At 41.1% G+C, this 288358-nt stretch overlaps 14 protein-coding genes across 35 annotated transcripts; 6 read left to right on the forward strand and 8 right to left on the reverse strand.

Moving 5' to 3' along the window:
• Nucleotides 1-833: 833 nt before the first annotated feature.
• bag3 (BCL2 associated athanogene 3) lies at nt 834-6940 on the forward strand. 2 transcript variants are annotated; one of them, XM_034609188.1, is made up of 4 exons: nt 834-1488; nt 3928-4263; nt 4372-4722; nt 4832-6940. In XM_034609188.1, exons 1-4 carry the CDS (start codon nt 1318-1320, stop codon nt 5756-5758), a joined length of 1785 nt encoding a protein of 594 aa, XP_034465079.1. In that variant the 5' UTR covers nt 834-1317; the 3' UTR covers nt 5759-6940. The 2 variants fall into 2 exon arrangements, with proteins under 2 accessions (XP_034465079.1, XP_034465080.1); XM_034609189.1 differs by lacking the exon at nt 834-1488 and adding an exon at nt 1845-2054.
• A 1118-nt stretch (nt 6941-8058) lies between these two features.
• Nucleotides 8059-21044, forward strand: inpp5f (inositol polyphosphate-5-phosphatase F). Of its 4 annotated transcripts, none has more exons than XM_034609178.1 (20): nt 8059-8566; nt 10235-10315; nt 10783-10919; nt 11594-11722; nt 11867-12048; nt 12143-12203; nt 12571-12769; nt 12950-13129; nt 13505-13572; nt 13891-14015; nt 14133-14210; nt 14382-14502; nt 15318-15446; nt 15677-15794; nt 15883-16081; nt 16352-16423; nt 16508-16581; nt 16767-16895; nt 16974-17061; nt 17213-21044. In XM_034609178.1, exons 1-20 carry the CDS (start codon nt 8470-8472, stop codon nt 18345-18347), a joined length of 3402 nt encoding a protein of 1133 aa, XP_034465069.1. In that variant the 5' UTR covers nt 8059-8469; the 3' UTR covers nt 18348-21044. The 4 variants fall into 4 exon arrangements, with proteins under 4 accessions (XP_034465069.1, XP_034465072.1, XP_034465071.1 ...); XM_034609181.1 differs by having other exon boundaries at nt 11885-12052; nt 12147-12203; nt 17213-21033; XM_034609180.1 differs by having other exon boundaries at nt 11885-12048; nt 17213-21033.
• A 695-nt stretch (nt 21045-21739) lies between these two features.
• mcmbp (minichromosome maintenance complex binding protein) lies at nt 21740-49562 on the reverse strand. Of its 2 annotated transcripts, XM_034609187.1 has the most exons (18): nt 49556-49562; nt 47252-47255; nt 29025-29118; nt 27956-28047; nt 27672-27812; nt 27542-27583; nt 27353-27442; nt 27086-27227; nt 26065-26210; nt 25776-25873; nt 25525-25697; nt 24191-24314; nt 23981-24098; nt 23727-23892; nt 23455-23588; nt 22558-22725; nt 22303-22391; nt 21740-21958 (listed from the first exon to the last, which is right to left on the reverse strand). In XM_034609187.1, the coding sequence occupies exons 3-18, from the start codon at nt 29080-29082 to the stop codon at nt 21832-21834; spliced, it is 1908 nt and encodes a 635-aa protein (XP_034465078.1). In that variant the 5' UTR covers nt 29083-29118; nt 47252-47255; nt 49556-49562; the 3' UTR covers nt 21740-21831. The 2 variants fall into 2 exon arrangements, with proteins under 2 accessions (XP_034465078.1, XP_034465077.1); XM_034609186.1 differs by lacking the exons at nt 47252-47255; nt 49556-49562 and having other exon boundaries at nt 29025-29201.
• Nucleotides 29023-40947, forward strand: sec23ip (SEC23 interacting protein). Its single transcript, XM_034609184.1, has 18 exons — nt 29023-29813; nt 31306-31817; nt 31954-32161; nt 32464-32657; nt 32840-32929; nt 33027-33147; nt 34390-34479; nt 34580-34721; nt 35173-35381; nt 35470-35567; nt 35754-35924; nt 36175-36270; nt 36505-36681; nt 36772-36927; nt 37526-37628; nt 38164-38346; nt 38432-38594; nt 39546-40947. Exons 1-18 carry the CDS (start codon nt 29681-29683, stop codon nt 39625-39627), a joined length of 2928 nt encoding a protein of 975 aa, XP_034465075.1. The 5' UTR covers nt 29023-29680; the 3' UTR covers nt 39628-40947.
• Nucleotides 39947-47873, reverse strand: csgalnact2 (chondroitin sulfate N-acetylgalactosaminyltransferase 2). 2 transcript variants are annotated; one of them, XM_034609191.1, is made up of 8 exons: nt 47733-47873; nt 44194-45035; nt 43883-44099; nt 42742-42843; nt 42480-42658; nt 42293-42387; nt 42105-42186; nt 39947-42018 (listed from the first exon to the last, which is right to left on the reverse strand). In XM_034609191.1, the coding sequence occupies exons 2-8, from the start codon at nt 44840-44842 to the stop codon at nt 41726-41728; spliced, it is 1617 nt and encodes a 538-aa protein (XP_034465082.1). In that variant the 5' UTR covers nt 44843-45035; nt 47733-47873; the 3' UTR covers nt 39947-41725. The 2 variants fall into 2 exon arrangements, with proteins under 2 accessions (XP_034465082.1, XP_034465083.1); XM_034609192.1 differs by lacking the exon at nt 47733-47873 and adding an exon at nt 45265-45314 and having other exon boundaries at nt 41726-42018.
• Nucleotides 48734-70654, reverse strand: ret (ret proto-oncogene receptor tyrosine kinase). 2 transcript variants are annotated; one of them, XM_034609182.1, is made up of 20 exons: nt 70372-70654; nt 59735-59977; nt 59164-59457; nt 58553-58791; nt 57969-58164; nt 57674-57873; nt 55909-56191; nt 55550-55681; nt 55021-55131; nt 54809-54922; nt 54439-54683; nt 54204-54351; nt 53978-54085; nt 53676-53890; nt 53252-53374; nt 53092-53162; nt 52329-52466; nt 52070-52169; nt 51310-51457; nt 48734-50451 (listed from the first exon to the last, which is right to left on the reverse strand). In XM_034609182.1, the coding sequence occupies exons 1-20, from the start codon at nt 70433-70435 to the stop codon at nt 50294-50296; spliced, it is 3330 nt and encodes a 1109-aa protein (XP_034465073.1). In that variant the 5' UTR covers nt 70436-70654; the 3' UTR covers nt 48734-50293. The 2 variants fall into 2 exon arrangements, with proteins under 2 accessions (XP_034465073.1, XP_034465074.1); XM_034609183.1 differs by having other exon boundaries at nt 50310-51457.
• A 1313-nt stretch (nt 70655-71967) lies between these two features.
• si:dkey-192p21.6 (uncharacterized protein LOC565246 homolog) lies at nt 71968-97659 on the reverse strand. The gene is made up of 18 exons (XM_034608376.1): nt 96559-97659; nt 96124-96218; nt 94837-94958; nt 93852-93961; nt 91994-92063; nt 91836-91902; nt 90243-90325; nt 87270-87346; nt 85821-85851; nt 85540-85700; nt 83006-83118; nt 81835-81956; nt 81100-81223; nt 80896-80982; nt 79489-79566; nt 76173-76243; nt 74979-75091; nt 71968-73952 (listed from the first exon to the last, which is right to left on the reverse strand). Exons 1-18 carry the CDS (start codon nt 96659-96661, stop codon nt 73771-73773), a joined length of 1809 nt encoding a protein of 602 aa, XP_034464267.1. The 5' UTR covers nt 96662-97659; the 3' UTR covers nt 71968-73770.
• A 142-nt stretch (nt 97660-97801) lies between these two features.
• Nucleotides 97802-101142, forward strand: pcbd1 (pterin-4 alpha-carbinolamine dehydratase/dimerization cofactor of hepatocyte nuclear factor 1 alpha). Its single transcript, XM_034608380.1, has 4 exons — nt 97802-97949; nt 98658-98792; nt 98873-98953; nt 100202-101142. The coding sequence occupies exons 1-4, from the start codon at nt 97947-97949 to the stop codon at nt 100292-100294; spliced, it is 312 nt and encodes a 103-aa protein (XP_034464271.1). The 5' UTR covers nt 97802-97946; the 3' UTR covers nt 100295-101142.
• Nucleotides 101143-102759: 1617 nt separating this feature from the next.
• sgpl1 (sphingosine-1-phosphate lyase 1) lies at nt 102760-116214 on the reverse strand. 2 transcript variants are annotated; one of them, XM_034608377.1, is made up of 14 exons: nt 115861-116214; nt 112032-112197; nt 111444-111511; nt 110447-110594; nt 109485-109564; nt 109131-109259; nt 108467-108555; nt 108252-108360; nt 108075-108173; nt 107838-107984; nt 107380-107618; nt 107129-107275; nt 106909-107029; nt 102760-104148 (listed from the first exon to the last, which is right to left on the reverse strand). In XM_034608377.1, exons 1-14 carry the CDS (start codon nt 115870-115872, stop codon nt 104005-104007), a joined length of 1698 nt encoding a protein of 565 aa, XP_034464268.1. In that variant the 5' UTR covers nt 115873-116214; the 3' UTR covers nt 102760-104004. The 2 variants fall into 2 exon arrangements, with proteins under 2 accessions (XP_034464268.1, XP_034464269.1); XM_034608378.1 differs by lacking the exon at nt 115861-116214 and adding an exon at nt 112638-112772.
• Nucleotides 116215-122836: 6622 nt separating this feature from the next.
• pdlim1 (PDZ and LIM domain 1 (elfin)) lies at nt 122837-130737 on the reverse strand. The gene is made up of 7 exons (XM_034607780.1): nt 130444-130737; nt 128275-128426; nt 127671-127755; nt 126298-126491; nt 125297-125445; nt 125030-125147; nt 122837-123900 (listed from the first exon to the last, which is right to left on the reverse strand). The coding sequence occupies exons 1-7, from the start codon at nt 130534-130536 to the stop codon at nt 123714-123716; spliced, it is 978 nt and encodes a 325-aa protein (XP_034463671.1). The 5' UTR covers nt 130537-130737; the 3' UTR covers nt 122837-123713.
• A 1525-nt stretch (nt 130738-132262) lies between these two features.
• On the reverse strand, nt 132263-173015 carry LOC117775031 (sorbin and SH3 domain-containing protein 1). 11 transcript variants are annotated; one of them, XM_034607771.1, is made up of 28 exons: nt 172881-173015; nt 162090-162132; nt 161605-161691; nt 161058-161174; nt 160172-160278; nt 159871-160012; nt 159578-159607; nt 158807-158949; nt 158280-158340; nt 158069-158143; nt 156181-156213; nt 155909-156011; nt 154772-154886; nt 152185-152268; nt 148132-148181; nt 146020-146198; nt 142703-144157; nt 141435-141499; nt 141064-141234; nt 140346-140392; nt 139682-139796; nt 139405-139530; nt 139100-139294; nt 138366-138890; nt 137599-137694; nt 136019-136206; nt 135818-135924; nt 132263-135476 (listed from the first exon to the last, which is right to left on the reverse strand). In XM_034607771.1, exons 3-28 carry the CDS (start codon nt 161636-161638, stop codon nt 135409-135411), a joined length of 4431 nt encoding a protein of 1476 aa, XP_034463662.1. In that variant the 5' UTR covers nt 161639-161691; nt 162090-162132; nt 172881-173015; the 3' UTR covers nt 132263-135408. The 11 variants fall into 11 exon arrangements, with proteins under 11 accessions (XP_034463662.1, XP_034463667.1, XP_034463659.1 ...); XM_034607776.1 differs by having other exon boundaries at nt 136019-136071; nt 156181-156216; XM_034607768.1 differs by having other exon boundaries at nt 156181-156216.
• A 1759-nt stretch (nt 173016-174774) lies between these two features.
• pik3ap1 (phosphoinositide-3-kinase adaptor protein 1) lies at nt 174775-207844 on the reverse strand. Of its 2 annotated transcripts, XM_034609009.1 has the most exons (20): nt 207688-207844; nt 203621-203715; nt 203406-203505; nt 185042-185279; nt 183770-184195; nt 183040-183281; nt 182694-182838; nt 182446-182588; nt 182218-182350; nt 181800-181996; nt 181092-181266; nt 180932-180994; nt 180577-180834; nt 180420-180476; nt 179701-179894; nt 179534-179606; nt 179232-179399; nt 177724-177794; nt 176934-177037; nt 174775-175193 (listed from the first exon to the last, which is right to left on the reverse strand). In XM_034609009.1, the coding sequence occupies exons 4-20, from the start codon at nt 185070-185072 to the stop codon at nt 175079-175081; spliced, it is 2595 nt and encodes an 864-aa protein (XP_034464900.1). In that variant the 5' UTR covers nt 185073-185279; nt 203406-203505; nt 203621-203715; nt 207688-207844; the 3' UTR covers nt 174775-175078. The 2 variants fall into 2 exon arrangements, with proteins under 2 accessions (XP_034464900.1, XP_034464901.1); XM_034609010.1 differs by lacking the exon at nt 203621-203715.
• A 137-nt stretch (nt 207845-207981) lies between these two features.
• On the forward strand, nt 207982-224943 carry fam204a (family with sequence similarity 204 member A). Of its 2 annotated transcripts, none has more exons than XM_034608963.1 (7): nt 207982-208310; nt 208578-208662; nt 208786-208819; nt 209622-209727; nt 211309-211398; nt 222651-222760; nt 222928-224943. In XM_034608963.1, exons 1-7 carry the CDS (start codon nt 208119-208121, stop codon nt 222977-222979), a joined length of 669 nt encoding a protein of 222 aa, XP_034464854.1. In that variant the 5' UTR covers nt 207982-208118; the 3' UTR covers nt 222980-224943. The 2 variants fall into 2 exon arrangements, with proteins under 2 accessions (XP_034464854.1, XP_034464855.1); XM_034608964.1 differs by having other exon boundaries at nt 209625-209727.
• A 42769-nt stretch (nt 224944-267712) lies between these two features.
• On the forward strand, nt 267713-285766 carry LOC117775479 (rab11 family-interacting protein 2). Of its 2 annotated transcripts, none has more exons than XM_034608673.1 (6): nt 267713-267907; nt 269206-269791; nt 273736-274142; nt 276588-276933; nt 278946-279021; nt 281942-285766. In XM_034608673.1, exons 2-6 carry the CDS (start codon nt 269439-269441, stop codon nt 282164-282166), a joined length of 1407 nt encoding a protein of 468 aa, XP_034464564.1. In that variant the 5' UTR covers nt 267713-267907; nt 269206-269438; the 3' UTR covers nt 282167-285766. The 2 variants fall into 2 exon arrangements, with proteins under 2 accessions (XP_034464564.1, XP_034464565.1); XM_034608674.1 differs by having other exon boundaries at nt 267745-267907; nt 278946-279025; nt 281942-282115.
• The last annotated feature ends 2592 nt before the right edge of the window (nt 285767-288358 follow it).

Raw genomic sequence — 288358 nt, forward strand, 5'->3', positions numbered from 1 at the left:
ATGGTTCTCAACATGGGGGTACAGTCTTGATGGGGATGAGGAGTCCCGGAGAAGTTGGGCTGTATATTTCTAAAGTTGCTTTCAGACATGCACTGAACTCTGGATAGTCTCCCGACATTCTCCGGAGGAGCTGTATGTTGTAGCCCTTTTGAACTTCAAAGGATCTCTGCAGAATAAGGTCTGGACTTTGTCTTAAGTTTGCCTTTCAAACATGAACAATGCAGCAGTGGATTCTCCGCGCATAAGTGTTCTCAAGTAAACAGAAATCTCCAGATGGCACAGGTAAGGGGTGGTGGAGAAGGCAAAGGCATGATGTAACATATTAAGTGATATTATTATTATATTTAAAGGTTCAGTGTGTAGAATTTAGTGATATCTAATGGTGAAGATGCATGTTGCAGCTGAACACCCCTCACCTCACCCTCCCCTTCCAAACATGAAAGAGAACCTGTGGTAGCCTTCAGTCGTATGAATGTATATAGTCTTAGTTTTGTATTGCATTTGGCTTCTTTTATAGTAAGCTCTTTTTACCTTGATTTAATTTTAATTTTAATTAAACTATTGCACTGCTGAGCTGAGCAGTTTCTTCTTGTCCAACAACTTTCATTGTACTGTTGACCCCGTGTTAACTGCATATGACAAATAAAACTTGAAACCTTACACACTGAACCTTTAATGTATGTGTTTGTTTAGAGCACATCCACACTGTCATTGGCCCTTATTACCATGTATGACACCGCCTTTTGTATTTGTTATGTTTTTCATTCTTGCTGCAGTTTTCTCATATGTGCTTATTCGGACATTATCAAGAGTATCGACCTGGGGTCTGGCCTCGTGGTGAAAGTCCGGAGCCTCTCGTTCAGTCATGTGCGTTCTTTCATACTGAGAGATTCCCTGCAGAGATCATCCGGAGTTCAGTGCATGTCTGGGTGCATCTTGAGAGGATGCAGACGTCTAAGAGAGAGAGGGTCCGGGAAGTCTCCAGAGAATTCCATCCAGCCCGATAGTAAAAAGCAGCAGGTGAATATGAGACTGTCACTTCCGCCACAGCTGCGGTATAAAACCTTCCTTCTCCAGATGAATAATGAATGCAGAGCAAAGGTTCACTTTGTGTCTGCGTACGGAGAGAGAGGGTGGTCTGCTGCGCCATAACAAGTTGGAGGAGCCGTGCCACCGCGTATCCAGCGCCGTCCGCCCCCGACATTAACCCGGCTATTTCGAGAAACTTCCAGCCCACTTTACCACGTCACTTGGAGGAATCTTTTAAAGCGTCCGTCGCCCGTATAAAAATGTCTCAGTAGTCGACAGCCAGCCAACATGAACGGCATGAAGACACAGTCGCCCACACTGGCGATGGCAAATAATGACAGCGAGCCCCTGCCGCTCGGCTGGGAGGTGAAGATCGACCCGCAGACCGGGTGGCCCTTCTTCGTGGACCACAACAACCGGACGACAACCTGGAATGACCCGAGACACGACACGAAAAAGGTAAAAAAAAAAAGAAAAGAAGAATAAGAGCCGCTGGATAAAGTTGCTTCGTCCTTTTAGAGGATATCCTCGCGTGTCGCTACGTGGGTTCCAGTGCGTGTTTTTGTGGAATTCAGCGTGTCGCCACATCACTGTTATATTTAACCCTGTTGACTATGGGCCTGCTTTGGCTCGGCACCGTCTCCTCCCCCTCACAGGCGGCTCATGAGACCATTATACCGGCTGATCAACCCCGCTATGTTCCCGTGACATGATCCAACTCTGTTATTATTACTCGATGACTCACTCCGCTGCAGCGTGTACCTACGATGAGCTTCCACTATTTTAATAGCGGGTCTGTCCAGTGGTGGGGAAACACACCGCGACGTCCAGCTCGCGTTAAACTTTTTGCCTTACATGGATTGAGGCTGGTCCGGCTCACTTTGGCCTGTGGAGCCAGTCGGTCTCCGTGCGTGTGAATAATTCATGATCTGAGAGCAGTAAGAGGGTCTGTGCGGATGAAGTGAAGCCCCACACGCTGCCAGCTGCTGATCGTTCGTCTCAGAGACAGGGCACCGTTGTCCAAAGTTAGTGTCCCGACGAATCTGCGGCAAAGTAACAGCTGTCAGGGGATAAAATTGGTGCAATGGTGCTGGGGCTGAAATGGCAGAGGGCAAAGGGTCGTTCACAGCTATTTCGTAACTTTTGTCTTTGAGGGGAAACCATAGACTTTAGAGTGGGAAACACGCCACTGGCTTACTTATAAATGTAGTGTAGACTTCTGTATGTTCGCTTTAATGGCCTGAAACTAAACTACCAGTTGACCTGTTGCTTGTGTCTCTCTGTACTCACTTGATACACTGTAAAAATAATTATAATGATAATAAATATTCTTTGGCTAATGTAAATTTACAGTGTTATTCCTGACGTGTCTGACACCCAGGAATGGGAAACCCCAACCACTATCTTACTTTAAAATTAGCCACTGCCTTACTCTATGATATACTGAACTGTTTGTATTCAGTATATCAGTAATTACAAAATTACTGTTTGTATTCGCCCTAATATTGTAATTGATTTAGTTTTGTATGTATCCCACATGTATTCCACATTGATTCCTGTTCTTTTTCATGGAGACGATGGGTCTGGTCTAAGAAAACTGACATCAGGAACAAAATTCAACTCACTGCACAGGACTGGGCGATATGGTCAAAAATGTAACATTCATTCTATATCGACAATTATCACGATAAATGTCAACTTATTATTTATTTTAGGTTTAAAGACAGATTTTTGCTGCTGAGAGAAGGTGATAAACAGCTAAACATTTAAAAAAACATTAGAACATTAAAGCTAATATGTGTAAGTACATAAGCAATATATCAATATATATTGAGCTATTCCTATACTGGTTTTGATGAAAATAATATTGCAATGGTTATTGTCATTGATTTATTACACAGCCCTATAGACACAAGTTTAGACAAAAATAATTCAAACATTGACTCTTTCTTCTTCATAAAATGTTTCTAACTGGAGAGTCGAGCATTAGTTGTTTCTCTTTTCTCTCATTGTGTATGGCAAAATAATCAGCTAATAACATGCTGGCCTGATGAGAAGCTAACAACATGTTAGTTCAGAGGGTGTGCCAAACTATTGTTGAGGGGATAAGTCAGAAAACACAGCCAGGTGAGGGATGTCAGTCTGATTGGAGCAAAAATATCAAAAACAAGTGCAGTGGTTGTTCAAATGCACCAGAGTCTCTTGTTAATCAGAAGCTATTTATCAAATGCTCAGAGAGGTGATACTTTTGGCATCCCTCTGTGGAAATGCTACATTTTGAACTCTAACCTTTTATCTCTGGGCTGAGAGCACTTTCCTATTAAAATACCTCCAGGTTCCTAAAACCATCCGGTTGTATGTTAGTAATAACATGCAGATAGATTGTTTAGCTGCACTTATTCAGACAAGATTATTGAATTCATGATAGTTTCTTTCTGTTTTGAATGTATGTTATTTCATTTAAAAATCTCTTAACAGAGGAATTAGTTCCTAAATAGTTTACTAAATAATTTCTTTACTCAACTATAAGAAAGAATATCTTGAAAAAAATTACTCAAGAATTGTGTTTGTTTTTGAAAATGTTATAACTTCTTTTTTAGAATATTCATTGATTATAAATAATTGTCCAACATTACGTGATAATAATGTTTACCAAGTTTGTAGGGTTAACTGTAAATGACATTACTATATTGACAAATAATGTTGCTTTATTATTTGTGTGGTAAGGTAACTTCAATATATGTAACGGAGACATGTTGCTACTTACGAAGTCCTCCAACTGCTTAGAATAGTTTCATTTATTTGCTTTCCTTTGTCTGAGCTTGTGTTGTAAATAAACAACAAGATTGTTGATGTTCACTGATTACCATCATATCAATATACTTTGTTGTGTTACAGGTGAGAGAAGTATCAGCAAATGGACCCAACATACCACCAGAACCGAGCCCTCAGGAGACCCAGAAGAGCTTTGTGAGGGAGATGAAGCACCCGATTCTTCGCCCAGGTTACGTTCCCATCCCAGTCTTCCATGAGGGCGCAGAACTCAGGCAGCAGCAGCATCCGTGTTTTTCCTACATCCAGCCAACCACTGCACAGAATATCCGGAGTGACGGGCGAACACCTTCCCCCACACCAGGGCTCCACTGCAGGCCGAGATCCCCGTTACACAGCCCTTCAGACAGCTGCTCCCCTGATCCTGGAAAGGTCGGCTCCCCTGTTCCACAAACAGCAGAGGTAGGTCATGGCATGAAGAAAAAATGAATGCAGAAATAAATGTAAATATAAATTACGAAAAAGTGAATGTTTACTGTTTCAGTTAGATTTTTGTATCTATTTCATTAGGTTTATACTGCCCCGCATCACCAACCCCCACGGCCCAGCAGCACCGGTCTTCAAGCAGGTTACATCCCTATCCGAGTGATCCATGAGGGCGGAGGAGGCCAAGCACAAACCCAGGCTCAGTTAAATCCCTCTGTCTACTCTCAGCGCATCCCCTACCAAGAGCACCCGCAGCCCTTTCACCGCCTTCAGACAGACGAATGGCCGGGCTACTCTGCAGCAATGCAGCCTCCCAGGGAAAGGGCATCTCCGATATTGTTTCCTCAACATCGGGATTCTTCGTCTATTCATCTCCCGGCTCATATCAGAAGTCAGTCACCCATTATAACGCAGGTGCTTGGAGAAAGACCACAGGTGATTTAACTTTTGTGTGCTTTCACATTGATTTTGATTTTATTTTGAAAAATATTTGTTTACATCAGTATGTGTTGACCTAGATTGTTACTTCTTTTTAACTCCTAAGGCTCATGTCCTCACGAAAGAACCGACTCAGAAAATAGAACAGGAACAACAAAGCACGCAGCAGAAACCTGAGAACACGCAGCTCCCCCAGCCACTGCACACAGAAGCTGACATCCAAAAGCCTCCACAACCTCAACTCTTCCAACAGCCTCTGCCTCAGCAGCCTCAGCAGCCTCAGCAGTTCTCTCAACCTCAGCATTTCCCGCAACCTCAGCAGTTCCATCAACCTCAGCAGTATCACCAACCTCAGCAGTACCATCAACCTCAGCAGTTCCAGCAACCTCAGCATTTCCCTCAATCTCAGCAGTCCCATCAGGCTCATCAGTTCCAGCAACCTCAACACTTCCAGCAGGCACCGTCTCAGACATCTCCACAGCCTCAGCAGCCTGAACAGTTACTGCAGCAGCCGCAACAGTACCAGCCGCCCCAGAAACCAGAGCAACCACAGCAGCACACTGCAGATATCACGGTTCAAATACCTCCAAAACCAGAAGCCCAGGACACGACAGCTGTTCCCCCAGAGGTTCCACCTGCAAAGGTAGAGGCTGAACATGCCGCTCAGTGCCCAATCCACCCAGGCCTGGCTAAGGTACAGCAGATAGTTGAACGGGTTGCTAAACTGGAGCAAGAGGTGAAATGTTTCGATGGAAAGAAGAATGGTAAGAGGTACTTGTTGCTCGAGGAACTGCTGACCAAAGAGCTCTTAGCGCTGGACTCAGTTGACCCAGAGGGTCGTTTAGATGTACGGCATGGGCGACGGGATGGAGTCCGTCGTGTTCAGAACATACTGGAAGAACTGGAGCAACTCGAGGATCAGCCAGCCAAACCTGCTGGCGACACATCAATGGAGGGAGACAACCTGACACAGAAAGGAGAGCCCAGCATGATCACCAAGGAGAATATTGAGATGGCAAAGGAGATATCATAATGACTGCACACTTCATAATCCGGAGGAGAGAAAGATAACATGCTGTATATTTGATTGTGAACACGTCAGCTCTGGCTAACTTCTCTTCCTCTATCTGCAGCATTTGTAGAAGTTGCATGCATTAACAGTGTTGGTATTTCCTGCCATTCAGCACATACTTGGTAGATCAGTGCAGTCATCTTCTTCAAGCCAATGTTGTTGCCTTCTATGTGGTGCCAATGTCTTCATAATAAGACAGCTGTCATGATCAAGGTGTTGACAAAAATTTCTGGTCAAATTAAAGTTTGAATAAGAGGCCTTTATCGCTAAATGGAATAAATCTAGAGGTATTTTCTTAAGAAATGTTATGTGTAGTTGCCTTTTGTCTCAATCAAATATTGTATGGGGCTTTTCTTAATCCACTCAGCTCATTAGTTAGAACACGAGTGCAAACATTCGGGGCTTTAAGAGAAGCATTTTCCCCTTTATGGCCACATGGCCATGTTTGAGCTGCTTTATCACACAACACACTGAATATGTTTGTTAGACGCTGCTTTGTGGTGCATTACTGATTTTGCCATCTTTGCACTTTGCCATCATTGAAATTGCTGAACGTTCAGCAGCACTACGATTGAAATATATCAGTTACACAATTTTTGATTGATGTGTTTGTGTGTTTGTATGTGCATTGGTTTATTTCAAAACATTATATCAGTATTTATATATCATTATATAGTATTTTGGTACATTTACGAATGTATAATGACAAATGGAGGTGAGGTGGTGTATCTTACTTGAGATGTGAGACAATCAGCACTTAGTGCTAGGTAGGAATCACAGCTGAAGATTGTCATAATTGTCCTAGTATAACTACCAAAGCCACAATCTGCAATAACACTGACACTGAAATGGCCTAAAAGCCTTAAAAATAACAACTGTGAGAAAATGCCCAAATTACAGTCAGTTATAATCTTCAATCATTCAAAATCACTTTTCTGATTACCCTGATTGTTTGTGTAGTAATGTATCACTGTAATACAATCAAAGGACAACTGTAATGTAGAGTCACTGCCTAACACACTGTTACAAATGATAGATTGTGGCTTGGTATTGATCACATTTTATGAGTAGCAGGCCGTTGCATTGTTGAACGAAGTTCAATCTGGTTGGTATGGTTGAAAATAAAAATGTATTTGACATGAATTTTGCCTAATATTTGGGTCCTCATAAATGATGCAATGTCAGAGACTGATTTATTTACTTATTTATTATCATTATTATTATTTTTAGGACACTTGCAGTATGGTATTATTTGTCTAGTCTGAGAGATTCTGAGAAACTTTTTTATTTTTAGGACTGCAATGAACGATTCCTTTAATATTTTTCACTAATCCACCATTATTGATTCTTTAATATGTCAGAATAGTGAAAAACAATCATTGTAATTTACCAATGCAGAAGGTCATCAAATTTCTTGTTTGACCTGATGAACAATTGCACACCCACTGGTATTTACTGTAAATTAAGATCATATGAGACAAAGAAAATCATAGAATTTAGAAGCTGGATCTGGAGTATGTTTGATATTTCAAATTGACTTACCAAAACAGTTATCAATAAATGTCACGCCAATCACCAAACTGATGATTACCTTATTCCTTCAGCACTTCATTTCCTCACTGCATTTGTAGCCTTTTTATGAAATGATTATGGGCTTGCCACTTATCAATGACTGGCCAATTAACAGAACTGAAGCAGCCTCTTGAATGGGACGTGAAACATTTTCATGAAACACAAGTCCCGTTGATTATCTACACTGTCTACAACTCCTGAAGAATGTGTACTCACTACTATAGAAATACACGTTTTTCCATGTACATTTGTTTGCTCTTCCAGTTTAGCTACGATCTGAGAGTTGTCAGTGACACAGTGAGTCGCTGCCTGCGTTCAGCTGCTCTCTGCTTTCTCCCCCAGGGCCCCGACTGAGTCATAACTGACAACATATTTGTGCCATTAACCCTACATGGGTGGAGACATGACTGGTGTGTTTTCTCTACAAATACCCATTATTACTCTACAAATAACCTACATCAGAACAGTAATTTACTATTATTTGTTTTATGATTTATAATCCTGTAATAAATAATCATCCCTCACATAAAACTTGAACAGAACATGAAGGATAGTACAGCCATGCACATATATGTTCTTCTACATACATTGACATTTTATAGTAGATCATTGTGATGTGTTTTATGGACAGTACCTGAGGAGATAACGGCTCAGTCACAGGTCACGTGTCATTGTTTGGAGCAGGAAACGGTGTGTTACGCCGGACACACACACACACACACACACACTAACCAGCTGCTGTCTGGGACTCACTCTCTCTCTCGTTCATTGATGTGTTAGCCTACTCTGTGCCCGGCATGCCTGTGGGAAGGGACGCTTCTCCACCCGGAAGGAAATTAAATGACCAACATGCGTAGATTTGGAATAAACACATCCGACACGCATCCAGCTGCTGCCGCCGCCGCCGCCGCTGCCGCTAGCTCGCTAGGTAGCTAGCCGCCGTAGCTCCTCGGTGGGAAGCAGAGCTAACCGTGGCTAGTAGCGGTTCACCACCAAGACGTGGAAGTTGATCATTACCGGGACCCGGCTTGACTGCTCAGCCAGCTAGTAGCTTGTTGTTTGTTTGTTGGTGTGTGTGTGTTTAACGTGAAGGGGAAAACATGGAGCTGTTCCAAGCCAAGGACGAATACATTCTCCAGAGCGGGGACCGTGCTCTGTGGTGCAGCCGAAAAGATGGGACCATGGCGCTGAGACCTGGTACGTACTGTCCGCTGCTACATGACAGCTCGGTCCTCCACGGCAGCCGGCGATTTACAGGAAGCTACCCTTTGTCAACGTTACCTGTTGGGGTGAAATTACACCTCTGTGCTTCCTGGCCTGTCTGGGATTAACACACATTCTGTTAGAGGTGCCGCTGTCACTGTGCATCTATTTCACCTCAGAGGTTTAGTATAATCTCTCTCTGGTATCTGCCACTCGTCCATGTGTGTAATGAACGTTATTAATATCATTTACAGCTTTAGATTACCCCGCTATGTTGATCCAAACTATATTTTTTACATGTACGAGTGTATGCGCCATTCCCATGTCTTGAAATCTTCGTCCTAGCCTTCATTCCGGGAGTGCCAACACCCCAGACCGACTCCAAACTTCTTACTTTGCCTCTTATGCTGCACACTGGAGAGTACATGTTACCTTTTTTATTTAGGTCAGGCTGTAACACAGAGGAAATAACATCAGCTCACACACCATGTGCTCCACTGATGACAGCTTCTAACACAGAGTTCTTTTGAAACTACAGCTCCATTCATTTTAAATCGGCACCATGTAAAACAGCATTAATGCTCAACACAAACAGGTTAAAACCGGCATGTAATGTGCAGCATGTTTCAGATGTAAGTGCCACTGCTGCTCATAGCTGTGACAAAGAATCGGTCATGCTTCCCCTGATAAATGAAAATGCACATCTCCTTATAAAGTGAAAGAAAAGTTTGGACCCAGCCAAAGGGCTGTGCGTGTTGTCCTCCTTGTCACTTGAAGTCGTATGGGCCGTGCAGCCATCCTGAACAGGTTTTTAGTTGCACCACTCTTTCATTATTTAATTGGAAAAAGGGTTTCCACTCCTCGCTGGGTTTCCACTCCTCTCACAAGCACACTGTGAAGTACGTCCATGATATTACTCATCGTGAGTGAAGTTGTGGAACTGCTTTAGTTTGCCTCTTCTGTGTATTTTTTTTCTTTCTACCTTCCTGGTAGGGGCCCTCAGCCAGTTTCCCCACATGAATTACTCTGGCGAGTGGAACAGGAAGAATCATTGTCTACTGCTGCCCTACAGTTGATGTTCTCCACCCTGGTCACACCCATCACATTTTTATAGTTTTACTCCTCCGTGATGTTTAATCCATAACTGAAGTGTTCCAGTTTGTGCCTGCTGTTTGAAGAATGTTAGAAAATGGAGACAGGGTAGTTTTTCCTTTAGTCAAATGTCACTTTCCTCTGTACAATGTACATTTTATATAAATATGGACAAATAATCACAGACCTACAACACTAATTTAGTGCTGTCCTTCTGTATGAGTTCTAACTGACAAGTTCTTGACCAAGTCTCCGTGTCTTTGAGGTGAAGAGTGTTGTGTTTGACAGTAGTAACAGGAACTCATGCGACTGTCGTGAGGTACTTTCTGTTTTGTTAAGTCATACCTGAAGTGTTAAGTGTGAACATTTAGCTGTGACTGAAAGAAAATGTGATATTATGTTTGTCTCTAATATTTCAACAGATAACTAAAGACCTCAATTTGTGAAGTGGCCCTGTGCTTACAAATATCTAACATTGTATCCTGGCTGCTTATCTGACGTAAAGCATATTAAGGCTGAGCTGTGCTGCCACACCACATCTGAAGTTTCATGTCTGTGTTTTTCTTTCAGCCACAGACCTGCTGTTGGCTTGGAATCCAGTGTGTCTGGGTTTGGTGGAAGGTGTCATTGGAAAGATACAGCTTCACACAGGTAAGTGGAGGATGTGAAACATGAACAGAAACATCCTTGCCAGTATTTTCCATCTGTGGAGATTTGAGTTGTCGAATCCTCCAGCGCTTTATGACGCTCCTTATTCAGATGGAAAGGTGTGAAAAAAATGTGCTAATTATTTTTGAAACGTGTGTAGTTATGAAGAGGGGTGAGCTGATGGTGATGTTTCAAATGATGATTAATCTGGTTTTGTTAATTGTGTGACTTTGTGGTCTTTGGGTTGGAGGTTTGAGATGATATTCATCACAAGAAAATGTATGAAGAAAATGTAATATTCTGGTAAATCAGATGGATTAACACGATTTAAATATTTATTAACCAGATGTCTTGTGGTGTTGCCAAATAAAAAAATCGTTGGTGTGCAGCTGCTTTCTTCACACCTTTCAGAATGTGAGGAATTCTGCACCCATGACTCAACTCTCCCTTCTCCTCTCTCATCTCTGCAGATCTTCCTCTCGGCCTCGTTCTAATCCGCCAGAAAGCTCTGGTGGGCCATTTACCCGGCAACCACAAAGTTTACAAGATCACCAAGATAGCTGTCATTCCTCTGTCTGACGAAGAGCCCCAGGAGCTGGAGCTGGAGGTGTGCATGATAATACTGTGAATGAGATACGTGAAGCTGCGCTAATGCAGTTGTCTTTTAATTATTGTATTCAGCCTCCTTGACAAGCATTCTAACAGTGCCTGGGAGAATCCTAAAATGTTTTCATTTGCCCAAGAATACCCTTTATGCGTCAGCGCGTGATTCATCCTGAAGATAACAGTGGTGCAAAATGAGATGTAGTTGTTATTTTATTTTTCTCTTATTAAAAGATCTGTTTTATTTTCCACCCACACATTTAGAGTGGAAAATTAAATGCAGCCATAAAATTGCTGTAATGGATCTCATAGGAAGTTGACTGTTGCTTTCAGGGGGGCTTCATGGATGGTGAGACAGAATATTTCCAAGTGAGTAAACAAAGAGGAGGGTGATAGTTCTTTGATTGGCTTCTAGACCCCCTCTAGACCCTATAGATCAGTGTAGCTGTGACATTGTTTACTGCATCAGTGAGTCAAGAGGAGAACTGTGTATTCCTTTTAGTTTTTAGCTGTACTGTGAGTAGTCATCAATAGAAGTCGGTGTTCTTGTTCTGCACTTTGAGTCTCACAGACACTCTGGTTTTGAGAACTTCCAGGTGGTATCAAACAGAGTTATTTATTATCTAAATATCACTGTCATGTTGTGTAATGGAACTTTTTTGAAACTAACTTTTTCAGCTGTGCAAGAAGCATCACTTTGGAATCGACAAACCAGAGAAACTGGCCCCGTCTCCCGACGAGTCAAAGTTTCTGATGAAAACCTTGAGTCAGATCAAATCTAATGTGGCTGTGCCCATCAAGAAAAAGGTATTATTGTGTTTAACCCATAAAATGCACTCTTCTCCTCAAAACCACTATACTTTTCCTATCCTTTCCCCTTTGTTTTGCAGTTCTCATAGGCTTTTGGTTTCTTTGGGTGACAACTCTTTTCTATCCATCCATCCAATCCAGTATTCCCCTGCCTTCCAGGTGAAGGAGAACAAAGAGAAGGAGCGACTGGAGAGGCGGCTGCTGGATGAGCTGTACAAGGTGTTCATGGACTCTGACTCCTTCTACTACAGCTTGACCTACGACCTGACAAACAGCGTGCAGCGTCAAGGAGACTCGGAAAAGACCGGCTTACCCCTATGGAAGCAGGTTTGGAGAGAAACAGAAGCATAAAGTTGGACTTAACATATGTATTTGGATTGTAAAATGTCTCACTAATTGTAGTTTTTGACCTTTATGAAAGGTGGATGACCGTTTCTTCTGGAATAAACACATGATCCAGGACCTTATTGACCTTCAGGTAACCACATAGAAATACAGACTGCTACCGTTTATTATTGTCTATCTATTTTAGAATTGAATAAAGGCCCAGATTTGATTCAATGACAATTGTGGAAACGGTTATGGTATTTTTCTTTACAATTGTCAGCTCAAAACACATAGCTGGTCTTCTCAGTGAACGTGGCAGTTGCATGTTCTGATAATTCAAGCATTGTCAGCAGAGTATGGAAATACTGAGGGAATAGAGGAGATAATGGCTCTGAGCTATGGAGGATTATCTATTTTGGAAACTTGGTGGACTTGGTGGCGCTTCCTTATCAGCCTGGCAAACAGGATTTTAATCTTCTTGTCCTACTCTTTTTCATTTTTCCCTTTGGCGGCACCAGGTCCCAGAGATCGACTTCTGGGTGACACCAATCATCCAGGGGTTTGTACAAGTGGAGGAACTGGTGGTGAACTACAATGAGACATCGGACGAGGAGAGGAGCAGCCCTGAGACACCGCCACAGGAGGTCACCTGTGTTGACGACATCCATCCTCGCTTCACTGTGGCACTGATCTCCAGACGTAGCCGCCACCGTGCAGGTAGAGGCCTAAAGGTCATGCTTGAGCTCTGATTCAGCCCAAATGTGTTGGTTCTGCTTTGTGATTAGGACTGATAGGACTTCTCTCTCAAAAAGCTTGGATTAACTTGGTAGACAATTGTGTCTTCATCTGTGATATAAATAATCTGGTTGTTTGTTGATTCATTCTCTTTGCCCAAAGGGATGCGGTACAAACGCAGGGGAGTGGATACAGATGGCCATGTGGCTAATTATGTGGAGACAGAGCAGTTGATCCACGTGCACAGTCACACTCTGTCCTTTGTGCAGACTCGTGGCTCTGTGCCTGTCTTCTGGAGCCAGGCGGGGTACCGCTACAATCCCCGGCCACGCTTAGAGAAAGGTCAGCACAGCTGCAGTATACTGCATATGATCTTACAGAGAGCATTTTTCAAAGGCTGTCGTTGAGTATAATGGACCTTCCACTTCCACACTTTGTTATAGTTGTACTTTAAAAAAGATAATTCAATACCAGTGTTCTCTTTTCACACACCAGTCTTGTGTATTTGAGCTGTGTCTTGCTCATCAGCCAGATATAGTTATCATGTCAGTCATTGGTCCCTGCTCTACTTGTCTTGTTCTTCTTAGCTGGCACAGAAGACAGCACTTCTTTCTTTATAGTTACAATGATGTTAAATCTTGCATACAATTTTTTTTTTAATGTTTTATCCCAGAGTCGGTCATATGAAAATCATTTTCATATTTGCTTATGTTTTAGGAGAGAAGGAGACTATGTCTTACTTTGCCGATCACTTTGAAGAACAGCTTAAACTCTACCAGAAACAGGTGAGTCATTTCCCCATGTGTATGCTGTGGTATGTGCTTAGTGTATTTTTTTGACTTGGTTTGAATTGCTATTTTAAATTTATCATGACTGTGGTTGTTCAGCCATTTGTGACTGTGAAAAATGTGTGCACTACCACATGCTTCATGTGTGAGGAGAATTGGTGGATTCTTAATGTAAACTTTGTGCATGTGACAAGACGCCATGAAAAGGGTTAATTCGTTTTTCTGTCCTCTGATATTTAACATCACAGTGTGTTTCTATGGCTTAAAGGGGCACACGCTACGTTAAATGACGGCGCTGTTTATTGTCTTCTTCAGGTTATTATTAACTTAGTGGATCAAACTGGACGAGAGAAGGTGATTGGAGACGGGTATCTAAAGCAAGTCCTGCTCTACAACAACCCAAACCTCACATATGTTTCATTTGACTTCCATGAGCACTGGTAAGAGAGACGCTTTCCTCAGAAGTGAAACGTATTCATGAATGTACATGTAAAACTTTTGTTTTATACCACAATGCATTAACTTCCCCTTTATGTTTCTTACATCCTATTTCTTAGCCGGGGCATGAGGTTTGAGAATGTGCAAATACTGACCGACGCAATTTATGATATCATCACTGACATGAAATGGGCCTGGTAAGCATCATGCCAATATTTTACCTTTTAGAGAAATACCAATAAAATGGCTGCTGTGTATTAGACGGGAAGCAACAATAAACCCCGAGTAGACCATAGCATGTGTTCCTAGTGTCTGAAATATCTTAACCCTATGGATGTCACTATTGTGAACGTATCTTCCTCTGTCAGGGTCGACCAAGCAGGAGTCATCTGCAAGCAGGAGGGAATCTTCAGAGTCAACTGCATGGACTGTCTGGACAGGACCAATGTGGTTCAGGCGGCCGTTGGTCGGGTAGTGATGGAACAACAGGTGAGAGGTTTTCTTTGTCTGGGCGCGGGCAAGGAAATGAACATGAATATCTCATCACACTTACACGTCTGCGGTTCCTTGTAGATGCTGCTCAGCAAAGATAACTTACTTTTTCCTCTACCAGTGTTTTTTTTTTGTACTTTAGACTTTTCATGTAAAGATAAACAAAGTTAACTGCTCAGACTCTCAGCTCTATCTTCAAATAGCCCATGGAGTACATCAGGAGTTGATATAATCACGTATTGTGCAGAGTTAATACACATTATCAGTGTTGCTGTTAATTGAGGTGTGTTTTAAAAGAAGTAATGTTTTAGAAATGATTCCAATATTTAAAATCTAGAATAATCAACCTTATCATAAATTTTCTTAATATCATTTATTTGACTACTTATAAAGTTGGAATTACAAAGTGATTTACAAAGTCAGATTCATTAGATTCACTTGGCAAATGATGGCCTTCTATTATTTGGTAGGCAGTTAGATTTGTGTTTATGCAACTGTGAATGCAGATCACACAGACAGTTAACATTAGACAATGGATGTTCATGCACCACTGAACTACAAAGAGCAAAGATTAGTTCTATAGTGCCCACCAACCCCACCGTCTATTATTCAGCTCAGTGTTCTTTCGACTGTCTCCAGAGACTCCACCATATTCATCATGTGTAACATTTAATCATCGAATACCATTGTAAATAGAGCGGTTCGTAAAAGTGGGCATAAAACTGACCTTTCTCTAAATTAAAAGGGAGACATCTCAATGTACACACAGTTCCTGCCCAAGGACAAAAAAAACCTTTCTCCTCTTCCTGCAGCTGAAGAAACTGGGTGTGATGCCTCCAGAGCAGCCTCTACCTGTCAAGTGCTACAGGATTTATCAGATCATGTGGGCCAACAACGGAGACACCATCAGCAGACAGTACGCAGGAACAGCAGCGCTCAAGGTAACACGATTGACTTTGCACACGTTTACATCTGAGTCAGTGTTTGCTTAAAAGACAGTGGTGGAGTTGTTTAAGCCACGGAGACACAAGCTTTCTCTTTGACTAGGACTCATAAATCAGTTTACAGTATTTCAGTGAATTAAACACATCAGAATGACAAGTATGGACTGATCTTTTTGAAAAAGGCCTGAGATTACAGACGGTCAGTTTAACTGTTTGATGTGTTTTAGGGAGATTTCACCAGGACAGGGGAGAGAAAACTGGCCGGCGTGATGAAGGATGGCGTGAACTCAGCCAACCGCTACTATCTGAACCGTTTCAGGGATGCTTACAGACAAGCTGTCATTGGTATGGAAAAACAGGCTGATTTAATAGCTATATACGTATGTGTATCTGTATCCAGGTTGTCCTAAAAAATGAGTGCCTCTCCCTGCAGACCTAATGATGGGCCTGCCAGTGACCGAGGACTTGTACTCCATCTTCAGTAAAGAGAAGGAGCATGAGGAGAAAGAGCAAGAGAGCCAAAGAGGAGCTCAGGAGCAGGTCAGCCTCCTGCTGCAGACCTACATGCAGCTTCTTCTGCCAGATGATGAGAAGTTTCATGGTGGTTGGGCTCTCATCAACTGTGACATGAGGTTCGTGGCTAGCTGTTCTATCTAAGTTCCCCATGTTTAACAAAGCCTGACTTTAACTATTGTCATAAGGTGATGGACCCCCAGACCTTTTCCAACCTACACTTTGAATGTTGGAATGATGTGTTCAGTATAAACACCGACAATGTAATGGTTATTTAAGTTAAATTTATGACCAAAAACAATAGATTTCAACAAATCAATCATCTGACTATGAAAAGTGAAGGTTGTGAAAAGCTTTTGTCATGATACCGTTCTCTTACTTCCCACCAGCCTCATCGACGCGAACAACAAAGATGTGGATGTGCTGCTGCTTCTGTCTGACAAAGCCTACTACATTGCTTAGTAAGTCTGACTTTAAATTTCCCCAAAATTTTCTTTAAAAATGCTTCTTACAGATTCACTTACGTTTAATTTACTACCCTGCAGCTATGATGAAGAAGCAGATAAAGTCAACCAATACCAGCGCCTGAATTTAGAGGGTTTGGAAAAGATTGAAATTGGTAAGAAGTCAGACTCAAAGGAAAAGTGAAGTTCCTCGTTCACTCACTGACTCACCCAACACTTCCCAAAAGTGTGCTTAACAGTTTCTCAGTAACCTTTTAGCAACATCGCAGTTAATTTGGATTCATGCAAGGAAAGCACATTGCCAAAAATGGAAGTTCTAAGTTTTTGTTTCCTTTCGCAGGTCCGGAGCCTACTCTGTTTGGGAAGCCAAAGTTCTGCTGTATGCGTTTGCATTTCAGGAATGAAGAGACGAGTGGATACTTCCACACGCTGAGGGCAGCGACACGAAATCCTGAGGATGATGGAAAAGGTAGGATATAATATACTTCTTTAGATTCTTTAAAGGCAGGAAAAGAATGTTGACACTGTACATTGTGACATATTTCAGATACATTGCAATGCATAGCTGAGATGCTGCGCATAACAAAACAGGCCACAGGGTTGGACATGCTAGTGGTTGAAAAGAAGCTTGAGAGGTGAGTAGTTGGTCTTTATTTAGATAAGGAGAATTATCTGTTTATTTTACACATGATTTAATGCATCTGACACATCTGTGGCCATCTTAGCACTGTTTTAACTAATAACCAATTCTAAGAGCTGTTTCTTGCTCACTTGTGTTTGTTTCAGGCGACAGAGTCGACCTCATGAGGATATAATGGGGATCCAGAACAAACCAGCTGATCAGGTCCAGGGTAGCTCAGGTTTGGCACAAGGCAAAAGTTTCCTCCTGAACAAATTCTCCTCTCTCAATCAGAAAGTCAAACAGACCAAGACAAATGTAAACATTGGCACCTTCAAGCCCCTCGGAAAGCTGGGCACTTTCTCGAAGCCTGACGTAAAAGTCAATTTCCTAAAACCAAATATGCATGTCAACCCGTGGAAGTCGGACAGCAGTTTGGAAACATCAGATAACAACCCTGGCAAAGACATCGCAGACGAGCACTCTGAAATCTCAGATGACTCAGACTCCTATAACTCTGACCCAGAGCATCCGTGTTCTGGTTCCTTAGAAAACGTGGACTATGTTCTGCCCAGCTGTGGCATTGTAGCATCAAACCCACGACTGGGCAGCCGCTCCCAGTCTATTGGTAGCGTGGAGCTAAATATCCCCTCTGTTATCCGGGTCACTGGCTGTGAGGGAACGCAGGAAGGCTCCTCTCAATTAAGCGATGACAAGTCTCCAGGTTCCGCCTCAGTGGCTGAAGAAGCCATCTTGATTGACTTCGGTACTCCCATTGATGCCTACTGCCACCAGTTTGTCCAGGATGCACAGACCAAACCTGTCGAGGTGTTTGGAGAGAATCCACCAGCTTCTGTACAAAACTGTACTAAAAAGACCCCAGCAAACTCAGACAAACAGCCAGGCTCTGAGCCGCCCGTTCAGGAGGAAGAGCCCCAGCTCCCCAGGCCATCTCAGCTAGACGTCCAGTCCTCTACCTCCAATTCCAACCTCCTCACTGTCCAGAAGCCCAGCTCAGCGGCCTCAGGCGGCTCTCAGAGGAGTCTGTGCTCACAGTTGGAAGGCAGCCTCGGCCCTTCGCCTGCAGACAGCAACGGGAGCCGAGTGGTGTCCCCCTTTGCCAAGATCAAGAGCTCCATGGTCCAGGTGGCCAGCCTCACCCAGGCGGGACTCACCCAAGGCATCAACTTTGCTGTGGCAAAGGTGCAGAAGAGCCCCGAGCCAGATGCTGTCAACGAGGCCCAGGAGAACGAGCTGAAGGCAATGTTTACACAGTGCCAGACCAGGATCATTCAGATCTAGTGCTTTCCTTGTAGCAGTACGACATATTGATACTTCCTCTATGGTAGCAGTAGCAAAAGCTTGCACACAGCATCACTACTCAGCCAAGAGATGCACTCTTAAACTTACCCTTTAGTTTAAAATGCCCATAATAATGATGACTCTTGTACAGCATTAACAATTTACAGAGATATACATACGCTCCACATGACAGTGATTATGTTTACAGGTACATAAATATGGATTCTCGTTAAGCTCTTGTCTCTTTTGCAGTGGAATCTTACACATGATGTAAATGTGTCAGTGTAAGTATCTAGAAGCTAAGCTGGGTGTAACATTGCATAAAGTAAATGTTACAATATTTGGGAAGTGTGTCATAATTCCCATGTGTCAGTAAAAACAAGTTATGCAAGTAACATGTAATTAAAATGAGTGCATATGCAAAATCCTAACTCATTGGAGAAATACTGCTACTGCTAAATTAAGTTGGTTAATTAGTACAGTTTTCTTATTAAGTTATAAAGATATTGTTGTTATTTTTACTCTAAGAGACAAATAACCGAGAAATAAGAAGAAACACTTAAGGTTTTTAAGATGTTTTAAACTGATGTACTTGCAGAGTCATACCTATTCTGTTTTTGTGCATGTAAACATGTCACTGTCTGAAACTTTACGTAATCACGCACAATGCTCGTGCACGTGAGGTGAATGGTAACAGCTGATTTTGACGGGGCAGGTAAACATCAGCTGCATGTTGAGCGACCAACTCTGACATGCACTGTACATTCATCCAGTACGTGCAGGTCGCTTGTTGGCGTTTGTTATATAGAGCTCGTCACACACGCGATTTGCAGCAGTCGCTGTAGAATCTGACCAAATATCTTTGTGTGGTTCCCAAAGGAAAACTCTGTGTAAACTGTAACCCTTTGTATAGCTGTCAGAAACTAGCCAGACGACATACTGTACGTAGTTATCCTATGTAATACCAATGTTGTCAAGTGTAACTTACAAGATATACCATTATAGAAATAATGACTACACAAGCCTTTAGTAAGTAAGAGTGTTCTGGTTAATGATATGTACAGTGAATATTGTATGTTTAACTGTTCCCTCGGTAGAGCCCCTTCCCTTAAGCTTTTTGTACATGTTAGGGGGGCAGCTTCACATATTCAGAGAGTTACAAGCATTATATTTTGAAAAGAACGCCCAGTACTGTCATCGCTAACCACAAGTAACCAGAAACCTGCTGGTTGGAGTTGTTTTTGATAGATTGATATATTGAAAGAACTATTCTGAAAATGGTTGTACTGATTTAATGAGGGTGTGTTTGAGGCGAGTCCTCAGCGAGCGTTGTAAACTGACGTTGCATATTTTGGAAAAGAGACAGGAGAGTAGCATATAGTAATATAGGTAATAGATGCACCCAATTATTAGAAACACTGACGCTTATGCACTCCTCCGAACTGAGAGCATATTTGCCTTAACAGGGAATAGAAGCGGGATTATGTATATCAGGTATTTATGGCAAAATCTACCTTTTTAAATCCATTCTTACATGTTACATTTTGGTGTACTGTATAAATCCTCATCTTCAGGGTTACTGTAAGTCATCCAATCTTAATCTTGAGATATTTCATCCGCTGGCACATGCGTTCTCCACGAGCGGGTTTAAGAGATGATGTTTGTATGAGTGCGTATATCCTGTACAGTGTGTGTGTGTGTGTGTGCGAGTGTGTGTGTGTTTGAGCCTCCCTGCTGCTGCTGGTGTTTAGGATTGCTTGCCTTAGAGCTCTAGTTATATTTATGTGCTACGAAGCTGTAAACATTGTTATACATTGTTGTATTTTCACTAACTTCTAAAAGTGAAGTTACGCCTCATTAGGAACCTGTTAAACTTTAAAGTTGTCAGAATCTCACGCTCCTCTTCATCCCACTGTTGCATACATTTTGTCATTTTCTCGTAAATGATCGTTTAGGAGCTGAAAAATCCCAACATAAATGTTAATGTTTCATATTTTGTGTTATATTTGCCTCTTCTCTGCATTTGTCATGCTCACCAGCAGATAAGATGTGGAACAAGTGTATATTTTATTGGACTTTACTTGTGTTTAAGTGAGACTGTAGCCTCGCCGGCTTAGTGGGTGCTAGATTATATAGTTATTGAACCTGCTGATAGTGCGTTGTGCTGCCAAAGCTTAAAGGTGATGGCTGTAATTCAAAGTTTTAACGCAGAGGGTAAAAGGTGTACTTTTTTTCCAACTTCCTTCAGGATTGCAAACACTGGAGTAGTTTTCAAGTTATTCTGAGCGGAACAGAAATCCTCAACATTCCTTAGAGACCACAATGCCTCCGCGCTGGTGTCTGGTGTTTATATGCAAAAGCTGACGTAGTTAAGATTTAATCCTGTATTTGCTGGGTGAGATTTTTGGTTCATCATACCATTTGTTTGTTTTTATACCAAGTGCTTTTCCAACCACCACCTCATTTGTCATCTGTGGTTGTCCTTCCCTCCCGTTAGACCATGACGTACTACCATATGACTAGAGGTCTTAAAAGCATTTGATTTGCACTGTTTGAACACATTTTCTAAGTGTTGGCACCATTTCATCAGAATGTCTTTGGTCATTGTCTTTCATCTTTACCAACTGACTGTTGTCATTGATTTCCACAGTGTACTGAGATTGAATTGTATATTAAAGTATCCTATTTATTCTTTTTCTTGTTGGGTGTGTTCCTTTGGGAAGAAGTTCCACTATAAATAAAAGGCATATGAGATAAAGTGCACATTCATTGTCAGATAAGTCACTAGGGAGTCTGTGTGCCAGCCTATCAAACAGTTTGCTCTGTAGAGATACTGGCAACAACCTAAATGTCCACTGATGGAAGAAATTGCCCTACAGGAAACTAAAGCCCAACAGTACCATGAAACCATATTTAAATTCACCAGATCTAGGTTTTTATTTGGATCTGCACTAATTTGCTCACTAAATATCTGACTTTCTGCACCAAGCTCCATGAATTATTCTAAGAAATCAACGGAAATGTTGCAAATGACATGATTAAAGGAAGTGAAAAAAATAAAAAATCCTGGATCCACACCAAAATTGAATGGGATCCTTCCAAGTTTTGTAGTAATCCGTCAAGTGATTTTTGTGAAATCCTGCAAACTAATAAAGGAACAAATGCAGATAGAAACTTATCCTCCCTGGCAGAGGTACGAATCCTGGGGACCTCATTACTTTGACATATTAGAAATCAACTATCGTTAAACTGAAATTCTGGTCTGCAGCAACAACAATACACTGACAATATGTCAGGTACAACCTACAATCCATTGATACTTTCAATCCACTAACTGAAAATATATCTAAATCATAACTCTAACCTAGCATAAAAAAAGCTGAACACATCTGTGACATATGAAAACATTTTTATTACAAACTTGTTTTTTTTTTTTGAAGGTATCAAAAAGGAAAAACAGGAGCCATCTCATTTGTCTGCATGATCATGGCTCGTTGCCATTGACGCACTTGTGCTGCTCCATCCGGCTCCTCCGCAGCGCCTCGATGTGTTTGGCTCGCAGCCAGCTGTCTCTGGACAGCGAGGTCTGTCCCAGGCTCAGAGACAACAACCTGCAGACAGTCACAGTCAGACACGTCCCACTCTCACACATCTCAGCCCCAATTCATTCCAGACCCTCTGAATACTGTGGTTACATCTCAGTTTCCTGGCCGACGCCTTCCACGAGGCATTTGGCAAGTCAATACGTTTAATTTGGTTGCACTTAGCCATGAAGTCACTGTCATCCTGCTTATGACAGAGGTGACCTTTCCAATGTTGTCATAATGACTTCTTGTTTTGATTATTTCACACTTTGTCAATAAAACCATGGTTACAGGCTGTTTGTATTATTCTCAATTGATAAAAAGGAAAGAAAGTAAGAAAGGAGCTTATATGAACGTAAATCACAGCCCACCTCGCCACAACCAGCATCCTGTGCAGGTCCTCTGCAGATATGCTCTGGGGGTCGTCCTTCCTCATATCGACAAAGTCATCCTCAACTGACTGAGGACACCAGAAAAGGACAAGCACTTGAAGGACACTAATGCACACAGACTGCTCATCAGACAGACACACACACGGGCCTACTGAGTACAAAGGCACACAAAAAAGGGAACAGATGCACACAGTCAGTTTCTGTAACATGACTGAAGTCGACAGTGTGTCTCACCTTTGTCATTTCATCAGAGATGCTGTAGTCCAGCAGCCGAGCGACGCTCAGGTACATCCTGAGCTTGTTGAGCAGTGATGAGGTCTGCGGGTGCATGTGGATGCTGCTGAGATACTCCTCCATGTGTTGCGGGTCGACCTGAGACTGTACTTTTATCTGACAATCTGACTGTGGAGTTCAAAAGAAAGAGACATATTGATACTGTGTTATTACATAGAAAATCTGCATTTGTATCTAGTTTTCTACAGGTGTTGCTATGCAAAAATACGTCCTGCCTGCTGTGTGCATGCCTAGTTTGGCATATTCTCAAAACTCCATAGCATGCCAGACTGGATCAAATCCTAAGCGACTTGACCCATAAAGAATCTGATCAGCTTGACCTCCCAGCTGCTCATCAGCCAATAGCTGTTCAATGTAAACACAGCCGTGCACTTGTGACTTCTAATCAGCCCCGGCAGTTGTTTACTGCGCACTGCCCTTCACTGCTGGGCTAATAGATGGCCGGGCCTGACGCCTCTCCCAGGATTGCTGCTGTGGCACACAGCTGCCGCCATGGCAACCCATTAGCCCAACACACAAGAATAGCACACAGCGAATTCCTCGGGCTGTTCACAACAGAGTGAGACCCGGGATAAAGGCGCCGGCTGGAGGGGTAGCGGTGGCTGGCCAATGGCAGCTGAGACGACAGCGTGACACTGGCTGGAAACAACCTCCAGCGTTTGACACGGCTGAGTCCCATGAGAGGCTGAAGGAAACCTAACCCCTCCCTTCCCCACACTCCGGTCATACCGGAGAGGACGGGGTAGCGGCGTTTTGCGTTTGTCTTTTTGTTTTATTTTTGAGAGCAGAACTGTGTGTAGTGGAGTTTTTCATCTTGTGGTTTATCTGTGTCCTCACCGGCAGCAGCGAGCGGGCCTCTGACACGATGAGCACGTTAATATTGCAAGGGAATTCCATCTGGTGGTAGTTAAAGTCATAATCAACCTTCTGCCACGAGATCAGGTTCCCCAGGGCTGTGACGTTTCGCACACCTACAACACACACACAAACACAAGATGTAGTTACTATCAACTGAATCGAGCCAGACTTGCTGACAGTCAGCAGAGAGGCCATTAACTGCAGAGTGTGTCCTCTCAGTGTTGTCCCCTTGTGGTGTCTAGGAGTCTCACCTGTTGTGTCCAGCTGTCCCTGCTCCAGCTTGGTTTCATCCAGGAAGAGCGACGTGTTTCTGGCCAGCTGCACGGCTCCACTCACGAGCCGGTTGGCCACATAGTCCTTTTTAGGCACCAGCTGCATCTGGTTCATGTTTTGGAGGCTCATGCCCAGATAGTATGACTGCACGAGGGGAGGAAAACATTGCAACACTTTTAACACAATGACAATAAACTGTTGCATTATTGTCAAAGTGACAAAATTCACTCACAGAGGGAACGAGCTTCTGGATGAACTGGTAGAGGCGCTCGGTGTACGAGGCGACCGTAGGACAGCCGCTCAGGTTCAGTGTAAATTTGCCTAGTGGGAGAATATCTCGTCTGGTGTACCTAAAAGAAAATCAAACACTATAGAATGAAAACTCTCTAAAGACAGGACGGCTGGTTGGTTTAAACAGACTGGAACTGTATTTGACACGTACACGCTGGAAATGAGATGCAGAATGAGGTACTCGGCAGCCAGGGCATCTCTCAGAAGGACGTGAGTGAAGTATGTGAGTAGCTCTGCTCTAACAGTCGCCATCTCGCTCAGGGTCGAAGATAAAACTGAGGAGGAAAGACAAAGAGTTAAAAGAATTCCCTCTACAGGCAATGCTCTATAAAAGCTGTACAGAGGGAAAACATCAGCTGCATAATTCCTTTCCTTAGAAAGCTTTAAAAGGAAATAATGTAATTCAGCATAAAGGCTCCTTTTTTCTGCTCCTGCACACAGCCGGAGGGCGACACAAGAATGTGACTATAGCTAAGGTTTGTGTAGCCTCTGAGTTTAAGACACAGATAGCGTTAGAACCCACTGTGGATGGCAGGACAAAAACATAAAACTTATTACTTTCACAAAGGAGGGTATATTTTCTACCAGTGTTTGTTCAGGATTATGCAAAAAAAAAAAAACGTACCTGCTTTTAAACCTATGAATTCTTTCTATGGATCAGAACCAGGGGGCGGATCCAGGAAACTTTTTTCTTTAACATTGTGAGATTTTGTTGACATTTTCCTTGATTTCTCAGGAGGAAGGACGACTGAGGGGGACTGATATTTATGAGTGTGTGCAACTTGGTGCAGATCCCAATAAAAATCTGGATCTAGTGAATTTGAATGTGGTTTAAAATAAATTGACTGTTGCGCTCTACTGACTCATTGTAGTTCACACTATAATGTATATGTGTATAGAATTCATTTATTTTTACTCGGCTGACTTTTACCAACCTTTGTAGCAGTTGATTCAGATTAGACATTGTGCACATGGAGGGATTTTTAAAGGATTCGTGGCTCTTTTTGTGTTGGTCCAGGAACACACACTAGCAGTTCCTCTAATTTCTTGTCTTCAAACTGTATTATATAATATAATATAAAATAAATATATATATAATATAATATAAAATATATATATATACACACACACACACACACATACAGATATGTACGATTCTAGCGGTAAAATACCTCTGTGCTCTCTTGTTGTCCAGACAACTTGTGTTTAAATGGCCAAACATCAGCTCTGATTTAACCACACTTGATGCAAATCAGATGAACAGAAGCTGGACTAATTTACATCTGTACACTCAGCAAATATCTGACTAAAAACTGCAGTGATGCAACATTTGTGCTCCTGGTGGTTTTCTGTATCAGGCTTAGATCTTTTTTCAGTGTTGTGCAATAGGCTATTGTACAAATATCTGAAAATATTGGCATTTAAAGTCACAAACACATGCACATTTGTTTGTGACAGTATTCATCCTCTGCTACGTGTCCTTACAGGCACTGTTGTCCTCCAAGGTGAGCGAGGGCAGCAGGGGGTTGTTATGCTGCAGCGGTTTGGCGTAGACCATGTGGAGGCGAGGGACCAGCGAGGCCGGCGGGCTGTGCACTCTCTGCTCCTCCGCCGTCTCCATGCAGTCCGCAGGGTCCAGGAGGGATGAGGAGGTGTCTCTGTGTGGACAGGCCAAGAATGAGTAGGCAGATCAACACCGGGGGGGAAATGGAATTAAATTGAATCACGTGTCTTACTTCTGGTCTGCCAGCGCACTGAGAGCAGGGCTGACGGAGAGGATCCCGTACACCTCCAGTATGTCGTTCAGTTTGAAGCTGTCCCAGTCCTCGTACACCTGCCAGCAAAACACAGCTTTTACCTTCTGTCCAACACTTGTTATGTCTGTTGATAATAATTCTATTGTCTCTGAAATCACCTCTTTGAACTAATGTTTGACTTGAGATAAACCACTCCCCAGTAACTGTATCAACAGTCCAGGTTACATAATTGAAAATGAGGTAATAGGGTAAAATGCACTCGACCCACCTTAACTAAACAGGAGGGGCCTTTCTCTCCAGGCAGGGGGAAGTTGAGGTCCAGATGTGAGGACGATGCCGTCTGGCTGGATGGAGCTTCTTTCTCCAGTCGTTTACAGTCACCGTTGCCCTGCATGTCTGTGGGACAGTGAGGACCTGCAGCGAGAGGAGAGTCTGCATTAATGGATCAATTCACCCTTTGGAAATCTTGTATTGTTTGATTATTATAATCTAAGATGTCCATTTGAGGAGTGTTGCTCTTTCTCTCTCTGATGTACTACTTACATGCTGCCTGTGCCACAACAGAATAGACAGGAAACTAATTGCAATTTGTCTACATAGCCATCGCTGTAGAAATATCAAGTTTAAAGTTCTTTCTTCATCTTAAACTAGAGACTGATTTACCAGTTGTCAGATAATCAGCTGATATGAGCTTCAAACAGACTTATCGGTACTGGTGTTTTAATTTCTCTGTCACAAGGGTTTGATAACAACTTAGGAATCTTTACCATATATGTAGATCTCAGAGGATATCTTTTACTAATACCAGTATCTGGACAATAATCAATATTGGGCAGACTCTACCTTACACTTTTTGGGTTTGTTCATATCACAAAGATCGAGAAAAGCTCAACAACAGCTTCTCTGAACTGAAAGAGTCTTAAGGCTTCAGCTGACCACCAGTGACAAGTGGACAAACTGCATTTGATGATGAAGATTATGAGATATGATTGAAAGATTCTACTTAAGAAAGCTACTAAAATTTGAAAATAAGGACATTTTAGGGGGAACTGCTGTTTTAATCTAACCAAAAGTAGGACTTTTACAGCTGATGTTTTGAGAAGCTTCTGCAATCACACTCAGTGACCCAGGCTCATGATCACTTTCACCTCTGAGGATGAATTTACCACCATCTTCATGGAAACAAGACAAATTGTAAGTCTTGTGACTATGAAGACACTGAGAAGTAGTTGAACACTGACTGAACAATGTTTCTGTTTCCCCGTCTTTACTTTACAAGCATCACACACCAGTAGGGGGCTCCCTCTGTTTCTGCGGCTGTGTGTCCATGTCGTCGACGTCTTCGTCGTCTTCCTCGTAGCTGCGTTTCTGTCTGCTCGGAACATACGAGGTGGAGGGAACCACTCTTGCTTGGCTGGAGCCGGCATAGCTGTGTGACAGAATTAAGGAAAACTAGGGAAGGACAGAACTATTCCTGCTTCATGATAAAATGTGAATTTCTCCGTCTCCTGTTTGAGGAGAACTTCCATCATGTAGGGATGACGTGATGAGGATATGTCTTTAACCCAGGGATTTTCTCCAGGGATGGGCACACAGTAGAAAGTCTGTCTCTCTGCAGTCACTGTGTTTCTGGAGTTAAAATCCACCTGCAGATAAATGCAGGAGACGGTGTTGTTAATGGCAAAGCTGAAGCTGAACAGAGGCATTTATAGGTTCTTTGAATGGTTGAGAAGAAGTGCACATACCCCACATTCTGTCACATCTTTGTATCTCCCACATCGCAGCACCTGGAGATGGTCAGATGACGATGTTATAATAAAAACTCAAACATCAAATGCAAAAACATGCACTGAGAGGGTTGTATTAATGGCTTACTTTAGCCTTTGAGGATGGATCAACAGTCTCATACGCTCCCATGTAGAACTCCGGGTCGAACATGTCTTGGATTAGACAGCGAAACTTCACCAGGGTGTTGGGCTTCAGGTAGTGCAGAGGGATGTCGTTCAGAGAAGGAACCTGCACCCAAATGAAGATGAAGATGAAGGTAGTTATTTAAAGGTGAGTTTGCTGAAACAGGTTGTGACTTTGACCTTTACACACATCTTTTGCATCTCTCATGTAATTTATATGCTGAAAGGATCTGACAGGAGCTGCATTACCCAAGTTTGAGCTTCCTTCTCTTTCAGCCGCTCTTTGAAGAACTCAACCGCTTTCGCCTCCCAGCCAGAGTTTGGACTGTTCTGGGAAGCAGCTGAAATTAAGTGACAGGATGGTTATAATAATACAAAACAATTTCAATCAGCCAGGTGACACAGTAAGTTTGGAATATAAAAGCTATTCAGTGTGTTAAGAATTTCAAAATAAGAGGGCACATTTAACAGAGTCCAATCAGTTGGTATCAATAGTATCGGTTAGGCAAAGATTGTTATTTACTGTATTTATTTATTGAATTGGGCAATTTTTTAGATTTTTTCTCTCTCTATGACTATGTCAAATCAGCAGTGGAGTTGACCTATGGCTGGACAGTAAAACAATATCATAATATAATTGTCAATAATATCAATACAACAAAAGTCATATATATATATATATATGAGATGTAATTTTTGCACATATCACTCAGCCCTCCAGTTAACCCATCATGTGAAAAACATGATGTGAGAGAGTTGTGACTCACATCAGGACAAAATACACATCAGTATTAGTATTAGTCCACTTTACTTTGAGGGACAAAACGTTCTATCAATAATATTGATGGCTTCTCAAATATTTCAAAATCAATGATTGCTTGTAAGGGTGAATAAGATGAACTACAGTAAACACAACAAGTTGACAAAAAAGTTCTACACACACACTGAAGCTTTGTTGAGAACTTAAACGGAACATATATGTTTGTATTCATATAGAAGTGAATTTGAAACAACTTTAAATCAATTGAATGCTTCATGATGTGTATTTTCAGTTTGGATGTGTGCACACAAGTATTCCAATCAAACTACACCCACACACACATTAGGGTCTTTGTGTATTAAACTAAACCGGAAGTGTGTGCGTGTGCAGCAACAAAGCAGCGTTAGTGATTGCAACCCGCAGAAACATCTTTAACTTCTTCACTCTTAGCACAGCTACACACTTAAGAGCATGGTGGTTAGCATGGTGCGTTAGCCATGTAGCTAACAGGCTAGCCTCACGCTGTCACGGTGCAGTTCCGGTGTGTGTCTCTCTCACCGAACATCCCTTCAACCACATCCAGAGGGTGGTCGATCCAGTCCTGAGTGGAGGGCATCGTGGGCCAGTGGCGTCTGACGAATATGAAAGCTGTGAATCGAAGACAAATCTTAGAGCAGACACTTGTTGACTTTCTCCACACTCTCAGGACCGCAGGAGCTAGGGCGGGAAATTTGCGTCACCAGTCGGGTAGACCAGTGCGTTTGTTTTGTGCACCGAGACCACCCGGAGCCCGGAGACATCCCACCGGCTGAATGACTCACTGTAGTGGCTGGGTGCTTTGATTTTTGTTTGATGTTGGTGTTGCGATGAAGAGAAAAAAACATGTACTCTCTATAAAATAATACCAATGAATTTAAAAAGAATGTGATTTGAGCTCATTTGAAACGATAAAACACCAGAGTGGACATATCTTATGGGACCTCTAGGCGGCAGTAGCGACGTGTAGTGTTTATTTTTCCGCACAACCAACGAACTGCAGTCAACTAACCTGCGTGCTTTTAGTAGATCTACAAACCATGTGTGACGCCGCCTTCCCGTTAGTGGCTGCGGCTGACGCTTTGGAGATCAGTGAAACCTGAGTGCGCTCTGTTGGCAGAGCTGATCCTCCGCTGCTCGCCTGCTCCGGTAGTGGCTACGTGTAATTCTAGGGGAAAATGGCAGATAGAAAAAACAATAATGCTTCCAACGCCGGGGCGAACTTACTGTTCAACGCCGCTCCGGAGTTTAACTTCAACCTGCCCTTCATGCCCGTGAGCCAGGCCTCCGGTTCGGCGGTGCTGTCAGGAGGTGAGAGGACATGTCCAATCATTAGCTGCGTCCTCAGCAGGCTAAGCTAGCTAGCTAACCGGTTTACCTGTGCTGCTGTCAGCTGTTATTTGGTGTTTATAAGTAGAAATAAAGTGTGTGCGTTTGTCAGGCAGGTTGTCTGAACTGTCAGCGGTGTGTTGTGCTCACACTGTCTCGTGTGTTCCTGCCTGAAGAGGATGTACAGAAACATGGGGGATTCACACAATCAAAACATGTCCTCCAAAGTCTTCACTTGGCCATTTCAATTCATCTACATTCTGAGGTTTAATTACTAAACGGATGTAATTAATAGTTATAGAAACGTGTATATAACTGTTTCCCCTGCTGTGTCTAAATGTTTAGTGTGTTCATTGCTGTCCTTTCAATGCACATGGGGAAACAGGTTTAAATGTATCATATACAGAGGGAGGATGGGATAGGGTTCTTAGGAATGGGACAAAATGTCAAGAAGACTGATTGTATTGACAATGGTAAATACTGGACACCGGGTCTGGTTGAAAGCTCAGAGTGCTGGAGGTTAATGGTCTTTATTTATTTAGAGCTTTTCTAATCTTGATGTCCACTCACAATGCTCTACAGCACAGTTTTGCATCTCAGCATTTTCTATATCACACATCACTTGCACACTATCGGCACAGCCTCGTCCTTAAATGGCTTCATGTCCACCTCTTGCTGTCCAATTGGACACGGACTGCTCGTGGGAATAGGGAGGAAGCTCCTGGTCAAAGACTAGAAATGTCTTCTGCACCAGCATCATCGCTGTGGCACATCTACTTTGGACACTTGGGTTGGTCTAGAACAACTATCATACAGGCAATAAAGATAAGGCGGTGGAGTATAACTTAAAATGGGTCAGTGACACTCTTATATATCCAGTGCTTTATTTTATTATTGCTTTGCTGATTAATGTCTTGTGAAAGAGGAGCAGATTGTATACGATTATTCTTCTTTCTGCTCCTTTTCATTCAAGATTTGAGATTTGGTGTTTGGTCAATGAAGGAAATAAACTTAAATAATTTATCAGTGCTTAATAGTGTTTCCAGACCCAAAATAGCCTGAAATTAACATACTTCATCAGAGACGCATGTAATTAAGAGATACACTGTTATCAATCTGGTTCAAAAGCTCTACCGTAAACTTGTAAACATGGTATGTATCACGTTTAGGTTGGTGTCCATTTTACCACACTTGTGGGCATATAGATGTATTTAATCTTTCCCTTTTGTCTTCTTTTTCTCCATTTTTCTTTGTCCCTCATCGTTGCTTTCTTCATTTTCTTTTTTCTATGGTTGTGTTTGTTTTTTGTTTCAGCCCTCCATGTCAATTTGATGCACTCATCTGTGACTAAATATTTGTAAAGATTTTGTTCATGCAAACTGTTAATCATTAAAATGTCTAGCATGTTCGTTACAGAGTCACAGATACATGTGCTGCACTCTTTGAGCTTTGACTCTGTTTTCATCTCCATCAGATGATTCCACTGAGGTCGGAGAAGAAGACAGCTTCCTGGGTCAGACATCAGGGAATGGACCAGCCCCTTCTACATTCAACTATTTCTCCAGCCCCGTAACCAGCAGTGACCCGTTTGCATCCATCGGTCAGTCGCCGTACCCACCGCCGGCCCTGTCAGTAGCTCCGACAGCAATGGGCCCTGTTTCTGCTCCCAGCAGTATCGGCATGGCTTCACCACATCAACCCTCTATGGGCTCCCACATGAACCCCGCTACTCCAGCGTTCGGCAGCGCAGTTTACCAGAGCCCTATGGGTCGTCACACTCCTCCCCCCACCACAATGACCCCACCGCCTCCCCCGATGCAGCCACAGAGTCATAACCCGTACCGACACACCGCCACTAGCAGCAGAGCCAGTCCTTATATGCCAGCTCCGGAGGTCCTGCCGCTGATGCACACACCACAGCAGAATCCTTACCCACTCAGCTCGACACCACAGACATTCCCAATGTCAGGACCCACATTCACTAAGGTAGATACAAGCTGATATGTGACTCTTGTGTTTGTCAGATACTTGATTAACTCATTAAGTTAGTGAAAAGACAAATACAGCCATTCTTAGTGAAAAGGACGTTTGTTTATTAGTATGTTTTCCCCTTCTCTTTCAGCCTCCTCCCACACATATTCAAGGGCCTCCGCCACCACCCACCACTGCTGGAGCGATAGTCCCCGCAGGTCCCATGATGCCATACCACTACAATGTCTATGAACCTGTCCAGCCTCATTGGTTCTACTGTAAACTGGTGGAGTCAAAATGCGTCTGGCTTCCCTTCAGCATCATCGACTCCCTTCAGCTCGAGGAGACGTACAACTCAGGTATGACGATGTAGTTCTTTACCAGCGGAGACAGGACCTCTGGAGGCCTGGACATTCTGTCATGCTGACTGTTGATGCGAATTTACATATGTACATTTCTCTCTTCACTTATTGTTTATCATTATTCTTTTTTACATGTTACTTCTTCCTTCCAAACTTTGTGTCAAGCAATCATAACACAGCAAATTTCCCTCTGGGATGATGAGTTTTTTTTTAATCCAAGCTTGACAGTGCTGCTGCTCTTACAACTCAGTGATACTGTGATCTGCTCTAATGTAGTTGTGGCCTCTTTGTCTTTTCAGTTCAGCCAGATCCAGAAAATGTGATTGTGCGAACAGAAGGAGGACGTTATGACGTGCAGCTCTACGACCGCATGCGGACTTCAGTGTACTGGGAGGAGGAGCCTACAGAGGTCCGCCGCTGTAGCTGGTTCTACAAAGGGGATTCTGACAGTCGATTCATCCCTTACTCTGAAGAGTTTAGTGAGAAGCTGGAGGTTTGTGTCACTTCTGCTTTTGACCAAAAACAGATGTGTTATCAAAATGTGGAACATCCTTTTTTCTGACATTGTTACTTTCAAATTAAATATTTGCATTTCTCACCCAGTTCTTGCACTGTCTCTAATGCACAGTTTTGTGTTGTAACATATTGATTGTGTACTTTTGTCTATTTACACAGGCAGAGTATAAGAAAGCTGTATCTACAAACCAGTGGCACCGTCGACTGGAGTTCCCATCAGGGGAAACCATTGTCATGCATAATCCAAAGGTTACTCTATTTTCTGTGCTAATTGGAAGTCTTGTGATCATTAATCCATTTACTTTTATTGAATAAGTTGCGACGCTAGTTCTTTCTACCTCTGTAGGTGATTGTGCAGTTTCAGCCTTCCTCCATACCGGATGAGTGGGGCACAACTCAGGATGGACAGACCCGACCCAGAGTAGTGAAGAGAGGGGTCGATGACGACAATGATGAAGTGCCTGATGGTAGAGAAGCTCCTCTCGTTAATTTAATCTAAGTTGAGGCAAAAACTAGGGATGCACCGATATGGAAATTCTTGGCCGATACCGATACCGATATTTAAAACAACAATCTAGCCGATAGCCGATACCGATACCGATATTTGTTTATTACTTGCATGTGGCCTTCTTGGTGTGTAACGCCAGGTTTACACCGGGCGCTGAAGCGCCGCCCCGCGCCGCGCAGCGTTATTCTCAAGCGCGCAGCCGCCTGGCTGTTCACACCGGACCCGCATTTCGCCGCGTCGGTCAGCCCGTGATTCTCCGCTTGTTGTTGTATGTAACCCGTTCAATGTCGGGTGTCGGGGGTAAATGACGTATTCTCCAAGCAAGCCTTTAACCCCCCCTCTCTCTCTTTTTATCTATATGACTGCTTGTGTGGCTGTAGTGGATGGGCAGAGGGGGACATTTAATTATGTGATTGGGAAAATTGGGAAAATTAAAACTCCAGGACAACAGAAGGGGAATACAAAGTATGGGATGCATATTTGATCATTTATATCATATCAAATATGTAATTTATATCGTTTAAAATTATTTTTCAGTCTGTTTCCTGGCGCGATACGCTCGCTCGCACGCCGAAACCATCGGTGAAGGGCGCTAGCGCAGCGCGGCGCATCGCAGCCCATGTGAACCGCACAAAGGTTTAACAGGGGAGGCGCCTGGCTTTCCTTGGCGCTGCGCTGCGCGGCGCGGCGCTTCAGCGCCCGGTGTAAACCCGGCGTCAGTGTACCATAATCTGGATGCCAGATTGGCAGGCTGCAGAAAACATACCAATGAATATCGGCCAATGTTATCGGTGAAAATCAAGTTTATTACCGATACGCCGATAGCAGTAAACGAGGCGAATATCGGCCGCTACCGATATACGGCCGATACATCGGTGCACCACTAGCAAAAACGTATCATGGAAATAAACTGCAAGCTCACAGATTTGTCAGGAAAGCTCAGATAGTTCAGAGAAAAATAGATTGTCAGGAAATTATAAAGTGAGGTCTGTAATGTCAAAGGACTTTGGAGAAAGTGCCGACCACTACAATGTTTTTATAAGGGGAAATTGATTCATATTTAACTGTTACATGTATTTTAACATCTGGTCGTAAATGTAAGAATGATCTACTTGTTGGTGCGTGTTAAGAGGTCAGCAATATGTCGGCCATGTGAGGAAAAAATCTAATTCAACATTTCCATCATGTGCCTCTCTCCCAGGCGAGCTCCCCAAGGTGGATCATCTGGTGTTCATGGTTCATGGAATCGGTCCCGTGTGTGACCTGAGGTTTAGGAGCATGGTTGAGTGTGGTGAGTTCCGTATGCAGTCATGCCCTTTGACAGTGTTGGTGTACCTTCCACTGGGGACATTATTTTGTGAAATAAACTATTTATATTCTTGCGCTTTCAGTGGACGACTTCCGCAGCGTGTCACTGAAGCTGCTGCACAGCCACTTTAAGAAGTCGGTGGATGAGCACGCCATCAGCAGGGTGGAGTTCCTACCTGTCCAGTGGCACACGGCTCTGCACGGAGACGCCACCGGGGTGGACAGGTGAGGAGAGTTAGGTTTACATGGACTGTGTTTTTTTTTAATCTTAACAGAACAAGGAAATCTTATAAATCTGAAATATCAGGACAATAAACAGTCCATCAGAATCCATTAAGTCCAGAAATTCAAAGTCAGTTATCCATTATTGTTGAGCAGAACATCAGTTTTATGGAAGGACTGACGACCAAATCCATTGAAAACCATCAATGCTTTTGGTTCTTTGAATACTTTAACTCAAATTGATTAAAATAAACTAAAGTGTGTTTATGGTCCTGACGGATTATGTCAGCTAGAACAACAATGTAACTCACTGATTTGTTTTTAATAGCTGTTAGAGAACAGAGGTGTTTTGGTGGCACTAACACAGATAACACTTGTTAGAGGATTTCTTTTAACAATAAGAACACACAGACTATAACCAGACTGACCCTTAAACCGACTTTTCTCTTTTTAGGAGGATAAAGAAGATCACCCTGCCCAGCACTGGACGGTTACGTCACTTTACGAATGAGACTTTATTAGACGTGCTGTTCTACAACAGTCCCACGTACTGCCAGACCATCATGGACACAGTTGCCCTTGAGATTAATAGACTTTATGCTCTGTTCCTGATGAGGAACCCAGACTACAGAGGAGGAATATCAGTGTCTGGACACAGTTTAGGTACCAAACCAGTTCAGTAGCCTCATCACTCTGCTCTTTCTGTTTCTCCTCTGTTTCTACAAGGTGGTTCTGATTTTTGTTCTTGCAGGTTCACTGATTCTCTTCGACCTGCTTTCTAATCAGAAGGATGGCTCTCTGGCAGCAGCCATGCCAGTCATGCACACTTCTAATGGAGACGCCAAACAGGTCATACAACAGTTAATTGAATTTAACAACTAAACACAGGAACACATCTTCTATTATAGAAGTCTAGTTATTTACCCACTGAATGTGATGCTTGTCATAATTGATCATAAACATTTTCAGATCTTTGGCTTCCGAATGTACATAATGGAGCAATAATATCATTGTAAGTTCTGCTTCTCTTATCAGGTGGCAGCCCCTGTTACACAGGAAAGTAATGCAGTCGCTCCTCCGGCTGTAGAAGAGGAGGCCAAAGAAGACGAAGAGGAGTGTGAAGATCTTTCTACTATGCTGGAAAATCTGGGCCTGTCCGATTACATGGGCACCTTTGACGAGGAGAAGATTGACAGTGAATCTTTTGTAAGATTTAAAACCCCTTTTTTTCCCTTGTTATAAAGACTTCTTTTTTCAAAAACAAGTCCAAGTGATGTATTTTGAAAATGTATTTTAAAAGTAAGATAACATTAGAAACACTGGTTTGTCATGGAGGGACATTTTGAAAGCTGATAATTAAAAGTCTGGTAAGAACTAATGCTGTTTTTCTCATGTTACACTTCACATAATTATCATAAGATAAAATGATAGAGTTTATATTGTCCCTTTCTCTCAGCTCATGTGCACTGTTGAGGACCTGAAGGAGATGGGAATCCCACTGGGCCCCAGGAAAAAGATCGCCAAGTTTGTCAAAGAAAGACTGAACAAGCAGGCAAGTTGTTCTCCTGTGTGTGTGTGTGTGTGTGTGTGTGTGTGTGTGTGTGTGTGTGTGTGTGTGTGTGTGTGTGTGTGTGTGTGTGTGTGTGTGTGTGTGTGTGTGTGTGTGTGTGTGTGTGTGTGTGTGTGTGTGTGTGTGTGTGTGTGTGTGTGTGTGGCTTGTTAACCAGTGGTCATAGCACTGCTGACGTGCTCTTTATTCATCTCTATCATGCTTTTACGTACGCAGGCTGCACGTCAGGCAGCCAAGGAGAAGAAAGCAGAAGTCAAAGAGCTCATTCAGGTTGTGGCACCGCCTCCAGCAGCTGAAGCTCTCCCTGATGCAGCTGTGCAGAAGCTTCCTGTTGGCAACACGGTCTCCTCCATCCATGTCAACTACAATTACTTTGAAGTTGGTACTGGACAGGTAAAAGTGACTTCAAAACACAATGAGAGGTGATGTTTGTAAAGATCTTTTTAATTTAGCAATTACTTCACAGATTTTTTTGTTCTGCAGGTGTCAGTGGTCTACCGTGGTCTTGACTTTGAGCCAATGAATTTCTTCGCTTTGGGTTCTCCGATTGGCATGTTCCTGACAGTCCGAGGACTGGAGACCATCGAGGAGTCGTACCAGCTGCCCACGTGCAAGGGATTCTTCAATATTTACCATCCGGTACGCTGCTCCTCTAACCTGTTCATCCTGAAAGAAGGAATCACTGCTAATGAAACCGGAGATATTCAAAAGTTATTCCCCCACTTGACTTGAAGCATGCTTTTGTCGTTCTTGATTGTGCAAAGGCATTTATTCAGTCAATTCAATCAACTCTATAATTCTTTAGTCGGTTTCATATGAGTTTTTTACCAAGTATTATTGACACATAAATATAAGCAATTTCCTCTAAACCCTACTTGCCCAAATGATAATTGGTGTGCATGAAAATACAGATCAAACTAGAATGGCACTCAATAGATCCTATACCACTGCCAAGGCCTAACAGTCCCTTAAATTCAATCAAACAGCACCAAATTATGCACACTCATAGACTGATTTCTTTCATCAAGATCTATGCATTATTCCCTTGGTTGATTGGTGAAAAATGCCCGATCTTACACTGTTAAAATGAAGTTTTATGGAAACCTATTAAGTAGTTTTTGTGTAATTCTGCTCACAAACAAACAATAAACCAGACACAGCGAATACATAACCTCTTTGGCGGAGGCACGTCATCAATGTCACTTAATGTTTTACCCTCTAATCATTCCTCTTTTAGTTGGACCCTGTGGCCTACAGGATCGAGCCCTTGATCATACCAGACCTGGACTTGAAGCCTGTTTTGATCCCTCATCACAAAGGAAGGAAGAGGCTTCATCTCGGTACGGCACTCGCTCATTTATCGTCCCAGATTACTTGACTACTGTTGTCTTAATGCTGATAACATATTTAATATGCTTCAAGTGAATTAAAGTCTTATGTAATAAGTGAACACTTAAAGCTTGGCGACTTACACAAGTTCTTAAGAACCTAAATTGAGTTAACAAGAGTTAGTAAATGTTCTTCATGTAGTGGCGTCCTCAGTTCAGTCCTCTCTGCCTCTTGTGGGTGGGGTGTCCTAAGTTGAGAGGTGATGAAATACAAAGAATCTATTCTTACATTAGCTGTTGCACAATACAATGGCAAAAAAGACAGGGTTTTACTTAAGCTGAAGGACTAAATGAAGTTTCACTTGTCTAAAATTTAAACATGAAGAAAAGGAAGAGAAGCCGCTGTTGTATCAGTTTGTAGACAAGTCAAATAACTCAAATAAAATTAAAGTAATAACCTTTGTCACTTTTGCATATTTTATAAAGGCTCGTGACTGAGCAAATGTCTCCATGCAGATTGGTCAAGTTGTGGATCTCTGTGTTTCAGAGCTGAAGGAGAGTCTCACCAGGATGGGCTCAGACCTGAAGCATGGTTTCATCACCTCCCTGAGGAGCGCCTGGCAGACGCTCAATGACTTCGCTCGCGCTCACACCTCGTCTGCCCAGCTTCAGGCCGAGCTGGCCATGGTGGCAAATCAGATTGAAGAACAGGAGAAGCAAGCGGAGGAGGGTGAGTTTCTCTGATTCGTGACTCTTCAGTGTAAGTGATTTCTGTATTATTTCGAGATTTATGAGTCGATTCTGATTTCCCACAGAGAACAAGATCACAGAGATCCCTGAGCCTCAGAGAGAAGAGGAGCCTCAGGTGAAGATCGGGATGTTGAACGGAGGGAATCGCATCGACTACGTGCTGCAGGAGAAGCCCATCGAGAGTTTCAACGAGTACCTGTTTGCCCTCCAGAGTCATCTCTGCTACTGGTACAGAGCTCCCTATTTCATTCTGGCTTTTTAACACTGCACATGTTTAAAAAAGATTTAAAACGAGAAGTTCCTTCAATTGAAACCAAAATGATTTGTTGATTTGAAATTTTGTTGATTGACAAAGAAATTAATCAGCCACTCTATGATGAAGTATAAATCATACAAATACTTTTTTAAGCAAAAAGTTTATTGATTTTGTGAAATTTGAGAATTTGCTGCTTTTCCTGTCTTACGTTTAAGTAATATAAATATGTTTGGGTTTGTAACAGTCTGAGAAAACAAGTCATTTGAAGACATCACATTGGGCTTTGGGAAACAGTGACCGTTATTTAATGTTTTATAGATCAAATGATTAATTTTATTTACTAGAATGACAGCCTTAAATTGAATAAAGCTGCCCCACATTCCACACATCTTTTACCTAATTTTGCCTGATTGTTTTCATCAAGATCCATGAATCATTTTCTTGAAAAACAGTGAAAATGTTGAAAAACTCTCTCTTGCTATGTTAAAGAAAGTGATACAAAATTCCTGGATCTGCACCAAAATTTAATGGCTACTAATACTACTATACCACATCCTTCCCCCAAGTTTTGTGAAAATGTGTTTAGTTGTTTTTGCGTAATCTTGCCACAAACAAACAAACGGACAGGAGTAAAAACAAAACCTCCTTGGTGGAGGTAACAATAATTATTTCTTGCAGCAATCTTCCAAATTGCAATTGGTCAGACTTTAACAGATAATGTAGGATGTGTTTTAAATAATCACATTTCTGTATAGTTCTACTGATTTTATTTCTCAACACTGAATGTGTTTTTTTTTTTTCAAATTAAAGGCCTTACATAAATTCCACAATGGCAGATTCCCACTTGCATCTGTAGCTCAACCACTTCACCTTTTAGCAGATGAGGGTGAAGCTTCTACAGTAACCCCCTTCTTATTTTCCAGGCAATCTGAAGACACTGCTCTGCTCATCCTCAAAGAGATCTACAACACCATGGGGATCCATCCAGAACAACTCATACATTAACATGAAGTACCTGAGATGAAAAGAAGCCTGTCTCAAACTCTCATTAGGTTGATTTCATGTCAGTTCTCCGGGATTTTGATTCTTTCTCAAATCTTTCCTCTTTTATTTTCTATTCATGTAGTTAATTGTATGCAGATGAATAATACAATTGTATTATACCATTTGTCTTAAATTAAGAAATATATACGAATGAGCTGGTAGTTTCAGACACTTGACAAGTTTGATATTACATTTTTATAGTATAAATTATAGAATGGGTCAAGTTTACTGAAAATGTGAATTAAATCAAATGCCAACAGCAGAAATGACACAGCAGCAGTTACTGCAGCCTTCTGTATGTTTTATTTCATGGCCAAAATGTCAATAAATCATTCCCTTGCACAACGTTCTTGCTGTTTGGATCGTTGTGTACTGCTGAGAGGAAGACATGTAATGTTTCTCCTGCAGGACGAGGAGACTTTTAAGACTATCTACAAAAAGCTGTAATATCTGCAAAGACATTGATTTAAAAATAATTACAGTACAGGATGAGATGTGAGAATGACCTGCTTTCTTTATGAGGAAAATAAAGCCCTTGTCTGACAGCTGTGCTCTGTGATTGAACCTTTCAGCTGTAAACATCCTCCCTCATCATTAAATGGAATAAAAAAGAAAGAGCCTACAGCCGTCGGCACAGACTCAAACAGTCATTTCCTGTCTCTTAAAGCGTGTAGGTAAATACAAATGTATTCAAGTCACATGTATGAAACAAAAGTGTTAGAAAAGTATGTACAAGAGTGGCTGTAACATTCGATCGCAGTCCAGTATTAAAATCATAGAGCTGCAAGTGACGCTCACTGGGCTGAAATGAATGGACAATAACACTGGTCGACGGTCCTGAAAAATCAAAGTGCTGCATGCTGTGAGCAGATCTGTGCCCCTGGTTCTCAAACTAGTTAATCAGCATGCATCTTTGTTCTACTGATCCCATGATGACACACGAAAGGAAGATAGTGACTGACACGTCACATTCAAAAAACACAAAGAAAAAAGGTCCCTTTTTTATCTCATTGTCAGTCTGAGACAACCTGTATATATATTAATACATATTAACTACGAACAGAACAATATGGCTCCATTTACAACTGCTCATACAACACTGTGTTAAGTGGAAGATTGGTTTTATCTAAAACTTGAGATTCAAAGGAAATTTTATTTAATTAAGATATCACAAATTTTTCCTTTCCACTCGAACCCGTGACAGCTGGCATGTTTTCTTGGAAAACACAAATCATCTAAAACAGCGGACATCTTTTTTTCTGACGTCATTTTCAGCCGCAGAGAAAATCAACATGGTGAAGAAACCTGCTGAACATCAGGTGCTGCGTTTGAACCACGTAGGATGAATTAATGAGAAGTTTGTGTACCATGTTTAAGGAGACATATTGTGTTTTTTCAGTTCTCTCTCCTCTTGTCTGTTACTCTATGTAGTTTTTTTTTGTGCAGGTCAAAGGTCGTCTCCCCTCAAAAAGATACTTCCTCATCATGATGTCATGTGACAATGCCTAGGGGTTAGCCCCGCCCCCTAACAATGCCAGGAAAGAGAAAGCAGAGGCTGACATTTCCTTCATGCTCTGGAAGGGTCTGACCAATCAAAAGCGTTTCAGACAGAACTGAAAAGAGGAGCTGAAGCAATGGACAGTATGAGAACAGTGATGAGTCAATATAAGAGCAAGTAAACCTTTTATAACCCAAATTAAAACGACAAACCTGAATGAGAGTATAATATGTCTCCTTTAACAACTGCATGCTAATTGAAATGAAATGTAAAAAGCAACAAAAGCTTAAATCCAAGAGATCTATTACTCATTGAACGTGTGTAGCTTTTCCTCCAGCAGGTTTAATATCGTTGGTTTAATCATGTACTCTTGAAGCTGCTGTAACTCTTCAAAAAGACTTGTACCATGTTATAAATTTGATCATCTCTGTACATTCATTTGTCTACAACTGTGCGGTGAAACGCAGAAGGATCAATGTAAACATGTCTTTGCCGTGACGCGTCTGTGTCGTCACCTCCGTCTTTAACACTGGAATGACGTTGGGTTCGTTAGAGGTTCGCTCAGTCCTGCGTTTTGCTCTGCGTCTTGAAGGCCTGCTTGCGAAGATGAGCCTCGATCTCCTCACGGAAAACCAGCATGCCGAGGTGGGGGTGGGAGGCCTCGTTCATGGCTTTGGACTGGATGCACATGCGGTACTGCTCGGGCGTCAGCTCGTCCGCACACTGCTTCTCGTGCCACATGTGGAAGAGGCCGGACACCGGCGTTCGGATCACTATCAGGTCGCTCCGGAGATACTTCCTGTACAAATGGACGTCTTCCACACCCCAGCCTTTCACCTCCAGATCAAACCCTCCTGCAGGAAGATTTGCAAAAACGTTAAATTACTCAAAAGCTGATCATGATTCTACTGTTGAGTGTTGAGAAATGATCAGTGCTCACCAATATTTAGGAAATCTGAGCGATACTGACACGTCATTCCAAACCCAAAGTCTCTCCAGAATCCAGCATCCTTTTTGTGAATCTGTTTGAAAAGAAACGATCACTTAAACAAACATTTGAAAATGACAGAATTTAACTTTCTCATCATTCTACACACATCAGAGATAATGTGAACGTTCAGTCCTCACCAGTTGGAGTTCATGAGGTGGAGCCAGCTCCAAATTTCCATAGACTATGGCAGGGTTGTACAGACTGAACACCACTGGATAAAAGACTTTCTTGTCTACAACACAGAAACACATTCAGCTTCACTCAACCTGAACACAAAAGACAATAAATGTAATGAATGTGAGGACCAATATTATAAAAACCTACTCGGAGCAGTGTGGAGACGACAGGTGTACAGGAACTCCAGTGTGAAATGGATGTCCACGTCACAAAAAAACATCAAGACGTCGCCTTTCTTCCAGGCGTGGGCTCCGATGTCCAGACCCCGACCTCGTGAAAACTCCTCGTCCACGGGGATCAGAGTGTAATTGGAGAAGTTCTCCTCCCTGGCGATATTTAAATGTCCATTTAATTGTTATGCATAAAAAGAAGCACATCATGAAAAGCTTGTTCTCGTGAGGCGACAAACCTTGACATTTTTTCCAAAGACGACGTTGCCTCCTGAAGACCACCCTGCCCAAAATACACCACAGTGAGATGTACTCGTCTGTCCTGCTGTATGCACACCTCCCTGAAAACACGTTTTATACATTAGTCTAATTATTTACTGTAAGAGCACTGTAATATGGAGAAATGGTCAAAATGGTCACATGATCTCCAAATGAAAAATAAGATTTGCCAATGCAATCAATGAATTGTGTGTAACTTTGGGTACTCACAAATGTGTGTTCAAATCCACACACAAATATCAAGTAATTTGTGCTCATGTAAAACAGTTTTGTGCTCACATCACAAACGGAATACATATCAACATTTTAAGTACAGATTTTAACTTCAACTTCACAGACTTCTATTTGCTTTCAAACAGCTTCCTGTGCATACAAATGTCTGTTATCCTTTTTTTTGGCATTCTTTGTTTATTTACAGATTGTTAAATGTGTGTTCACGGATCGCCTGATACGCACGGATCAGCTCACACGTGCGTGTTTTTCTGCTCTCTGCTCCACACAGATGAATCCAAAATGGGAAAGACAGCTCGTCAACCCTCGATTAGAACACATACAATATATATATATGGTATATTGTGTAAATTAATTACATTCAATAAATTCATTATACTCCATAAATGAATATATATGGTTTAAATAAGCCAGTCCTGGTAAAAAGCAGATACCAGTGTATGCCTGCAACAGAACGGCATTGGTGGGACATAGCGGTGGCTCATCCTCTGAAGTGAGGATATACTAAATGTGCCCTTTGCAAAATGATGATTGTGAACCTTATAAGCTCAATATTTAATATAACAAGTCAGATAAGGTTATGTGATGGCTTGTTTATAAATTCAGATAACATAACTTAATAATGGTTCAGTGGTCCTAAAACGGTTTTAGCGATTACCACTTGATAAAGTAACATGTGTGTTAATGTAAATCCTCTGAGAGGATGGTAAGATGAACGGTGCGCCAATCTTACAGAGGTACATAATGTTTGTGATATTGTTGCATCTCATTTCACAGGAAAAGTCGAAAATCAGGTCATCATGCATGAATGCAAATTCAACCTGAACGTGCTGGATCACGCCAGGCTGATGGGGAGGGATTCATTCTCACCTGAAGTTGTGCAAGAACTGAGAGAAGGTTTCTAATCTGCCCGACAGTGGCACAATGATGTTAATTATCATTCCTGATGTTTCTACAGATGTGCTCCTGACTTTCATTAAAGGACCAAAAGGCCTGAAGAGCGTGACGTGACGGAAACTGCTGGAATCCTCTTTGGAGAAGAAGAGCTCGTAAAGCGTCCCTTTGTCTCGCTCTGTCCTGTACAGTCCTGTCAAAGAAAATAAAATAAAGAACAATACTTCCCAGAGAGAACACCTCAGCTTCAGTCATCTGTCTTGAGTCAGGTAGTGCGTGTGTCTTACCCTCAGTAAAGTGAACCTCTGTGTACATTTGTCTCTGCATCGGCATGTCGTCCTCCACGCCGTCCTCCTCGTCAGGGTTGTTGATGATGTCCAGTGCGGCCTCAATGACCTCCACCAGCTCGTCCCGGCGGTCTTTGCGTACAGGTTTCTCCTCCGGGTGTCGCGTCAGCCCCATCTCCAGCTGATACACCTTGGACGAGGTGAAACTCTCAAAGGGCACCAGGGCGTACTCGCTGGGCAGGCGTGCCCCCGTGTTGACCTCGGCCTTGTCGATCTGAGAGTGCAGGTACTCCAGCAGATCTCCTGGCTCTTGGTCCTTAGTCTCTGCCAGGCCCTGCACCCCAGGGAGCTCCTTCTTGTCCTGCAGGAGCTTCAGCTTCTCGCTCATTTCCTGCAGCTCCTGCTTGAGTTGGGCGATCTGGCGCTTGAGGCTGGCGGCGCGGTTTAAGTGGCGCTCCTCCTGCTCCTGCAGTAGGGCCTGGTAATACTCCTTGCTGTAGGTCTCTCCTAGGCCAGGCAGTGCCAGGCTGACGTCTGCTGGAGGGGTGCACTCCAGCAGGTATGCAAACAGCAGCAGCACCAGCAGCAGGAAGAGCCCCAGGAAGAGCCAGCGGACGCGGCCCTGGAGCGGCAACCCCCGCCTGGCCATCACGCTCACATACAAGCTATAGTTGATAAGTCTGCATTCCCTTTTTCCGCAGATCACATTACTTACGACATGCTTGAGCACAGCCTCTTAGAGATCTGGAGATCCATTGATGTTGTTTTATTGTGAAGGTCCTGGCTCTGGGCTCCAGTGAATCCTCATACATTAGTCCTGTGTTAATCCATGAGATGATCACCTGACAAAACCAATCACAGTAAGACAGTGGAGATCAGCAGAAAATCAGACAATAACACTTAGTGATTTAACACTGTGTTCCCATTCACTCCACCTTTGCAATTAAGCAACCTGCCACTGACAATTCCATTCAATCAATAAATAAATATGTGTCTGTAACAACATGTTCAAATCTTTACACGTTTTAAAGATTCAATCCCAGAAACACACACATGCAGAATTAGCTTCACCCGGACTGTCCTCGTTAGCACACAGCGACTAGCTCTCAGCGAAACAACAGTACAGAGGAGGTGGGCGAGATTAACAACCGGCAAGATAATAACAATGACTTCCGGTTAAACTGTTTCCTCTTCAAAATAAAGGCACCACACGCCCCAAAACAGCTGCACAATTAATAATAATAATAATAATAAGAAGAAGAAGAATTATTATTATTTTATTTGTATAGCACCTTTCATACAAGAAATGCAGCTCAAAGTGCTTCACATACAATATAGATGAAGATAATTTTTTTTTTAAATTTAATTAAAATTGAAAAGAGAAGAGATTTTAAGAAGACATAAGAACATTTTAAAAGAAAAGGAAAGAAATAAAATAAGAAATAAAATAAAATTTAAAAAATGCATGAAAATAGAAAAGAAAGAATGTGATAAAAAAAAAAGTAAGATCTCAGGAGTGCAGGCAAGTGCAAGATCTAGTTAACTGACTGCAAAAAGCCAAGGGGACACAGGTAGAATAGAAGAATGTAACATGAGGAGAAAAACTGCCACAGTATTCAGGATAGCTTTCCTGATGATAATGTTTTTATTACCTCCATCAAGGAGGCTAAGTTTTTATCTGTATTTGTTTGTTTGGATGTTTGTTAGTTTGTAGGATTACGCAAAAACTACTCAACTGATTTCCATGAACTCTTGTGGAGGGGTGGGACATGACCCAAGGAAAAACCCATTAAAATTAGTTGTACAGACTTTCTTATTCACTTTCATTAACTTTGTAAGATAGAGTTTTTCATCACTTCTGTTGATTTCTGAAAGAATAATTCATGGATCTTGATGAAAGAAATCAGACATGTTTAGGGGTCTGATATTCAAGAGTGTGTGCAATTTGGTACAGATCCAAATAAGAATCTGGAGGTCTGGGGCTTTTACACTTCATACCACCACATACTGGGCACTGTTGTTCCATGAAGGTCACACAAACCTACAGCTCCAGGCCTCAGCACATTGAGTAATGGTGTTCTCTTCTGTCCTGGCACCAGCAGACTTCACCTGAGCTCACAGGTGTAAATCAGCCTCAGACATCAGTAATGAAAACCAGCAGGGCTCTGAGTCTAAGGTGCCAGAGTTGGAAAGCATTACTCGAATATTTCAAACACCTAAGGTAGTTAACAAACCATTTCTTTGTAGATTGACAGCAACAGAGAAAGCAATTTTTCATTGAAATCCAGATCCATTTTTCGAGTTAAATAGTGACCGCGCTGGTTTAATTGACGCTACATTTTGTTTCCCACTGGAAAAGAAGAGTTTAAAGCCAAAACACATACAGAACTCCAGGTGTTGTTCCAATATTAACTGGCCAGAAAAAGCAAATATAAAATACTTTTAAAAGCTTGGGATTAGATATTTGTGAGATCCCAACTACTGCATATAAATATGTACCAAAGAGCAATTCTGCTTGATCAAAAGGTTTTAAGCAGTTTAAAAGGGAAGAGCCAGTAACAAAACCTGCACTTTAAGAAAAGCTTGTTAGGCTGTTTTAATGCAGAATACCTTCACAACTCTATAAAAGAAGTTATACTGTATTTTGCAACAAGTCAATTTTCTCCCCAAGTAGTCATGTAAACAGAGACAGACGTGAACTTAAAGGTTAAAGTTCTGCAGAATTCAATCCATGAGAGAAACAGAGCACAGCCATGCACCATGTCTGTAACACACTGGAGTTGATGTTTGGACTGAACTGCGCTGGAGAACTTCTGCTTACTGACTTTAAAACAGTCATCTCTGTGGCTTGGTCACTTTTAAAGCCACACAGCTTACTGTGTGTGTAACATACGCAGAGAAGATTTCACATGAAAACTCCTGCTTGTCATAACTCAGACATTTACAGGCAATGATTTACAGGTTACAGCTTTGCCTTATTTGTTTGCAGTCAAGAACAAGGACAAAGATGAATGCATCGCTGGTTAAAACCCACAGTAAACTCTCACAGTGATACCACCACACTGGTATGAACGTATCCTGTGTGTGTGTGACGGCTGTAAACTCTACTAAACTTTACACATCATCAGATGAACATCACTGTTCCTGGATTATTAAACAACCCACATGTTTGTGGTTATTGTAGGAAATGAAGCCTGATTGAACATCTCGGTCGTCATTTATCATGTGAAGGACAACTACACACAGTGAGGTTTATACTCAACACACACGGTTTGTCACATCCACAATTGCGGTCATTGTAAGTACTTCACAGGCTGATGCGTGAAATGTCAACTGTGTAATCTTTATCACACCGTCCCTCTGGAAATCCTCATCTCCTACATGTCGTGAACTCTTATTTTGAAGGACCCGAGCCGGATATGGCCACGGTTCAGCAGCTAGCTTAGCGATGTTAGGAGCTACACTTCGCTTTCATGTTATTTGTCGGTTGTTTTGCGGCCCGTTGGTGAATTAGAGCGGCCATAAAAACAATAACTCACATGTTCCTGTGTGTGTCCGTCCCTGTGTGGGCTCACAGCAGCAGCTCAGCGCGGAAACCAGCGGCGGCAGCAGCTTGTGGTGCAGATGCCACGGAGCAGAGACCAGAGTGGGTCGTAGTCTACTTCCGGTCAAAAAGTACCCAATGGGATGTTGGGAAGGAATGTCGTCATCAAACATGGTAAATAACCTTGTTCATAATCATGACTTGATTATTGACATAATTATTATTATTTTGTTTTAATATGTATTTTATTTGGATTAGTATCTACTTATTTAACTTAATTGTATTTATTATCGATTTATTCTATTTACTTATTATTTTCTTCATTGTCATTTACTTTCTATTTATTTTATTTTGCTATTTTAACATATATTAATTGTATTTATTTACCATTTATTTAATTTTATTCATTATCTATTTTCTTTACTTGATTATCATTTATTTTATTTTACTCATTATCTTTTTACCTATAAATTACATAATAATTTACTTACTATTTATTTATTTCCGTATTTTTTATTTGTACCTATTCACATTGCATTTACTTAATTAATGTTGTATACCAATATGTACAAACAATTTGTATTTAGCTTTAAATATGATTTGAATATTATATTTTTGAGAACAACTTAATAATTACGTAACTACTTTTTCTTTGCTCTGTTCTGTTTTCCTCTTTATTTCCCCAACAGGTAAAACAAACTTCTTGCCTGTGGTGAAACATTATCTATTGCGTTACTGCTGACGTGGACTGTAGCAGGAGACAGATCACTTGTTTTATGTGCAAACATGGGATCTATTATTACTGTGGTGCATAAAGAAAACCAGGAAATGCCCTCTTCAGCCTCTATTTTAGGTATCCTTTTGTTAATTTGCTTTATTCATTTTCCATTAAATCTGGAAGGTGTCTGGGGCCTCCATCCCAGCATGTATTGTATGGAAAACACAAGATACCATGGACACGTCACCAGTCTGTCACAGAACTATTTTACTCAATGATTTAAACAAGTTTCTTTATTCTTTACGGACAGATACTGTTTAAGTGCTTCAGTCACAAAAGAGTCAAACGTCAGATTCAGTGCTGTAAAAATAAGAGAGTTTAAATGTTACCTGTTGCTGGAACATGAGTATTACATCCTGATCATGTAAGAGACGAATGAGGAAGGGATGACGGGTATAATACTCATGAATAGTTCATACTATGTGAATCCTACAATCCTGAAATCCAGTTTTTACATCAGAGATAACATACTTCAGACTTCTTTATTCAAAACGTAACCAGATATAACAAAAATATTTTAATATTAAGCTTAAATGACTGTAATTATTCTTAAATGCAAATCTCTAACTCTCACTCCTTTTCAGCTTTTCAATATCAGATCTTTACTTTCAGCCAAAACCAGAGTGGATCAGAGTTTAGACTCAGTGGAAATGTCAAATAATTTAATTTGTATTATTCTGTATTTGTATTATTTGGCTTCTGCAGACAAATTTCCAGATCACAACTGCAAATAAATACAAATAAATAGCAACACTTTAGCAAACAGTACAATGAACAAATCATGTCTGGAAGTAAACAGATGCTATATTGTAATGTTATTAAAATAATAATCATAAGTTGCATTTTGTTGATTGAATAAACGTTATTAGCGTTATAACCACAGACAGAAGCTGACTATTCTCAGAGATATGAGCTGAACAGACATACTGCACATTTTTTATGTTTATTATTAATGTAACATAATCAAATAATAACAACATAACAATGATAACACTCCTTAGTTTACATAATCATGGTTTTTCCACAAAGACTGTGATTACAGTGAATCAAAAATTTAACTGTAGTCTGACAGAGGACATGGTTACAATCGACATGAAGTCTCACGACCTGACACTGGAGAAGCTCTCACTAGTTGATATTTTTCATGTAAAAAACAATATCATAAAAAACTAAAGCAAGAAAACCGTTCACTGAACATCTCTGTGTTACTTTTCTTTGGCAACAACAGCTTTGAAACATCTTGTGGGGGAAACACAAAATGGGTCTTTGACATTTTTTGAGGAGCACGATCCTCCTACAGTAGAAACTTTACATTTTCAGAACAAGGTCAGCATTTTGCTTTTGTTCCCTTGTCCCCTCAGTCAATCACCAGCTGTCTACAACAGGTTGATGGTAAAGACGTCCCCTTTAATTCCTGGGCTGGAGTAAGATCTTCACAGTCGCACATTAACAATTGCAGGCTATTGTAGAAGCGGCACAGGCACTTAAAAAGACATTGACACTGACATACAATCTGGTACACTAGTCATGCAGTGATACAACTTGGCCAACATGACCCATGAGGTAATAATTAACATACTGAAGAGCAGAATGGAGCATGGTCTATGTTGATCCAGCCAGTTTTGCAGCAAAAAGACCTCAGTTTTTAAATCTCGAATACCCATGCAACAGAAATAAAAGGGAACCAACTTTAGCATCAGATCGCATATATATATACAGTCTTATAGAAATATATACATCTACCAATTAGTCATCTTTTCTACAGAGTCGGTTTGTCTTTAGCTATCAAGCTTGTCCACAGCTTTTGCGGGTGAAGGCAAAGCCATCCAGTTTGCATAAACACTATCATTGGCATATCTTGTAAAGACTGGATTAGTGGCATCATGTCTGTTGAGCGGTACCGGGCTCTTCTCAGGCCAGTTCGGGTATGACATGCCTAAAAACGAGAACATATCATTTTTCTGCACTCAGTGAAAGATGAACAGCGTGCAGACAGTAAGGCTCTCGAATCAAACTCTGCAGTGGTCCGGTCGGGATCGAGTCCTCATTTGACCCTCAGAGGGGAAAGGTTATGGCTTTATGTGCACTACGTTAAGTTAAAGATCATGTGATTTATAGTTTACTGGTGTTTTTGTCACATATCAAGGCTGTAATGTTGCTTATGTTCCTGTGTTTGACCTATAATTGTCTTTCTGTTGAGAAATGCAGATGCACTTAAGAGTTGCGTTCAAAAGCCTTACTGTTTTGTGTGTTCAACATTGTGTCAGTCACTTTAGATTAATGGCTATTATACATTAGGAAGTCAGGAAATTTAAGACAATCTGGAATTCAAACCACAGTGAGTGATTGATTCAGAGAGGACCTGTTTCAAATGTCACACACTGTTTCTTCCAATGTCAACAAATAACATGATGGAATGTGATGGAATGAAAAAAATTTAACTATGTACAAATGAAATGCGGATGAAGCATGATTATGAATATGAGCCGTATAAATAAGAATGAAGGGTATATATTCAATATTTACAAATGTACTATTTTTGGTCAGCATTCATGTACATTAGAAGCAGGTCCAAATAAAACAAAAAAAGTCAAGACACAAAGATCTTTTTTCTTTACTGAGCCTCACATTTACGATGAAATGGGAGATATGTCAGCATTAATCAGCAGAAGGCATGCCTAGAACACAGTCACACACACTTGACTATGGAAAAAGCCAATCACAACTTGCCAAAAAGAGAGATTGTGTCATGTGTCCTGTTTCTAAAATCTAGTAAATGCGTGGGAGATTCTACCATAGAGCTTGTTTTCAATCCATGTGGAGGGGAGGGTTCGAGGGAGAGGGGCGTTATTACAGTCCACTAGTGGTGTGTCCTCTTCAGAGAGGGCGTCGTCGTACAGCAGGGCGTCGGCTGGCGTGGACGCCGCCAGGTCCAGGTAATCCTGACAAGAGCAGATGAGGGCGTGATTAGGCTGATTAAGGGAGGAGATGGGACACGGCACGCTATAAAGGCTGTGTGTGTGCTCATGTTTGAGGTCGGACACATGCACTGGCTGCAAGGCCCTGCGGACGTTACTGCAGAAACTTACACCCAGTGACGTGTCCGCTGCCTCTCTCTGATAACAGTGAAGAACTTCCCTGCTGCATTGTGGCACATCTGCGCTCGCTTGTCCTTAAATGCTCTATATTTAGCCTGACTCTGTGATTATGCTGTGCAAGGCCACATTTGAGGATTGCTCCTCGAACACTAATTATGGTATCTAAAGCACTTGGGAAGAGTGACAGATCATCCAGTGAAGCAGGCGCAGCATGTATCTGTGTGTTTGTGACTCTACACAGCGAGCCGGTACCACATGTTGTCCAGCAGAAATGATATACTGCTCATTCAGAAGGAGTGGGAAGGTAAAAACTCTAACGTCTGACTGTAAGATGCATCACTGAATGTGCCTGTAATGCACGGAAACCAGCTGATTAATATCCTCCCCTTGCTTCTTCCTCTCTGTGGAAGATTATGAATAACTTATTATAATGTATTGTGTGCAGCATCATCATACCCGACTTTTCACCATCATCTTTTCAAGCTCCTTGCTGATGTCTGAGAATGTTTGCCTCTTCTCTGACTCTTGTTTCCAGCAGCGGAGCATGAGGTTGTACCTGCAGAGGGGAAAAAATGTCACAGTTGGTGAAAAGGGTGAAATTCAATCCTCCCAACTGAATCATTTTCCACATCAACATGTGCTAAAGGCTGGGCGGTGTTAGTGCGCTTGGCAAAAAATAAGGAGATGATGTAGAGTAACACAGAGTGGAGCTCACATTTCTTCTGAGCAGTTCTCTGGTCTCTCCATTCTGTAGCCGGTCTTGAGGAGGTTAAAGAGGCGTTCGGGGGCGATGCCTGGGTACGGATTTCCTCCAAGTGTCACTATCTCCCACAGCAGCACACCGAAGGACCAGCTGGGAAGAAAACACAAGAGTATAAGACTATTTAAAGCTGGAAGATTGATACTCAATTGTCAAGAGTTATCTATTATATATGAAGCTACAGTCAGGAGTCAGTTAGCATAGCTTGGCAAGAAGATCCTATTACCTTAGAACAGAGCTAGGTTTAGTGTTTCCTCCTCCTATTTCCAGTCTTTTTTTATGATTAACACTGTATTTCATATTTAAATAATAACCGTAACTTAAGCAATACATTATGGGGAAGATAATATATATTTATATCCATGCACGTATGCACCAAAGAAAAAAGAAAAAAAAGTTGAAAAAGAAATATATACTGTATATAAAGAATACACTTTTCTCTGGCTCCTGTTTGTGAGACGTTTCAAGGGCTTTGAATTGTGACTTAGGAACTTGTGCCTTTTAAAACTATATCTATCAACTTGATTATTAATCCTAAAAGACAGTTTCTCATAAGCTGCTGCAACTCCAAGCTGACAGAACCATACATGTGCCTGAAGTACATCTTCCTATTTCCAGTTTTTATGCAAAGTTCAAAGGTTAATCATCTTCATATTTATCAATAAAACAATATTTTCCAATATGTCAAACTTATGTTTTAAATGATGTTTATACTCACACATCACTTTGCGTTGTGTAAATGTGATCAAACAAGGATTCTATTGCCATCCATTTAACAGGAATACGACCCTGGAAAAACACAAAAAACAACGTTGTTATTTGTCATTGAAAAGATTGTTGTATATAAACCCAAATGTACTTTACTGTCTCTTCTTCACCTTGCTCCTCTTAACATATGAGTCCTCTTCGTACACGTCTCTGGAAAGGCCAAAGTCTGAGATCTTCATCTTCCTTCCCTCAGCTACCAGGACGTTTCGTGCTGCGAGGTCCCTGTGAACAAGCTGTCGCACAGAAACGCTCATTTCGACTTAATTCATCTCTCTCGTTTTCAGAGCTCAAACTTCAACTGAATCGTCAAAGCCTCTCAGTAATTTCATTTAAATTGATATTTCAGCTTCAGTCACTTGAATGGAAACACAAACTTCTTCCATTCCAGCTGCTATTTCAACTTCTCTGGTATTTGTATTTGACTGCTACCATAATAATACCAAAATGTATCATTTCATATGTTTTCAGTGGTAAATTTCCAGCAGTGAGCACACATACTGTGCATTTTGCAACTTATTATCGTTTATCATGTACCTTCATTTCAGCCAGGTACTGCATGCCTCTGGAGATCTGCCATGCAAATGAGATCAGGTCCCCCATGGTCAGAGCCCTGTCGTCCGGGTTCTCCAGGTAGCTGGAGTTTCGGTTGGCGTCCCTGCCCATGTAGCTCGGGCCAACTTTCCGACTCTCGCGCAGGAAGTTGCGGAGCGACCCGTACTTGGCATACTCCACGATCAGATACAATGGACCTATTCAGAGAAACGCAGCACTCAAGACTCCATGTGCAACACACATGCACCGAGAGAGCACGGCAGGATGGAGGACTGAGGCCTTACCTTCCTGGCTGCACGCTCCATACATCTTTATGACGTGCGGGTGGTTGACTTGCTTCAGTAAAGTGAATTCTGACAGCAGGTCACGCAGCTCACTGTGTGAGGCGTTCTCTGTTACGGAGGAAAAGCAGGGACTGTAATGATGAAACCATTCATCCCTCCAGACATTCATTCCTCATATATCAATGCTACTTCCAGGCTTGTCTGGTCATTGCCTGGCTCGTCTTACCTTTAAGCATTTTCACAGCCACAGTGGTGTAACCTGCTTTTCCTTTCAGCCTGAACGCTGTTGCCTTGACCACTTTCCCAAACTCTCCTTCTCCTAAAGTCTTGCCCAGTACAAGGTTTTTACGAGGAAACTCCCACTTTGGATCCTCCTGTTGAAACAACACAGCATTTCTCAAATGTTCCAACACACAATGTAAAAAGAAGAAAGAGTCCATGTGTTGAAAGAAGCAGCTCACGGGTATTTTAAAGTTGTCAGGCTCAATGGAATCCTGAGAGCCCCGGCGTAAGTTGTTCGCAGGGAAGCTGATGGGATAGGCCTGAGCTGGCCGACGGAATGTCATTTCCGCGGAGGCGATTGGCGGCTTGGGCGAGTTCTTGTGATACCGGTGAATGAAGTATGAGGAGAGGAGGATGGAGACGACGAAGGAGAGCAGCAGAGAGGTGGCGATGATGGTTTTACACATGTCGTCGCATATCGCGTCTGGAGGAGAGGATGTTGTGTCATTTTTCAAGAAAAGCAGCCATCAATTTCTGTTTCAGATGACATGACACAGCACCTCGGGGAGACAATCTTTCACTTGTCTCGTGTGATTAATGACGACTCACCCACAATATCTTCCTTCTCACAGAAACATCTTTCTGAGTAGCAGTAGCATGTTCCATATCCGGCCTTGATCCCGTTTCCCAAGCCTCGTTCATGACCTCCGATCACAGTTTCCTCTTCACAGACAAACAAGATGGTTTCATTTAAACATTTATATTTAATAGAAATGTGTTTTTTATCTTTCACAATATGCAGGAAAAGACATGTTTCATACTTGTACAGTCTTGGGGGCATATTGATGAATCTTTGCTTTCCACTGCATCACAGAAGCTATCAGGGCATGTCCGCAGGTCAGGGGAGCAGGTCGAGTAATTTTCAGATATCCCTGAAATATGAAAAGGGTCAGTGGGCAAACAGATGATACCAGATGACAAACAACATGCACATGACAGACAACTAATTCTGAAGTTCTGTTATATGATGTTGTTGTTTAAACAATACATGACTGTGGGGCCTTGCTCCTGCCATCATGTGGTTTCTGTTTCTCAAAATTAACACCACATTTTCCGTGCATCCTGTTGCAAGAGACAGTGGTGTAACTGAGAGGGACACACATGCTGGATCCGGGCTTTAATTTGTTCCGTTGCCACCGCTGAGGGAAACATGTTCACATTTGGTTCTCATTAAAAGACTCCAAGGTCTCGTACTGAATACAGAAATGATTCAGCGATGTTAAAATCCTTTAGGATTACAAGTAAACAACTTTTATTTGTGATGATCCATGTTAATTAAATAAAATGTACCTTTCTCTGTGCCTTGCCTCCACTGACACCTCCCCGTTGTCGCTCCCGGGCCACGGACAGACTCGCAGTCTCTTCGTAGTCTGTTCTCCGCACAGGACAGGAGCCGCTGGCTCTCCTTACTGGCCTTTTTTACTATGTACAACAGAGCCAGAATGACACATAGCCACATGTTTAAAAGGCATTTGGGAGAAAGGAACATTTCTCCCAAATGAAAAGATTATTTCAGTGTGCCAAAGGTGGTGGTGAATTAGGAAGCGAGTGTTTCAGTGCCCAAAGGAAACAGCAACTAAAACTTGAGATGAGTTCCTGTAAATATGAGCATGTTGTTTTCAAATGTAGATTCACTACATACTACATACCTTCACTATCTAGTATGATGTGGATCTGTGTGCTGGCCTCCTGCTGCGTGTGCTCCTCCTGGGCCACAACAGAGTACTGCAGGTCCTGGCACTCAGGCCTGCGCAAAGCCTCAGAGTCGTTCACGTAGAGCAGCCCCCACATCTCGTCTGGAGCCTGGGCGATGCTTATGGCGTCATAGCAGGACTGCAGGTCAGCGGACACGTTCTTATCTGGCACCTCGAGCCGGTACGTGACGATGAAGCCATCAAATTGCTGACAGTTTTCCACACACACTCTGCCAACCTGAGAGGGAAGGAGACAAGGGAATGAAAGTTGAACATTATTATACATGGTAAGTAAGTAACCAGCAGGTGGCAGTCTCACTGTTTGAGAGTGAGTCAGCACATGGTCATATTGAGCTGGGGCTTATAAATTGTATGCTATATTATATTATAATATTATATTAACACTGTCACATTTTAGTACGGAATCTTATCCTATTTATTATTATTATAATTATTATTATATTTACATTTCTACCCACTGTAATCAGAGGATTCAAATAAAAAATAAAAATAATAATAATGTCAAGTCATTTGTAGTCACTTTCATGTCTCTAACTAATCATCAAGCTAATGTTGAACCCCAGACACATGTTGCTACATGTGTAATAATGTTGTCCAATGTGACAATTCATACCCAGTATAACAATTCTATTAAAACTAGTTTTATGATTAGGGCACAAGTAACGTCTTGTAAAAGGGTTTATCTCCTGCTACACCAAAATTATGGTATGCTTTTCAATCTACCAGGAGCCTAAAACAACACATTAGTGGCACATGAATGGAATGAGATGCTTGGATGGAAATGGAAATATGGAAATATTGTGTAAAAATGAAACTTTACATTTTAAAGAAATCTATAATGTCTCTGTTTTACATAATTTGGGTATTGTATAACTTAAGTAACAGTGCAAATAAATAAAAGTTGACAAAATGTACTCAACAAAAAGTTAAAGAACCTCATTAACTTTTAATATTTAAAGTATTAAAAGTAAAAATACTTCCCTAATGTAATCTTACATCATTAACAGTGCCTACTATATATTTAGTTTAATACATGATTTATACAGACCGTCATATTAATGAAGAATGCTGCAGATGATGCTACTGAAAACAGTTGCATCGTCATATTAAGTCATCACTTAGTGTCGACCTCTCCTGAGAACATTTCAGGTGTTTCTTTACTAGTGCTGCTGCTGCAGGAGGCGGGTCTAATGTTGCCTGTCTGCTCTGACTGGATCAGTGGACCAGTTCCCCTCCCGTATGTATTCATTACATTTAAAATACAGTATGATAAACCATGTGAACATATCATACAATGCATTGTAAAAATGTAGTAGAGATAGATACAGACATTTGCTGATATATGTAGTGGAGTAAAAGTGAAAAGTACCTGAAAGTAAATCTACTTATTGGTACAGATATGTGAAAAATACACATAAGTACAGTAATGAAGAACTTTGTTACATCACACCCACTGCATACTCCATGTACTCTGCATATCTCATCCTATGATGATCCGACGGGAATTTGTGCAGATGTTTTAGATATTTCAACACCATTAAAATGGAATTCTGACGGGACCTTTAGTCAATATGATGAGAAGGAATTACTGCAGCCAACAATAACTCGGGTAATGCACACATCAGCATGTGACTAATGTTAATGATCGATATGCTTTAAGACAGCAGCAGTGGGTTATGGATGTGTGTGGGGAGCTTACCTGTGCGTAAACAGAAGCTCTGCGTGTCAGTGTGAACATGTGTGTGATGTTTGCGAAGCGGATGTGCACTGGTAGGATGGTGATGTTGAAGTGCAGCAACACTGTTCCCTCCAGACCGGGGTAGGTTGTGTCATTGACCAGGTAGTCCAACTGCACACTGCGATTCTCATTCACATACAGGTTCCTCTTCAGGACCAGCTCTAAAACCAAGAGCAGAAAATATATATATACGTGTAAAATGCATCTAAATACTACAGTGTTCATAAATTGAATTGTAGTACTTGGGTTTACTTACGGTAGTCATGGACGGTCTCTCGAATGCCTCCGTGAGCTGCTTTCCTTTCACTGAAGGTGCCTTTTATTTCGAATGTTTTATTTATCCATGGGTCGCTGTTGAGCAAGGTCCCAGCATACTTACTGAGGCTGTTGTCTATGTGATAGATGGGGGTTAAATCCCTGTCAAAGACATACAAGGTTCCAAAAGAGCCACCCTAGAAAAAAAACAAGAAGGTGAGAGCTGATCAGATCAGTCTTGTATTCGTCCTCTCACTCAGTGGCGGAGCAAGGATTTTCCTTAATCAGGGGCCACAAAGGGGCCACAGTTTACACAGAAGGGACAATTATATGTCCAACATCCATGTACAATTCCTGATTCAGTCATTTAGTCATTCCTTGTCTACTGTTAGCTCTATAATATCTAATATATCTTGAAAACTGTTCCTTGTTCAAGTGTTCCTAATAAAAGCGTGGTCATGTTTATTGCTAGTAGGATGTTTATTCAAATAAATAAAAGACTACTGACAGGACAGGGGCTCTTCAGGGGCCAATACGATTTCAGCTGCCTCCTGGCCCCTCCCCTAAATGCACCCCTGCTCTCACCTTTGTCCGATTGAAGCTGATAACGATGTCCGTCGTGTCCGTCCCGTTCACATACGGTGCATTATCATCCTCGTCCATGACAAACACGTCCAGGGAAGTTTCCACCTTGGTGATGACCGTGTCTGTTCGGACTGTGCAGACCATCAGGAGTCTGTAGCACTCACTCTCCTCGCGGTCCAGAGGGGCCGTCACCACCAGCTCTGTGGTGTTCTCATCCACAGCGAACGGTGCTGGGGTTTCTGCAGAGAAGAGGGAGAACAAAAAAAACATACATGTGTCTGGATGTGATTCAATAGCAAACTGTGACTTTGGCTGAACAGCAGACAACGTGGCTTCAATGTCACTAATGGAAAAACAGAATTTAGCTTAAATGCTAAACGAGAATAACAGTACCCTAAGAAGAAAAAGGTCATTCAGTCAATGAAGTGACTGAGTAATGTGTTATACAGCTAGTGCTAACAGTACCCACTATACCAGAACAAGTAAGACTGTAAAACCACTCTGTTAAATTGAGCTGTGATGCATTTTATGATTTATAAATTCCACTTTCCATCTGCAATAGGAAGAATCTGTTCAAACATCACAAAGTCTCTCTTTTCAATGTCTCTAACCTGACTCCACGTTGTAAGAGATGGTGTAGTTGGGGCAGACGTTGAGTCTGGTGAGTCGCCGCAGTTGCCGTATGGCCCCGGGGAACCTGTTCTCCATTATGTGGGGGTTGGAGGTGTCTCTGTGGGGGAAGCAGAGCTCCTTCATATCCGTGTGGGTGCACTGGGGCAACGTGGCGTTGACAAAGTCCAGCGTGATCCGAGGGGAGTTTTTGTTGATGCAGTGGGGCCTTCTGGAGAAGTTTGGTAAAACCGTGGCGTGGAGGCCCAACTTCTTCACGGACCACGAATGTTGATCTGGTGAGATGCAGAGCCGAAACAAAAGCGAGAGGCATTTTAATCTCAGACAGTGCTTTTTTAGTCGTCTGCACTTTTTGTTCTTGCCATTATGCAATTACATTACAACCTGAACACAGAGCCAAAGCATTATTAGTATGCAAAGAGCATAAACGCCAAGAAACAAATGTACTCTCATGTTAAAACACACCCGGCACTGAAACAAGATTATACAGAGTGGTCTCAGACTTTCGGACCACACTCTGCATTACCATGACAATGCTTGTGTCCAACTCACTTGGGATGGCGAAGTCGCTCTCCTCCAGAGTTTTGTTCAAGGACAGTATTCCGGTATTGACGTCCAGGTGGAACCAGGAGCTGTAGGCGGGCCGTCTGAGCGAGCTCCAGCACAGGTAGAAATGCGGCCGCTCAGAGTCGTTGTCCAGCATGGCGTGGACCTGCAGGATGGGCGTACCTGCCGGCTGGCCCACGTACACCGTCTCGATGTACTCATTCTGAGGGAAGTACAGGGCTGTCACTCCTGCAGAGAGAAGATATGGAGAAAACAGATGTTGGAAAGCAGGTGAGTCAACCCTGTGCTGACTGAAAAACAGGGCCTAACATCACTGTCTCATTACAGAGCAGGATACCGGCAGTTATCAGACATCTCTCCCTGGATATTTAATTGTGACAACAATGCGCACTGACAATGCTGCCTGGGCTGAATGGAAAAAAGAACATACATGAAATGTGACAGGCTCCTTTTTTTTCATCTCCCCCCCTTTGCGGAAATTGAAGGGTGGTTTCAAATGACACTTATGCAGCTCTTTTAATGAATTTCTCACACGGTCAATAACATGTGGTTTCCGTTTCTCCTTGTATTCACCTTGAGAAGTTTAATTACAAGGGATAACAGGATATGCAGGATAAATGAATCATTACCTGCCATAGTGGTGTGTGTATGCATGCATGTACGTGAGTGCATATGTGTGCGAGGGGGTAATCCATAAAGAGCTATAGCAGGCTGTGTTTTACAGGAAAAAGGAGATGTGAGTGTTCCTCCTGTAATTATATCCCTGTTATGTTCCTCTTTGACGACAGTAGGCGACCATTTAGGGAACGCACTAATGTCATTAGCAGACAGCACAACTAGATTTTCTATTTCTGTTGGTGCAGTTGAGGCTTTGGCTCTGGTTTCAGACATTGATTTAATTTCATGGGGCTTGGATGACAGGAGGCCGAGCTGATGGATAAAATGTGGCCGTCCTTCCTGAAGGATAGAGATGGAGATACACTCTGGGAGGCTGCCGCGGCCCCTTTTTATTAAAAGTGTTCTCCGGGACAAAAACAAACAGCGGGCCACTCGTTTGTTAATCCTGCTGCGATGGCGGGAGTCACTTTCACGACTACAAACATTTTAGGGATGAGTTGCCATTTTGTAATCGGAGCCATTTGTGCTCGGACTCATACTGAGGCCTTGTACGTGTTAAGTGTTCTATAGGCCCTCAGCTCATGTTTTGAGCACAGTGGGTGTATAGATCTGCAAGATACATTTTTCCCTTACACACAAGTTCTTATGGATGGATGTTTTTGCAGGTGTTGGAATAATTACTACTGGAAATAAAATACTTTTTAACAACACGCTGGAAAACATGATGATTGATTGGCAGGGCTTTAGAAAATAAACAAGTGGCTGTGGCTCAGGAGATAGGGAGGGTCGTCCACTAAACAGAAGGTGGTTCGATTTCAGTACCCCCATTCCCTTTGCCTTAGGCAAGACACTGAACCTCAAATTACCCCGTACGGCTGTGATGGCAGTGTGTGAGTGATGTATGATAGAAGTGTTGCACGTAGAAGCACTTTATGTGTGTGAATGAGGGAAAGGCAAAACTGTAAAGTGTTTTGAGTGGTCATCAAGTCTAGAAAAGTGATATAAATATAGTTTATTTAATTTGGAATAGCTCACTCATTGATTTTAAGTTTCTTTTATGATAATTTGTGAGGAATTTTAGACTTATATTATTATTTTATTTATTAATATTTAGGCCTAAGAGCACAAAAAAGAAATGATACAAAGTTTCCTCTTGAGTTAAACAAAATGTTGATGTGTTTTCAATGCTAAATCTAATGACTAGATTTATTACTTTGCTTGTTGCTGAATCTGGCTTTTTATATACGGTCTATGGTCTGACTCGGAGCACAGATAGAAGAGAGCGAGCGAGCATTTAATGAAAGAATGTTTATGTATAATATAATATATAACAAGTGCCAGTTTGGGGGCTCAGTTATACAGCTGAGGCTTCGAGACGTCGTCAGTCACGTATATGGTGATGTAGTTGTTATGGAAGTTTTCTGGAAGCTGGTGAAAGGAGATCTCAGGCAACAGCTGATGTCTTTTGCAGAAAATTTTAATGTAGACCATCAAGCATAACTTCCATAACAGTAGTGACGTGGCTCTAAGGCGGCTCTAGCCCATGAAAAAGCAAACTGGTTCTTAAAAGGTTTGCAGTTGGAAGCAGCTCTGAACCAGCACTAGCACTGGTGGAAAGGGGGTATGTGTGTAATAATCTTGTAGAATCACCTATAGTGGAGGCACTAAGACGACTATTTGTCCTGTGATGCAGTTTCAGGTTGTTTGATACTGCTTGTCTTGTTTAGACGTTACAGCATAATACAGAGCTGTGACTCCATGGGAGGCAGAGAAAAAGGTTGAACATGGATGGATGGCTCTGCTATAGTAGAATAACACGATGCAGTGCCTGTTAAATGTTATATAGACATTTCAAATGCAGCACATGGACTCTGAATGTGCTGAAGGTCAACAATAATGATATATGACTTAAAAAATAACACAGAATGGGTGTGAGAAAATATGAGAAGTGAAACACAATACATGTCCTGTATGCAATCAGTCAAGGCCTTAATCCAAGCAGCTAAAATGGCCAATAGAGGGCGCCATTATCATACGGACACAGACTCAAACCTGACAGTGGAAAACCATTGCTTAATATTCATTATAATACTGTACATAATTAGTCAGTTTTAATTTGATAAGATGCTAAGGATCCTGGGTTAATTTGCAGTTTGAACAAGATTTATAATACAAATGTCTACAGCCCCTTACTAGATAAATAAAGAAAAATAATACACATGATACAGTCATGAATCAAACACAGCAGCTCTACGAATAAAGCTCCAGCGTGTTAACTAGCGTGAGCCGCATGCATTTATGAACGCTGGCCCTGGCTCGAAGCCACGCTGGTTGGACCTCATGCAACACAATTCGTTTATATCATTCAAAATTCAATTTCTTTCCAGGACTGAAGCCAACAGAAAGCAAGCAGTTTATATCAAAACTAATTAATTGCATGGATCAAGCAGGCCTCTCTTAGCAAATGGCATCTTTTGTCAGTGAAGCCATGATGACGAATTTCCAAAGCATGACTCATTACCTTTCCCCCAAACGATGCACAAGAATGATGGAAATACACACAGCGTAATGACAAGTCACCTCTTAACACCATGCACGGATAATGATTAAAAAAAAAACTAAAAGCTGCCGCACATGGTTCATGTCAGTGCTATATCATGGGAAGAGTGAAAAAATATGCCCCTCATTTTTTGACATATAGAGCGACATCATTGCTGTTTTTGGAGCAGCCTCGACGTGCCATAAATCAAACTGTGTAAACATTACCATCATAAGCCGACCTTTTACAGCCTTCACACACCTATAAAACCCACGTCATATAGTGTCATTTCTTCAAAAGACAGAGTAAGTAATTTTGCAAACAAAGCCAGTGTTTGAACAGGAGGACTCTTGTAGCAATCCATGTTTACAATAGATAGCATGTACTGCCGAGTGGATGTCGAAATTGGACTCATACGAGGCTGAAAAACAACTATCGGTCATCTCCATGCGTGCTCGCCCTGCTTGTCTTTGATAATTGCAGTTACCTTGAGTTTATTGTGGTCTGTGTCCTCTTTGTCTCATTTTTTTTTAACAGTGGAAGGACAAAAAGGACAAAATCTCATCCGACCGTCTGAAACCACGACGTTCGGTCAACCACAGTGTGTCTGCGACCGGTCAGAGCCGATAGGGTGGAACGCCCTCACCGTCGTCCCAGACAAAGACAGGAACTCAATTAGCTCAATGCGTGCTTCGGCTGACAGATTTACCAGCTATGAGCTCATGTGCTGAAGAACCCACACACTTACTAATCTACCTCTGTGGAGGCCTCAGTGAAGCACATCACGGATCTCCCCCCCCCCCCATGCACCCAGACGTCCTCTCCGAGCATACTCATCAACAACATGGCAGATCAGGAAAAGTGACCCAGGCCCATCTGCTGTATGATTCATTCCCTCACTAAACTCGTTGGTGGACTGGAGCTCCTGCGGTGAGAGCTCAGCCCGATGCATGCCCTCTGATTCCCAAGGTCAACGTGCGCTACATCAGCCCCTGGTAACGACCCATTGGAAAGGCTGTGTATCTGGCAGCAGACCAATCAATAACCGTACTAATCAACGGTGATGCTGATTGTTTTCCACTGATGAGACAGACAAGGAGAATGGCTGATGGCTGTGGCAATCATCTCTGCTGCATGTAATATGGGGCCAGTGGTTTTAGCTGCACGGCCGCAGAAATATTACATCAACGGTGTGGGTTTCATTTCACGGCCAGCGACACAATTTGCTCCATCAGTATCCACATTTTCAAAGAATCTATCATCTGTTACAAAGTGGCTGCAGCGAGCAGCAGGATGGGGCATATCAGCCTGTTATATGATGGTGATATAAATACAATAAATATTATAATGACTCAGAAACCTATCATGATTTCTCTGCTTCCAGAGATGTAACAGTTATGGGAATGGTTCTCTTCAAGGATTCAATTAACTAAAAAGCTGCACATTGGGCTATAATTCCACTTATGAAAGCTATTATTGATCATAATGTTTTGAAATCTCTCCCTCTCCATTTCCTGTGCCAGTATATGCTTTAGCCATATCATGCTGCATCCACAACCTGGATTTAATGTAGTCCTAACTGTGACACTCTCCGTCTCAAAAACAATGAGGTGTAATGAGGAGAGAAAGTCATTTCCTGTCATGATGACACAGCCATCAAACTTTTCATCAGAGTAATACGATATCTCATCTCAGTTTGGAGGAGGGGGCAGTCGGGCTCCAGGTTATTACTCAGTTTACCGATATGCATACCGTAACATAATAATCAATTACCCCTATAATGTAATCCAATTAGCCCTCCGAGAATACAAGAGCTGAGATCCAATGAACCATGTTCATCAGTCATAAAGAAATCTAATATAACATCTCCTCTGGGATTAGTTACAAGTATAAATTCAGTTTAAGAATTCCTCTGGGGGGGGATAGTGGCATAAAAAATGGAACATGTGGTTGATCATGGAGCTCCAGACTGAGTTGGATGCAACAGTCATTAGGCTACTTTGATAAAACCAGATCAGGATGGACAGGCACAAAGAAACAAGGAAACAACTGCCAGTAAAAATAATGTCAAATCATTGATGTTTTCATAAAGAATTCACTGTGACCGGTTTCATAAAGGTGTCATACCACTGAATTTCAAAAATCAAGGGTTTACTGAAAATGCTCACGTTTCAAAAATATGTATGATAATTACTAGATGCTTCACAGTGTAAAAAGATTGAAAAATGATCCAGCGAGAACTCCTTGTGTCCAAGGAAAAATCGACTAAAACGCGAGCGGCTCTGAGGTACAGTGCTAAAGTTAATCTCAGCATGTTAACATGCTCACATGCTTGCAGGTCACAAACCAAGTACTGGACAAATTAACATATTGACCTCATGTTGGTCGTTGATAAAAGTCAGTGAAAGTCTATCGAGTCATGAGGATTATTCATAGGGAATGTGAATGTCTGCAAATTTTCATAAATTTGAGAAAAAATAACATGATTCAATTGTTGACCTAGTCGTAGCAGAGGCTCAAAATTATTGTATTTTGGAGAAAATAACAACATATCCAAGAAATGATTGACTGGAAGGACATCATGCGAGAAGAAGAAAACTGACGTATGATCCATATTCACGTACAACAAGCGTAAATACAGATGTAGTTTCCATTTTTGACTATATTGATAATCATAATTCCTAATTCCGTCATAAAATGATGGATTTTTTGTACATTATGGGGATTTTATCATTATTAATCATACATTGTACAAAGGGCAAAATTACCGTACAAATGCGATAATTATCGTACGTCTGGCAACACTGTGACTGAGTGACATTACCGTGGCTAAAAAAGATGTCATACAAATGTTTACCTTATAGATATTGTATATTAAATAAAAAAAGGTATTTTGTGTTAGTTTAATAAATTCTGATGAATTGAATATAAAAGGTGTTAAGTGTCAGACTCTCCATGCAGCGGGCAGGACCATCATCATTAAATCTTTCCAATCCTGAAAATATCAGTACCCAAACTAAAAACGACACTGTTGAGACGGGTGGTGACTATTTGAACAACTAGTGTCTGACTGCTTGTTCCATTGTGTGTCACCACATCAGGCTTTACAGTGGATGATGGATTACATTATGGAAACAGAGGGAGGGGCGTTTGCTTATATGGCAGACAATGGAGGCCGCTGATCTTCCAGCACGAGGGGAAATAAAGCTTTCAGAGTTTCTGGCACTGGCAGGTGGAGGAACGTGGTGGAAAAATAATTTCCAACATATTTAAGGATCAAACAGATGGACACAGAGGGATGGCAGGGTGTGGCGGGCGGAGGAGGGGTGAGCGGAAACATCCTCTTTGGGATCAGAAGTATCAGCCTTCATGGGAAAAGAGGATTTAACTTAAAGAAAAATGTTAACATTTTCTCCATAATGGTTTGGTAACAGCAATAATATTGCAAACGTTTTTATTATTAAAAATCGTAAAGCCGACTAGCACCTGTAAAATCATCACCCTGACTCACGTTCAGCTCTGCAGCATCACACAGATGATGTGGATTCAAATGAGCTTCTCCTGGGTTTTGCTGATTGTTGTAAATAATGGGTCAAACACGGCGCGCACTGCTAGGCAACTGGAAAATAACTTGTCAAGACCCATGTGAAACAAGAGGACTAAAAGCCCCGAGGGCGAAATTTCAATCAATGTCTCCTTGTCCTTTCACCACAGCAAATTAGATTCTGCCCATGCATGAGAGCCAAGTGTGACCCTGAACTGACGAGAGGATCAGGCAGGGAGCTTTGACAGGTAGGAGCAGCGTCCATGAAAAGCCAGCAGCAGCAGGAGGAACAGTCCGGAGCTGGAGGCTGGGACTCTCAGCAGAGCAGCAGTAAGTGAATTGGGCGGTGTCCCTTCGTCAGACGCGATATTTCATAGAGCCACGAGTTCAGTTTGGTCAAAAAACAAATGGAGTGATGCATTTCAGCGAATGTTTTGCTGATTCAGGAGTTGGCAACGGGAGGAACAATGATCGAAAAGTCAAAACGTGAAACATTGTGAGCTTCAAACTGCTGCATCACTGCTCTGATCCTAAACTTGGCAGCATTATGCTGATGATCAGTTGCATTTGTAGCACACAACATGTTCACTGTTATTTCCCTGTACAAAAAAGAAAAAAAACTAAAAAGTACATTTTTCTTGGCAGATTTCTTGGCAAAATCTTGGGGGGGGTGGGTTAAGATTTAATGATTGGAGCACAGCTGAGGCCAGGTGGTTGTGGTTTTAAATCACATGCTGGGACGTGTGTTTTTGCCAAATTCTTAAGTGAATAACCATGAAAAAAACACAAAATAAATCCTTTCCCTCTGAGACATAAACAGAGAATCAAGTTTCTTTTTCCTAAAAACAGCTTTGACAAGTGTTTTTCTTTCTAAGATCTAAAGAAACAAATAAAAGAAATAAAAGTAAATCCCTGCCGTTCACACAATTTGATCTAAAGGATAAACTCTCAAACAACTTGTATCAAGATGGTGTCCAATTACACTAAAAGAGACGTAGTGACAACACGAGTAGAAAGTTGACAAGATTTATGGTGCAGCCATATAGGCAACACAAGACAGAGGCTTTGCTGAATCATATAATGTAATAAGGAGCTAAATCAAATAGCAGCATGTTTCAAATGAGATTTATTGGTCTGGTCCTTCTCAAAAGCAAAGGATACTGATGAAAATCACTGTGGTAATGCACCGAGAAGGAGAAGCAGCTGAAAGATTCTGCGGGGCGCTGCTTCCTGTGGGATGGAGGAGGGTCATCACTGAGGGAGGATCACCACTTGGTTAAGGTTTCAAAGGTCAGAGGGCGAGGCAGGGTCAAAGATACAGTAGCAAGGTCACGGTGGAAGATAAACCGATCAATACTCTTATGTGAAAACATCTGCGGCTCTTTATGTGGAAGTGATGGATTACACAGAAGTGTCTGTCAAGACGTGGTTCATTTCCATAAAGGCTTTTACCAGGTTTAGAGACAGAAGCTGCTGTTCAGTGCTTGTTCTGTGGGCCGACATCAAACTACTTAAATCATTAACAAGGTTGCATTTAAATAAATCAAATGAAGCAAAGGTCCTTTCAGCAAATCCCCTTCTCCAAAGGCACAGTAGTCCATCTTCCCAAAGACATAAGTAGGACTTATAATAATAACAAGACATAATAAGACTTCAGGGCCTTGGGTCTTCTCCTTTTCCTTTTCCTTTGCACAACTTATAACATACAGAACCAGTTAAGTTGTGTTCACACTTTGATGGTGTATACTGTTATGGTGTTGGTCATTGGTGTTTCAAACATATATTCTCCTACTTTTCTTTCACATGTTATTGTACTACCCAGTGGGGGCCATGTCCCTTCCTGTGTGTCTTCTTCTATGTAAGAAGACAGACAGCAGTGTAAAACCGTACTGGAAGTCCTTGTATGTGTACTTGGCCATTAAACGCATGTGCATGACAACAAGAAAACATTTTTGCATCCAAACTGCAACCAAATACACAACAATAAGATCCAGCTTCAGTTCAGTCTAATTAAAGTCTTGAACTGCTTTACCTCTTCTACTTCGTTCCACTCTTAAGTGCAGGGCGACGTCTCGGCCACTTTTAAAAATGCTGATTAGTCTTATGGCGAGAGCTGATTGCCAGTTTCCTTAGTTTGATTACCTCAGCAAGAAAAACTCAAGTCATCAGTAACCTGTGAGCTGTAACAGTGGGTTAGGGGTTAGGGGGTTGAGGGGGTTAGGGTGAATCAGACCATACACTCACAACTTTTGTTTTCTACGGACGACTAATGTAACTGTTCCTTAAGTTAAATTACTTGTATAATGAGGACTCACAGAGACACAAAAACTACATCAAATGGTTATTAAAATCCACTAGAATATGATCCCTGGAGCATCTTTAAAGTAATTTGGTGGCTTAAAATCTTCTAGAGCAGAATACAATTGTACTGCAACTGATGTCAACAAGCAGAACATCCTGCAAAAGTGAGGCAGAAATCGATGTCCGCAAACAAATACAACACAAATCAATCCGATGTGTCGTTTTGAGGCCAGTTACCGTCCGACCTGCAATCTGAACAGTGTGTGCACTTGTATAACAGGCGATATTTTCCTAAAGAAAACAAACAGCGCGGTGTTTGCCCAGAGATAGGAGCAGCTGCCTCACACCTGCCCGTGGCTCGCTTCTTCTTCACCTCTCTGAACAAGTCCAGGTCCTTTTGTTCCAGCAAACCGGCAGGTGATGGGCTCGGCGCTCAATGCAGGGTGTAGATTTCAGCACCCATTTAATTACCACGTCGTCCTTGACACATGAAATGGAACTGGACCAACTGCCTTCCTCTATAAATATCAGGAGAAAAGGCTGTGTTGGTTGAGTGAGAGGAGCATCACACTGAACCTACATCTCTCAGTCTCTTTGTGCTCGGGACGCCACTGTCTGTCACCCTGAAAAATACTCAGAGAACATTACGCGCCTCACTGTGGCACCCTCTGAATTTTCATTAATCATTTTAACAACTCTGCAGGAAACTGCTCCCCTGGGCGATTACGTTTAAGCCTGTAGTTTACTGGTATGAACCCACTTCTGCACTGACCCACTCACATGAATACTGAGCCTTTTTCTTTCCACATCTCAATTCCACTAAAAGACTGTGATGATTACTTTTAAAGTCCACATCCCTGATATTAACCTCAGCTGAGACTGAGTTCAAGTCCAAAAACAAATTCAGGAATTCCACACAATGGCCTATATTTGTCCAAGCAACACATTTGACGGACTGGCTGCACGCTCCTGAGCTATGAGAGACACTTTAAATATAGACTGCATGGGAGCTCAGTGTTGGTACAGTTGGGCTGTGGGATTGTGAATGGGATTATAATATTATGATATATGGCTGTTTTCATTTGACTGTAGGTCTCAGTGTGGCATGCCACACATAACAGCCAGCAGCACAATGCAAGTATCACTTTCTGCAGCGGGAAACACAGTGCTGGCATTGTGCTCATGCCACCCAAGACACTTCTCTGGAAAAAAGCTTTCAGACTCCAGCCTTTTACACACGAGCAGGTGTATTATCAGCTGTTTCAGACATCTCTCCTCTCTGTTTTTCTATGTATGTTCCAGTCAGTTTAGCAGAGCATCATGAAGCTAAAGTGCATCCCAAACCAAACAGGTTTAGCGATAGCTTTTCTGACTGAGAGGAAGGCAAGAGATGAAGAACATGCTCAAAAGAAAGAAAAAAGAGAGATGAAGCTGATGGATGAATAATTTTCCTTTTTGGAAAAATAATTATTTTTTACTTTGCTTTATTTGCACGAATATCTGTTTCAAGAAATCTACTATGCATTTGCACAACATGCAGCGTGTTGAAAATTGCCCCAACTTCATCTTCGTTTCCTCCAGCCGGAGTCTCCTAATAAAACTGAAGATGAGGAGTCTTACCTTCCAGCAGCAGCAGCAGCAGCACAGCGATGTTTCCACGAGAGAAACCACAACTTAGCCCCATTTTTACGAACCATAAGTAAAAGTTTCTGAGTGAAAAACAAGTTCCTTCGATAGAAAAAAAAAATAGAAAATAAAAATTCACACCGCAAAAACAAATAAAGGCGCGGTACAAGCCACAGTGTGTGTCCCACAGTGCGCGCGGCTCCGGTGCAGACGGATGAAGTCAGTGTGCCATGGACGCGCTGCTGTGCGCGCCGCGGCTCCAGTGGCTGCTGCTGCTGACCAGAGGAGGAGGAGGAGGAGAAGGAGGAGGAGGAGGCAGCAGACATTTACAGGAAATTTAAGAGCATAACTTAACAGCAGGTCAGTCATCTCATTAACACTCTGCAGGGTGGAAATTATTAACTCTTATCACTAAATGGCGCGTTTTAAAGGCACAGGCAATGTTTTTTAAAAAGGACTTCAGCCCTTATCAATTTACCTGCTTCATTATAACTGGCGTGATAATTTATGTAAGAGTTTTAGTTTAAAAATAATCAAGAGTTTACATCTAGTAGCAGTACGTAGCACCAGGGGTTTTAATTTATTTATTATGGTGAATGTCAAATTTCAAAACAAAAAATGACGTGAGGATTTCAAGAAATGTACTGTCATGGGATTTACCCACTGAGATGTATCATCTCCACAACACAGATGGGAAACAAGGGACAATAATAGGGGACACAACAGTTACAGAACAAACAACAACACAACAAGGACAAAGCAAAGACAGAAAGAACAAACAACAAAAAGTTATAATATTAATACTAGATACAATCAAAAGAAAGAAAGAAAAGCTCAATCAATGGATAAATAAGGAATGAAAGAAATACAAGTAATCCTGGACAGGTTAAATCAGTAATGAAAACAAATGAAACAAAATTTTGGGGGGATAAGTTACATGATGACAGATATTCTTTACTTCTCAGTGAGTAAAGTATAATGGACAGAATATTGTTCTACACAGTTAATTGTTAGTTAATAAGTTAATACAATTGATGACAATCCATGCATTTTATTTTCAAATAATCATGGATTTACATCTGAGTATATTCAGATGTACCAGTGATTTTAATATATTTATGTGGTGGAATCAGATTTCAAAACAAAGCGTCGTGTGAGGACAGGATTTCAAAGATCCAGCAACAAGCGGATTGAGTTTTTCTCTTCATTAATTTCCCTGCTTAACTTATAGAGCATTATATGGTTTAATCAGACTTATGAGTTTTGTCTACCTGCTGACCACTGTGAGACCAGCTCTGTGACTCTGTGGGACCTTTCCTCTTTCAGGTCTGACAGTGTCACAGAGGACGACGGCTGTTAAAGTGTGGGATCTGTTTGTGACTAGATAGCGTGTGGAGTGATGCATTGCTGCATCCCCGGGGCAGGACACCAGTCACTCACACAGAAATCGCTCCCCAATCAATGTCTCTGCATGGAGCACAAAAACACTGGAGTAGAGGATGACAGGGCTTCTCAGCAGGAAAAGAACATATCACCTACTCTGTATTGATATCTGCAGCCCCCATCTTTGGTTTAATTTGTCTTCTCTTTTCATCATAGGACTTAAAAATCCTTAGCTTTTACATTCATGATGAATATGTAATACTGTGCTGTAAATAGATTTATCTATAACTGTGTTCAGTAAAACGCTGTATATCCATTTCAAATAAAGCTGTTGCTTTATCCTCCAATAAAAGGTCCAATAGTTGTTGCTTGCTTGAAGATATCAAGTTGTATTTATGTGTTATGTTAATACATTTGTAATAAATGATCTGATGAGCAGATACTGTACTCAGATGTTCACTTACTCTATAGCAGGGCAAATATAATGCTGATTGCTGCATCAGGGGAGAAAGCTGGGATCATTATGAGAATATAAGAAGGCGAGTGGTCAGCATGAGCACATTGTATCTGGGATAAAGTTTCCATATGACAGACCATAGGTATCGTGAGACATATGCTCAGTAGGAATCAATAAAGGCAAGGAAGTGTGGTATGTGGGACCACAGTGGTGTCTTATGGGCTTTTTTTCTGACAAAGCTATAGAGCGACAAGACATTCAGAGGCCAGCAGGATGACATTAGCAGAAATTCAATCTGAAACATAAGAAGAATATTCATTACCTCCACAGTCTAGACATTCAGATTTGGACCTTTTTGATCTTTAATAGCAGCTGCTTTTGATGTTCTGTGCTCATAGTGCTTTTGCAGTTACTGTACGTCACTGTGAATGAGTCAGCTAAATGCTAATATTTAGATTAAAGCTTCATCATCGCACGCAAATACACAGAAGATATCTTTAGCCCTCGGTGGTGAGTCTGTATCGATTTCATTTTAATCCCATGAAGAAGCATTAATGTGTTTCCATCGCGGGCGCAGGAGTTTAGGAGAGCAGTAATGGATTCGGAGTCTGGTTCAAGACGGAAGGAGGCACCTAGCGGCATTCCAACAACAACGTCTGCTCGTAAGACAGTTACCGAAACCACTACACCGTGTTACGCAAGGTTCTTAGAGCCTCGGAGGCGTGAGTAATTCGATTTTACTGTGGAAGAGAAGCACGACACTGTGTCATTTAATTAACTAGATGGTCATTTCATGATGTACACACAACCTGACCTGATGTTGAGAGCACACCGATCTGATCATACACACATTCTACACATATATATAAATAAATCAACAAGCCTGTCAACCATGTGAGAATAATATAGTTTGAGTCTGAGGATTAACTCTGTTTCAGTAGTTTAGTATTGAATGGGTAAAATGTCAAAAGGGCTCAGGCTCTTTGAGGGGGCTCGCCTCCAGATGAATTGGATTCAAGTCATTTCCCTGATTTTCTAATACAATGAGTGTGAGAGGTTTCAGTCCCATTAATGACTGTGAGTTGTGCATCTTGACCCCCATTAAAGTATTGTCACCTGGACGGCAGATGGTACATCCCCCCGACACACTCGCACACACAAACACACATAAGGGGGAGAAGTGCCCATGGCAACAGTCTCATAATGGTCGGGCTGGTGTGTAGTGGAATCACTCGGCCTAATTTGTTAAGTACCACCTCAGTATATTTTATGTAATCAGTGTATTCAGTGGCATCAAATAAAACCTCAGCTGCCCACCCTGACACTGGATCACTGGATCCTCTTCTTTAGAACCAGGGTGTTGTTTTAATGGGTTTCATGGATGTTTACCCTCTTTCCACTGTGCTACAGCTTGTGTTTGATAAATAAAAACCTTTTCTTTGCTGCTTAATTCATCAGCTGACTTGGACATTAGCATCAGTAGGCTTGATTTACATGTATATGTATCACTGAAGAGGAAACAGTTAACTGTAAAGATAACGGTGTCATTCTGTTTATATTTTCAGGAAGAAATTCTTCCTGTAGAGCAGGTAGGCAATGAGCACCCACAGCGCGGTCCCCCACAGGCTTTGGAAGAGCCACTCCCAGTGGCTCTGCTGGAAGTGCATCTCCCAGCTGAACGGGAAGTAGAAACCCAGGAGAGAGTGGCCGACGTACACAAAGATGGAGTTCATCCCTGAGGAGGGGAGGATAAGAAATAAATACAAGTTGTTGTTGTTTAACAGGACCTGCATTAAGCCTTAGAAGTCTACAATTATGTTAGTCTCATTAGACAGAAATGACCACATACTAATGACATGCTTACTGCTCTTAGATCAGTTTGTGCTCAGTAAAAGCATAAAAAGCAAACAATGTTTTTAATGTATCGGTGAAACATAGAAAATGTCAGGCAGGTCAAAAGTGAGCAATGAGGCCTCAGACTCCAGAAGGTTAACATTTGGATATTTTTGCCATTTAATGGCAGTGGAAACACGACACACTGACATTTTGTTAGTTGATATGATTATTTACACATCCAATGGATTCACAAATTAGCAAAGTTAGCTTGAATTTGAAATCATGTTTCAATATTTGTTCCTCTGTTCCACCAAGGAGAACATTTGGATTTTAAGATGCTAAATGTTTCATTATGTTCACCACCTATCGTCACTAACTTTGGCTGTGGGGTGGTACTGCTTTAGTGAAAACAGTTGGAAACCTGTATATGGAAACAGCATTGATGAGAGGTTTAAGACTTAATAGAACATTAAAGTTAAAATGCTCAATAGAGCTGCAGAGTTGGGAAATGTAATAATAATAATAATAATTATAATAATAGAAACCCTTTATCTGTATCGCACCTTTCAAAACAGCCATTACAAGGTGCTACACAAATAAAAGCAATAAAAGGCAAAATAATACAATAATACGATAGCATTTAAAATCACCAATAAAAAAAGAATCAACAAACAATATGATACAAATGTAATATCAAGAACAACAAATAAAACAAAACGTTAATGGCAAAAGTAAAGGATTCAGGTGGATTCATCACTACAAGGAGTCTTGTGATTCATTGTAAGTATAAAAGTATAGATTATAGCTACTTTAAGAAGTTAGATGCACTTTGTTGACTTGAGCTGAAGGTGTGTGATCGTGTGCCCATCATGATTTATTCACCAGGAAGAGACATTGAGCTCTGTGATGTGTGAACAAATGTTACCTGGGTATATGAACGGCTGTCCGCCCCACCAGCCCTTGATGTCACTGACAAAGTACATGGCCGCCAGCAGCAGGAAGGAGAAACAGCCCAAGCATGTCACATAGGACAACGACCTGGAGAAACAGACCATCAGAGATACTTTAGAGCAACATCCAGTATTTTACATTTGGGCGTAACTAAAATGTTTGTAGCACGATGTGAACAAGCGTGTAAAGACACTGAGTCTATCAATCCTGTGCTGCAGATAAATAACACCCGGGGCTCTCCAGCCAAACCAGCATACTGCAGGACAGTTTCTTGGATTGGTCCAAAGCATCAGCAGTGGATCCTTGGCACGTGCCCCGTGGAGCCGTGCCAGCCAGCCATGTCCCTGTCTGTTCTTAAGTGCAAGAATGTTTGATGTAATATCATCTAATGTAAAATGGCGGCCTCCCACAGCCTCCTTTCACTGGACTTTTTTTAAAAATCTCAGCTGAAGTGGGGCCAAAAAGGACTCTTGGCTGCGAGTTAATTACTTCTAGACATCCAGGCAGGGACTCATACTCAAGAGCTCAATAACCTGTGCATGATGAACTGCCTATAAAAGCCAGTCAGGTAATGGCAAGGGATGAGCGCAGTGTTAGCAGCGGGCCCTGTGGAAAATCATGAAGAATTTGCTTACACATCACAGATGAAGTGGTATTCTTCTGCCTCAAACATTAAAATGATTCACATCATATGTGTGGAAGGTGGAACCACAGCAGAGGTCATAAACTAATCTACGTCTGAAGTAGTAATTGCTCTGTATTTCATGCCAAAGCTTTACAAACATTTATCAAGATGGCGTGCCTTGTTTTTTCATTTAGAAAAAAAAAAAAAGGCGTATGATGGTTTGGGAGCAGTTAGACAGCTCTGTGATTATATGGACGCTTTTCCCAGATCCCATCAGCCGGGGCTGCTGAAATGTGTAGTGAGTGCTTCTGGGGAAGAGAGGATAAAGCCTCCTTAAGCCTGCTGGCTGTAAGGAAGAGCGATCATGTCGGGAGGATGTATGATCGCTTCAACTCACACTCCCAACAGATTATTTACAGTAGTAGCTGTTGTAAGAGGTAAGTAAACGTGTGTTTTAGCAGCCTTGATTTGTGCACTTTTGGAAGCCCATCCTTTCTTTTGTGAGGAAAAGTGGCTGGATTTAAAGGGTCAGGAAGCACTTACCAAAGGTTTTTATTGACAGGTATAAATCCTCCGTCTCGCGTGCACTTAGAAAGGATGGCAGCGGAGATTCCCTGAGGGTGGAAATGAAACAGATTTCAAATCGATGGAGGGCGATAAAGCAAGCCGTATTGGGCAGCTAAAACACGAGGCAACAGAATCAAGCGAGTGCGGCAGATTAACCGATTATCTGAGAGTCAGGTGACCACGGCCCATCAAGATACACACACACACAACACCGAGCTCCAAACTATTTCATCACCTACACTGGGACGTTATGCTCCTCAGAGATTCATCAGCATAGAATTAGACCCATTTGGAGCCCAGTTGACCCTGGAGTCATAATAACCACAATATACATGCAAGTGATCTGATGAACTCTACATCAATAAAAAGTGTTTATTGTCTCATCTATTTACCTTTACGTATGATTTAGATACTTGAAACATTTTTGCGCTCGCGAGAGAAACCCGGGGCACTGGATCAGAAACCAACGCTCGTTAGGTGGATATCCATCATGTGTATAGATGACAGAATCGATGGTGTGGAAATAGCCTAGCCGAGCTGGATTAAGTCTCCAGGCTATCCAGGCAGCAGGATGTGGGATGGGGCTGGTATGTGGGGCAATCGCTCAATTCCAATCTCTCACTTCTGGAGCCTGATCGTTGGACTTTAATTAACAAGGGCTGTTGTTTATTAGGGAAGAAGATGCATGGCCGCTCCCATAATATCAACTCAGTGAGCTCTGGTGTAAGACCTTCACTGTGTCAACACTTTCTGGTACTTTTGTGCAGATTCTCCTGTGGATAACACCAATGCTGTGGTTGGGTGCGTACAGAAAATGAGCTCCCTCCTCCTCCTCCGCCGAGGAGACCCGCTAATGTCAAGAGCACATGTCTGAAACAAGGGGTGGTTCGGCTCGGCTTCCTGCCTCCCCTCCGAGCCCAGATCGAATTTAGAGGAGTCAATATCAGGAACAGGCCAATCACGAAAACTAATTTTGCTTTCTGTTTTGGTGAAAACACTTTGTGGGACTAAGAATAGATTCAGCCGCTGAGATTAAGGAGGAAGCAAAAACGAGCAGAACACATGGGACGATTATATGCTGTGTTTACGTTTTACACAGGTCTGGATCTGTTCCCAGAATCAATACAAACAGGCTGCTCTCTCTGTCAACCATTTATTTTTTCTATTTTCTTTATTTCAGTCAACCAGGATTTCAAGTCCCTGTATTGATCCATTACTAAACACAGCATGATCCTGGATATATATCGTCTCCAACACCATAATCTCGAGTACAGCATCTGAATCCTCTCTGTAGCACTGACTGGTGAACTGTGAGATATTGTGGAAAAAAACATTAAAGCCTAATGTTTATTTATTTAGTCATGTGTTACTTTATCACTCGTTGCCTCTGGGAGAGGCCAAATGGATCTAATTTATTTCACCTCCCTCCAGCCTCTCGCTCCACAATAATAGTCAGCAAGATTCAAGACCAGGAGAAATAATGGAGGAGATTTGTCATTTAAGAACGGAGGTTAATGATATTAAACTCAACAGTAGAATTTCAATTGATTTTTATTAAATGAGCAGGATTCTTTCCTTTTCATTTATTGCCATCATCATACCCTTTTTAAAATAAAATAAAATAAAATAAAATAAAATAAAATAAAATAAAATAAAATAAAATAAAATAAAATAAAATAAAATAAAATAAAACACCAGTATATTAGCACTACGAGCCTGCTGACCTTAATGTTTAGCTCAACATGGCTGCAGACTGTTGACTTGCTTTCCTCCATGTTAAAGCTACCGAGGACCCATTGTTATTGTGAGCCTGTAAATCTCATTCCCATGGTGAATGTGGGGTAAACAAATAAAATTTGACTTGACCTGACAAACTCAACTCTTTGATGATGTAATGATGAGACAGCATTTATAAAAAACTTTATTGGTTCCTTCAGCATGTTTCAAACTCTAATATACTGATGTTTAGTGCTTATAGTCCAATAAATAAATAAATCCATTTTAGTTGAAGTACACGTACCAGACTGATGAACTCTGAAATCTGAATCTAAAAATTAAAACTTACAGAAAAGCCACAGTCGTATACATCAACCAGAACTTAAAGCTAATGAGATATATCTGTTTCTGCATGTTTTCCTCTGGCTGCGACCACTGGCCTCTTCTTTTCATCCTGCACCGTTTTGATTTCCAAGGCCGTGTGATGCAGCCAGCTCCTGCAGCTCCATCATCGCTCCAGGTCACAGGGCTGCCCGTTCAGGATGTCTGCCTCCACAGCACGGAGGCTCCTACTAACCCCGTTTTGCAAACAAGCTACATCTCTGCAGCGTGTCACTGTGTGTGTGTGTGTGTGTGTGTGTGTGTGTGTGTGTGTGTGTGTGTGTGTGTGTGTGTGTGTGTGTGTGTGTGTGTGTGTGTGTGTGTGTGTGTGTGTGTGTGTGTGTGTGTGTAAAAGCAGTGGCCAGGCACAGTTCGGCAAAGTCTGGCTTTTCCTCATGGATGACTGTCAGTCTCGTTAGAGCGAACTAACAGCCTCCTGTCGCAGGTTTAGAAATGCAAAATGGGCCATCTCGTCTAACACTCTGCGGCTCCCTGTGGGACGCGATGCCCCTCTATACAAATAAAGGAGCCAGCTTGCTTCTCTTTGTGTTTTTGGGACCACCCAGAATGAGCACCAATCCAAAACAAATATGACTTGAAATGCTATCCAAGCTGATTTTTTACAAGATTTATCCTTTCATTTTAGTTTTGAAGAACTTGAATCTGTTTCTGATATACTGCATTAACAAAACAGTCATGTATAAGAACTGTAAATGTTTGAGCGCAGGAACAGTATATTAATTGATCATGTTTTTTATTAGATGTGTGTACTGACTGCTGAAGTCTGTAAGTAATATGCACAACTCCTCGGATCTAAAACCACATGTGAGGTACAGACAACAACGGGAAACAGTGCGTATCCCCCCGAGGCGCTGGATACCCTTGTCTGCCCGGAAACACAGCCACACATGGATGTTGTTTAATTGTACGGAGATCGCACACATGTCCTCTCCTAAGTCCTGCTAATGAATGGCTTTGGCGGCTATGACTAATACCCGAGTGGCTGGAAAACACATTGGCGAGTTTACCTGCGAGGCAAAGTCTAACAGCAAGCCCCATGTAAGTGCTCCGCTGTGTGTGTGTGAGTCATAGAAGCAGGACGATGTTTTAAGAGATTTGTTGTCTCGGTTGCAAATTATCAATTGACCTTTACACTCATTTACTGTGTCTTAAACCTCTGTTTGCTGTTACCTACCAGGATGACGGCCCACACGAGAAATCGACAGAGGATTTGGACGTTTCTCCCCTTGTAGAAAATGATGATGTTCCCAGCCTGTGGAGAAGGAAGCAGAGATAAACAGATAGAACTCAGTCAATCATACAGTTAGTGAGAAATACCATGTAAACACCATCAACACGGTGCGTCAGTGTATTTGGCTTTCGGTAACCAAATAGGCCTGAGATGTAGGTGTCAATATTGTGTCCCTGGCCCAGCGGTCATATTTCTCCTATCCAGCCGAGCCAGATGTTTGGTCTGAGTCATCCACGCCCTCTGATTAATTTGGTGATGATAAATATGTTTCAGCCGAGGACATTAGCATGAGCAAACACAGAGGAGGGCGGCGGACACCTGGCGTGTCGTCTAAGACCCGCTGACTGAAGGGCTCAGAGCCAACCGCCCACGGGGAATTGAACTATGTGGCTGCTCTTGCTTGGCAACGTCCCACAACACAAATGGTTATAAGTGACAGTGTCGCCATCGCAGACTCAGGTCTAAAGACCAAAAGCTCTCTCCTCGCTTCCTGACATCATTTTGTCAATAAACGACGGCAGCTGTGCACTTATAATTAGGCGGCAAAGAGTCTTTCACGTAACCTTCATTTAAGTACAGAGAAATTTACAACTCTTGGGGGGTGTTTATTAACCTACTAAGACAAGGTTATCAGAAAAGAACATCCCTAATTATCTTGGTAAATAAGCTGTTCTAGAAATGTATCCTTTTAATTTACAAATATGTATCAAATGGTGGCGTCATTAAAAGAAATTAACTTTAACATCACGGCTGAACGTGCTGCTGGAGTGTTATCACCTAAACAGCTGATTGAATCTTTGTGAAAACCTTCACTGGGCAAGTGTGGATTAATTTGAATAAAGGGGGCTCTCAGCCAATCAGTTGCCAGCATTCTAAAGGGGCAGTTCACCAAAATCATTTCCCAGAAACCATATTACTTCCTGGCAGCACTTGTTATTGGAATTTATTTTGTTTTAACACTTAGTTCCTGTAAAGACATCTGTGGTTTATCGGGTTTGTGCATCACAATGTCGTTCACAGATTTATATTGAGGTAGTGCCAGAGGTTTCAGAGACATGTATCACAAAATGTCATCAAAACTATCTGCAAGCCAATAGGGAAGAATGGAAAAATGTTGTATTTTGTGGTTTGGTAGAATTGACATCAAAGTCAGCCTTCACATTTAAAGAGTAAGCTCAACTATATTTGCAAAATAACGTGTGAGGAAAAACATGTCTTCTATTCTGAGCAAACGGAAATTTGGAACTAAACCATGACAACAGAATAATATGTGCTCCCCTAAAAACCGACAGGATGCAAGAATCAACACTAATTGACTCATAGAAGAGAAATACATGATCGGCCCAATACCTGCATCCCCAGGAATCCCATGACGATGGAGTTGATTGTACCCAGAACCCCCTCTGGGTCAAAGGGCTGTGTGGTCTGATACAATTCCTGGAAGTAGAAAAGTAAAAAAGAAGAGGCAAAGATTGATTTGATGGTTTCACTTCCACCTGCAAGGTTTACTGATGGATAGATAAGGTAATGAATGGTGTGTGGTAAAGATCTTACTTTGCACGTGGGGTATCTGTACATGTTATCACCAAACATCAGCCTATCAATGTGTCCTGCAGCGCCTCCAGTGCAGTTTGGGTAAAGACCATTATCACCGATTCCACCAGCTCCCAAGTACCCTCTGATAACAAACAGGAGTGTGGTCATGATTAGTGTAGAACAAGAAATTGCATATTTCTCATACAGTCTTTAAATAAACAACAAAGGACTGAAAATTTCAAAAAGAGCCTACACTGAATTTTAAGATCAAAGAAATGCAGGTAGGATGGTCCTGAGGCAGTTTTTATGTCTAATTCTGGCAATTATCACCTCTTGTTTTTAATCTTTGTATGAGGTTTGTGTTCACCATGAAACTCTCACGTGCCACTAAAACAATAACAAAAACAATCAGATGTGAAAAAGCTGTGGGGAAAGTGTTACTATTTATAGGATGCCATGCTGGGTCACAGAAATGGGAAAAAAACACAAAAAGCTGCACTGAGCAGAAGACACAGAGCGAGGAAGATGGATCCTCTGCCTCCACTCCTCTTATTGCACATGACAGACTGAGATTGCCTAATTATGCCCTCTGAAGCATCCACCACGGGCCCATAAATCATGGCAGCAACACAAGGTGTGCACACAAACACCTCTGCTGCCGCCCCAACTGTAGATTATCTCAGCAGGGACAGGTGGAGGGAATTCACACATTTAGCATTAGTGCATTAATGAGCAGACTGGACTTGGACCTACGTGGGGCAGTTGGGCACAGGCATGAGGAAGGTGATGCACAGCCACAGAGTCTCCAGCAGGATTATTATCAGCCACTGGGGCCAATACAAGACCACATCCTGGATGGGGTTCCACCAGTGATGCTGTCACACACAAATCTTGTTAAGATACACTGTAAAAATAAAAAGGTTATTCACAGAAATCTACTGCATTGTTTTACTGTTTGTTTTAATAAAAAGTAAGATTAAATGTCAATAACAAACAGTAAATAGGGTTAGGAATCCTTTATCAATGTCAATGTTAAAATTGTTATTTGTTAATTGATATAATGGGAAATTATTGTATAGAAATTATTCAATTGCCTAATAGTCTTCTTAAATTACATTGAATTCTATGTAACAATACAAAAAAATACAAACCCTTTTCACCTATGGCTGAATGTTTGTATTTGTATTTCTATCTGTATTTTTTACAGACTATGTCACAAAACATAAAAAACAACACTGCAAATGAGCTTTTTAAAGGCATGCTAGCAGCATGCCTTTATACTGTCAGTCTTTCTGCAAGTCATTCATGACCTCCACCGAGTAGGTTATGTTTTGTCTGTCTCTAAGTAGGATTACATAAAAACTACATACAGATTTCCATACAACTTGTTGGAAGGATGGGACGTGGGCCATGGAAGAACCCATTCAATATTAGGGAATAATTCATCGATCTTGATGAAAAAATTCAGATGACACATATCTATCTAAGGAATTTGGTGCCACTTGATTTAATTCAAGGAGACTGTTGGGCCTCTCCTGAGAGACAATGAATTGGTTATACCCTGACTGTTCATCTAATGAAACCATCAGGTCATAATCTTCACTTATCCTGTGAAATATCTCAACATGCAGATGTAGCCCACTGACCATGCTGATTTTTTAACAGCAGTGTTATCAGATGAACGCTTCCTTTTGTCCAATAATTTGGTTAATGACCAAACCAATAATGGCTGAACCAATAATATAATACCTGCAACTCCATCAACATGTTAACCTGCTAGTTTGTTGATGCGTGTTCGCGTGCCGATGTTAGACTCTACATTAGTCTACGAGCCACAGTTCAACGTTGTTTCAAAGTTAGTTTTCCTCTGTGTCTTTCTTCTTTTGTGTCTAATGGTGAAATTGGACTTGACAGATCTGCTCACCGATGTCAGTGGGATTTCTCTCTGTCTCCAGAAAGTCTGCAGCAGAGACAGAACAAAGTAGGTGAAGCCCAGACGCTGCAGCACTCCAGGGATCCGCAGCCACGACCACGACACTAGAGCACAGCCAACAACACACAGCACGAACACTCACAACCGCACTGTGCAGCTTAACAGCGAAACAATGCACAAATGTGTCACACAAGGCATAAATACAACTCAACAGTGTGGAGTTATTACTGCTGATTTAATCAAATTGTAAATCAGGAATTTTAATGATGTTGAACACGAGAACATCCTCTCAATCATCCTACTATCACTGCTTCCTGAGCGAGGATGATGGACAGCAGGACACACATGTAAATGGTGTCAGGCTTCAGGATGTGAACATGTCAAGAAGGTGGGAGGCTGGTCAAAGATTCCCACTTATCTCTCAGTCTCGACAAATTAGGTCTGATTGGCTCGGCTACTGGTCCAGAGATTGATGGTTATCTACACATTAGTTAATTGAAAACCTCTTTGCCACGCAACGTGCCGTAATAACAATGCAGTCCCAATCATTGATCGGCTCAAATCAAATCAAATAAAAGGCGGAAATCTCTATTTTCACAGGAAAAGCGGAAGCTCTCACGGACGACACGTTTGTTAAATATGCAGGACACGACCCCCTCTGAGACAATTCACTGTGTCTGTCACTTCAATAAAAATCACAGGGAAAGGTGCAGTATTATAGTGAACCGCAGGAAGCCGTCACACCTTTTTAACACTATCTCTGATCAATGCCGTTTTGTTTGTGTGTGTGTGTGTGTGTGTGAAATTAAGCAATTTTTTTGACGTTCAATATCTTATAAGAAGTGAAAGCTCTGCTGTTTATTTCCCATCTCTGAGCACTTACAGTGATTGAATAAAATAATGATTCTTCTGGAAGTGAGCAGAACTGAGTAAAGCCATCTGACAGCAGTACAAACAGCAAAGGCAAAAACTTTTTGAAAAGTGTTTTTTCCTTTTAAGATCCAAACGTCCTCAAGGACAGTCTGGGTTTGAATTGGACTATTGGAAATCATTTTCATCTCATCTTTTCTCTTCTCTAACTTGTCACTGTCAGGCAAAGAATAAGCAAAGTCAGATGTTTTGAGATAAAATCTTGAAAACACAAGAAATAGAATATTTTTACATCTCAAAAACGCTATTACTTCTATTGAGTCTTTTCTAGCCTTACCACAATGTGTTTTTATGGTTTTAAATGGAATCTGCATAAATTAACCAAACCTTACTTACTATAATTTCCTAAACTCCCACAATAAGTTCACAAGTCGTGCTAAAACTTTGAGTTTGAACGTCCTTCATGCTGCTTTTATGATGATCAGGACATATAACCATAGTGTGATTTATTAGAAATGACTCATGCTTAATGTTAGAGGTTAACACTGAAATGGTTTAACATTGAGCTGATATGTCTCCATTCTCTTATTAGATCAAACCCTGCAACTGAACTGCCGAGGACGTCCTTGGAGACCGAGGGCAAAGCTGCAGTTTATGGTAAAAGTCCCGGTGCTGTTGTGAGCAGCTCCAGCAGCAGCAGCAGCCTCCACAGCAGCTGCATGGGGCTGAAGGGGTGTAACACTATCTGTTTATAATTGTCCATTACCACAGCGGTTGTTTTTGCTCAATCTGCCTCTGTTAAATGTCCCCTGGTGCTGGATTTTGAGACTGCACACACACAATAACAATATTTTTGTTAACCCTGTTACGCAGACGTCCACCCATGAAAGTCCATTAGCACTGGTGGGGGGCTAATGTGTGAGGGGCGCCCTGTGCATCCCCAGGTGAATGATGATACAGGGATTTTCTGGCTGCTTCCCCCGATTTTAAGCCCAACACAGCCCTGCAGCTGTGGCTCTTAACACAAATCTGGTTTGAAACACAATATCTTTAAATCAAGGCTCTTAGTGTTCTTCATAGTATGAACACAGCCAATATAAGATCTGTTATACTGCAAATAACAATTATTTTCTGCAGCTGCATCATCACTGGTGAAGAAACAGCTATTAGAAACTGCTATAATGATGTAGTGGACCGTTGCATTAGGGAAATGGCCACAAGGGCTGAGTACTTTTACTTTTTAAGTATACTTAAAAGCAACTACTTACATACTCAAGTAGAAAAGTTAATGCGGTACTTTTACTTGACTACATTTCTGTCTATCTATTTACTTAAGTAAACTGTTCCTCCACCACTGATTACAGATTGCTAAAAGAAATGTTGTCTTACAGAAGTTTTAATTATGTGATGTTATACAATATCACAGCTAATGCAGTTGGTTTAACATTTCAGATGATTCAAGTGCTTAAACAAAAGTAAAGTCTCTGCTCTCTGCTGGTGATTATGGTTGAAAGTACTGTACATGTAATACGTGGGTCTATTATCAGACATGCCAATTGGTTTTGATAATTTCCCCAGTACAGAACAAACTCATACACAAATCACGTTTTTGTTCCATTAACAAATACAGGATGTGCTGCATGGTGTGTACCTACGTGGTCCGTCTCTTGGTGAGTAGTTGAGGAAGCAGAAGCCGAGCATCAGGAGGACGGCGGTTCTCCAGGTGCTTTTGCGCAGCAGCTGGAGGCGGCTCACCCCTCTCCTGTGCATGGACCTGAAAGCCAAGACCACTGAGGTGCCAATCATGAACACAAACCTGGAAGAAACAAAAGTACGACGCTCTTAAAAAAAAAGAAGGTATATGGACAAAACTATGCATATTTGTGTATATTAAAATAGGACTGAAAATATCTTACAGTCCTCCTTTACAACCTACCACGGCATGACAAGGTCCGCCACAGTTAAACCTGCAACAAATCCAGAGACAAATGAATATCAATAGGCTCACAGATACTTGAGGTTGAGTTCAAAATTCTCTAATCCAGACAATCCAAAAGGACGAAAAGATGAATTAAGAACAAAGCTATGTCCTTAAAGTGCTGCTCCTGATATTAACTTTCCATTTCGAAAAGGTGTGATGAATAAATATCTTCAGTCCTGTGACAGTAGCGGCCCTGCAGCACAGAGAATTCATCAGTCAAACCACCCATGAAATCAATACACCCTTGTAGATGTGGTGAGGAGGCCATTATAAAATTTAAATTGGGAACACCCCTAAACGATGACATACATTTCATAAAAGTTACAGAGACATTTAGGTTTGTTTTTTTATTCACCTTTATTCACCCAGAGAAACAAAAGACCCAGCAACGGTCTCCCTCGATAGCAGGTGCCTTGCCCAATGGCACATAAAGACTGGTAAATGCAGCAGAGGAGTGTCACTCTGTCATAGCACCCTCCCATATTCTCCCAGCTGTCATTTAAACACTCATCCCTCCTCCTCTCTCCACCCTGGTTGTTCAAAACAATAAACGTCTATGGATCGCAGCTTTGATTTGGCTCGAATGAGGAATGGCGTCCTGTGTGTTTGATTTGAGACGATATTTATCATAATTAGTGACAACGGCTCAGAAAATGCAGCAGACATGATGAGGAGAGAGACGCCATTGAGCATTCATTTCATATCAGCCTTTGTGTGAAGAAGGCTTAGAAATATACACTGATACAGTGACCTGTCCGTTGTGTACCCTGTATCTCACCAATGTCAGCTAGAATTGACTATGCTCTGCTATGTTCTCACTACTTCCGCCTAAGATGTTTTCATCTGCATTTGTTTGTGTGTTAGTTAGCAGGATCACACAAAAAACATGTACCTTACCAAGACACGTATGGGTCAGGGAAGAACCTATTTCATTTTTGTGTCGATCCAAATCAGAAGGCAGATCCAGGATTTTTTTTTTTTCACTTCCTTTAACAAGAGGGCATTATGCCACATTTTTGTGAATTTTCCAAGATATAACTTAAAAAAAAAAGATATCTGTAGAGTGCTAATATCTATAATCAGCTCAAATATTGTGTAGATGATCCAGATTTTGTTGATCAAAGTAAGTATTTTTAGGGGTGATCTTTAGTCTGTCTAGACTTACTGTATGGTATCAAATATTCTTTTCAACTATATCGGAGCATTTATATTTTGTCTGTGTTTAATGTGTATGATTTCTGTGTACATGGTAGATGTATCTCATGCAATATATATATATATATATATATGCAATATGGTGATAAAGAGGCCAATCAGCCTTGGTGGAGGTGTGTGCTCCCCGTGTGCCCTTCTAGTTTTATTTTCTAAGTTTGTTTTTGTCCTAAGTGTATGACTTTACTCAACCATTCCATGGAGCATGTTGAAAGAACCAGTAGCCTCCTCCACCGTAGTTCACAAACACCATCACTGTCAGGGCAAATCTACAAAGACAGTACAATGAGTAAGCCATATTTAGTAAATCAGTAATAATGGGATTAACCTTCATGCACCAGCAAAGAGTAAATGAAGGAAAGGGTTGTCAAAGATACATTTTAAAAACGTGAAATGCATAATAGTTTTATAATATTTTCTAACCATCTTCTGAGTTTAAGGTAAAGAGGCACACTCCAAATGCAAGCTAATGCAATCTAAGCATTATGAATCACTCAGGAAATGAACACTTGTCCTCTGGATCTCCTCCATCAGAAGTGCTGACTAAAGCCTTTGCAGCTAATATATGATACACTTTATACTTTAGCACTGGCCACGGCTGCTGAAACACTGCACACGTGATGGAGTGCTCCACTGAATCAGACGCTGGAGGAAAATAAGGTGTTTGCGTTGCATGTAAGGAAAATGATCGGGTGCCATTACACAACACAAACTTGCAGGGGAATGTAAATGGAAGCACGGCGGATGCAGCTGGTTGCTCCGAAGCAGATTTCATCCTTTCGTCATCCTAAATACTTCAGGTTATGCGTCTGATTCATGTGTCTGATTCATGAAAAAAATCATAAGAGGGTCTTTAAGAGGCAAAACAAGATTAGTACAACCTCTAGGAACGAGATCGCCTGATAAGGTGCACTGTATCTGCCTCCTCTTGTTTTTCTGCCTAGATTAAATTAAGAGGTGCACCAGAGCCATTACTGCTCTTTTAGCCCCAACCTGCTGATACAAGATTTTAATCGGCCACTATCATCTCAAAAGGGGCTCTTTAAGTAGACTAGACCGTAGTGCATGTGTCCATGTGCTCTTTTTCTCTCTCTCCCTCCCTCACACACACACACACACACACACACACACACACACACACACACACACACACACACACACACACACACACACACACACACACACACACACATACGCAGGCTATCGTTTAATTTTTGACGAACATATCCATTAGTTGCCATAGTGACAAAGACAAAGGTTAAATCACTAGCCAGATGAGACCTGGTGAAAATCACTGCTGTATCGTGGCTTATTGGTCATCTTTTTGATTAAAACACTCTGGGTGCCTGATTTTGAATAAGAGCTCCATTATAAGCAGATTACATTAGCAATGCCACACATGTAAGCACACGTTTTACCTGCTAATTATGATTAAGGGGAGCTAAAAGGACTTAATTATTATGATGTTTACTGAGATCGATTTGTTTTATTTTGCAGCAAAGTTAATACACAAACAGATAATGTCCAGGCTGAAGCACCACAGGCGTGTTTTCTTGGTTCCTAATCAGGTTTGAGTGTTAAATATCCCTATAAAGCTCTCCATTGAACATTTGTCACTTCAGTAATAGACCTAATTCATGCCTGCATGATTTATAGTTAACAGATTACAGACGGACGTGTCTGTAATGCAGTGACAACTGGTTATGACTGACTGATTTGAATCCCTGCACACGTATTACCAATTAGAATATTAGCTGGGTACATTTCTGTTGCAAAATATCTGCAGAGTATTGAGTTACCTGCAGTGATGGACATATCAAGTACATGGACACCCAATCTAGTCAAAATAAATTACTACTGGAGTGGGTATACCAAGGTTCCTTTTTGTGGCCCAACATCAGAGCATATTTGAAACCGAATCGGAAAGAAAAACTTGGAGCTTAGTCAAAATAAGGCGCAGAATGAATCAGCCACCTGGTGTTAAATGCAATCCATTGTTTTGATGTAATAGTTGTTTCTTCTGTCGTATGGCACCACTAACTACTGACGGTGCGATTTTCGACAGTGAGGGGACCAGCAACAGGCTTTTAGCAAGGCGGCACAAGATTAAAATCCAGATCCTTTTAGAAAAATTAACTGCAACCCCACAGTTCTCTGTATATCATGTCAGCGGAGGCTGAGCAATGATCAGAAAAAAAAACTACCAGCTCACAAGAAAAGCCGTTTGCCTTCAGAAATGTCTCAGTATTTATGGCAGATGACTGATGGGTCTGCTTTCTGTAGAAAGTTGTTACTTATCAGGGGTATGGATCATAAGTCACAGAGCTGAGGAGGCACACACAGCGTTAACCCTGAGTGCTGAGTCACAGTGTGATTAAGTGTGTTGTCAGGTATGAGAATTTCCAATATTACCAATCAGGATATCAATATGCGACAAGTATTTGTAACCCTGGAGTGACATTTTGGCAAATAGGGTTGAACAGTGCTGCGGTAGCAAGTGCAAATAAAAGGAAAGGAAATTGAAATGCATCAATTCATGGAAACCCTGTTATGAACGTTTCCAACCAATTCAGTCCAAGGTAAATAAACTAAGTGGTATTTTGAATTGATCACATATGCACGGTGGTTTCAGGCAAGGTTTCGTCCAAAAGAAAGCCACAGATTGAGAAGACGCCAGTCGTCCCCTGGATCCTGCCTCTGTGCCGCTGGATTTCCTCTCGCTCTCCATTTTGGCAGGAGATCTATGACCGTGTGGATGTGTGCTGATATGTTGACGGTAATATTACATCAATTACTTGGCGAGGGGGAGGTCAAAGCCACACCAGCATCCTGTTTCCAGAGAGGCGTGCTTTGTGTCTACCCCCAGGCCACAATTAAGGCGAGCAGGGAGCCCAGATTCAATCACATGCATCACTCCTGTCCAACAGAAACACACTGTTCCAAACCCGAGAAGCACCGATATCACAAATCATGCCCAAAGCTATACTGCCTGATAACAAAAGCTTGGGGGAGCATGTGGCCAGACTGTGACCCCTGTAATTATTCGTTATGCCGGGCCTGTAGATGTTCATCATGCCTCAGACCACTCCAGAAAGAATTAGCATGTGAGCGAGCAGCATGTGGTGATGGACTGATAAATAGGTTGGTTGTTGATGGAGCACATACCCTCGGAAAGTGTCCAGTGAGCGCAGACGAGTTGGTTTGGCGTTGGTGGGGTTGTGTTCAGCTTCAGAAGAATGTGCTCCGTCCTGTAGAGACAAACATTGGTGAAATAATGTCATGACCTGATGATTTACCGACCATAATGCCTTATGTTAAACCTTTGTTGTTTCATCTTTCCTTTGTGTTCGCAGCTAATCTCTGTTAGCAGCTGTTAACCTTTTCAAAAATATGTTAAGCAGTCTTAATTGAATGTATGAGAGAGGCTATACAAATAAAGTTTATTATAATCATTATTATTATTATCATAATAATAAAATTATAACTCAAAAAGAACATAGGTCTGTCAAAATACCATTGTATCTATACTAGAGTACTACGTATTCCATGCAAATTTGCTAAGGGCAGAAATATCCCCCAAAAATATTACAGACTACAATTCTCTGTAACCTAGGTTTGCCACTATGAATGAGCCCTTTCTGGTTATATGTAGTATTCTAATCAAACATTAATACAAATCTATTGATTAGTGCTGATTTTCATTCTATTTTAATTACCCTCTTTTGTAGCACTGATTGATTATGATTAGATTCGATTTGAAGGATATTTGTTGCAGCTACAAAAAATCTAATGCAAAATCATTTTATAGATTTTATGTTACAGTGATTGTTCTGAGATGTAAAAATATTGACAAGAACAAAAGTCAAAATTGCCACATTGCTCATAACCCCTGAAAATCCTGTTGAGCCTCTCTATGTTCAGGGTCATTCTGTGTGCAGGGTGCTGGTGCCTCATTTCCCCCCCCCCCCCATCGCTGTGAAGGCAGCATTGAGATGGCTCTGGCCTGTTGCCCTCTCAGTTGGATTAGCCTGACTCACTGGCCCCTATGCAGCAGTTTAAAGAGCCAGAGCAGGAAGACACCCGCACTAATATGTTTTGATGGATCTGCTTGCCATAAAGACGGCATATGGGAGACCGAGGCATCTTGCTCGGAAGAATGAGAGGAGCCATTCATGCTCACCAAAAAACACACAGCAGTTCTTGCCATCAAGCAAGATGATTGGATGGACACAACGCTCTGCTCTATCGCTTGTATGTTAGTCTGCAGTACAACTGGCTCCGCTAACATTTGTATCAATCATTCCATTAGTGTCTCCCAAACGGCTGGAGTCTCTGAGCAATTTTGGTATGCATCTCAGGCTGCGGAGTTGGCCAACGAAAATAATTCTATTGGACCAAGGCAATGTTAATGTTAGATTGCAATAAAGCTTAAAGCCAGTCATTCTTCTGCAGAGGAAAAGAAAGATGGGGCAGTTATTTAGCATTGAGTTCCTATGAATGCTTTAAATTATGTAAAACAAAACAGGAATTTCAGGAATAATCAGATTAAACGAAAATTAAATAATCATATTGTGAGTTTAATCCTGCATCTTGAACAAATTTGCACGGCTGAGAAGAGACTACCACCTTAGGACTCATTTAATGAGAATCCTTTGATTGGTTTATGATTGATCTACATCTAATCAATCAAATCATGCATCTGTGTCATCTCACTGTGTGTATGAAGATATTAATCATCAGCGGTAGCGTTTTACTTACATTATCCACCGAGTACTGAGTGCATTGGCAGCATATGGTCTTAAAAAATATTGATGTACGACGCCTCCTGTAAAAAGGAAAAGTCTGGTGTGTCTGGTTCTGATGGGAGAGTAATGAGAGCTGAATCATTGTGGATGATGTGAAAAACACATGGGTACCTGTAGACGTAAGGTGCCGCAACGACCAAGAGAGCGATTATAGCCAGTGAGAGAGCTGAAACCACAAGAGCTGAGGGAACAGTAGAAAAAAAGCTCATGTTAACAAATGGAAGTTGTGTAATCAAACAGCTCGTCATAGCCTCTGTGTCTGGACGTCCATGCCTGGAGCTTTACATGTCTATCAGAATAGAATCCGACTGGGGATAAAAGGCCTGATAAACCAGTCCAAACTGCCGGCTGTACTCGCCTCCTGACTCCCCTGTGGGAATCAAACAGTGTCAAAGGGGATCCCTCAAGTGACAAAGAAGAGCCTAATGGAAACTCCTGGTCGATCCATCACCGGGCAATCACTGCGGGTAATCTAAGACTACGGTCATTTGAAAAGGAAAATGTAAGACTACACTGGGGTCCGGATGAAGAACTGTATGAGGGGCCACAAAAACAATGAATGGTTTTATTTGCAAAACAAATATAGACATTTTCCTTGATGATTAAGAACCAAAAACACATGTTCCTGTATCTGTATCACTACAGGCAGAAATATTAATAAAGATACTAATCAAGCTAAATACTACTTTTTTTGACCTCTTTCTTGCAAATAAAAAGTTGCACCATTATCTCTCACCCATCGGTCCCAACAGCATTGAAATAAAAATGAGACATTGGACAGCTGTGCTACTGATTATAAAACTATGACACATAGGCTCAGGAGATATCAATATGCTCTTCTTGCGTCAAAGAGGAAAACACAGGAGCAGCAGGTGCCGTGTTTGTCCTCAGTGGAAAAACAAACATAAAAAGATACCATTTAACCTAAGCTGAATCCACACTACGACATCCATCTCTGGTGTGTGCTCGTAAAAACACCATAAAGATCTCGACACGCGAAGTGAGACAGCACTAGATTCCTGCAACAGCCATGCTCCCTCTGTGAGTCAGAATACATAAAAGCAAATTAATGGACGGATTTGAAACAACCAGATCAAGTTCAGTTGGTCAATACGTTTGCTCAAGTCAAACACTTAATATGAGTCAATATCTTGGATTTTCTTAGAAATAATTAAGGCCCCCGGCAGGTGACTGTGGTTTGTGGTACAATGCAGAATACAGTACTAACGTGATTAAAGGCTGGATCTGATAGCGGCTGCACAGAAATACATTCGTGAAGAACACTGCGCCCAGAAAATGACCTCACGAAGGCCAGCGGCCAATCAATGAGAGACACTGAAGTAAACTTTGAAATTCCCTAGCAGGGCAACTCTAACCCGTCTGGAGCTGCTGACCAGACCATTACTTAAGCTGAGCAAGTCCTACAGGGAGTTTGTATAATCACCGGTCTGTGGAGCTAATGGAAGCTCATCATACTGTGAGGGGTGCAGTCACACTGACCATATATCTGCTGGGATAATGGCTACTTGGCCTTAAAAGTCTGATCTACAACATAATCTGCAATATTGTTAAGTAGAGTGTACATTATGGAGAGAGACGCTTTCAAAATCCCATTACGCCCTAATCCTTCCACACTCCCTAATGTATTACCCACAATCCCCCACTCGCGGAGCCAGGCCTTCAAAACAAACAAGAGAAGCTTCTCTTTTTATCCCTTTTCAAGAAACCGTGTCTTATTTGATCAATACACATCATGTCCCCAGAGATGGATGAGAGGTACTGCTCAGTGGACGAGGCCGAGCCGAGGGATTCTGCTCTTTGCTGACTCAATTAAGCAGAGAGCGGATCAAAAGGCTCGACCTGAGCGTGGAACCATGTTCTCTTACTGTCAGTGTGTCTCAACAGGGCAATCACATTCACTCTCCGTCAGTTCTTCATCTTGTATTCTTCATCAGTGTTGTGCACTTACGCAGGTATGCGTTGTTTGGTCTTTTGGCCACAGTGTGAGCACAGCTGGGATCTTCTGACATCTGGATCCAAACGGAGTAATGACCACCTTCTTCATACTTCTGACTCCACCTGCAACCCCAAAAAAAGTGAAAACCACTTAACAATGCAGGCTGCTTTTATTTGATCCCCTCTGAGATTGTGTATCCTCACATGAATACATTGTTCTTCCTATCTTTTGCCACACAGCTCGGCAGCACCACCTAGTGCCTTTGGACCCAAAGTGCTTCCCTAGGTCCTCCCACCATTTCCAGTTCCAGGTCCCCAAAACATGCATTACACGCTCATATTGATCCACTGTTCGGATGACATACTAGCTATCACTTGGAGTGTTATTTCAAAGGCAGAAGGGAATCAATAGCAGCACAGTCTGGTTAGAGACCTCAGCATTGATCTGAGAGGCCCCGGAGCAGGCCTCAGAGAGTGCCAGAAAAAGCACCATGCAGAAGGCCGTCATGTTGCAACTGAATCCCTGGCACCATGTTTATGGGTGACCCCCAAATGGAAAGCCTGGCCCCGGTATCCTGTCAGCGCTGCTTGTTTATAAATATGGCGACTGTCTCCTCCAGTTAACGTCCCCGCTGAGGTTTCCACAGCACGTGTGGCTTTAAAGCTTTAAAGAGCCCTTTTCATCAATACTGGAATGTCGGGTCTTATTAACCCCAAAAAGGCTCCTGATCGATTAGCGGAGAGGTGGTTTAAGGGAGGGCATCACTCAGGCCCAGAAAGCAGGTCAGGATTACTCCCCCAGCCCTGTAAATAATCACGCAGACTGCTGATGCCACCACACACTAGATTACGTCTGCAGACAAGAGCGATACACTCCCACAGGCCGGGTCTTTATGAGGAAACAGGGAACAAATCAGCAGTTTTACCTCTGTGGGCTGTAAATTAACAACTGGTTTCATCTCATTGATGCTTCTTGAGAATATTAAACTGGTTGTCACCTGCACAGAGTTGAGTTCCTGGCCTCTGGTTCCACCTGCACAGTCAGAGTGAATTTAGTGCTGATCACCACAGATGTATTGTTGTTGTTGAGTTTCACACTGGCCAGATGCTGGTACACACACTGAGGAGGAAAAAGAGGAGGAAAAACTGAGTTGAAACCAATAGAAATAACAATGGTCGACACGTGGTCAAGAGAAAAATGGGCATAATGAGTCTAGAGTGAGAAATAAGTATTCGGAAAAAGGATAAAAGATATATCTAACTTGTACATGTATACAGGTGCAAAAAGACAATGTGCAGAGCAGTATAAAGAGTATATTGAGCTGGGGAAGGCAACATTTGAAAAAGAGAAAATCTGCACCCCTAAAGCTCCCATTAAATTATTTATTTCTTAACTGGATGTGCCTGATGCATCCCATTTTTTATTATAAACAAAAATCTAGATGAGTCAAGAAAAAAAAAATAATAATAATAATTATGCAAATGTCCTCTTCAAACTTCAAAGTCATAAAATCTTTGCTTTTTCTTTGTAGAATAATGGGTTTTCCCTCCTCATGTCTCTAAAATCTCTCCAGCTCAAAAAATATTTAATGAAAGAAAAGATGCAAAGTCATTCCAAAACTTGTGGTAATGGCTCACAAGAAGTTTTAAATGATCACAGGCCAAAAAAGCTTGGGAATGACTGATGTAGTTGATGTTAGAAAAGCTGGTAACTTATAAAATGACTTACAAAAATGCAGAGAGATGGTAGATTTGATCATCCTTAAATCTACGGCTCTCACATCTTAAAAATCCATTTAAGTGGCTCTCTTCTGATTTTCTACATGAAAGTCTGTTTACTTGTTACAGAGCATATCTTTGTATAATTTATTTTGTGCGTCTGAAGGGAGCTTGATCAAATCGGACACATAAAACCAAATGGATTATCCCGACTTCTGACAAAATAAAACCTGCATTAAATACTGGACACACGAGGTTTGAATGTACATCTAACGAAAGTGCTGCTGCATTATGGGAAATGTAGCAGCGTTTTATAAGCTTAACTTATTGTCTGGATATCACATTTGGACCATTCATGTTTTCTTTTTGGTTTTAACGTCTCCGGAGCTCTATGGCCACTGGAGAGATTTGAGTGAGGAACATTAAATGTTGACTTCTTCAGTATGTGAGGGTTCTGTGGGCATCATACTGTAGAATATTGGCTTATCATGTGTTAGTAATCAGAGGAATATGTTGTCAGACAGACAGAGAGAGGAGAAAGGGAAGAGACAGTATAACTTCTTTACCTTGTAGCAGTAATCAGACGTGTAGAAAACCTGCACCTCTTCTTTCAGCTGGTTATGAAAAGTTAACAAAGCCTGGTCCATTCTCAGACTGGGCCCTGTAATGGTTTGATGATTTACAGCTGGCACACAAAGCTTTTTGAACATCATAAATATGAGATAGCAGAGTGTTTCCGATCACAATCACCATCATGATCCCAACACTGTCTCTGTGTTAATGACTGAGTGAGATCAAACATCTGAAACTTCCATTTTGTCATGATAAGATTTGAACTTTGATGACGAGAACCAAACACTGACATGAGATGCTCGAAAGAACACGGATACTTTTTGGTTTGAAAAAGAGGCTTCTCCTGCTAGAATCATATGTAAACAATCACATTATTAACAACAACAGACTGAGCCACATCCACCACAGATGAATCACACGAGACTCACCTGAACTGACGTATCGTCCAGAGCTGCTGCCTGCAAGGAGTAATAAAGTCAGACTTGTTTGTAGCAGTATCCTGAGCTCCTTCATGGTGCTGCCTGAAAACATGACCAGTCACTGCTCATCTTTATAACTCCTACACCACTATAACAAGCGGTCAAAGGGCAAAACCTAGAGGGCATGGTTCTTATTAACCAGGGCTGGCGGATGGGGCCAACAATTATATCAAGATTAAGATGTTTGTCGATATCGATAATTATCAGGATAAATGTCACATTGTTATTGTTTCTTATAAGTTTAAAGAGCTAAAACATTTGAGAAATCAGAGGTAGATCAATGATGTGTTATACCTCCTCACTGGGTTTATACAATGCATAAGCAATATATAAAACAAGAATGATTGATAGCTTGTCCTAACTTTTTTATAAGTGCAAATGTGTGTGTGTGTGTGTGTGTGTGTGTGTGTGTGTGTGTGTGTGTGTGTGTGTGTGTTAGTGTAGAGGTCAGACATAGTTTGCCCAGGAGGAAGAGCGGGCCATCCACTACCTAGAGAGTCGGTAGTTTGATCCCAGTCACCCCCATTCTGTGTGCAGAAGTGTTCTTGGGCAAGATACCGAACTGAAAGAGAGAATGGTGCACATAGATACTGTATACATGTGTGTGTGTGAATGGGTAAATGGTAAAAACTGTACTATAGAAAAGTTCTATATGAAATACAGACCATTTACATTTCCAAGCACAATTCCTCCAACCTAAGGGCTGCTTTTCTTTTCTAACCAAAACACTAGTACGCAGCAATCTCATTTCCTCATCCAGTCAACTGTTAAACGCTGAGCACTTGTCACATCCTCTCCCCTCCTCATTTAATTAAGCAGTTCATTTCCCTGAGCGCTCGATGAGACAGATGAGTTCACCGGGCCAATCTCTCAGGAGCACCTCATTAACCTTTGACATGAACTCTGCTGGAGAGCAGCGCTCACTTTTAAATCTGCTGTCCTGCTAAACAGAGACATTCATTTTATAGTGGACTATGACTGGGAAGTTTAAGTTCATGTGTACGCACAATATGAGATAGATTGTTAAAGAGGTGTCTTTATCCTTTCATACACAAAGGCCAGTGCAACTGTGTGTTGACTGCTGCTACAGGAGCTGGCCTCAGGCAGACCTTGTGCAACAGTTTATGATTAAACCCATGTTGACAAGTGGCGGTACGGCCAATCAGCAGGGAGGATTTCTGTTCAGGCTTCTGCAGGGGCAGCTAAGAAGGACCCACAGCTCATATGTGGGATGGTTTCATTCCAGTGGCTCTCAGTGTCTGCCACAGCCGATTTACCTCTGTGCAACCAGGGAGCTGAACCCGAACCCCCTCTGTGCATGACAACACTCTGCAAACATGGTGAGTACACAAACAGCACCGTGCGTCACACCTGCTACACACACACACTGACCCACCAACCTGTTGATATCTACTTCATCTGATATTCTGAAACTACACCACATCACGTTTTATTGCAGACTGAGGAAAATATCTTCCTTTTCATATGTTTGTAATTATGATGCTGCATAACTAAGAATGACATAAGCACATTTTCCTGTGTCTGGAGCCACTGGTTGTGCGATGAATAGATGAGGATTAGTGGTCCTCGTGTGTGTGTGTGTGTGTGTTTGTGTGTGCTGCCCATTCGCTCCACAGATGAAGCAGATTAGAGCGTTGCTATGATACGTGTTGATGTCACTGCTCTGTTCCAGGCTGTGGTCATGTCGTCCGCGTGACCGCTCATCTGGGGGAAAGATCCTTCTTCATTCTACAATACAGTCATGTAAATGTTGTGCGATGCTGTCAGTGCGGTCGGGGTCATAGAGGCTGAATGAATTGACCTCAAAAACATGTGACCCTGCATCATGAGTCGAGCCTTTACAAGCTGAAAGACCAAAAAGGGATCCCCACCCCCTCCCAGCACCTCCCACCCACACATACCTTTGAACCAGGAATGCAGACTCTCATTGTTTCCAGATGGGACCCAGTGCAACCAATCACAGTTTGTGTTTGTGAACTGCCCCTCTAAAATCTGCTCTACTTGTTGCCTCTGCTCTGTCCCACCAGGCTGGTAAGATCCAGAGTCTGACTGAAGAGGAGAGGACCCACCTACTGCCCCTGCTGCGCAACGCTCAGTGGGTGGAGGTGGTGGGGGGGCGGGACGCCATCTACAAAGAGTTTGTGTTCAAAGACTTCAATCAGGTTTGTAATGTGCCATTTCTCATAGGCTAGTGCCTAACTCAATAAACATGAATTCAGGACATGATGTTCCTTCCTTTCAGGCGTTTGGCTTCATGTCCAGAGTGGCTCTACAAGCAGAGAAGATGGATCATCATCCTGAGTGGTTCAATGTCTATAACAAGGTATAAAAGTCTGTTTCTGTATCTATTTTAAGATTTCTTTACTGGTTGTTGAAGCACTTCACGGTTGCATATACTCACAGGTATATGAGCCAGTTCAGCTCCTCGGGTCCTCTGATATGAATCAGGTAGTTGTGCAAGACAAGACGTTAGTGAGGCAGCTTTGAGTTTTTAAACACTCTAGCTGGGAAATTGAGAGCAGCTGGAAGTGTTGAAATATTAAATTCAAGCTTCAAACCTATCCCTTTAAGAGGGCTTTTGATTAAGTTTGGTCTGTAGTGATTCTTTTAGTGCATCTTTACTTTAAGTTTTGTCTGTCCCTATTATGAGTATATGTAGAGATAAACACAGCACTGTGATCATGTGCCAGAGCTTCAAATTCATAATGTGATCTAGATTTATCTGCAGAAATGAAGAACATGGATGACAAAGATGATCCTGTCATCACCACATAACAAAGCCTAAAAACTGAAATTCACTTATTCAACTACGTTTCGCTGTCACAGAACCTAAAAGGTCTCTCGTTTGTATGATCATATTCTAACATCTCTTCAGGAAAGTGTCAGCCTTGTGCAAAGCAGTTCTCCTTCCAAATGTAAGCTTCTTTTATCTAAAGCAGGAAATCGGACTCACTGAAACTGCAGGTCCAACTAAATGACTATGTGGAGTCGGACCGGACTTAATGACATTTTGAAGTTTGTTGTTTTAGTGGTCTTTGTAGCAGAGTAGAGCATTCAGGAGCTAAAGAGACCAAAACGGAGCTAAAAGAAGCGTGAACACATGAAGTCAGGTGACCAGAAACACTAAGACAGGGGTCAGGACCACGAAGCGAGATCAGTGTATTAACTCTGGAGTTAATTCAAGTTTTCTGGTCTGGTTTGCTCTGCCTTCAGATAATATTTCCCTCCCTGTGACATTGTGTTGCCTGGAGAAACAGTAACATCTAAATTTTTTCTTCTTCATATGCACCACTGCTAAAGCAAAAAAGCTCACTTTTTATAGTTATACTTTGAACAATATTTAACCCTTTGAAAAAGTGAGGCCAGGGACTAGTTGATAATCTAGAAATGTGATTTTGACTCTTTTTTGATTTTAATTTATTTCCAGATGATCACATTAGTCTCTACTGTGCTGGTCGGGATTAACACTTCCAACATAATCAACATAAAGCAAAACCACTCAGCTATTCACACAAAGGAAAACAGCTTGTAATATTCACAGGTGTCCCACCTCTCTCCTCTGTTCCCTCAGGTCCAGATCACTCTGAGCACACATGACTGTGGAGGCTTGTCCCAGCGTGACATCACAATGGCCACCTTCATCGACCAAGCGTCTATGATGTGACCGACAGACTTCAGTCATTTTAAGAGTGAAAGCTGAAGAGGAGGAAGTCACCTGCAAAACCCTCAGAATATGAAGCAGTTACTTTCACTTCATTGTGAGCCACGTAGCCGTCTGCAAAGGGTCCAATGTGTTTTTGAAAATACGCTGTTGTTGTTGCACATGGTGAAAAGGAGATTATTGGCCAAAGAAAACAGTAAAAGAGTATGTTTACACGTTCAAGTCTAAAATTTCCAAGTAACAGCCATTCCAGTTGTAATTACAAATAACATTCACAATGGTGTATGTGTCCCTTTGTCACTTCATGTGTCGTATGTGCCTTTTTGTACTTAAATGTCAGTAAAAATCATATTCTGTTGTCTTGTTGCTAAGAAATGACCAAAAAATGATCTTCTCAGACTGAATGAATTTGACTGGAAACACAACTGTGTCTGTGTTAACCATTAATCTGTGTTTGCTGTGAATCATTTGCTGCGAGAAACCATCAGCTGCTTCCTATTAATAGATTCATGCTGACTTAAAGAGAGACTTGATGAAATCCTTTAAACCTCATACATTCAGAAACATACGTGTAGTGACACACAGCCGGGGACACAAGTCTTAAAGTGGCAGCCAAAGCTGATAGAGGGTATTAATGCTTGATACCGGTATATCAGCTCATATAGTCTATCCATAATCCTTTTAATAAATAACTAAAAAAACAAACACCAGAAGTAGAGTGCATGCCTCCGCCGAGGCCTGACGGTCGCCCTAAATTCAATCAAGCTGCACCAAATTTCACACACTCATCGACAGTTCCCTCAATGAGCCGGACCCATGAATTACTCCCTGGGAAATGCTCAAACTTTTGAGAAACGCCCCATCACACAATGTTAGATTAAGAGAGAAACCATTATTCCTGGATTGCGTGCCAAAATTGAATGGGTTCTTCCCTGACCCACATCGCATCCTTCTAGACTTTTTTTCTGTACTGGAGAGGAATCTCTGATAATTACTGCTCACACAGGAATTTTCATTAAAAGTTTTTATTTAAAAGAGATTTCTTGGCCATTCAATCATCACACATGTTGTCTCCAAAGCAAACAGGATGAGTCATTGCTGGAAAAGCCCTTGTTTTATTTGCACAGGCATAAGTTTCCACATCCTGTCACAGGCTGCAGTATTAAAGGATGAATGGATGGATAGTACGAGCTTCAACCGTTAGTGGGGGTGTTACGGTCTGTCTTCTGTCATCAGTCTTACAACCAGGCAATTGACTAAAAGATGGAGGGAAAAAAATCCCTGCACATGTAATAACCTACATACATTCATATCTCATGTCTTTTATAACCGCTCTGTAAGTAAAAACAGTTTCACGAAGAAAAAAAAAACAACTCACAAATTAAGTGTCTAATAAACACAAATGGTTAAATTACACCAACAAGGTTGACATGCCACCATTCAACACTACGCTTCTGATAACGCATCTCTTCAACATTAATAGTGGAGCATTACCCTTCGTTTCTAATTCATAACAAATTTAAAAGTTACGTATTGCACAAACATGGAAGTAATTTCATGGAAACACAATTTCAACAAGCAATATTAGGAAAGCACATGAAATAAAGACAAGCTCCTTTTGGTGTGACAGTATGCTTTGTTAGGTTATTAGCCTGTAAGTGAAGGTGTACATTTTTACCACAGTATATATATCCACATTCATACAGAGACCTCCGTCACAGGGGATATCTGTTTGCTTTACGTATGAGGACAGGTGCATCTCACATTAGAATATCGTGAAATCGTTGAATATTTTTGTCAGTTATTATAACAAAGTGAAGATTTTAATATATATCCTGCACTCATAACACAAACTAAAATGTTTCAATCTTTTTCTTATTTTAATATTGATGATTATGGCCTATAGCTGTGTTCAAGTAAATTGACATCCTGTACGAGGAGTGTGAGCTGAAAGGGCTAGCTGACGTATCGACGCATATTCATGGAAATTTGACTGGAAGACAAAAGTGTTGAGGAAAACGCGCACAAACAACAGGGATGACTGCAGCCTTGAGAAGATTGTCAAGCAAACCCTAATGAAGAAGTTGGGAGATCTTCACAAGGAGTGGACTGAGTCAGTGCATCCAGAGACAACACGCACAGACATCGCAAGACTTTCACATTCCCATTGTCAAGACACTCCTGGACCAGAGACAACGTCAGGAGCGTCACACCTGGGCTGAGGAGAAAAAGCCTTAATGGTTTAAACTCCTCATTTCAGGTGCCACCGTGCACTGCTGCAGTAATTCGTGGTAAGGGAGCTCCGACAAAGTATTGAGTGTATTATTGAACATACTTTAAAGAAGTTGGACATTTCTGGATTGTAAATGCCTTTTTTGATTGATCTTAAAAAATATTTGAATATATTTAGGTACTTAATTACATTTTCATGACTTGAAACCATAATCAAAACATCGAAATCAAAACACGAAAAGTGTGTCTAATAAATCTAGAACACATGAAAGTTTCACTGAAAACAAAAATGTTTTACTTTTCCACGACATTCTAATTTTTTAGATGCACCTGTGTATTTAAGAACACTTTATTAAATGCCTGAACATTCTGAAGCTCCTGTTAGATTAATGGAAAAAACAGTGGCCCTGTTAGAATGTGTTTCAGTGGATGAATCATTTGCATTAAGTAGAAACTGAGGTAGATTGAATTAGGAGACAAATGATTAAAACAATGCAGCACACAGGCACACTACTGATTATTACTACTACTGCTAATTGATAATAAACAGTGGACCATGGCCTTCAATCCAGTCTGATAAAAGATTTTAACTTTCATTCATTTCCTTTACAAGCTAACTGCTGTGAGGAAGTCTGAGAACAATTAATAATAACATAAGTGGCTGATGTTTTCCTGCTGTGGTTATTACTTTCCCCTTATTTCAATTTAACACACATCCTTTTGAATATTGCATAATGACATTAAAAGCTCCAACTATCGAAATCTGGACTTAAAACAAAAACCATGTCTGCATGCAAAGTGCTAACGAACGTGGATAAACATGATTACACACGACCATCGCATCTGAGACCTGTCGATTCAAGTGACACATTCCCCTGATATGCTCTTGTCAGGGCATTGCAGTGCTTTTCTCATATGAATGCTATTTTCCAGAGATAATGCGATGATGACAACCAAAAGCCTGAGTCATACCTCCACATGCAGAGCCAGTCTAGAGCAGTGCATCAGATGTCACGCTAGAGGGCAGCACAGCGTTTCTAACAAGCTTTCAGTGGCCTCTGTTTTTGCTGAGTCATCACAGATTTTTGAAGCAGTGAGGGTGAGCTGAAATGTTCTGGAATTTGTAATAAAAACTGAATGGTTTCATGATGAAATCACTGTAGATTGTGAGAGATAGATGCATTTAACAAAAGTTACAATTGAAATGAGTATTAAAAACATAAAACAACTCACTCTTCAACGACATTGAGTTAATCAAGTAAAATGACTAAAATGTGTTTGGAATCTGTCACTTCTCTGTGCTGTTAACGCACAGTGTTACAAGCAATTTCCCCCAAATGAAGATGGCTTGTGCTTCACAGATGTTTACAGATGTTTTCATGTGTTGTAGGTGTGCAAGATAAGGCAACTGTTGAGTGATTAACTCTGAGCTCTGGGGGAAAGGCGTGCATGCAGTCGGGCATCGAGGGCTCGATCCTGTTTCAGTGAGCTTTGCCGTTGCCGTTCATGTGGCTGGTGTTTGTCTTGGGCACCTCTGTGCTGTAGAGACAGTCGAGGAAGCCCTGGGAGATCTCTGTCACCATGGATCTGTCTGGGATGGACTGGGCCATGCCATAGATTGCTCCCTGAAACGGCAGGAGGACAAGACTGAGCTCACAAGTGCACAGTTTAAATAACAGTAGATAATCCTGGTCTAGGTGTGGAACTGCAGTCCTCGTGGTGCCTCAGGGTTTGTAAACATGAAGTATAATATTGCCTTTGAGGGAGTGAGTTAGCTGTGGGCTACAACACGACACCCAACTTGTTTACATATTGTCAAGTGCAAAGCAGCAGAACTATGCTGAATTACTGTAGATCTTTATGTCTGCAGTAATAGACATAGATGTGCAGACATGGATGTACAGTTTGAGAGGATTTATGGACATTAAAGGGGACATAGCATGCAAATTCCACTTTGTTAGTGCTTCTACAGGTTAATGTGGGTATCTGGCATGTCTACCAACCCAAAAACTCTGGGAAAAAACACTCGCGCGTTTTGTTATAGTTCCTCTAAGTCAGAAACGTCATGCTTGAGCGACTCGATTGCGCTTCCTGGGTATTGTGTCGTAACAAGGAACTGGAAGTCTCCCTACATGGTCTTGGCCCACCCTCCCCCCCCCAGTCCCCCCACACTCGCTACGCCGGGTTTACACCGGAGGCAGCGAGGCTGCGAGGCAGCGCAGCGCCGTTCCCAAGCGCGCAGCCGGGCTGTTCACACGGGACGAGCATTTCTCCGCTGGTCAGCCCGCGATTCACTCACATGTGGCATTTGTCTGGATCGTTGGGACTGGGAGGCTGCAGCAGCTGCTCGGGAGCGACCGCTCGCTCTCCCATGCGTGAGCTGGAATTTGTGTCAGCGCCACACAGCCAGCAGTGTGGAAGACTTCCGCAGTGTTCAGCGCTACTGTAACCCCCGAACCCCGACATTCAACGGGTACAACAACAAGCGGAGAAAGCAGAATCGCGGGCTGACCTTATATATACAGTCTATGGGGCTGACCAGCGTGGAGAAATGCTCGTCCCGTGTGAACAGCCAGGCGGCTGCGCGCTTGAGAACGGCGCTGCGCTGCCTCGCAGCGGTCTTCCACACTGCCAGCTGTGTGGAAGACTTCCGCAGTGTTCAGCACTACTGTACGCCGGGTTACAGTAGTTACGCCGGGTTTACACCGGACGCGGAAGCGCCGCTGCGAGGCAGCGCAGCGCCGTTCTCCAGCACGCAGCCGCCTGGCTGTTCACACGGGACGTGCATTTCTCCGCTGGTCAGCCCCATAGACTGTATATATAAGGTCAGCCCGCGATTCTGCTTTCTCCGCTTGTTGTTGTACCCGTTGAATGTCGGGGTTCGGGGGTAAATGATGGTCTTCATAGCCCCCCCCCCCCCCCCCCCACCTCTCTTTCTCTCTCTGTCTGTCTGCTTGTGTGCTTGTAGTGGATGGGCAGAGGGGGACATTTAATTATGTGATTGTGAAAATTAAAACTCCAGGACAACAGAAGGGGAATACAAAGTATGGGATGCATATTTGATAATTTATATCATATAAAATATGTAATTTATATCGTTTAAAATCATGGGGGGAGAGGGGGGAGGGGGGAGCTGGCTCATTAGCATTTAAAGGAACAGGCACTCAAAACAGGTCACTCTGTGGAGGGCTGTTTTATACAGGGTAAAAAGGGTGCTGTTTTAAATGATCCTTGTGGTATTTTGACCAAAGTATGTTACAGACATTTCATTAAGACCCCAAGGAACCATATCAACTTGTGGTAAAATGGGCATGCTATGTCCCCTTTAAGTTTCGAGGGATATTCAAGATGATGATATTCTCAAAAAGTGTAGGTCACCGTTAGTCAAGAAAAAACAAGGGAGAACAGAGTTTCTTCCTAAAACAAGACACTCTTTGTTTTATGGAAGAAAAACCTGGTTTATGTGAACTTAAATGAGGGAAAACAGTTTTTTTGGTGCAGGACTTTACGCTGCATGGGGTTTGTTTTTATTTCTGATATTCAGTTGAAGGTATTGTTTCATTCAGTGTTGCGCTCCAAACAAACTGGAAGGCACAATGCAAGTTTGTGTCTCTAGGGTGGAGTTTCCACTCCATTTAAAACTGACACCCCACAACAACACATGCACATGGTGGCTTGTGCAGCAGAACACGTAATTCGGCTTTTACAAACAGCTACAGATTAAGTTTGGCCTCATTGATACTGTAGATGTGAAAGGTTAAACACAAACGAAAGAATATTCTCTAATTTGGGTTCAGTCCAGTTCTACAGTCAAAAGAACGCATTTTTTGAACTGTAGAACTAGAAACTGTACTTTACATTGACAGTAGGTATGAATTTGTCCACCATGTGACACACCTATACACCCATAAAGAGTATCTCTTGGCCTAATTTTCTCATCAGATAATAGCCGATGTGCTCATAGATTATCGTTATAAATTTGGTAAATGTTAACCAGCTCTGACAGAGAGCTAAACAGGGTAATAATTAAATACCAATGTACTAAACATACACTCAAATGTGCACCATATCAAATACTCTGCTACTGTTGAATGAAATCCAATACAACTGCTCTGCACCTACAACACCTAAAGTATTCAGTTGTCGACAATCACTGAGATGTTAATTCAGTTTTAGCTCTAAGGTAAGTTAGTAATTTTTTTGTGAAAATTATATTCTAACATTCTGACTCCCTCATGTATGTCAACAGGAAGGCCTAAAAAAAAGAAAATCAGAAACCCCTTTCAATATAATATAATTCACACATTTCTGACAATGTCAACAACAAATGAACATTATCAACTTTGGATCTAAATTGGTCGTGTGTGGAATCAGAGATATCTCACCATTCCTGTGGTTTTCTCTTTGGGGTTCTTCATGATGATGGCGACCTGCTCTTTGACTTCACGAATAAAATTATCTGCGACCTCCCCCTTTGTGTGTAGAACTGTGCAACAAATGTGGATACTGGGAAAGATGAGGACGTACAGTTGTTAGTTGTTACTAGTGAATGTATTTATCACACCAATAAATCTGAAAAATGACTATCATTTGTTTTACATGTACCTGGATGGGTACTGCAGTGTGTTCAGATTCCAGCCCTTCAACGTCAGTGCGTTAGACAGACGAAAGATATCAAAAACATCCGAGCCTATCGCCACCACTGACACCTCTGGGTCCCCAAACACAAACACGCCGTTTATCTTGCAGATTCTGTCCAGATGAAAAAATTGTTTTTTCGTAAATGATAAAAAAACGTGATAAAGATGAATCATGGTTGAAGAATTTCTTGTATTGTGTCGATCTGAGCGTCTTACTCTGTTTTGATTTTGCGAGCTGTGCTGATGATTTTCTTGGTGGCGTCTATGTATCCATTCTCTCCAATGTGCATCATGGTCGCCCAGCAGGCGGCGATGATGCCTCCTGGCCTGGAGCCCGCTATCGAGGGCGAGGCGTAGATTCCCCCCTGCCAGTCTGGAGCTACGAAGTACTGGTAATGGCGGTACTTTTTATCGCTGTACAGGATCACTGAGGAACCTTTAGGGGCGTAGCCATACTGGAGAGAAAGGTCACACACACGTATATACACAATGCAGCATTAAAATAACTACAGAAAATATGGCTTGGAGCCAAGGAGATTAAACATAACTTCAATGACTACTGAATTACACATGGTACAATGTCTACATCCAGAGTTTGTTAGAAGATATCATAATCTTTTTTAAATAAAATCTTTTTATTAGTTTTAAAACAGGAATAAAGAGCCACTCCTTACCTTGTGGGTGTCTGCAGAAATGCTGGTAACACCCTTTAACCTGAAGTCGAACGGGGCGAGAGGATAACCAGCCTTGGCCATGAAGACAATGAGGAAACCTCCGAGACACGCGTCCACATGCAGCGGGAGGTTGTAGCGTTCGGCCAGCTGCAAAACAGCGAGGGAAAGCGTCAAGAGATGCGATTTCCCTTTTTTCAGTTTGAAGCCCATTCAGAGGGAACACGTTTCACTTCTGACCTTGGCTACTTCCTCAACGGGATCCATGATTCCATGAGGAAACTGCGGTGCTGAGCACACGAGCATAGCCGTGTTCTTGTTGATGGCTCTCTTCATGGCCTTGAAAGAGAAGGAACAATAAGGGAGGAACTGGTGTCTAAGAATAGCACGGCGTCTGTTTCAATGCTGTTTTCTCACCTTCACGTCTACTTTCATTGTTTTATTGTCGAGGGGAACGTGAACCAGCTTCATCCCAAAGTAATGTGCCGCTTTGTTAAAGGCTGCGTGGACACTCACAGGTGCAATGCTGCAGAGGTTTGATCAAAACAGGAAAATACTATTAGAACTTCTGTGGGAAATACAGTTGAAAGCAAGCCTCGACACAGGCCAGTAACTGATACAGCTCATCTTACATTTCAGGGTATTTGACACCTCGCTCATACGCCATGTCTCTGTACGCCTTGCAGGCCATCAGTATGCTCTCAGTTCCCCCTGAAGTGACCTGAACAAAGCAGAGGTAAATATATGTTAAATGTAGTCCATGTTTCTCCATTTAGAGGTAACTGGCTTGTGCATTTTGGCAGTATATAAGCGGTGTCTCAATTCAGAGGCTGCATCTTTCTTTGGCTGCATTTGAAGACTGACTGCCTCACAGCAGCGCGACTAGGAAACAGCAGCGCGACTAGGAATCCCTGAATCAAAGGCTCCAACAGGTAGACCCTTCCCGGCCCAGCCTATCCCAGGATTCAAAGCGCTTCGGTGACAAACCATTTTTCAAAGAGGTAATGGCACCGGTAAGCAATGATATGTGTGATGCTTAAGTATCACACTTCAACTCAACCTAACAGCTAATGGTACACATGTTAAAAAACCAAGGTGCTGTAAAACTTCCTCGTCATGTCCTACTTTAGCTCTGTTGCTAGCCAACAGCAATGAGGGCGGGAAGAGCTAGTGAAGTCCTCTTTAGAGCAGACCGCCTCGGCCTTTGTGGCCCACTAAGACTACCTCCAGGTAGACAGCGTACTCCAGAGGATGCAGCCCCTGAATTGAGACACAGCTTTCTGCGTTGTGACTTACAGTGCCACAGGAGTCAGGTCCGCCCTGGAAAAGCACGCAGGCCATTCTAACAACCTCGGCCTCCATCTTTCTAACACCTGGAAATATGTCTGGGTGAAGTGGATTGCTCCATGCAAAATCTCCATATACCTTGAAGCAAAAGAAAAAATACACAGGTTTGCATAAACTCCAAATATTTACAGACACAAACGAGGGTGGCAGTAATTTCAGGGACAAACAGGAGTCGTTTATTACTTTTTTTTTTTTTTTTAAAACCACTTTGCCCTGCTAACTGTAACCAACACCAGTGTTTTCAGATTTGACCCTCAGTATTCAGGCTTCAGAATGTCCAGAGAGAAATACAAAGATGCAAACCTTCACCAGGAGTTTGGTCAGGGTTTCATCGCCCCAGTACACTGCCCCCGAAACACATCCTTTCTCCCACGGCACGTCATCTGCAACGACACACAGTCTGTTCAGAAATCACTGGGTTTCTTAATACTCAGTAACTACAATGAACAAAGCAAAAGGAATATTTAAACAAGTCTGGAATCATATCTTCCTGTTTATCAGGGGTCGACTGTAGTAACAGATTGTGAGGACATTCATGTTAGATAGAATTATCTAAAATAAGGTTATGGGCGCTTTTGTGGGCTGTCGAAAATGGTGTTATTGTCCATTTTGTGTGTTTTATTTGTTTGTTTGTGTTGCACTGCTTTCCTTCCATTTTCCGGGCATGTATGTTTGAAAAGAATATTTGTTTATTTTTGATAATGTGAGTAATTCATAAGTCATATGAATGGAAGCTGACTGGGAAGAATATCAATAAAACTTCCATCCAGCCATCTATACCCCTTATCCTGAAGCTGGAGCCAATCCCAGCTGAAATGAGCCGAGAGGTGGGGTACACCCTGGACAGGTCGCCAGCGTATCGCAGGGCCAAACATACAGAGACCAACAACCATTCACATTTACATCTACGGTCAAATTAAAGTCTCCAACCTGCATGTCTTTGGACTGTGGGAGGAAGCTGAAATCTGGAGAAAACCCACACAAAACACGGGGGAAACATGTAAATTCCACACAAAAAGGATTTGAACCAGGAACCTTCTTGCAACATAGCTGCAACATAGCTGCCCCAATAAAAACTTAAATGACAAAACAAATCACTGGTTTTCTCAAAAACGTTCAGATGAGATTGACCTTCTGAACACTGGCATCTAAAAAAATCTCCTCCTCCTTCAAATTGGCACAAGAACAGATGAGAAACTCTTCGGGGACTCGGCTCTGAAGTTAATGAACCATCAGGCAAAGGCCGGGAAAGAGCGAGGACTTACTCAGAGTCTCGTACTCTCTGATTTTGTCCAGCACTTGGCTCTGAGAGAGGCCTTTGGACGGCAACTGTTTGGTGTAGCTCATCCCGTTCTTCAAAGTGCACAGGCTGGCAGACATGTCGTCCAAAGCCTTGTTCAGCTGACCCTGAATCTGTCACAGAGAGAAGAGGGCAGAGTTAGTTCAACTTTAGTCCCTGTAAGGTCCCATTTTGTGAGTTGTGAGGTTGTTGTGTGTTCACATGCTTTGAAGTCAGAAAGAAGAAATGGACGCTGGGAAAAAAATGACATGTATTTATGTGTTCAGAGCATTTTAACATCCCATCTCTCTAATGAATGCATAATAACGAAGAGCAAAAAACAGGATTTAGATGTGACAAGCATAAATAATCTAAAATGTGCCATTAATCATAAAACTGTCTGTCTTGGCTAAAAAGTGGTGTTAGGAGCTTGTGAGAGATGGATGTGCAGTTTGCAAGTGACAAAAGTGAAATTTGCCAATTTGACATTGAAAACTACTATTTAGAGCCGAGTGTAAAATTGTTTTATAAGTGATGCCCACAGAAACTTGGCAACCCAACCTTTCGAGTGGCTGATCTGACTTGGTTGTGTTCACATGAATTTTCCCCATTCAGGAAACTAATTTTTCAGATTCTACGACGCCACCTGAATGCAGCATTCAAGAAACACTAAAGAACGTGAAAGAATAGAAGTGAAGTGAGTGTATCTCAGACTGAGCGTGACAACGTGTCCACCGTGCTATCAACACAATTTTTTGATAGCCTGAAATTGAGTTCTTCACTGCTGACATAATGACCAGAAGTAACCGAGTGTTATCACCAGTGTGTGATAAAGTGTGCCAAAGGTCTAACACTACCCAGCACCTTCCCTCCCCCCCTGCCTGCTGCAAACACTCATCCCAGAGTGACTCATAAAGACGGAGACAGAGTCAGTGCACATCTGCTGGGGGAAAAGGAGGAACGGACGAGCCACTGATACTCACCGTTCCGCCAACGAAGGGTATTTTTCTGATGAGTCGAAAGCACTTCTTCTTGATTCGCGACACAAGACCTATCACACACAAAAAAAGGCAAATAAGCAGCTGTGCTGAAACACACGCAACCACAGATATTAATCAGCTGACTGTGAGCTGTAACCACAAGTCGTGACAAGGAGAAGTGCATTGACACATTTTATTCTGCCCTGACACACACGCAGCTAGTTCCCTCCGCTCTGACCAAAGCTCCGTTGCTAAGAGCTGAAGTGCAATGGGTGGAGCCGGCCTCGTTGCCGAGGAATTCAACTATTGATCCACTGATAGCGGATCGAGAAAGTCTTGTTGATTGAGGATATTTCTCAGTCACGCATACTAGAGGAACAAGTACAGTAGCAGAGGAAAACTTTAACTAAAAGGTTTTCATGGAAAAAAAGTATTTACTTAAGTGCTCAGACATCAGAGGTTAAACCTGATGTCAACAGTGCAGTGAATGCAAATTACAGTATGACTCAGAAAGCCTTGAGGAGATTGTTGTCTCCTTTCATGTGTGACTCAGTGAGCAGCAGACCCACTCTGTAGCCGTGTACCACGTACTTTCTTGCTGGAAGAGGAAGCCTCTGACCCAGACAGCTCCCAGCGTGGTGATGACGGTCACCCCGATGATCTGCCACGGCTCCAGGTCGGCGCAGCGCGAGTTGACGTGCCGCCGGCCCTCCTCCAGGTACAGCAGGACCATCTCCTTGTACACCTCCAAGGCACTCTGAACAGAGAGGCACACGTGTGTCACGGTAACTGCAGGCTGCTCCAAAGTGACTGTCACAGTTAAGTTTCACAGGAGAAGTTTGGCCTCTAACAATAAAACCGATCATTCAACATATAGAAAGGATTAAAAAGAAGAAACTATTACTACAAATACATCTGTCACGTGTTCTCTCATGTCATTATGGGGAAGTGGACACTGTGTGGATGAAAGTGAGTGATTTTTTGACGCCATCATGACCATTTCTTTTTAAAATTATGCAACAATTCAATTTCAATGATTTTATTGTGAGAAACCTTTGAGACAAGACGCCTGACTCAAGTGTCAGCCTTTCACATGACCCTGTGTATCTCTGAGCAGATATAAGGACGTTTAATTACAGTGATGAAACAGAATGATACTTATGTTAAATAACCCCAAACCGAAACCTTGGTACTTACATTGTCAGACATCGTCAGACCTACAGAGCTCAGTTCCCTCCTCACACTAACACAGCCGGCAGCTCTTCAGACCGTCAGGAGAACAGACCGTCGTTCTCCGTTCTCCAGGTGAGAGTGAGAGTGAGATAACGCCCTCAGCTAACTGCTCACTATCACCGGGCTCCTCCCAGAGCTTAAAGCCAGACAACAACACGTGCTGCCAGCCAGCTGAGGGGACGTTTTGCAATCATCTATCATGACCAGACAAGAGAGGAAGTTCGTCTTATGATACACGATAGCTAGGCTGTATTCAGGAAGCCTGATCACCCAATACATGCTGGAATATTTCACAAAGATTGTTTCAGCCTGAGTTTGATCTTACTGAGCCTAAATAGAAAAGACATCTGGATGCTATTTCATAAGTGCAGCTGAATTATCTTTTCATTATCTCTGCACTGTGTGTTTTTTTTACAACACAATAACAGGCAGTTTGATAGCAGCGAGACCTGTTCCTTCCACCTCAGCCACTATCAGATGGAAGAAAGCTTAGGGTTCAAAAGTCGATGTCTTAAGTAATCGCTGTCAGTGCTGCATAACAGCGCAATTACCATTCTTATTCATTTCTAAATAGTGAGATGAGACATGTTTGTGCATAGCAACTTCATTCATTCAAGCCATCATCCAGTTGCATGATGATTTTATTTTGGTAAATGAATTTGTAATGGAGGGCTGGATGTGAGACACAGGAGTCCACCCCCCATCTGCCCACAATAAAACTGTCATACCAGTGCCTTTGTTTAACGTGTTCTCATACAGGTTTGACAAGATCAGCTGCATAGAGACGAGCACGAAGCATCGGAACATATGCCATTTACCTACAGGAGGGGAGGCCTGACCTGAGTTTTCACAGCAGGAAGTTCCAGGCCTCTTTCTGTTATCCCGCACATTTTCCGTGTCTATGCCGGGCCTCCAGGTTGCACCCACACTTGTCCTGGTCTCAGGAAAACTTAAACCCGTTCCACACAAAAGACCCTCGTAACAGTATTGTCCTGCTCAGTGGACGCCCATTCCTTTGCGCCCCCTCATACAACATTTGGCTATTCTGTAAGGAGAGCTGCTGTTGTCCACAGAGGAGGTCATGTTCTCATGGAAATGTACTGGGTGTGACTGGGAGGTGGCTGCTGCTCCTGGATACATCAGGGGAAAACAGGCGACTAATAGTCAAGGAGAGAGATCATTCAGGAGGGAATAATTATCTCCACCGAGGAGGTTATGTTTACGTCTGCCTTTGTTTGTTAGTTTGCAGGTTTACGCGAAAACTACTGAACCAATTTCCATGAAATTTTGTGGAGGGGTGGAGTATCACCCAAGTAAACTACTGATTACATTTGCTTCTGCACAAAGCCTAATATACTGCAAGTTGTATAAAAGAAGTTCAGACCACACACACAAGACAAGTGCAAAGAAGATCCAAATTACATAGCATCCAGCTAATAAGGCAATTTTAATGCTATGATTTCCTAAGCAGGTATAAAAGCAAACTAAAGTTAAAAAAAAAAAAGAAAAGTATGGTACATATATTAATGCTATTGAAATATGTATAATGTATTGTGGCTTGTGATTTAACCATCTTTCTACTTTGTAAAGTTGAGTTGGCTCAAAGACTAAGAATTTCATTACTGGTAATGATCATGAAACTTGAACCGTGAATAAAAGATCAGGTGGTGGATGCAAGAAGTTTATTTTGCTGTCTTTAAAATTGCAGTAATAAATAAATCATGGATCATGATGAAAACAAATCAGGCATATCAAGGGACTGATATTTATGAGTGTGAAAATTGGTGCAGATCCTAATGAAAATCCAATTTAAATGTGGTTTCATAAGTGGACTGCTCATAAGAGGCCTTGTTTGTTTGTTAGTTAGCAGAATTGCACAAAAACTATGGAGCCGATTACCACGAAACGTGTTGGAAGGATGTGGTGTGGGTCAGGAAAGAACCCATAAAACCTTGGTGTAGATTCAGGACTTTTTTACCACTTTCATTAACACTGTGAGATAACATTGTGTTTTTCAGCACTTTCACAGATTTACCAGAGAATACTTCATGGATCTAGATGAAGAAAACAGGCCTCTTTAGGGAACTGATCCGTGGGAAATTCGGTTCTGCCTGATTGAATCTAAAGCTGCTGTTGGACCATGTGCACTTCTGAGTGCCAGTCTGGTTACAGCCGTGTTGTCTGGAAACGTTTTCTTGAACTGCCGGCAGAGTCTCTTTATCAGGACATGAGTTTCTGCTGACTTTATACTTTATACCAGGGGGCCAGCCGGAGAAAGTCCACAGAAAGTCCGGAGGCTCTCACTTGGACGACTGCGTTCACACATGTACTGCCTCCAGAGAGACTCCTGGGGATCTCCGGAGTTCAGTGGATGTCTGAAGGCAGCTCCTGACTCATGACATTGTCAGACTGAAGGTTCCTCTTGTATCATCGTGTGTCAGACAACTATTTTTTTCATCTGCTGAGGACGTCTTGTCTACTTATCAACAAAAGTTGATTGTGCGTCAGAAGATGGGGTAAAGGGGACTGTTGATAGAGACTGTAGAGGAAATTTACTCCATAAAACCTACAGAATGAAATCTGCACTACGAGGAACCCAGCTTGATGGAAAGTGGGAGAAATGGACGTTATTCAGGACTGATGGAATCAGCTGATGAAAACTGAGAGAACCTGATGGACTGAAGAAGGTGCAACACCCAGAACACTCGTTTGTTTGATCTGCCTTTTTATAATAAAAAGTTGATTGTGCTGCTTTAGAGGGAAAATCTCACAAAGCACTGAGATCACTGATTTGTATTGAACTTCCTGCTGGTTTGTGTTGAACAGGATCTCTATTTTAAACTGTGAGTGCTGCAATAAACAAAAGGAAGGAGCTGTACTCGTTTCTAAAAGGAAGGTGCTGTCCGCTGCTACACAGAAAACTAACCTATGGTAAATGTAGCGTGAAGCTCCACAGAGGCAGCAGCGTCACTTTCTTGCGTTGTTATTGTGTAAAGTGAAAAGTGTGTGACTCCGGTGGTCAGTGTGGATGTAGGTGAGGTGTTGTAAAGCTGTGGTAACACGGATCAGTGTGTGTGGACAACATGAGACACTTCACTTCCCTGCTGATAAACATGTCCTCTCCTCTCCCAGCTCCTCTCCCAGCTCCTCTGTCACCTCCTCCCCGTGAGAACAGACCCTCACTCACCCAGTAATCCATGTCGTCGAGCTGAGCTCCGTCAGAAACGTCTGTTTGTCGTGTGCTCCTCGGTGAAGTCACCTCCTGCAGCCCGGAGCCTCCAGTCCTCTCATGCTGCTAACACACACACACACACACACACATATACACACATGTACACACATATACACACATGTACACACACACTAACGCACGCATACACACACACACACACAGTGCTAAGCTAACCCGAGCATCCAGGAAGTAGCAGCCAGCGACCGCACGCAGCTGCGCTCCCTCTGCGCATGTGCAGATCTGACAATAACGTGGACAGGGCTCCTGAGGCGAAAGTGTGTTGCTCCATGTGCTGTAGATCTATTGTTTAACAAATCGAAGCGACGCGCGTTTGAACGCTCACAACTGAGTGAGTTAGGAAAGAGTGCTGCGTTCACTGGCTCTTCATAAAGTCAACCACCCCAAACGTGTCAGAGGAGTAAATTAGAATAATAACCAGACAATAACAAATACAGTATAGATTTCTTCAGAACAGTTCACACACACGCACATAAAAAACGAGTCATGTGATGATGACAATCTGCACTTTCAGTGCTGTAAACTGTGTAAAAGTCTACAAGCTGGAATACACATTGTCTGTGTGCAAATGAGGTTTAAAGGTCCAGTGTGTAAGATTGAAGTGAAAGGGATCTATTGGAAGAAATTGAATATGATATAATCCTGGTGATGTTTTCAATAGTGAATCTTTACCCCAGAATGGGTCCTTTATATTTAAATACTTTATATCTACATCGGAGATACACTGACTGTGTACACTGACTTGACACTTTAAACAAGCCAAGGCAAAACAAAGCAAAGTTAAGCAGAATAAAGCAAAACCGCAGCGCTCTTGCAGCGTGTGATGAGGAGCTGACGCAGCTTCCCAGTGAAGCAGCCAAACACAAACCAGACTCACAGTCCCGACTAAACAGGTAAATTACATCATGATTTTAGCCTAAATGTTCACTGTTTTCCAGAGGAGAATATCAGAAGACATTTAGGCTTAAAACATGATGTAAATGACCTTGTTTAAAGTCAAATTTGAATGTCGGGCTTACGGACACTTGGATGACACCACAGGAGCAGTATGGAGGCCTGTTATGTTACATTTGAAGAATTGTTCACCTTTTACTTCAATTGTATTGTATTTGGTTGCAACACTGTTTACCCCTGAAACTCCAGAAGCGTTTTCTGGACTCAATCACTTCACCCAGCCTTCCATCGGCATAGTGGTGAGTAGATTATGAGTGAATTTTCATTTTTGGGTGAACTTTGTAACATTCTCACCCCCCCACCCCTGGTACCACATAAGATTCCTACAAAAAAGGAAAAAATAATAACAATAATAACAGTTTAAATAAAAGAAGCAAGCAGCCCTTCCCTCCTTACATATTGATTAATGAAACATAAGAGCATATAGAATGTATTGGTGGAGTGTACATAATTGGTGAGTGTTTAATTTCTCCTGCCGAGTCTTTAATTTAACTAGATAATTAATTATTTGGCCCAAACAGACTGAAATTCCCCAGATGACCCTCTTGTGTTGTTCTTCCAAAACATCATGAGCCATATAGATGTTTTGGGGCTGAAAGGCAACTTCCACTCTGTTCTTCTACGTGCCGGTTTAAATGTGAAGGCAATACTGTCCTTTGTTTTTCTCCTGATTTTGTGATGACATGGCACCACTCCAAAAATTGCTTTTTCAGCACTTGGTTCCAACGTTATGTTTAAGGTCTCAAAGTTTCATTAGATAAGAAAAACAGACATATTTCCATCTTATTGAAATTGTTAAATTGAAACTCCAGGAACAATCTGACCAGAAAATACTCTTGACTGTGTATTAAATAGTTAGGTACTACTAATTACTACTGTGTAAAAAAACATAAGAGACATTCGTGTATCTTTGATGTTCTGAGTACTGAATATGTTGATGATTCTTTGACTCAACCACTGAATTCGATTGTTCACCTTTAGTCTACTTATGGTTCCCTTATTTCCGGCTGCACACGAAGGCATCACTCGGTGTTGCTTTTGTGAGAGACAGCCAGCGCAAATCGTGGCAGCGGCAGCTCGTAGAGGCACTTCCGGTCGGAACAGATACTGCCACTGACTTGTGAAGGCAGCTGCCACTGTTTGTGACTTATTCCCTGAGATTTATACGTAGTTTATGAATGTTTATCAGCGTGTTACTGTTCTGAGAACCAAGAATAATTGATCTGTATTTCTCCACTTGTATTGTGAAACATGTTCGTGTATGTGGCTGATTCCTTTGTCTTATTTGTACCGATTTTGCTTAAATGTTGTTAATGCTTTGTCTATGTTTTGTGTCGTTGAACTGAAACTTGAAATCACACTGCTGCCAGGCTGCATTATGACACCTGCCGCGGCAGCTCCCACCTTTGTTTAATGTTGTGAAATGTTGTTTTCCTTTTAGAAATGAAAACAGCGCCTCAGAGCGGCTGAGCGGCGGCACTGCAAGTGTGACTACAATAACAAATATGACACTTATTATTTCTACCTGAGAAAAATTCCCTTTTATTCAGGAAAATGTGTTTTTATTCTTTAAGTTATTGCAGCAGTTTAACCATAAAAGGCAGAAATCGTTCTATCTGACAAAACACCATGACGCTATTTGATAGATTCCACTATTCAAAGACAAAGTTACGCAAAATAATTCCAGAAGTTTCACCACTGTGTGATAACCCTTTCACACAGTTACGTCTCGTGTCCTAATCTCCTGCAGCCTGAAAACCAAGGCTGGTGTCTTCCTGAGAACATGAACCCTTCATGAACTCATTAACCTCTGACTGCTCAGGTCACTGAACCAGGCAGAAAACATATGTATAATTATCATATTTGTCTTCTGGGTTTTTCTCCTCTCCGTTTCCTTTATTGTGTCTGGTGATTGTCTCTGTGCTAAGGAAAGTTCTAAATTAATAAAGAAATTAAAAAAATTAAAAAGACCCATCAATTTATTCTAAGCTGTTGTGGGTTGTTTATGTGGACTTCATGTCACCACATTAAAAATGAAATAAGATAATGCTTAACGGGAACTGTTTTTCTCCAGATTCGACAACAGTTGTGTCCAGATCTGCTGGATGTCTACCTCTCAAATGAAAAGTCTCCTCACAAATATGTTTTTTATAAAACATATAATTTTATAGCTGAACATGAGCCTAATGTTAGATTTCATTGGAGATCGTCATCCATTCATAGAAAAGGTACGTGTGTTCTTTTTTACCCACTAAAAGCTACTAATGAAAGCAAAGTTCATCATTGTAAACAAGCGATCAGAAGAAAGAAAAACATTGTGTCTTAGTTGAGGGGGGTGAAAGGGGGCGACTTGCAGCCACATCCCCATTCGTGCTTTAAATCTTCAATCTTTACAAAAAGACGAACTGTCTCCAGAGGACAGCTATTCCACTGTAATTGGTGTACACTGTGTTCAAAAGCTGAGGTGAGAGCTACAATGCGATGCCCGTGAAAGGAAACTCCAAAGCACATTAAAAGTGAATTACTTCTTGTTATAAGTGTGCTCGGGGTCATTCTGGTCACGACGCGCGCACCTCTCCAAAAGCGCACACGTCTCCAAAGGCGCACTCCATACTTTCTAAAAGCCAGTCACATTGTTGAGGGGTTTCACAAGAGGTGTACATATGGCATCCGGGTTGCAATTAAATGTTTTAAGATGTTTTTCCTTTCTTGAAGAAGTTTCCTTTTTCTTTTTTCTCTCCTCCCCCGCCAGCTCTTTGCCAGAAGGAACAAGAGGAGGGGGGCGCATTGAAAGGCTGCGCTGCGAATTTGGGATGACAACAATCTGGTCAGCGAGTTGTTGGACTTTGATTGCCCCCTCAAAACGTCCTTCAAACAAAAAGCTGAAGGCGAAAATAAAGCCCCACCTGGTACTTGTGTTTGCTAAAATAATAATAAATAGATTTCGTTTAATAAATAAGCAAAGGGGACTGTAAAGTGAAGTAGTAGAGGAAGTATTAATCAGGAGAGGCGGGCAGGTATCACCTGCTCTCTGGAGCTTACTCAGTTTATTGTTAAATATTGTTAAATCACTTTTCGTAGCAAGTCTGCTCCGATATCTGCGATTTCCACAGCAACTGGGCCGCTAGTGTTTGCCTACACTTTGCATAACAAGCAGGACACTACAGCCCACTGATAAAAAATCAAGGAGAGACACTGGCAACTTCAAACCCACACCTGTCCACGATATCCCAGTATGGATTTGGCATCAATGGTTATTTGTGAAGTGGTCATATTTAGTTTACTTTAGAATTGTCCTGCCTTTTATAACAGCGAGGCACCGTCTCCTATCTCACGGGTGTATTTGTCCAGTTTATTGAAAGCATATGGTTATCAGATTGTTCCCAAAACACATATTTAGACAGAAAGTTAAGGAGAGCTTTTTGTGATCCTTTGTTGGCAAATGTAAACCATGTTCGAGCTCTGTGTCACTCCCCCCCCTTCCCCTCACCACAGCTCACACGTGTCTCCATGTTGCGGAAACATTTTATTCTTCTTTAACCTCCTAACTAAAGTTATATGATTAAATTGTTGTGCGCAACTCAGTTGTGCCAATAATGGACATGTTTTTGGACATGTCGTGACGCACAGATGTAGGCTCACATTTCGGGAGAAATCGAGCTTTAATTATTGTCACACACAACGAGACCCTTTGTACTATCAGTCCACACAACCTGTTTCACGCTGTCAAGTCTCCTTTGTTGTGTGGCCCCATGCGTAATAGTCTTGGTCCAAATAGCGCAGCTTTGCGCCCTAACGCAGTGAGCAAACGTTTGTCCAAACACACGTAGCATTAAAAACGAACTTTTTCTTTGATATAAATTGGATTTTATTCCCTAAAACAGAGACGAGACGCTCTTTCTACCCTCAAATATGAAACTTTTACAAAAGTGTAAATATATTTAATGCCAAACTCTCCAGCACGCAATATACGCACAATAAAAATACGCCACAGCAAATTTAAATATAAAAATATTTGATTATAATCGTAGAAATACAGTTTTTTACGCATTTTCTCGGAGATTGTTTTGCACTTGAACGTGATTTAAGGACTCAGTCCTCCAAATTGTCATAATCCCTGTGTGCCATGCAGGACATGTGCCAATATTCTGAGTGCGTAAAATGTGCCAATTACCCATCAGGGATAGAGATTTGATAACATCTGCGAATGCAAACTAGCACCTTTCACTTACAAATATTTGTATATTATCAAAAAATTATATTTTGCATTAAATGATACAATCATTAACATAGAGACTCAGACTATTCAGCTTCCAGTAGAGCTGGAGCAGCATCATCTACAATCTGTCTGGTTTGGATGGATCATTTCTATATGTAAAAATAACTTTATTTGTTTCTCTACAGGATTGACGTGTTTTTAGTATTGGCTCGTGAACTTTTCACAAGGTAAGTGGGATTAGTCATGATAATAACTGAATAATATCCTCATCCTGCCTGGTTTTAAAATATTGGTTCCAGTATCTTACAACACAGTAAGATTTCTCCAAATTTGTGTTTGATATTAAATTCCTACAGGAAAAATAAATAAAAAATATAAATATAAGATATAATCATATTAATCATCTTTGGAGCTAAATGCATTTAAATGAAAATGAAGGAACACACAAAGACATACAGTAGTGTGAGGAGAGAGGGAGAGAGAGGAGGAGAGGAGGAGCAGAGGAGGAGGAGAGGGTGCAGGACGCGCACCCTGGAAGCTGATTGGCCACTTGACAGGCGCTGTTGATTCAGGACTCCGCCGGCAGAGAGATAAGATAAAGGCCATATAAAGTGACAGGGATGCGCATCCATCCCTCACCGTCAGCTGCCTCCAGCGACAGGAGAGGATTAACAAGGACGACTGGCTGCCCCTGTATCCAGGCTTCACCTGTCTGAGCACACAAGTAAGTGCAAACACTGTAGATCCAGCTCAAGTTGGATGTTTGTAGTCTATTTGAACTTTTCCAGTTGGATTTTCTAGATACAAGTGAAGTTACAGGTTTAATCTGCCCTCCCTCCGTCTTTCATCACTTACAGAGATGAAAACTTGCCCTGGAAACAAGTGAAATCATCTCAGCACACGTGGCTGATTTGTTAATACGTTAGAAGCTTGAGGGGAAAATGTGGCAATGTTGTTTTCCATAGTGTGAAGCTTAAAATTGAAAAAGACACAGACCTTTAACATTAACATTTTTGTTGTTTTTTGGAGAATTTTGTCAAAATAATAGTTCGAGCTTTTCTATTTGTGCACTGCAGTTTTATTGTAGCCTGATTTGATATTAAATTGAATAATAATGCTGCTCATCGTGACCAAGGCAGATATTCTCTCACTGGGACCTTCAAATAAAAATAACATGACTAATCTTTATTTTTATTGTGCAGGATGTCTCCTACAGTCCGCTGCGCCCCCGGTGATTTACGCACATCCAGAGACTCGGCCGCGCGCAGCAGGTTTTCTCCGACGCTCCGCAGCCCCGCAGATGAAGCTGGTGACGCTGCAGAAACCTCTTTTCTCCACAAACTACCGTCAGTCTTCGGAGGAGCAGCGACCTCCAAACCCCCGCAGCACAGAACCAGACAGCGGGGCAGGCGCAGGGTGAAGGCCAACGACAGGGAGCGTAGCCGCATGCACAACCTGAACTCGGCCCTGGACGCGCTGAGGAGCATCTTACCGGCGCTGCCCGAAGACGCCAAGCTGACCAAGATCGAGACTCTGCGGTTTGCGCACAACTACATCTGGGCCCTGACCGAGACCCTGCGCATGGCGGACCAGCACGGGCACACGGCGGGCTACCTGCCGGTGGTGTCGGAGCTCCGGAGCCCGTCCAGCGTCCTGTCCGCAGACTCCGGCTACACGGGCTTGGATGAGTTTGACACAAGAGGCTCTTACACATCAGTCAATGAGAGGAACTGTAGAATCTTTGCAAGAGGAGAAAACTTTTATTTCACTTCTGTATGTGGTGAAAGTTATCTGAGAAACACTTTGCACTTGCATTGATACTTTATAATGTCCATTTTCCTGTAGGGAACAGTAACTGGATAAAACACATGAGTGACATACATCCCCATCTACAGGTGTAGGCTATTCTTTGAAGGCAGTTTAAATCAACTTCACAATCAGTTACTTAACAAAGTCTGTTCAGTTATTGTTAAAACGTATTTTCCACACTGAGCTCTTAACTGTCCCCTGAGCCAGCTCCTGTGTTGGGAAGTGTTTTAATGACCGTGTTGCTCTCTTCATTCTTAAAACTTATTATCACCAAACGACCATGAAGCACAATCAGTGATGGAGGAAGACAAGAGAAGTGGTTTAAGCTAAAAATATTTATTTGGCAATGATAATCTTAATGTATGTTTGAGATATTTTTCTGCATAAAAATGGGTTTATTTATTTAATAAAAGTGTAGAAAAAGTCTCTGGGTGAAAAATAATTAGATTTTTCATTGTTTGTATGGTTTAAAAGGACACGAAGAACGTGTACAAAGACAAACATGTCCACAAGACAGTGACTGTCATTACAAATGGATTTTTTTCAGGGAGGAAAAAAAAAAAAAAGAGATAATTTCATAGTATTCATTAATGTTTCTTTTGTAGAAGCCAAAGTTAATGTGCAAATCAACATTTTCAAACATGTACTTTCTGACTGTCCTGCCCACCAGTGACTGTTCTGAAGCAGAATGTGAGAGAAGACACTTTTACATCTCAGAGGAGTAGCATGAGCTAAATACTGGAATGTCTTGGATTATTTTGTGTGTCGTACAGTGGTGTACAGTCTGAGGCCGAGCTCAGCGAGCGCTCTACTTGGGGAAGACTGTGACCACGTCGTAGCCCTCGGGTGGAGTCACCCGCTCCCGTGCGTGCGTCTCACAATAAATCTGCTCCTCCACAAAGAAATGTCCCTTCTGTTTTAGGTTGATGTTGCAGTCTGTGCAGGTGTAGCACTCGGGGTGACGGAACTTGTCCCTCAGCTTCACCACCAACCCCCTGAAACGTAGATATAAACATCATGTTAAGCTTGGTAAACCTATGTTCCTCATAGGAGCACTGTTAAAAGGTTAGGAGCTATACTCCATGGCTAAATCTACTTGACACCTCAGCATTACACCGGTGAGGGATTGTTGAACATGTCGTTCTAAAAGCTTGGACATAAACCTGTTGCAACAACAGTGTCCACTCCTCTGAGAAGATTTCTGTACCTGACTGCAGAGATTTGTTCTTGTTCAACCCCAACTTCTTTACAAGAAAAGATGTGTCAGCTCAATATCTTCTTATCTCCTCTAAGCTTCTTAAAAATGTTCTAAAGAAGTTTTCTAATAAAACTCTACGTCAGATTCATGACGCGTTCTTAGACTGCAGAATTGGTCGCATCTGTGTTCTTATATTGATGAATAGCATGTCTTGGTAAGTTGAAAGCACATGACAGTTTTTCCCAATTAGCATAGGTAATCACCCCGCCAATGCCCAGGGCTGTGTGCACACCATAAAGTCTATGGTGAAAGAACATTTAAGTAGTCAGGAATGATTCAAAGAAAATCTAAAGACAGTGCCACACTGGACTCAACCCGTTAAAAAACGTGTTATATTTTGTAGTGTCAGCAGTGGACATAAAATACCACAAAAGTCTGTTGTAAAAAACATCTATGTCAAATAAAAGTGTATTGAATCTAACGAGGAAGAGTCCACTCAAATAAAAAAATGGAGTTGTTGAAAATATTTCTGGTGAAAATTAACTAATTCAAGTTCATGTCCAGACAAATAAAAAAATAAAACTCCAGAAAAACAACTGTGGATTGAGGTTCATCTAGTGGTTGTTACAATATTCAGCCACAGGGAGGAGACAAACTCCACAAACAACACCACTCTAGGGCCCTTTGTGTTGCATCACACACTTTTAGTGACAATGTTATCCAAATGTCAAAAACACAAAGCAAGATAAACAACATAATCAAAAATAACTCAATCTCATGAAGGAGGAGGTGAACACAGATCTGAGCCAATGAAATGGAAGATCTGGATCCTGATGGAGCCATAAATGACTCATCTTGTTCCTTCGTGTACTGCAAATAAAACACACCACCAGTAAAACAGTACTGAGGAATCATAAAATACTTACACAATCCCGGATCCACATTTGTCACAGGTTGGCAACTTCTCTGTATTCCCAAAGGACGAGCCGATCTTCGTCCTTGGTGCTTTCACACTCCTGAACCCGGATGGTTTATCAGGGTCACCTACAAACATCACAGAGGTTGAAAATTGGTTCTGTGTTTACGATAATGTTTTTCTTTTCACTCGTACTTTGTCATTTTAAGCAAGAAATCTATTATCTGATTTAAAGTGACAGTTTATGGAAGCTGTGAATATTAAGCAGGATCGGTACCTGTCTCGAGAATCTCCTGAAGCACCATGAACGAAGCTGACTGCCGAGGAGGTTCATCAGACTCTTGGTTCTCCTGCAGCATCTTGTAGACCTCTGAATCGGCTGCCACAGGCGGCCTAATGCTGGCCTTTGACGGTTCTGAAGGAGCTCTGCAAAACAAGTGTGCTCATATCAGTATGTCCCAGGACGCACGTCAAAAATTTCTGAAGAGGCAAAGACTTAACATCTCCTCTTGCCATGATGATGAAAACATCTGAGCAAAGCTGTGACAAAATACTGTTTAGAACATCGTCTCACAGGCTGCATTCATTTAATTTGACTACAGTTGAGTGACCTCTTCATCCTCGGCCATCATATCCACTTTACTGATGATTTGTAAAGCCATGTTATAAATCACCTAGCCTTTTGAAAGCTAGCTAAAATCTTATAAACTAAATTTTTGCAGAGTAATCTAAAAAGATAAATCCACTAAAATGAACTTATTCCAGCAGTTAGGAGCCAACCTTTTTCAAAAAAAATGAAGTTTGTTGATGTGCCTTCACAGGAAACCCCACTCTCAATATCTTGGCCAATAAGGTTATGTTTCGTTTAGTTTGTCTGTCTGTCTGAAAGTTAGCAGGTATACGCAAAAAATACTGGATATGAGTCAGGGAAGAATGTCCCCCTACTGGAACAATAAAGTAGTAAACTGAGATAAATAACTAGGCACCAATACATTTGATTCAAAATTGCATATCTATATACAGTATAAAAATATAAATCATGGAAATACAAACTGGAGATGTATCAGGAATAATTCGGACATTAAGTTGTACGACTGTGAATTGAAACATACCAGGAGATTCCCTGAGACAATGCAAAGACATACAGTCTAGACTTAGTCAAGATGACCCTCGACCCAATCAAAGACCTTTACAACAAATATTTGCTTTGGGGTCTTAATCTCCACCATGTCTTCACTTGGACTGGACTTGTGTGACGTCATTTCAGGTTTTTCTTACTTGTCGTCGGGCTCGTTGGGCTCAGTGGCTGTAGCCATGTTCTTCACTTCATCCACTGCAGAGTTGAAGTTCTCGATGTTCTCTGAAGAGTAAAGACCAGAGGGGCTGTTGTACTGGTTGGTCACAACTTTTGGGCCAAAACCAGCGAACGGCAGCGCACTCCTGTTGTGGGTGGAGCCTATGTGCTTCATCTCCTGTCAAAATGAAAATAAAAAATGTTCTGTTGATCATTTTTGTGAGTAGCAAAGTAAACAAGTGTTGAGTATCAGTGTGGTATTTGATATTCATTCAAATATCTGAAACATGCAACACACACTGGGTGCAAACTTGAAGTGAGGGTTGTTTTAACCCCTTCAGGTGAACTCGGGATCTTACACATGTACCAACGTGCAGCCTATGAATATTGCTTAACATTTGTGAACACACAACCATCAGTTCTTTCAGCAAAACACTCAACAATGTTTAAACTTTGGAAATAGTCAACTGAAGATGTCAAACCGGTTTTATTTTCTTCTCAAACTGCTGCTTCTAACTTAACACAAAGTCCTGCATCATTAATCTGGATAATATACGACGACAGGCTTTAATTGTAGCTAACCAGTTAATGGTCTTTTAAAGACAAACACGTCATGACACTGGTATGCCACCAAAGTGGGCACATAAATACCAACAAATCTAGCTCATGCTTCACAGTGGAAACACGGAAAAAACTCCAAATATAGCTCATGCTTCAAGTGTCTGACATCTAAATTACAGAATGCCCCAGAGTCTCTTCAAGCAAGTGAACGCAGAAACAATAGTGGTTTAAAAATGTTAAAAAAAAGTGGCATCAAAGTGACAGACTCCATACAAGCACTTGAAACATGTGTTATTGCGTGTGTGCGAGAAAATATGCAACATCTGTGACTTGTGACACACACACACACACACACACACACACACACACACACACACACACACACACACACACACACACACACACACACACACACACACACACACACACACACACACACACACACACACACACACACACACACACACACACACAGTTTCCTACATGAATTCATGCTTTGACCTCAACTTTCCACTCAGCGGGCAGGAACTGAGGCTTGCGTCAGACCTTGGCTGATAAACTACCATCTCCTAGGAAACCTCCTGTTGGGAAGTAAACAATGACTTCATCATTGGCATTGTAAAAAAAAAAAAAGAAGCCCCACAAGGCATTGTGGGCGTGGTGGGAAAGGAATGTGCAGGCTTCCAGAAACTATATGACTACCTGTAACTGGGAAGGATCCCAGTTTTAATCTAAATGACAGAGTTGGGGGAGTCATTTTAAAAGCTCTACATCCAGGTTTAATGTTGACACACACCCGCGGCTCTGATGCAAGATTCATCTTGTATGGATGTGCCTTCCCCTCCTCCGATGAAAGTGGCGACCACAGTTTAGTTTCTGACCTGAGGAACACAGGAAGAAGAACAAGGCTTGAAAGATCCTATAATCACATCATAATTCTAAATTAGAGGGTTTGAACGTAACTTGCCTGAATTATTTTTGATTTCACTGTGATTTCCTGTGTACATGAACATGGTGCATTTGTATCTTTGAATGCAACACCTCTTGTAATTTTGCTAAGCAGGTAACACCACCTTACACCCAAAAGACTCCTTCTTAATTTCGACATCTACCTGCCGGTCAAATCCGCTTTTAACTTCTCTGTTGCTTGATCTGCCATCACAAAGATATGATGTAATGCGCTGACCTGACACAGCATTTCAGCAGAGCTTACCGCACACAGGCTTCTCAAACTAACCATTTAAGTTAAACAAAAGACCGACTCGCCCTTTCAAGAGCGTGAATAAACATCACGTCACTCTCTCTGAACACCACGGTTGTGGCTGAGTTGTCTCGTATTACTCAGGTTTTTCAGGCCCGCGGCTATGCTCATCAGACTGGTGCATGTTACTACATCTTACCTGTCTACGGAGAGCACCATTTCCTCTATGCACCCCTTGATCTTGTTCTGAGCCTCCAAGTGAGTCATGTTCTCCGTGTGCTCGCCAGCGATAGCCAAGATGATGTCTCCGATAGACAGGTTGGCTTGCGCTGCTTTACTCCCTGGGGTGACCTACAACACAGGAGTCAATACTAAATCAACAAATTTAGGTGTGCTGGGTGTGACCTTTGTCTTCTTAGATTAAACTTCTGAGACACATTATGTTTTCATCAGCATTTCTATGCTAGCAGGGTTAAGCAAAAACGACCAAAGTAATTTCCATTACATTTTGTTGGGGGTGGAGCATGAACCGAGGAAGCCCATTCAACTGACCCATTCAATTTTTAGAGCAGATCCGGATAAATTAGCAGATCCAGGAATTTTCTTTCCCACTTTCTTTAACATTGCAAGATGGAGCTATATTTTTCACACATTTCCCATAGAATAATTCATGGATCTTGAAGATCAGGCATATTCAGGGAACGGATATCTATGAGTGTATTTGAATTTGGTGCAGCTTGACTGAATTTTAGGCTATTTGTCCTTAGCAGAAGAATGCACTCCACTGAGTGCCATTCTAGTTATACGTGTTTTCATGCTCTTTTGAAATAGAATATAATAGAATACAATACAATAGAACGTTATTGTCCCCTTAAGTGGAAACTTGTTTTCGGGTCACCAATAAACAAGCAACTACATGAGAACAGAAAAACAAACAAACAAACAAACAAGAAACAATGACAAACAGAGTCATAAAAACAAGTGATCGCATAAAACAACAGAAAACAACAGAAAATCAATGACAGGCAATTATACATGTATACACACGGTTGTATTGCACATAAAGAGTTTTTTTCATAGCCTTTCTGTGGACTGGGTGTCACTTGGTGGAGTTAGGAATACTTATGGCACTTGGAATAAAGGACGTTTTGAACACACTCTTAGTTGCCAGAGGGACTGGAAGCTGAAACTGACTGAAGAGAGGATGGGAGCTATCTGCCAGGATACACATGGCTTTCTTATATATAACTTTATTTCATTCATCGACCAAACAAAACTATTTAAATGCAAACACAAAATCTCAAATCTTGCATGAAAAGGAGCTGAAAGAAGAATCATCTTATATAATCTGCCCCTCTTTCACAAGACATTTATTAACAGAGCAAATAATAAACTTTCTTCCTTGTCCTTACAGAAAAGAGTTGGCTCAAAGGCTTTTAGGGTTTGCTTACCATTTAGTTCTGACAAATAAACAACATGTGAGCATAACATAACTCACAAAGTTAACTTTTTAAAGACAAGAGACACAATTTTGATTTTAAGTCATATTCCGCCCATTTCCACACATTCCTTCTCGAAGCTCCTCACCCAACCAGAACCCAGTGCTACTACAACCTGACTCCACTTCGTTTACAGTCAACACAGTGGCCGAGAGGTGTGTTCAGTCAGTGTCTCAAAGAGCGGCCTCTCTGTCCGAGACAAGCAGAGATAAGACCCTGGAAAAGTCCAGGAATTCCTCATGGCTTTGGGTGGAGTGGACCAGCCACTGTAAACACAGCAGCCTCCACTTCGGTGTGAAGTGGCTCAACACAGGAGTGTCACTGTGTGAAACCTGTGAATAAGACTTGAGGTGATGCAGCTGTAAAGTGACAGAACACGGGAAACGGACGAGTTCACGAACACTGAGGGGTGTCAAAATAAAGGACGTGCTTTTAATTTGAAGTTATGACTCAGAGTGTACATTAAAGTTCAGCCCTGATATATTTAGACTATTGTTTAACCTGTAACGTTACGCTAAAAGCTGATAAAACACAATTCTCCAACTAAAACTTACGTTCTTCATTACCTTGTCTCGTGTGATGTAATGTAAAGGAGGTCCACACGGCACGTTACACTGGGCAGGTCATTAACACCAGTAATTAGATGCCGACGGTATAGCAGCTAACGTTAGCTCCATTAGAATGGCACCAGGTTAGCTTCACTGTGGAGTAACGGTAGCTCTTTTAACTTGAGCTAACGTTAACCAGGCTAGCTGCTGTTCTCAGTGAAACCGGCAGAGGAGAAAGTTTGCCCGGGACAAGGAGCCTCAGTTGTGGTCACACTTCAACAAAGCAGCGGCAGCAGCTAACGAGCTGCGGCACCAACTTACCCGGGAAATAGCCAGCGGCTGCTCGAAGTCCTTTCCCCCGACCAGCCTGAACCCCCAGGGCCCGGGACCCTGCATCACCACCCGGACAGGCATCACTCTCCCTCTGGCTTGTATCTGTAGTTAAAGCGGTGCTGACTGCGGTTAGCCGGGGCTTCTAAGTGCTGTCTGACTCCAGTGGTCCTTTCCGAGCTGTGAACGACATGTGCAGCGGTGTGTGAGGAGGGAGGACCCACAGGTTCGAGTCCGACACACTTTAAAACTTCCTCACTGATAACATACAGAGAGCACAGATCGTGTTCTGGGAGGATGCATCACTCCGCAGTGTTTATGTTCACGAGGAAGTGAGAGCACAGGTGAGAACACGAGTCACGTGACCACATGGTTGATCTAAGAAGAGAACTAGCTCCATGTTTATCGTTAACAAATCCAATGAAAAGACAAAGAGCAACACTGAACAGATCTTATTCTCTAATGTACCTTATTCATCTGCACCACACAACTCAAAAATATTTTTTATATAGTTCATGTCTTGTTGTTTTTACTCTTTTCTCATCTGTACCATTTGTAATCATGTATTTGTTCTCTGTTGCTGTGTGATCTTCACATTGCTTGTCAGTGTTTTCGATTGTTTTCCTTCAACTCTTCATTTTCAATCTGTAAAGCACCTTGTTACTGTTTTTAGAAAGATTTATTATACAACGTTTATTATTATAAACAGTCACACGTTACACAAAAATACCCCCGCCCCCCAAAAATACACAATATATATATATATATATATATATATATATATATATATATATATATATATATATATATATATATTCTTTCTCCTGTATGAGTAATGTATTATACAAAATAACAGTTCTCTACTGTTTAAGGAAATAAATCATTTATATCTTGCCCGTGTGCTGATTATAAAGATTGGGAAGTAGGGTTGAAGGCCGCAGACCGGGTAGGGTCATAGTAAGGTATTAAGAGACAGATTTATTACTTTGTTAGTTTGGAGTCAGACTTGACTTTTAAATTGAGATAAAAATGTCTTAAAAGTCATATTCACAAACATCTTTACCCTATATGTTATCACCCACTAGTTTCATATTAGGACACATGCGTGCCATTACTTATTTAAAAATACAACTCCAATCTAATTATGGTAGAATTGTTGACATTTGGTAGATGATCATATTCATTTGGGCCCTGGTTAGAATCTGGTTAAAATCAAGGTACAGAAAGTCATGTAGCACAAGTTGAATGAGAAAGAAATGTGCATAGTTTGTTTTTGTGGAAATCACAAATTGATTTACTTTGACAGATTATGTCATGTAAAATAGATGTAACACCCCTTGTAAAAAGTAATTTTTACTTTGTATGAGGTTAAAAGTTGAATACAGTTTTACTTTTACTAGTTAAAATACTACTGGGACTGGGGGGGTTGGTGCAACTGACTTGTATCAATCTTCCCATGTTGATGAGAATCGTCTGAAAGCAGAGCAGAGTGATCCCTCTTCGTTTTCTGCTGCTCTCAGATGAGCTCCAGTGTTTGTTTTAGGGATGTCGGCCTGGCTACGTCACCGTGTTACATGCGAGCTTACCATTTATGGTAGAGCTAAATCCCAGGATGTGGAATGTGCCGCTCCCAGACCTTGAATGATGTGTTTCAGAGTATCTGCTCCAGACAGTGAAAACCTTTCTGTCAACATCAGTTCCCTAATGGGATTGTACCTTTATCCATCTGACACGTATGGGAAGCTCAGAGCAGCCAGGATACAGGAAGTGAACCCTGCTATCAGTCAGAAAGGTACATACACACACACCCACTGGTTTAAATGGTTTATTAAATATTGCATAATACCGAAGTCACAGCAGTGTAATAGGATCTTTATTTTAATATTGTCAATGTAACAGCACTGCAAATTGAAGCAAACAAACCAAACCTGTTGCAGGTTGTGCGTCTCATTAAACTATAATCCATCCTTATGATTATTAACCATTACGTTGAAGCATGGTGTCACACCTCTAGGTACTTGCACAGTAACCGACAAGTTCTTAGTAAATGTGCTCCTGTCGCAGAGAGCAGGACTAATGGGAAACACCATGGTTACATTAAATATGTCATGGATACATTTCAGTGATTCTCCCAAGAAAAACAAAAACAAACCTTAAATGAAAATGAGGCACAATTTTGCATCTAAACATATAAGGCATTATGATGCTCACAAATGGCAGCGTAATGTTTGTATGAGTCAAAGCTCCTGTGCTCAGTGATGCTCCACTCTGTGCTTTGCCAGAAACCCTTCAGGTAAATAAACCACCGCAAGTGACCCGAGAGATCGCTCCCGTCGCTCGCAGTCTATTTTCTTTATCTTACATATTTACAGTCCTACTTGTGCCGCGCTGCTCAACAGTCTGTTGTGTTCATTCAAGATGAAAAGTCCGACATTTTGACATTTTTTACAGATGTGAACACAGTCAACGCCACATTCATATAATTATACATTCATACATCCTGTGATGTGTTTTATGTATCACAGAGACAATCTATAGTGAGTTGTGTTGTGACCGGACGAGTGGAAAAAAAAAACGTTTAGCCAGCAGATGCTTTTGTGGTGTAACAAAATACCTGAACATTATATCAGTGCTGTACAAGCAAACCCACAATGCAGTGTGTCACACTATGTGTGTTATCTTGTTGAGACAATATCCCCTCTGCTATTGTTGGCAGAGTTGTCAGTGGTGATCTGCACAGGAAGACACGCCCGGTTTTGTCTCAACTGGGAGGATGAAACATCGACCGCTACTGAATTTAGTTAAATTAATCTACTTAATCAGTTATTAGAACTTCACTTAACACGTACGCGTCAGCCACATACAGCTACAGACCGTGTTCCAGTCAGGTCACTGCAGAACTGTTTGCACATTCAGATGCAAAAAAACACAGATATAGTAAATGGGATCTAGTGAGCGTTTCTATACTTCACATTGTGTTTCAGATTGTGTGCACACAGGCAGTCACACAGAGCTTTACTGAAACTGATCGTCTGGCACCATTTGATTAGAAATGTGTGGACTAAGAAAAGGATCCGATTGCAGCTACTTGTTTCTACTGGCATCCACTAAACTGACTTTAAAATGCTTTTTTTGGAGCAGTTGCTCTACAAGCTGCACCCATCTGCAGCTCAGAGCAGGTCCCGACAAGCACCGAGAACTATTGGGGAGTGCTGTTCTGAGAAGGATTGATGAGCACGTCGCAGCAGCTGATGACAACAAGGAATTCAGTGAAAACACGAGCCGAGAAAAACATTACCCGTGCATGCAGAGGGCGTATTATTCTCACTGTGTGTGTAAGAGGATGTGATGGTGTGGGAGCTCTGTTCTCTGCAGGAGGATGTCTCTGATGCTCTGATAGCAGAATTCAAACCAGTCTCTTCCATCAGGGAGCTACTGAAGCTCAAAGACTCCTCACCCTGTCTGTTTTCTTTGAGCTGAATGCAAATACAGAGGCGTCAGCTGATAATGTTTCATGCTCCGACTGTATTTGTCAATCTCTTATTGATTTTACAGTGCATGCTGTCCTAATGCTGACCTTATTATTTGAATCATTCCATTAACTGTAATACCCAACCTGTAGTCACGGCATATGAAAATATCTAGCCACATTAGGAAGGCCTCTTAAACTTCTCTGTACACATTTACATGGCTAAAACATACAAACTTGTCAGTAAGGGCAAGGTTAGAATCTCAAAAACGCATTCAAAAATCAATACGATTATTTTCTAAGACACCTCGCTGGCTTAATCAGCTGTTTTTGTTGTCTATTATCTTGTTAAAGGTGGGCTCTGCCTAAACATCCAAACAGGAAGTTAAGTGCTACCACGCCTGTGCTGTGGTCGAGCTGGAGCCAGGTGTCACCCAGCAGCTACCTTACAGGCGTCAGGCATCAGCAAACGCACTTTACTTCTACATCAAGAGGTTTTCTTTAAAATAAAAAGACAAATAAATAGTTTATAGGATGTGCAGAGACGCAGCTTCTCTTCACTGCTACGTGACATGCAGCACAACACCGGGATTCTGTGTTTGTGTTTGATGTGGGAACAGAGAAAAAGAGAAGCACGCTCGTTTGTCGTCATGCACATGACTGACTGTCAGAAAATGAAGACAATACTGAACCGGTATCTAACATTTTTCAGGTTTAACTGAGTTATGAATGCTGCATTGTTCTTGAAGGAGAACCAATACTGACTTTATGGTGATTCAGAACACGTAAAAGAAACCAGAACAGATAGGTCAGACCAGTTTCTAAAAGGATTTGAGTATTTAAACTCAAGAGGATACGACACTTTCTTTCTGACAGGAATGAGTCCAAGAGTGAAGCACCACATTCAAACTCCACACACATGTACGATGAGTTGATCCAAACACTGACGGTTTTCTTCTGGAAGTTAAATCAATTTGTCTTAACTAATCACACCTGTCCTGAAAGGTAGCTCATGAAAAACAGCTCTGACCCCACAACAACACACAAAAATACATTTTGACTCCTCCAAAGTCCAGTTCAGGTAATACGATCCTCTCCTTGATCCATAAACTCTGCTCTGCTGCCTGCCTCCACACTGAGGTGCTACGTAAACGTGTACTGTTGAGTTACAAGGACAAAATGGAAGCAATTATCTGTACAATAAAAGCTAGTTTGCAGAGTTTTTTTTTTTCCACATGTGGCGATGGACGTATTCTGTTGGGAGGTGTGTAAAATGGAGGGCAGGGTGTACAACAAGGTCTGGGCAGTGAGCCGTCTCCGTCTTCGCCTCGTGCAGTTTTGACATACCTCAGGCCGAACCGATCACTTCCCCGCAGACAAACCGGATTTGGCTGGCTAAATGACTATTCTATCCAACAGCCATGCGTGATAGTAATGACTTCCCAAGCTCGACAGGCAACCGTGTGTTACAGCCTGATTAGATATCTTTACACTTTCGCCTCCTTCACGTAATTCCCAGGGAAAGTCCCAAACTGTTTTGTCCTCTTTGAGGTACCTGTGGAGAAAGAGGAGGAGAAACACTGATCAGGAAAAAATGTATTTAAAGGACTCTCTCTAAATAGCTACGGTTTGAGCTGCAGTATATTTGAAATGTATTGCAAGCCCTGAGCATGTCCCTTGCAGTCAATCACCCACTGTCATTCTTTAGAAACTCTATATGGAACTATGTGACTCAGTGAAGATGACTCTACTTCTCCAGGAGACCTGAGCATGCACATTGCATGCATGCATGTAGTCCTTTAGCTGTCATGCTGTAGAAACCTAATGTGGATTAATGTGACACAGTGAGTGTGACTGCATGTTTGAGGAATCTTCCCGAGGGCCTGCGGCACATACCAACAAACCAGCCGTCGTCGCACTTTTCCATGACGCTGACGAGATCCCCTTCTCGCAGCTCCAGCTCGTCTTCGTTCTGCGGCAGGTAAGTGTACAAAGCCTGGAAACTGGAGCGGGACACAAAGAGAAAATGGTCAACTTGCAAGGCTGAGAAGACACAATAAACTTTGGCAGTAAAACTGAAGAACAGATCTTACTCACACTCCACAATTAAGACGACCGGGCTCCGGACTGCTGCTGTGGGACTGGGGTTGCTGGGAAATGATGAGAAATTGTTTACTGGGATGGGGGTACAGTCTATTGACAGAGTCATGACGGTGGTGGGCTAGGGTGCTGCAGTACCTCACCGAGGTCTCAGCTATATTTAAGATCTCATTACACACTGCCTCCTAGTAGTAGTGGTAGTAGGAGTGGGTGAAGTCGTCAGTGAAAGACAGACAGCGGGCCCCACCGAGAGTCCCGGAGGAGGCCGAGGTGAAGTTGAGGAGGGAGATGAGGAGTTAGAGAGGGAGCGGGGGCGAAGGGCGAGACAGGAAGTGAGGTCCAGTAAGTAGTAAGGGGGAAAAGGAAGTGATCCGTTAAAAGCCGGGAGAGAAAGCGGAGGAGATGTTGGTGGAGCCCGGTAGGAGAGCCATGAAAAGGCGAGACACCAGAGTGAGAGCATGTAGACAGGAAACATGAAATATTAGTTCACTTCTTACAAGATATTTTTCAGAATGAACATGCAGTATTAAAGGAAAGCTTAAAGGAATACTTTGACATTGTGGGTCAAAAACTCTTCTATTTCCTGTTGAGCGTTTCACAAGAAAAGGAATTCCTCTCTTATCACACAGGAGATTACGTTTTCACCACAGTCCGTTTGTTTGTTTCTTTTGTCAGCAGGCTTATGCAAAAACTACTGGAAAACAGTTTTCCAGGAAACAGAGGAAGGATACGACTCAATCCATTTAGGCCCAGATCTGGACAAAGTGGTGGATTCAGGGATTCTTTTTTTTACTTTCTTTAACACTGCAAGTGTGAAAATGGTGAGAGAGAATGAGGGAGCATAGGGCTGGGTCGGAACCGAATCCACGGCAACTGGAAGGGGACTTAAGCCTCTGAATCCAGGGCGCCGTGAACAATTCATGGATCTTGATGAAAAAATCATATCTAGGGAACTGATATCTGTAAATGCGTTTATATCGGGTTTGCGCTTGACTGAGGGCCATTGTAGTTTAACATGAAGGTGAAACCAGCAGCTTAGCATGAATACCAGGGAAAACAATGTTATAGCCACGATGACCAGTTTAAACAACTTCGTGACTTAACCTAACTCCTATTTGCATGTCTTTGGACTGTGGAAGGAAGCCGCAGAACCTGGAGAAAACATGCAAACTCAACACAGAGAGACCGGGATTCTAGTTGGGGATCTTCTTGCTGTGAGGCAACAGTGCTCATCACCACCCCTAGCCTGACAACAAAATATTAAACCTTGTATATATATATATATATATATATATAAACTGTTAATCTATGATGTCACAAATATGCAAATTAGCACCTGACATAATTATATTTCCCCAAAATGTCAAAGTATTCCTTTAATGAAAGGATTGTCCTAATATTTCACATGAGGCACAAATGTAGAAGACATAATGAGAGTTAAAGATGATGTGAGTCACATAGACCTATGAAGGAGAGGATGTTATAAAGTTAAACATAAAATGACGCCACTAAACAACCTTCACATTGTTTCAGTGAATCTTCAGTGGAGATCCAAAGGAAACTCTGTACCGTCTTACCGCAAATGAGTTCACGTTGTTGTTGTCCTGGACGTCAAACAGCATCACAGGGCTTCTGGAGCTCCGCCCATGATGGTCGGCCTCGTTCTTCATGAACTGCAACACAACAATGTCCCATCAGAGCGGATATTTCAAAATAAAAGCCCCAGGCGATCGCACCTCGTATCCACCTGCTGTGAATGATTGTCATACTTCAGAGACAGTCAGGTTTCACTTCCTTATAGGAGGAAATGTCAACCTTGCAGCAAGTTTTGAAACAGAGGCCAACACGTGAAAGCTATATATATTCACTAGTAAATACTGCATGTCACTGTCACAAATACACCTCCAACCTCCAGTGGCATCCAGGTTATGACACCTCTGAATAGAACAACAACATGCAACCATATGCCGAACTTTGTGCGGACAAGGTAACTCGGGCTCTAAAATCAATCCTCATATTGTTCTCAACAGTTAGGAAATCTGAAACTGAACTACATTACCACTGACACACTGTGAGCAGTTCGCGTGTTAGTAGATCACAACAACATGCAGACTTGCAGCTGTAGGTTTAATGAGGTCAATGTGATGAGGTTTAACTTATTCTGCCTTAACTAAGCCAGCAGATTAACCCATTAAACGGCTAAAATCAACTTCAGGTCAAATCAACAAGTTAGTCACGTCTTCAGTGCTTCATCAAACTTTGTTTTAGGGAATGAAACTGTGGCCAAAAGCCTGTTTTCAAGAGTGAGCCTGAGATGCAACACCGCACACCATGCTGAAGATACCTCTGCAGGGCTATTTTGCCTGCTGCCCGGGGCTGCAAGGCCCCTGTCCCCCTCTGTGCCTTCCCCCTCTGTCAAATCCTTATCCCCCCTCAGCCAGCCCTCCAGCACTGGCCCGCCGCCGCAGGGACTCATGCTTCGTGACAGATTTGGAGAGGGAGGGAAGAGCAGGAAGTCCTCCCCGGTAGGTGGGGTGAACGTGAGGAAGGGCGTAGTGGAGTTGGGTCTGGGCGGGTAGGGTGGGGGCAGGGGTGAGGCAGATGGGGAGGCCGTGGGGGAGACGCAGTATGGACTGCCGGTTATGTGGGGCACGGGACTGACTGAGAAGGGCGGGGGCAGGTACTCGCCACAGCGGTAGGACACGGTGGGCAGCGGCGGCAGGGGAGGGGTAGGGGCGGCGGGAGGGCTCCCTCCTCCCACAGTCAGGGAGATCCACTCGGAGGAGACAGCGTGGACCTCGGGGGACACGGAGCGGCAGGGGGGGCGAGGGAGGGGCAGGGGGGAGGTGGTCAGGCGGTTACGATACAGCTTTTTCATTTTTAGAACAATAGGATGAAGAAGAGGGGATGAGAGAAAGAAAAGGAAATGAGAAATAAAACAAGTTCATGTGACAAATAAATTAAAGGTGGGTGGATTTTTTCTGGATTCAGAGACAAAGCATTGATGAAAAACAAATCTGGGTCAGCTCCATGGATGAATCCCAGGATGGACCCAGAGGTCTGGCTCAGAGTCCTCACCTGAGGAGAAGCGTTGGTGCTGCGCTGTGGCGACTGGCTGATGGGAGGGTCTTGATACTCCAACCCATTTTTGACACGGGGTCTTCTGTGCACTTCCACGTAGGTGACGGGGAAGATGCCTTGGCGGTTGGTCCCTGCGATTTTGCCTTCATACCAGTTCTCATCAACTCTGCGAATAAGCGTGATCCTCTCTCCCTGCACATGAACAGAACGGCAATAATACATATTGTTAAAAATGTCTTCTTTGGACAAACAAATGAAGTGAAGTATTTAGAAATACAAGTGCTACAAAATGTTCTTCACACCTTCCTGAAGGACATTTCCACCACTGTGTCCCCGTTGAAGTTGAAGCGGGCGACGGCCTCTCCGTATTCCAGCACCTGTACCGGGGCACTTTTCTTTGGCTGGGCTTTCTCTGTGGGGGGAAGGAGCTGCACAAAAAAGACAATAACAAGAATAATAAGAATATGACTCAAATTGAATTTACTGTTTAAAAATAACAATATACTGAAAATGGTTTAAACTGTTTCTACTGCAAGAATCTTTATTTTGAGTAAAGAAAGGCAGAGAGCACCCATATACCTCAACGTAACTTCGGGGGAAAATACCAACTCTTCCGTGGTGCTCTCCTTCGAACCAGTTTTGATCCACCTGTCGAATTATGTACACGATGTCTCCCTTTTGAAACGGTAGTTCCCTGGAAATGTTTCAAACAGACAGATGCTCATAATAAATGGAGGAAAAAACAGTTTTACAATATGACAATTAAGCAGACCATGGTCCAGTAGCACAGTTTTATCTGCTTCATGTGGTCACAGTCTGGTAGCAGTTAAGTTGTAAATCTGTTCCTGTTATTCAACTGCACTGCTTCATCATCAACCCCACCTATGAGATACTCATAGGTCAGAGTTTGTCAAATCAATGTCTACCCTGCTTAAGTAAAAATACACAGGGTCGAAGCAGTTACACATAATCATTGTTGTACTGAATTGATATAAATTGTCAAGTCAAAGTTAATATATAGCATGTTTATAACAACCACAGTTGACCAAAGTGCTAAAAAACACTTAAAATATGGAAACAAAAGAAGATTTAAAATATATATGAAAAACAGACAACATGAACAGAGGTTCTTATATGAAGGTACAATTTTCCAGAGAGCATTAAATACTTTAGCTAAGATCTCGGGACAAAGAGTTTTTCTTCTACAAACATCTTTACATACAGATTTGTGTCCTATACTTACTTTAGAGTTTCTGCTCTGAAGTCAAAGCGAGCCATGGCTGGAGTCCTCTGTGGAGATATACAAAGAAACTTGGCTGACTCTCATTTTATGATTTTTTGATAACAACTATATAATAATAATAATTCTTCATATTATTGCTAATGAAAGTTTTCATAAAGACTAAATACTCCTATGCATGTACTTTCGTCCGTGTCATTTTTCTTGGCTACTGCCATTCTCTCTGTCTGCTTTGTCATTCATGTATATAAAGAAAGGACCTCTGTGATTTCTGTGAACTGTAAATCTGCCTGAGTTGTCTTCCTCTGCACGTAAATATTCTAGCAATGACATGAATGATGTGCTTGGGACTGACTGGGTTACTTGTCCTCTGGAGCATGCTCAGTTAGAAACCACTGTGGGTTGTTTGCTGTCACACGGGCCTGCCAGAGGAGCAGGGACAACTAAGACCAGTTTCCTTACAGCTAGATATACAGTACAGTGTGTGCTGTGGGAGTGAAGTATTTTTGGAAATATTCAGTCATAAACTCCACGACTCATTCTCTCCACTCTACTCCTGCTCTCACCCTCTCTCCTCGGGGGAGAGAGCCATCTGTGTGTACAGAAATCCTGCTGACAGGCCCCTCACCTCCCCGACAGCCTGAGTCAAACACAAACTGACGAAGCATCTGTCGTCTTTTTTCCTGCTTACACAAGGATAAGACGCAGCCCTGCATTGTACCTCTACGCCCGATTTCCTCTTCTCTGCGTTATCTGTGATGTTGAGCAGGTCTCCGAAGCGCTCGTTGGTGATGAACTGGTGGCGCGTCGGGACAATGCCCGTGTGTCGCCTCGACGCCGTGTCAGCCTCTTCCTGTTCCCGCTTCAGCCGCCGCTGCTCCTCCAAGATTTTCTGCCAGGAAACCAGATGGATATGTTTGTCCCCTCCAGATATGGGTCTCTTCTACTCTTTTATTCATGTGACACATTTTTTTTTGCAATGCATAATATATGGTTTCCTCATTCATAACACAGCCCTCTTTACTTAAGCACTATCACGACTCACGGAGATGTACAATATGAAAGTTTGGTGTAATTGAGGAGTAAATTCACCTCTTTGTCCCCGTGGCGCCTTCGCAACACTTCATCCTGGTTCTCCCCGTGAGCTGGGGACGAGTCTGGAACAGAGACAGAAGGAGCGTTACGCCATGAAGCAATTTTATCGCCAACCTCCAGCCACATCATGTTATAGAAACCAAACTTTTAAATAATAAGATGATGACATCACAGTGAACTCCTCCTTCAAGTAAACAGAATCTTAAAAATATACAATAACTACTGTACAAACATGCATGCTTTGTATCTCTCCAACACTAAAGACACACAAATCACACAATCAAAAAAAGCCAAATGTAATCCTGCATGCACAGAGGAATGAACACAGAATGACCGTATGTGTGTTCATGAAAAATAAAATAAACACAGGAGGGAAAATATGAAACCTGCTGGATCTTTGCCAAAGGAAAATAAACATGAAGTCATGGTTTTTACTAATCAACCAACCAGCATCCATTAGTTTAGTAAAGTTTCTATTTAACTAATTAACTATTACTTTATGTACTTCTCACAGCACCATAGATGTTTAATTGTGTCCCAGTGAGGGCCACAAGAAACAACTATCTAGTTTGAGTACCGGCTTATGTCAAAGAAATCAAAAGAGTAAACTTCCTGTCTGGATAAAACAAACATCTCATGGTGGGGGAATGAAAGACGGCTGATGTGAACACTTCCCAAAAAGCAGAAACAAATAAATAGATAAATAAAACAGATATACAGACATGGTGAGGCATCAATTTGAGAGAGTGTATGCAATGTTATACCACAATATCCTGCATAAACATTACAGATGAATGCTGGGATTGTAGTTTAAGGGAAGTCATCGCCAATGTAAGAGTTTATATCTCATTACATCTTTCCGAATTTATCCTGGGCTGAAATTAACACAGAGCACAGTCTGATTCAATGTAATGCTTATGCAGACTCCAGCACTATTGCATACACATCAAATATGATGTCACAGGGAGTTATATACATTACCAAAAGCTGCCTGAACCTCCTACAGTGAAGTGTTTTGGATGCATTTGTGGGACGATACATATTCACAGTGAAAATGAAAGAGCACCAAACAGCACACTCAGAATGAGATGGAAGGCTTCCCTGTCACTTTGAAAACACAGCACACAGACTAGAGATGGAGGGTGGCGGCGTCGCTTTGTGGTGAGAGAGGGACACGGGGTGAAGAAAGAGTCGAGATAAATGAGTGACCACAGAGGGAGGGGAGAGGAGGAGGTGACAGTGGTGAGGGGGATGGAGATAGCCACCTCTGAGGTGAGCTGCCAGCGGCTGCAGTAGGTTCCCGTTGGCGTCCAGGCCCTGCCCGTTACTCAGGTGGTCAGTGTTGCCTCCGTCTCCGTTACTTAGCCTGTCCAAGACCTCCAGGGAGGAGAGGCGCTGAGGGATCAGAGGTCTGGGCTCAGGGGACAGGCTGCAGGGCCTTTGGGTAACCTTGGTGGCTAACAGGGTTCTCCGAGTCTGGTTGGACGGCAGGTTCCTCCGTGGTCTGAAGGGAGCAGGGCCCATGAGGAAGAGATTCCCAGGCAGCGTGGTCTTCTTCTCCGCAGGTGGCGGCCTCTCCTGTTGGGTTGTGGCCTGCTGCCTCTCATGTCGGAGGATGGTGGTGAAGCGTGTGTAGGAGGCTGGGCAGGAGCCTTTGCATTTGCTGGGCTTGAGGAGGAGCTGGTGGTTCAGGTGGTGCAGGAGGTGGTGGTGGTGGTGGAGATGGTTGTGTTGCGGAGGGGATGCTGTAAGCAGCTGTAAGGGACTCTTTGAGGCACTGACCGTTTGGTGGTTCAGATCTGGTGAACCTTTACTGAAGATCTGCTCTACCTCCAACTCAGTGCTACAAGGGGACTCAGTCCTGTTGTTGTGTCCATCCTCTGTGAAGGAAGCAGCCTCCTCTACCGTCACACTGTTGGGCGGCAAGGCCTCCTGCTCAGAACTCTTGCCCTCTGGCTCCACAGGGGAGCAGGCGTCCGTCTGGGTGGCGTCAGCCACCAAAAGGGACTCTGCTGACACCGCAGACGTCATGTAGAGGTGGGAGGGGATGTGGTCGGGGCTTTGGCTATGGCTAGAGTGCAGGGTGGGCATGGAGGAGGAGCGGCTGGGCACTGAGGTGGACCGCTGGATGATCATTTCAAACTCGCTGACCCGTGACGACACCGCATCCCGAGGAATGTTACCCCCGTCATCCGCCTCTGACCTCTCACCCCCGTCGGCCTTAGCCTTCTCAAAGAGGGAGGCCAGGCTCCGGACGCTGCCATGGGGGCTGCAGCCGGCTGAGCTGGGCCGCTGGATGTGATGCATGGTCCTGTACAGGCTGGAAAACTCAGATGCGCTCCTCCTAATTTCAGGGGAACGACTCCTGAGGCCATCCGCGCACTCGCTGCCACAGCTGTACTTAGAGTCTGAATATTGCCCACTCTCCCTTTCCCCTGCTCCAGCAAAGTCTGTGTCACATGGCCCCGTGTACAGATCCTCACAGCTGTGGGCCTTCGGGTGCCTGAAAGTTTTAGTCCTGCTCTCCTGACTGTCACCACTGGGCGGCAGCAGCTTGGGCTTGAACTTAGAAGGCAGGATTTGAGGTATGCAGGCTTTGGCAGCAGAAAGAGGCTTCTTACTCTTACACTGGCTCCCTATTGCATTACTGGCAAGAACCGATCGACTATTTACAGAGGAGCAGGGTGAAATTATATAGCCATTCCCACCTTTATAATCCACTGGTAAGCATGCAGGACAACAGAATAAACAACATATTAGATTACAATGGTTCACAGGTTCACACACATACACACTAAAACAGAGTCAGGCACATTTCTACAGTAAAGAGTCCAAATTCCATCAAAAGGAGATGAATTTGTAAAATGGAAAAAGGGGGAATTTACTGTTTAACAGATGCCTGCATTAGTATCACTGTAAACAGCAACATAACAAGTGAAACACAAAGTATTAACACAGTAATATGCCATGAAATGTTATGTGATGTTGGACATCTTATTGGAATTCTGAGCACTGACTGAAGTAGCTACTCATATTTAGAGGAGAGGAAAAATATAAATGTATTTTTTCTGTTTCTCCCACATAACTGCTGCACGTACAGCTTGAACCTCCTCCACTACTTTTAGCAGTTTGACAGGCAGCTGCAGTGATGAATGGCCCGTAGCACTGCTGTTAATCCACACACTGCTCCCCTACAGAGTTGTAAATACAAAAATGTATCCTGACTCAACCTGACCAGTAAAACCTCTGAGAGATACTCGTGGTCCGTTCCTGGCTGTATAGTGTGTTTGTGATAGCACTACGGATGGGAGGGCGGGAAATGACTTTCACAAGCTGCGAAGCACTGTAGCATCTGTCACATTCGTATCTGCCAGAAAAACAGACACTGAAGAAATCAACTCGATATTTTAGCCATGTGGCGAGTAAAGAGTTATCAATCTGGCCACTAAACAGCCCCCACGGAGGCTTGTTTCTTTTAAAAAGGCACAAAGATTAATACAATTATTGTTTCATTTCATGAGCACAAGACAGAAACACATGATGAAGTGTTTGGTTTCAGCACTTGGTTGTTTCTTTGCACTTTTCCACACTTCATCTTGTGTGTGGTGAACAGTGAGCGACTCTAATGATCACGATGGTGCCTCTGGCAGGAGGCTAATGAAAGAGCGTGCTAGTCAGTTGACTGGAGACTGGAGAGCAATATCCATTTGCTGCATCCATCCACAGTGCGACTTGGTCAAATTCTACACATTTGTCTTGATATACTGTGACTGCTGACAGGAATGATTCCTCTTTTAAAATATAAGTTGTTATGCTGAATTAACTCTGAGTGGAGAGTTGTCTTTCCAGGTGTAAAGTAAGGGGTCACACTGTCCCTTCCTTCCTCTTCCTTACATCCCTTCCTCTCCTCCTCCAGTGTTTCTCTCCCAGGCCATGTGCTCAGACATTCCATCCCCTGACCTCACACTGACAGCTGACTTCCTCATGCCAGCCCACCCTCTGTGTCCCCTCTTGTTTATCTCACCCTTGTGTGGCCGCGTTGTGAAGAGCCGAGCACAGTTTATCTCGCTCGTCCCCTCTCATCCCTCCCCGTTCTGGCCCTCTCCGCTCCCTGGCGCTGGAACGCTCTGGAGACCTGCCCTAAGCCTGCCTAGTGACTGGTGGCTCACAACTGGAGCAAGAGGGGGGAAAAACCCCAAGGTTAGCTTCCATAGACTTAGCAAGACAACCTCACTCCCTCCATGAGTTTTCCAAAGCAGATGGCCAGTACACGTTCGGTGAATAACACCAATGGCATCAATAATAAATCAAAAGCTGTTGAAGGAATGAATGCTGCGAGGTGATTGGCCAATACTGTGAAGTCTGGGTTAAAATAAAATGTGTGGATTCCAACAGAAATGTAAACGGAAACAAATGTAGCCCTGGCTGACACCTTGAACGGTCCAATACCAGTGTCTGTAACGTATTGGTTCTGTCTCAGCAGGAGAGGCCTTTAATGGCCTCCTGTCTATCCCCACATACACAAACATACACACACACCTTCCTTTTTACGGGCCACATACGTACAGTGGCTGCTACCTACCTTTAGAGGAGGAAGAGCTGCCCTGGCGCTTGTTTAGGGCCCGTAGACCCTGTAAGGGAATATCGCCGCCCTCCAGGACACTCTTGTAAACATGGCGGTCGCATTCTGGAGCCCCGGGCTCGCTTGTGGATGATCCGCCGTCCGTCTCCACCTCGCTGTGTCCAGACTTGCTCGAGGAGCTAGACAGTGGTGAGAGGAACGCAGACTGTTAATTAAACACAGTTGAATTCAGTCAGTGGAGTTGCTTTGCAAGTTTTTATGATAAACAGAGGCTCCCAAAATTGGGTAATGAGCTGTCATATGGTTCTTATTTAGCATATCTCGAGGTAATTCCTGTCTTCTCAGACTTGTGGGAGACAAAATAATGAGAGACAGAAAAAGCCAAACAGCAGAATTTGGGGGATGATGTTGGGAGAAGGCCCGGACTTCCACACATATCTTCACTTCACAGCGAGGACAACAGGACTTATCTCTATAAATATTCTCTGAACAATCCCACATGGTGCATCAGCCCCTGCCATGCACCTGTACAACTCTCAGGTTCACTCTCTTTCACCCTGCTCATGTGCTACTCACGCTGCTCCTTCTGTTTCCACAGGCAAACATGGTCATTAAACTGACAGAGGCTCCTATATCATATAGGGGGGAAATGTAACCCCCACACAAACCTGTTTCACTATGATAGGAGGAAGAGGAATGTATTTTCCAAAATGTGTTTTACATCTGCAGAGTGTTTTACAAGCTTGCACAAATCTATGTATACATTAGTCGTCTTGTTCCCCTTCCTCAACAAGAAGCTCTTTCATTGCTGTAAGAAAAACAACATGTGCACTCCTGATTGCAGCGAACCATTAAAATCATGTTGGTTCAGGGTTTCTTAGGAGAATTCACATTAATTCTAACAGGAAATGTACAGTACAGGAGCGATTCAAGATTTAAGACCGTCTCTTATGGAGGTTCTGGTGAAATCAGGGGTCAGGATGCTGCATGAGAAAGAGCCAGTGACAGTGCAGTGCTTATAGCAGGTTAACTATCAGGGTGATTATCAGGGACGATGAGACGTCCTTTACACAGCTTCTATTGAGAGGCTAAATATCCATTTTCCTCCATATACTTTAGCTTTTCTGGTATTTTTCTATGAGAATCATTTTCATGCACAAGCAGTGGGTGTCTACTCTGAAAACATCCACATGTACTTAGCGTTTCATTCATTCATCTACTGACACTACACAAGCACATATGGTTTTGCATTTTAAAAATATTGTCCGTCCTTCAAAATGTCTCCAATTTCAAACAGACCCCAGAGAAAAACAACATCCTGCCCTCAACATATGGGCTTTTGAAGGAAGTCAGTTAAAGACTGACTGAGGGAGTGAACTTCCACCAGGAACCTTTCCCCTTTCAAAATTAACAGCAAATCAAGTGGGGAAAAAAAACTGGATTAGAAGCCTCTTTTCAAATCCTTGGCCATGGTGACATAATGATTGCAGCAGATGGAAAAGTCTTAGCAGAAGTGGAGGGAGAACTTTATTTTCTCTGGACTGTAGTGCGAAACAGTTTTGGCTCGGTCCGAAATTCCTTAAATTTTACTGTGCTAACAAAAATAGAAGATGTGAATCTCAGCAGACAAACACAAAAGTGATCAAGAGCTTGATAAGCTTTGTCTTTGTCTTAAGCATGATCCGTCATAATCCAGCTGCTTGTCATAGTTCTTTACACACACACACACACGCCATTCAGAAGGAGATAACGGTTTTTGAGTTATGCAGCAGCTGGGCGAGTTCCCTCTATCCCAGTGACATCCAGGTTGCTGTCTTTAAATAAATCACCACATAGCAGCCATGTGTCCACACTACAACCACCCGAGCCCCCTAAAAAGCACCATCAAACACACACAGAGGACACACCGTTCGGGTAGCTTTTCGCCTTATTAACAGGATCTCCTCAGGAAGCAGGAGTCCCCAAGCTGTAGGCGGGCAAGCTCCACAGGGTGGAGAAATCTCTCACTGACATTTCTCCTCATAACAAGCCTTAAATAATCATCCACATTGTATAAGAAGGAAGCAAAGGTTTAAAGCACAAGTATCAAAATAAGAGGAAGGACAGACTTACTACTGCTGCAGGTCGGAGGCTGTTTCCAGGGGGCTGAAAGAGGGGGCACTCTGCAACAAACCAAACAAAGAAGTCATTGATAGATCCACAGGGAGGTCTCCTCCAGCTAGAACAGAGGCATTAGCTATGGCCAGATTCTCTCCTCTCTTCCTCTCTGTCTTTCACTCGCTGCTCTGGGTTTCTGTCTTGAGCACCCGGGGTTCTTAGAGTCTCTGGACTGGGCTTGGCATGGAGGAGTAAAGCGTGTGTTTTGGCCTGCATGCAAGTTGGAGAAAACAAGCGGCAGTGAGGAGAGTGGCGGGGGTGGGTGGGGGAGTGGGCGTGCATCGGTCAGGGGGCGCCCATGCGGGGAGGGGGCTGTCACAGAGGCAGCCAATGGGCTGCGGTCTCCCACTGAAGCCGTCTCTTTTGTCTGGTATTGAGTCACTCTCATTACCACTGGACCAGACCGGGGGACAATTAACCAGCTGGTGGTGCAGGCAGGCCAAATTACACACACACACACACACACACACACACACACACACACACACACACACACACACACACACACACACACACACACACACACACACACACACGCGCGCGCGCACACTCTCTCTCACACACTCAAGAGAGTCAAAAAGAGACACAAATGCTAAAAGTAAAGAAAAACATTTATAACAATGTTATAAAGAAACAGATAGAAATAAATGAACGTGAGCACCAAGTGAGTGAATACACATTTAAGGGTTTAGGAGTAAAGGTAGTTATTCAGTTATTAAGGTGCAGATATTATCTTCAAAACACAGGGGTGGTCCTTCGGTGGGGCAGCACCCACTAGCATTTTGAATGGTTTCGAGCCGACTAAATTTAGCACACTGTTTCTGTTGCTTCCCTGGGTTCGGACGTCACAGCAGGTAAAAATAACAGACGTGACACCGGCACTATGAATAAGAGAGCAAGTGTTGTTTGCAAATACGATTGCACAATCCTCGCCCGAGCCAGGCCGGCCCTGCAGTTAATACCCCATCCACCTCCCCCCCCCCCCCCCCCCTCCCATTCCCCCCAAGCCTCCACTTCCCACACCAGTGACCAGACAAGGAGCATTCTCAACAGTTCATTTGCCACAACATGCTTTTCCACTTAGTTGCTGGGGCAGGACTATCATTAATAACCTTTCAGAATAAATGCCAATCTTTATAAGAACAGAACATCAGGCTGGCAAGTCTATAGTCTGAGCTATTTATAAAGCCAAATGTTCCATGTCGACTCAGAGAACATGCCAGTGCCAATGAATAATCTGCAGCTCTTCCTTGGGCTCTATAGGTCCTGTGTCCTGATGTCAGGGAGTAGAAGATATTGTCCTCTGGCAACCCTGGGTAACTGGGCTTACACACAGACACAAACAGAGCAGAGTGCAAAGTAAACAGGAAACAGCCATGGGAGGCTTATCTGAAGAAAAGAAAAGGAATCTAAATCTGGTTATTTACAAGATGCCTAATTAGTGTCAGTTTATGTGAAGGTGTCTTTATGTAAAAGGGTAAAGCATTTCACTTTCACACACACTGACATCACTTAACATCACAGTGCTCTGAGATGGTTGCATAACTTTCTCTTATCCAGCTAATGAATTTGAGGGGTCAAACTGAAGATAAAGGTAGAGAGATGCTAAAACAGATTTGACTGATAAGGACACACTTGGAGCATGAAACTGCTTCCTCGAGGCAGTGACAGTGGGAAGTGTCTGAATATGGACATGAGCGGAGGCCTCGGTGAGTCAGTGGAACACCGATGACAACGTTTCTGCAGAATTTCATGTGCGTGTTTCCTAACAGGTGTCCCCGGGCCAGTCAGAGCTCCGGCTCCTGTGCGCCGCTTTCATATTCAAAATAGCGATCATGAGTAGGTCATGGTAACACGATTCCCATTCTTTCCAGAACCTTATTTGTGTTGATACGTTCTCATGAAAACAAACAGCTAGCCCGGTGTGAAGGGCCGGTTATAGCCGCGGGCGCCCCTCATCTCAGCTCTGCTAAATGCTTAAAGGTAAAGGTTAAGTGTATAACAGAGGTTAAATATGAAAGCACAATGAGCTGGTGGGCTTACAGAGTTTCCTCCTTTAGAATATGTCAGGTGGTAGGGGGCAGGCTCTATGTAACTCAGCGCTGAGACAGTGTGGCAGCAGCCCTCTTGTCAGCATATGCTCGACAGATGGAGTCACTCTGTCGGTCGTAGGGGGCCGAAACGCTCTTCCTGACCATAGCTATGTGAGGAATTCCAGCTCCAGCTCGCCGTGTATATCGATGAGCCGGCGTTCTGACCGTAACTGTCACTGGATGTGTTTTCAGACTCCCCCTGAAGGGAGAACTTGTTAATATTAATCAAGAGGAGCATTATTGTGATTAACACACAGGTGTCACTCTTACTCAGTGGCTATTAGGTGACTATCAGGGGATGAGTCATGATGATTTGACAGGACACCGTAAAGAAGAAGAAGAAAAACTGTCTTGTCGGATTAACAAATGGATTATTTACAGTAAGCCTGCTCTTTAGAGGTATTTGCTTGACAACTGGCTAATTTGCAGTGGGAAACCACAAGATGACTGTGGTTCAAATACACTTTCAGTACTGTCAAGACGTTTCCCTCTTATTATAACACTAGTTCATTAGAAGAAGTGGTTCTCCTCAGCACTGCTCCGGTTATTAATAAGAACAACAGTGAACTGGACGAGAGCCAGAGAGGCCAAGCTCCTCATTTAACTCCTAAACACTGTCATTTTTGTAGACGTCCAGCCATATCTCACCTTCCGGTAACACAGAGTGAGTAGCTGATATGTCAATCAAACCCCAATGAGCCAGTGTGTCTGGCCGAGCCTTGAGGTCAAATACTGCACATACCAGGTGCAGCTTTAGAAGTGACTTTGACATTAAACAGGAGCCAGTCATTGGGCCCAGCTCATCTGGCAAACATCCAGGCTTCCGTGAGACAGAGCCAGAGCCGCCTTCGCAGCTAAACCTCCTCCACATATACACTAACCTGCAACGGGAAACTCTGCCCCTGCGTCTGGCCGCTGCTAAGACATGATCTCATGTTGTAGTCAGCGGTGCCACCTCGAATGATCCTGGGTGTGGCTCTGACCTGACAGAGTGCGCGCGGGGGGAAACCAACATCTGTTTGTGGGCAGCCAGTGCCACAGTTTGTCTGGTGCCACCTAAGACCCGAGGCACGGATTTGTCATGACACCGTATACTGCTTCGACATGCCAGCACCACTTTGGATATTTTGGTAAATCTACTAGATAGCAGACGGGCAGCAATTATTATTTCAAGGGCTTGGGCTTATCCTGGAGCCCAGGACTCGCCCGGACTGCAGGCTCTCCAAGTGAGGAGTGACTTCTGGATGAATCACCCAGTCTAGGCCTCCAGCTTATGGTATGAATTCTTGTCGGCAGGGTGCATATCAAAAAGAACAAAACAAAGTGTTGCTCTTGGGTGTTGAGTTGACGGCATGGAAGAACAGGGTTGATGCCAGGGCTGGTAAGGGTTGCTGTTTCCCAAGCTGATTGTGCTCAGGCTCACAGATACAAATACATGCTCGATACTTTTAAAAGAGGAATATTTGAGTAACTACCAGTGACGAAACCATTTCAAATGTATGAGGCAGTGATGCGGAGTGACAGCAGCTTTAAGTGCTTTGAAAAACGTTTTCTGTAGATGGGATCTGATAAACATCCAGAAGAATGGTAAAAATGATAAAAGATGATGAAAAAACAGGGAATGTAAAGATTGACCAGCAGTTGGCCTCATTAAGCCAAGTGGAATGAGACACATGGTAGTAAATTAAGTTCAAGAAGAAATAAAGTTTCTTCTTACACATGCTGTCACATACATTTTATGTGCAGAATCAATTAAAAAGAAAATTATTCAGGGTAATATTGCAAGTGAAAGTGTAGGAAACTGGAGTAGACCTTATAGACAGGCACGGTTTGTTTAGGGCATTATTTGAACATGGATGTTATCACATGCAATGAAATACAATATACTGTCACTTTAAAGACAGTGACCACTTACCGCTTTGTCAAACTCCATCTCTGAAAAGAATTTATACCAAGGCTCATTCTCTAAATCTACATCTTCTGGACTTACATCCTGAGTCTATGGGGGCATGGCAACGAGAAGAGGAGGAGAAAGACAAAGAGAAGACAGTTCAGACAGCACAGAAAATACACAGCCCAGCAAATGAGCCAAGCAGACATTGTTGAATGAGCCAACGTGTCTGTCCAACACCACAAACTAACTGTGAGAACACAGTGGGCGTTCTTATAAAAGACGATACCTGCTGATTTCTTTAAAACGAGTAAATTAAAGGGTAGAGTCTCACTACCTCTGCCAAGGAGGTTATGTTTCACCCCGGTTTCTTTGTTTGATTGTAATCAAGATTACACCAAAACTACAGGACAGAACACAGCCAAACCTGATGGAAGGATGTGGTGTGGGTCAGGGAAGAACCCATAAAATTGTGGTGCAGATCTGTATTTTCACTTTCTTAAACATGGTGAGATCGGGCGTTTTTACAATATTATAGAGAATAATTAATGAATCATCTTCAAGGGATTGATATTTATGAGTGTGAGAAAGTCAGTGCAGATGCAAATAAAAATCTGGATGTAGTGAAATTAAAGAAGGGGACGGTTGGGCCTTGGCAGAGGTATGCACTCAATTCTAGTGCCATTCTAGTTTTTAAAGGAGTGGTTTGATATGGGAATATTCTTACATGTTTTCTTGCAGAGAGTAAGATGAGAAGTTTGATACTACTGTTGTATCTATAATATAGAGCTACAGACAGCAGCTAGTAAGCGTAGCTTAGCACAAAGACTGGGAACAAGGGGAACCAGTTAGCCTGTCTCTGTCAAACAAAATCCACCTACAAGCACATTGAAAGCTAACATGCATCATCTTGTAGGTTTAATCTATAGGAAAAACCTCCAGTGCTCATCCCTGCGCCTACATAATAGTCTATGTGCCCATAACTCAAACTGCTGTTTTTACACTTCCGTTTATGTTTGAAACAAAATTAAATGTGTCAGTTATTTAGTTTTAGAGGCTCTGGCAGTCGGATGTTGTTCCCTCCTGTTCCCAATCAAGTGCCAAGCTATGCCAAGTGGCTGCTGGCTCTAGCTCCTGTGTATGAGGGTGGTATCAATCATCTCATCTAACTTTCCACAAGAAAACAAACATACTCCCCTAAATGCTGTTCTTTTTATACTTTACTACTTTTACACTATACTCACAGACATGCATGTACATACAAAACTTAAAACGCGCTGTAATTGTTTCTCCTACTCATACTGTTAATATCCCTTCACTGCAGCTCAGCAATGAAACACTGTCCGATGAAATACAAACTGGGATTTTTAATGCTATGAAGATTTTAACTTTGAAAGATACACAATTGATTTGACTGCTAAAGCTTTAATATTAACTTCAGCCTAACTGTTGAAAGCAAATTTGTCTCTATGGCCAGCATGAAGAGGAAGAGCAATTACAGCCACCGGAAACTCCTTTAGTGTACACATGGGCTTGAGCAATTCAAAATACACTTGAGAATCCTTTAACCAACTGCTTTACACAGGAAGAGCTGTTACTTAATTTAAGTTATATATGTATATATTATATTTTATTCTGTCTAATCAACACGCAAACTATGACAATGACCAAAAAAATAGGCAAATTCATTTTGTAGGACAGATATTTAGTCTAAAGTGGGTGACAGACGACACAACTTCAATCACCAAGAAAGAAAACATAAAGGACCTGAAATGACCGGCGACAGCCACAAGGGCACTGACCCATAATAACTGAGCTTGTAATTGAAAAACAACAGTTCATTATTTGACAGTGGTCCCAGGATGAACTGGAACCAACTGTAATGAGTGCGTCTGCTGCCGCTGGGATCAGGCCAGATGGCTAACAACATCTACGAGCTGAATGGAACTGAGTATCTGAGGAACATTGATTACACCATGAACAAACTACTAAATCACAATACTGATTATCCCCATGTCCTCCAATATGTAAGAGAGAATAAAAAAATAAAAATAAATGAAACCTAAATGCAAAGTATATGTGCCCTGGTTTTTTGGGTAAATGTTAAGCTGTACATTTAGGCAGCAGCTTCCAGTTCTCCAGTATATCCTCAAAAGACAGCCCTCAAGGACATTGAATAATGCTGCAGCATGTGATTCACAAACTGTGAAGGCCGGAGATGAAAGTAAGAAAACACACATGATCCCTGTTTTGTGTCTGCGGCGGGATCCTCTCACACCCAGCCGATTCAGCCCAATAACCTTAAATTGAAAATGGGAAGACAATGGCTATCCTTGTAAGCGATACACCCCCACTGCCAAACAGGATCATCTGTCGCCGCAACAGGACACCCTTCAGGAATGTGGTGCACATGGCGAATCAGGATACACATACATACATCGCCTCTGTTGGTGAAACTGCCACCCGGGAGCTTAGATACAGAGGTGGGTGGGTGGGAGGGTGGATGGTGTGTGGAGTCAGGGGGACAGCTCACACGACATGCACGCAGAAAGGGGGAGAGAGAGAGAGAGAGAGAGAGAGGAACAGGCGAACAGGCAGGCAGGTAGCATACCGTTCTCTCCAGCTTCAGCACCGATGATTTCCCCGGCTCGTACTCAAAGATGCTCTTCGGCTCTGCGCGGTACTTCCTGGTGTCTACCTTTTTATCCGGGGGCTCCCACTCGTTCCTGTGGAGAGGCGGGTGACGGAGAGGGGTGGGGAGTGGGATGGTAGAGAGAGCCAATCCTTATCACGTAGTCTCCATGGCAACCAGTATAGGCTAAGATGTTTTTTTTTCATTTTTATTTAAACATGACGTCTGTCCTCATTATCCCTGTTTTCCCTCTGCCGGTGCCTCTCTTCCTCTAATGATGATATGACAGAAAATCCAATTCACCGCTGAGCCAAATCAGTAATTAGATCAGGTAAACTAGATTGAAGCCAGTGACAAAAGACAGAGCACGTCATCATTTCCTGAGAGAATTTCTTGGCGTACACAGACAACACTAAAATCACTGTTCCTGAAAGGACGGAAATAAGACTCTTAAATAAGAAGAATATAACCTTTCACTTATTCCCACTATATAAATAAAACCTTTAAATAAATTAAATTCTTTGTGGCTGTCCAGAACATTCAGCAGCATCACACCACGACATACATAACCACTGAGGATAGAGAAAGGTCAGTCCTCCACATGTCATTTACCGCTCTAATGGGAAACAGCTTATCCTCCATCACCTGTCCTCCTTCATCACGCTATCACTCAGAGCAGAGCACGCTGTCTCAGTGCTGAGATACTGTGTGTGTGTGTGTAGGACAGTAGCCAATGGGGATAAAATAAGCTCAGATCGGCAGAGTCAGGAAGAAGGAATATGTTTTTATGCTCTGCCCTGCACGGCCGTGTTTAGTCACACTTACGAGCAACTGTGTGTAAATAAAGAAGAAAAAGAAACTGTTTATCACAAGACAGTTTTTTCCTGGGAGTGACGTTGAAGTCGTACTGAGGGAACACATTATGAACACTGATCTACCATTACAGCAACGATATCATGGGAACTCTGCCTGTAAAATAAACAGGATTTTTCTGGTCACAATATCATTAAATTAAAATGTCTTTCCATCCTGCTGTTTGATGTATTCTGAGTTGTAAACAGCTCCTTATCCGAGTGAGCCTCATAGGTAGGGTTGAAGCAGATGGACGTCACTGACCTTTTGGCTGAGGGTTTGAGCGAAGAGGAGCGTGTTGGCACCGGCATCGACCGGCCTCTTGAATCGAACTCGGCGTCGCTTTTTGAGCGTGGGACCCCTCTCACTGAAAACAGGCAGATAAATATTGACAGGATGATGCCTCGGATGCATTAATGAGCCCGCAGAAATGTTACCTGCGTTGAAGTGTGAGAAAGTGCTGCTCAGGGGTGAACGTTATCTTAGAAATACTGAAAATGGATTTTCTGGCTTTAAAATACATTTCCACAACTCACCATCTTCCAAGTAACCAAACGGGGTGGGGCCATCTTCTGAAGGAGGGGCAGAAAACAATAGAAAGTTATTTATTATCATTGCCACTATGCGTACTTCTGTTACTTGAAAAGAAATGAATATAGCACAATACTAAATTATTCAAAACCCTCTTTTCCTGTGTTTGTCCGCCTGCTTCACACCTTCCATTATGCCACAGAAATCAAAGTGTGTCGAATCCAAGCCTCCTACAGGAAGCATTACTGAGCTAAAAAGGGACGTGAGCATCGACCAGCATCAAGGCTCTGAATAAGTAATGCACTGTAAAGCAAGAACACTGTTGTCACCACATTCACAGGGATCTCAGTATAATTTATGTGTTATAACCTGTGGTAATAATAACAGAGTCGTTCACAGACTCCTAGCTACAAGGGGAAGTTGTGTGGAGCTGAGACTGAGAAATAAGATTTCTAAAAGCTCCCTCTTATATTAAAATACAAACCACGCCTCCTCTCTGCAGATCCAAAACCATAAACCAAAACCATACCCAAACCCATCCAGAAATTCAAACACTAATTGGTGAAGCTGATTATGAACAACAAACCCAGGGAAGGTTATGTTCAGTCTGCACAGGCCACAGCCCTCAATGCAGGACTGCAGCAGCACCTAGTGGCGTTAACCCTACACTACATCCCAGGTTCACAAGGTTACAGAGCTCTCTCATGAAAGTGACTCAACACAGTCTGAAATATTTGAGAATAACTAAACTGGCGGACGTTATTAATATTAGATGGTTAACAGAAGAAATGGAAAGGTCATTAATAAGCTGTTATTATTGAGTAAAAGTAGAATGACACTACAAGGCTTTGTGCATCTTCTTTGTAAACACACTAACATTCAAATACTTTCAATCTGTGTGTTCTGTGATGACAATAGTTATAAAATACAGAATATAGATAACATATTTCCATACAGGTGAAGAGTTGTATTTGAATAAACTAATCTGCACGCATATTTAGGTTTGGTCTTAAAGGTAGGGTTGGTCATTTGTTTCTCAAACACTTTTTATCCTAATTGTTGAAATCCTCTTCATGCCCTGATAGCCATCAATAAAAAAAATAGTCTGAAAAAACAAAACAAAACAAAAAGGTCGGTGTCTGTAGCTCTTGCAGGACTGTGATAAAAAACGACCAATCATCTCGTTCGGATGGAGAATGACCCGTCTGTCCCTAACTGACCTGCCAGCCTGCGCACACCCTGCTCGTGTTCTCACTGCGTATGACCGGAGTCTTCAAACATAAACCGCTGAAGCAGAGGCCCCAGCCAGAAGTGAGCGAGTAACAGAAAAGTCGACTTAGCAGTTGTTAGTGCACGTTCATGTGTTTTAGGACGTAGCTTTGACGAGAGCGCCGGTGGGAGGGGGTGGGGCTGATCGATTGCATTTTTTCAGCCTGCTCTTGCTAGCTCTTCCTGGATTACCAACCCTAGTTTTAAGAGGGACTGCTGTGTAATGCTATATCTTAATAGAAAACTACACTTTAACTACCTTTAACTGTATTTGTGCCACACAGAGTATGTGAAATCCAATACAACAGCTGCATCTTTAAAAATGTGCCGGACATTTTAAAGACCAACTAGGTTAAATTCAAAGTTTTAGGTTACATCAGGATGAGCACACAACTTGTAATGTACTTGAAACAGATAGGAGTGATTGCTCCCTGCGAGGAGTGAAAAGGAAAAAAGATTAGTTAATACTTTCAAATACTTTGGACATCCTCAAGGTGTGTGTGTTTTTTTTTACTTTACGTGTAAGCTTTGTGAAAGATTAGACACAGCTGAAGTATTTGAAAGGGCCCAGGATGGCTGCAGATTAGTAAATCTGACAAGAGCGGAGTTACTGCCGTCGGATACCTTTTGATCTCATGTGAATGTCACAGTTCTCAGGGAAAATATAGGTGGGGCGGTAAGGGTTTTCCTCAATAGGCTCTGAGCACGGTGGTGGAGAGACAGAACATAGTGTGACTTGACACACAAAACAAGCTGTGGACAGCAACAGAGAAACATGACAGAGCTGATCGAACACACAAGGAGTGGAGATGATGGTGATGACAAACTCTCTTACCTGGTATTCTGTGTATCTGTTTGAACATTGTCTTATACCAGTCTTTGGACTTTTCAGTGTTCTGAAATAATGATGTGGACATTTTGAATTAATAAAAAAATCTGAAAAATATTTCAATTTCAAGCAGTAGTAAAGCCACACACATGTTCAAGTTCATGGTTTGATCAAAACATTTTTGAATGATCATAATGTGCACAAGTATTACACAAGTGCTGTTTGGAGTTCCATTCCTTCTGGAACCAAAATCTTGAACAATTGTGAAACTATGAAACCTCTTTCAATATCACACAGATGTAACTAGTCGATCACAACCAAACATTTCCTCCGCCACAAAATAGACAATTCTTCAGCACGGCATAAATGCATAAATAAACGACATAATATAATAATAATGCATAGCAATATGTTTTATATGAATACTAGCTTGTTTACTGTGCCATCAGAGACCTATGTATTGTATGAACACCCATTAAACTTGTACAGTCACATGATGAAGTCTTGCTTTGACAGTAGACTGTGTCACTCACCCGTACAGGCACAGTGGGATTGTTGAGAGGACTGAACACAGGGGAGTTCAGTGACAGTCGCAGCCTCTTCCCGTCCATATCAGGGAGCGGACTGACTGAGTCTCTGCCAGGGTCAGGACTTTTGTCCCTTTCTGGGGTTGGGTCTGTAAAAAAAACAGTAAGTAAATGTGTGAGCCAGACAAAACATTCACAACACATTTTTAGTCTAATCTTTTTCTCTTGGCACTGTCGACAATACTGCTCATGGTGGAAATAGATAATAATAATATTAACAATAATAATACAGTTTTTTGTATAAATATAGCACTTTTAACAATGCTCAAATATACTTTACATAGATTCAATAAAAGAAAATTGAAAAATATAAAATACACATTGTAATCACACATGAAAATATAAAATACACATCTCACTACTGTTTGGTGCTACATGAAGACAACTGACTTGACTCTTTTTTAGCTACTTTCCATTAAAAGTAGTTTAAACATCCCCTGGTTCACACATTGACCATCGTCAAGACGTACACTACAGGTTTTAACCACGTCTTTGTTTCAGGTTTTGTTAAAAAAGGAAGCTCGTTTACTGTGGTGGTGGGTTTCAGATAGTTTCTAAAGTGTTGTTTAAAAAAAAAAAAAAACAGGGAGAGGAAAAGTAGAGTAGGAGGATGAGTCATCTACTACTAATAAACTGACACAAACAAAGAACTCCTCTAGGGTTAGAAGCCTAATTAGAAATATCTGTTAGTCGTCACCATGAGTGCAGAGTGCATACCTTCCAAATGAGAAAGATGCTTTTGCTTCTCTGTTGTGAGAGAAACAAAGACAAGGACAGGACAGTGTAATGTGACTAAGCAATGAAGCAAACTTGTGACAGCACTGATTATGTGGTACAGAGAGCAAGACCAGGCTAATGGATCACAGACAAGACACAGTAACAGTCGGACGTACAGTACAATCAAGCATATCACACACACACAGTATAACATTATGTTCATGGCAAACTTGCAAGCTTTAGAAAACTCTTGTTTACACCATCATCCCCAGGTTACAGACTGTTGTGCTCACCTCTGTTGTGTTGCAGCAGGACGATGGTGGGGTTAACTATGCTAGTGCAGGGATAAACAGAGCTGGAGGACGGCGTGATACAGTTGTGAATGTCAGTGGAGGATGGAGTCTGAATTTCAATTATGCTTTCTGCTGAATTGGCCTGAGGGTGAAAAAAAAAAAAACAATGTGAAGAAAAGTTCACATTTTCCCTGGAATGTTCCTGAAATCAAAATACAGAGATGGCATAGTTCTCATAATAGCAAAAAGCACAAAGAGCCAAACAAAGGTCGTGTGTTAAATGGAGTGGAAGTGAACGTACCTGGCACCGAGTGTTGTTTACAGGAGGTAAATCAGCTGTGATGTTGCTGCCTCCCTCAGCCAGTCCCGCTTTAGAGCTGTCACCATTAATCTGGTTTGTCCAGCCACCTAAAAACAGTCCAGAACTCTCTCAGTTAGGCAGTGAAGGCAGCCAGAATGAAAACACTGAACGCATTCAGTAAATACAGTATTTCAATGAAATTATAACGGTAAACCAGAAAACCATAAGAGATAATTGCTGATCAAATAAATCTCCATTACATTCTGCAGCATGTGAACGCTTTTGGTGGTTTTCAAGCACACAGTTGTTAATATCCCCCAGGAAAGGAAAAAAAAATAGATTCTCCCACAATCTCTGAACTTTGTCATCAGAACAAAGCGTCTATTCAGTCGACTGCAAAGGCCGTTTGTTCCACTGGCCTTTATATTCAGGCTCTACAACAATTAAAGCATCTCCCAAAAAGCCTTGGCCAGCCTCCAGTCTGTTTCCAATGTGCTCTATACGCAACAAACAAGCCCACAGTCCAGGCCCCCTGCTCCAAAGTGCGGTGTGGGCAGGACGCAACAAAAGACCTCTTTGACGCCATAGTGAAAATCGGAGCAATCGCCCTTTAATCACGACGGGGACGTGTGTGCGCCCTGTGACTGAGCATAGATTTCAAAACGTGATGAGTTACATAATCCTCACTTGAAAACAGATCTGTGAAAGGCATGTGAGGAATTTTTCATAACAAAAAAAGAGATGATGAAATGTTCTTTAAATTCCTGCAACATTCACGTCCACTGTCCACATTCTCCAGTGATGAGTCCTTTTTTTCACATAGCTACGCAGCTATTGCCGTCCTCTACGCAGGTTTTCATCAGCTGCGGCATTCGCTCTGACTTACTTGGCGCCGTGATGACATTCGGCTCCTCACTGATGCAGCCTTCATCATCGATGTGGACGAGGGTGGCCCTGAGAGTCACGACCCCTTTCCCCTTGCACACTCTGCTCGGGTCCAGGTCTGAAAACGTTTAAAATTAGAGTCTCACTTCCACAGCTCCTCATTGTTCAAGACATAGCAGTCTTATGTGGTGTTATAACACTCATGTGCACTCCTGCTTCTGGGGAGCAGCTGGGAATCCAAGTTATCACCACCTCATGGCCCAAATGACTAAAATAGAACAGTAACATCAAAATCAGGACATCAAATTAATATCCGGTAGGGCCGTAAAACTAATTATCTATGATCACCCTGTCGGGGCTGGAAGTAGAGCAGCTGAAGCTGTATAATGTAAAATGTATATCATTTTTTCATCAACGCAAGTTGTTAACCTGACACCACATTGTTGACAAATGAGCTTTAAAAGCATCCTTCTAAGTTTTCTTAGAGAGTATGAGGTGTCCCACGGCTGTAGGTGCTGAAAGATTCATAAGGCGGAGGGACACGTCACCTGCGGCAGGAATCAGGTCAGGAGAGCCTTTCATGGTTGTCAGAGGCGTGATCCTAACAGTGCAGACTGTACGAGGACCTGATGGAGCTAAACGCACACACACACACACGCACGCGCACACGCACACGCACGCGCACACGCACACGCACACATTTCATAATTAGAAATTTAATATTGTATGCATGTATCTTTTTTCTTCTTCTTTGCAAATGGTGTACATGTATAGGGTGCATTATAGTTATATGCAAACTAGGAATTTCCTATTTTAGTCTAGTTTTTAGTTTATTCTTTTATATGTTTACATTGTATTTGTATTGTTTTTTACGTGGGCACTGCTCATCTCTTACCCCTCATTACTTTCTTGACATTTGTATACTTCTCTTTTATAATATTTATTCGTTGGTGTAAATTTGGAGCAAGATCTGGCACAAGAGTTTCCTTTGGGATTAATAAAGTTCTGTCTTGTGTTATCTAATCGTACTTACTGGGAGATGCTCTCGGTCTTACACTGCCCTCTGCTGGACAGCTCTGGGGAAGAAACACAAGGAAGACATGACACTTTAAAACATTGAAGGAGGAAAGGAAAGAACTGGATATCTACCAGATGAATGTAGATGGGTGTGAGTTATCATTTAAATCCGCCTGCAGACATACAAAAATGCTGATATGCACGGCAGCGAAATGCAGCAAAGATAATCCCAAATTCAAATTATGTATTTTTTCTTACACTGGAGGGATTAACCGAATGGAAAAAAAAGCTGGGAATGAATTATTAAAGCCTTAAATTTAATAAAAAAGCAATAACCTCTATAGTGTTTCATATAACAAAATCTGATATCTATTATGATGTTTTCTTGGTTCGGTGTTACAAGATAAATATAGTTTGACTGATATTAAAAGTCGCGGCAGCGGTTGGATCAGATGCTTGGTTCAGAATGATCAGCTGTCCTGAAAATCCAATATCACTGTTATTCATGTGGAAGATGAAAGTGATAAATATGAAGCCAAAGAAAAAAATAATCTTATCTGGGATGTCAACAGCTGCAACATGTAAAATGACTCAAACCACATGTTAAAGAGGATGATACTAGTCAGTTAAAGTTCAGCTTATACTCAGTTAACTCTGCAGGTTAAGTGGCCATCCCACTCATTAAGATATTACTCTGATGATGTCACTTTGGTCTTAGCAGGAAGTTTGATCTGCACTGGACCATTGAAATGAATTGAAACCGTTTTCTGTGTTCTCCCTTAGGGACGAGAGGGGAGAACAAACATACTGCATGTTAATCTGAGCTGCATCAGCGGAGCAGGCAGAGGCAACACCAGGACCACCAGAAAAGTAGCTGTAAAACACTTCCCACTGCTCCGCTGGGCCTCCCATTGTGCTCGGCCTGCACGACTAATTTAGGAGACATCCCCATTTAAAATGCCAAGAGAGGGGCTGATTGAGTCAGGACACAAACACACACACAGACACACAGACACACACACACACACACACACACACACACACACACACACACGCACACGCACACGCACACACGCACGCACACACACACACACGCACAAAAGCTCTCCAACAGTCACTCATGCATGCATACAAACACATTTCGTAGTTTCCTTCGTAGGCTTTGGGGGATTGTGATAGAAATCCATTTATAATTTACTTTATGATGTCAATTTAAAGCCATAGCAGAGTTTGTGTGGAACTTTGTGCGCACTGTGTTTACGCATAGCAGTAAATAAGCCAACCTGCGGAACACGCAAGGGAATGATGTTCCAGCTGGAAACCTCCACAAACAGGCCTTAATGGATGAGGGAAAATGGGAGCAATTCCAAACAGGTCCCGTGGGGACACGCAGCAAAAGACCTTTCAAAACCTCTACTGGGCTCGGTGCTGAGCTGTCCCACAGCATCAGAAACTGGGTATTTATTTGCCTTCTCTCATCAGCAACATCCGCTCGCTTCCTGACCCCCCGAGACGATGAATCCATGATCTAATTTCCAAAACCATTAAAGGACATGCCTGTGAGGAGTCCACTTGCCTCTGTATCCTCAGATGAACCCCAACATGGTGAATATACAGTAGAAAGGGTGACGTGGGAGTATTTGAAGCTCTCACATCTAATAGATAATGTGAAGATGACAACTTGCAGTGTTCAGTTCGCTGTATAAACACAGGAGAGCTGAGATCACCCACTGGCCTTTTTAGGAAGAGATGCCTCGGAGCAGAGCCGGGCAAAGAACACCATCCATCCAGTGTGTGAAAAAGCAGTGAGGTGCTCTGTGGCAGCCCGCAGTTTTCATGCCAAGAAAATAGGGGACATTAGAAGAAACCTTATCAGCCAAACTCCTGTAATACTGCAATTTACCTAAATGCACCATCACTCCTTATAATCTGGGGAAATTTCAGATGTCTACGTCTCTCAAATTACATTACATTACATTTCATTTAGCTGACACTTTTATCCAAAGGGACTTACAATAAGTGCATTCAACCATGAGGGTACAACAAGAATCAAGTAAGTACAATTTTCTTCAAGAAAGCCAAACTACAAAGTGCAATATGTAAGTGCCATATAAGTGCTACTAAATATATATAGTTAATTTTTTTATCCAAGGTATAGTCAGAAGAGATGTGTCTTTAGTTTGCGACGGAAGAGGTTTTGACTTTCTGCTGTCCTGATGTCATTGGGGAGCTTGTTCCACCATTTAGGAGCCAGGACAGCAAAGAGTTGTGATTTTGTTGAGTGTTTAGCTCGCAGTGAGGGAGCAACAAGCCGATTGGCAGATTCAGAACGGAGTGGACGGGCTGGGGTGTAAGGTTTGACCATGTCCTGGATGTAGACTGGACCCGATCCGTTCGCAGCACGGTACGCAAGTACTACTGTTTTAAAACGGATGGGAGCAGCCACTGGTAACCAGTGAAGGGAGCGGAGGAGCGGAGTGGTGTGAGAGCACTTAGGTAGGTTAAAGACCAGTCGAGCTGCTGCATTCTGGATGAGCTGCAGAGGTCGGATGGCACTAGCAGGTAGACCAGCCAGGAGGGAGCTGCACTAGTCTAGGCGTGAGATGACCAGAGCCTGGACCAGAACCTGCGCTACGATCTACAGGAGCGGCTTGTTGCAGTAATGAGAGGTACTGTCGAGTGTCACTTAAAGTCAGTTTGGATAAAATCTTCCGCAGAAAACAAATGAACATGAAGTTAAAGTGGGGGGTTCAAAGTTCAGGTGGTACTGAGATAAAGTCAGAGGACCGAAGGTTTAATTTTTCAAGCTTTCAGCTCACATTCTCCACCAGCGTCCCTCAATAGAGTTCAGGCTGTGCTAGTTTCGAGCAGCAGTTTCTTATCAGTAAGAATATTTGGATGTTTCTTTAAAAGTGAAGAAGAGCAGTCCTGACAGTCCTCCTGAGCGCTGACGTCTTCTGATCATCTGTAGAGGCAGTGAATTCTCAGAGCTGACAAGCCTTGAAACAGCGCAGGTGTTATTTATGCATTAAAATCATCAGTCAAGGCAACGGCCAATAAAACACCCTGTCAGCTCAGACATGTGTGATGAGCTAAAAGCAGGAACACGCAGCAAAGGCCAGATGATTCATCTCATTTCGCAGCTCTCAGTCCCACAACTGCATGACACACATAAATCTCCAAATAAATTATCTTGGGTGGTTGAAGCAAAAATATCTTTCCAAAACAAGCAACTGCCAGACTATGATCATCTGCGAGCATTACAGTGGATCTAGAGCGATGCATTACCTACTCGATGATGTGTCCACCGTCGGTCCTAAAGTCCTGGTCCCTCTGAAGCCCCCTGAGACGTCTGCCTGAGCTTTGAGGGTCTCATCTGAGAGGGACGGTCCTAGCTGTGACCTTGACCCTCGCTATGTAGGGGGTCTGTTTGTTTTTGACAACAGGCGTGCCCAGATGGACTTGTCACCACATGCCACCTGGGAATGTGGCACCCACTCAACAACTGTACAGGCTACCATATAAAATCCTCCTCCCCCTTCCAAATGCCCCGGCGGAGCCAGCAGACGAGGAACAGACGGACCAGTGGAGGATGGCTGGAATTCGCTACTGGATGACTCAGCTGCCCAAAAGGTTTTAATACCTCAGTCAACATGATGGCTGCATGTTAATGTGTGATTACATATACAGGGCTGTCACTTACGGTTCCATACATGATGAATTAATATTATTAGCTGATTAATCCATTTTTCATTTTGTGTAAAAATAAATCTTTAAACTAGCTCTTTGCGGAACAATCAGTTTATAACCCAGATGATACAATGATTACAATGACATATATCATTATGTGATTAATTTGATAATTGGGATAATTCAAGTTTTGTAAAATATGTTTATTGGCTTTGAGGAGGATCAATTTTGTTGCAAAACGTATTCCAAATATATCTCGCAATGTTGTCAAGTCATAAAAATGTTATGGATCCACCCTGTTATCTGGATCCACACCAAAAATGTCATGGATTCTTCCCTGACCTATACCGCATCCTTTCATAAGCTTTCTTGGAAATCTGTTCAGTTGCTTTTGTGTAATCTTGCTTGAAAACAAACAAACCAACAAAAAAACTGGTGAAAACTTCCATATTAACACATGCATGGACAATTAACTGGATGGTATCCAACAAATTCATCTAACTGTACTAGATAGAGTATTTTTATGGGAATAGAATTTTCCCTGACTTGATTTATGAGTTCAATATCTTACCCGGTGAACCACAGTATTCTCTGCTGGCAGCAACAGTCACTTTATCGGAATCAGGCTCCAGATTCTCTCTGTCTGTCCCATCTGAACTCTAAACAAAGCCGGGGAGGGTGGCTCCAAGTTGAACTATGATGTGTTTCACACAGGGGGGTCTATGCCATGTTAACACAAAAGAGCTCTCATCACACGCTCAGCTGTACTGTGGCTGCAGAGAAAGGGCCATTACATAACACCATTTGACTTCTGCTTTGTCAACAAATGGCAGAGAGGGGAGAAGCCTTTCCAGCGCTGCGCGTGAATCCCACCAAACAGCTCCAAACATGGCTCGAAAGGGCCGCTCCGGAGCAGCGGCTTATCCCCCTAATTGAGAAGAGACCCCCACCTACCCCTGCACCCTCCCGACTCTCTTCCATAAACAGCTTCCACACCGGACAGCGGCCTGGGATTCTACACATTCCTCAGCCCAGCTATTTGAAGTTCATTTCAAACAACTGCAGCATAAAAGGAAATGTATGTAACTTACACACCGCGGCCATTATGGGCCTTGGAGCAGGATTATGCATTCATGTCGATAATGGATGGAGATTAAGCCGAGACTATACACTGCTTCTATGCCTTTGAATTCTTTAAGCCTTGCCTAATGAAGAGACTGAGACCTAACAAGTTTATAGTTATCTTACAGTGTCAGTGTCATTACGAGGGCTTGTTTTGACCCTATAGGAATAGAACTCGAATAAGGAATAAAACGTTTTGAGAGAGAAACAAAAAGCACCAATCACACCGAGCCACTGAAAGATGTGTCCCTGCTTGGAGAGGCCTGCAGCCTGCCAGCGTGTCCTTGAGAAGCCCTGACAGTTGTTGGACGTGAGCATGGCCAGATCCCTGTGCTGCGACAGGGAACACTTGGCCGGCACATGTGAAGGTCCCGAGGAAGGCAGCAGCGCCTGTTACCGACACTGTGTTGGAGAGCCAGGCTGCTTACAACGTGCCTGCTAGGCTTCTAGAGCCAGTGAAATAAGAATGTCAATGAGCCGACAGTTTACCCAGGGTGCTACATCTTCACAGCGAGGGCTTCTGGCTTCACTCCAGGAGTGAGTGCGCTTGGCTCACAGGGCCCGAGTAAGGATAAACATTAAACTGAATATTCAAGTAGTTCTGCGGCATCTCTTCGGGGGACTCTCTCTGAGTTTATTTTGTAAGCGGCGGCGCTGTGTGAAAAGTTCAAAGTGAGAAAAGCTTATGAGCAAATAAGGACATAATAACAACAAATATCAATAACAGAAATATCCCCAACAACCACATTGTTGAGATAATATAGTGCCATTTAATTTAGGAATATGAATAAGAGACACGCATGACATGCATTTAATGTCACTAGATAATGAGCTCAGCTGTGCACCAGAGATTCCTCCTGGCTTAGATAACAGGGCGTTCCACACGAGGTGAGCTGCAGTGATGATTCAAATCATTGTCTGAGAGGGTGCTGAAAGTGAGTCCTCATCTCTACTGGATATTTTGTCCCCCAACGTGGATTGGAAGCTCTGAGTGTGTTCCCTAATATAACTCAGCGAGCGCCTGTGTGACACGACTACTTGATAATTGAGTCATAGGATATGGCGGCTAAACGTGAATATAAACGGCGATGTGATAATCCAGCAATTTTAAGTGCTATGAAGGTATCCTCGTGTGAAATGAGCATGCAGCGAGTCCCCCATCATCTGTCTATTTCAGGAATGCCGAGCCCAGTCTGACTCGCCCCGTCACACCCAGACACAAACACAACAGGCATCAATAACAGCCTGACTGCACAGGCGACAAAACACATTTCATATTTTCATGGCTGTTTCTTACATATTGCAGTAATTATATAAACATGCAAAGCGTTAGTGTCACTTCGTAAATCCTGTTTTGGTTTGATGTATACGAACATGCTGATTCGTATTAAATCATCTGCCAACGACGGCCATTATGCCGTTGTTTTCCATCATCTGTCTCTGACATGAAACGCAGGGGAGAGAGGTGGAGCTGCTGGTGGTGGAGGTTGGGGGGGGGGGGAGTGCTGCTTAAATCCATCACCAAAGCATAAATTGTCTTTTCACTGCCTTGTTTACATGCGTCCATGATCAGGGGACTTCTTTGTGTCATGGACCCTGAAAAGCCAAAGCATAACACTTCACTTCACCAGCCACTTCAGCCAATGGCGGCAGATGGAGAAAGTCGACTGAGGGGAGAGAGGAGGGGGTTGCTAAGCAACCTGTTGTAACATTAACATGGAGTGAAAACAGAAACCTGGTGTCTGGCTGAAGCATCCGGCCCGATCCGAAGCCATGTGTTATTCAGTAAAGACAAGGCTGCGTGTCACTACAAAGGTTTTTGTCATTGCTAATATCCATCTTCACTACACAGCTGTCACACATGAACTCAGACCAATGAATAGAGATGATTTTAATAAATAATGTATATGCCTCAGGAAAGAGAAGAATTTATTTAAATTGCATGGCTATTGTCAAGGTTAATTCTGTATTAAATCTAATGACACTGATAATGCTATATTTAAATTTCCCAAGAAAAAAACGCATATCTCAAACAGTCCATTATTTTTGTTTTATGAGTCATATTTCCAACCTTCTTTTTCAGACTTGAAACTTCATTGTCTGTTTTCAAATTATCTCTCAAAACATACTTTTACCGAGTAGCTTTTACTGAATGTTTTTAGCTATTAATTGCTTCCTTTATCCTATTATTTGCCACTACTTTTAAAATATGTATTATTTTATTTGTTGTCCTTGATTTAAGATTTTGTCTTATATAATTTGCTGCCTTTGATTTGAAATGTTATTGTATTGTTTTGCTTGTTGCCTCTGATGTCTTGAACTCTTGATTTCATTTATCCCTCTTGTTGAGAAGTGCAATATAAATAAAAGTTATGAAACAAAAGAGATCATCTTCCAAAAGAATGAAGACCAGGTGATCTGGAGAACATCTGTCTTTCGCAAATCTTTGAAATTCAGTTGTGAGATTTATGTTTCTGTGGGGTCACTCCTCTCAAATCTGGGGGACCTGTGTAACGTGACTCTGAACCGTCCTTATAAAATATTAACTATGCTGGGTTCATACCAACAGGTCGCATCTTTACTCTGCAGGTTATCAGTCTTAAAATGCAACACTTTGACCACGATTTAATCTGTCTTAGAAAATTTAAGCTCTAGATGTTACAGGCTTATAAAAGCAAGAGACAAATTCAAATTTGAGGTGTTGTAATGGAAAATAGTTATTGTTCAGAAAGAAAACCGCCCTTGAAAACGTCATATTCTTTACAGATGATTTCATCTAAAATAAAGAAGTTCCTTAAAAAGATCAACTGTGCTATTGGAACCAGGGTGGTACATTAATGTTGCATATAATTACTTCTTACTTAAGTTCATATGCAGTTAATATTTGACTTTACTCAACAATATGCGGAAAAAGTCACAAGAGTTTGATTGCTCTTTGAGTGACTGAGTGAGGAAATGGCTCACGGCTGAGCTGCTGGGTTGACTGATGTATCTGTTCCTTTTACACATCACGCACACCTATCCCTATCTCTGTGTAAACACCTACAACTCCTCTGCTCACAAGCTGTAAACCAGGAGCCTGCTCCACATAATGCTCCACTACAGCTGAGTCAATACTCCTGTGAGCCTGAAAAACGTGTCTTCCACAGGCAGCAGTGAGCACAAGCTCTGCCTTCAGGGAGATTGAAATATGTCAGTGACAAAACTCTTAAAGGAAACACAACAGAAACTCTTCGAGGCTTGTTCAAACATACACAAAGTCCTTTGACATGTAATGCGCCAATGGATGTCCTCTGTTCTTTCTGAGCAAACACCAGATACAGTATCTCGAACAACTGCGTCCAGTACGAAAACATGATTAGAGTACGACATTCTGTGTCGTCCCTGTGACAAAACACTTAAACAAGTAGTTCTGAGAAAATCAGTCCGACTGCTTTGCCTCTGTTATCGAAGCTGTTTGATTAATTATTTGTGTTGGGGTTAATATTTTATCGAGCTTGATTAGCGTCATGTTACACGGATCCTTTGGAGTAGAGAAAAAAAAGAAATGATCATTGAAGTAAAATTGTGAATGAAAACACAGGCAGAGATAAATGCATCTGCAGAGGTTTTAGAGGAGAATGACACAGCTCACTGATTGGGGAGCAACTCATTTTTGTAAGGAGGGTGTTGATTTAAATGTACAATATGTGACTTTGGCTGCTGGGGGTCTCTCAGTCTAAACAGCAAAAGACCTAAGCTGTGTCTCAATTCACGGGCTGTATCCTTCAGGGGCTGCATTTGAACATAGATTGCGTCACAGCGGCACAACTAGGTTGTCCCATTTCGAACGCTCCTTCAAATGTGGCCGACAAATGCCATGAGAAACAAAGGCTCCAACAGGTGGATCCTTCCCGGCCCCAACCTATCCCAGGATTCACTACGCTTCAGCGATGGACTGTTTATTAAAAGAGGCAATGACGCAAGTGACCAGAGGTCCGACGCTTGAGTATCACACTCAACCGAACAGCGAACGGTATGGGGCATTAAAACTTTCTACTCGCGTAAACTTCAGCTCTGTTGCTAGGCAACAGCAATCAGGACGGGACGAGCTGGCGATGACAATCACGAAAAAGCTTCTGTAGACCAGACCTTCTCATTCTGGTTCGGCCTTCGCGGTCTATGCTGCCAACTCCGGAGGCGGTCTTCACTAGCCGGGTAAAACACGTCCTCCAAATGAGACTCTCTCAAGCTCCAGTTTGATGACATCGTGACGTACCGTGGAATTCATGGATGAGGTAATGCAAAATGTTATTCATGTGACACACCAAATGGCAATGAATAACTGTGATCCATTACCAGTGACCAATACAAAATATGGAAGGAAAAAACTGTTCACTGGCTTACTGGTTAACACGGTCTTTTTCCTTCATGTTGTTTGCCCCAAGCAGACATGATGCAATTAAATGGTGACCAAAGTCCTGTTATCTTGAATCAAATTGGGGTTTCCTCTGGTTTTGAACATTGTTGGAAACATTTTGGATCATGTAAGTACACAACTCAACACAATATATAACATAGGTCTAGTAGTTTTTTAAACCTTTTAATGAAGAACTGTTACATATTATATCTTGAATTCCCTTTTTTTTTACTGGGAATTAATAGCTATAATAAACTGACATAGAGTTAAAGTTAAAGGACAGTTTCTGACAAAGGGATAATTAGGATATAAAAACATGGAACTTCAGAACAGCTCTCACATCGAGTGTTTTATCTTGGTGGAAATTTATCTTGTTTGGTTTTAGTATTTATCTGGTACTCATATCTCATATAACTGTGTAAAATACGTCACTTGATACATATAACTTTGGACATTGTTAAAAAGTCTTTCCTGACATCTTAGAAGAACCAAAATATATGAAGTAGAGGCAAGTATTTATTTATTGTGTGTTCCTGTTTGACTCCACACGCGTGCTGTGAGCCAGTTGTCCATGTCACATGCTGTTCATTATTTGGACTCAGCCAGACCTGTTTGTCAGACTCGAACATGAAGTTTAACATTCACGTCCACTACTTCTACTGCAGTTACACAACACAGCTGCTCACTCAGTCACGCACACACAAAATACGCCACTGGGATGAATAGGAAATCAGATATATCCCTCGGATAATAAACATTACAACTTGTTTTATTACTTCATAACAATGTTGTATTTTTTCTTGAACTGCAGTGTGAAACAGCTTTAATTACTTCTACATTAACTGCATTTTCACTGTCTGGATAAATCTGTCAAATAAATGCTACAGTCTAATGTGACAACACTGTGATAAAATGACAGTGAAACACTATTCAATAAACTCTTCCCAGCACCTCCATGCCGCATAACATGCATTCCATTAAGAGCATGGTGTTGATGTCACAGCCTTATTGTATGCATGTGGAGTAGCTCTGCTCTCAGTGACTCACAATGACAACCGCTCACAGTGACACGCCACTGATGCCTGACAAGTTAAAACAGACAACCACACCAGAAACGATCCGTTTTTTTGAAATGATAGCAGGCAGTGAGCAAAGTGAGGCAGCTTTTAATTCCCTGACTTGAGTATTTGGGGGGTTTTCTCCTGGGTGTTCAGCCTCAGAGTGCGGCACCCATGGCGGGTCGCAGTCCCACTGTATCTACGGATCTGTGTTTGCTGCAGTAACTGTCCCAAAGCCAGAGCCAGGGAGCCAGAGCCCAACTGCTCAGATGCCAAATCAAAACAAACAAAAAAATCGACGGATTCATATAGAGGCACTTTATATTGGATGGAAGCTGCTGACTTGACATCACCAGGACTGGGTGATTGATGAGAGATGTATTAAGTGCTGCTGCTGCGGAAATAAAACAAAGTCAGCTGGAAAAGGGAAATAAATAAAGAAGGGCAATGGGATAATACTACTAATGAAGATAAAATTAGAACTCCTTGAAAAGGCAGTGCAGAAGCCGCATGCTGCAGTGATGGGGAGCATGCTTACCTCGGTGTGATGGTAATCCAGTGTCGCTGCTGCAGAGCCGCACACCTCACTGGGCTGTGCGCGCGCTCAGCTCCTCTCCAGCAGCAGCAGCAGCGTCCCGTCACAGCTCCGCACGCACCAGCCTCCACGGCCTAGGCTGCGTCAACACCGCCGAGCACCTTCACAATAAAAGCACAAGAAAAGGAACCCATTGGCTCCAGCTGCAGTTGTAGTGGCCACATTCACATATTCGGACTTAAAGCAAGAATCTGTTAATATATAACTGGGTACTTGGGGCAACTGAGCAAGTCGTAAACACAACTCAGGCATATCATTACCTTGCAAAGTTAATGGCTAATGTTTTAGTTCACTTTGGACAATCAGGGGATGGGGGGGATCGTAAACATTTAGACTTTAAGAAGTCATGGTCCGGTCAATTTGGTGCATTAAAAGGGATGGTTCACCCAAAAATGAAAATGCCCTCATTATCTACTCATCACTATGCCGATGGAGGGGTGGGTGAAGTGTTTGAGTCCAGAAAACACTTTTGCAGTTTCAGGAGTAAACAGTGTTGCAGCCAAATCCAAAACAATTGAAGTAATTGGAGACCACTTCTTCAGACGCTTGAGCGTGTGTGCCCCCCCCCCCATTTGGCTACAACTCCAGAAGTGTTTTGTGGAGTGAAACATTTCACCCACCCCTCCATCGGCATCGTGGTAAGTAGATAATGAATACATTTTCTTTTTTGGGTGAACTATCCCTTTAAGTCCAATATTCACTCTCCTTTTAGCTCCATTTCAGTCTCCACCAACTGCTGAGAAAAGCCTAAAATCTGGCTTTTAAGCAGATAAATGTTCTGTGTTCACTTGCTTGTTAATAACGTTGACTTTGGTTTGGACCTAAGGAGGTGGCGTAGCCAACAGTGGGTTTTAATTTATGTTTTTATCTGACAGGAATAGTGAGAATGACCAAAGTCAGTAAAGTTGGGTCCATATAATTAATATAATGAGCTGAAACATGTTAAAATGCTCCATACGTTAAGCTGCTGTAACAGCTGTACTGAAATGTCTACCATGACAAATCGGACATTTTGGAGGATCCATCACTAAAACATCGCAATTTAGTCTAACTAATAAATCTAAATGTGACTTAATTCAGTGCATGTCTCAATCTTTTTCCCTTCATGATTATATTATCTTCACTGATTGATTTATACAGTGTATTACACACCCTCACTGACTCACAGACAATAATAAACACAAGAATAACATTGTGACATGATTTTACTTTGAAGGTTTTGACCAGAAGTCCTAGCTGGCAACACTCTCTCACACTCTGTACACGATTTCCTCAGAGGACTTATAGACAGTAGACAGTTTTACACTCATTCATTTATATCAATAAAATAACAAGTAATTTGCTATTTAATCAAACTGCTGCAAACTTAATGAGATAAAATCACTGGGAAAAGTTTTCACATACATGGAAGAATATGTCAGTCCACCTTTACAGGACAGAGAATAGCGAGCACCACCAAGTGGCCAAACCTCATATTGCACGAGAAATAAATCAATACTGGTGGGAAACGAGCCACTTAAAATAGTGATGATTCAAGACTACATGAGGAAAATACAATATTATATTTCATTGTGAAATTCAGTACTTACATGAAGACACAACTAAACAGACCTCCTACAAGAACTTCATAAAGGTGGTCATTTAAAGTGTATAATGGTGACAGCATTTGATGAAAAATAGATGGAATATAATTTAATGTAAGTGCTACCATACAAAATATACATTTATTTTGCAAAATGAACTACATTAACATCCCTGGCCATGATTAAATACAAATAATACTTTAAATACAACAAGGGATTTTTATACTTCACCTCATTACAATCCCCATCCCAAAAAACTTTCATCAGTTTTATTATATCACACCGATGAAGAAAAAAAACATACCACAACATATACATGCTAAGTATCACTCACATATCCATAGAAATTATGGGAATTGAATACTTTTTTTAGGTAAACTGATACATCAAATGAATACAAGAAAAATCAAACAAACAACTGGGTCTGTAGGGATTCTTCTCATTAAATTGTGGTTATCTACAGAAGAAATATCTTTTCAACACATATTTCCTTCTTACAAGAAAACAACCTGCAGCTATGAAGACAAAACCCAGGAAAAATCAGCATTAGTCGACCAATCACCGCAGGCGACGAGGTACAGGAGGTGCTACTGTTTGTCTGTTAGGCGGTCTTTGAGGAAGTGCTCGAGTAGGGTAGGATATGTAGCGCTCATGCACCATATTCTCTGGAACCCTGCGACAAAGAAAGCACTGTGAGGCCGCTGCAATGATGACATATAAACTCCCAGACTCTGAAAGTTGTGGTTAAAACTATACACCTAATAGCCTACGATTTATTTCTTACAGATATTAAAACTTACCGGTTGGGTAACCTACACTTAATACTTGGTAACAATAATAATAGTAATATAAAGAATTATATTTGTGGAAGATTTTTTTATAGTGAGATTGCTCTTCTTACCGAGAACAGCAGGGAGAAGTTACGACAGAAGAGGTGATGTTAAGATAAGACGCAGGAAAGCAAACTGTGCAGCGGATAAAAGCTTGTGATGTTTTCTCATACTTTTCTCAGCTGATAATCTTATGCACGGAAATCACTGTTCCAAAACACTGAGCCTTAAAACAGATATAGCACTTGGGGTGTGGACATTAATAGTATGAAAAAGAGAACAAACAGTTTCTATAAACAAAATGTGGTCTCTCTGCTCTCATTCAGATAAGAATGCTGTTTCAGCTTTCTTATCCCACACAATTGTTTAAATAACATGTGTACTGACATAAATGTAACAAATTAAATTACATTTGAATGTCTGATCAGGTAGGAAAAGGTCATTTAATGACAACGATATAAATACTTTGCATTAGAGTCAAAAGCTATAGTTATAGAGATTGAGGTCACTGCTACTCTGCTCAACCAGTTAAATTTAGATTTATATATTAAACCTAAAGTTCTGATGTTCACTGCAAGCTGCTTTTCTGAAACATATTTCTTGTTGCTGTTATATCTTAATTATAATTTAACATGGTTTACTTTTAAAACATAAAGAAATAATTATATCTGTAGTTCTGACGTCTTAAGAAATTAAAAGACACCTACTGCTCACAAAAAAAGATTCTTCTTGCACAAGAACATCATATCAGTTTATACTGTTTATATTCCACTATCATTAACGATGATCAGACTGCCGAGCTTCTCAAAGCTGCAGGAATTGGTCATGGCTGTTGTTCACAATGAAACCATTTCCAGAGTCACTTTAATTTTGACTTTTATTGTAAAGTATATTTAATATGTACATTGTCAGATCTGTGTAAGGGAGGTGTTTATCTTTACACACAGCATGAACATGAACGCCTTCACGGCTTCGCCTTCCTCCCTACAGCACAGCTGTGAACCACTGGTGTGTAAACATTTCCTCTTTCTTCTCTGGTCACACTCATGACAACCTGCAGAATCTCTATTGGTCTCAACATCTTATGATCGCAATCATAATTGATATATGATATACACTGAATTGTCAGTTAAGTTGGTACATCTCACTAAAACTAAGGCAACCTAATACAAAAGCCCTGCAGTAAATCCCCCCCTCATGAAGATCATCATTATTGGTCTTGACTGAAACCCTGTTAGCTGTGTTGATTCAACTGTATCATAGTTTTTTGGAAGATATATTGTATGTTTCTGTTGAACTGCATTGCATTATGTCCACAGTTGTTTCATATGTTGTCCATCTGAATCCATAACGTTATTATCAGTTAGTGATGGGATCTCTCCTGCCGTGACGCCTGTCAACAGGGTGACGTTCTGACCAATAAGACCGTTCATTTTTATCTCAAGTGCACACCTATAAAGTTTTGTGACTGTTTCTTGTACAGTTGCGATTCTATTGCAGTGACAGACACCTGCCAAAGTACTAAAAACCTCCTACTGTAGTTGTTCTGGCTAGTGGCCAGTGGCCGGTGGCTGTAGACTGACCTTTCTGGGATCCGCGGAGGAATCCTGGGTGGAGGCATGTCGGGTGCAGCATCAGATGGCCTCAGAGGTCGTGTTGAAGGAGGAGGGAGTTTTTCGAAATTGTCCTTTAAAAAAAGATTTAACATCTACTGTGATTGCTTCTAAAACTTGCAAACAAAACATTTTGACAAATCCAACAATAATCTGTTGTAACTTTACAGCTCAAATTGATTAGTGGATCAAAACAAATTAAACTACAACATTATGATGATTAATTAATGGTTTAAGGCTATTTTAAAACAGAAAACACACAAACTCTTCACTTCCTCATTCTCTTTTCTTGATAATGTAGGACAGTAGATTGAAAATCTTTGGGTATGAGACTGCTGTAAGTCAAAAACAAGTAATCGGAAGACATTACCTTTGGTTTTAATCAGTTCAATTAAAAAAGTCAGATTTATCAATATAGAAAGTAGTTAGTTAAAGATCCATCTGCCTTTGCCTTTTATAGATATTCAGTAACACCCTTGTAATACTCACTTCGGATTATAGTCTGACAAGTGAATTCTGAGAAAGTATTGAGCAATGTATTCCAAGATTCAAATATTTCACAAGAGCAAAATGTGGGTCTTATCGCAGGATATATGTTGTTCTGCTGCACATGTAGTTACGTGCAGAACAAAAGGCCAGATGTGGCACCACAAGTAAAAAGTGAAGGTGCAGTTTGGTTTGGCTGTAGCACTTTCTATTTTAAAATGATGTAAGTTTGCACTGAAGACTCAAAGGCTTCTGATGTTAATTGTGAACTCACCTCAACCTCAGGCTCCGTGCCGCTGCTGCAGCTTTGAACGCTGTGAGTGCTGAGTCTGTTGCTTTCAGTACCTGAGGTAAAGAGAAAACACGTGATTTCCAGGGTGTGAGTTTAGAGCATGTGGTGAGATCAATTGTGAGACGTTATGGTTGTCAACAAGTCTGGAGGAGGGATTAGAGCGAGATTAAACAAAAAACAACAGGGAGACAATATATGAGAAACACGAAGCTGTTGATATTAACCTGAATGCACAGTTTGACTTTTTAATTTTTTGTGTGCACATTTCGGATATATCTACACAACATTTATAAAATATAGTTCTTTTTTACATAAATAAATCCTAGGTCATACCAATGCTCATTGTATTCTAAGCCAGCTAGCTTAAAAACAACATATAAAATATGTAGAGAAATTAACACAAATAATATAACTTAAACAAACAGCGTTTAAGTCTCTGACAAAACCCTTTTAGTTCTTGTCAAAAGTCTTGAACAAAGAACCTGTAATTTGTGGGGAATTCACGTTTCTTCTGGAAATTAGATTATTTTTCTTTTAGCTTAACTGTAATTAAAGTAATTCACACACATTTTAATATCTCAGACCAGTTTTCTAAGGGCAAAGAACTGAATCAGTTTTACTTACTGAAGAGTTCTTAGGAAATCTGTTGTGTCCAGAATCAACAGAACAAGTATGAATCTCCTCAAAACCAAACACCCAAAGATCCCTGCTCGTTCTTTCGCCTATTTGATATCCTTTAAATTCAAAGGGAGTGTTAAAGTAGTGTTAAGATCTGATGGGGAAGTCTGTTTTCGAAATTACTTGTGTGGGTGAAGTTGTGTGCTTAACAGGAATTTCAAAACATTACGGTAGATCAAAATTATCAACACTGGGAGAAATCCCTAGCAAATCAGGTTGCTTGTCATAAGGGATTTCAAGCAATTTATTGAAGAAATGACAGAGTTCCGTAGCCTGCTGTGAAATTTAAGTTTGTTTCTATCTACCTGATGTATCTAGCATCATACAGTAATTAAACAGAATGAAGAAGCTATGGTAACCGGAGGGGCTAAACGTTATATTTGAATAAGTCAGAAGAAATGTATCTATTAAGGCAGATTGAAGAAGAAGCTGGAAGTTGAATATGCATCCCCTCCTCTCACATCTGCAAATACTGGTGCTTCTTATGTCACCACTGCCTCCAAGTGCCGCTATAACATGTGAGTATAAACTTTTTTCCTGAACTTGTTGAAAACTTCCTGGATCTGCCCCCTGTTCCAGACCTGCAGCAAAATGTAATGGTCTTTTCCCTGACCCATGCGTGTGGCATGGGTCAGGGAAAAGACCATTACATTTTGAAGTTCTGTGGAAATCCATCCGGTTTTTTTGATGTAATCTTGGTTACAAAGAAACAAACGGACAGGGGTGAAAACCTAACCTATTCAGTGGAGGTAACAACTGGAACTGTTGTTACCTCCACTGAATCATGAAGAAGGAAAAGGATTAAGACTTACTTGATGTGCTGGACGTGCTACCTGTCTTCCAGCTTCCTCTCTGGATAGTATGAGGAACAGGAGGGGGCGGGGCCTCGATTCTGGGCGCTGGCTCATACACTGCACACTCTATTGCCATACTGGAGCCCCAGTATGAGTTCCTCTGCATTGGAGCGCTTATCTCATAATCTAAGAGCAGAGAGACCTCGTCAAACATGAGCTTCTCTTAAAAATGTTAGAACAGTAAGATGCGGCCATTATCACTCCATAGTTAAGATATATGTATCCCAAATAAATACATTTAGATCCAAAATATAAATTACCAAGGTCTTTTCCTGTCTTCTCTCTCTCTTTGTGACGCCTGGTGATGCTGTCGCGTAATTTCTTCAGATTTTCCTTCGGAAAAAAACACCACACACACACACAACACACATTAGATCTATTCGTTGACCACACCAAACAGACCATAAAGTTAGTATAGTCAATACACCTGCTGATAGCGTATGGAATTCGCCCTCCGCTCATGGTCAAACTGCCAGGACTTGAACTCCTGGACGGCCTCATCCACAGTAATTTCTCCCACTTTCACCCTCTCCTGCAGAGATATGAGCTGCCTCTGTCCAGGGGTCTTCATCCCAGCATAGGGGTCATACACAGGTGTTGGGGCCTCCGACACAGGCCGAACTGCACGGGTGGAAAAATCAAACTTACATTTTACAACTGAAATTTTCCACAATGCATTATTTCATGCCCAAGGAGAACACAGGATGGCATTGCTTGGTTTTTCTAGTGTGTTGGTAAGGAGGCTGTGTCTCATTTTAGTTTTTTTGCAGAGAGGGGGCAAGTTATCTTTGTCTTTAGTAGTAGTTACAGTAACAGTAACAGCTGATCCGCCTATAGGGACTTTTCATCCACCTCCTTGAAAAGACAAAATGAAAATGTACAACTGCTTTGTACTCTGAAACTGAAACAACTGAAGGCTACCACAGGTTCCCTTTCATGTTTGGAAGGGAGGGGTGAGGTGTTCTACACACATATTCTACACACTGAACCTTTAAAGCACGTGTCTCTGTCATCACTGAGGTTGTTTATCTGATTGGTCTTATAAACTGTAAATACATACAATGCAATACGATACAATACAATGGGATGTACTGGACATGATAAAACACAAAACGATGCTCATTGTCGTTTTAAACTGTGTTTTACCTGCAGGATTTCCCATCTCCACTGTTTTACTCTGGGATGTCCCTTTATCTGAAAACACTGTCAAAAAATATCAAGTCATCATTTTTGCCAGGTGAGCAGTTTTAAGAAATCTGATGTGTAAAAAGAACATTGTGGGTGACATGAAAACAAAAAGTACCTCTAGAGATGTATTTCATGGTTTCTTCAATCTCAGGCTCGTCCTCCGATCTGGGGATGGGTGCTGGTGGACGGTTCTGGATTAATGGGATACAGATGCAATTTGCATCCACAATATCGTAGATGTCCTCTGGGAAAAGGTTGTAGGGATCCTCCTCTTCTTCTTCAGTTTGTTCTAAGTCATTCTGATTGTCTTTTGGCTCATCTTCACTTTGAGGCTGCTCATTGTTGTCCTGGGTAACAATGTCGTGAGGTTTTGCTGGAGGATAAAGTGTCATCACATGAGTCAAACTTTATTCTATATTCACAATATTTCTATTTAATATCATTACTTTGAAAGTTGTTTAAAAGTCTACCTTGGAAAAACTTCCTCAGCATAGCTTCTTCAGGGTTCTCATCGACTACATTCATCGACTCATCTGATGAAAACAGCACAGTGATCATCAGTAACATTTTAACCCACAAGTTTTACAATTTCAATAAAAAAATCTATAAATAAAATCATGTTCATCTTACATAGGTCCTCTGCACATTCAGGGTCGATCCCCAGCATTGACTCATAAATGTCTTCTGAACAACCTGAATACTTCATCATGATTTCCCGAGATGTAGTTCTAGTTGTCATGGGTTCATACACCTCTGCAGCCTCCTCAGTGTCCTCAAAGTGCGACTTGACCATATCGGCTGTCACCTATATTTGTTTGAACAGAGGAAACAGGCAGACAATGACTAAATAGATATGAGAACCTGAGGATGAATCCAAATTTCTCTGCATTCACAGACTTAAGAGGATGCAAATATTGGATTTGGCAACTCTTGCAAACAGTTTTGTTTGTATTTTTATATTTTATATTTTTTTTTATATTTTATACCTTTATTTGACAGGGACATTGGAGATAGACAGGAAATGGCGGGGATGAGAAAAGAGGATTTAAATGCAGCAAACGGCCCGGCCAGACTCGCTGCTCAAATCATATATTATTAGAAAAAGAATACTTTGAACTGAGTTAAAGTGTCACAAATGTCAGTTCATGTCCACAAAAAAGAATTAGGCCCTATATTCCCGTATCATAGAGCATTTCTTGCCTTGGCCGTGCAGCATCCTTGCACTTTGCAAGTCTGTAAGATGCACATTTGGATTCATCGTGACTGTCAGAGGAAAATGTCCAAAACATTGTTCGATACTACATAAAAAGAAGAAAAGGCTTCCATCATCTGACTTACAACAAATTCGTCCATGAACTGTCTGAGATCCAGGAAGCCACTCTTCTCTGCCAGTGTGTTTGGGTAGTCTCCGTGCTTATTCATCACGCTGTAAGCCTGCAGAGCCCCGGGACACTGAAGGAGAATGGTGGTCAGCTTCTTCAGGCCGTACTTAGCAGCAAAGTGGAGCAGCGTGGGAAGCTCCACATCACGCTGATCTGCGAAAAAAGCAACAAAAAGTAATCAGATATAATGTATGACTTTATGTTGACTCCTAAAAGATGCTTTTACTTTCTGTGGTTTCATTGTTAAAGATCAAACTGCAATGATGCAACATTTTATAGTTGTTGTGCAACAACAGCAGATCTGTCGCCAACTCCAAGGAAGGATGCCTCAAAAATTAGTAACTAACAGAACTAAATTAGAGTGCTGTGCTCACATGCCGCCATATTGTCTTCTTCAATCTGTCTGATTCCAAAGAGCTGAAAACCAGTTTCAGGCATTCTGGATTTGAATGAGTCAGTTAGCATGTTGTCCAGTGACTGTGTTGCATTCGACGTCAAGTCGAAGGCCTGAAAGTAATACAAAAAAAAAAAAAAGTGACACAACTACATGAGATACTAAACTAACAAAATAATCCTGTCAAATACGATGTTCCATGTCTCACCTGGCAGATGAAGCTAACAGGATCAATGGCCTTTTCAAGAAACCGACTGACTTCCCCCATACTGGTATAATAAGTAACAGGCTTCAAGCTGACGCGAGCACCATCGATGTGCATGGCGAGTGAGACCACTCCAGCAGGCATAGCTGATGAAAACAAGAAAACAAAGAGATTCACATTTTGCTTTTCATAAACATGAACTCAATGTGTGATCACAGTTTATGGTCACATGACTTCCTGTAGATACTTGCCAGGTGCAGCAACACTTATGGTGTAGTCATTCTCCACTAAGCCCGTGAGAATTTTTGCAGCTTCACTTTCAGATGAGAACTCCACCTGTGGTGTCAACTGGGGATCTAGTTTCTGCGAGAAAATGATGAACAGCATCTCCTGTTGCTTAAACAAGAAGGGAAATCAGAATTAACAAAACTGTCATGTAATTATTTTACAGAGGACTTTATAAGTTCTCATCTAGAAAACAAGTATTAGTATAAGTAGTCTTTCTCACAGTATTAAATTAAGAAAAAGCTGAAATGAATGTTGCATAACACCTATATTACAAAAAGTATCACCTGCTTTTAATAGTTTCAGTCTTACCCCACAGAGAACTCTGCTTGGTTGAACAGTGACACAGGTGAGTTGCGACGGCGCACTAACTTCCTCACTAAATGAATTCCTTGTGCCTGCAGGTTTTTCTTCATCCTTCAGGACAGTTTCTTTTCGCTCCTCTGACACCACTTCCTCCTTTTTGGTGGGAATTTCAGACGACGAAGCTGCTGCGATGTGCAACTCTGGTGCAGCTGCAGTTTCACTCTCATGTACAGCCTCCACACGTCTGCCTAAGAATAGGAAGATTGTTATAAAACATCTATAACTTTTATAGGTATTTAAATATTCAAAATAAAATAAAGCTGTTTTTATTTAGCCTTTAATTATCCAGCAAGGGCTTAAGGCCACATTGTCACATATCCCTGAAGATAGTTTTGGTTTCACCAAGTAGGTTGTTTTCACCCCCTGTGCATGTGTATGGTTGGTTGGTTGGTTTGTTTGTTAGTTAGCAGGATTAAATCTACTGGACAGATTACCATGAAACTTGGTGGAAGGATGTGTATGTGTCAGGGAAGATCCCATTCAATTTTGAGTTTGTCTTTTTTAATTTGGCTGAAATTACCCTTTAAGAGATTAATATATATATATTAATACCATTAATATTAAATGGTTTAAATCTGCTAAGATCAGCTTCAGCTATATAATTATACTGATAACATTCAAGTGTGAAATCTGAAAAGGCACACAAAATAACGAAGTGTAATTATATGTCGCGTACTGTCAGTGATGGCCTCCAAAATGGTGGAGACGTAGACATCACAGTCATCTTCAGAACAGATTTTTCTCCAGCTGTGCCAGTCGTCAAATCTCTCTGTCTGTACGTGTTCCTCTGAGAGGCCGCACAGCAGCACGACCACCCTGTGTGGTGGGTGAAGGAGTCTGTGAAGTGCACCCTGTAGGTCAGCTTCACAGAGCATGTCCAGGAATGCTACCGAGAGGAGCAGCACGATGCACTTGCAACTGTGGAAGTGTTCAAAGTTATATCCGTGGAGCTGATCTGTTGGGCCGACCGAGTACAGCAAAATAGACCTTTTGCGGAATTTTCGAGAAGATTTCAAGATCTGCTGCAAATACGCCGCCCATTCCTGAGCTTCGGCTGTGTGCAGGATTACCACCTCGTATGCTGAGGGGGATTTGGAATTTGCTGAAAAAACAAACAAACCAAGAAATCAGTTTGTGTCCAGTACATACATTCAAACAGCCTCATTTCCAAAACATTACATTGAAAAATATTGGGCATTAACTACTCTAAATGACTCACTGAACACCAACATGAAGCATGAATCAGAATCCTGTAATCAGCTCAAACATTACACTAATGACTCTGGTGAAATTATGTGTTGGTTTCCACGTCGCAGCAGGTAAGTGTTTGTCGTGGAAAGGCTCCACAACACAGCAGCTGTCCGGCTGTGGAATGTCAAGGTGACTGTGGTTGGAGAATGAATGTCCGATTTGTTTGATATTCCAGCGCAGAGTCAACAAGTAGCTGTGCAAACATGGCGCTGTGTCAACACTGGTCAGAGTAATTTAGTTTGACTCATTACAGTGTTTAATCAGGTCAAGTTCACCTCTGTACACGCTAACTGGGGGAGAAACCCAACGCCAGTATTCACCTTCATCACAGTTCCCACTGACAGCGTGGCACAGGGACTTGCCATCGGTTTATTAATGGATTGATAACATGACTCACTTGAATTTAGACATCTTGGAAAACACAAAATAGCAGCACATGTAGCAGCACAGCAAAGCTAAGATGCTAGCTTCCTCTTTTTTTTTTTTATTAAGTTCGAGAAATAATGATTAATTAAAGGTTAGGTTAAAAAAGTTAATTTAAATACACATCATATTTCAAAAGAGATTATATAAATGACTAAATAAAAGTAACAACTTTAAAGTGCTGTCTTTATGTAGCTACAGCATGTATGTTAGTTATATACACAAACTGAAACTATAACTTGACAGAAAGTTATAAAGGATAGGTCATATTTACCTAATTCAACACACGAGACGGTTTCTTCCATGGCTGTGAAGGAGTCGTTAAGTGCCCAGAGTCACCGAACAAGAAGCATCATTTGCCCAAATATGTCCTTTCAGCTTGTCAAGTTTACTGGAACTCCTTTCCTCTTCAACTGAGACTACAACAGCTTTCACCAGCAGTACGCTTTTTTTCTCAGCTGTATTAATAGCAACAACTCAGTTTCCTGATTTTGGTGACACTGGCCCACTTCCTGAAACAGATGAAGAAGTGAGAAAATGCACCACTGTCGTGTCAGAATGTGCAACATCTCTGCGTTTACACTGGCTGCAGTTGTTGATTAGTGAGGGCTGCAGGAGGGTTCAGTTCGGAGGGACTGTTGAATTTAGAGACGTATGGACAAATAATTCATAATAATAAAAATTGACAATAAGTATTTCTAGTTTTTTTTTATATAGGAAATACAATTGATGCACTTTTGCTATGTTCTCAAAATTACTGCAAACACACACACATACACGATCAATTCACCTGTTGCTTGGGTGACATGCCTCTTCTTCTTTTCACTTCCTTAACAAGGTGTTTCACAGTGAGGATACTGATACTGTGAGACTAACTATACCTCAAATCAATAAAATACACACGTTCATCTCTAAACGGTCCAACAATGATTACGTTAACCCAAATGTAAGACTCTAGTAGTTGCTGATGTCAGAGTTAATGCTAAACTAGACTATGTGGTGCACTATTCATGAAAATATAAGACTGATCATGGGCCAGGATCTTCCCCACAAACACTTGTTTTATATGTCCTTAGGGATCCATCCCCTCTAAGCAGCCTGCCTATGCCTCTAGAAGACTGGATTCACACAACACTATTATGTTGGGTTGGAAGATTATTGTTAGAGAGTGGAAATCTGTTGATTTACCTTCGGGACATGTATGGTTCTCTCAGCTTGGAGCCGTCACAGCCTATGAGAAACTGTCTTTTAGGATTAGTTATCATGTGGATAGATATAGTTTGAAATGGAACAAGTACCTACAATAAAAAAAAAGCCTTTGAAACGTGTCACAATCTGGTTGCAGTCCTTTTATATGTAAATTACCTGTAATTGTAATGTATCAAATATGCTCCATACTGCTTTGACTCTGAACCCCTTTGCTGACATTGTAATTTAGATTAATAATAATGCTATTATTATTTTTAATCATGACGTATTTTAATTGGTGTGTATACATGAATGTGTGTGCGTATATATATATATATATATATATATATATACATACATTGTGGCTGTTATTGTATGAAAACCGAAGAAAGCGTTCACCATAAGCATCAACATAAAAGAATGTAACTTGTAATGTGATTATGTCTGTTCATTATTATGATTATATCTTGAATCAAGTGAAGTTACTTGTATGCTCAAATACTGATGGACGATTGCACACATGTACACAACATACGCCCACGTGGACACACAATGAATTTCAGACGAACTGCATGAATGAGCCAGTGAGCTGAATGAATCATCTGAATGTGGAAATTATTTCTCAGAATGTGAACAGCTGATTGCAACAACACTAGGCACCACACTCTAATGTCCACTAGAGGGCAGCAGACAATCACTTACATTGACGAACACAGAGTCCCCATCACTGGTGACAGAGCAGACAACAAACAGAAGAAGTTGGTGGTCAGTACAGCAGAGGGACCCACTAACCTTTATACAGCTGTGGTAAGACATTTAAACATAACTTTTCCATGTTACTTTGGGTTTTATTGAACTTTTTTTGGCCACAGTGACTGAACAACACACCGCAGTTTATATAACCACAGGGAGCTGGCTTGTTTGTCTGTACGTGGAAGTAACACAACTGGGAAAAAAAGCTATTTCTAACACCAGCTCTCTCTCATTTGTTTAAGATAATATTAGTGTGGAAGACTCAACCAAAGAAAACAGGACCATGCCACATCAGAGGAGGGAAACTGGTTGTGCTACGGCAGGCCGGGAGGATGACTGCACCCTTCTGGATGGACACACACATATGTTCTGTGGTAATGTGGACGCACACTGCCTTACTTTGAAAAGATTGACTTACATTGACGTGGAAAGATGACAACGTCATGACATTTATGGAGTTTGACCTTTGGATTCAGGAGGGGTTTGGACTTCTATGTCTGAAATGTATAATACACTGTACTATATTTACCAACTGACAATTTATTTAATTCAATCATGCTGCATTGGAAAAGTATTGAAGGCAACACTTGAGGTGCATTTCCCTGACACAGCTCAAAATAATAACAATTAATAATAATCACAATAAATGTCACATTATTATTTCTTAAGTTTAACGACAAAGTTTTGCTTCTTAGTGGAGGTTGAGGTTTTTAAATTATTTTTGGGCGGCAAAACATTTTACAAATCTGAGGTTAATCAATTAAGTGTTAAACCTCCTCACTGTGCTTACACGTTGCATAAGCATTATATCGACATTTAGTAGAATTTTGTTATATTGCTATTGATGAAAATTATATGGCTGTAATTATTGATTTAGTTTTATTCCTCAGCTCAGAACCATTGAACCAATTATAGTTAATGAGGTAAAAAGTAATAAACACTCATGAGTGATCATTTTATCATCATCATCATCATTTTATCATCATCATCATCATTATTGTATGAGAACTGATGAACCTGATCTCAGCATCTGCAACAGATTTTTATCACTGCCGTCAACAAAACACCAGAGCATCCCATCCCTTACATTCCAAACTCTTGTTGAATCAGTCGAGAAGCCGTTCTTGGTGGTTCGTTTTTGTTGGGTTTTGTTTTATTTTGGCAACAACAGTGTGTAGGTTTGTCCTGCCCTCAGTCCTCAGGCTCTGTAAACACAGTTAGAAAATCACCAAGCGTATAGTTGCTTGTCTAACCACTAATTTCAGCCACAAAATCAATTTGTACAGCTTTGCTTTTCTCCAATAATACAATTTGTTGTGTTTCTGCTCTGACCTCTTTCAACAATGTGGACCTTTTTAATGGCAGCAGCAAAAGTTCACCCTCTGACTTCTGAAGCTGCCTGTGAAGAGCAGGGTGATCCATGACCCGTCTTTAAGTACAATTTCCTGTAGAAAGAGAATCCCCTAATTTCTCCTAACTCTGCCATTAGCTACCATAAGCATGACCGGCCCGTTACCTTTTGTTTGGGATCCCTTGAAACCACTATCTTTTAGGTGGCTCAAATCAAATCCCTGCAGCCTGAGTTTAATAAGAGAATATTTTTGCCCCTATATTTTAACCTTGTTATCCAATATCCTGTCTTTTTAGTCCGCAGTGTGTTTTCAGCACACAGAGCAACGGTGCCAGAGAGGGTGCGTCAGTTCACAACAGAGGCCTGACATCCTGTCTGTTGGAGCACAAAAGTTCATGTGTGGACTAACAGATTTGTAAGAATCTGCTATACTGGCATTGGATTAGTCGAATTAAAAGTTTACGACTGACTGAGCCTTTATTTTTAGTTTTACTCTACCTGAGCCATGGATAGATGTTTGTTGCTTTGGTCGATGGATAGACTCGATATGGGATTATTCAATTATTGTCTGATTGATTTTATGAGGAAATGCACTTTTAATGCTTTAAGATAAATAATTAAACCTGAGTAGAAAGGATTGTGCGACTTCTCTGAACTAACTCATTGTTACTCAGAGTCCTGAAATCTCTTTTGTAGCTGTCAGACACATGATTGCTGTAACATGGGGACTGCATTTGTCCACATAATGTGCCTCCCAGGTGAAAACTTTGTGTTTCCACAAAGGTCATTTCAGAGGAACAGAAGAAACACGGGCATGTTTTAAATGGATGGCAGTGGATTTTTGCACGTTGAAACACTTTCATGAGCTCATGAAATTCTCTGAGTTCACAGTGAAGCGTGTAATTCCACAATGACAGAGGAAGATTGAAAATATCAAAACTGAAGTTACTAAGCACCGAGCACTCCAAGGCAGGAGGCTGCGACAGAGGGGGAGCAGAGTTCTGTACATCTAATATTGCAGGCATAATGGTCATGTTACCGTCTCATTTACTGTACTTCCCCATGCTGGAAAATGCTCTACCTTATATCTGCACTGCCTCTGAGGCTGTTTTGGAGACTTAAAGTGGAGGAAACCAGAAACAAAAGGCACAATCCGAGGACATGGAGTGCAATCTTGAAATGGAAAACTGAAATGGGGAAATGCTCTCTCGCTGAAATGTTATTTGGACGGTAGCCTGCATAAGAAAAGAACTGTGTTTGGTTTCTCATTGAGAGTCACCAGCAGGGCTCATTGTGATAAGAAAATAAGTCTAATGTTACCTGATCTGGTATAATGTGGACCAATTACCACTCCATTGCACTTCATTACAGGACTGTAATAGGGCCGGGGGTCAGTGCTTGAGATGGAGTAGCAGAGTGAGTCGTCATTGATAATATGATAAAAACTGACAGTGAGAGGCCCCTCCGACAAATTATTGAAATTTACAGTTGATAGGGAAACACTATAACCTCATTTGGTAAGCAGCTGGCAAGCAGTTGTACAAAGCAGGTCCTCTAACACAATGAGAGGCTTATGGAGAGAGGGAAATCCAAAACTATCACAGAATAGTTTTAGACTCCCGCTCATTGGCTTCTGGCACTCAGTGTACGTATTCGCTTTTTAGAAAATATCTAAAGTCACACAGACCACTGAAGTGGACGGTATGTTTCCCTCCAGCAGGTGGATTGTGGAGTCATTCTGTGGAACGGCATAACCCATCATTATATGTCGCAACAAAAATACGCTGACAATTTTTTTTTGCTAGAACAGACAAATCAAATCCGAGTACCGTTATTTTTATTCCTAGTGTGTCTCCAGAGTGCAACAGAGAGAGGCGAATAAAATATAAACTAACCACTGCGCTGCTGGAAATGGTATAGCAACCATTTGTTTGCCTCGGTTAAAGTGCCTCCATTTGAGGCGCCTTGAATAAATACATCAAATAAACTGCCATCAGACATACATTTTCAATCCATCAAGGTAATCAGATTCTGTTTACCTGAATGGGAACTATTGTAAAATGTTATTAAAAAACTTAAATGGAGTTTAGGTGTAGAATAGCTAGGCAGAGGAAATGATGAGCAAACAGCAGGATAAGATTCCAATTACTATTAAACAAGCATTGCATTGACTAGTAAAGAGGAAAATAGCTTTGACATTTTCCACAGCTGGAACTCCCACCTGACGGGCTTTGTCGTACGAGAGCACGGCAAATTCAATTCAGAGGCTTTTAGACATAAGGCTGTCAAAGCATTTGTCTGAAATATACTGCTGCATTTTCAATTATTAGACCTGCAGTAAACATCTATATGAGTGGTTCAAAACTCAATGGTCATTGTGTAATTGTATTTATAAACATGAAAAACTGAATCAAACAGAAAAGACATAAGGCAATACAGGCGTCTCTTCCAGCTCTTACCACTGTGACTGAAGCACATCCCAGTATTAAGAATTCAACAAGGCCATAAAGTCATTACCTTGTACTGAAGGAAATATAATTTATGAATCATTTGGAAGCCCAGTTAAGTTTATCTCATATATCTAAATAGGCAATATATTGAATGCATGCTTCAATGATCAAAACTGTTGTGGAACAACTTATCAAGCAGCCATCTTTAACTACTATTTAAAGATCATTTTTTTCTTTCATCTACCGTCTTCACTCGGCTGAAATCACTTCGACATGATAAGACAGTCAATTTGGATGTCAGCTCTGGCTACAGTAATCACACTGGCCACTAGATAAGTGTGACTTTATTTATTTATATTGAGCCCCGTGCGTGTCTAGTTGAAGATAATAGTTTCATTTTCCAGAGAAAGTTTGCCAGCTGCCCTCATTGTGGAGTAAATGTGACAGATTCCTGCTTCATTAGGATTCATTGGGCTGACAGAGATGGATTCATGCGATGAATGAACAATAGGAAACGCAATATGCAGGATTCCATAAACCTCTCTATTTACGTAGCGCTGGCTTGAATACCTGCTTTGCTGCTTCTAGATTTACAGATCGCAGGTGACAGCAAGAGGCTAAAGATGAATGTTCACACTCTAAAAAGTAATTGTTGAAGAGAAGCACCGCCAACGTATCAAATGTGCCAATTACTTCAAGTTTTTAGGAATTTTCTCTTCAAATTCAAGAAATGTTCTGCTAAAAGTGTTTAATTTTAAAATAATTTTATGATAATTTAAAAGTCTTGTAGTTAAACTTCATAGTTTGAATAAAACACTGCATGTAAAATGCCTTAAGAAAAAGGGTTTGTGTGGAAATCTATTGTTTCAATTTGATAGTATTAATTACTAATATGATAATAATATTCATAACATCACAAGCTTCTTTAATGTCAACAAAAATGGGCTTTTATATCCATTGACTAATGTTTGAGTAAATTATTTAAAGGACCAGTGTGAAGGATTTAAAGGCATCTAGTGGCGAGGTTGCAGATTGCAACCAACTTAATATCCCTCCCCACAGCCCTTTCTTTCCAAATGTGTAGGAGGAACTTTGGCGGCCTTCAGAAAGTAAAAAAGCAGAAGGCCCTCTCTAGAGTCAGCATTTGATTTGTTCATTCTAGGCTACTGTAGAAACATGGCGGGTTCTATGAAAGAGGGGCTGCTCCCACGATATGGACTCATTCAAAGGTGAAAGTTTAAAGTGATGACACACTTACAAAAACATAGTTATGAATACTATAGGCCTATTCCATTTCTGCTAATGCAAACCCCTGAATCCTACACACGGGTCCTTTGACATTATATAGCAATGATTTAAATACTCACACTCATTAGACTGTGTTGCTGCTATTATATAGAATTAACTTCAAGTCTTATATTATATTCTCCATTTTTTTCTAATGTATTTTCTTCATTCTTTATGGATACTTTGTATTTAATGGCAATAGTTTGCAAGCTATAGCAAGCTATGTTTTTTTCAGAAACGCATAAAGGACCCACAGTACTGTGGCTGTTTTGTAGCTAAACAGACACAGTAAAGTATCACTAACGGTGGTCAGCTGATTGTGGTCAATGTGATGCAAAGTATACCAGCTCCATTTTCCACATGAGCTTGAAATTAAATAAAGCTCCATTAAACTGATTTCTTGAGTTTCAACAGTTATCAACAGATGGTAAGGTCAGCTGACAGTCTCCTTGTGGTCTGAGGGTAACACCCCTGTGCATTAGTGCCTCGGCTTATCTTCTACTACATTTGTAATCTTGAAGCATGCTGGAGTGGATTTTTGATGAAGTGGTTTGTTTCCAAAAGTTATCTATATGGCCTCCGAGAGACTATCAGTGACAGACTCCCATTGTTTTGCAAGTCGGCACGATGCCAGGAGGTATTGCTTGTCTGAGTCAGCAACACTGAGGAGTGGAACGTAGCAAATGGTCACTTATCCTGCTGCTTCATTACTTATGACATGAGTTAAAGCAGTGATGCTGAAGGATTAAGAAATAGATAATGGCATTTCTGTTTTAACTGTGAGAAATGGAAGGGGACAGGGATGCCAAGACAAAGACGGGGAGGTTAAACAGCAAAGACCCATGTGGAAAAATAGGCAACATTAGACGTACATTAATCAAAAGCAGCTCTGATGATGTCATTGACTCATTGACTGAATTTGTTCTATTACAATAGAAGTCTGGATCAACCAGCTCTGGTGTCTCCTTTCAGAAACCAATGAGGGTTCCTTCACATTTCCAGTGTGTAGGATCGATAAATGGATCCTTGTAGAACATTTCTTGATCTGGAAATCGCCCTAGGGTTTTATTAAGTATTACATAAGGTGGAACAATAAAAGAGGCCTGTAAGAAGGTTTACTATTTAAAATTAAAGTGCATACTTACACTGATATATATTACAGAGCTTATTACCAGCAGTGTAGCAGGAGGATTTTGCACTTCCACAATAAGGCACAAGAGGTCAGAGCTTCACTACAAATACTCTGAGATACCTTGGTGTCTGGTCCTGAGAGTGTGCGCCAGACAAACCATATTCATCATTATCATTAAGGGCAATGCCTGAAAGATGTCTATTGAAATAAGTTTGCTTAAAACATCATTACAAATCCAATTAATAGTGTCATTAAACCAGATAGAAAGGAATGACAACATTGTGTGATTTGAAATTCTTTTAAATAATAGAAAGCCCAGCACTGCATAGCAGGTTGAAATATTATCAGTGATGTTAAATGTAATGTTATTTCGGAAGGAAACGTTATAACCTCTCATGACTGGCATCAGCTGCACTGTTATGTTACATTTACTGTTGAAAAAAATTATTAAATTATCAAGCTGGGTTCCGTAGCCAAATTTAACTTAAATTTAGCCAATTTATCAATTGTATAAAATATAAATATTGCATTTTACAAGTAAGCTGATTTTTTTGAAGGTAGTTTGAAAGACTTTTCCCACAGCCCATGTCATGCACTGTATGTATAGATATACATTAGTAACCTATTCTATTTCTAGTCTGTTTCTACGAACAATCCATTTCTTGCACATAAAGATAACAAACCATTATTCTTGCCACGAGAGGATGAACTGTGCCAAACTAACGGAATGGAATTTACCAGCTGCTCAGTAAAATCTTATTTGTAAAAGGCTCCTGTTAATGTTTCTTTTAGTATAGTTCAAGTTAATGATGAAAATGGATTAAAGCTAATGACCTCCTCTAATACACAGGTTTACAAACTAATTGTAGCAAGTAGAGTATAAAATATGTAGCATTTTGCTGTATTTTGTTGTAATTATTTAGTTAATTTATTTCATGTAAAATGTCTTTAAATTTCCATAAAATGTCATATTCTGTTTAGTGTGAAACATAATACTAATTTGTTGCACCCTTTTTATTTATGTTTCCTGTGACATGATATGAAAAATGTACCAAAAAGTGTTAAGGTTAAATAAAACAGACCTAGAGACTATTGTGTGAAAGTACTTCTGCATATGTCATGGGGGGGTAGTTACGTAGGAAGACAAAGCAGATGTGAAATCTAGTCTGAGACAGAGTCGAGTAAAATCATAAAATTGCAGTTTCTGTGTCATGAAACGTTTAAAACCCAAGCTAGAAAACATCATGCACAGACATCAGAGCAAAATGCAGATTTCTTGAATTAGCAAAGAGAGCTGCTTCACTCTGAAGCTAATTCTCTTTGTTAGCTAAAACACCTCAAAGGTCGGCTGAACAAATCCTGTTCATTTCATTTGAAAACAAATGAGGTTACATTGTCATGTAGTAACAATTCAACTGGTTTAACTGGAGGCGTGATATGCATGACAAAATTCTGTGTACCAACACTTTAAAACAGTTATGCTAATTCTTATTTTTACCCTTGTTTCCAAGCTTTCTAGCATTAAATTAATGATGGGGCTCATGGCAAATAATACGCTACCGTATACAACGTTATAAAATACTGTACATTTAGCTTCTCCATCAGCTGATCCATCGACATTTTAAAAAGCGTTTTCAAGGAAATGATTCGGGTCCACTTGTAGATTGAATGCCACATGCTCAAACCCCAAAGGAGAGCATGAATATCCCATTAAAGCTAATCTGTTGTCTCGCTTTGCCGTCAGAAAACGTCCTCCACCCGACACACCGATCCCATTTTCTCCTCCACCGTTGACGACATTGACACTGAGAGGATTACAAGAAAAATCAATAAACATCGCCAACTTCATGAATGAGCACAAGTCTCTGTGAGCTGATACCCTCACACCAGGTTAGGTCTATTTACCTGCGATACCAATCCACAGTGGGATTCTCTGTAGTTAAGATGATAAGATGTCGGATCATGTCCCCATGCTTAACAATGAGAAGACACCTCACTGCTCTACAGCGCAAATCCACATGGTGTTGGTCCATCATGACGTGAACACCAGCCCAGTGTTGAAGCAGAGGGGAAATATGGAACTACCCAGACATCAATATTAACGTTAAATAACACCAAAGACCCTCAGTTATCCTCTTCATCCTTTCTCTTTCTCTCTTTAATACGCTCAGTATCTTCACATGTATCTTAGTTAGGGGACACAAAGTGCTCATAGACTATAAATAAATGTCTTCAGCGAGATATTCTCCACTTCCTGCAACTTTAGCAACTTCGTATTTCCATTTGCAGTTGGAAAGTAGATCTGTAACTTTCAGCAAATGGCATGGGACAAGAAGAGGCAAGACTGCCGACCAGACAGACGAGCGTTCCACTCTCCAGCTCTTAACAAGCATAGTAATACATCAGTCAAAAGCAATAATTTTACCATTAATGAAATTCCAATTTGCCTTCAGTGCATTTCACGTTGACATTTTCCACATTGCAACAGTGCTTTGATAAAGTTTTTAAAATGCAAAAACGCATCTAAGAGGCTAAAGACCAGCCCGGGTGTCAGCGTGCCTGGCAGAGGACTATGGTACTTAATTTTTATCGCCGCGCGCCCGGGGCATTGGAAGCCTGAATGTTAACATTGGCTCCATTTTCATTATCATCGTATGATTATGGATTTTACTGCATTTAGCTGATAATACAACTAGGAGCTCACCTTAAAAGAAGTTGCTCGAAGGTTTCATTTCTGCCCAAATGAAATTTTCATTTGACAAACAAGTATAATTAGGCTGCACTTCTTGTTCAGTGTCAGTCTGTTTTCTGATTGAACTTAGACCAATTTACTGCCACTAAATGAGTTTGAATAATTTCCATTCTGAATGTCTTGGGGACATTAGCTTTAGGAGTGCTAAGTGGCAGCATGCTTTTTGAAGTTGCTGATTATTCGATGCCACCCCTGTCTACCTATACATTTTCCAGCTTACTTCAAAGTTAACAAGGGGGAAAAAAACTGCACATCACCTACCTTGGAGAACAATGAGAATTTGAGAGTGTTTTTTTGGCCAGGTCTGGGAGGCAAAGTGAAAATTACTTTAATAAGTGTGTAATAAACTTCGTTAGCTTCAATGCACTTTGCTTCCCCACTTTATTTCTTTCATGTGGCCACTTTTATTGTACTGAATGAGTGGATTTGTTTCTCTTGAAACTGTACACCTAATAACTAATATTGCAGTATCAGTTTCATTAAACCGCTAATTACAAATTAATACATTATGGATTATGAGAACGGCTGTTATTAAAGTAATATAACACAGTAATGTTTAGTATCTATCAGGGAACAAGCAGAGAAGCTGGCCACTGACTTGTAGGCAGTTACAGCATAGCCTTTATCCACATGAAGTGTTTATTTTCCATAACACAATAACTATAAATATATAAGCAAATAAAATTGTTGCAGATTACCTACTATTAATAGTACGGTAAGCCTCTGCAGCCACAAGCTGAGCCACAGCAGACCACTGTGAATGGCAGAGGAAAGTGGGGTTATTTGTATATTCTCCCCTAATGGATTTGGTAGATAACCTAAAATCTGAGTAACAGCTATTTCAGTAGGGGTAATCCAGTCATCCTAAAAAAAATAATAAATGAAATAAATAAATAAAAAATAAACACCAATGTGGAGCGAAACAGAACGAGAGAAATGGAGTGAATAAAATTGGTGAGGGCAGAAGAAAGAGAGGATCACAAATAAAGCTCAATGTGGGATTGATGAGAGGAAATGGGGATTTTGACAATGTGATTAAGTAATGGTCTGAAAATATGGAAGCAATGGCAAAAAAGAGAATAATTTACTCAAATGTAAGAGAACTGCATGTCAATGAAGGGCGGAATTACATTTCATTAACATAAATAAGGAAAACCAAACTGTGGCTTAGTTATGAGGAGTTTAGAAGCTGGTGAGCAAAAGACTCAACCTCAGATCCTCTAACACAGCTCTGAATGTCTCTCCAGATTTTCTTTTCTTGCAAGATTTTGGTTATTAACACTAAACTGTTTAACAATAACAAACATTTAAAATCATTTTTGGGTTACTCGAATATGTAATCATATATCTAGATTGAACATGGTATTTTCAAAACAAAACAAAATTAATCTAAACCTGAATTTCCAATGCTCTGTGCACAAAACACAAGCTCAAGCCCTGTCCTGTTTCCCAAAGTGGCACGAAATAACAAAGCTACACACAGAGCAACGGTGGTCTGCAGTGCAGAGGTCTATTGAGCTGACATGACAAAGGGCTCAGAGACCACTACAAAGTGGAGATAATGCTGTGGGATCGACTCAAAAGACAGAATTACTATGGATCCAAAAGGATTGCGGCACATCTGCAATTCATTTGCATTGTGCTCATTTTTCCAAGGAATGAAACAACTCCAAACTAGTACAAAAAGCTGACTCACAAATAGATGCACAGTAGCTTTGTCAGTCCTCAAATCAATTGCTCAATGAATACACGAGGGTAAAAATATCTTAAATGAAATGTCAACAACAAGTAATAGGATTGGACTTTGAATAAAGTCAGAGTTTTTCTTATGTTGAGTTTAAACACAGTTTGAAACTGGAAGACATTGGAAATCTACTTGCACAATTCATTTTAGAGGGATTTTGTACTTTACTTTCTGTTCTAACAAGATGTAAATTAATTGTGTTACAAGACTAGTACTTGTGGGTATTTGGTTTCTGTCAAACTTCTTCATTTGCATTTACATCTTAATAACATATATCTTACTGAGTCATTGATAATGTAAAAGCACTAAATATCTTTTAGGTGAGAATGTGCCATAAAACAGTGACATATTACTAAAGGGACATTTCTTTGCTGTTAATGAGGCGACAAACTAGTATTCAGGTATACATTTTACAATATTGTTGCTCTGTTTTTTTTTATGTCCATTCATTAGCTTAATTCCTACAAACTGAGACAGGATGGGATGATAATTATAAATTCTAAGTCAAAAGCTGTGGAAAACACCTGACAGCACAGATTATTAAGTGACATGTTGATATTTCATGCATGATTCTCTGTCTCATATAGTACTTTGTCAGAAAACGTTGACTTTTGCTGCTTTTACATCTGCCATAATAATTACCAAGAGCCTCAGTGCATTGTGGCGACAGGCAGATTGCTGCCGTGTGTTCACTACCTGGTCTTGAGATGATGATGTGTGCCATGAGAATAAATTAAAAAAAGGGTAAAATATACTTGGATGCCATCTCTGACAAATCACAGAAGTGAAATTATACATTCCGTAAATATTAAAACTCGTTAAATAATGACAGATGCCCCATTCGCCAAGTGGGCGATCATCATTATAATGCTTCCACTACATTGTATTGTATAAATAATGTGTGCTTTGGAAGAAAAGCATTTGAACATTTGATATGTTACTTGTTACTTAACCATCATCAAACAGATGCTCTGGTTTTACTCTTACGGGGTCATGTTATTTAAAGGGCACCTATCAAGCTCATTTACAGCTCTATACTTTTATTTTGGGACTCCACTGGAGAAGCTTTGCAGTTTAAAAAAAAAGGAATTATTTACCTCAAACTGCCTGTTATGCATCCACTCAGTAGAGTCTCTCACTGAAACAGGCCTCCTCAAAAGCCCCTTCAGAAGAAAGACTGGAGCAACATCTGGCAGTCAGTCGAAGGGCATCACAACAAGTGTGGTTCATAAAGCAAACACTAAACAACATCTTTTCAAATCCAGCCTGATTTTAATTAGGGGGTATGAACCTCCGCAGAAACAAAGTTCACAGAAGGACGTCTCATTTGGTAAGTATTAGATCCATTAGCATCATGTGTGACATAAAGGTGGATTTAGTCTTTCAATCTCAATCCACATATAAACATGTTTCTGTTAATAGTAACATACGTGTAGAATACACATCGGAAATGGGCCAAACATACAAAAGATAACACTGCTAGTAAAATGTTATTCTGCTTTTGCCAAACAACTGTATGCTAAACGTGCACCATCAGTAATTTGTGTGCTGGAATAAAAAGCCACTATATAATGCCACTCAAGTAGACTGTTGGGGAAAAATGACATGTGCTTGGCATTGATGATGACCAAATGAATAAATCTGTGAAGAGCAGACTCCACCTTGTCTCAGAACGTTGGAACCTAGCATTCGGAGCAGATTGACACCTAAGATCTCATCTCATAAGGGATTACTTTTACAATTTGGCCACCTTTAATATGGATATCCAACAATATAACATTATCTATGTGACAGGATCAGCAGAAAAATGTATTTGTGAATATGTAGCACACATATTTCACATTTGCGACATTCATATACTGACATACAGATGACTTGACAGGGATAGCAATTAAACCGTCCATGACACGATCAAGTATAAGGACTACATTACACATCATCTCACCTTTACTTGCTGACTGTAGTGCAAACAAAAAGTTTTAGAATTAATTAGAACAAGTCTAAAATGGTTTGTCATCTCCCCTGGTAAGGATTTCCGAAGATTAAATCTCTCTTAACCCGGTCCACAAACAGCGATAAAGCCAAAATCTGATTTCAGTATCTCCAGCCCACAGTTTGCATCCCCATCCATAAGAAAGCTGCTTAGCCTTGGCAGCTAGCACATATGTGAATTGATCCAGTGGTAACAGAGAGTGCAAGAAATCTCTGAACCGAGCTGTTAAGAGCCCAATGATTAAATGGAAACAAACAATGCAAATAATTGACTGAGCGCCACAGGATCCAATAGTTTAAGTGGCCTTCTTATCATTAAAAGCAGAGTTGATGACGTTGATCACATGCTGCTGCTGGTGGGAGTTTACCCAGCTTCAATAACCACCAGCACTCTCCCTCTATTCAGATCTATGGCTAAATCCCAGGTGAGTGACAGGTGCCAGCTACAGGGCTGTTAGGAGAGAGCGTTTGTTGATATAACCATGTTTTCCTCTCTTTGAGCGACTGATCTGCAAAGGTACACATAAAGGCCCTCCTTCAACAATGTACACAGAGAGCACTTCGAAAGGAGTACATAAAAATGCATCTCCCCTCTCCCAGCAACATTAAACAGCGTGTGAGGGTTGGGGGTGGCGGGGGGGGGGGTCTGCGGTGGGAGGCATTTGTTGGGGTGCAGGGACTGGGGGGGGGGGGGGGGGGGGGGGGGGGGGGGGGGGGGGGGGATTGGCTGAGGGACTCAAACAAACGCTGGAGAGTGGCAAGTTTGCATTTGCCCATACCAACAAGCTCCTATCTCATTAACAAACCGCTGAAATAAAAGAGTGCTTTTTTGGCTCACAGCTATAAAAAAAATTATCATAGTGATGATGTTCCTCAGCCGTCAACAGAGCTGCGATAACGTTGTTTGATGATGACTTTCCCATGAATGTTAAGCAGCCGCCGCGGCAGAGGAAAGGAGCTTATCAGCGCCTAATGCCCATCTCTAATTCCTGCCCTTCTTGAACTAGCCATTTTCTAACAGCGTTAACTGTCAAATTTACATCCCGTCTTAATGCCACTAAAGAGTACGGGGGATGAAGAGTAAATGACAGCAGTGTAATGAGGAAGGCAAGGCATTCCTTCTCCCACTTTCTCTCCCCCTCTCTTTCTCTAAGGAGAAGGAGATTTCCGTTATATGGGGGCTTTTTTTCCTCCTCCGGTGCCATGATGCCGTGATGGAGAGCTTACCTGTGAACCTACTGTGCTGAAGGTGCACATGAGCTTAATTAGCACCAGGTTCTATTGTGAAGTAGGTAAAATAGATTTTTTTTTCTTGAAGCACTGCAAATAAATACAAAGTATAAAAAAAATCCCCACAATGAAGCACACAGGGAGACATTTAAACATGAGCATTGTGATCTATCTACAGGTAACAAGCGTTTGCTGCAGAAAATGATGGCAAAGGGATCAACCTGAGCTGCTGACATAGCCATCATTTTATAATAATAAATAGAGGTCAGGGTGGTGCATGTAAAGTACAGCATGGCGAGCAATCACTATACATGTTTATGCTTCTGCATGTTTTAGTTTAACCAAGTAAAAATGGGTGGCTTTCCATTATATTTTGCATATTTCATTTTAATCATGAAAAGATAAACTGTATAAAACACTGTAATCTCTTCACATGTCATCTAGCATATACCTCTTTCACATGCATTCATAATCACTGTAGTCTTGTGCTCATAATAAAAGCAATGATTCGGTACAACTAAACGTTTGTCATCTGGGAACTAACCATTTAAATCTCCTGCTTTTAATTTGGCATTTTGTGCATTAAAACAATTAAAAATGAACAACTGAACTACTGCAGGAGACAATCACTTCTGAAATTCAAATAGAAGATAGTGAAAAATAACCAGAGGTTCACAGGTTTACCGTGAAAACAAATTCAGTTGATAGGATATGTATGTATATATATATATATATATATATATATATATATACACAACAATATCAATAATTATTTAATAATCTATAGCAAAATAACAAAGATTCAACATATTGAATCATACAGTGAGGAGGTATAACATATACATGATCTTACTCGTATATGTAAAATGTTTTGATGTTTATCAAGTGTTTGTCATTCTCCGCTCATAAAGAAGAATTTAAAATCACAACCTACACTCAGGAGCAAAACATTGTCTTTACACTTAATTAAAAAAACATTATATAAAAATGCTCTGCACAAAAGGCCTTTGTGTTCATGCAGACTTCTGCTCCTTTTATGCAAATGAAACAAGTTGAAAGTTTCTGCATGTAATTTAAGATGGCATTTAAGCCTCCTACCCTAGATACTATCATCATAATTAATTCATCAGGTAATATTTCCCATTATTCTAAGGCATTTTATGTCATGCTAGGTAATGAATAGCTACGAGGGCACAAGCACTAGTTAGCCACAAAATACACCACAGTCTTCAGTGTTAATTATATTTTGGAGTAATAAAAGTAGTCTGCTGAAAATGATAGAAAAGGGAATATTTCGAATTAAACAAATCACCTCATGGATGAAATATGGAATAAGTTGTGTAAAAGCATATTTGATTTCCTAATAGTTTCACTTGGCCTGGTGAAAGATGAGCACCACATCGTTTGTGGATATCTAGATTTTGACTCAATCATTGGTCGGGGGTTCATTTTCAATATTCATTTTCTTACAGAGAAATTAGAATGAAGATAAACAGAAGAAAGGTTATACCTTCCATCTATGCTGGTATAATCAAGCATGCAAGTGAACCTATGAATATGTAGTCCATTTCATCCGAGGGGTCGGACTCTGGTAGGGCAGGCCAGCCAAGATTATATCTCAGCTCATCTGATTGGACCATATAAGGATTCAAACAGAGCTAATTTCATGCTGATCTGGTTGCCTCCAGTGAAACTATCCAAAAGGCAAGAGGCTGTAATGATTTGGAAAGGAAGGAGACAACAGATAAATGGTGAAATGAAGTTGAAGGGCCTTCTTACCTTTGAGAAGAAATATTTCAATTTAAATGTATTACTTTATCAGGATAAGGTCCTCGAGCTCGGGAGCTCTGAGATTACACCAATTAAACATCAAATATGATGAACTAACTGCAAATGAACAAATGCTGTGTGTGCCCCTGTTTAAAGGCTGGTATTCCACTATTGTTCAGAGATACCAAGTTACAACTATAATCAGTTAAATGTGCTGCATATAGAGTTAACACCAGCAATAAACACATATATGGCCCTGAAATTATTAGTTTAGTGATTGGATAAACCAGCGAGGTTAAAAGTATTTGATTCGCTATCTGTGAAGTACAATTTTCAATAATAATAATTGTCACTGTCAAATCCAAGAATGAAGTATATATATTTATATTCATGAAAAGCCATTTCTTTATTGTATGCAGACTTACATGTAAAACATTTACTTCAGAGTTCACTGTAAAAACACTGTAGCAACCCGCACATGGACAGTTTGTTGTCCAGCTCTTACCAATACTGTGTATAATAGCCATACCTTTGTTTATATATTTCTTTTATATATTTTTTGCTGTATGACTCTATGTTATCTGTGCCCTGTCCGCTGTCTAATTCCTTGTGTGTGTCGTGTGTTTTGTATCCATGTCTTTGTATAGTATGTCCAGGTTCACAGGGTAGGGAGGGGAACGGGTAAGAATGTGAGGGCTGCTGTTCCTACTGTGGTTTGTGATAACGTAAGGTCACAGCTGTGACCCAACTCTCCTGTACCTTAATAGAAAAACAATAAATCCATTGTTCACGAAAAGGAAACTGCTAACTAATTTAGCAATTCTTCATATTATTCACACATTATATAGTCCGTCTTTTTTGAGTAATCAAAAATAAAGTGATGAACCAATAATGAAAATGTTATTAAGGCCAGTTTGACATGCTCTTCCAAAGGAAAAAGGGTAAATCGACCTAAACCCATAATGTTCATATTTCAGCTAAAAGATTACCTGACTCCATCTGCGTAAACCAGGAAACATCCAGAAGACATGGCACTGGTGTGTCTCCAACCCTTCCCTCGCTCTGCACTTCGCTGCTGCTGAGCTCTGCCTGTGGGCACAACAGATTTGACACAAGAGTGCTGATGAATCTCATCAGTTTAATGTGTTTATGCTTGCTAAGCCCTAAAAGCTTATTGCTGTTCAATGGAGTGCTACAAAGTTACCTAATTTCCCCCCTGGTCGTCTCTCCACACGCAGACTCTCTCCCTGGGTCTACACTGGCAACGCAGACTCCCAACAACACGACGTACAGTGCAACCTGTGGAAGCCAGAATCCACGCTGTGTCTCAATGATTTGTGTTATCAAACGGAGAAAAGACCTTGACAGAAATACAGTGAGAAAAGATATTACTGTTTTTTTCCACCTTAAATGAAACCCATGACTGTCTCTCTCCCTCCACATTGATCCCTTTTACAGCCTTTTCACACAGTAAGTGCTTTAGTCTTATCTCCGCTGCCCCCACCTCGCCTGTCTCATATTCCAACCAATGAGGCAGGCTGCCTATATGACAGCTAACACCCAGTATTAATTAAAATGTCATGCCTCCAAATCAATATTGTAAAACAGTTCAAACACAACCCCATCGCCACTGCTGTGATAAGTGCTTCTGGGTGACAGGTGAGTCCAGGGAAAGTGATGCAGGAGAATGGTATGACGGAATTATCCGGAGAGAACATGCAACATTAAAATTTATGACCCCCCTATGTGTTACTTCATCGCTCACAATTGCAAATTATCCACACTGTCACAAAGTGTGCTGCGCTAAACTGACAGATCCATAAGTCAGCAGCAACAGGCCAGGAGGCGAGAACTCTTTAGCTTGAGACGTCTGACTGCAATGCGTTGAAAGTGACTAATGTGGGAACGAGGCTCTCAGAGGGGGATTTATCAGTGCGACTAAAATAGCTGCAATCCATCTGATCGTGTTTATGTTAACTCTGACAAAAAAGAATGTAGATTAGTACTCAACTACTTTAAGTGCACTACTGTTACACAAGGTATAACGAAAGTTACCATGAATAAAGTCAATAAAACCGAGAACTCCTGACATTTTTTCACAATATTACAACTATTGTGAGTGACAAATGGGTTTGATTCAAAACTTTGGCTGAGGCCGTGCGCGTTCACACACACACTCAGGGAAAGATACCGTTCAAAAGGGATACGGATAGAATGTGACAAATTCTGTCAGAGTAAATATAGTTTAATAAATGAATTAGCTTCATAAATAATGGCTGTAATGACATTTTAGGGGACAATAAGCCTAAGCGTTGTCAGGAAATAGTTGATGTATGAGTTTCATGCCTCAGCGGTTCCTCAAAATGAATAGGCTTGGGAAGATAGCAGGGGCCTGCAACCAGCCTATTTCCTCGAATTATCTACTTGTTGTCAATTTGCACAGTGGAATTACACATGCAAATTGAACTGCCTGCACAAACACCACTTGGAGATGATAAAAACAAATTAACAAAGGCTATAGAAGGAGGATTTATTTCACTGGCTAACCCAGGTCAAGCAATACATGTATTTTACGATTGTGTGTACCCAATTTTGGTGTAATTATATCAGCAAATTATTCTTTGTAATCTTATTATTTTTTCCTCAACCTTCTCCTTACACACATAATTAACTTCTTTCACATCCTCACACACAGGAAAAACCCAAGCTTGCCTCTGTATCAGGGTAGCACAGTTCAATCTGATGTGGGCATTCGCTCTTGTCACCTTCCTGCAGCTTAAATCCCAAGGAAGGTGAGAGGTCGACAGTTTAGTGACACAGTTTAATGTAAGTGTTTGGTAACGCGGTAGACAAATCTACATAGCCGAAGTCACAATGTTAAAATATATATAATCACCTCTTAACATCATCCCTCATATTGGGAAGGAAATTAAGTGTCCCCGGACCTCCACGTTTGCTATTAGATATCTCATTTACTTTGTACACACAGTGCTAATCTGCACTAATGAATTCTGCCACACCAAGCCAGATCGAGATGACTTAAAATTATTACCACTTGCAGAGATATGCCTTTCCTCATTTGAGGCTCAATTTGGCTGGCTCGCAAAAACAGTCTGTCACAGTAAGATACTAATAATTAGGGGTTTAAGATGATTAGTTTATCTCTGTGCTCTTACAGTCCTGCCTCTTATCCACCATGGCCAAAACTTAATAAGAGGCTCTAAGTTTTAAACAGCCAACTCCAAATTACCAAGAAATGACAGAAATAATGAACTGGAGCGCATGCCAGGGAGAGAGAGAGAGAGAGAGAGAGAGAGAGAGAGAGAGAGAGAGAGAGAGAGAGAGAGAGAGAGAGAGAGAGAGAGAGACGGAGACACAGAGAGAGGGATGGTGGGAAAGCTGAAAGACATTAATTCAAGTGTGAAATAGAACACAAAGTCTGGTAATCAATAAGGAAATGATTCAGACCTGTAATGCCAAAATTGTTTAGTATTAACAGGACTTTGTGACTCTCATTTACCTTCAGACGCCGCCGTGCCCAACTTGTCACACATGTAATTAAAGTCGCGATAATGCTGAGTGAGTGATACCAGTTAATGGTTGCATATTTTTGAGGATGAGATTGAGATTTTACATGTTCCAGATGACATTCAATATAGCATAAGCCTTATCAGCCCAGTTTAATATGCAGAGCATTTTGCAAAGCTGGACAGAGTAAATCCCTCATCCTAGGGTACAGGAAGTTCAAGGGGAGTGCAAGGTCTCCAGGTTTCATTTGTTTTACATTTGTGTCACGAGACAGGGCAGGCTATTGAATCTCAATACTTTGTTATTAACGAGAAAACATGTGTGTATCCAAAGCTGGCACCACTTGTCTGATGGACTTGTCTGATGCTGGCTCCATTCTGGGCGGCTATTTGTGAAACCTATTTATAAACAGTATCTCTAAGAAAGAAATACAACCAGTACCAGAAATTGCAATATTTGGGTAAGGACCTAGGGAAGCTTTACTCTCTCTTGCTCAAGCTGATGCACTTGCCTTTTCCTCACTAACAGCAAGCAGGCTTATATTGTTTAATCTAATAAAACTCCAGCACGTTCCCATGGGGTAGAGAGTGTTATGGCATATCTGAAGCAGGAAAAATAGAAATAGGCTACAAGAGGAAGGAAGTAGGTCTATCTGAGTCCGCCCCCTTCTAGTTTTTTTAAAAATATATATGCATTTGTTTCTTTTAGAATTTTTGTTTTAACATTTAATTTTATTGTCATTATTATTATTACTGTCATTCTTCCTATGTTATCATCTGCATATTTTTATGAGGTGTTGTATATTTTATGTTGTGTTGTGTGCGTTGTCTGTGTGTTCAGAATGTCTTTTGGTATGGCACCACCATGTCTGTAGTTTTGAAAATGTCAGTAAAAAGATTTTAAGAATAAAAAGAGTATATGGAATATTTACAACGATTAACATACTTCATTAAATATCTATATTGGTCCAAGCAACGGTCTGAAACTCTAAATAAATTGGATTTAAAATGAATTATGATTAAAAAAATGATTTACATTAAAAGCAGAGGAGTAAAGGTGCAAACTGAAGAATATATTATTCATTGAATTGAAACCTTAAGTGATTACTCAATTATCAAAATTGGGTCAATAACTTATGAGTGATTATCAATCCATGGATCAATTAATTGGACAGTCATTCCAGGACTGTCCAATTAATTTAGCGTAGTTTAGACTGTAGTTTTATTAAGGGACACTTAAATAAGTAAGCTACCAAAAATATAAAGAGAATGTACTGTTCTGTGATTATCTAGGACTTGCAGACAGTTGCAGACAGCCCTGTACAGCACAACACCGCTGGTTCACCTAAAACACTGTCCCTCTCTCACACAGTGTTCAGCCAATCTAAACCTATTGACCTTTAATATGTACATTGGTGTTACAGGTCTCAGTCGACATTCACATGGCAGACCAAATACAGGCCATAATTTATGTAGATTGTTGGGCTTTGCAATAAGATGCAACCGAATGAAAGCCTGATGTGAATGAGTGTGAAAGAGCAATTTAAGGGTAGATGTTCCTGTGCCAGTGCCAGCGGCTATACAAGATTTGCATGCTAATCATTCTGATAATAATGTAATGCCCACAGCACTTTGAGCAAATTGCGAATCATTGGTCATAGAGGGAAGCTTATCTCGCCTCAAATTCAGGCTAACATTTGAATGAATCCTGGTCATTCTGGGACCTGTCAGTTGCCTGGCTCACCTCAATTAGAAATGCTCTTCACTGGACTTCACGGCCGAGACGAGCCACCACTGCTGCGGCTCTTTAAATAGTTTATATTCTCAGGTAGAACTCTAAACACGAGCGGAGGGTTAACACGAGAGAGGCGCAGTGTTAGCTAAAAAAAAAGTCAAACTACACTTACCCTTTACAAGTTCCTCTTACCATGAACAGCCAATCAGAGCGTTGGTCTCGTCCAAGGTTGTATTTGTAACCCCAGTTGTGATTGGATGGTGTGTTCAACGTGCTCGTGCTCAGCCTATCGGTGCTTTCGTTGTGCGAAGCGTCACTGTGTTTACCCGGAAATGAGAGCCAGCAACAACTGCTGACAAATAACCGATTTCTATCCGCGTTTTTTAGTTAATTAAAATGATAAATTCACCTTTAATTTGACTGAAAACTGCTGAGTCAGAATGTACAGCGGACTTTTGCCAAAAGGTTGGACGGAGGACGACCTCAGTGACGAGGAGCAGGAGGAAGCTGTGGAAGAGAAGAGGACGATGGAGAAGTGTGAGAGCTCAGTGATGGAGGACGCACCAGTGACTCACACTGTCACTGGGTCCCCGACATGCAGTTTGCCTGGTGTGTCCCAGGAAATGTGGCAAGTACGTCGTTGTGTTGTGTAGCGAGCTACTGTGAGCTTAGCATCCAGAGATACAAGCTAGCTGTGGTGTTGTGGTAAATGAGGGCTAACACATTATTCACTTAACTAGTTCTGTTGAATCCCCAGCCCTGCATACCAAAATGTAAAATATGTATATGTGTGTGTGTTTGTGTGTGTGTGTGTGTATCATGACAATACATGTCCCTCAGAAGTAGATCATCTGGGGTTGTGGTGCATTGTGAATTCAGGTTGTGCGTCTCTGTTAAAGAAATTTCAGGACCTACGGAAGAAGAGTGATGAAATCAAGACAATGAAGGTTCAGAGAAAACGAAAAAGACGACGACACAAGAACGGTGTCAGTGACCATACAATTCATTTTCTGTGTCAATGACTGCCACTGTTATTATGTATTCCGTTCTTCTGATTTGTATGAAACTATCCTAACAACCTTGAACTGTGTTTCTTGGCTCCTTCAGCGGGAACAGAAAGTGCAGAGCCAACAGAGACAAGGTACAAACATGATACAGTGTCAACTCTGGGAAGTGAATACAACAAAATAGCTGGCTATAAATAAGCAAGTAATGTTTAAGACAAAAGATTGAAAACACTAAACACTGTTTGGCAAGTGTTGGACCTTCACAACACATTGAGGACACAAAAAGCATCACATTCTTCAAATGTGTTTACATATCCTACTACAGTATTTCACATCATTAAAATAATTCAAATAAAACATACAGGTGATTACAGTAATATACCAGTCTGCAAGTCTTAGTGTCCAGTGGCTGCTTGATCTAGTCTAGTCTCGTCTAGTGTAGCATAGTATTGCATAGTACAAGACTAAACTAGTCTGGTCTATAGCATAGTATAGTATAGTACTGATATGCTTTTGTAAATGGTTGTTTATAATGTGGAGCAAATGTGTTTTGTCGTAAAGATGCAAAAGCTATTTATCTTTAGTGATTATTTGTGAAATCATCATCATCATCATCAGTATCAACTAGTGTAAAATCAAATTGTATACACACTGAAGACATGGCTTAAGCAAACCAAACATGCGATCATGTGTAGTTATTCCACTTAATCCACTGTGGCTTTGTATTGTATTTGCATTGTATTGTTTGAGTTTTATTATGTATTTTAATCATGGGTTATTCGCTTGTTTTTATTGGTTGTATTGTATAAGCACATCCAGATCTCATTTCAGCGTAGAAGATAGATAGTATAGTATATAGATAGATAGAAGCAGTGAATGTCTTATCTCAATACTGGTTTACATGTAATGAACATAAAAGCACCTTCTCCCTGTCAGCAGAGTGTGTCAGGAGGAACGGGAGCAGCACTGGGATGGGCTTAAGCAGTATTTTGGTGTAAATGATCGATTTGATCCCCCTGCATGTTCCAACCCCCCTCCGAAGGTAATAAAGACTCCTCGCCTTCCAACTTATCTGCAAAAGGTTTTACTACTGCGTCTGTCGTAGCTGTTAGCATCAACTTCACATCTTTTATGTTTCTGTGCCACAGTACGCTCTCATTGTTTTACTTGACATGACATATGGATTAGAAGAATCCTTGTGGTAACTCAGCCTGACACTGAGACGAATAATAAGGATTATGTTTGGCTACATTTAGTGATAAGATTAGGATAAATCTCCTTTCTTGTAGAGTTGTGATTAACGTGAGATGTAGGTTATTCTCTGCAAGAAAAAAATGAAACTCTAAAATAGCGTTCTGGCACCTGACACAGCCTCTGTGACTGCAGCTGGAGCATTTAAATTAATGGTTGGATGATAGATGGTCAGGCGCTAGAAGTTCTGTAGCATTCATAATTAAAAATAAAATGAAGCATAAGGATTCTTCCATTCACATGCATTTCTGCATTTGAAGATGATTGAACGTTTTATTCAAAGGCATCTAAATTGCTAACGAGGCAAAATATTTGCAAGCTTGATAAACATTATAGCTGACCCAGTGAATGGGAACTGTTCTCATTTCAATTTGAAATCCTTTAAATGATTATTTTGGAGTATTTTGTGCTTAATTTATCAGAGCAGCATAAAATTGAGTTTTTGCTGATTTGTGAGCCTCATTCTGAATAGGGCAACTATGAAAGGATAAAAAGAAACGATGAACAAGCTGAATGAAACAGAACTTGTCACATCAACATAATGACAGATCCCTTCATCCCTCAAATGCAGTTCCTTGTAATTAATATGTCTTATTTTATTATTTCTGCCAAGTCTTTCACACAGTCATTTGAGGAAAAAAAAACTGTTAAAGCAGTCAGATGTAATTAATTCATCTGCTAACAGTGATTCTTCAGTGACCTCAAAACACATTTAATGATACACTGGATGATGGTCTGTCAATTAGAGTTTTGTTTATGATTTACAGTGAGTGATAATTGGGATCACTAGAAGCATCAGTGTCAGTATGAATGAAAATACTATATTAAGCTAAATGAAGATTAAACAACCAATTTCTGTTTGACTAATTCAGAGTTTTTAAGCCTGATGGTACTCTCCTTGTACTTTTACTGTGGAGTTAAGGTCCTCAAACAATACATGAGAGCAGACACATTAATAATTACAGCCTCTTACCAGGGTATTTTTTAACATGATGAAGTTTTGGGGGGCTGTAGAAATCTGGTGCCCGGCTCCCTCAGATAGGCTCAGAACTGCCTTGCCATCAGTAACCGGGGGCTTCTCTGCCCACCCCCTCCTCAGCAGCGGCCTGTAATGGAAATGTGTAATTAAAGAGTCACATTTATGTTTGGTAATCTCCTGTAGCATTTCTAAGATTTCCCCACTAATATCCAATCAAAAAGGTTTTCATTTGTGAAGGGAAATCTACATATTTGTAGTAATGGCAATCATATTAAAAATAAGGCCCTGGGGACTTTTAAAGTTACTCTTTGATTTTTTTTCTCTCTCTGCCTCTCTCTACCCTTATTTCGAAAAAAGAGCCTGATTTTTTTTTCTCTCCCCCCTCTTCTGCAGTCCGGCCTAGAAAAGAGCATAGAGAAGGCCATAGCTGAAGGGGACATTGCAAAAGCAGAGGAGATGAGCGACAGACTCGCCACTCGAGAGGTACGTTGTGCTGATAAGAGATCTTTGGGGTGCTCCCGCTGTGACAAATCAGACTAATGGATCCATGGCCATTTCTGCGGCAAAGACATAGAGGAACAAAAACACACGCAGACACCCACCATTCAGTCCTGCAGCCTTTTTCCATTGAGTTAATGGAAAGCCCTCCCCTTAGTTTTGAAGTGCTGCAGCGTCTAAAGGACTTTTGGCTCTGCTTTTTAATGAAGGGTACATTGCTTTCAAGCCAACTGTTAAATCATTCTCCAGGTAAGAGTTTCATACCTTTGAAGTGTACATGTCCCTAAATGCGGTGCCTGAAGTTTTGTAACTAACCGCCTTGGCAGTGGTTGGAAACTAATTTAGCATAAAATGTAGCCCACACACACATATAATTGTGGTTAAAAAGACATACAACTGCAGTGTTACTTCTCCACTGGGGGTTTTGCCGTACTTTGAGCATCAAAGTTTAACTTCTTTGTTTCATGATGCATGTTGCTTACAGCATTCCATAAGCTTTTTCATTTAATGATAGTCATAACACAAACATGGAACATACTGTGGGCTCAGATTTCTTTGTTGGTTGTGGATTGCAACAGAGTTGCAAAGAAGACTCAAGAAATATTATTCCTTATATGAATTGGCATTTCAATATTTTTAATGATATTCTCTGTGTTCCACAATGTAGAAACATGGTAGTCTTCAATAAATGTATCATGTTTGTTAATGTAATATGAAATTTGTCAAACTACTGCCTGTAGCCAGTTAGCTTAGCTTTGCACAAAGACTGCAAATATGGGAATCAGCTACCATAGAACTGTAGGAACGTAACACAATCTGCATACCAGCTACTCTACAAGTCACCAAGTAACGTACTTTATTAATTTAGCGGTACAGAAAGTGTACATAGGTGTAAAAGCAAAATGGTGTTTTACATAGGGTTATTTGGTAGACAATATTTTGGTGGGGACCAGTAACGTTTTGTCATTTCTGCTGGTTAGATATTTCTGAAACAGCTTTTGCCTTTTTGCAAAATGCTCCAAATATGTCACATATCATCTTCTGTCTGAAACAACAGGAAACTAATAATACAGGAAGATAATATGAATTTCAGATTACATTCATCAACTAAAAAGATGGTCCACCCATTATGCATCCATTTTCATCAAACATTTTTCTTGAGGACCTTACCTGCTTGAACAAATAAGTCGGCTCTAAAAACCTGGTTCTGTGTTTAACACTGAAAGAAATCAGTTGTAATGTTCATTGAATTGGCATTACATGTGTGGCTCTGTTATCTCCAGTGTGTAATAGACATGACTGTGCACCATCCCTTCGTATTCCCGTCGTACCTGCGAGCAGAGTGGTCAAATTTGGGAGAGTTAAATGAAAGCTCTTGTGAGTGGCACCTGCACCGTACTCTGAGAAAGCCTCTTAGAGCGCTGGTGGATTGGTTTTAGCCTGAGCCGAGGTTCCCCCCTCTGTGGCACCCGCCTCTCGTCTTGCCAGAACCTTGATGGGACGTGACAGCAGTCTGGCAGCCACAAGTCATTGTTTAGCTGTGATAACTTCATTTCACAAAGAGTAGTGAATTGACCATTTTGAAATCCCTGAAACCTAGGTGACGTTAAGTTGTACACCATTACCTTTCAGATACAAAGAATAGCAGCTCTGAATATTTGGAGGATATAAGGTGGCGGATAAAAGCCAAAAAGTTTGAAGGATTCTGATTCAGAGAGGATTATGGTATGGTCTTTTTTGATGCCGCCTGTAATGCAGATAGCAGGAGGCATTTAGCATTAAGACCAACGTGTTTGTTTACAACACTCCTGTTCACTTTTGACAGGAGCTCTGTGACAAACATTTAGAGGATCAATAATCCCCGCTGTGGCCAGAATCAATTTCAAGGTTATAATTGAGTGGCTCATTTGGTACGGAATGGCTTAGATGTTTAATTTGTTTACGGTCATAACACCAAGACATGATTGTGGCAGGCTTTTCACTGGAAGAATGGGAACAGGTTTTCTTTGCAAAAAAATGCAAAAGCATTCCGACAGCTGTGAAGAACTAAAGAGGCCTGTTTGTCCCTCTAGGCATTGTTTTGTAAAGAAAACGCTAGGATATGTTGGATGACAATGTTTTCATCCACAATCTAGCGGTTTCCCACTTATCTCCTCAAAGCAAAGAGAAATGGAAGGAAGATGGAGTGCTTGCTGTCAGAATTCTCCTTTCTATAAAACCAAACTGTTTGTTTCTGCTGTTTTGAGCTCCCTCAAATCAATTAATGATTTCCATTTGCTCTACTTTCTTCTTTTTAATCACAACATTAAAGCAATTTGGTAAAAACCTGTCTTGAAGGCTTCTTATAAAGAGATACATGCTCTTTCATCTGTCAAACTTCTGAGACGCGCTGCTTGGATATTGCAGGTTGAGGTTTTTTATTCTCATTACAGTTTTTAAACATTTCCCAGGGCTATAAGTCTTTTGTTTTAGATGAATTCATGAAGACAGCCACTGTTGTTTTTGAGTGAAAGTACTGAACCAGATAGAAAGAAGAATAAATCACATCCCCTTTTAGGAAACAAAATATTATCAATGTCTATATTGCTTAGACAAAGCTCCCTAATGTGTTCTTTTAAATTATGCAGATAGGGTTTCTTTTCTCATAAAGATGTCTGTAGATCCTCCTGAGCACGTCTAGATTTCTTACAAGTCTTAGAAGACACAAAATCCTGTAAAAAGCTTCTTGCAACATCGTCGGCCTATAGTTTAGAGAAACTGTGCTCCAGTTAAGAAGACTGGGTCTCCATACTTTGATTAGCGTGCGCTTATTTTTACAGTGCCGCAAGTTGCACAACATTAAGTTCAGTGACACACACTGTTTAAAGGTTTCTGTCAGGATGCTCTATGCTCAGACACCTGTAAATGTCCGGGCATTGGCCATTGACACATTTAGAGTGCACATTGACACTATACACATCCCTGTAAATTGTAATGTACAAACAATTTAATATTAAGAATAACCTAAATAGATTATTTCATTGGAATAAAAAAATTGAACATCATCCTATATTGCACAATTATTGAGTAGACCGGTTTTTATCACAGCCACACACAATTTCTTGCAACTAACATTGAAAAACCTTTTATATTTATTTTTTTGACAGGCATAAGACTCTTTTTCAACCATATAATTATCAGAAAATGTGGATCAAGGAAACCACCTAAGACAATGATTAAGATGTGTCCTTCTATCGTTCCTTCATTGGAGCTGGAATAAACAAATTTGGTTCATCAAGTTTGTTGTTTGAGGCTAATACAGAAGTTAAAGTTCCACCCATGTAGTAAAATCTGCTTTGAACTGACAAAGACACATTCTCAACACATATACTTATACTTACTTATACATATAGTAGGAAAAGCCAGGGCCCTAAGATTGAGCCCAGTGGAACTTCAACTCTTACACTTCTGAAGCTGATATGGAACTATTAATAGCTATATACTGAATTCAGTCACTTAGGTATCTTTTAAACCAGCCACTAGATTATCATACCCATTTGCCCCAAATTCAATGCATCAGATAAAATATCAAAATTCATTTGAAGGTCGATTACAAACACAGGAATCTATGAAACAGATTGGTATTGCTACAAAAATCTTCCTACCCATATAATGATCGCTTGCATGACCTTTTGATACAGAACTTTTATAAAGGTCTTCATTCAGTATTGTAGCATAACGCAGAATGATAAAAATCCACTCAGCAAGGCAAAAGCTGCTTTGTGTACTTTACTATATAGTGCTTTCTTTGTCACACTAATCCACCGTCCACAATAAATAATTACTCTGTGCTCTTTTCTCTTTATAAAACAGAGCCACTGAGGTCTTTTGACAATAGGCAGGAGCTGTACTTCATATAGTGTAAGTGGGTATATTTCACCACAAAAGACCGTCACACCATGTTAGAGCTTACAGTTTCCCCATAGCACTCATCACAGCTATTAGAGCGGCATTACCACTTCAAAACAGAAACTCTTTATAGTCTTTCACAATAGTGGGTGTCAAGTCCATCTCATGACTTCCAGGAGCTTAAGAATTTGAAACATTAGAAGTAGTTGTATGACTGCTGGCCTCACCTGAACCACATGGTAATGGCACCACGCACAAAGAAGCATAGGCTATATGATGTAGGAAGCAATTTTGACAGGGCAAAAGAGCCAGGTACCGTAGAGGATCAGTGTATTTAAGATATACCTTATGTTGAACTATCACTGTCCTATCTAGTTAAAGCAATGTTTGCCAGACTGTCATCACTGCAAAGTGCCAACCATGCTAAAGCAGACTGAAGTCAGCTGACACCAGTTATTCACATTACTATTTGATAAAATGTTTAAAGGTGAAGTGGCTACATTTACATCCTTAAAAGGAGTAGATATTATCCAGTTAATACATTATTATTATTATTATTATTATTAATAATTGATTACACTGGAACAGTTTTTTCCACCTTGTCTTATGATGTCATTGCCATCCCATAATGCAGTGCAGATGAGAGTTTGAATACACAGTAAAAACAAATATAGTCAGATTTCTAAATGAGTAGAAGCTTATTCTGACCCAGTTATTACGTTTACATGCAACCAGGTTATTTGAGTAACTGACTTAAGGACACTACTCTTTGTGTGTATATATAGTGATGCATTTAAGGGCAATCGATTCTTGGACCTAAAACCCTGTGAAAATGCCAATTTGAAGCAAACACATGCTCTTGTGTATGTTAGATATGTTTAGATGCATGGTGAATTCGTTATTATGCGATTTTGAAGGAACATATTTTGCACAAATGTCATTAGCACCTACTTATAATTATGTTTCACTGAATGAAATCACGAATATGTTAATAGAATAGTATGTTACAGTATATATATATATTTCTATTTTCATGTCCTGCATACTATTATTGGATACCCTCTGACCCATCACAGTTGATGTTACCCTAATCTTGTGTCGTGGCTTCCTGTTCTCTGGATGGCCTTTGGGTGGTGCACCTCTCTTTAGACTCCGTCATGGACATGATTAACCTCATCATTATAAATAGTTTAAATTGTGGGGCCTTCTAATAGTTAGATCACTTAATATGCAATAATTAACCATATGAATATGTATTAACTGGAGCCATTTATGGTTCAGCGTTTGAACATACGGACGGTTATAATTTCCCTCATTATATTCCGGATCGTATTTCAATAGAAGCAGCAGCTGAAAGGAAAAGCCCCACTGTCCTTGAAATCTACCCTTTGGAAAGCCTCGCTAAAACGCTGTGAAACAAAGGTGGCGCAGCATTTTGTCAGAGGAGACATGGTGGCTTAGTTAAAACAAAGAGCTGAACTAAGAGTGTTTCATGATATTTATGTTATTTAACACCTTTTTTCTTCTCATCACCTTCTCCCCGCCGTGCCCCGTGTTTGTAATCAGCAAATTCATGAGGCGCGCTTTTGTGAAACGTGGGCGTTATCAGATTCTGACTTTCTCCCACCCCACATCAGAGGAGTCTCACTCTCTCTCTTCCAGCAAGCCCCCCCCCCCCCCCCCCCCCCCCCCCCAGGCCACCTCGCAGAGTTTAGGGAAACTCTCCTCTTTGTTCATTTTTCCTTCAGCATAAGCAATTTATCACTGAATGAACTTTTATTGTATCTCCGGATGACTCACATTAAATTTTCGCCCATTAATTTTGAAATGGATTTTGAAATGGGTACTAAGCTTTTATCAAATGCCTGGGAATCTCATTTGGATTATTGTATTTCATTAATTACTTGATAGACAAAGCATACTTTTCAATGTAGATTTGTGTGCTGTTTAATTAATTAGCATGTTTTCTCTTTTAATTAAAGCCATTTTTTTTAAATTAAAGCCCACAGCAAAACACATATATAATTTGTTTGTAATTAGGCCTTAATTGGTGGTAGTGGAAGCTTAGCACCATCAGTTTCTTTTTTTCGTGATTGCCATTTTATTGCAGTCAGTCATTAATTAAACTGTTTTTTCTAATTAGCTTATAAAACTGTTGATGGCATATTATTGTAAGTGTGAGTTCAAAGCTTGCTAATAAGCCTACCCTACTCAGAAGAGGCGAGATAATGGAATGTGCACAAAGCAGGCCAACTTTCAGAGATTTTTTTTTGTCTACTCCCTGAAGATGACATGTCATGTGTATCTAGCATCAGATTACTGGAAGAGAAAATTGTGACATGGCTGTTCAGCTGTGGCTTCCCTGGAGTGACTTTCTTTTTAGCGTGCCATGTAATTCTGTTTGTCAAAGTGCAGGCAAGATTACAAAAAGCTCTTATGAGGCTGCCCCATGAAGGACTGATAAACTTTGGTTTTGAACAGTGTGAGAATATACCACTGTACTAACCCATACAATAAGAATCTATTATATATTGCGTCTGTTTATTCCTTTGAAAGACAAATTGAACAGTGATTTTCATGTGTTTAATAGTGAAGCAGTCATCATTGAACTAATTCAGAGAGATATATTATATATTTAAGTCCCAAACAGCAATTAATCTAGTGTAAAGCTTTTTTTAAAAAGCTCAGGTACTGTGCATAAATACAACTTTCAGGCACTTTACTTAACTACTTCTATTCAATAGCACCTTATACATCAATTACAATAGTAGTAGGATAGCCTGCTCGGATCATAGCACATTACTCACACATAAGATTCATCATAATTTGTAACCAATCCCATTACAGATTCTATAACAGAATATTAACATTACTGTATTTTTGAAGTATAATTTATATAAATTAAACATAGGATGAGTTAATAAAATGTGATACATTGGTATGTACACTATTAAACCAACCGCCACTATAAAATACATAAGATTGTATGATCACTCAAAACAAACAGAAACTAACATGAAGATTGATAATCAATTTACTGTTTATTGCAAAATTGCCAAACAATTTATGGTTCCAGCTTAAATGTTGTAATTTCCTGCTTTTTATTGTCTCAGATTTCAGTAAAGCGAATAATGTTTGGGTGTAGGGACGATTGGTTGCACAAAACAAGCTTTTTAAAGACTCAATCCCCATATCTATTTACTAGTTCCTGCTTCTCAATAGTTGGTCTGCTTTTCTTTTGTCGCCTTTCATACTAACTTAAATATTTGAACTGTTGTACTCTTTGTCTCTACTCTATTACTTTTACTTCAGAGATTTCAAAACAGACCAACTGAATGAAACTTTGTATTTCTTCCTTTTTAATGCGATCCGGGTGGTATTGATTGACCTCTTGATCTTTTGGCCCTCCCTGTGTTGCTGAAACTCATTTTCCTTCCCCCCTCTGCCTCAGTTCTCAGAAATTATGCTGAAATAACACACGAGCTGCCTAATCTGATATTCATTCCTTTCTTATATAGCCCTGCTTTCCAAAGTTGACTAAGGCCACATTATTTAGGCATTAAGGTAGTGTGATAAGAGAATTAGGCTGGTCATTAATCGTTTACACGTCAAATGCAGCAGAGCAGCTTGGGGAGGTGATTTAGCGAGGCAAAGCCATATAGCCCTTGTTAATCCATCTCTCACACGTTTTAATTGGAAGAGGCTTCCTGGATTGGAAATTTATGAATGGGTTTAAGGCCATTTCTTCCTTGAAGCCATCATTTATTTCATATTGTTAATAAGAGCTTTAACACTTTATCCACATGGAAACGCATTTTTCTCATCTTTCATTCAGCTATTGTCTTTTTCCACTTGCTGTTTAATTGCCACAGTCTTTTTTTTTTTCAAACCCTGGGCTGCTCAGACTTCTAAATGCTGCTTTCGTTCTTCTTCCATTCATCAAACACCTCCAAAATGATGCAAGAGAACAGACACAGGCATGAAACTGTTATTAAGATAGACTAGGTTTATCTTGTATATGTCTTACACAGCAGCAATGCTCTTATTATGTATTTTTGTATTGAGGCCCCGTGTTTGGGTCCCCATTTGAATCTCCATGACGACCCAAACATGAATGAACAGAAAACGGTACTATTGACTTAACCCTCCTAGTGGCCTTAAGCTGCTGCTGCTGCTGCTGCTGCTGCAGTGCCAACATTGTGCACGATGAATGTTTTTTGCCTTCAAATCTTCTAAAGGTCAGAGTATTAATCCTCTGAATAAACCCAGTTTTTAACAGAGCTGTGCACAGGCCACACAAGAGAGAGGCACAGAAACATGCCCGTGATGGACACTTAATTGTACATTAGTATGTGGTGGAGTGGGAAGAATTGCCTTTTAGCAGCCACATAAACAAAGAACGCAGGAGGTTCCCTGTCTCCTGCCTTTATTTCAGCTTTGTAGTCTCATTCTTATTTTTCGCCAGCCTCCGATGTGAAAGGATTTGGCACTATGATGCACGCAAGGGGAGGGGGAAAAAATCCTGAAAAGTGGATCAAAAAAGTAAATGAAAAATAATGTCATATTACTGAAAATATGAGAGGCTAATTTGTGCCGACTTTTTGCTAATTTTGTTCTCGCCACAGAAAGAGGAGCCGTCACCTGCTCAGCGCCATAGCGCTGACAGTGCCAGTGATCCATGAAATAAGCTGCCGCTGGCTTTGTTCAGATAAGAATGAACAAATCTGCACAATGTACTGCTCTCGGAATCTCATTTTCATACTTGCATGCAGGCTAAAAGAAATAAGCTGTTTGCAGGCTTGATTAATCAGACATTTGAGGGTTTTTTTTGTCTCTTTGATCTGTTCTGTCTCCTAGGTAACTTGGTTGACATTAATGTTGAGCCCCACCAAAGACCATCAGGGATTGAAGACTACACTGATTTTAAAAAAAGGAAAAAAATTAAAGACATTAATGTTTTTAAATATAGTAAATGCTATAGAAAAAATGATAGCTCTCTGTGTGTAAATCTCTAAATGAAACCACTTAGCATCAGACAGTTTCATGTGATTTCCTCCCAGAATAAGCTAATGTGGGTTTTTTTCCACAAACACAGAAAGCAGGAGCTGTTCTCGGATTCATCAACAATTGAATGAACGCCTGGTTTATAATCTCAGCGAGCATTGGAGCCACTCTAAAACATTTAGCACCTACACCCCTCCAACACGGAGCAGGGAACACCCTGGTGTGGTTTTATCTGCTCGCAAATCTCCTGCAAATGTAAGAGCAATCGTCTGCTATAACTCTCTTCAAGAGGAGAAAATGTGATTTGAGGAATTTAAAACCTATAAAATGGCAAAGAACTGGAGAACTGTCATAGTATGAATGCTCCAGGTTATGCAGACGCTTTCACAAATCTTCCAGAGACTGTATAGATGAATGCCTTGAGGGCCCTGCCGGAGCCCAGCACTTGCAGCCAGCCGGAGCCCTTATCTTAAATCCAAGCAAAGTACCATTAATCTTTTTGAAAGACCTTTATGGCTTTTAATGTATCCCAAATTAGAACATTTTACACCCTTGGTTCCTGAAATATGGTGATAAAAAGCCTTTAGAGTTTAATTTTTCCTGCCTGCTCGCTCTGACCTGCTTAATCCCAGCATGCATTAGGAGATATTTTAGTTTCAGTCTTTCTAATAAAGTTTATCCCACTTAATTATAATTGAAACATTTTTTTCCAGCAGGTCTTTTTTTTTTTTTTCAAGTGGCGCAGTGGTGGCACATTTCTTCATTACCTTAAGACTTCCTCTCCCCCCTGATTGTACTCTGAATATTACAGAGAATTACCCAAAGGTTTGGTGAAATTGTTCCAAGTTGTTTATCAAAGTTTGCCTTTGCTTGAATAATAAACCTATCTCAGGAGTGACAGAGGAGGCAGGATTTTTCCCTTTGTTTCCCGTGCTTCTGTGTGACTGGGGTTATTGGGATTATTCTGCTTCACAATACGCACATGTCTTCCCTGGGATTTGAATGTTTGCCTCTTGCAGTCACGGTCATTCTCTTCACTTCTGATTTCAGGGACTGCCTGCAGTACTCCCTCAAACACTTTCACACTGGTGATGGGTGAAAAATGCCTTTGCTACCATTTTTGAGATGGAGGAGGTGGGAGGGGAAAAATAAGCGACAAAATGCTGAACATTGTTTCTCCCCGTTTATTTATTCTGCTATTTCATTTGCACATTAAACAAAAAAAAAGAAGCAATCAAAGAGAAACAATGTGCAGGAGACACTATGAGCCAGGAGCTGAAAAATATGAGTTCCTCTGAAAGACCTCAAACAAAAGGCAAAATAGATTAGAGCGATATTAACAAAACAACACTGTTGTAATTTATAGAGCTATGGGGAAATTCACCCCCACATTAAACACACATATATTCACAACTTACATTATTGAGCGCTGCTGTGTATGTAGCTACTGTAACTTGTTTATTATTATTGGCTATAATACTAAAAAGGATATTTCCTATATTTTTGCTGTAGCATATTTTAGGGTTGGATTTTTAAAAATAAAACACAAAGCACTGGATCAAAGTCTTCTTCACCCATTAATCTGCCAAAGATTTAATTGTTTGAACGCTAAAATGTTAGAAAGCAGTGAAAATACCAAACATGTTTTTTTCCGGAGCCCAAATAACAACAGTCCAAAACCCAACGACAAAAACAGTAAATATTTACATTAAATAATTGATTTATTTTTCACACTTTTCCTTGGTAAGGGTCTTATTTCAACAATTTTCTTCTGATTCACGAATCGGTTAATTGACGAATTGTTCCGGTTTAATGTCTGTTTCAGAAAAACAAAACTTTATATTGACAATAGATTAATTTTTAAGTATTCATCACCTGTATATTATAAAAAATATACTTAACATATAATAAAACCCTTAATGCATTGAAGGTATAAGTTAATATGTTCCTTACACATGTAAAAATGCCCCCTTTCAAACCCTTGTTCTTTGTTTTACTATTTTTGTGCAGCTGCTTCATCTTGTTGTCTCATGCCAGTTGTAACTTGTTACTTTTGGGTCATATGATGCATATTTCTCTGCTGTGGGAGAGTTCATCTCTGCAGCACACTGTATGTCACCGGATCACCACTCCTAATGCCTGATGTAAAAAAGAATTAGACTAGTATGGTAACATTTCTGTGTGGTTCAGCTCAGTAACAGCTGCACTGTGGTTTGGAGGAGGCAGCACCGGCTGCAGAGACACTGACGAGAAGCCACCCTGATACATCAGTTTGAACGCTTTAGCTTTGCCACAGACTGATTTCCATTCCCTAATGGGTCTCTCCTCTGTCTGCCTCCCTATAGCTGGCTGTGAAAATCGCTCAAGCCGCTGATTGCCGTGACTTTGTGGAACACAAACAGGAAGAGGAAGCTTTGAAAGCAGCGCAGAAGAGAAAGAAGGATATAGTCTGGGGGTACGACGTTTCTCTGTGTCCTGATGTTTACGTTTGCCATCATATCTGCCTCTCTTGGTTCAAGTACTGCCTGCATTAGCTGCTCATTGATTTTGTCATGCACAGATTGAAACTGACGTAACGTATTCATTCAGTAATTTCCATGTTTCTATTTTTCTGTGTTGCAGGTTTGAGGCGAAACAACGATGGGAAAGCAAAAGCAACATGGGCTTCATGTGACAAACAGCAGAAACAGTCTACAGTCTTTTGGTTTTAGATAATTTGATAAAAGTGGTGTTTTTTATTGAAAGACCGATCATGTTTCTTTGTATATTTTGAAGACTTCACAGTAGCACAGTGTGAGGGGGCAGAAGTCACACATTGGCTGAGAAAAAAACCAATCCACATAGTATGAGAGAGAGAGAGAGAGAGAGAGAGAGAAAATTATAGAGCATTCAAATTAATTCCTAAGGCGCCCATTGGTGTCTGCATTGTGTTATTTTTCATTACATTTCAGTGATTTGAGCGTTCTGGCCTTTTTTTTTTTCTCCCCCCTTCAAATTAAATCTGGTGTACATTACTGGATGATGCGTTTATTTATTGCTGTAAAGTGGGTTAATCATGAAGGCGCTCCTTTCTTCTTCTGAGGAAGAGAAAAGGAAGATTAAGGCCCTAATGCAATGTACAGGATAATGTGCGATAGGATTTGGGAGTAGAAAATGAAATTTGGCTGCTGTAAACTGCTGTGAGCGGTCGTAAACTAGAAGTTGAGCTAACAATCGAGCGAGGAGGAGGGGGAGGCTTTTCTGTTGGCCCTCACCCATGCTGGGAGACGTTGCTATTGTTTCTCTGCCCGAACAAGAGGCGGGTGCTGTTTCTCGAAGCCTACACTGCGCGTTGAGCTCTCCAGCATCTGTAAACTCCTCTAAACCCGTCGTTCGTCTCGCTCTCACTTTGATCTTTTTCTGATCTGCGCGCGCTTGCCTCCGCAGCTACTCGAGACTTCAGAAAATGCTCATTCAGATTCCTGCAAGTGTTAATTGCAAACAGCGCGCGAAAAAAAGCACAAAAAAACGATAATTACTTTTATTCATAATGCTTGCTTATATTTTTTTCAATCATAGAAAATGATTGCTTCGCTTCAAGGTAATGAGAATTAAAATTAATCCACCTAAGTTGTTTGCATTGCACATATTTGGTTCACTTTGTCCCCCTGGTGAGGTGCAGTGTTTTCACGGCTCTGCTGTGTCGGCTGAATCGGCGCGAAAGTGGCGAAAATTAACAAAACATCAGCAATAAAAGTTTGTCTGCAATTATGACACAAAACACCTAAGCTAAAGAAACCGAGAGTATGAAGACAGAATTTAGAAAAACGCAGCTTTTTGTATCATTTGACATTAAAGTGAGTCTGAGACGCTGTCAGATGGGGAGAATTGCTGCTAATTAAACTATTAATTATCTCTGTAATGAGATGCGAGTTAAAACTGTGTTAAGCACATCAAAGTCCGACATGGGATTTCTTCACTTTGATGACTGCTATGAAAAATATATCTTGACGGAGGAGTGAGGGAACATCAGAGATGATGTTCATTAATGGGACAAAAGAAGGCGGAATTTTGGGGTCTTTGAAAGTTTTGGATAAGAGCAACGTTAATAGTTTAATAGTCTCTTTTATTTACAGAGAAATGCCGGATGCAGGTATAATGATCGCGACTTCACAGAGACAAGTTTTTCAATTTTTTTCAATAAAGTTGTATTATGTTTGAGCTGTTCTCGGATCCCATTCATCATCAGTGGAGCAGCCTGCAAGAATCAAAAGCCAAAAGGCATGTGTGAGTATGTGTTTCCACATGTACAAGCCATGTTGTCATTTTTTTAAAGCTAGTAGTTGTCGGTGAACATGACCAGCGCTGATCCGAGAGCGGCGCGGTGCTGTATCAATTGCATCTCACATAATTAATCTCCTTGAACGCAGGGTAATGCCTTGAGCGGAGATGATTCTGCTTTTAAACTGGAAAATCCACTTTCCCCCCCCCGTCATGTCGAGGAGCTGTTTTCAATAGTCTATCACTGCAGGCCAATCTTAGCCCCTGACCTAGGCTGGTTTGTTGTGAGAGGCGGAGGCAAATTCCTTGGGCACATGTCGAACCACTTCTAGGAAAAGTGTTTGTTGTGTTGAGCGGAGGGGGGGGGGGGGAGAAGAAAAAAAACAACAACAATCCCATTAAATGGTTGGAAAGCTGCTGCTATTGTATGAAAGGGAACATGTGTTGCTGGTAACAAGACATCAGTGCTATCACTTGCTTCTATCAGCAGCTAGAAGAGGATTAACTCAGAGGGAAGATCTCCGAGATGCAGCTGATAAAGGCGAGCGATGTTCAAAACACCTCACACACCTCAGAGAAACACGGCTTCATATATTGTTTAAAAGAGCTTTCTGTCATGAGATCTCCCCTGTATAAGTTTCTATTATCTAAAAAACAGAAAGGGTGTTGTATATTTTAAAGGTGATACCTTGTTGCACAAGAGAAATTTCACTTCTTACATTTGGAAAACTGGAGTACGGTGGCCCTGAGGGGCAAATCTGAAATCATTTTAGAAAACCAGTTTAGGAAAGCTTTCAGAAAACAAATGACAAAATAATTAAATTTTTCATGTCAGTCGATCATTAACATTTCATTACTAATATAATTATCACATTATACTTCTTTTACACCGATATTAGCGGGTATGCGTGGGTTTTCTTGGCCTTTCTGTTTTATTTTCCCCCATGAGTCATGTTCGATGTCACGAAAGCTGAGTTTGTGATGTGTAATGAACTGTGATGACACTTCTCAACGTCAGACACATAAACATGAAAATGTTGTGTCATGCGCATAGAAGACACCGACGAAGATGTCAAAAGAGTTTTTGGTGATAAGAGCCGTAAATAAAATCGCGTGATCAATACAGAATGAATACGTTCCTTCCTGCCTGCTGCACCTGCGTTGTGCATGTGTGAAGGAAAACTGCGGATAGAGTGTGGACCCAATTCTTCTGACTTTATCCGTAGGTCGTGTCTGAAAACGGCTTTTGCTGTGCAGAAAAGGTGCAGCGTCAGCAGCTGGACTTCCAAAATAAAGAAGAAGAAATTAGTGCTTTCACCGGGGTGTCATGTTTTCATCAATGCCGATCGGAGCCGATAAAGACCTGTGTCATCTGCAGAGTCAATTGACCCGGCAGTGAATGCCGATTCAATCAATTGCCATTGCAGCCAAAAGTCAGGGAGATGAGCTTCAGAGATATTGTCATGTTTTCTATTTGGTTTGTGTTTTGCCTGTGTTGTGTTTGGCACTTCAAGGCCACTGTATGAAAAACGTGTACGTTCTCACATCATGTAAATGATGAGCACATACACACTGCACACATGAGCTATATTTGTTCCCTTCTCCTCAAAGTAACAGGAGCGACAGTCACTGCGGATGTTGACATATTCCTCAACTGATTTAATGACCTGTTTAATTCTGGCACGTCGGCGGCCCTCTCAGATGTTTTGCAGTTTTAATTAGTATAATCACCGCTCTTGAAAAAAGGCCACAGGGTTGTTTAATGGGTCATGTTTGTCAAGATGCACAGAATTATAACACAAAAGAGCTGCCATTTATTCAGAGCAACAGTCGTCGGGCGATTATGGGCGTCGCAATTGATAATTAGAGGAGGAATTGATTCATCTGAAAGCCAAAATGAACCTCTGTGGTGTGAGGAAATTAGTTTGACAGTGTTTGGATGAGCGGTGTTTACACTGCTGTGTGGCGGTGTGGGAACACTTTACCACTCCAGTGTTAACTGAAGCAACGTGCGCACACTTACTGCTGTTTCTGGATGGAGGCGTCAGGGGACTTTTGATGTGACATCTGGAGAAGCAACTGGATATTTTCCGTAATGACAAAACTTCGTATGAAATTATGAATACACTGCTCCACTCTGCAGGCTTCTGCCACACGATAAGTGGAGGTTATGGTTCCAATTTTCAGACAGCACAGTACAAAGTGCTGTACGCAGTTTCCTCAAACTGTGGGAATTAGGTCAAGCTAACATTTACAATTTGATAAAGTCTGTTTAAATGCACTTCTTCCATAATTAAAAACCCACAGTGTATGTGGGTTACATATACACCCTGTTAATTGTTTCACAGTCAGAAACTGCTTGGAAAGCATCTATTTTATCATTGAGCATAACTTATAGAACAAAAAAATGAAAATGAACTTTCAATTAATTTTCTTCTTTTGCTATCGTGAAATAAAAACATTCCCACATGCACAAATATGCTGAGCGTGCACTCATTATGCATTCATCTTCACTCTGCAAACCACATACTGCATTTTATCTGAATGAATTATTAACCAAGTTAATGAATATTTCATTTTTCTTTATGGAACCATTTAACAGTCCCAACAGAGGTAATGACATCTTGAGCAGCACCAAGTACCTGGGAAAAAAAGAGGATCATTCACAACCAGGTCAATGTGTGCGACACGTAAGGATGTATAGAGATGTTACAGCCTTTATTGTTGTCGGTTAATTTAAACCTCCCCTTTCATCGTGGTGTATAAACAGTCCTTACACTGACCACGTTTTGCTTCCACACACACTCACACTGACCTGAAATCCCTTTGTATCTTAGGAAAGGACACAGCATGATCTGGAGCAGCCGGGGGGGATTTACACAGAGCAAATGAATTTAAAGGTGTAATTAACATTACCTTGATTTGCACCAGGAAAAGACCTCAGTGTAAGTCCAGCCTGTGTGGTAATTTATGGCTGAGTTCCTATATGAAGACCACTCACCGACTGTAGAGCAGTTAATTACAAACACTGGCTTGATTAGAGGTGGAGGTGGAGGGGGGGCTGCTGTAGACTTGTCATTGATCAATTAATACTGGTAATACTGTAGTTATACTGCAACAAGACAGTGACAGGGAAAAGAACATTAACACTCAGATGTAAAGGTCATTTAAACCACATAGATAATGTGAACCTATAAGTTTCTATATGTGGGTAAATGTGGCCTATGTTATAATCAATATTTTTTTAATTTTGAATAATTATTATAATTATTTGAATTCCACATTTTTGTTGTAATGTCTGGGTTTAACCCAAAGACTGTATTTAAAGATGGACGACATGACTGCTTCCCAAAAGTGAAGCCAAAGCATCTCAATCGCCTCCTGGTGGCTGGCTGCAGTATAGGTCATAGATCCTGCTTCCTTTATGTCAGTGGACGGGAGATGGAACAAACTAAAAAGTCAAAGTACACGTCAAATATATATTTTTCAAAGGTGGTCCCTTTCATTTTAGGTGGTTCACACTGATGTATGACCAAGAGCTCCTTTTTTCAAGTAAGTTTGATTTTAATTGGTATTTGATGACTTAAAATGTCATAATTGACAGCTAATCTGGTGGTGGGGCCTCGGTATCACGGCTCCATCCCTCAAGTGCTCCTGCACTGACTCCGGCTCCAAATGATGCCATCAGCTCAGGGTGGCAGTGTTTGTATCAGAGATATTTCAGCTTCATCAGATAGTTGGAGTAAGTGGAGACGCGACATCCATCTTTACTATCTATGGTTTAACCCCATCACAGACCCAAAAGCATCCACCTAAGAGAATGTTTTAACATATTAATATACAGTGTAGACCTCACTGTACACAACTGTAAAATAATAAACAATATGTTATACAATACTATAGTAAAAGAATCTCCAATACACTATAATTAGCTGGTAACAGCACTTTTACAACAACTATGGTACAGTAACATTAGTTAAATGTAAACTAATATAGAAGATACTCCTTAATATAAATGTGATCAACATGTAAGACAGCCAAACATTGTATCAAATATAAATGTGTAAAATAATGTAGCTAATGTAGCTGAGTAGTGATGAAGGACAGATGAGGAGTAGTTCACACTAAATACTGTATGTACCAGACAGAAATAACTGATATGGGTGAAAAGTCAATATCCAAAGGAAATTCATTCAGGTCATTTTTGAGTGAATCATTATTTTCTGAAAATGTAAAATAGGCAAATAAAAGAAAATCACTTGAGTAGATATGCATCTATACGGAGCATTTATACTGGTATTGTGAATTACAGTTTCATCCAAACATCACTTCCCATCATCCTCTAGGTTACACACTGACACACATGTTGACTCTCCGTCCTGCTGTCAGAGCAGTGCCGTCCTTTGTAAGCAGCAGTGTTGCCTTGTCGCAGGCTTGTCTCCCAGTCAGACCAGGCCCAATGAGCAGGGAACCAATTTGTGTCCAAACCCCAAGGAACTCCGAACTCTCCCAAGTAATTCCCTCCATTCCAGCTCCTCAGAAACCTTGTCTCCGCACAAACAATAGCAACGCTTTGTAAAAGTGACTCTAAAACCTCTGCCAAGCATAATTTATCATTTGAATGACAATGGACCACTTAGCACTGCTTAAATTATTTCTGTGCTCTATCTGCTACTTGACTGTCTTTGTGTTGTAACAGCGGGCGATCATTAACGCCACGGGGCGATGTGGCGCTCTCTTATCTCGGGCCGGGTCCTCAGAGTTTACTTTAGATGGAAACTGTTGGGCCACGACAGCGACAACTTGTTTCTTTGACTCCGAGGCCGGGCTGAGTCTGGACTTATTGGATTTAAGTGTGAGTGAACAATGGAGGAAGTAAAGTTATGGACTAATGGAGGATTTGTCATGGGAGAGGCTTCACATGATTCATTTATCTCAAACACTTTTAAATGGGCAGGGGGTAAAGACCAGTGTTAATCATAACGGTGGTCAGGAAAATGACTTACAGAGGTTGAACATTAGTTAGAGAAGAAAATGTCTTTAAAACAATTGATATATGTTTAAATCTGAGAGGGTTCAGTATTGTGGCCACTGAGCTGCTGTACAGGAACAAGTGGAGTTTACATAATGGTTCAAATGTTGCTCAGTAAATGACAATGTGCTGGTTTGACTTTAATCTTCAAGACTTACATGGAACCAGGAAGTCACTGTACCTATTCCTTTAGCCGCCCAACAGGAAGCAAATCTAGAGTCATGTGACATGTGTCTGTGAAATCAAATATTTCTGAAAAATGTTATGTTTAGAAAAGACATTAGAAGCTTCTGATGGAGGTTCAGTAAGAAAATGTGAAAATTAGATCAACACGATACCTTATTTTGCGATATGAAAAAGGAATTAGCATTTGAATACAGTTTTTTTCTTAATATCTTATGTTTTCCATAATGAAATTTAAGATTATGGGTGTAAGCATCAGGAGCCTGAGTCAGTAGAAGCTGTGGAGTTTCTCCACAGCTCCACTTCAACTGCTTGTCCTTTAAATGTCACCCCTTAGTATTTCTATGACAATATCTCCTCTACAGTAAACTGTGTAATGTATGTGTGTGTGATGTTCAAACAAGATACAAAACAAGAAGTATTTGTATTGATTAGTTGATTTAAAGAAAATCCATCTGCAGCAGTATAACTGATTCATTTAGTTTAGTTTTTTTCCCCATCTGGTTTGCAGCTTCTTGAAGATGAGTTTTTTATATCAATGCAATGTGTTGGGTTGTGAACCGGCAGTCAGACAAAGCACGACACTGGGAAACTGTTAGAAACTGTTAATCGATGCTGAAAATAGATGTAGGCTGTAGCCTTAATTTAAACCAAGATGTGATGTGGCAGTCTTTGGGAATTTTTACTTAAGATATTTTGGGAAATATGTTTCTTTGCTTTCTTCCTGAGGGTTAGATAAGAAGATCAATACCTCTCTCACATCTGTACATTAAATACGAGGCTGGAATCTTTTCCCTTAGCTTAGCACAAAGACTGGAAACAGGGGGAACAGCTAGCCTGGCTCTGTGAGATGCTAACAAAATCCTTGAGCACTTTAACTAGCTTCTTACATCGTGTCCATAAAGCAAAGTGTAAAAATGATAAGTTACTATTTTAAGAGGGTTGTGAAGGTGAGAACAGTATCAATCTTCTCATCTAGCATATTCAAAAAGGTCCAACTTTTACCTTAAGAGGACAATTTCACCTCAAGAGATAATATTACAAGTATAAAGCTGTAAAATTACAAGAATAAAGTCCTAATATCACAGGAATAAAGTCATAATTTTATGCTACATGTAATTTTAGAGGAGAAATATCTGACGATCAGCCTGCCGCCTATATTTAAATGAGAAATGTGGAATATACTGTTAAATTATGCTTTAGTATAAGTTTCACAACTAATGAAATACTGAAATTGAGATTTAATGTTTTCTAAGAAATGGCCCTATTACTCTACCCCTCACTCAATAACATGTTTTTTTTCCTACTATTGAGAAAGTGAGACTTTAAAGATAGAAAGGATTGTACTGTAACAATATATGATTTGTGGTGATCATCTGAAAAAGGAAATGTCACCACATTCTCATCCCGATGTGACCTGACAGTAAGTATCATGTTCCCGAGCAGACAGGTACCAAATTCCTGCACCGTGCGGCTTTGTGGCCCATCGCTCCCGTCTTGTTCTCCATACACTGATAACTGCCATAATGAGATTTGCCATTAAGAAAGAAAAGAATGAAAAGGACCCCGGCCATCTGTATAGCTCGCCATGGTTAAAGGCTGAATGCTATCAAGCCATGAATTCAATCGCTGAATTATACCCTCTTTGTGTGCGTGGGGCTAGTGAGCACCCTCACGCTGTATTCATTTCAAAAGGCCTCAATTTAATTAGTTCTCATATGTTGAAAATTCATGAATTTGTCTGCAATTCCCGCTGCCATTGTTGGGGGTGACTTAAGCGGTGGTGTTAAGGCTTTCAGGCGGTTTGGAGGAGAAAATAGCCCCCCACAAAAAAGAAACAACTGTTTATGTAAATAGACACTGCGTGTTTACTTGGTGGAAGAAAGCGAGGGCCCTGAACAGAGTGCTAAGCTTAGCGTGGCTCTGCCAAAGGGGACCTCTCACCATCAACTTCAGTCTTATTAAACTGATTACCAACTCCAGCTAATTAATCAGAGACAGTGCCCTTTCTTGTCATGCAGGGAGGGAGCTCTGTGTGTCTCGCAGAGTTCCTCGCTCGCCGCCTCCCCCTCCCATCTGCTCGCCTCTGTTCCCCCCGTTCTCCCTTTTCTTTTTCCCGCTTTGATTGAAGTAGGGGAATGGTAATTTTCATGCATCATCTGGGCCGGCAGGATGGGAGGACAAGTAGTAATTACCTTAAACAAACAAGGCCGAGATTGCTTGAGAAGCTACCTCTTTATTCAAGCTCGCTAAAATAAGAAAACAGACTGAGAGCATAATGGTTTCAAAACACATTCTACGGGCTATTTTATTCACTGTGCTTTCATCGCAGATAAGAAGACGACCAAAAAATGTTAAGGAACGACGTGGAAGGTGTTTAGCAGGAGTTCAGGTGTTGTTGCGTTGAAGGTTCAGAGCTTTTTAAATGTGGAACATTACACTGTCTATGGTAGAAAGCATGTCGACGTGCAAAGTAGTGGCCACTGTTCACACACATAATCAAGCTGCTACTTTTTAGGGAGACATAATATATAAATGAGACATATAAATACATAAGTAAATAACACATGTGTGTTATAATAACCAGGTCAAGTTATGACTCTATAGGTCTAGATGCTGGTTGAGAAGGAAATTAAATGACTTTGAAAAGAGATAGTTCTGTGCGTGTGTGTGTGTGTGTGTGTGTGTGTGTGTGTGTGTGTGTGTGTGTGTGTGTGTGTGTGTGTGTGTGTGTGTCTGTGTGTGTGTTTTGTTTTGACACTGTTCTTCTAAATATGCCATGGTTACCAATATATAAACATCATTAAATATCAGTTAGATTATAATGGTAACTGTACCAGCTACCGATACTAGAAGATAGAAATAACCTATTTAAAAAATGTATGAAAATAACAAGATAAATAGATATTTAACATGCAAAGAAAAATGAAGCTTTTTCAGCCTTTTTATTTTTAATCAATTACGTCCTCAGTGTAGAACATTTCAGAGAGTAGTAAAAACCAAGAAAATTAACTTGTGACATTAAAGCTCAATTTAAGTCCAAGTTATCATCTTTAAAACCTGTTTTGTCCAACCAACAGTCCAAAGCACAAAGTAGATATATAGGACAAAGACTTCTCAATATTTGTTACTGTGCAGTAACTGAGTAAAAATCACCTCGAAATTCAGATCGTTATCCACATCTAAAACGGAGAAGAAGTCTGGAAACGCTGATGGCCATGTTTTAGTTTGAAAACTCCAGTTGTACATTTTTATCTGGAGGGGCAGAGTATAAGAGACAATTTCATGATTTGGGTATTTTCTGTCCGTGTTGTCTTTGCTAACAACCGTTGTGCAGTTAAACTCAGTATTTTACAATGATACAACTGCTGACATGCATATGAGACGGGCTATGTAGCACGAGCCTGCCCAGTGTATGTGAGTGGTCAGGAGATAAATGTTTTCAGGCGCGTTAGTGAATCAGGATTAAAACTGATGCAGAGCCTAAATGCTCATGTGGACAGAGATGTTTTTCTTAAATGCAAACATAGTTGTATGGATGGAGCATTAAACAAAGGCCTTGTGAAGGTGAATAGGAACATGACATATAACATCAATGTGGATTTTGAAAAGATGTCAAAATAAAACCGCTGTGAAGTATAATTCAGACCAGGGTGCAGTGAGCATGCATATCAAGTCTGGTTTGTCAGTGAAAACATGTGCATTGTGGGTAGGGGGCTTGAGATGCTCAGATCCCCCCTCTCCCAACTCACACTTCCTGCTGTTCTGTCTGCTTGTGTTGTCTTTTGTCTGAGCCTGATGTGCTCGCCTCCTCCTCTGGAGGGACTAATGCAGGCCCCCTTTTTTTTTTTCCTCCTGCAATCTCACCAAATGCCAAGTGTAACTCGTGCCCCTATTGCTCCTAATTAATGCGTGATTAAAGAGTGAAATAAGGGATTCTACCAGTGATTTGTTTTTTTTCCAAGGAGTGAGAAATTAATCCCCTTTGGATCTCGCAGAATCATTTAAGGATTCTCCTTGTTCTGTTTATCAAATAAACCAAGTAATTAGAGACTTTAGATAAGTAGGCTAAATTGATGCCCGCCCTATGTCTTCCCGAGCTAGTGTTCGCTGATAGAAACAGCTGTGTTGCTCTGGTAATGTGTGGCATTATACTTGTCCAATAACAATGCCCTTTGTGTTTTGGTAGTCGGTAATTACGCCGGGGAGCCTCTTTGACCTTGGTAAGCACATCTATCTCACTTGTGGATCAGTGTATTTCATTTCTGAAACCACAAAGATACATCACAGGGGAGTTTACTGACATCGCCATGAATGTAATTCAGAGTGCGGACTACGTTACTGGCAATGTGCGATTGTACAATATGCAATAGTGCAGTTATCCAGGCTGATGATACACGCGCAGCCTCGAGCTATTTAACAGCGTAATCCTCTGCTAACTTACTGTAGCTCTACTGTATCTGCCGTGAGTTTTTATTACAGGGGCTGCAGCTTATCTCCCCACTTGGTTTTATGCAGCTCGGTTTCGAAAGAGGTCTTCAAATGTTGGAAATTTGAATTTAGGCTGCGCGTCTCACCAGCGAGACACATAAGGTGAGTCCACAGTGCCCTTCATCCCTGTAATGGAAGGTGTGGACCATTTCTGCTGTTGCATCAGTGTTTCCAATACGGCACCTGCAGCAAGTGTCCAGCCCCAGACCTCAGACAGACACTTTGAAGCCGAGCAGCAGGGTCGGGCTGTTTAAATGACATCATCTTGACCGGATGAAAGAGAAAATGTGGAGTTTCTTCATCACAAACACAGATTGAGGACGGGTCGGCCATTTCCTCTCCTGTGCCGCAGCTTGGCTCTTATTGTGAGTTACTGCTGTTTGAGTAATAGTCTGCAGAGCCCTGCTGGTGGTAGGTTTAACGTAGTTGGAGCCGAGGCAGAAATTATAAATTAGTACTTTGGAATTTCTCTTCTATGGGCATGATTAGGAATTTGTGCTTTTAATGTCATGTTATTATTACAGTAGTTACTGGGGTTACAGATTGTTGCAGTAGCAGCAGGCTAGCACTTTGCCCAAGTTGACTTGCATACAAATACTAAGTTAATGAAGTTCCTTCATATTAATATTACTAGGCTGTTATTGCATTTGTTACATTTGTCCTTGTCCCCTCAACACTGCTGATACTGAATACAACTGGATTGTGTTTTAGTAACACAGTTCAGGTTTTGTGCATTCAGTTGTTCAAACTTCAAAGTATTTTGAAATGCAAACAATCTTGTTTTACATTGTTTTGTAAGTTTGAATAAACTATTGATTTAAGAACATGAGTTAAATGTGCCCTGCAGTTTTCTGCATAACTTAAGGTTTGCATTCTGTGTGACTCTTTTCTTCTTTGTGTGAATGTTTGGAAAAAAAGACTGGGACCTACCTTTGAAGACATGGATGCATCGAGTGTTTTAAATGCATAAATATCTTATTCATGTACCCAAATTACGAGAGTATATGATATATTCCTGACTCTAAACCATTTTAACATTCAAAGAAAATGTTAATGTCTTGTAAGTCCAGAGAATAGATGGATGATGTGTCTCCACTTCCTCCCACTATCCAGAAAAGATTCAAACACTTCCACAGCCAGTCTGTGCAGTAGTGATCAGGGGATGCTCCATCATGAGGTCCTGCTGATACATACACACGACCAATCGTCTCACCTGTTAATGTTTCACTCCATTTTTATAGCATCATGGGCAGAGTGTGACAATCAAAATCAGTGTGTTTAGCACCACTGTAAATGACAGAAACCATCTATGACACAAATTTATTTGAGGTGTACCTTTAGCTTGGTCCATGTCCCATCCACTAACATGGAGGAGGCAGGATTTATGACCTATACTGCAGCCATCCACCAGGTGGTGATCAAGACAGTCTTATAGAGCTGCCTCACAGAAAAATGTACTGAAATGTTTTGCTGATTATTTTTGAAATTCTTAAGTAGATTAATTGAATTGGACAGATTGTTTGATGCAAAATTAGTTTACTCTATTATCTATTATAAATGTATAAACTGTATATATTTATATATCTGTTATATATGATATATGGTATATACGTAAATTAGCTCTACTATCCAGTTACCTGGTTGGCTTATGAGTTTTTAGTTGGCTTTGAAATGATATTGTATTGAAACATATATAAAATGTAATAAATGTTTTTGTTTTTTAATATATGTTTCAATACAGTTATTGTTTTATGAGTAGATAAATGTGTCCATGAAGCTCTAAATGAGCCGTGTTTACCTTTTCATTTCACTTTACTGAGCTCTTTTATTTCCTCCCTCCTCCTCCTCTCTATCCCTCCGCTAGCTTTCCTTTCTTTTTCTATTTCACTGACTTCTTATTCCCGCCGTCCGTTCTCTGGGCACATACTCCGCCCGCCTGTTATTCTTTTATGGCAGGCCCGGCGCTGAGCCTTCCTCTAATTAGATCAGGAATTATGGTATGGATTAGGTGATGGAGGGGCATGCCAGTTCCTCTGACCATGGTAGCTATTTCAAGTCACCGTTTCAAAGTTATGTGCTTAATGCCTCCCCCCCCACCCCTCCCCCTCTCGCTGGCTTTGCATTATAACACAGCTGCAGGAAGAGTGACAAACACTGTTAATCTCTTGTTTACTGGCAGTCCATTACAAAGGGGTAAAGCAGGATTTTTTCTCCAGCGCTGTAAACACTCAAAATTCAGCATTGTCCATTACCTCTTAAACACAGCCGATAACAAGCATCATTAATTAAACTGCAGGAGTAAGTGGAGTTACATAAATTGAAATTAATAATCGGGCGTAAACAGAAATAGAACGCACGTCTCCGAATTGTTTCTCCGGAAACTTCCAAATGTAGCCACGTAGATTAAAGGAGGTTGGGCTCCAGTTTCGCCCGTGATGTTCCCACCAATCCCAGGGACAGGTTTAGTCATGGAGTGCTCTTTTAATTTGTTTGCCACATTCTCACATTTTCCTCAGAAAAAATGATCAAGTAGGCATTTAATTACTTTAAGAAAATAAATCACTTCCCACAGCCATTGTGTTGCTGCCAAGTCTATTGCACATAAGCTGCAAAGAACATGAAATATTTTTGCCACTTGTGCTTGAAATACGCACCAGTGAGTCAATTTGGGGCACACAAAGACAGGAAACGTTTGTGGTTAGTGAGACGGTGGACACACTGCTGCCTGTAATGGCAAACTGAAGCTGGTTTCATAAGCTGTTTTCAGACATGAGCTCCGGAGAATGTCCGCAGGATCGGGTCCGGACTTTCTCCAGAGTTTGCCTTTCATAAATTGCATTTATCAGCAGAAGCTCTCTCGATATCTTCATTGGTGTCTTTGTGTATGGCACCACTTTTTCATTAGTACTCTTTTTGTTTTATTCTGTTTTGCGTCTGTCTATGTTAGAAACATCATCAACACAGCCAATCGCCTGTGGTGAATCCTGTGGAGGATCTCGTGCTGTTTTCTCAAATTGGCTCATTCTGAGTTTTCAGTGGGCTGGCCGGAGAAACTCTCAAGAAAGTCCTGAGCCTCTCAGTCGCACATTTGCATTCTCACAACCAGCCCGATGGAGAATGTCCGGAGATTACCCAGAGCTCAGTGCATTTCTGAAAGCATGTTTCATACTTACTGGAACAAACCTCACAGGAAGCTCACAGACAATCTATATACATCAGGCCCTCATTGTCGGCCATTATGTCATATCCAATTGCGTCATAACAGCTGGATTCCTGCATGTGTGCAATCACCAGGCATCAGTGAGAGGTGTAAATATCTGAGCCGTGATACAAATCAAGACGAGCATGTTGTGTTTCGAGTGTTGACATTACATGAAACACCAGAGAGCCCTCCGAGGACCTCGGCTCGTCTGCCTGGAGACACAGCGGCCTGTAGCTGTGTTGTCAGGGAGAATCAAGTCAAGACATGCCCATCGACCTGTGACAGCAGGCAGACAGGAACTGTGCCCCCCCAAAATCTTTTTATAATTCAATTAACTTTAGACATTTGAGGAGAGAATTTCATCACCGGAAAACAATAAAATTCACAGTGTTCATTCCGTTTGATTTTTACAGGTGAACACTGCATGAGGACCCATGAGGGACGGCTGGCACTGCAGGCGGCTGAGATCACTTTCATGTATTAATAACAGGCACACTGGGCCATAATTCCACCGTTGGGAAAACACCTATCAACCTGATGAAGACTGATAATCAAAATCTGACAGAAATCTATAAAAAAAAACTCCCAAAAGGTGACACCGGAGTCCCTTGTGGGCCAAATTGAGCGATGGGTTGGACAAACATCTGCCACAGTTGAAATCCATATGGCTGCGAGTTAATTGGCATGCACAGGCCCGGGCTTGACGTGAGCATGGATACATAACAGCCTGTGTGGGTGGGCAGGGGTGGCTGGGGGTTTGGGGTCGAGCCTCAGTCCCCCTCGCTGTTTGACACGGGCGCCCCCGAGCTTATCTGAGAGAGAGAGAGGGGAAATCTTGCGGCACTTCCTGCGAATGGCATGTTAAATGTCTCATTAACGGCGGTGACCTCAGCTTAATCTATCGCTCATTTCCTTACGGGGAGAAGTATTGAGGCCATTAGACAGTGACTAATCAGAATGACATGAAGTGATTTTAGAGATTTAAAGGTCTTTCCATGTTGGTTTTTGATGTGTAATTTTGTGATTTCAGTGCATGATCTGAAGTAACAAGAGTGACAAGGGATCTCTGGTTAAGGTTTTGTCAAGCTGCTGTAATAAATATTCACAGTTTCTACCATGCAGGAGAGGCTTGATTCATTAGGACAGCAGGTCTCTTGAGGGAAATCTCAAAGGCCTTCTAACCACACAAGTGACGAGGATAATGCACGAAAACACTCAGGCAGATGGAGCTAAAACCTCCCTGTACTTCGCTGGAGCACAAGACTACGCTGACATCATTTTTTAAAAAACATCTTTTCTCATTCATTCATGGCAAAACAAATGAGGTCTCCTTGTCAACAAATTGCCATAAGCGCTCCACCCCCGCCAGCCGCGGGAATTCCCATTAAAGGCGGTTTGAGTCAGAATCGGCGCGCAAATAAATGATGTGCTCCTGGGAAATCACAGCAACAAGCAGATACATGTTAAAACTCGGGAGAGGCTTCTCATTTGAGCTGGAGAGGGCTTCCCAAAATCCAGATGTGGTGAGAGCGCAGACGGGGCTCAGGCCTCCTCGCCAGTAATGAAGCAATTAGACAGACAATTATGAACACCTGTGACGCTGATTGGCACCATGCGGCTCCGACTCTTTCCGCGGCGCTAAAGACGCCTGAATGTTGCTTAAGTTAACCTCTAACGAGGCCTGTAATGACGACGAGGGCCAAAACACACCACGTCGATGCACACACACTCACACACACACACACTCTCACACATACACTCACAGGCGGTTCGCATTAGGAAGATGGGCTCATCCCACACGACCGGTTGCGTCATGTATTATTGAAAGCAGCCCTTGTATAAACACAACTCCAATAAATTGGGGTCTCAATTTTTCTGATTCATTAAGGTTAATGCAGTTTTAATTAGTGCCTGATTTGAAGCCTATTAGACGCAATTTATAAGTCCTTTTCGGGGACCTGCGAAATGACGTTGCGTGGGATTAATAAGATAAAGGGACAAGTTAGAATTGTGGTCCCTCCTGGGTTCGTTCGCAGACTCAGGGATTCCTCTCTTTTCACTGTAACTGCTTGTTATTTTGCACAACTGCTTTCAGGCACATTAAAACAATCTAATGAATAGAGAGCTTTGGCTTCAGGGATTGCATCACCCATTGGACGAAAAATGAAATGGTGGTTATGGCCCTGATTAAAAGGATGCTCAGGAAATAGGTTTAAACAGCTGAGGGCTCTATAATTATAAACCATATAATAGGGTTTGCGACAGTTTTTTACCTACCAGAGCAACTTTACTGCTCACACCTGATGGTGCTCCTGTTGGTTTGTTTCAAATCTCGGATATATGACCATATATACATACATGTGCTTGCTTGTGTGTGTGTGTGTGTGTGTGTGTGTGTGTGTGTGTGTGTGTGTGTGTGTGTGTGTGTGTGCGTGCGTGCGTGTGCGTATGTGTGTGTGTGAAAACATTGCAGTGCACCACCCAGAAAGTTGCCATTTGGGCCTAACTCACTCATCCAGTGGCTGTAATAGGCCAAACCATTTACCGGCTATTTTGAGCTTCTCTTAGAGTCCAAAGAAAATATTAATACTGGAGAAGGCTTGCTGTTTTATAAATGAAGCATTCTTATCCTTTCTTTACCCATATAATTTCCATACAGTCCCTTATTATTGAAAAGAAGAGTAAAAGTACATAATAAATTAGTTATAACATGGTGTGATTTAATGACAACAACGACAGTGTGTATTTGTTATGATAACTTCTTTAACAATTAAAAATCCTGAGGCTTCTATAACTGGTATTCTAACAGTTTATGAATGACTAATGACAGCATTATAATATTTGTAAAACTATTTAATGATATAAGAGAAAGTATCACAACGTAATATGTATATGTTCATTATGTATATGGAGTTTCAAAAAGTCACCAATATTAAAACAATTTTTTGCAATACATAAAGTTTATGTTGATCAGAGGAGCCCAAACAATATAAGCTTAAATATCATATGATACATTTTTTTGAATAATGTTATTAATAAGTTAATAAACAACATAGGTTAATCAACCCTGATTTAGTGGTGAGGATGAACCAAAATCAATATAACACGACGAGACAAGTGTCGTCGATGTAAAAAAAACATGCTTGATTTACAAGTAATTCTCATCATAATACTCACCACTTCATCTCGATAGTATTTTTTATTAGAGATTGGAAATCTGTACGTGATAAAATCATGTTGGTATCATCAGCAAACCAAATGCAGATGAAATGGTGTTTAAAATAATGAAAAATCATATTGGTGGATAAAAAATACTACTGGTCCTAAAATAGATCCTTGTGGTACACCGTATGCTACATGAACATTGTTATTATTACAAGTTGTACAAATCTTTTTTATTACATTCATCTTTTTTATAGATAAATACTGAATGAATAGTGTATTTAATAAAAACATTTTTTTTACAATTGTTTGACATTCTAGGTCAATCTTTGTCAATCATTATCTATTTAACACAGGTTACAGATGCTTCACATTAGTTACAGTTGTTGAAAAATAGATATATACATTTGATCAAAAACTATATTTTTGTGTGTTATCAGCCATTTACACCTAAAAACTAAATACAGCTTAAAATAAATGGATCATATATGTTTAATAATCTTTGTTTACATCAACACTTCAATTTCATTACTGCTTTTCTATTTGGAGTTTGGACTTTTCACATTTCTATCATCTTTACTCACTTAACAAATATCCAGAAGAATACATTTTTGTCAATGAGGGGATGACAACATGCATGATACAGAAAAGACGCTCAGTGGTGTGATTCCTTAAATGAAACCTTGGGTTTCCACTGTCACCTGCTTTAATTCTTTATATTACCTGGTTATCTCTCCAAATATTGGGAATGGAAGCTTAAACATACAAAGACATTCAAGCACGGCACAAAGCAGCGTGATCATGCTTTCAACAGGAACATCTTTCATTCAGCTGGGCCACACGGGTGTTTTGAAAGCATCTCTCTTTGCTCTTGTGCAATGTAAAACATTAAAACCACAGCAAACAGTTAATAGTCCCCACAGCTTCAGTATGAGTGATAGTGAGCAGGCTTTTGAAGCAGTATCAGTACTGTGGAGATGGCTGAAAATTACAGGAAGAGCGTGTAGAGCTGAACTGCTGACAGCAGGAGTCACAATGCATTAGCAGATCCTCCAACTGGCTGCTCTTTCTGCATGACATTCCTGCCGTACGGAGTGGAATTGTTAACACACATTGTTTGACATTGTCACAGCAAGGTTTTTCTCCCCCCCTCTGTGGGCAGGAAAATTGTGCTCCGGCGAGGTTATGAGACAGGTGGAACTCCTGCATTTGGCGCGCAGGTTGTGGTGGAGGGCTCTCAGTTTTGCATGTTTGTAAATTGCCACCAGAAGTGAAATAAAATGGTCCCATCTGTAAACTGCAGCTCCACGGGCCCACTTCAGAGGCTCGAGATCAATTTTAGTGCGTTTATTCTCTGAGAGAGGCACACAATGGGAGTTTGCTGAAGATCAGTTTTCAATTGGATAATAGGGTTGTGAAAAGAGGGGATCTAGAGGGCATTGCTTTCGCACATTCTTACTGCTTCATATCTGTGTAACATGAACCATGTACGCTCCGGCCTCAACACTGCCACATGCCTTTTCCCCCCCTAAATCAAATTCAATTCACACCTACAGGACTGTTACATCTTACACTGTAGTATATTGTCAGAACATATTGAAGCTCTGCGTAATGAGACATTCAATCATTTAATCAAATTATATATGTTTTCTTTTAATTTTACAGTCATTTACATTGAGTCACTATTCGGTTTTAATCAAAGCAAGAGAGATATCTCTCTCTCTTTTTCTATCTATCTATCTATCTATCTATCTATCTATCTATCTGTCTATCTATCTATCTATCTGTCTGTCTATCTATCTATCTATCTATCTATCTATCTATCTATCTATCTATCTATCTATCTAACTGTTATTTGACGGTACTAACAGCAGTGTAGATGGCAGCTATTCGAGGTGTCTGAGGTGCAGCTGACACCATCCTCCTCTCCCTCCTCCTCCTCCTCCTCCTCCTCCTCCTCCTCCTCTGTCCTTTAACCCACTGCAGCCACTAGATGGGGTATGATAACCACAGAGAGGCTCTCCCAGTGGGACGCCTAGAGCTTCGGTGGGTGCTGCTGCTGCTGCTCCAGAGAGTGAGGTGAGGAGAGGAAATTGTCTGCCAAGTTCACCGCAGATCCCTATCAGCCTCTCATTTGCTTTCCATTGTGTTTTTTTCCCATTCAAATAATTCTCAAACTAATTTAATGGTTAACCCACACGATTATAAAGTGTTTACTGGATGTGGCCGCTCCACTGGTACTGCTGCTGATGCAGTTTTCTTGCATGTTAACAGTTTTCAGTATAGCTGCAGATTTTTAATAACTATACGAATGCTCTTTAATTTAATTAATAATTTATTGCAACTAACAGCTCCAATTATTACTATTTTTATTTTGTATTAAATATACTTCACTTCCTGCCAGAACAAGTGATTTTGCAAATGTATGGACATTTTTGTATTTATTTGTTAGAAGTAGTGTATTAAAACGATCAAATCTAAAAAACTAGCTTTAGTTAGATTCAACAGTTTATTTTACATGAACAGATAAACAGTAGTTTGGTGTTTTTCTATTTCAATTTAATAGTTTAAAGGATAGAAAGATTTTAGTTTTGTTTTTTGCTGCGAATGAAAAAGAAACAGAAAAAAGTTGGCTGATCTAACTTGAATTTACAGCTTGTATGTACTAATTCAAATTAACTTAAATTCTTTGCTGGTTTTCAGTCAGTTATGATACATTGATTAAAAACTTGCAGATGGTCTTAAAACCAGCGATGTTTGGCTGTGACATGACCCTCTCCTCTCTCAGCCTGGATCATGACCCGGCTCGTGTGTTGTGAACTGTGGAGCAGGGAAATAAACACTTTTGTTTTTCTCTTTGAAAACGTCACCTCTGAGTATCTGCAGTCTAATGTGCGGAATAATGTCTTTGAATGATTTGAAAAACAGATTTAAACAAAATTTGGGGGAAAATTTAACTTTTAAAATTGTTTTGTTAAACAAAGATTTGACAGTAATAAGTAAAAAAAAACCCTGTGATGATAACAACACCATGATAAAAATAAATATTTCACGTTTATTACTTTGTGCATTGACTCGATGACGAGGCATGAAACGGCCGTACTGAGATCATACTTGTGTCTGCTGTTTTAGTGGTGCCCACACTGCGGCTCAGGGGCCCCCGGGGGTCTCAGAGGGGCCATATGCTGACTAATAAAACAATAACACATCGGTACAAAAAAAGCTACAGATGGAGAGTGAAATGTTCATTGAATTCATGTATAAATCACAGCTGGATTACTTGTCATGATGAACTGAAACCATGTTTTTATAAAGCGCGTCTCTCTCTCTCTCTCTCTTAGCTTTTGCACGAATTCATATGATTGGTCAAAATCAGTCGAAATTCACAACACGCACTGTACTTGTGCCTGCAGTCGTAGAAATGGTTAAACAAATGATTTAGGGTAAAAACTGACCTCTTATAATTGCATTTAGCTGCTGCTTCTGAGGACTATTTTCAAAGGCTACTGTATTGTACCAGTGTGTGTGAGTGTGTGTGTGTGTGACAGACAGAGAGCGAGAGAGGGAGATCTTTGAAAAACATAAACAGCAACATGATTTTCCTGAGCTCAGTAAATCATTTCAGACAAATTGAAAGTGTAATTTGTGTTGCCAGTCACTGAGTTTTTTTGGATGCACAACTCCGGTAATACTTCTCATATTCTGCAAGAATGTCTCTGAATCACCTTTTATATCCTCTCGGAGACACAGCTTTGAACTGTGTGGGTATTCGTGGGCAGATAATTGTTTTGCATTCCCTCAGTTTTATTGAGATGTTATTGAAATTGAAAAGTATTCGCAACGGAGCCTACAGTAATAACTGTGAGGTAGTCATATTCTAATGATCGGGGTACAGGGAACATATTCTCCTTTATCTGCATTAATGGTTCACAGAGAGTTCATGCACATCAATAGCCAAAATAGATTTATTTTACTTGGGGCACCTATGTCAACAGTAGTTACAGGAATTACTCTGCATGCGATCCCATTATAGGATGTCAAATATTTTGATGCCATTGGTAAATGGCAGAACGGCGCGGAGGACAACAACTGGATGGCAATTCTGCAATTTCTGGATCAGAATAAAAAATATACAGCCTGTCTGCTCACCTCTGCAATCTCAGGGCTCACCCCAGCCGGCAATGTAATACTGAACAATGAATTTTAAATAAAGTCAAACATTTGCTTCATGCTCCTCCACAGTTTAAACAAGACATTTCTGATGGAGACGTGTGGATTTATTGTAAGTAAGAGATATAAGAGATAACTTAATCCCCAATTGGATTGTAAACCCCACCTCCACTTCAGATGGCTCCACCCTGTCACACCACGTTCTTGACCTTTTGTCTCATTTCTCGGCGGGTAATGAATGCTTTCGGACAATTTCAGACGAAAAGATCTTGCACATAGTCTGCAGCATTGGAATGTCATATCAGAAAATCACCCAATCAGCATGCTGGTGTTGAGAGCAAACAGAGAGCGAGGCCGCAGCACGCACAGAACAGTGGTGGACTGGGTCGTCTGGATGTCAATATAATAGACTGGCTTATGATGTGTAAATAACACACCACTTAATGGTCCTCTCCCACTCTGTCAAAGCATTTTGAATCACATGGAGGGCAGCGTCTTCCTCTTCACAGGCTCTCGTCATCCACTATTCATCCAGCTCGCCTCTTTCATCCAGAGAATATTAGATCCACAGCTAACACATACGCGCACACACACACGCGCACACACACACACACACACACACACACACACACACACACACACACACATATATATATATATATATATATATATTTATACATATAAAGAGACTGTGAATTTATAGCAATATTGTAAAATGTTATGATAATATGATGAAGTATATATTTATTTCTTTTGGTAGGGGGATAGAAGTGTATTAATATACAAACAAAATACAAAAAAATATGATTTCCTCTATGCAGTTGCACCTTCTTCACCTTATTCTCTTTGCTTTTTAAAAATATTTTTTTATCCTAACATATTTTTCTTCATATATGTGTGGGTGTGTGTTTGTGTGTGTGTGTGTGTATTAATATACTATTTTGAAACAATATATATATATTAGAACTAACAAAAACACAGCACAATGGAGAAATTTAGCATAAAAACAAATGTTTAACATTAGGTGGTTGTATTAGTATTTTGCATGTAACAAAAACTTGAAGTTTTTGTAACTTTCATGCATCTTTGCATCTTTCAAATGATTTTTTGTGAATTATTTTACTAAACAAACTCGAATACTCATTGATGTTAAGTGTTACTTTATGTCACAAACTATTTTTGAAACATTTGAGTCAGTGTATAACATGTAATTACACTTCTGCTCTTGTCTATATTTTACATTATTCATTTTAAATATAAATATGCAAAACAGGGGTTTGAAAAAAGCTGAGTAAAGTACTTTTATTATTCCCTTCTTGTTTGCCTCTTTACTTTTCTATTTGTTGTTTAACCAGAAAAAATATACCTAAATTATTTCCAACTCCCTGAATGTAAACATTAAAATCCAGCATTTACTAAACATAATAATTAATTCTGTCAGATGAATGAATACATGCAGGGCGGCAGACACATTTAAAAAAATATTTACAAAACAAATATACCCCAGAGTCATCATATGACACAGGGTAATATTTTTGGAGAATTAATAATTACAATGCACACTTTTTTAAACAAGTGTTTGATGTTGGGTGAACTTACAATGGTGGAAAAGACCATGACATTTATTACAATAGCCTTGAAATTACAAGACTAAGTCAATGACACACTCTCACTGTGTATTTGCTTTATTTGTTTACAAATTTGAACAATTTTGACATTAATACAATGCAATGCCTCCTGTGTTAATTTCACACTCTGTGGAATGCAAATGAGCCGAAGCTCTCTGTAGTTAAAAGTTTGTGAAGAGCATCGTCTTCCTCTGTCCTATTTAGTAAAAGAGACAGTTTGAATCATCCACACACACACACACACACACACACACACACACACACACAGTGATGTGAGGGTGCTGCAGAATCAATACACACAGGTTGAAGTCGGCTGTTTGAGCTGTAGTCACTTGGATAACAACGTCCACGATGACAAGTCATTCACATCTGCTGATGACATGCATCAAGCGTCATTACTGTCCCCTCCATTATAGACCTGCTGTATATGTGATACCCTCCCTCCTGCAGTAATAAATAGATGTGACCTCACTGGACGTGTCACTCAAGAGCACTCTTTGATTCGGTCACTATATCCGTCAGACCCAGGAGACGGCAGCGGTTCCCACATCCACTGACCTTGGAGCCTCCTTAGAGCCCCTTTCCAAACCCGCTGTTCAAGGTTGCATCCAATCTGCATGTTGTTTTTCGACATTAACAAACCTCAACCCTGCTTCACCCCTGAAGAAAACTAACACCTGAGTGTGAGGGATGTAGTGGTGAGAGGTGGCGTGGGAGTGCAGGTAGAGGTGGGTCAGATAAGGTGATCAAAAACAAAGAAGAAGGATAGAAAATATAATTTTACCTCCCCCATAATCCCGGGCTTCCAAGAATGACCTTTGATCTTGCAGCATGTGTGGTATGCTGAGCTGCCTGCTCGTGGTGCATGCCGCTCTGATCCTGGGAAGCAATCACCGAGCGCGCCGCTATCAGAAAGGCTGCTTGGGGAAACACTCTAAGCCCGAGTCTGGAGGTGAGCGCCGAGCAAAAAAGCAAATGTGCAGGGATGGAAAAAATAACCAAGTGCAGCCAACCACACAGAAAGCCTGATGGGCCAGAGCGCTGCATGATAAAGGTAAAGAGGATACTGTATCTACAACACAGCCTGAAGCCGGCAGTGATTCTACACCACACAAAAATGGAACAATCTTAACTGGTGAAATATTGGCTAAAAGAAGAGAATTATTTCAATTACAAACTATATTACTACACTAGTTTGTTTGACTTTAAAAATGAACTTATTTAACTTTTCGACGTGAGGAAAATTCCTACATGAGGAGTTTGTTGTGGCTGAAATAACTTCAAATACGCTTGTTAAAACTGTATCTTTCTTACATAATTGACGCAGATGACTTTCTTCAATGTTTTATATGTTTTCAAAGGTGTCAACTCCAAGCAGCGACTCTGTAATCACCGCCTCAGCATCTCAGTGCCTTGGGCATAGCAAATTCCCCCGCATGTGCGTTTATTTGATTGTTTAAGAGCGATTTCCGGAAACCAAGTTTTGGACGGGCAGGAGCTGCCTTGTAACAATTATGGGGTTAAATGGCAGTTGGCCACACAGGAGGGCATTTGCCTGCTGGCAGCGCTTTCCTGCTCGGAGGGGTCAGAGGTCACAGACTTTTCAGGAAAAGTCCATTTCTCAGGCACTCTGAAACAGGTGGAGTCCAGGACCACGCTGTTTACTCAAACAGCACAGGAGAAATGGGAGAGATTAAACTAACCTTTACACTCTGAGAACAACTGTATCTGCAACTTTTTGGGGGCTTTTTTGGTCATGTAAATGCAGCGTCATATCTGATACTAATACTAATTCTCTTCAGGATTCCGTACACATCATCTCTTCACAATCCAGAAATCTTTTTCAAACTCCCTAAAAGATGCAGTTTCATCTGATTCATACTGAAATAAGTGGGATTCGTTTTGGAAAATAAAGATGTGACGCTGAAGATACAAGCTGTGTTAGCAGAGTAATAGGGAGTGTGACTTAGTGAATTAAAACTAAATGAAATCTATGTTTTTACAACTGTGTGTATACATCTTCAATCAATAGGAAAGGGTTCATACACTGAATTAAAAGAAAAAAAGGGGCAAAAGGCAACTCCGTCGAATTCGACCCCTCAGTGCTCTCACTATTTGGATTGGTTAAATCGCTGGGACCTGGAGCTGAACCCATCAGGAAGGGCTTAAGTGTTTAGGATTAGGGATCTAAAAGGCATTTGGAGGCCCTGAATCAAACCCGCAGGACCGGGGTGGAGGCAAGCCCTGGTGTTTGGCCTGCGCTGTAATCAAACAGGGGGAGCTAGGACCTCAGCACACCTGCAGGAAGGGCCCACAGCAAAGAAAAAGGTCCCGGCGAGAGGGTTAGGCGAGGCGGCGTGGGCTCTCACTCTCCCCGGCTGCAGAGTGACAACAGCTGGGGCGGTGTACACGGTGGTGTGGCCCAAGGGCAAGGTCAGCGCCGCGGACCGGGGGGAACAGCAGCCGGATTGTTTTCACTCCCCTAGTGAAAACAGCAACCGTGGAGATGCTGAATGTGCCAGCTGTGGTTGTGGATTTCTAGTCCACAGCCTGACCCCATATTAACACTATGAAGGGAAGCTGGATTGCTAATGACCAGTGGCCTCTGGCCTCACCGGGGCTCCTCCTATACGGCAACTAGACCTGCGGACATACTGTGAGTGCATGCAGAGAAATCACACCATGTATTTACAGCATTGGATGCAGAAGCTAGACTACTTTAAATGCAGAATTATTCTAATGTATATTACTTTGATGATAACGTACAAACTATTACTCATTTGAATACCACCACTGCTACTAATTCTACTACTAAAAAATAACTTCATGTTTTAGAATCCCAGTGAAAATATGTGGTTTAATTTCGACTAAATTTCTGAGCTAGGTTGGTGTGGGGTTGCAGCACACACACAGAGTCAACCTGAATCCATCCGTGACAGCGTCAGGATTCACACATGTCCTCGGGCCTAATTGGTCTGGACAGTTAACATCAAAGAAGCCGGGCTTTATATGCAATCTGTTCGCTCCTCTGCCACATTCTCATGCCAGCGCCTTTTTTATATGTTCAAACGTTGTAATGAAGGTCATTCTCCATCAATTCACTTTGATCTAAAACGACAAAATTTTAGCATTTTAATAAAAAAAATAATTCTTCATCGCTTTCACCACTGGGGTTTGCCGTCTACTTCCACACTTCCTCTCACCTTTTACTTTTTTTTTTTCATTCTCCTCTTTATTTTTTCTATCTCACAGTGTGTGAAAACAACTCCCACAGCTTATATAGGGTAAATGAGACCGTTTTGAAAAAAAAAGATCACAATAAAAATATGCTGCAAGTCCCATAACGCAGCCCCTGACATGCCCTAACACCTGCACCAGATATATAATTAAAGTGTGAGAAAGTGCCATGCTTTATAATGATTAGCTGCTTTTATAGGTAGTACAGAGTCAATTATGTGTCAAGTATGAAACTCATAAAACTCACCTCTGTGGAAATCCCCTCATAGCAAACTAAAGATTATCATTTAGCCTCTTAAATTTGGGGGAGGGCTGCTGACTTTGTTTATTGCCATGCCAGTCTAAATCAGAGAAAAATGACTGTTATAGTCTGTTTGGAATTCCCTCATAAATAACACATTTGCCCTGAGATGAAAGTTGCACATCGTGGCGTGCTCGGGCACCGTCGGCTGCGGCTGTGTGTTTCTATCAGTCTCTTATAATGAGAAATCAACTGTCTGCAGATCAGCTGCTGAAAACGCTGTAACGAGCCATGAGCGCTAATACTTGAGGATCAGTTGCACTGGATGAGGCGGCTTTATCCAGTTATTAGGGTAATGTAATGGAGTCTCCTAATCCAAACCCACCAAACCCTTCCACCGTAGGGGGCACAATAGCGAGGCAACACGTTATTCCCGGCACAAAGCCGCATTCCCCGCTAATGTAGCAGGACACTGCGGTTCGCGGCCTGTTCAAACAAGTCCTTCACAGTATCTCCCATAAAATGATTTTCTCCCTTCTTTCTCTCTCCCCCTCTTTTTCTCCCTGCTAACAGTCTCCCTCCAACAAACGCTCTGCTGGCAAGGCACATTCTACGCTCCTTAATGCCAAATTAAACCCCAACTCTTTTATTTTAAATGAGAAAAGGCAAAAGAGAGTGCTGACAATCTTGATTAGGTCAAAGAGAAGGAGGGGAGAGAAGAGGAGCAAAAATTAAACGGTATTAAAAAATATGGAACATTACATTAATGCCGTCCGGCACAATTGGTGCTAATTGGCAGATAATCCAGGAGCTCTGGGCTGCCTAATGCCGGGGCTGAGCATAGGAACAAGCTGGGCCTCTTGTCCTCTCCCACCACAGAGTCCTACAAGCCACGGGATGGGGTCAGAGCGCGGTGGTGGGGGAGGGATTAGCGCTGGCATTGTTGGCTCTTTCCAATGGAACATGACCTTGAAAAGAGTTTGGTTCACCCCCCCCCCCCTCCTTCTTCTTCCCAATATTCCAGCAACATGAACTTTAATAGGAGCATAATGGGCAGCTTCGGCATGCCAAGAGAAACACACGAAACACAGAGACACCCCAAATAAAACCTGACATTCCAACACCTTTGAATTGGAACCCACTCGGGAAAAGACCTCTTGAAACAGAGTTCCTGCTATATTTACGCAACCCCTCGCTGCACAGAGCGCTTCTCAAATTAGGATTATGTGTGGATTTGAGCAGAGTAAAATATATAATTTATGCACGCACACAAGCTGATAAAAAAAACAAAATTTTGTCAAAATGGAATGAAAACAGTTTATCCTGGACGCTGCGAGGATTAGAGCAACAATTTTAATAACGCTTTGTGCTCAGAAACAGCTGTTCCATCTGCAACAATAAGGTTAAAGTGTGCCAAAACAAGTGGTGATCCAAAGTGCTGTGGGAAAGCCGGTAAACGCTATGTGTTTTGAAAATGGTTCTGATCATTTTTATCCTAATCCCTTAATTGGGAGTCAATGTGGTCTCCAGTGAACACACAAAGCCGCCGGCTGGAAGGAACTGGGGACAGAAAGGAGTCCTTAGAGGGGACCATCTACACCTGGGCGCTGAGCGTTGCTTTTCACTACTCTGAGGAGAATTTCAAGCAAGTCCTTGGCTGTGAAAGTTCCCATGTTAAAAGCACTACCTATTAAGGTACATCCGAGAGAGATGTATTTCCACACAGTGTTTGAAGATTTCCCATTTGCATGAGAAAAAGGGCCTCGGCAAAACTGTAACTTGTGAACTGATCAAAAGCCGGGGGCCATTCTCAAGTTGAATGGCTTTCCCCCTTTGACACGAAAGAGGCTCTCTTGAGGCGCCTTCGTGGCGGTGGCCTTGGAGGTTAGGAAAATGTAGCCTCTCAGACCATACGGGACTATTCTCTGGAGTCTGGACAACACTTGAGTCTGCAGCAATAGAAGAGAGCCGCTTTGCCGCGATGGATCAGTACTTCAATGGGGCTTGCTAACATTCCATAAGAGGGCTTTTACTATTCCTATGGACGGCCTTTCATGTCAAGAGGAGTGTGTGTGTGTGTGTTTGCATGTGTTTACATATGCGTATCTGTGCATGCTTACAGCTGCGCTGTTTTTAACATGCTAATATTATTTCAAAATTATAATGAATGACGGACAATGCAGAGTATCAAATGTAATCAACACTAAACACATTGTTCCCAATTTAAAAAGCAGAATTTTAACATTGCTTGTGTTGGAGAAGTAGTTAAACCTCTTGTTAAGGGTTTTGAAACACAAGAAAGTAAAGCCATGCAAAGGAAAATAAATGTCTTAATCGGGGTCTAGCAGGTCACACACACACACACACACACACACACACACACACACACACACACACACACACACACACACACACACACACACACACACACACACACATTGATATTGTATATTGGCGCAATCCTCTCTTGCAAACATCTTCAAAGTGGAAAATAGAGCGATAAGAAGTAGGGGCATTTGTTATTCTTTCCAGGTCTATTCAATGTGTTTTGACTGGACACTTTGCTTGGGAGAAGAGCTGCAAAGCTGTTCAGCTTTGACACACGGCTGAGAGATGGATTCACACCAGCAGCAGATGCGTCCACTGAGCGGCGGACGTGCCACTTGAGATTGACGGGTGAGTGAAGCTCAGCGACTGTCAGGCCAATCAAGCCACAACGCAGACGCCCTCTCCTCTCCGCTCCCCTCCATCCCTCTCCCGCTCTGTGACTCAGCTGGTTTCACTTAGAGAACATGGGGAGAGGGGGGTCACGGGGTCATACCATGACCTCATCAAATTAGCCCCAACCGAGTGAGGTGTTTAGCACGAGTTAAAACAAGTAATCTGAAGGACATTAAATGCAAATGCGACGACCATATGCCCACTTCAAACACGGACAGCTCCCATCCAGCCGTGCTCCCCCTCTTGCCCTCTCACATACGCACAGCGGAACCATTCACATGTCTCACAGAGTGGGGGGCTGTTAAGATGACAATGGGTTTCTGTCATGACGACCAGGTGCAAAACATTTCAACCGGCGGCCGACTCCTAAGCTGTTTGATATCTGTTAGAAGAACATTTGCAACAAAAAAAAGTCTGCAACAGAATTACTCTTTGCCTTTGAGAATAGATATCTCTTACAAATATGAACCTAGATATCATGTTTCATCCTGACCTTAAACTTGGAATATGGAAATAAAGGGGGAGATGCTCACAAAGGTTATCCAGCAGTTCAGGGAGGAGGGAAGAAGAAAAAAAAGAGAGAGAGAAAACGCCGGGGTAATGCCTCTGCTGTGCTTCATAAACGCTATGCCATGTGCCCCTGTTAGTGGGAGCCAGGGCCTGGTCAGGCTGTGAAGATTATGGGTGAAGACTGATTTTGCCCCCTCAGGCAGTGGCTGTGCTGGGAACATGTGGCAGCTCATATGTGCTAATAAGCACCTGTGGAGAAGGGGGGGTGGCGGGGAGAAAACCCCCGCCGGGCTCCACAGCCGTGCCACCTGCACAGACCTCCACTGTGCCTCTGACTCACCGAGGGCCGGGGGAAACCTGACAAACACACAACGAGCGCTCAGATGCACAGCGCTGGAAAACTGGGAGAAGTTAGCAAATAATCTCCACTGACCATAATCAAAACATTAATCTGGGTTTTAGTTGTAAAATAACTTGTACTTGTGCGTCTTTGCTTTGGGCTTTGTGCCGGGGACTATTTGTCGAACAAATAGCGACACTTTAAAATTTCTACAGGTGGCATTGTTTTCTTTAAGGGGCACAGTCACACACGCGCAAAAGTATCGCAGGCCAAAGTTCACCAAAGTTGAACTACACACGAAGCCACGCTACCGATTTGCTGTGCCACAGGAAGCAACTGTTTTATTCGCCTCCTCGGTCATTCGCGTTTGTGCGACTGTGCCGTTTCCCGTCACTGTCCGTGCTAACAAGTTCTTCGTTTGTATAATGCATGCAAACATGCTGCAGCTGCAGGAAATGTAAAATGCATCACTTCCTGTGCCAACGTCACCTCAGCTCACATGAATTTAAACGAATCTGCCACTGATTGATTTAAATATTTGCAGCAGTTTTGACTCCAAAAAATGTAAATAAAAAACCTAGAATGACAACTGCACTAATATGACTGCAGCGCGTACTGTACACCGGTCGAATTTACCAAACTCTCAATGACACAAAAATAACGCTTCAGAAAGTTGTCATGAGTAGCACATTCAGGGCCCGCGGAGACTCGTATAAAAGTCCCACTTGTTCCGAGTCGATAGTGTGTGTGAGTGTGTGTGTGAGAGTGTGTGTGCAGTGCAGGTTTGCAGCCCTCGTCTCATTCAAAAACGGCGCACAGCTGCTGACGAGGAATGTGAGAGCAAAAAGAAGACATTGTGGGAGAGCGCTCTCCTGTCAATCAAAAGAAGTCTTATTAAATTTGTTTAAGCTGTGAAAGCATTTTGGAGAAAAGAAACAATGTTCCTCACGACCACCACTTTTCCTCCGACAAGGTTTCCAATCAGACAATTTTTCTTCACGCCTAAGATGGAAGGAGTATTAGATTTATATTTTCCAGTTAGAGAAAATAGTGCGTTACTGGGTGAACTCCTGAATCCACATGAATAGATTCTTTCTCTTTCCAACCTAAACTGATAAATAGATATCACCGTGCAGGGAAGCTTTGGACAACGTCATACCAGCCCTGTCGGTAATGCATCTCAGCAGCAAGTGTTTGTATGTGCGAGGAACAGGAAAACACCTAAAACATCTACTTTAAGATCAGCTCTCGTGTCTTCAGGGGATGAATCTTGCTCGCTCGTTCTTCCCGTCCATAAACCACATTAAGCCTGTCCCTGTTTAGAAAATATGCAACTCTGTAATCTTCGGAAATCTGCTTTGAGAAAGGAGTGAAGTTCTTAAACATTTTTCAGTGACTAAAAGCAGAGAGAGCTCATCAGGCTCTGCTGATTTATGGGATTTCATATGTTTCACATCTGGATCCTATATATTAGAAAAACATATTTAAGACACCTCTTTGCTACGCTCTGCATACTTTATTGACAATTGGGCCGCATCGCCACAAATTTCCTCCTCTTTACGATTCAGGAGGCAGTGAGTGAGCGAGGCTGTTCACTCCGTCCATGTGGAGATTGCGTGTCCGGGCGCTACTGAGAGGCAACTATCACCAACATGAAGTAATAACTCCACTCTAATTCAGCCCAGACACTTTGGAAGCGGCTCTCAGGCTCTTCGGGGCAATTTCAGACGATCTATATAAGCAAATGAAAAATATTTATATTCAATATTAGAAAGACACTTTTATCCAGAAGCTATATAACCCTCCTCGCTCCAAATGATACTTCAAATAAACTTTTGCTGATTTCTTGTTATTCCTAAAGTTAGTTAAGACATTATTAATAAAAAGAAAATTTCAATTTTAATTGAGCAACAGCGCACTCGAGAGCCAGTTGATGTTAATTTCGTCTCCAGTTAAGGATGTTTGAGGAAATTAGCCTGTGTCAGCACAAGAGTTATCAACTGCAGTAACAGCAGGCTGGGAGATACTGCACATGTGGGTCCATGTTCCTCAGCTCCCAACTTCCACAGCTCAAGTTGGAAACATCACAAAAAGAAACACGTCATTACTGGAGTGAATTCACAGCATCGGCAAATGACGGAGTGTAAATTAATAATTAGTTCGTCTGAGTGAATTTTCTTTTTAAAGAACCATAAACTTAAAAATGTATCAAACAATTTACACTATGTCACTCTGGCCTAGTTCTCTTGCTGACTTTGTCAAACTTGAATTATTCTCGCCGCTTGACGAGCTTCTGCATTTTGTACCTGAGAGATACTGATGCAATGAACTGCAATGAACAAATTTGTACCTTTTAATAGACAAAATAGGGAAAGATAATGATATTAATTTGGAATAAGTGTAAAACATAGCGTTAGAAACTTTTTCCCACAAGATCTTTTTTTAACAGAAACAAGAAAGAAATAACAAGAGCATGTATAATCAGTAAATATGAACACACATTATATAAATGCAAGAAATATTTTGTGTCGTTAAAGGTGCTGTAGCTAAGAATAAAGCAATCTTTGATATTTGCATCATTATATTCTACTATTAAACTGGTTTTAACACATTTTCCAACAGTGTCAGAACCTTAGGTGAGAGCTTGTGATTTTTTGAAAAAAGTATTAGACATTGATCTTGCTCTAATTGAGGAGTTTACGTTGTAAGCAACCACTAATAAGAGCCCTTTGCTTCCAAAATAATCCCTCCTGAGCCACCATTTAATAACATTTCTCCAAGTCTTTTATTAACTAAACAAAGGACGGACTTCCGCAGTCTACATGATGATGCTGATATATTTCTGTGAGAACCAGTCACTTTACTGCTGTGGACTGTATTTGCAGTTGGCTCTAAAAGGAGAATAAGCCCCACACATCTCAAATCCCCTCCGCCGGGTCTCGGTGGGCTTTTTGCTCCTTCAAGGAGCAGAAGTCTTTGATAGCGACTACATGGTTTAGACTGGTACCCCCCCCCTCCCCTTCTCCTCCAGCTTCTAATAAATAGCTTCAAACGTAAAGGATGCTGATCAGCGCTTTGAGCAGAGGAAGCATTGCAAGAGCATGAGATCAACCCCTGGATTATTCTGCCCTGCGCTGAAAGGCAGCCCTCTCCAGCTCTTGGCCCTGGTATAATACCCATTGGTTGCCACAAGGAACACTATTCGGATTAAGTGGTGCCCCTTTCACATAAGCAACAAGTGACAAAGGAGGAGATTGGGCAACTAACCTGCTGTTTAGATAAATAAAGGTACTCTATCAGCTCTAATAATTGCTCGCCCCCTCTCCTCTCGCCCCATTGTCCACTGACAAGTGCTTCTTGGCCTCCGTCTAATTGCTGACAGATTTGATTTTTCAGCGACAGCAGGAGCTCTGTTTGTGGCCTTTGCACGGAGTAATTACTCTCTCCCTCTCTCCCCCGCTGCCACCTATTTTGTCCTCTGCTTTCCCTAAATCCTCCTCTCGCTTCAACTCTCTTTGAAGCTTTAGTTTCCCGCTCTCTCAAAGACCTTTAATAGTTAAATTTTCATCAATAGCAATATAACAAAAGTCCAATATAATGCGTATGCATTGTGTAAGCACAGTGAGGAAGTTTAACACATGATTGATCTATACCTCAGATTGGTAAAAGTGATTTGTCATTCTCTGCTGATAAATCTACAACTTTCACTATGTAGCAAAAACAAAGATTTTTTTAAAGGAATAATAACGTAACATTAAATTTGATAAATGATGATAATAATATTAATAATAACAATAATAATAATAGCAATAATAATAATAATAATGATAATAATCTATATTGATGGGGGAAAAAGTTAATACAAATTTTATCTTGATATAATTTTTGGCTATATCGTCCAGTCCTAGTTTTCAGTTGTATTGACAGAAATTACCCTCAGAGTTCAAACTTAATGGAAGAGTACTTCAACTTGATCACAAGTAATGCCATATAGGTTGTTTGTGGTTTTGCAGTATTAATGAGTAAAAGGTCTGATAGACAATGAAGATGAAGAGTTTTCAATGAGGATTTACTACTTCTTGCGACTTGTTTTCTGCATTTTCTAAACCCCATTTTAAAATGAACATCCTCTCTTTCAAGACTTTAAAAGTGACCGTTGTTGAACAGCAGGTCCTCAATTCATGTATCCCTTTTCTTCAGAAGAAAAAAAGAAGTCAAATAAGCTGCTGAAAAGTACCTGAATAACAGTGTATAAAAAGGAGGAAAGACTTTGAATGGTTCTGTAATGTATCTTCAGCCAAAACAACACCCTTGACTGCAGCAGTAGGAGCTGTTAGAGTGCACATGCCGGTCTCTTTAACAAGCCTCTCCTCTGGACCGCGGGCTGCACGTAACAGGCGCTGCTACCCCATGGGAGAGCTAGAGGGCTCACTCCATAAGCGACGGAGCCCAGGAGAGCCTTCACATTCACCCTGGCAACATTAAAAAGCTAATTATCCCAGGAACAAAAGTGCACTTTATTTTCACTTAACACAATTAGTCATAAACTGCGTTTCCGAGTTGGAAATCTGCACGAGCCTCCCATTCTTCTGCCAATTATTCATAGTTTCATGTTCGTATCACATTCAGAGTTTCAAAGCAAACATATTTTCAGTGCTGGTGTCTGTTTTAATCATCCCGCCCACACATTTCATGGATTAGTCGTTCACATTGCATGAAATATGAACTGGGGTGCTGCTCTGCCAACTATATACATATGTATTATGCAGGATATTTCTATTGGGGAGTTTGAAAGGGTTAGGTAGACACTATATATACACTGAGAGACAGGGAAAATCAATGATTCCTAATCCACTCAACGAACGGCTGAGATAATTATGCATTCCGTAAATGATTAGCAAAATACAGGAATATTTAATCCCTCTTTGCATTGATGTTTTTTAAACAGCTAGGTTCACCAGGGCACATGATGAGCATCAAATTGGCCTTTCTACTGGAAAATAGCATATTTGTGGCAAAAGCCATGTTTGAATGTGACTCTCTTCTCTTTTGCAGGCATTAGAATGAGAGCTTTTTAACATATTCATAATTGGAAATGGATAACTATTTACAAACGGATGGAAAGGCTTAGAGAGCACAGTTTTGTTTTCAGAATCAATTCAAATTGAAGGGATTAGCTGTCAGGTGCGACACCACCATGTGTGGATTCTCATGTTATTGATGGTCCCACTGGAGACAAACTGCAACTTTTGATGAAGACTCTGGCACTGTTCAATACATTGATTATCTATTTTGACAGGTTTGTGTGTGTGAGAAGAGCAGCAGGGATTTGTCATGAGGGATGTAGAGGCGGATCTTGGATTTTTCTAAATCGAGGGCCATAAAGGGGCCAGAATTTACACAGATGGGCCAATTATATGTCCAACATCTGCACAATTCCTGATTCAGTAAGGTGCATATTTATCCATTCATTTCCTGTCAGCTCTATAGCTTTGAGAAAAGCCACACGTTATTGAATATATTTGGAAAATTGTTCCTTCCCAAAAAAAGCTAATTGTCATATTCATTCTTAGTATTTTTAGTAGGTGTAGGTATATTATTAGAACAGGGGCACTTCAGGGTCCAATCACATTTGAGCTGGTGCCAGTGCCCTTCTGGATACACCCCTGGATCTGCCCCGGAGCTTTTGTGAATCACACACCCTCAGCTGACTTGAATAGAAATGCTGTCCACACCTTAACGATCTAATAATTCAAGAAATATCGGTCTGTGTGTGGCTTGCATTTCTGGAGAACCAGTCACCTTCCTGGCCCCACACTTGGCTTGTGTGTTGTAAAGAGCCAAAGTAAGTGCAGCGTGCAGCATGCAATTTGTTCAATATTAATAAACTTTGAATAAAGAGGAGATGAGCAGCAGTGGCTGACACTCATAAACATAAGTGATGTCATGACAACGGCAACAACAACTGATTCTCCAGTTCAGGGTTGTGGATACTGAGTCGTACTTCATCGAACTTTGAATAACCAGGTGAGCAGCTCTTTGTGCAGCAGCGGTGGTGCAGCTCCAGGGTTCTGTGGACTGTGGCCGTCTTTACTCGAGTTTTACTGCAGTTTCAGAAAGAAAGCTGCAACCAGCATCACCACAGGCCAAACAAACAGCTCATTCCAAACAGACAGGTTTAGAACGAACACTGAACTAGTACTTAAAAAAGTCATAATAAACACTGAAAGCATTCATTGCAATATCACTGAATCGAAGTACAGTACGGGCTGTGTACATCACAAAAGGTCATGAGCCTCAAATTGCCAATCAGCAGTGTTAGCTCTGCTTAATGTCATCTGTGTAACCTTTTGTTACTAAAAGAAATTAGACAATACTTCAGCATTTCTCCATCATAGACCTTGACCTTTGTTGTCACAGCGACAACGTAAAAACGATTTCCTCTTTATCAATATGCCATCACCTCAGAGAAGTATGAGGGCCAATATCAATTATAATACGCTTTGCTTCTGACTGTTAAAGAAATATATGAACTTGGGCTTAAAAACAAACAGCAGATGAATTACGCAGGTGAATGCGCGGACATCTGGAGGACACGTTGACCCACGTGAGGATGTGTGAGTGGAGATTAGAAAGTGTCAGTGATGTGTCCTGGAGAAGAGGAAGAGGAGAAGAAGAGGGATGATGACAGAACAGCAGTGTGTCTGACCCGAGCAAGGAACCACTCCAGGGAGCGATGACCAGATACTTTCAGCAGACAGAGTTACCGTTTACTGGTGTCACGGTTCTGCTGCAAAAAAGAAAAGGGTTAAGAGAAATCTTGTGTCTGTTCCTGTAGGAAGACTGTGCACTTACTCGATGTGTTTTTTACTCTGCACCACCAATGCTTTGGGGTTACTGACATCCATGATGGCAGATCAGCTGTGATCAGCTATTATCTGACCTGACAAGTCATCCATAGAGTAATCTGTCAAACATTGTCATTCAGGGTTGTGGGAGCTCACACTTTCTTGGCCTTTAGCAGAGAGAATACAAAAGGTCATCTGTTTGGGCGTTTGTTACCCGCAGATGGAGCGACATTATCTTTTCACTCATGACCTTCCTGACATTATACTGCCAAGGAAAAAAAATTAAAGGCAACGCTGCAGCTTCTTGGTACTATTTGTTATTCTCGATCTCCATCTGACTGCGTACACGTCACACATACTGTAATGCAAGGTTTAATAAGACCGGCTCTGGTTGAAAAGATACACACCAAAATAATCTATTACCTCCGCCAAAGGAGGTTCTGTTTTCATCGGCGTTTGTTTGTTAACAGGATTACGCAAAAACTAATGACGTTACTAGACATGATTTATGATTGCATGGTGATGTCTTGCCAGAGGGTAACACATCGCTTCATTGCTGTTTGTTTATTGGCTGGATTTAATAAAGCATCAAGGCCTCACTTGCTGAAAATAGACATACTCTGCTAGGGTGCTGCTGTGTATGTTGCTGGTCAGAACACAGAGAAAGTTTACTATTATAGTTTTACAATGAAAGAAATGACTGTAGCCAGCTTCAACTCCACTACAGGAGATGCTACTAAGTAGGAGTAATGTAATCAATGTATACGAGACAGATGTGGCACAGAAAGTAAACATTTACATTTGTAGCTGTACAATCTCAGTCTGTCCACATTTTATTAGTTTTGTATTGGATTTCATATAAATTACACAAGTTTTATACAGTTTAGTTGTGCTGTTAAGTCTTAATATTCACCCTCTCTGTGTTATCCACATCTGTAAAGGTGGTAGGTGGTTTTACATTGCAGCTTTTAATAAAAACATGTAACACACTTTCAGTCCGGTCACCTTCCAACAAATGTTGTCCAACATTTAAAACATTTATTTGTTACATAGAATTTTTGAATGAGCACCCCCGTATATTTATACGCTATGCTTTTTCATTTGTCATACTATAATATTCTCATTGTGCTTGTGTAATAAAGGATTATCTTGTTTTACTTAATCGGTGCCAACATATTTTGCCGATTTAACATAAACTACTGCATCAAAATATGGTGAGTTAGTGACCATGAGCCTTTGTCCTTATAATGTTTAATATAATTGAACACCTCAAAACCTTGTAATTCCTGGAATTACAGCAAAAATCAACAAGATATTTGACCACTTTGAGGTACAAACACATTTTCCATGATTAAAATAACATACTTTCTCTAAATACACTTATTTATCAGTTTATTTATATTTCTCAGCTATTCACTCTAATCATAAATTATTTTCTACTATCACTTCAACCCAATTTCATTGATTCTGTATTTTCCAGCTGCTCTGGCCCAGTGTCTTTACAGGAATCACTGAAGTTTCATCTCATCTCCACGCAGGCCTGACTTTGCAGCGTTGTGTTGAACGAGTTCGAGTGTGCAGGAGAAAATGTTAATTTGATAGGTAATATAGGCAAATTGCTATAAAACTGTGCAGACTGAGTAGCTGTGTGGGATGTTCATCCTTGTAGAAACTGGTAATAAGCTGATTCCATTCTGCTGCTCGCTTTGAAGACTGGTAAACATAATGATACAGCCCACTCATTTTCTCTGTAGGGCTAAGGTAATACTACTTCCGATTTTTGTGTTCCTAATGCGCGGTCTATCCAAATGCAATATTTGTTTTACATTTAAATGTTTCAATGTTTCACTGCTTGTTACAGTTAAGACTTGTATTCATACTGTATATCCTATTGGCAATGCAAATGCCTGTGCAGTATACATTCCACCTTCCCAGGAAAATGATAATCTGGAGAGACTCATTTAGAGCATGTTTTACATTCATTACTTTAAATGACTTAAAAAATTCCAGTTGCATTTTTGTTTTGGCTATGAAGAATTCTGTCTTCAGCAGCAGGGTTTTATAAAGTCGTCCATATGTTAAATTTTCAGTTGATGGAATAGCAATTGACAGGGGTTTTAAATGGGCAACATACTTTCTGCAGTGTTATATCCAACGGGCTGCAGTGTAGCAGAAGTGGACTGAGGAAATCCGCACACAAGCCAAGAGAGCACAACATAATGCATGCACCATGTGCTACAAAACCACCAATTTCTTTTGGACATTTGCAAACCCTCTGCATGCGTTACACAAAAAAAAAAACAGTATAAGGAGTTTGAAATGGCCTAACCTCTGTTCTGCCGTTCCCAATTCATTCAGGGCTGACAGTTTTCCCTTTTCTCTGCATACATGCTCTTGTCATTAGCATGCCTCTGAACTTTGCCTCGCAATGTCTCTCCTGAACAGTTCAGATGAATTATTTCATCCTGTACAGGGCTGACTGCGGGGCATACACATGTGGGTGCTTCCTCTGGCCTGGGTAGAGTCTTTTCATACTGATACAGGACAAACACCTGTTCCCCTGCCCCTCCAAACATGACCTCGGAGTGTGCTGCTGACATTAAACTGTGCATGTAAGAATGCACTCATTTGAAGGCCTGCAGGGACACGGTGAGGCTGATATCTGTGTTTCTTTCTTTTCTTTGCATTTACAGAACATTCTCCACTAAACATTGATCTATGAAGTCATCTAACACTGCACCAACACAGTCTAAAAGGTTTGTTACTGCACTTTATTGCCACAAGCGTAACAAGTGCAATGATAGTAAATATAAAGGAAATACAATCTAATTTGTATAGAAACAAAGACAAAATAAAATAAATCAGGTGTGACAGGTTTATTAATAATTTAAAATCTGCATTTTAATCATAAAATGTCTTTTCTATCTAAAAATGATGGTGTTAGGCGCTTGTGAGAGATGGACATACTGTTTGCAAGTGACAAAAGTGACATTAAAAGCTACTGCGGTTGTAAAATTATGTGAATTGGTTTATACGCAATGACATCAGCAACTCCACACATCATGTTCCAAAATGTTCTCCGACTTTGTTCTTCTGTCTTGAGTCGGTGGTCATGTCAGTTTTTCTAGTTGAGAACTAATTTTTCTGATTATTCCGACACCACGTGAACGAACAATGTGAACAAAAATCAACTTAAACTTCTCAAGGTCTTATTTAAAAGCTCACTGTTAAAAAAAAGATATAACTTGATGGGATACTCTATTTCACTTGGGGTATCAACTTTTTGCGAACGGGAAGCAAGTTTTCAGTTTAGTCCATAGTCTTATACCATTGCTCCAATCTTTTCAAACTGCAGATGCTGAAATTTTGCTGTAAAAGAACAAAAAAATCTACATCACCAGCAAAAGAAACCAAAATACAGCCTGGAGATCACCAAACTGGAGACTGTCCACTCTTCAGCTCACTCTGGCCAAGAAAATCACACAAACACAGAACTGGGGACAAGGTGTCATCTTTTCTGAAAATGCGAATTTGTTTTGATAATACACGGATTGGATGACTTGGAGTAGCGGCGGGCAGCCCAGGTTCTACTGAGTGGCTCAGTCAAATATATTAAACCAAGCAAAGGGGCATCTTGAGTGATTACTGGTTACAGAGTAGAGAGCTGTGCACATAACATGATTGACATGCAGGGAGAAACACCTCCTGGACAAACAAAGCTCTGCTAATTGGATGGTTGGACTCAGAATAATGATTTTTCAATGATATTTACTTATGCTATTATTCCTCATGTTACCAAAATGCTGGTTGAAGCCATAGGTTTAGATCTCCCCATTGATTTTCCAATTTTTACCTTTTTTATTAATTTTTTTACTTGAGTCAGTGGACAACAAGCAGACATATACCTCTTTATACTAAAATTAGAGGTTAAATGCAGGATTTTTAAACATGGGTAAGCCCACAAAAAAAAAGGCCTTTCTGGGGTTTTTTCCCGATGCGTTTTTTGACAAATGCAGCAAAAACTGAGGCATTCTCTCACCTCGCTGTCTTGCCAAATCAGCAGGCTCCACCCGGGCGTCATGTTTCCATCAGTGCTGATCAGAGCCGGAGCCGATAAAAACCCATGTCAACTGCTGAGTCACTTGACCTGGGAGTGAATTCCAATGTATCCATTCGCATTGCAGACAAAAGCCTGATGTTAGTGGGTGTTAGTGAGTTGTTTCACAAGTGGAAAAGGGGCTACACAGTGGAGCTCACAGTGAGTTGTGGATGTTGTAGTTCTTCTGTTGTTACTTTCACTCACTCGTTTTGAGGTTACGAGGTAGAAATCACCGCCTTTAGGGAGTCACCGGCCTGACATGTTGCCCCAGCTTAGCAGCCCCTTTTAGCTGCGCTCGTCACGCTGCAGTCGCACATCTGCACCTATATATCAAAGCCGTGCACGGAAAACATTCCTGAGAGCAAAGCAGTGGTGATTTGTGTTCCTTTCTCCGTCTTTTTTTATTAAAATTCATCTGTGATCTAACTGTTCGCTCGGCTAAAAGCTATACCTTTTAAATCAGTCATCTGTCCTGAGGTTCGACCTGCACCACATTAAGAGCAGCACTGACATCACAACGGTTTCCCCCTCTCCCCGCCGAGCCTCTTTCATATATTTTCTCTTGTCCCCAACAGATGGACATTCTTGAAGAGATTTTTTAAAGTGTTTAATAAATGTAATACAACCTTTATAGTGTTGAAGAAAGGGGACTAAACCAGAACCATGTGCACGGAGTGGATGGCGGCCGTTAGGGGCCACAGCTAATATGGTCCAACATGTGGACCAGGGCCATGCAGGCAGGTTCACTTACATGTTGGACAGTTTATGACCTTCAGCATGGTTCCCTCAGAAAGCAGAGCGGGTGCTTACATTACTACTACTCTAATTTATAATGTGATGCTTTGTTTTTAAATTCTTCTAAGTAATAAAAGGATACAGCTGATATTGGAATGCAGCGTCTTTCATGTTTTATCTCACAAAGGAGTAGTTCAGTGGTATTATGTTCCGAGAGGGGCAAATTATGAACGTGTTTGACTTATTGTCAAATTAAGGAAGAGTGTCGTGACCCTGGCGGAGAAAATGCATGCCTCTGGTCATTATTTCATTCAGCTCAACCTGCCACTGCTAACCACAACAGATAATAAAATACTACTGAAGAGGAATGCAAGCGGTGATGGGACCGGATAAATCACATAAAACACTTTAAAGTCAAGCAGGAGCTGTGTAGTGTGGATTCTTGTATTTTATATACTAATATGCAGTTTGGGCATATTCCAATGTTTGGAAACCTTATCACATCTTGTCATTAACTGGAATCAAAACTCACCGGACTTTTACAGTGTTTGCCTATCTTCAAACTTTGTCCCTGTTAGTTACCATACACTCAAGAGCACAAGATAATCAAAACATCAAGATGCCTGCTTTTAACTTTATTTTGACACTTTAGGGCTGGGCAATAATATAACATCAATAATTATCACAATATTATTTACATTTGGTAAAATGTTTTGCTGTTTGTGATTCTCTGCTCAGAAAGACGTTTAAAACCGCAACATTCATTCAGGAGCAAAAATCTGTCTTTAAAGTTCACACAAACACTAATTTGACATTGATAGTGATAATTATCGATATTGACCAATATGAACATTTTTATCTTGGTAAAGTTTTTGGCCGTGTCGTCCAGCCCTAGTCAGTCATCACAAACTCATCCTCACTAAACGTAACTTTAAATTCCCGTGAGAGTATTGAAAAAGTAAAGGTGAAAAACTGTTTACAGATATAATTATGTCTGTTTTTGTTAAACCAGGTGATTTTAATATTTTGTTTAAATCCCGTTCAATTACTTGATTACATTGAAGTCATAACATGGTCATAAAACTGCCCTGCTCACTAATTCACAAAACTGCACACAGCGGATTTATGGCCTACACCCAGAGGGAAAGAGAAAGATAACATTATCTTTATGTTGTTGATTGTATGGTTGACAAATTGGTATCACATACACATATATCCTCATGTTGCAGAACTTTAAATTCTAGTGAAGATCCCAAACACTTATAAAATATATTGGGCTGAAATTTGTGTAAATGTGTGTAAAATAGAATATTTACAGTTAGTTCTATGGATCAGCTGTAAAAACATAAAGTGTTGGATCTGACATAAATGCAAAATTTATGGATTTTATATAGTATCCTAAATATGTATTGATGCATTTTAATACATGAGCATTTGAGCCATTTTCAAACCCTACTTGTGAAGTATATAAGCTACACTTATACTTATTATGTGGCAGTATTATACTTATACTGCCACATCTACATCCTTTTTACAGTTTCGTGTGACATTACACCGTAATATTCACCTTGTGTTTACACTCTACTGTAAATACAAAACATGAGGGTGAGATCCCCAAATGCATTAAATGCTATCTGACTCGCATTTTTGTACAGCCTAATATTTCACTAAGCCTTAGCATTTCATTCAGAGATGTGTTCTAGATAAGTGCAATAATCTCAGTTTGATGGATGGCCCAGCCGGAGCCTCGGGCCACTGGTGTGTACATACTGCAATGGTTGCTGCAGAACGATAAAAACCAGCATGGGCAGGTGTGTTTGGTTAAGATGCACTTGTCAAGTGGGGTGACAAGCATGTCTGTGTTCATTCAAGTGAACCCCTTATCTGCACCTCCATGTCCCACTCATGAGACAAAAGCACTTCCCATGTTTGTATGATTTACCTCTCAAGTAAAGTGCACCCCCGAGCACACAAGCACACACACACACACACATACAAAAACACACGCACACATATATGACCGTCTCTCACAGAGGAGAATGTGTTGGCTAAAATCATTTATATCGCCTCTCATTACTGCTCGGTCCACAACTCCAAACCTTTCTTTATATTGTTCTAAACCAACAGCTGAATTTCTATTTTTTTCTAATGTTACTTCTTTTTGTTTAAACTTGACATTGCCATTTTGTGTTTTCAAGGTTTTGATACTTTCTCGGGACGTGGGGTTTGAATTCACCTTCAGCTTGTTATTTCTATTTTTTATTTACTAATCTTGCCGACACTTTGAATGATTTATAAGGTTTTCCTTCATTTGTGTTTTTACTCATATGTAACATTCTTATTGTTACATTTGTGCTCTCATGTTGCAATTGCTTTTCATTGTTTCCATTTTTCAGTTTGAACTTGTAAAGCACCATATAACTCCGTTTTGAAATGTATCATATCTATTATTATGACTTTATTAATGTTATTATTTTTACATACCTTTGCAGCCGCGCTGTCTGTGGCGGCGGAGCTCTTGAAACCACCTTTAGAGTTTTTCGCTGACGCTTGAACTTTCACCTGCGTGCGGAGGAAGTGACGTCGCACCAGGAAGTACAGCTCGCCGCTGGCCGACAGCAGTGAACACACAACAGCAACAGAAAGAACCTTAGCAACAGCACTGGCCGGCGTTTTGTGTGGACGCCACCGCATGGACGTGTGAGGAGCTGGATGTCGTACAGCCGCTGAACATGACACCGAGGTGAGCCGCTGTGTGAGAGAGAGTGTGTGTGTGTGTGTGTGTGTAGCTGTTAGCTCACCAGCTAGCCGCACAGGGCTAACGTCAACCTGATGTGTGAGCTACTGTAACAACAGCAGCGAAGCTAAATGTAAACCTCACGAATATAAGTCGCTTTACTGCATCAAGAAGACCGTGGCAGTCAGCTGACAGGAAATAACACGTGGAAGGATGCAGAGTTACAAGAGTACTACACATTTATATATAAGTCATGTAGCTGCATCACTTGTTAATATACAGTCTTCAGTTAAATTAGTGAATTTAATCCAGAGTTATCTTCAAGGTGAAAAGCAGAGATGGACTGAAAACATGGGTCATTTAGAGATACAACCTGGAGCAGTGAAGACAGACACTGACAGCACTCATGATCATCTGAGTGCAACACCAGAATATAATCTTAATCTAAATAAGAATGATCAAAGGTAAGATCAAATGTAGTTTGGTTTTAGTTAGAATATTTAGAATCTTAAACAAAAATCAAATCACCCCACTGAGTACGTCACTAATTCATTGGACCAACCCCGGCACTAAATGTGTCACTGGTTGAGATCCACCCTCTCTGAGTTGATACTACAGCTCAGAGAGACAAAGACCTTTGTATTGAAACTGTAACCTAGCAATATCTTTGTTTGTTTTTTAATTATACAATATTTTTATTATAATACTTACTTACTTTTAATCCACATGTTGTTGCAGCAGGGTTTCTGCAGGGTCTTAGAAAGTCCAACATTCAATAGTCTGAATTTTAGGCATTACAAAGTCTAAAATATGAAGTCCTAGGTTTCAAATTAAATACCTAGGTAGATCGTAATTATGCCAATGGTTATTCTGCTTTATATTAAGTTTTTCTTAAATGTATTGGCAGCATGCATAATTTGCAATGTCTATGTGTTGTATTTCTTTCTAAACGATGCAGATATAAGCATGTTGTAATAAAAACTACATCAGCCAACTCGGAACTGATTACTAATACCTGGCAAACACCCAGGTCAGAGTAATAATTTGCAAGAAAACGTGGCATGTCACCTTATTAAGGGGAAGTTTGAGTAATTCTGGGACTCAAATATTCTTTTATACCTGTTGACTTAAGTTTCATTCATTATGGTCTTACATTGTCTTAAATTGAACCTGTTGAAACCTGCAGAAACCCTGTTCAAGTGACTGCCATCTATTGTCTGATCTCATTAGCTGAGTCCATGAGTCATGTCATGGTTCTCAGAAAGATTCTGATGCGTTTCTGTTTCTCTCTCTCTCTTTTTTAGATGACTCACCGGTGGCTTGGACATCTGTGACTCCATAAAAGATGAGGCTTGCTCAATTTGTCAGATTTGTCATCGCTTGTAATGATTGTTACTGTAGAAACAAGCCACACTGACATGGACAACAAACTATAGCGAATCATGACACTCTTTGCATCACACTCACTAAATAACTGAACGGCATAAAATCATTTAGTTAGTTTTGAATGGCTCTCAGTTAATAACCAGTGCTGACAATGTCACTGGGTGAGCAGTCTCAGAAGTGGTTTCCAACCCATGTCCAAGCCACTGTTCTTCAAGCAAAAGGTTTACAGCCTAAGGGCAAACATGGCACCAACGATGGCTACACCATCATTCAGCTGGGCAAGGAAAAGTACTCGACGTCAGTGGCAGAGAAGACACTCAGTCCAGTCTGGAAAGAAGAAGCCTCCTTTGAGTTACCTGGTCTGCTTATGGAGGGCAACCCCGAAGTGTATGAACTCTGCTTCATAGTGATGCATCGCTCCCTGGTTGGGATGGACAAGTTTCTGGGTCAGAGGTCCATCAACCTTAATGAAATCTTTGATAACAAGGAGAGAAAGAAAACTGAGTAAGTATCATATACTGTAGCAGTTAAGTCCAAGATTTCATCTTAGCTTTCACATATGAAGAACGCAGCAAGATATTGTTAACGTCAGATTTGTTCACAACAACAGGAAAATGTCCAGAACGTTCAGAATGAGGAGTGGCGCCTAGGTAGAGCATATAGGAGGCAGGACATGACGTATAAAGCACAAAATATATAAGCTGTATAAGCACAGTGTTTTTGTTTCTCCATTATTTATCAAAAACTCAAATTGTGTCATCTTTCAAAGTTGATATCTTCATCGACGTCTACTACATGTATGGCTCATCTTTTTCATCCTGTGATATTTGTATTCTTCCAGTTTTGCAGCTGTCACGTGTTATACACATCGTCAACATAGCCACTCGCTCTCAGTGAATTTTCCTGCTGTGTTCTCACATGGGCTCACTGGGACATTCTGCGGACATTATACCAAGGATCTGACCGACACTTTTCTGGAGAATGTCTGAAACAACTGAACAAACATTTTCGTATAATTTCAGGAAAATGTCCAGAGTTCAGTTCGTGTCTGAACACAGCATATAAGGCACATAATTGCACAACAAACCATACATCTGAACCATCAAAATTAGAAGATAAACAAATGTATTCTCACCATAAATGTTCTGTTACTGTGAGTAAACAAAAAGTGAATTACCATTAATGATCTGTTATCTCTACAGTCATTGTAATGCTATTATTCTTACTATATATCCACAGCTACTGATCTGAATAGTGGTTGTTTTTATCTTGAATTTTGATAGAGTACATATCATACTGGGCCCACAGTATTTAGTATTTTAGTTATTTTCTATGTTACATTTACAGCCTAAATGTGCAGTTCCAGCTCATGCTTAAGTTTCAGTGGACTGTTGTCAAAGGAATAGACTTTTGAGAGGAAGTGGAAAATATTTGCAGAACTCTTCCAGTCATAAGTGGATTACAGCTTGGGATATATTAGTTGTTACACACTGTCACATTCACGCATGTTGCATGTGTTATAATCTATATTAGGCGACATATGAGCCCTAATGGCCGTGCGTGTTATATTCTGTACTCTTGTTGTCAATTAGGTTTGATGACCTAGCTTTTTTTATTACTGTGTGGTTTAAATGCCATTGCATTGTCCTTTATTCTCTTTTTATAATTGTTTTAGAAATATATTTAATTGGAGAGCCTAGTAGGTGAACTGGTCCAACATAAACTCCAGATTTCTTTCTTCTTTAACTTTAAACTGTTTAACAGAAATTTCCAACACGATGAAGTACATTCATACACATTTATTAACCACATACTGGTCGAGCATTATTTTTCTTCTATTGTTGGAGGCTGTGTAATGCATTTCCCTACATTGTTGGGAAATTCTTTTCAACTTAATCACTGACTTGTTCTGTACCAGTTGGCCTAATTGAAACTAGTGGAGCTGGCTAAACATGTCTTGTAAGTCACTCCTGTGCTGTTGGTGTCATGCTTTACTTTTGTCTGAATGCTCCGAGCTCCTTCCTGAGTCCATAAAGAACAAAAGTCAGATGAAGTGGAAACACTTTATGTTTCCCATTGGAGGGATTTTGGTGGCAAATTGTGGGTGTCTTTCTAACTGAGGCTTCATCCATACTGCTACGTTTTTGTCTGAAAATGCACCAACTCAGCTACTGATATGCCTGGCATCCACACTACTACAGAGTTTTAGAGCCACTAAAAAAACGCTGCTCGTGCTTGCCCTGTTTTAGTTTGAAAACTCCAGGGCTTCATTTTAATCTCTTGACGGGCAGAAACTGAGATTTCTGGACACAATGACGTAAACACTCACAACAGCTTGCTGATTGGGTCTTTTCAGTTACGACGCAGCCTTCGCTGATTCTTCAGGGTCCTATTATATGACTCCTTCTGGAAGAAACTGGCATTAGTCTCGGCTACCAGTGTAGAAGGAAACTTGGATAACCAGTTGTAAGCATTGCTGACCCTATTGTTTATATGTGTAGGATTATTATTCAAGCAATCTGCCACAATTCTGCACCCAAATGCTTCCTTTCGACACCTGCACACATGCCTTTTCTGTTTTCATTAGAAAACGACATTTTCAAATGAAAACTAAGTAGAATGGATGTAGCCAGAGTCAGACTAACCCTAACCCTAACCCATAAACAGGTGCCTTGTCTGTGCGGTCTACCTGCCTTATGTCCAGGGTTGTTGCAATAAGGTTTGCCCCCTTGTGAAATTACTGTATAAAATGAATAAATGTAGAGTAAATCAATACAACATACTGTACATACCATCACATCCTGAAGAGGCAGTATTATACTTGGCCAAAGGTGAGGGTGTTGACCCTTACAAGTCCAGCACACACATGTTTCTTAACCCTACATTAAGCAAACAGGAACAGAATAACCAAACTGGATCTGGTGCTAATTAGGTCTCTGCAAATTTCAACATGGAAAGACGTTACCACACTTCCTCTCTGCCCATCAGATGGGAGAATCACAATATTTTATAATCAGGGTGGATGGGTTTTATTTGTTTTAGGTGCCTGAGCCGATGCAGCTTGAGGCCGTGCACTTTTTCAGCAGAGGTTCTGTAATGGATACGCTCGCATTGCTTGTTGGCCTAATCCCACATGCAGGCATACTTGACAATGATGCCGGGACCCTCGATACTATATCCACACTCCACAGTGGGTCTGTGTTCACCGTGGACCCGTCCGCAGTGTTTTTGAACTGACATATTGGGGAGGAAAGCCTGTCTTGATATCTGAGTAGGCAGCCCATAATTATCGCACACCTGTGTTTGTTGATTGTGAGGAGTTTCCCAGCGGTCCGGGGCCGAGTGGGAGGATTGTGGTTCCAAGCACACTGAGGTTTATCTTGGCCTTGAGACACACGTGAGGTGCAGCCCCGGCCCCACGGCAGCGGCATGCTGTGGCCGCTGATCATACTGAGCGTGGCGCGCAGCCTGGGAATTAGACCCAGCAAGGCCTTTCATGACTGGCCTCCTGCGCCACGAGACAGTTTAGAATAGCCCTCAACAGCTGCGGTTTTTAAAAAGCCAATACCAACACTTTTTTTGGATCAGACCGATAACTGATATTTCATGCTGGAATTCAAGGGATACTGAAAATCTGCAGAATGTAATATTAGCAGTCGTATTAAAACAAATACAATTATGCAAATATGTTTTCAGTTCAAGGGTTGTCTATTATATTGAACATTTAATTATATTAATTAAACTGCACCACAATGGAGCCCACACACACACACACACACACACATTCTTAGATTTACATTGACTGCTTTCCTATAGGACATTGTCACAAGCCCTAGAACATAGAGGCTGCATCTCATTAGCATGTGTGGACTCCTTGGTTGCCCTGCAACATGGCTTTGCAATTTCCCAATTGCTTGTTGTTGCATTTCTGAACAAAGGCCAGATTTGTGCAAATGCCACTTCATTTTGCTCAGAGTGAAGGCATAAATCCCATTACTTCCAGTTGAAGAAGCAGAGAGGTTAAACAAATAGAAGCTTCGCAGCAGCCTGAAATGCTCTATATTATTCAGCAGCAGCCCGTCTCTTGCGTTCAGTTTGCAGAGAATAATGTTTATCCTCTGAATGATAAATTGCATTCTCACTTGTGTCAGGAAAAAGTTCAAATGATTTAAGCCCCTGCATTTGTGTGTAGCCTTTGGATTAGTCTGCTCAAATTAGCCTTTTCACTGGTGTCCACAAAGAAGTAGGTAGAGCACATTAGAGAGGATGTGGGCAATTCTTTTCCATTTGTCGTATTGTTTGATAGTGTAAGGACTTTTACTGCTTCCTGACTTTGTACACCCATCTTCCTGAATTATGTGTAATCAATTCACAATTTTTCACACTTGTTATATAAATTGTCTCGTCGAATTTGGCTCAGCCTAAGCTCTCCTCCACTCTCACTACAGCTGGTATTCCCTGCAGTCCAAGCCGGGAAAGAAGAGGAAAGAACGAGGCCGCATCCAAGTCAGCATCCAGTTCATGAGGAACAACATGACGGCCAGCATGTTTGACCTCTCCATGAAGGAAAAGCCACGCTCGCCTTTCTCTAAGCTTAAAGACAAAATGAAAGGTCGTAAACATGACAGTGGCTTCGGTGACACGTCTTCAGCCATCGTGCCTCGCTCTGCCGCATGTGACTTGGAGCCCAGCCATCAGTCGTCTGGTCCAGACCCACAAACCAAGCCTGAAACAAAGGTCAAGAGACCACTACTCGCTGGGGGCCATAAACTCTCTGCGGCCCATTCCATGTCAGATCTCATTGGGGGACACTCCCGACCCAAACAGGACTCCATAAGCTCAATAGAAGAAAGTGGTGAGGACCAAAGCTTTAATATCTTTTATCTTGTTAAATCAGTTTGTTTCACTATAGCCATTTTCAGACATGACCTGCAGGTAAAATCCGAAGAATTGACTCCGGAGTTTACCCAGAGTTTGCCTTTCACACATGCACAACACAGCGGGAGGTTTTCTGCACAGACACATTCACAACAGCAACAAATCCTCCACATTATTCAGGAGAGAGGTGGAGCAGCCGGGTGCAGCAGGCAGAGGCAGGAAGTGACGTATTAAATCTGCTATGATTTTCACACAGACACCGTTGTTCAGGTCTTATCACCTCAAAGTAAATTGACATGTTCATCGGTGTCTTCTACCTGTTTGTCACCGCAAGATACATGTTTTTTTTTCTTTTCATTTTTGCGTCCGTCGCATGTTAAAAGCATCATCAACCCCCCCACTCGCTAGCGGTGAATCCAGCGGGGATCCCCTGCTGTGTTGACACATCCACTTCTCCTGGATTTCTACAGACATTATACTAGGACGCAAGGCGAATAAATTGCGGAACGTCTCACTCAGACATTTGCATTCACACATGCTCCTCCTCCGGAGAAAATACGGAGTAACTGCAGAGTTCAGTGCATGTCTGAAAGCAGCTTATATGTTACGTTTTCCAGACATACCTAATGGGTACACCTTCATCAATGCTTGGTGCATGCTTGCAGGGCTTTTGAAATAAAACGTGATTAGTGACGACAGTGATACGAGCAAATAAATTGTGTCTAAACATTTTTAGATATAAAAGTTAGGTATAAAAGTAAATATAAAACTCATTCTCAAGCACTAAAATGAAACAATGTTGTTACATTGGTAGTATGTTTTCATTGTGTTGTCTCAGAACACATTTTTTTAGTAATGTACCTTTTCTAAATGAAGTATCTTTAGTCTTCTTAACTTGTGACTGCATCCTCTTAACGTAGGATATCGTGCAGTTTTTATTGGCCATCAGTAGGGGTCGTGGAGCTATAGATACGTTGATTAACAGTAAGGGATATAAACATATTTATAAATATGTAGTAATGTGGGTCATTAATAGATACCTCTGCCAAGGAGGTCATGTTTTCACCCCTGTCCATTTGTTTGTTGGTTTGTATGTTTGTTTGTAAGCAAGATTACGCACGAAACTTGGAAGGATGCACTATGAGTTAGGGAAAATGAGGTAGGGTTAAAACTTGGCACTGATCTGTAACACGGGCTGGATCCACCTTTTATCACTTTATTTAACTTTGTGAGAATAGGGTTGGTTGTTTTTACATTTTCACTGATTTCCCAGGGAATCATTTGTTGAGCGTGATAAAAAAAAAAAATCTGGCATGTTTAGGGGAGTGATATCTACGAGTGTGTGAAATTTGGTGCAGCTTAATTGAATTCAAGGGAACTGTTGAATGTATGCACTCTACTGATCTATGTTGCTAAACATTAGAAAACTGAACTTTCAAACTCCACCAGCTCCCATGTGCAACCACTGTCTCTGTGTCAGTGTCCCTGACACTAATGCGAACAATCATCAAGATTTTCACAATTAAAACACTACAGAGATCCAACAGATTTGGCCAGTTAAAAAATAACACATCATGCAAAACACAATGACAATAATGTAAAATGCTATTCTGCTCTAATTTAGAAGCTTAATCTTTTTGCTACCGTCCTGCATTGAAAATCAAACTAAAAATCACAAAAAATCTTTATCTGGTGATATCTGGTTGTCAGTGTTTTTTTGCAATCCTGCCAGACCCTACAGGTACGTTGTGGTCATTTTAAAGTATTACAAATTCAATTTATAGTTTCACCAATAAATGTCATAAGAAATCAGGCAACAATCAGAATTGTCTGATATTCATTGCCATCAACCCAATTTTTGCTCACTAAATGTGCACATAATCACAAAGGCAAAGGGATAAGCCTGACTCAGCTCACTGTGCTCTCTGTCATGTCTCCCTTCACATCTCCACCCCTCAGACATACAGTACATCTGAGGCAGTTACAGTAGTACGTAGTATATATGGTGATATTGAATTTATCTTACCAGCTACTAGGGGAACATTCAGATCGCCGTGCAGGAGAGGGGAAACTATGAAAAGTTCTGAAGTAGGAGACACACATTGCAGATTTGGAGGCTTTAAATAATACAACAAGCCACGCTAAATTAAATTAGTGCTTGTTGTATTTGTGTTATCCCATTCGTTTGAAGTCACAAGGCCAACTTGGAAAAACTGCAAAAAAGAATAGATTGACATATCAGTTTTTGCCTTAAACAAGAACGATCAGATCTTCAGGTTCTGTCACAAAGATCCCATGAATTAAACAGAATAGTTTTTGCATTTTAAGAGTGTGATCAGTTCTCTCCATAGAAATGTTTTTTTTTATCACAACTTCATCCTAAGTTGATGTCATGCTTTTGATTTCTAATCACGGAGTACAGGTGGACCTCACAGGCGTTCCCAGAGCGAGGTGCCAGGCTATCAGGACGATGAGGCACACAGTGACCCTTTTACTGATATCAGTGACACCCTGCCACAGAAGTATGCCACGCTCCCACGCAACCGCAACCCATTTGAGGGGGAGCAAGGGCAGCTGTGGGACCGTGGAGAGCGGAAGGAGAAAAAAGAGAAGGTCAGCTTACTGGAACGCGTGACGGGAAAGAAGGAAGGCCGCAAGACCAGCAACGAGGGCCGATCAGGCAGCTCTGGAGACCTGCGTTCCCCCAACCCCTTTAGCGGTGACCCACAAGCAGAAACTAACCCCTTCACCTCCAACTACAAAGCCCGGTAGTTACCTTTTTTTTGTTTACTCTGTTCCAATACTGATACCAAGAAAATACTCAGATATTAACGAAAATGCTAGGTCGGGGATCGACGGGTATGTTTATCAATGTACCGATCTGATACCACAAAAAAGTATATTAGTTTCACCCAGATAAAACTGCAATTTTCCTTCCCCAGCAGTTGCGTTGTACTTTTTTTAGACCTGCGAAGAAGAAGGGATTTCCAGTAGTGTAGCGTTAGCCCGAGGTAGTACAAATGTCAGCAGTTAGTTAATATTTCACACTGGATAGTCTCACAAATAAAACTAGAACTTGTACAGTGTGCAAGACGTAAGTTTCAGGTTTCCCTTCAACAAAGGGTTAGCACCATACAGCTGTTAAAATACATTAAATATGTTGTTATTTTAAAAAATGCAGTGTTATCGGAATTGTATCGGGAAGGGAAAATTGTTTTGGAGCATCTTTGATAGATACTCCCACAAAACAACCGATATTACAGCAACCTTTTCAGAATACACTATAATTTAAACAATACAACTTTAACCCATCAATGTGATAAAACATTGAATATCTGTTTGTAAACACAAGTTGTGCTCTTTCAAACTCAATTTTCAAAACACAGCATAACCAAATATGTCTGCTCAATGAGAAAAATTATAACCCCGAGACACAAAAATGTCCAGTTCCTCATATGGAGCATACTTCCCCTTGAAGGAGTGACTGAAATGTTCCTCTGTCTGGTCAAAAGGAATGTACAGAAAATGCTCATGTGTATTTAAAGTTTCCTTTTTCTACATCTTCCATTCATTAACATTTACAAACCCTTGAAACTTGTAGATGACTAAGAAACTAACTTCCTTTTATGTTCCACTGAAATATCCTATTTTCCATGTCTTTATTTTTGGCCTCTATCTGCATGGTTAACATCTGTACAGCAGTGGATCTTATACATTTGCAGCCTCTCACTACTGTTTGTTCTTTATCCTTTTCCATATATATCTCAAACTCCAAAAAAGGGATCCTGCTGCCACATGAGACAACCACTGCACTGCAGGATATTGGTTACTGCATTCTTGTAAAGTTTGAGATACCTTGTTGATTGAAATCTATCTGGTACACCCCCCCTTCCCCCTCCTTATTCTGTTTTCAAGTATTGTTGTTTAAACATCTCCACAGAGCCGGCTCCATCTATTTCCTATGTTACATAAAGAGTTGGCGAGCGCTGTGGCTAAGTTCTGGTTTATCAGAGTGGAAGGTGTCATTAGTGGCTCTTTAGAGAGCCTGGGCTTGATAACAGAGCCCTCTGAGCTATAGTAATGAGATCCTCTGCAGAGATAGACCACCCAATTAACCACTTATCTCTGGAGGCACTAGTCCATCATCTTTACTGCTGCCTTTGTCATGCAGTAGCTCAGTGGTCATTTATAATGTGGTGCAGGAACATAAAAAGGTGGTTCAAAGCACAGTTTTTATTGATGAGCTTATTCACAGCTGCAGCGAAAATAAACCATAATACAGATTAGGGGTGACATTGATTGTGCAATACCTTCATCACTGTAATTAATCAACAGCCTAATTATATTAAAAAGTGAAACATAATTACGATATCAACCAATCCCGACCTAAATATTAGGCTTTTCCCTTTTTTTCCGAACCTGACTCGAGCCCAGTGCAGTTAATATAGAGTTTGCGTCTCTCTGTCCCTGACACGCGTGGCTATTGCTTGTTTTCACTGATTTAAAGACATGTGCAGTGTAAAAGTAGGTAGCACAATGTGACAGAACCCCAAAATATGAAGAGGCAATCCGCACCCAATACCAGTGTGCACCAACCAGCACCAGTGGAGCACATTCCAAAACTACACGGGTTGTCACTCCAAGCATTGTTTACTGCTTCACCATATTCTCTTAAATATCCATATTTCCCTCAGAGCTGCTGTATTAGTATAGTATTTATCAATCCCCAAATATAAACTGTATCTTTTCAATACTGATTTTCTGTTTGATTGCTTTGCAGTTATGGAAAGTCCACAGGAAAGGAAGACTTCACCTTTGGCCAGAAGAAGAAGAAGGACATGCACGGCAAGAAAAAAGTAAGTTAGGCATCACAACCTTTTCTGAGTTTGTCAGGTGATGTTGTCACACGTTGTCAGAGACAGCGACTGAGATGGAGGAGAAAAAAAACAGGATAAATGACCTCAACAGTTGCAACTCTGTCATTACTCCTCGTGCGGTGTCGAGCATATTTTTAGTTTGAGAACACAAAGTTTAATTTGTCAAAGCAGCTGGTGACACTGATCTCTGCGACCTCTGAAAATTCAGATGTGCCACTCAACTAATTAGCAGCTGCACACATCGGTCATCATGTCTGATCCGATCATAATTTGAAGTGGTGTGAAATTTCAGTCTGTAAGGTCAGGCACAGTTGTGTGCTGCACCGGTTCTGTAATTGGAGCATTTTTTGTTGTTGTGGAGAAGAGTTAAAGAAGTGTAGTTTGTTTTTAATGATTATTACATCATTTGTTCATGACATTTTACCACTAGTTGTATTTTCTTTTAATTCTTTTTGCATTTCCAATTTACAAAGAACTAAAAACTTTGCAGACTATTACGCGGCACAATCGGTATATTACGAGGGAGCAGTGGGAGCAGTAGCCTAAGTGACGCCTAAATGAGAAAGAGAATGCTGATAATGGCTTTCCTCACCTTTCACTGTGGGTGTTGAGGGCTGTCGGTACCACACGTGCCCCTGTGCATGCCGCGGTGCCTTGCCGAAATGGCAGCTCCCGTTTCCTCCGCTTCAAGGCCCTAATTAACCACATGCAGCAGAGGGGGAGGGAGGGCAGTGAGAGATTTCAAAGCACCGAGCATTTAGATTCTCAAAGCTGAGCTCATTAGAAACTGTAATGACACAACTGGAGAATGCCAAGTGGGCGCCTTATCTTCTCCTCAGTACTGATGGTGGAAAAATGGTCATCATTACTTTGCCAGTTCATGGTCATTTCCAGGCCTTTGTCACCAGCCACTAAAGCTCCTGATTATTATGCTGTATGTGAGAGAGGGAGAAAGAGAGCGAGCGTGTGCCCGTACACATGCTTGTACGTGAGACCAACATTCACTTCCGTGTGGCCGTCAGCTCTCTTACTCCCGCTATGATTTAAGTGCAGTATCTTTGAGTGCGATGCCTTTTTGTGTGTGTGTGAGGAATAGTTTACCAAGCCCTCGTCTTGAAACCCTCCTTACATTGGACATTTAATCTCTATAGCAAATATTCCATTTTGGTTTGTGTCGCCCCACAGTAGCCTCTGTGCTGTTAGGAGCGATAAGATTCCTGGTAAGCAGTCCCGCTCCAGGTCTCTCCCTGCATTGTCTTTAGCCAGCAGTAGAAGCTTGAATGGTGCATGGGAGTGGAGCCTGATAAGTGTGGTATTTTAAACAGGGTGAAGGCTTTGCTGCTCTAGCCGTTCGGGGGAGGATGACCAGCACTGAAGCGATAAAGTGGTCCCTCATTAAAAACGATTACAGCTCCTCTCGTACCCGCGCAATATGATCTGCACATACTGTACCACGCTGCTCCGTCCAAATGGATTGTCCTCAAAGAGCGAAACTGGGCTTGGGTTGCATCCTTGTTTTGGTATTTATTAGCCTGACCTTTAATTTGCAAAAATATGCCGTCTGGTATTTCCCCCCTCAAAACAAAGATTACATTTTTTGGGAACACCTTTTATGTTAACTACCACCAGGGTTGTAGTAGTTTTTTCCTAAACACCCTCGGCTTGGAAAGGTCATGGTTTGTGATACATAAAACTAAAGCTGAGTTCACACTTCAGCTGATCCCTTCGCAGTTCACACTACACAACTTTCAAAGTCAGCTGATCCCTTAGCTGTTCACACTACACAACTTCCTGACGTGTGATCTTGCAGTCATTGTGAGTTCATACTACATGACTGACTGGTGACGGAGGGTCGCACGCAACATGATCTTTCACCAGTAGAAACACCCAACCGGTCTTCAAACTACATTAAATCACGAAAACAAACACATGAAAAGACAGTGAATCAGGCGATCTTCCTGCTGTCCAGTGACATCCTGCTCAGAATGACACATCAAGCTGAAGCAGTTGAAACACTTCAGTGGGCATCACAGCTGTAGAGAATAGCGAGGTGCTCGGGACAGATTTTTTGTCCAAACTAATCCGAGCCCGACCCAAACCCAACAAGCATTCTGTTTTTGTACTGTCCCAACCGACACGTGTCCACTGCAGTTAATATAAGCCACAATGAGTTTGTGCTCCTGTCCCTGACACATTTTGTTATTGCTTGATTTCTTTTTTTACAGACATGTTTAAAATCAGGTGGCACCTTGCTACATGTACCTTCACCTCTCTCACCCCGTCCTGCGCTCTGTCACCCACTCCGACAAAATTTCCAGCAGCCTGGAAATCAGATGGGAGTCTGTGACATGCCGGCAAGCCTCTCTGATCGCTTCTTTGAAGAGTTCACACATAAATATAGGTGCAGTCGTGTGAACTAGGCTTTAAGAAACAACCTTCTCAAGATGTTAGCTGCTCGCTGTAGAGTCAAAGTCAAGTCCCATTAGAGAAACTAAAGTGCTGATTTGTTACAAACACTGTTCGACAGTTTTAGATCATAACATCTGCCACATAAATCAGTGAGATGACAGTGTGATCTCCCTGGAGAACAGTCTCATCGTAACAACTCTCGTTTAGCCTTTATTAGCAACAGAGTACAAGAGATAAACACATGACAGTTTGTCACATTAGGTTTTCACGGCTAATTAGTTTATTTTCTCCGTCGCATTGTGAGTGCACTCAAACTGTAGCTTTACTTCTGCCTCTGTTATCAGATGCTGACATTTCAGAGAAGATCCTGCAACTATTTTAGTCTACTTTTACAAAACATTTCTACACATAATATGGTGATTATGGAGTTCGTAACCTCAAAATCTGGGGGGTTAAACTGAGCCTTTACTTTTTTCCTTTTTTTTTTCAGGAGCTGACAAAGGAAAGCATGGCGGCCTATAGCAACTTGTCCTTTGAGGAAGTTGTGCAAGATCTAATCAAGCAGAAAGAAGTGGTGAAAAAGAAAGACGCCCACATCAGGGAGCTGGAAGACTACATCGACAACCTCCTAGTACGCGTCATGGAGGAGACGCCAAGCATACTGCGGACACCCTATGAGCCAAAAAAGAAGGCTGGTAAACTTAATAAAAAGTAGTAAGAAGCAAAGGAACATGAGGATAAAAAGCTACAAATGAAGTTGAAGTGGTAGCTTATGTATCAGTATCATATGGTAAAATAAGTGGGAATAAATGGTATTGATCAAGGCCAAAATTTATGATTGAGCTATGTTGTAACATTTTTACTGGATGGAGGTGGTTCTTAAAGACTTTTTCAAAAGGTTCTGGTTATTTTAGTTCCCCCCCCCCCCCCCCCCCCCCTCTTTGTTGGACATTCCTATACATCAATGTTTAAAATAACTCTGGATCCTTGCAGTTTATTTTTAGGTACTTAAACAGGATATCTGGTATTCATCATCTAATTCAAATCAACTCAAACCCATATTTTGTGACAAAGATGAAGTTTAGCTGTATTGAATGCACTTGTGAACCTACAGAGGTCTGTTGCACACACAGCTGCCATCATCTGTCCAGAGGCTCTTAAGGTGCAGCCAAATTCCTGTTTACCAGATGTAGTTGTGTGCTGTTTGCTGACAGACGGTCGAGTGGTTAAGATGAAGCTTGGGGTGCTGTGTTTACACTCGAGCACAAGTCTTAAACACGATGCCTAAATTGCTACGCACATTTAGCAGAGGCAGTGTTGATTTTGTTGCGAGTCTCTTATTCTGAGGCCGTTCGCAGCAGATGTGCATGAACTCTGCTCTCCTGAGTGATTTATAGGGATTCTTAGAAAGAGAGTTATGATAAGAAGTTGCTGGACAGTATCTGGTTTCTCTCTAGCTTTCTGACGCTTTTTTTTTTAATGAACACATCCCTTTTATTGTTTTCTGACTTTACATTCTTTATTTTATCTGTGACGACTATCAAATAACTTTCTTGGACAGAGGATCTCGTATTCACTCGTTGAGCGTAATCGTTTTACTTAAGCTTTAAGTGCAATAATCATGACCTAAGCATTTTGTGTTATATATTCTGCTGGTAATGCTCTTGTTTACATTTTAATCACATCTCTTAATATTGATTTGATTCTTTAGAAATGCTTGGGATTTCTTTGTTACTGCCTACATTGATTTACATGCCTTTATTTCTTCCAAATACAGTTTTAGCTGAAAATTGTACTTAAGGCACTGAGATGCACATGTGCATATTTTCTGAACAAGCTTTATTTATATAAGTAGCTCATAGCACATTTACATATGAATCTTTTTTTAATGTATTTGTAATGTACGCTACAGTATCCCAATCCCACCTGTCTCACAACCTGTTCTACTGTAACAACACTTTATAGTTAGTATAAATCTAAAAAGAAACACTTTCATATGTTATGGACTTACAGATACACTTTTTTATGTGTAATTCACATTAGCATTAATATGTTTAGCATTAATGAAAATCTTATAACAGCTTCATAGTGTTCTGCTATTTGTTTTTCCATTACCAAAACAGTCCAAATTCATATACAATAAAACGGTCTTTAAGTTTACAGAGTAATTCATTTATAATCGTTTTTTTAAGGTAAACAGCCAATCACCCATGGCACTGACAGTCTATATTATGTTGCCTGTCCTCATTTCACAGTTTGGTGTCATCTCATACATCGCCTCAGTCTATGATACTAATGCCATAACAACACATGTTGTTTCCATGTTAAACAGCGCTCTGTCATTTTGTTGATTTCTCAGTTCCTACTGAACTAATGTTATGCTGACCTATGGAGCAGCTGTGGAATCACACTACTGGTACTAAAATGAACTGCACGACTACCTTTTTAGGTTTCAGTCTCACAAAGAGACCGTTCCTTGTCGATGTTCAACAATAGAATAGTCATTTAATGATGTTTGGGTTTACATTTTTAATTTGTTTATTTTTCCTTCCTGGAAAGCAGCTTCATGAACAGTGTTAAATATGCTTTGTATTATCGCAGTTACTGGACTTTACTGAAAGTTGCACACCATTTGTAATGATTTATTTACAATCTCTATTAGATGATGATCTTCCTTGTCCTGTTGCTGGTATTAATTCTGCTTTTTTATATCTGTTTAGTAATTACTTTCCAATCTAAAGTCTTCTGACCTTTACACTGTACGATACCAAATCACAGGTGAGACAAAGTGCTACACTTTCTCTACGGAATGTCAGAAACAACTCGGTTTTTAATTTTTTATGAATGTTGCACCAATGAGAAACACATATTGTCTTGTGCTGATTATTATAATTTCCTGCTGCTTTGATAGAAGTTATTTCCTCTGAAGGTACGTCATCTCTTTTCTGGACTTGAAGCCTAAATCTCGTCACTGAATGTATTCTGGTAGGGTTTGAAACGCATCATCCTGAAATGTGTAATGTACAGAACAATAATCAGGCCAATTGAACCTTGCTTGCCTTTGAAGTATTTGGTGTATCCAAAGAGATCATTTCATGGGTGATTTTCTTTTTCTTTCTTAGTTCTTCATTTAAGCGGACAAAACTTTATTCTGGACATGAAGTTACTGTACATACATTTCGTGTGATGATGTGTCATAAATGTTGGGGAAATTCCTTTGTACTGGAAAAAGGTAATTAGATCTACACTTATTTTTTGTAAAGCCTAAAAAGTTTGAATCAGTTTGTAAAACCCTGAGTATTATGATACTAATTAAGAAGATATGTGGACAAGAATCTGTTTCCCATTGTGGAAAGACTTCTCACTGAATGCCTTCCTCCATGTGTTGAAGTGTAAACTGTCTACTCATGTTACAGGCTTTAACAACCGCTTTAACTAGTCTGTTTTTTTATTGTTAACCAGTTGTTCATGGACCTTGCTGAGCTCTTCATACTTTTGAGCGTAGTTACCTCACCTACCTTGACTTCTTGCACACTGTTAAACGTTTGAAAATGTGCTTCCTGGGGATATTCTGATTATTCAAATGTCATTTAATTGAAATTTCAAAAGTTGGAATTAAAGTATTTGCTTGGTTAAATTGACATTTACAAACTTTGATTTAATTGCCGTACTCAGGCTTTTTTAGTAGATTTTATTTCTTTTGTCACTATGGGTAATTTCACTTGCTAAAAGAACATATATTTCTGGAAGTGCCATTTTAGTTGTGGTGATATTGTGCATCATAAGAGAAAACGGAGCAGGTGATTTACACCCATGTCTCCAATGTTCTCCCTTCGCTTTGCTTGAATGATGAAATTACAAAAGATAAGGCCTGAGAACATTTGACGTTGAATACATTTGGACCCTGAGGTTATTTAGTTCAAATGAAAAATGAGGGGTGAGTACTTCGAATTAATTAATTTTCCCTGCCATTTTTATTCTTTTAGCTTGATTGCTACATTTGCTTTATGCTTTAATATAATTTGGTTCTTTAGTAGATGTCAGTCTGACACACAAATCTAAATGAAAAGCATTTTCAAATCATTTTGAGCACAACAGTGCAATGTAAAGCGGTACACAAAAAGCCTGCATCATTATTATAGTTCTTCCTTGCCTCTTTGCATAATATTTGTCATACAATTAATGGCGGTGTCTAAATATGCAAAGCACTGAACATGCTTGGAGGCAAAATTTCCTAAAAGATTGGGCTCATATAATAATTTAAGTTATAGAGACTGTTGCACACGCATTAAGTAAGTGTTGTAGGTGAGTGTCCGCCCCATCCCAAAAAATAAAAAACAGTACATACCTATGGTGAAATGTATTTTCCCCCATGTTGACGAAGCATGCATTGAACCTTTTGATGAAGATGACATAAAGCTGAAGTCGGATCTCACAATCCTCCTCTGGCAGTCTTTTTAAGTCCTCTGCTGATAATATGATGCTGCTTGCCATAGGCCACATACAGCTGCCAGACACTAAGACTTAAGTCCCAGCTAAATCCCCTGACGGTGCTTGTAATGTGGCACACAGTTTTGAAGGAAATGATGACTGTGTTTATAAAAGATCTTGCCAGTTAGCAAAGCTTCATTGAGTTTACAGAATTGTATGGAGGCTGGCGCTCGGAGGCCAACACAATTGAACATGTGTGCTGAGTTTAGTGCCGCAACATGGCGAAGACCTAAAATTAAACATGTTGGTCTACCAGTGAAGGCAGTGGAGTCGCAGTGGTACCGATTCTTGCAGCTCATTCAGGTTCATGCCTTGTAATGTAACAACTTAAAGTAAATCTGTGTATTTGGAATATTCTTATCTCTGCATGTCGATCAATGGTTTTTGTTATGCAACACTTTGTATAATTGCAAAATGATGTGACATTCTCCTGATCTAGAAAACATCAATTCCACTAAATTGGGTTTGTTTTAAACCAGCCCCCATCACACAACCTTGTATGTATTTAACTCTGAACTGTTCTTTGTGTACAGATGTACCTTTTTCAAATAAGGAATTAATGAAGAGTTTATTTTAATTTAATCTTTTTCATATTTTCCCATGATAGCGAATATGCAAGACTTTCATACCTGGATGTTTGGGGACAAGAATGTATGGCTTTTATATTATGTAGTTCTGGAAACACACTGGGGTCTAAATGCTGTATTATGACAACAGTGTAATGCTGTTAATGGCGATTGTATGTAAAGTGCCAACAAACGCACTAATTCATAAGAAATTGGTGATTCACTCACTCTCAATGTGCTAAATTTTGAAACATTTACTTTTACATATTGTCATCACTATGATTATGATTATTAAATTCCAATGTTTCACTGAATGTAGTCTGAAAGGTGTGTATTCTCCTTTTCCACACACTCACTGTAAATGCACACTTGTAAATGTTACTTCCTCTGCCATGGTTATATTTCCATTTTCACTTTGTTTGTTTATTTACAGGATTACGCAAAAACTACTCAACTGAATTCCACGAAATTTTGTGGAGGGGTGGGGCGTGACCCAGATAGGAACACATTAAATTATAGGGAAGATACAGGAATGTTTTTACACTTTCTTTCATATAGATATAGCATTTTTCAACATTTTCCTTGAGTCAGAGAATAATTCATGGATCTTGATGGAAAAAATCTGGCATGTATAGGGGACTGATATTTATGAGTATGTGCAGTTTGGTGCAGATCCAAATAAAAATCTGGACCTAGTGAATTGAAATGCAGTCTCACAAAGAGGCTGTTGGGCCTTGGCAGAAGTTTGCAAATACTGAGAGCCCTTCTGGTTGTTATTCTGTCTTTTTCTTTTGAAGCAGAATGATAAATAAAATTTTAAACAAACATGAAATGAACGAGTTTCATAACAGGCCCTTACATTTTGCAGCAGATCTGGTTGATCGAAAACTTTGTGTAAATATTATGCCAAGTAGATTTTTAAGGATAAATTACAAGCAAATGAGATCATTACCTCTGATGTCATTTATAGAATGATTAGTGTATTTTTTCATCGTGCTGATTCATGTCCCGCTTTTGTTTCCTTCCTGCTCCAGGCAGCTCCTCCTTTTGTCCTGAAGAAATTCCCATGCCTTACTGGCAAAAGGGAGAAGTGGCATCGTTTGACAACTGAGTAGCAAGATTGCTTGTTAAAACTCCACTCTAATTTCCCTTTGTGTGCAACAAGACTGTGTGAAATCTTTTGGGACGATAAACACTTGTCTTGTTTACCAGCTGATGCTTCTGTGGCTTGGCTTGCTTCTCTGTCACGCTGCCACACAGCAGGTTAAAACATGACCTCCCTCCTGTCACCTCGAATGAGTAGTCCCTGAAGACGTGCGCCTCCACAGCGGAGCAGCTGCCACTGCTCGCCACGTCAGATCTCCTGATAGAAGAAGCATAGCTGTGGTTACCATGGATACTGGGAATATACAAAATTACTCACATCATCGTTCCTTTTATGAAACACACTTTGAAAGGTAAACGTGACTGAGACAGAGCAAAACCACGTGTGCTGAATTGCCTGAATTACTGGATTGAAATGTTCCATGAGGCTAATCTAAGTGTACTGTAAGTAGTACTCAAAGTTAAATTAAAGATATTTCTACCTAGTAACAGAATTGGCTACATCCATCATGATTAATTTTTGATCTTAGTGTGTTAACTTAAATGTCTTGGGAGACACTAACCACAATTAAGTCTGTAATTGGGCTTTATGTACGTGTCACCTGTTGTATTCATAAACTAATTGGCATACTCCTTACACATTCATCAGCGTATTGAATTTCACAGGTCCCAGTTTTTGTATGGCAGTGGCACGTGCCATTTGAGTGCCTCCTAGCTGAAAGCCCATTAGTTCCTGGTGCATTATA

Source organism: Hippoglossus hippoglossus, chromosome 15 (assembly GCF_009819705.1).
Source record: "Hippoglossus hippoglossus isolate fHipHip1 chromosome 15, fHipHip1.pri, whole genome shotgun sequence".
Classification (NCBI taxonomy): domain Eukaryota; kingdom Metazoa; phylum Chordata; class Actinopteri; order Pleuronectiformes; family Pleuronectidae; genus Hippoglossus; species Hippoglossus hippoglossus.

What these genes read in the sequence shown, in the direction of transcription:
- bag3 (XM_034609188.1), top strand. Translation starts at nt 1,318, where the DNA reads ATGAACGGCATGAAGACACAGTCGCCCACACTGGCGATGGCAAATAAT. An exon ending in CTGTTCCACAAACAGCAGAG is followed by an intron (nt 4,264 to 4,371) that starts GTAGGTCATGGC and finishes CTATTTCATTAG; the next exon opens with GTTTATACTGCCCCGCATCA. An exon ending in TGCTTGGAGAAAGACCACAG is followed by an intron (nt 4,723 to 4,831) that starts GTGATTTAACTT and finishes TTAACTCCTAAG; the next exon opens with GCTCATGTCCTCACGAAAGA.
- inpp5f (XM_034609178.1), top strand. Translation starts at nt 8,470, where the DNA reads ATGGAGCTGTTCCAAGCCAAGGACGAATACATTCTCCAGAGCGGGGAC. An exon ending in ACCGGCTTACCCCTATGGAA is followed by an intron (nt 12,049 to 12,142) that starts GCAGGTTTGGAG and finishes TTGACCTTTATG; the next exon opens with AAAGGTGGATGACCGTTTCT. An exon ending in TTAAACTCTACCAGAAACAG is followed by an intron (nt 13,573 to 13,890) that starts GTGAGTCATTTC and finishes TGTCTTCTTCAG; the next exon opens with GTTATTATTAACTTAGTGGA.
- mcmbp (XM_034609187.1), bottom strand. Translation starts at nt 29,082, where the DNA reads ATGCCCTCCACTCAGGACTGGATCGACCACCCTCTGGATGTGGTTGAA. An exon ending in TGTGGTTGAAGGGATGTTCG is followed by an intron (nt 28,048 to 29,024) that starts GTGAGAGAGACA and finishes ACTTAATTTCAG; the next exon opens with CTGCTTCCCAGAACAGTCCA. An exon ending in AGTGCGCTGGCAGACCAGAA is followed by an intron (nt 25,698 to 25,775) that starts GTAAGACACGTG and finishes CTGTCCACACAG; the next exon opens with AGACACCTCCTCATCCCTCC.
- sec23ip (XM_034609184.1), top strand. Translation starts at nt 29,681, where the DNA reads ATGGCAGATAGAAAAAACAATAATGCTTCCAACGCCGGGGCGAACTTA. An exon ending in CAGGACCCACATTCACTAAG is followed by an intron (nt 31,818 to 31,953) that starts GTAGATACAAGC and finishes CTTCTCTTTCAG; the next exon opens with CCTCCTCCCACACATATTCA. An exon ending in CTAATGGAGACGCCAAACAG is followed by an intron (nt 35,568 to 35,753) that starts GTCATACAACAG and finishes TTCTCTTATCAG; the next exon opens with GTGGCAGCCCCTGTTACACA.
- csgalnact2 (XM_034609191.1), bottom strand. Translation starts at nt 44,842, where the DNA reads ATGGCCAGGCGGGGGTTGCCGCTCCAGGGCCGCGTCCGCTGGCTCTTC. An exon ending in AGAGGTTCACTTTACTGAGG is followed by an intron (nt 44,100 to 44,193) that starts GTAAGACACACG and finishes TTTCTTTGACAG; the next exon opens with GACTGTACAGGACAGAGCGA. An exon ending in TCGTCTCCACACTGCTCCGA is followed by an intron (nt 42,388 to 42,479) that starts GTAGGTTTTTAT and finishes TCTGTGTTGTAG; the next exon opens with ACAAGAAAGTCTTTTATCCA.
- ret (XM_034609182.1), bottom strand. Translation starts at nt 70,435, where the DNA reads ATGGGGCTAAGTTGTGGTTTCTCTCGTGGAAACATCGCTGTGCTGCTG. An exon ending in CATCATACTAGATAGTGAAG is followed by an intron (nt 55,682 to 55,908) that starts GTATGTAGTATG and finishes TGTTGTACATAG; the next exon opens with TAAAAAAGGCCAGTAAGGAG. An exon ending in GAGAACTGCTCAGAAGAAAT is followed by an intron (nt 52,170 to 52,328) that starts GTGAGCTCCACT and finishes TCCCCTCTGCAG; the next exon opens with GTACAACCTCATGCTCCGCT.
- si:dkey-192p21.6 (XM_034608376.1), bottom strand. Translation starts at nt 96,661, where the DNA reads ATGTTTTCAGGCAGCACCATGAAGGAGCTCAGGATACTGCTACAAACA. An exon ending in TCGTGTGGGCCGTCATCCTG is followed by an intron (nt 76,244 to 79,488) that starts GTAGGTAACAGC and finishes TTCCACCCTCAG; the next exon opens with GGAATCTCCGCTGCCATCCT. An exon ending in ACAGCCGTTCATATACCCAG is followed by an intron (nt 73,953 to 74,978) that starts GTAACATTTGTT and finishes TCCCCTCCTCAG; the next exon opens with GGATGAACTCCATCTTTGTG.
- pcbd1 (XM_034608380.1), top strand. An exon ending in TGTTCAAAGACTTCAATCAG is followed by an intron (nt 98,793 to 98,872) that starts GTTTGTAATGTG and finishes CCTTCCTTTCAG; the next exon opens with GCGTTTGGCTTCATGTCCAG. An exon ending in GGTTCAATGTCTATAACAAG is followed by an intron (nt 98,954 to 100,201) that starts GTATAAAAGTCT and finishes CTGTTCCCTCAG; the next exon opens with GTCCAGATCACTCTGAGCAC.
- sgpl1 (XM_034608377.1), bottom strand. An exon ending in TGACCAAACTCCTGGTGAAG is followed by an intron (nt 109,260 to 109,484) that starts GTTTGCATCTTT and finishes TTTTGCTTCAAG; the next exon opens with GTATATGGAGATTTTGCATG. An exon ending in AAGAGAAAACCACAGGAATG is followed by an intron (nt 104,149 to 106,908) that starts GTGAGATATCTC and finishes CTGCCGTTTCAG; the next exon opens with GGAGCAATCTATGGCATGGC.
- pdlim1 (XM_034607780.1), bottom strand. Translation starts at nt 130,536, where the DNA reads ATGCCTGTCCGGGTGGTGATGCAGGGTCCCGGGCCCTGGGGGTTCAGG. An exon ending in AGCCGCTGGCTATTTCCCGG is followed by an intron (nt 128,427 to 130,443) that starts GTAAGTTGGTGC and finishes CCTGTGTTGTAG; the next exon opens with GTCACCCCAGGGAGTAAAGC. An exon ending in AAATGTGGATCCGGGATTGT is followed by an intron (nt 123,901 to 125,029) that starts GTAAGTATTTTA and finishes TCTACGTTTCAG; the next exon opens with GGGGTTGGTGGTGAAGCTGA.
- LOC117775031 (XM_034607768.1), bottom strand. Translation starts at nt 161,638, where the DNA reads ATGAAAGGCTCTCCTGACCTGATTCCTGCCGCAG. An exon ending in CTCAAACCCTCAGCCAAAAG is followed by an intron (nt 154,887 to 155,908) that starts GTCAGTGACGTC and finishes GCCTCTCCACAG; the next exon opens with GAACGAGTGGGAGCCCCCGG. An exon ending in CAGCTCTTCCTCCTCTAAAG is followed by an intron (nt 144,158 to 146,019) that starts GTAGGTAGCAGC and finishes CATGCTTACCAG; the next exon opens with TGGATTATAAAGGTGGGAAT.
- pik3ap1 (XM_034609010.1), bottom strand. Translation starts at nt 185,072, where the DNA reads ATGGAAGAAACCGTCTCGTGTGTTGAATTAG. An exon ending in TGAATGTGCAGAGGACCTAT is followed by an intron (nt 180,995 to 181,091) that starts GTAAGATGAACA and finishes TGTTTTCATCAG; the next exon opens with ATGAGTCGATGAATGTAGTC. An exon ending in ATTCCATACGCTATCAGCAG is followed by an intron (nt 179,607 to 179,700) that starts GTGTATTGACTA and finishes TTTTTTCCGAAG; the next exon opens with GAAAATCTGAAGAAATTACG.
- fam204a (XM_034608963.1), top strand. Translation starts at nt 208,119, where the DNA reads ATGTACAGCGGACTTTTGCCAAAAGGTTGGACGGAGGACGACCTCAGT. An exon ending in AAGACGACGACACAAGAACG is followed by an intron (nt 208,663 to 208,785) that starts GTGTCAGTGACC and finishes TGGCTCCTTCAG; the next exon opens with CGGGAACAGAAAGTGCAGAG. An exon ending in ACAGACTCGCCACTCGAGAG is followed by an intron (nt 211,399 to 222,650) that starts GTACGTTGTGCT and finishes GCCTCCCTATAG; the next exon opens with CTGGCTGTGAAAATCGCTCA.
- LOC117775479 (XM_034608673.1), top strand. Translation starts at nt 269,439, where the DNA reads ATGTCACTGGGTGAGCAGTCTCAGAAGTGGTTTCCAACCCATGTCCAA. An exon ending in ACCTCCAACTACAAAGCCCG is followed by an intron (nt 276,934 to 278,945) that starts GTAGTTACCTTT and finishes ATTGCTTTGCAG; the next exon opens with TTATGGAAAGTCCACAGGAA. An exon ending in ACATGCACGGCAAGAAAAAA is followed by an intron (nt 279,022 to 281,941) that starts GTAAGTTAGGCA and finishes TTTTTTTTTCAG; the next exon opens with GAGCTGACAAAGGAAAGCAT.